At 43.6% G+C, this 288,358-nt stretch overlaps 3 protein-coding genes and 3 long non-coding RNA genes across 8 annotated transcripts in view; 3 read left to right on the forward strand and 3 right to left on the reverse strand.

Moving 5' to 3' along the window:
• Positions 1–2,930: 2,930 nt before the first annotated feature.
• NSG2 (neuronal vesicle trafficking associated 2) lies at positions 2,931–62,329 on the reverse strand. Its single transcript, XM_045792155.2, has 5 exons — positions 62,187–62,329; positions 61,131–61,281; positions 44,083–44,166; positions 7,294–7,404; positions 2,931–4,746 (listed from the first exon to the last, which is right to left on the reverse strand). Exons 2-5 carry the CDS (start codon positions 61,257–61,259, stop codon positions 4,555–4,557), a joined length of 516 nt encoding a protein of 171 aa, XP_045648111.1. The 5' UTR covers positions 61,260–61,281; positions 62,187–62,329; the 3' UTR covers positions 2,931–4,554.
• Positions 62,330–95,176: 32,847 nt separating this feature from the next.
• On the reverse strand, positions 95,177–109,332 carry C15H5orf47 (chromosome 15 C5orf47 homolog). 2 transcript variants are annotated; one of them, XM_087867751.1, is made up of 4 exons: positions 109,047–109,332; positions 100,997–101,082; positions 99,546–99,645; positions 95,177–95,241 (listed from the first exon to the last, which is right to left on the reverse strand). In XM_087867751.1, exons 1-4 carry the CDS (start codon positions 109,330–109,332, stop codon positions 95,177–95,179), a joined length of 537 nt encoding a protein of 178 aa, XP_087723877.1. The 2 variants fall into 2 exon arrangements, with proteins under 2 accessions (XP_087723877.1, XP_045648110.1); XM_045792154.1 differs by lacking the exon at positions 95,177–95,241 and adding an exon at positions 98,093–98,112.
• A 16,622-nt stretch (positions 109,333–125,954) lies between these two features.
• CPEB4 (cytoplasmic polyadenylation element binding protein 4) lies at positions 125,955–186,824 on the reverse strand. 2 transcript variants are annotated; one of them, XM_045792131.2, is made up of 9 exons: positions 184,306–186,824; positions 168,075–168,156; positions 149,500–149,550; positions 139,359–139,532; positions 136,114–136,203; positions 135,627–135,745; positions 134,096–134,210; positions 132,842–133,023; positions 125,955–130,384 (listed from the first exon to the last, which is right to left on the reverse strand). In XM_045792131.2, exons 1-9 carry the CDS (start codon positions 185,428–185,430, stop codon positions 130,157–130,159), a joined length of 2,166 nt encoding a protein of 721 aa, XP_045648087.1. In that variant the 5' UTR covers positions 185,431–186,824; the 3' UTR covers positions 125,955–130,156. The 2 variants fall into 2 exon arrangements, with proteins under 2 accessions (XP_045648087.1, XP_045648088.1); XM_045792132.2 differs by lacking the exon at positions 149,500–149,550.
• A 182-nt stretch (positions 186,825–187,006) lies between these two features.
• On the forward strand, positions 187,007–199,399 carry LOC148108835 (uncharacterized). The gene is made up of 2 exons (XR_015726826.1): positions 187,007–187,258; positions 198,326–199,399. It is a non-coding gene; the product is annotated as an uncharacterized LOC148108835 (long non-coding RNA).
• Positions 199,400–225,697: 26,298 nt separating this feature from the next.
• On the forward strand, positions 225,698–227,137 carry LOC123788641 (uncharacterized). The gene is made up of 3 exons (XR_006778559.2): positions 225,698–225,824; positions 226,298–226,436; positions 226,640–227,137. It is a non-coding gene; the product is annotated as an uncharacterized LOC123788641 (long non-coding RNA).
• Positions 227,138–277,566: 50,429 nt separating this feature from the next.
• Positions 277,567–288,358, forward strand: part of LOC148108836 (uncharacterized) — an 18,221-nt gene continuing 7,429 nt past the window's right edge. The window contains exons 1-2 of the long non-coding RNA XR_015726827.1: positions 277,567–277,710; positions 283,006–283,181. This is a non-coding gene — a long non-coding RNA (uncharacterized LOC148108836). The remainder of the gene's footprint in view (positions 277,711–283,005; positions 283,182–288,358) is intronic.

The following is a 288,358-nucleotide window of genomic DNA, read 5'->3' on the forward strand; positions in this document are numbered from 1 at the left end:
GTCCACAGCCTCCAGACATCCTTCCCTTGGAAGGAGGCAGAAAGGCAGAGACAGAGAAAGACAGAGAGGAGAGAGAGGCTGAGTGTCCAGAGACGGGATGGCCACCTTTGAGGGCACCTTTGACGAATGAACTCTGGGTCTGGGTTCTCAGAAGCAGATCACTTCTGAGAAAAGGACAGAATCAGATAAACAGCCCGCGGTGCCAGATTTGAGGCTGATCTATGGGGAAGGACATTGATGTTGCCATGGAAACCAGTCTGTTTCCCTCCACTGTTCAGGAGCGCTCTTTTTCTAAAGAGATGGCGATGTGTGCTTCTTGGAAAAATTATCAGGGATTTCTTTCCTCTTCTTCTCCTTCTTCCACATGACTCCCCAGTCGGATTAGAACACCATGGAGGGGTGAGGGGCGCAGGATAAATTGATCAACAGCAGTTCGGACAGGTAGTCTCTCGATTTTCCAAGAAAAATGTACACCTCTCTAAGTATCTCCGGGCCTGATGGCCGGCTGGGATTACCCTGGCGCCATCTCAGCCTCTCCCCCAGGAGCAGCCAGGGTGTCTTCAGGCGTCTGCCCCCCCCCCACACACCCCAGCCTGGCCCGGGGGCCGCGGGGGAGCAGCCGCTGCGTCCCGTCCTGTGCTGGTTTCCTCTCGGCCTCCAGCAGCCAGTGTAAGGAGCAGCTCCGGGCCGTCTCTCCTCCGCACCTCTGTGATGCTCTTCCCCTTCCCTGGGAGTGCTGTCTGCTCCCTGGCGTCTTCTCGAATTCTCTCCGTCAAAACGCGAGCGGTCCTTCGAGGCCCGGGTCTAAGGCCCGGTGCTCCAAGGACCCCTGGCTGACAGCCGCACTGTCCCGCCCTCCCCTCCACCTCTCCTGCGCACCTTCCCTCTGTCCTCTCTCCCTGTCAGCGGGAGCCTCTCAAGAGAGCGGTTCCCAGTGTCGGTGAGGAGGTTAAAAAGGGTGCAAAAGCCACAGACGGAGCTTATCCTACAAACCAAGGTGCTGTTTTACCGTGATTTCCTGTCTCCTCCCGACTCTCCATCAGCCCGCGGCGCTCTGCAAAACCCCACCCTCCAAAACCAGAGCAGCTTTTCCCTGACCAATCCCCTCTGCTTAAACTCTTCTAGAACTCATCTCCCACTCCTTGGGTCTTGTGGGAAGAGTCAGGTACCCTTTTTTTTTCTGCAGAGAAAGGTATGACCCTACCAAGAATAGCACATGGCCCCAGGGTTGCCCCTAAAAACAGAAGTGTCTGTCGCCCATCACCTGCCCCCCACCCTCTCCCTTCTTTCCAGTCACACACCCGTAGCCCGTTCATTCCAGAGAAAAGATGGCTCTGGTTTATTTTTTGAGGCAATGGAGTGGCAAATCCATTTATGACAGAATGTTTGAACATGTGTTCATTAAGTCTTTAGTTGACTTTGTGTAATTGAAAAAAATAGTGGGTGTTTACGCGTTGGCCATATGGATCAGCCTGCCTCAACGCGGGCTGCCCGCCCAGATCCCTGCCCTGGCTTCACCCCGCCCTGAAGAGAGGCTCAATTCCACGGCCCCGCGGGCGCGGGTACGGTTGTCTAACGCCGGAGCTCAGCTGCGGGGGCCGCCCCAGAGGGCAGGAGCCCGGCTGTCTTCCTCTCCTTCCTGCTAGGCGTGCCTGAATGGCCGCAATCCCCAGGGCAGCAATGAACTTGGAGCCTCAGCCTCCAGCTCTGCCCAAAGTCAATCCCAGCCTTTCCCTCAAACACCCTGTCATCTGAGTTTGAGAAGAGCTGTGAACACAAACCATAAACTACCAAGCAAAATATAGGGATGAGAGCGGTTACTGCTGAATGGCACCGTGCTTAGGACACCGGTCCCAAACCCTGTGGGCTGGAATCACGGCTTCCTAACCACGTGACCTCGTACAGGAGGCTGCACTGCTCCATGCCTGCACTCCTCCATCCCAAAGTGGGGGTGACGACAGTGACGTTGATGATGGGGGTGCTTATCTCATGGAGCTGATGGAGGGTTATAGGACACACATAGTACCTGGCACGGAGCAAGGGGCATTCACGTGTTTGCTAGTCTTTTTTTGGGGCGGGGGGGGAGGGGTGGGATTCCAAATCACAATCCCAAAATCAAGAGCCGCATTCTCTACCAACTGAGCCAGCCAGGCACCCCACATGTTTGCTATTCTTAACATTAACCATTGATACTGAGTTCTGGCTGAGAGTAAGCTGGTTTGCTTTTACAATAACAGTGACTTGACTTTAGAGGGGAATGAACTATCACCTTGACAGGGTTGCTCAGGGTCTTAGAGAAGCAGGCTGGGGGCAAAGGAGCCGTACACAACTGAGTCCAAATCCCAGCTCATCTGCTACGGCTCTGGGGCACTTCTCCATCCCTCTGAGCCTCAGTCTCCCTATCTGTGAAATGGGGGTCAATAACTACCCCCTGCCATGGTTATAATAAATCTTAGAGCTAATTATAAAGAGGACCCCACTGATCGCTCATCACCTTCCTCCTCGAGCTGTTGGCTAACAGGCGATTGTATCATACCAGTGGCATCCTCAAACTCTTCTTTTCCAGCATCTCTGTCCACATCCAATGCCATCTCCAGATGTCAGGGTGGTGACCACGCATCATTTGTCACTGAATGCTCCGTGCCCAGCACAGCCCGGCCCTCCGTGGGGGCTCAGCAGATACTCACGGGGTGAAGGACATTGCACCGTGAGCCAAGTGGCCGTGTGTATCTCTTAGTCCTTGCTTCTGACCACAGCATCATTTCAGGGCCCACCTGCCTGAGGATGGAGATCTCCCCACAGCCCTATTCCAGCCCCAGCCTCACAAGACAGTCTGCCCCCAGAGCCCACCCCGTTCTCGGGGACCGATTCCCTCAGGATCTTCCCATCAGGCTCACTGAGCAAAAGGTGAGGAAAGTTGCAAAGGAAGGTCGAGAATTTCAGACACATCTATCTTTATTTGTTTCCTGTCAGAAAAGTTCAAGAATTACACCAAAAAATACTTCAGCCTCTGCTACCTACTGACAAAAATACACCACAAAATTATGAAGCGCTCAGCGGTTTTGCTAGGGACGATTTGTTATTCCGCTTCGGATGACAAATGAATTTACAGGTGACTCGAGGTGACGGGGTGGGAGGAGGAAAGTCAGATGATAGTGTCTGGCAGGAGAGTTTGAGCTATGCTAGTCTTATTACCCAGCTGTTGTGTACGATGATTTCAGCAACATAGCAAGCCAGGAGAAAATGTCCATTAAACGGCCTGTCGCGGCTTCGTGGGGCAAAGAATACTACCTCTCGAATAACCAACTTTCCCAGGCAGTTCTGGCCCTGCAGGCCTGGAGCCACATCCCACGGAGCGGGCCTCCTGGCAATCTTTGCAGGAGCACTGTGTGGGAGTTCCTGATGTGGTCCCAGAGCCAGCAGGAGGCCCAGTCAATGCCAGACGCTGCCCCCCAGTCAGCTTCGAGAACTAGACTGGGGACTTTGGGTGCTTATCCAGCGGCTGTCGGTAAACAGGTAGGCAACAGACGGTCACCTTTCTCAGCTTCCTTTAGGGGTGATTTGGCATTGTTGCAGCCCCAATCTTAAAGTCTCCCTGGCTGTCACTTGAGGTTCCCGACTATGACCCTTATCACTCTTCAATTGTTATTAGCACTTTGGGAAGTAACAAGCAAATAAGACTTAAAATGTGGTGCCTGTGTTTATAGCTTGGCCACATGTGATATGCCTGTCCCATGCCCTGCTTGGTCCCGCGGCCTCGCCTCTCTCCCTTCCTGCCCCTATTGTCCCTTAAACACAGACAGTATCCAGGGGTCGACCTAGACACGCAAGACAGAGACAGAGAAAGTGTTTGATTGCATCTAGGCACCCCCAGGCCGCGAGAGTCCGCCCGAGCCCCAGCTCCGATTCCCGTATGGACAATTTGTGCTAACTCAGCAAAACACACCCACAGTGGGTGCTCTTGACTTTGGGCTCTGGGCATCCTGGGCTTAACAACACCGAAATCATCCCTCCTCGCCAACTAGGCCAGTCCTGACTTGCTGTCTTCCTCTCCTGCAGACCAGAGGCCAACCACAGAGCCCCAGCCTGCATCACTCACATTTTCTGTACCTTCCAAACCCCACCCCCCCGCCACTGAAACTACGGCTTCTCACCGAGGAAGCCCAGAGTCTGTGGGCCTCACTCTGCCAACGTCTTCCCGATGCAGCCAGTTTAATCCTTCCTTGTTCATTTTGTTTCCTTTTCTGTTTTTAAATTTTCCTAACAAGTAATAAGCAGTGGCTTTGAAAATATCTTACATGGGAACAATCAACACGAAACATGCCTTTGTACATAATCCTGACTTGGGGACGAATCAACAATACCAAAGGACAAAAAGAAATATCGATTCAGACAACTCCAGTGCACGATATTTTCGGTGAGATCCCCCCCACCCACCCCGGCCCCGCCCCCACCCCCATATCCCAGGAGTACAGTGGTGTCTTGTAACTGGAGCTTGGCTTAGCCGACAGGGGGCCCCCTTCTGTGCCCCCCATTCTGGCTGGGGGTGGGCCTCTAATGGCCCTGGGTCTTGGGCGGCTTGGGCTCATGGATGACAGCCGCCGCCGACAGCCATGGCCCGATGGCCCGAGCGGTGCTCTGCTTGGCCACGCTGTAGTGGCTGATGACCGTGTAGAAGCGGCTTCTGGAGTTGGGGTCCTGGGATGAGTAGTACGCATCCAGGGAGGCCGGGATACAGCGCTTGTGCTGAGGACGAGAGACAGAGTCAGGCGGGGCTCAGCGGACCGCTTCCCACCCGACCGGCGCCACGGCCACCAGAGGCTCTGAGCCAGAGGGCAGGCGATGTCACCTGGCCAGGCCTGGGCCTCAGCACTCTTTCCCCAACATCATCACCACCACCATCTCAATGCTGCCACCTGCTCGAAACAGAAAAAATAAACCTGGGGGCGCCTGGGTGGCACAGTCCTTATTTGGCTCAGGGTGTGATCCCAGCATTCCGGGATCGAGCCCCACATCAGGCTTCTCCGCTGGGAGCCTGCTTCTTCCTCTCCCACTCCCCTGCTTGTGTTCCCTCTCTCACTGGCTGTCTCTGTCAAATAAATAAATAAAATCTTAAAAAAAAAAAAAAAAGAAAAAGAAACCCGATGCTAGAGGCTGGGGGATGGGGGCGTGAAGGTGGTGAAAGTGGTTAAAAGGCACAGACTTCCAGTTATAAAATAAAGAGGTCCTGGGGATGTCATGGACAATGGTGACTATGGTGAAAAACACTGTATTGCATATTCGAAAGTTGCTGAGAGTTGATCTTAAGAATTCTTATCAGAAGAAAAACAAATTTTGTAGCTGTGTGGTGATGGGTGTTACCTAGACTTACGCTTAAAAATATCTGCAAATAGCGAATCATCACGTTGATTCTTGAAACTAACACAATGTTACATGTCAATTATCCCTCCGTTTACAAAGAAAGAAACCCAAGGCGGGGGCTAATTCCTGGTCCTCTGCTCAGTGACTGCGAGGCTATGAGGACACTACTGGGGGTCCCCAGACCTCTTGGTCCGGCGCATTCTCCCATCCCAGCTGCCTTGCTGGGCCACGGCTCCGGCCTATGGCTGCCCGTTTCATTTCTTTGGTTTTATATATGACTCCTCTCTCTTTGATCAAAATCTTTGGTTGCCCACAACCTCGACTGAATGGTCTAGCTGCGTTATCCTACAAATACATCAAAGGGTCACGAAATCACACGAATATTACGACCAAGAGTTAGATTATTGAATCAACTTGAAGATCTCTCTGCCACTTTCTGTACCCTTAGGCTATATCCCCTGCGGGTGTCCAGTCAGTGCGTGGTGGCCATTTGGAATATATTTGGAATATGTATTTTCTTTGTACGTTCATGTCCCCAGATGGGTACAGAGCTCGGTTCTTTGTGGAGCTCGCGTTTGAGCTTCAGGAATGACTTTTTCTTACTTAATTTTTAGAAATGTCAGACATTTACAGACACCAAGGACAAACGGGTAGCAAGATGAAGCCTTGCTCCTCCTTCCTGTCCCCTCTACTCTCTTTCCTAACCCCACCCCCGCCACCAAGTAACCGTTTTCCTAGTTTTTTCATTTATCTTTCTAGAGTCTCTTTTTGAAAATATAAGCAAATATCCTTCCCTTCCCCTTTTCCTCACACAAAGGCAGGCCTTTTTCTCTTTATAAGTATCCTGCAGGATATTCAAGGCCCGGGTCTGGAGACCTTCCTCACCCATTTTCACGGTTGCACAGAAATTCCTCCTGTGAACACGTCATCGTTCATTCAACTGTCCCCTCTTGAGAGTTGTTGCTTCTTTGAGAACCTCAGCTTTTAACTACCAGGAATGTAGTCTGAGGAGGTCACGTAGCAGCCCTGAAGGACACGTGTTTCCAAGACAGAACATCCTGCATTTGACCCCCTCACTTAGAAATGTAATGTGACGATTTAGAAAACTCTCTTATCCTACACTTTCTTGCTCTGTTTCCTCGTACGTAAAATGGAGGCAATAAAACCTATTTTTCAGAATACGTGTACAGCTCAATTGAGATAGTGTTTATGAAAATATCTAGGAAAGGCTGTGACTTATAATAGGTGTTCAGTAAATGGCAATTTATAAACATTTGTATCACCTGTTTTTGCTGTAGACAGTCTGTCTTTATTACAGTTAATATTCATTGAGAGCCCATTATCTAATAGGTCCTTGGCTAACTTAAATTCTCTCCTTAAGGCCTCACAAAAATCCTGTGGGCATGTATTACCAATGCCCATTTTGCAGGCAAGAGAACTGAGGTTGGGGGGGGGGGAGATGCCCCCAGAGTCACGCAGCTGGTTGGGTTCTTCAAAGGAAGGAGTGCGCTCAGAGCAGGGTTCAGTGGGAAGGGCCCGACAGAAGGACTTGGGAGACTTCAAAAGCACCAGCTCCCTCCACAGGGAATGAGACATCAAACCAGGAAGACGGGTGCCAGGGCAGAGCTTTCTGAAGATGGACCAGCCTATCCCAAGCGGAAGCGAGCTCTCCCTGACCACTGCCCTCCAGCCCGAAGCTGGGCCATCTCTTGACTCCCGACTCTGGAAAGCACCATCTGGGAGGAAGCAGTCTACTGCCTACTGGAAGGAAACCTAGTCCTCTGTGAAAGTCCTTGCCTGACACACACTACACTTCCAATAGTGTGCAGGGAGGTCACCCGAATTTGGATGCCAGTGAAAAGAAGACGTTGATAACCCTCTAACTGAGGTTGGCAGTCACCTGGGGCCACTCACCTGCCAGAAGCCCCTTACCTTATAGACGAATCCCTCTGGGCAGCTGTGGTCATAGGTGAAGGCTTTGTAGACCACCAGGAACACGATGCAGGCGAGGAAAGCGAGGGCCAGGCTGACGAGGATGGTGACCTGGAGGGAAACAACGCTGAGAGTCATCCAGCCTCAGCCCTACCGCCCTCAGCCCAGCACACAGGCAGCCTTCGAATCCTGAGCCGGTGGGCAACGTGGCGGGTCAGAAAGAGCAGGGGCAGCCTGGGCCCAAAGCACTGGTTCCGCCTTGCTCTGTCACTGACCTGTGGTGTGACCTGGAGCAAAGCACCTGTACTCTTTGGGCCTCAGGTTCCCCCTTCTGCTCGATACTTTCTGAAGCTCCTTCTTGGCTCAATGTGTGATTTCCCCCCTCATTTACTTTTCCTGTTTTTGTTTTTCACTTTTCCGGGTAAGTGTGTGTGCGAGCTCCAGTGCAGAGCCGGAAGCAGGGGGCGCAGGGTGTGTGTGGAGGGAATCGTTAACCCACCCGTCACTTCTGATGCTTCTGCCTTCCGTCACCACTACTGTCCCTAGCTCTCCTGAATTGCAATGTCGGGTACACCTGCCTCTTTCACCTCTGTGGGGACACGCAGCAGGCACCTTAGACACACTGAACCCACCAAACTCCTGCTCCTCGCTCCCACATCTGTTCCGCCTACATTTGCCCCCAAGCCCGCCTTTCAATCACTCCTGCCAGACATCTCAGAGTCATCCTTGACCCTATCCCATATTCTACATCCAGTCCTCCAGCAGAAGCTATGCCTTCAGAATCATCCATAGTCTGATGGCTTCCGACCTCCCGGTGTCTCCAACCCGGCCGAGTCATCACCACCTCTCACCTGCGATCCCAAAGCAGCCTCTGACTGGCAGCCTTCTCGCCCCTACCATGTGGTCACATGCAGCAACCAGGGAGGTCCTTCCAAAATCTAAGGAGCATGTCTCTTGTCTGCTCAGAAGCATTCAATAGTCTCCAAACTGCTCCCAGTGAAAGCCCAGCTCCTAACCATTATCTACGAGCAAACTTTAAAAAAATAATAGAAGACGAAACAGACAGGATTTACCAGAAAGGAGTAGATGGTTAATTGCAGAGGCCCCTCCGGGCTTGCTCCCGCCCCATCCCGCTCCCCGTGTTCAAAGCGGTAGGGTAACCCCCATGACATGGGGCACCTCGTGTTACACACAGAATTGTTTCTCATGCTCTTTTTAAAAGCTGGTGGCTTTTATGAGCCAGTTGGCCCAGAAACATGGCAGAATTCCTCTCACGGAGAGGAGGTTTCTTTCGATTCAGAAGAAAAATAAAATCAACCTCGGGGGTGCCCATCCCATCTCCGTCCCACCCCAGGTCATGCTTTACAAGGACCAGAGAAGACAGAAGTTGGCAGCTTTAAATACTGGGCAGGAGGCACTGGAAAGCGGCAAGAGGAAGACGGAGATGGGAGGTGTCTGTCCAAACCCGATTGACAGACAGACACTGTCGGTGAGAAATACCCCGTGCATGCGTGTATGGAGTTTTAGGGCAGTGCACTGTTCTGATAGAAGAAAAATATATATATAGGCCTTGTTCCCAATTCCCAGCACAGGGCCCCTAAAACCCTTATAATTTCCTAAATGATGGGTGCACTAGAAGCATCTTTTGTTCTAATATTTGGGTTTTGTGCCCAGATCCATAAAGATGAAAGGAGTGTCTTTTATTATTCATAACGAGCCCCTTTCAACCACATGTGAGTTTATGTGAATGATGTGACACTTGGAAAGCCTCTAAGGAGGGGAGCCAGTCACCAGGGAGCCAGCCATGGGATTAGAGAGTTGGAACTTTCAGCCCCACCCCCTTACTCACCCACAGGGAGGGGAGAGATTGAGTTCAGACTAATAGCCAATGATTTCATCAAACATGCCTATGTAATGAAGCCTCTATAAAAACCTTAACTGAAGGGATCTAGAGAGTTCCCAGACTGGTGAACAAGAACGTGTGCATATGCCAGGAGTGTGGCTCACCCCATTACTCTACGCGGGGACAGAAGCCCCTGTGCGCAGGACCCTTCCACACTTCGCCTGTGTGTCTCTTCAGGTGGCATTCCTTTGTATCCTTCGTAGTGAATCAGTAAGACTAAGTGAAGCGCTTTTCCTGAGTTCCGTGAGCTGTTCTAGCAAATTATTAAAACTGGGGGGGAGGTGGTAGGAGCCGCCGGTGAGCAGCCAGTTGGTCCGGAGCACAGAGGCAGCCTGGGACTTGGGCCTGGCCTCTGAACTGGGGCAGTCTGCGGGACGGAGCCCTTCACCTGCGGGGTGCTCGCCAGCTCCAGCAGTCGTGCCAGAGGTGAGTTAAATTATAGAACATCTCGTCACCGTCCACTGAGAATTGGAGAATTACCTGCTGTGGGGAAAACCTCGCACGTTTGATGTCGGAAGTGCTGTGGAAGGATGGAGAAAAAGCAATTTTTCCTTTCAGTGGGTGACATGCAAAATTTACTTCCAAGCCCTTGTCGGCACAGTGTGCTGTCCGCCCCCTCCATTTGCACGCTGAACCCTCAGCTGCAGCCTGTTGCACGCGTACCAGCCTCCTGCCCAAGATTCGGGTGGGGGGCCTGGGGGGGATAGTGCAGAGACCGGGCTAGAAGCACCCGGGTAGGACGTGGAGAGAGGTGGAGATGTCAGCGGAGGCTGGAAGCTGGAGCAAGAGACGTCCGAAATATGCATACACCCCCTCAGGGACCTCGAAGATAGTATTTGATTAGTACAGGGAAGGGGGCCACCACAGACCACTGGCTAATACCCGGTCAGTGGATGTTTGGAGTATAGATGTACAGAATTGTCAGTGCCCAGACTTCCCAGTAGCTACAGGCAGAAACAGCCCAGGTGTCCCTGGACTGATAAGTGAGTAACACATTGTCCAACCATACAACAGAATATTACTCATCCATCAAAAGGAAGGAAGTACTGGGAGATACTACATATGTCAGCAGACCCAGCAAACATGCTAAGTGAAAGACACCAGACATAAAAGGCTACATATTGTAGGACTCCATTTATAGAAATATCCAGAATAGACCAGTTCATAGAGACAGAATGCAGATTGGTGGTTGCCAGGGACTGGGGGTAAGGGGAATGGGAACAGAGTTTCCTCTTGGGGTGAGGAAAAGGTTTTGGAACTAGGCAGGGGTGGTACTTGCACAATATTGTGAATGCACTAAACGGCATTGAAGTTTTCACTTTAGTTAATTTTATATGTGAATTTCACCTCAATTTTTAAAAAAAAATTTTTTAAAGTGCCCAGGTGGATTCTTTCCATCAAAGGGACCGTGCGTGGGACTGAGACACAGACGTGCTTGCAGGCGCAGCCGTGGACAAAGGACGGCTGCAGACCTTGCATGTGCCAAGGAGAAAGCAGAGCCCCGCAGCCCCACGCTGCCTCTACGGCCAGCCTGAGGCAGGGTCAGGGGCAGTCCCCGGAAAGCCCCCATCCTAATGTGACCTGACCGAGCAGAGACCCAGTCTCTGGGCTGACCCAGCATGGGCGTCCCCGGGGGAACAGCCGGTTGATGAAAAGGAGGAGGCACTGGGAGCCGGTGCAGGGCGCAGCACACCCGTCCATGGGACACGTTCCCCTTAAAGAGCGGGGGGCTCGTCCCTTCCTAACAGCCCCGAGTTGAGCCTTGTTAAGCCCCCACGTAGGAGGGACAGGGTCTGAATCACTTCAGTGCTCCCAGAACTCAACAGGTAAGCCCAGCAAATGTTTCTGGAACGTGAAAAGAGAGGGAGGGAGTGAAGGAGAGAGGGAGGGAGGATCCTGGGTTTAATGCTGATGCCAAGATTGCTACCAGCCCAGTGGATTCTGATGTATTGGGTCAGGGATGGTAGGTCCAGGACACGGGCAGTCGGTCTTATGAACTCTCTGGGTGATTATAACATACAACCAAGGACGAGGACCACTACTCTAGGATGACTGGGCCTGAGTGGTTCTCAAGCTGGTTACACATTCTCAGAATCACCTGGGCAGCGTTTTGAACAATCGTGATGCTCTGAACCTGTCCCAGAGCCATCACAGCAAGTCTCTGACGGTGGAGTCCAAGCCCCAAGGTGGCCGTCGTGCACAGGCAGGGTTGAGAAGACTGTGGCACGTCGACAGTGGCCAAGGTGCCCTATATCACTGTCAGAGACCAGGGTCTGGTGCTGACGAGGGTGTCGGGAGTACGACCACTCAAGGGATTTTGCTGAGCGAGGCTAACGAGCCCCGGAACGAGGTTGAGCAGAGACCATTTTAAGGGAAGGAGACTTTGCCTCCCTGTCCTGAATCTTGGTAACTTCTGCAGCTAGAGGCCAGTCATTCCCTGAGACCCTGTGGAGGTCAGAGAATACCGGGCTCTGACTCAAGCACAGGCCCTCCCTTGGAGCCTCGCAGCCTAGAGGGTGTGGGAGAGCTGGACAGATGGAGGTGGGTATGTGCCCACCAGGTGGCACCACGAGTGAGGGCATCAGCACAGGGGACTGCTGGGCCTAATCAGCCTGGAGGTAGGGGATCACGGAAGGCCTCCCAGGGGAGGCAATGTTGGAAGTGACTTCAGGGAAGAAAACAGGATAGGGAAGGAAGAAGGTTCTGGGCAGAGAAGTCATATCTGCCGTGGAGTGGAAACTGGGGCTGTTCTGGAAACATCATATGGTTTGACTTGGTTGGCCCAGAGGGTACGAGTGTGGGAGAGAGGGGTCTGGGCAGTGAGTAGGTGGCAAGAGAACAGACAAGGAAGGACCAGGCTAAAACTTGGACTTCATCTCCCAGGTAACAGGGAGCCCCTGAAGGCTTTAAGGAGGGAAGTGATGGGATACAAATTATGTTTTGGAAAGCTGTCTCTGGAGGCAACGTGGAGGCAGGTTTGCAAGGGCACGGCTAGAGGCAGAGAGGCCAGTGGGGAGGCTGATGCACTAGGATGTGCCCCAAATGCTGAAGCTGGACGTGGGGCAGCGAGGGTGGAAAGGGGTGCATGGTTTGAGAAGCTCCTAGGAGGTGAGAAGGGTGATGTGAGAGGGGAGGAGTGAGGGGCTGACTCTGGGGATGATGGGTGACATTGGGCCGGTCTGAATTCTTGTGAACAGCATTGGTTGTTGGAAGGGAAGCAGGGAGTAGACCAAGTTTCTGACTGGGGCCCTGGGTGACATACTCCCTGAGGACGGCTCTCCCCGGGGCTTCTGTGGAACTGGCCATCCTCAGCAGCCTCTCCCTTTCTGGCAGGTCGTTAGTGCTTCGTTCCCTACAGTACAGCGCCCAGCGCAGAGGGGTGGCCTCAGAGAGGACCCCAGAGAGAAGCTCCCGCTTCCCCACAGAGCACCTCGCAATGTGAGAGCCTGGCCGCACACCGGTTTGCATAACCGCAGAGAGGCCCCGCAGCCCCCGGCTTCGCTTCCTGATGTAGCAGCCTGGAACTAGAAATAAACCCCGTGCTAGGTTTGGGTTTCCTTGGAGATGCAGTCCTTGCCACTGGACGTAGCCCCCGCTCCCATCCCCAGGCCCGCCCCTCACGCATTCATCCGGGCCTCCACTCAGCACGGATTTGAGAGGGGCCCACCCAAGCCAGATGCTGCCCTGCGGTCATCGCCTCGGGAGCTCATGGCAGAGACAGGGTCAGACGCCGAACAAGCACATCACAAAGAAGGAATTCTACAACAAGCCCAGAGTGGGATCTGGAACGGCACGTAGCAGGGTGGGAGAAGGAGGCCCGCATAAGAGGACTCCGGCCAAAGTGGCCAGGATGAGGCGCCAGCCCGAAGACCCACTAAGGGAGTAGCTGGGTCCCAGTGGGTCTGGAAGGAGCAGTGTAGCTGAGACAGGGCCAAGGGAGAGAAGGCTGAGATGAGCTGCCACAGCGCCTTGAGACCAAGGTCACCTTTGTCCGGCCCAGGAGAGCCGCTTCCCACAACATCTATCCCATATTTCAGGTAACATCCTGCTCAGCTTGGCCTGTCCCTGCCACCCCCAGCCACGCAGGCCGCCACTCCCTAGCCCGCACGGTCCCCTCCAGCCACGCCCAGCCCACTGAGCCCTCCTGCACTCAGGCTTCTCAGCCTGGAACTCCGGCATGTCCTTCCTCACCACGGAGGATGGTCCTCAGCCTTCCGGCCCAGCGCTGCTCTCCCTGCCCTGCTCGGCTCTGCACCAGGGCCTGCGTCGGCCACTCTCAGGGTGCTCCTTCTGTCATCGTGACCTCTTCATACCTCGGAACCCTCCCTTTCCCGGGGAATGCCTTGGACACCAAGCACATCTCATCATTTACTCTGTGCCCAGCGCCATGACTCTACAGCGGGAGACCAGTAAACATCTGAACCGAAATGCTGAATCGAAGTGAGTGCACAGTGCATGCGTGCGCACACACACACACACACACACACACTCTTCCCCAGACACACCCGAGCAGGCAACCTGGTCCCAACCACATTGCTTTTATCTAGGATAGAGCACTGAGATACCCACACTTGGCCTTCTGTTCTTTCCCACCCCCTATTCTCAATCGCATCCACCACAATCCCGAACACACTCAAACCAAAGCACCTGAACCTTGAAAAGGGCCAGAGTTTAGGTCGGAATCTGGAAAGACCTGCCCAAGATTTCTCCTCACGCTTTTGGGCATCAGTCAGAGAGAGAACAGAGGAAGAACCCAACACAGAGCCCACAGCCCACAATTCCGGCAAAGCCATGCCGGGACGGGGGCCGTAATGACCACCCACCACGGGCCGGACGTCCAAACGGTAATAGTAGCAGTGGTAGTAATACTGATATAAATCAGAGGTGCCGGGGCGCCTGGGGGGCTCAGTTGGTTAAGTGTCTGCCTTCAGCTCAGGTCATGATCCCGGGGTCCTGGTATCGAGCCCCAGGTCCAGGCTCCCCTGCCTCTCCCTGCCACTTGTGCTCTCTCTCTCTCCCCCACCCTCAAATAAATAAAATCTTTTAAAAAATCATAGGTGCTAAGAGTTATTCGGAACTTACTATCTACTAATAGCACAATCATATGCTGCAAGTAGAATTATTATGCCCACTTTGCTGATGGAGAGACTGAGGCTCTGACAGGTTAAATGACTTGCCTAAGATCCCACAGTTAGTAAAAGATAGGTTCAGACAATTCAGTGAGGCGTCCCAAGGACACCTTGAACTCTCCATTCCAGGACCACCCACGGTGTCGTCTGCCTCAGTGGGATTTGTGTTCAGGGTCCCACGGGCCTCAGCCCCTTACCTCCACTGCTTGAATGCACCCTCATTTCCCCACCCCCACACCCTTATATTTGCTGGTCCTGCAGCTCATCCTAGGCCCAAATCAAGTACCTCTTCTTCTCCAGAAGTCTTCCCCCAAAGCCTCCAGGCAGTACTCAGCCCCTCCGCTGGCTGCTCACAGCTCCCTGACACTTTTCTCAGTGCACATCATTAACCACCATGGTCTGCTTCCCCTTGTGAGAGGCAGTGTGGAGTAACACTTCACATTTCCATTGACTACGCACTGATTATGTGCCAGGCGCTGTTCTTGGCACCGGACATGGATTTATTCTTGTAAACCTCACAACAGCCCTATGAGGTATGTTCATCTTCATTGTTTTACATGAGGAGACTAAGACACAGAGAGGTTACCTAATTTTCTCAGAGTCACACAACTAATTAAATAATACAGTCCGGAGTCTAATTCAATGAAGTATTGGCCTGGGCTCTTCGCCCGTGCTGTATTCCTCGTAAAGCATTTATTCACTAAATATTAGCTGAGCACCTACAATGTGCCAGAAATAATTCCACACATGGGCAAATGCTGAGGAGGACAGGCGAGAGCCCTGCTCTCATATACTTCACCTCCCACCCCTTCGAGTGAGTTTCCTACTCTGTAAAAGGGAAATAATAAGAGTATCTGCCCCTCAGAGTTCTGAGGATTGAATCAAATAATGCACGTGAAGTCCTGTAGTGAGCTGACTCACCCCCAAGACAGATGTCCATGTCCTCACCTCTGGAACCTGTAAATATGACCTTATTTGGAAATGAAGCCTTTGTAGATGCAATTACGTTAAAGATCTTAAGATGAAATCATCCAGGCCTAGGCAGGTGGGCTCTAAATCCAAGAGCAAGTGCCCTTATCAGAGACACGCAGACAAAGACAAACCCACAAGGAGGAGAGGGGGCCATCTGAATGGGGAGGCAGAAACTGGAATGATATGCCTGCAAGCCCGGGGAATACCTGGAGGCTCCAGAATCTAGAAGCAAGGAAAGACCCTTTGCAGGCTGTATAACCCTGCCTTGAGTGGACTTCTGGTCTCCAGAACTGTGGGAGTACATTTCCATTGCATTAAGCCACACGGTCAGCAGTCGTTTGCTATGCCAGCCCCAGGAGACTGAGAGATGCCCTCCCACAGAGCCTGGCAGGGCTGCACCTGGGGGCGCCTTGATTTCTCCACATCCTCTGCCATGCTCCTCAGCACATACCCCAAAAACTCCAGCCACTCCAGAAGACTGCCATTTTTCTCAACATGTGTTGCTCTTATGCACCTTGTCAGCCTTTCCTCCCTTAGTGAACCCCTAGGCCTGCTTCCAAACCCGACTCACAGCGTGCTGCCTTCCCCGGCGAGCCTTCCCTTGCTTACTTGTGCTCTCACCACACTTTCTTTCCTCCACCACTTAGCACTCAGCCCCAGACCACGACTGTCCGTTCCCGCGTATGTGTCATGGGGCAGGGACCATACCTTGTTAGTGTCTGTGGTCCCAGCTTCAGGCTCATGAGCTGGCACAGGGTAGAGGGGATGCTAACGCATATCCCACATTCCCTACCGCACACCCTCTTCGTCATCTTTGGCACAAAGCACTACCAGCAGCAAATTTTCAGGGCCCTTCTTAACTGTTTCACTGCCTTGCGGGGTGACTGGATGAAATCACTGCATAGGGTCATCTGAGTAGTTCGTCTGATGCTGGAAGAATTCTTGGCTGCCCCTGAAGTGATCTCCTTGTCTGTCTGCTGTGCCCGTCAAAGATGAGAGGCTTCTCTCTGATGACAGGGAGGACCGGCCCCGCCATTCTGGGCACCGACCATGAAGTTCTGTGCAACAATGGTGGCCCCATCCCGAAAGGGCTCTCAGCCTGCGTCTGCCTCTAATGAGCTGTATGACAGGATGCTTCACCTCCCTGAGCCCATTTCCTTATCTGCTAGATGGGGACAAAACTCCCAGCCCACAGGACTTTTGTGAGGATTCACTGAGATGCTGTCTGTAAAATTGCCCAGGGCTGTCCTGGTGCACGGGCTCAACCAATAACAGCAATCACTTACGGATTGTTCGGCAATGCACCGGGTACTGTGTCCAGCACTTTGTATGTATTATCTTTTTTAAATCTTTCGCGAGAAACCCATAAACCCAGATATTACCCCCATTTTATAGCTGTGCAAACAGAGGCGCAGAGGCACTGGGTAGCCTGCTTGAGGTCACCTGGTTATTGAAGCCGCAGAGCTTGATTGGAACTCTGGTATATCTGATTCCAAAGTTCTCAATCCTAACCACTGCCTTAAGCAGACTTTGGTAAACATTTCTCTGTTCTGCTGCTGCCCTTGCTTGCAATAATGCAATGAAAGAAGACAATATATACTATTAACTTATTCTAGGGGGTATGTCACCTAGACGTGGAAATCCCGGGAGTTAAGAAGACAGAAGAGAAGAACAAAAGCCTCCCACTGTCTGCTGAGCCAGGACGCTGATCTAGGACCCTCATTATGGCAGGAAACGTGAATTTCATTCACTTCACGTACTGCACAATGCCCAGGAAACCACCCTTTTTATGAAGAATGCAAAGCCTGGAAACCTCAAAGCAATCGAACCACTCACATCGGGAAAATTAAACTTTGTGGGGAGATAAAAACAGAGCTGCCCGACAGACATTCATCTTTTGTATGTGACAGCTGGAACCTCCAGAGACAGAATTAGGCCACCCGGTGCCTTGCTCCTGGCTCGGTCCCAAAGATCCTGACAATAGGGCCTGAGTGGGAAGTGCAAGGGGATTGTAAATTCTCCATAAATCCTTCCTCAGTGACATCCTGGTTTCCCTGGCCCTGTCCCTAGCACCAAGCACTTAATGGAGTGGAGCTTTAGAGCCAGAATGTCTAGACCGAAAGCCCAGCTCCGTCACTAAGTTGCTGTGTGACCCTGGGCAAGTTGCTTGACCTTTGGAATCCCTGACCTATTTCTCTCTAAAACGGGGGTGGTACTGATGGCTACGTCACACTGGCTATTGTAAGACAGAACGTGGCACTGCATGAAGCCTTCGGGATAGGCCTGGCCCATGGTAATGACCTTAGTTAGCACCCATGGAGCACATACATGGGTTACATCATTTCATGGCCTCAAAACTCCATGGGAAAGGTACTAGCAATGTGCCCATTTTACAGATGGCAATGACTTTACATATATGAAGACAGAATGAATATTTAAACTCAGGTCTAACTCAGAAATACAGCTGCCTTACCATATGTTATACTGCTGATAAATCTGTAACTGTGTTAGAGTTTATTTTTATTCAAAGTGTGCTGCACCATTATAATAAGAACAACATTGGAAATCCAAGAGGAAAACACCCATTACAATCCTGCCATCATCTCCAAGTCTGTTTTTACACACTTTCTATTTATTCTTATCCACGTGCAGCCCTGCACAAATCTTGATTCCTTCCGCTTCTTCCCATTTTACCCATTTGTGGCCCATCCAGCTTTCTACGATCACACAGAAAGAATCCCCGCACAGCAAGTCCGGCCCCTCCCAGCACAGGCAGACCTCCACTTTACCACCTGTCAAATGGCTCTAAGTCATTACACTAACCTACACAAACCTGTCACGAAGTACGACCAGGATGAACAACGCAAAAGGCCAAAGTGCCGTGTAACTGTGCAAGTGACGACTCGTGCTTCTCGTGGCATCTTTTTTATTGTTACAATCGCGCATCCTTAGAGCTGAGTTTGGTCCAGGTGCTTCCGCAGCACCAGGACCACTGGGTGTTGCATGTGTTGTCATCACCTGTGACCGGTCCTTCCTGACTGACAGCCCCTCAAGGCCAGTGCTGTCTGCCTTTGGGCTTCTAAGGGCGTGAGGGTCCCACCGGTGATTCTAGTTGACGGGACAGAAAGTCATCTCTCATGGCGGTCATCTTTTCTCTGGCTTTTCCTGCCTTCCCCTCCCAATCCATCATCTCTGCTGGCCTCCAAAGGGATCTTCCTAAATTATTCCTCAGCACACTTTGTGGGAGTGGCTGCAGATCCCATCTCGGCCCACTGTGGGGCTGACCTCAGGTCCAAACGCGGTGCGTCTACTGTTCACGGAGCAACAGAGCCATCCGAGGAACTGAGCAGATGCAGGGTCCCGGACCTTACACCCAGGGCTTCCGGCTCCCTCAGTCTTCCCTGATTCCCAGAACCCAGCATTTCCACACAAGCCCAACAGTTCCCGGGTTTCAAGTGAATGGAAACTATACTTAGATCAAGCCAAATACCAAAACTCTTTGCCTGGCCCCTAAGAGAAGAGAGCAAAGAGCTCACATCCTTGACTGGCAAGTACTCAGCACTTAACAAATATTAGCTCGCTCAGTCCTACCCAGGATCCCAGAAAGTGGGTGTGGCCGATATTCCCGCTGTCCAGAGGATGGACCTGAGGATTGCAGGCATTGGGTAAGTTGCCAGAATTTTCCAGCTCATCAGTAGGGGAGCAAGACTTAGAAGGCAGATCTGTTTGGATCCAAAACACATTTTCTTTCCTCAGCACTGCATCGTCTGCATCATCTGGCCTCTGCTGACCTGTCCCACGTCACCAGGTACTACTGGCCCAGGAACCCTCGCTCGCACACACACAGAGACAGACACACAGACACCAACATACTGACACATGTAGACACACACACGGACACACACAGAGACCTATGTACTGACACACACAGACACACACAGACACTCTCTCCCTCTCTCTCCCTCTGTCTCTCCTTACTTCCTGAGAATTTTCGACTTCTGCTGCTGGCAAGCCTTTCCACTGCCTCCCCCCTGGAGGGTGGCCCACAGCACACACTAGGAAGCCATCCCAGACCTTTTTCCCTCAGGAGTGAGGCCTCCCAGCAGCTCCCAAGTGCTGGGTTCTGGCCAAGGTCACTTAGCGTTCTGTGTCGTCATGACATCTTGCCCCATCAGCCTCCTCCACTAGACCATGAGCTTTTCAAGGGCAGGGGCCGTGCCTCAGTGACCTGCCCAGTTCTTGTCCTGGCCCTGCCACGAAGAACAGAGGAGGGAGCTGTGAAGGACTCACACCCACGTGCTTCAGCCACTCCTGGAGCCGGGCCCCAGAGCAGGGCGGGTCTCCCCCACCCAGAGGGCCTTCCGTGCACATCACAGCCACCGTGAGAGGCACACAGCTGTCTCCCTGCATCCCAGCCAACCCTGTAACCCCCATCTCCATGGAGACGCCAGCCCTGCAGCCCAAATACCCGGTTCCATTAAGCTACTTTCATTCCTCAATCCCCTTTCTTGGCAGAAGAGTTGATTTAAAAAAAGAGAGAGAGAGAGAATCAGGTCAGCAAAACTGGTTTGGAAAATTAGAAATCATCCTCCAAGTTCCAATGTGTGGCACTGCTAGGAATGCCAGTGGGGTTTCGGAGCCAGACAAGCCTCTCCACGTCTTCCTATAAATCTTGCAAGGGTGCAAACCATGTCTGCCAAAACCACAACAGCCCCGCCACAGAGGGTCCTCGGACAGAAGTCAGCTGTGCTTGGCAGAGGCGGCATTTCTGCTCCTCTCCTCAATTTGCTGCCTTTGTCTGTGAGGAGGAAGGAATCTCTACCCCCATCTTCTACCTGCTCTCCCCTCCCGCCCCACATACGGACACACGGACACACAGACACACAGACATGTGCCTCCCCACCTGCAGGAGTCTTGGAAAAGAGACTCACAGAAAAGCGTTAAACCTCCAGGCCTGAGAGCTTTACCTTTGGGAGGTCTACTTGCAAGGTTGGCACTTGGCAGGTGTCTGGGAACTTGCACATTCCCAAAACAGGTAAGAGTGGCTCACTGTGCCGAAACTACACAGACAGTACGGGTGATGCTGAACACCTGCCTTCTGAGGGTCTGGAACATGGGTATGTCCTGGGCAGTGGTGCCTACGTGACCAGCTCCCAGTGAAAAACCTGAGCACTGAGTCTCTACTGAGGTGCCTGGTATGTCACAACTCATTGCTGGGGGAGCTGTGTCCAGTGTGACTCCACAAGGAGAGGGGTCTAGAAGCCTACGCTTGACTGTGGACCTTTCTCCTTTGCTGACTGTGCCTTGTCTCCTTTTCACTGTAATAAAGCATAGTGCTGAATACAGCCATACGCTGGGTCCTGTGAGTCCTTCTCGTGAGTCACCAGCCTGGGGGTAGTCTCAGGGACCCCCAGTATGGCTCCCCTCACTGTCCCCCTTTCTGGCTCCCCTGAAGAAGAGGCATCATGGACCTTATTATTCAGAGCCCGGAAGAAATGTCTGTGCTTTACTATGGACCTTATGCCTTAAAGACAGGCACCAGGTTCCAGCCTTGAACCTTTCCCTTCCTGCCCCCCAGTTCAGGCCCCCTGAATGGCTTTTCTTCACTTCTTGCCCCAAGGATCAAGGCAGGCTAAGGATCTTCTTCCTGCCCAGGAGGACCCTGTGCTATCTCTTTTCAGGTCTATACCTCCCTCCTTGGGGCATCTTGACCCGGGTCATCACTGGGTGAGCCTGACGTTAGGATTTGGGAACAAACACTCTCTCTCCTATCTTCCAGCTCACATTTTTTCCCCCTCCGATGGTGGCAAATGTGCTTTGGACTGCCCTTCTCTCAAAGTGCAGTACCAGGTCCCTCCTTGCGGTGAGGGTGAGGAGGCCAAGACGAGAAGCCAGAGACTCTTCGAGGCCTCCCACCAACAGCCTCACACCCGCTTTGCTCATGGAAGAAGCTGTCTCTCGGGTTATGGGGTGCTCTCCAGGGGCACTTTGCCTCCTTACGCACAGATGTCCTTGGCAGGGAGCCTCAAAAGGAAAGAGTGGAAGGATTCTGGCACCAAAACGTTCGTCTTCCCAGTTCTTGGCCAAGTTCACATGTGGGTATGTAAGCTGGCTCCACAGCCACGTGGCCCAGTAGGATGCTCACCAGTCCCACCTTCAGGTCACACCTAGGAGCCGAGTCTGCCCTCCAGGCCCAAATAGTCTCAGGTCAGCCAAGGATGTTTCAGTGTGGCCTCAGGCGGAACATTTTACCATCAGTCTGTTCCATCCCAATAAAGAGAGAAAAATGCAGTGGTGGTCCCATTTAGATTTCCCAGGCCTCAGCTTTCTCATCAGGAAATTGGGATCATAATAATGACCTTGAAGCACTAGGGTGAGGATAAAATGAGACCACTGTGTGGAAATACTGAGCCCAATGCCTGGCACAGGGCCAGGGCCCAGAGCTGTCCAGCCCATTCTTCCTCCTCACCAAGGATCTGAAAATAATAAAGATGCCTCAGGATCTAAAATCTGATTTCCTCTGACTGTCCCACAGTTCTATGTTTTGAATGATTTTTTTTTCATGCTAAACAAACCGCGTTCATCGAATACTAACGAATTCACTCTCCTATTTTGGATTCCTTGGACACACCTGTGAATGAGAGATAACTAGAGTGACCAAAACAAACACCCCTGATGTCTTCATGGGTCTGTTTGGCTTAATCAGAAGAAAAGAAGTTGTTTGGGTTTTATGAAATATCCGGACAAGACTCAAGACAACCATCACTAGTGTCCAGGGCCCGTCTGAGGCCCGTGCAGACGCAGAACAGACGTGCTCTCCACTTCCAGCTCCTCCCCCTGCTTTCTGCATGACTTTGGACAAGTTCTGTGATGTCTCTAAGCCTCAGTTTCTCCATCTAAAGATGGGAGTTAGGATGATCCTTAGCCTTGAAAAGGCCGAAGCACTGGAAAGTACCGAAAAGTACTGTGCGGTCACACAGGTCACCGGCCCAGCTTCAGTCTGAAGCAGGACACGTCCAGCAGACGGCAGAACAATTTCTGTCATATTACTTCTGAGGTAGAAACGCTGACCCTAAGGTGGCAGGACAGGTCTGGAGAGCAGGCATGTGCTTTGTTCACTCCCATATTCTGTTTGTTTCCTCTGTGGGAGTCAGTTCCTGGAGAGCGAGTTGGCTGTGCTTATGGGCCAGGCTTCCATATCCAAGATGATTTCATTGGAAAGGTTTAAGGTGGGCAGTAAGAATTATTAAATGCAGTTGGTTGTTTTAACTTTATTTCTTGTTAATAACTTTTTAAAACCAACCCTATAAGGTAGGTCTTCTCATTTTTCCTGTTTTATAAATGAGGACCATAAGACCCTAAGAAGTTAAGTCACTTGCCTAGGTAAACTCAAATAATGAATTAAGAAGCAGAATTTGAACTCAGGTGTGATCCCAAAGGCTGTGTGTACCTTCTACTCATTCTACTTCCTCTGGAATGGCTGCTGGAAGCGTGGCTGTTTGGAAGACAAAGGTTCTCTCCATCCCTAAACCAAAAAGATTGCTCTATTATACTGTTTGGCCAGCTCCCTGTGGAAGCCCCCAAAAACCCATTAAAGAAGCCTATCCTCTAGGTCCCCAAATGAATCCCGTTCAGCAAATTGCCTTTCGAAAGGAAAAGGAAACATCTGTGGCCTCAAACTTCATATGAGCAAAATAATCTGAGAGTCTCTTTCAGAACCAGGAAGGAACATTCCCCCACGGAAGGAGTGGTACCCAAGTGTGTACCCAACTCGAGCCAGGAATTCATTAATAGTTGTGGAACGCTTGAAAGAAAAAAAAAAAAAAGAGCACAATTTAAACTGGAACACTTCAAAACAATAACTTCTTTCTCAATATAATTTGCTATTGGCATAGTCATTAGAACGAAGAAGTGAGGGTCTGGGGGCCCAGTTTATGTGGGAGACAAATCTCTGGCCTCCTGAAGTATTTTTCATTTCGGAAGTTCAAGCCATTGTTCGTTTTGGACCAGAGGATGTTAAGACGGTAATGCTCTTGCAGGATGGAGAGGCTGAGGCCTTACTTCACAAGGTTGTGTCTTTCTAAGCTGATAAAGACACATGCAGAATAGAGATGTGAACAATTGCAACTTGATCTAAACGATGTATGGGGGCGGAAGTCAAGGCTTCCGAGTCTCCCCCTCTGCGCGATGTATGGGGGGGGGGAGTCAAGGCTTCCGAGTCCCACCTCTGCGCAAGCACAAAGCAGACAAGCAACATAAATAAGGGAAGAGGGCCAGGGGCAGGCACTGGGGGGATGCGCCGTCCACCCGCACAGCAGCGGCTCAGCCCCAGGCAAGTGCCATCAAGGCCAGGAATGAAGGCCTATCACAGCTGATCTTCTGCTTTCTCAAGAAAAGACGGAGGTTCTGAACTTTAAGTGAAATTTCCCAATGTTTAAATTGGAGGCAGCAGATACGAAACCATGTTTTCTTTCATTATGCATTTTAAATGTTTCCTTATAAAACTGGTCTTTTAAATCCTATTTTACAGGAAATCAGGCTCCAAAAACAGTTGGTTCAGGGTCAGATAGCAGCAAAGGTTGAACGTGGGACTTGCCCCAATCAGTTCTGAGGGAGGTGATGACCAGTTACAGCACAGGACAGGTGGGGGGTTCAAGGGGTTCGGCGCGTGTGTCCACAACACATATTCAAAGAGGCCCAGCAGCTTCTACCACAGGAAAGGCAGGGATTTTGGGGTGTTGAGAAGAATTTATTGAGCATCTGCTATGAGCCAGGCACTGGGTTTTGCATACGTTGCTCTCTCAAGTCCACAGAACAACAGTTTGATGAAGATGGTATTGTCCCTGTCTTATTGAGGTCAAGCTAGGGGACTTCCCACAGTCCCACAGCAAGGCCAGGTCAAGGTCTTCTTCCTAACATTTGCTCAGCACACCTGGGCCTTCCTCCTGCCTGGGCTGCTGAGCCAGGGGAACCCTGGAGCTCCCCCTTCAATCTTGTCACTCACCAGCATTTTGTAAATATGGTCCAGACAAGGAGACCCTCACAAATCTTGCCCGGGCTCTTTTGCACCAGGGGAAACTCAGTAAATTAAGATGTCACACAAGCCTCGCTGTTTCCACAAGGAATGATTGTAGCTACAACTCTGTCCCAACACGCAGGCAAATGGGCTTTGAGCAGATAGGTCAGGAAGTTGATGTACTGCTGCCGTGATTATGATTTTAATTTATTATGAAGAAAACAAAAGGCTTCCAAGGGATCGGGGTACAAGGAGTATTATAACAGTTCAGGTTTGGCTTTGTAGAGACTAAGATGCAGGGCTTTCAAAGGGAAGCAGTGGGACGTGGGAAAAGGAGCCAGGCTCTAACACCAGACTGGCCTGGGACCCAGTCTCTCTGCTCCACCATTTTCTGGCTGTGTGACCTTGAGCAAGTAGCGCCACCTCTCTGAGCCTCCATCTCCTATCTGCAGAAATGGAATTATCATAACAGCTACCTAGCAGGCACGTTGGAAGGACTCCCAAAGACACTGGATCCAACAACGTTGGATATCTTTACTGTCATTACTACTGAAATACATTCCTTAAGCAGTCGCCTGCAGAGCCAACTGCTTGACTTCCTGTCACTGAAATAGTGGATGCTTAGCTGAACCTCTTAATTTCATCAAAATGGTCTGGTGAGTCAGAGCCTTAATTAACTTTTGCATGGTGTTCTTAGGGCAGGAATCAGACCCTTGCATTTCGCCCACCCTCTCTGACTCCAAACAATGGAAGCACATGTCCCTTATAAATTGCTCTGACTCTACAAAGATGAGCAAATCACCCAGTAGACACACAAGGTTGAGCACACAGCCAGCCTGCAGGACCACAGAGAGACCTCTCTGCACAACACTAATGCAAGGGCTTGGAACCTAATGAAATTAACCCCCTCTGCTGAGTTCCCTAAAGGGATTAGAATCTGGGCCCCTGTTTGTGTGCTTATTCAACAGTGACCTCAGCCCTACCCCTCCCAGCAGTCCTGGTCAGAGGAGCTGGGCGTTGTGACCCAGAGGGAAGGGTCAGTGTCATTTCCTGTATGCTGCTCTTTGCAGGATTGCAGAACACCAGCAGGTTGGGAGTGAGGTTCAGGTCAGGGCTGCTTCCTGGACACAGAAATCAAGCAGGGCAGAAGCTGCAGAGTGTAGAATGTTCTTAGAGACAGGCTCCAGGGCTAAGAAAGCCGGTTTGACATTTGCCTGTGCTGTTTGTTTCTTGAGGGTCCCCAGCCTTGAGGATTCATCTTGGCAGCCCCTGTATCGGGCTGGGGCTTGACTGCAGTCAGTGTTCAATACATCTGCGCTGAGTAGAGAAATGCCATCTAACTAGTTTCATTCATCTGATTTTTTATGACACCCCCCCCATCTTTTTCCAGAAATGATTTAAGGCAACTTACAAGCTACATGATAATCACCACCGTTCATCGAATGCTCAAGATGTGCCAAGTTCTGCCTTGAGTACATTACCTGGTTTCTCCAGTGTGTCTTCACAAGAATCCTCTGTGATGGGAATTATTATGTTTACCCCCATTTTACAGATGAGGAAAATAGTAATGAAGTAAGTGGAAGGGACAAACATGGGCATAAATTGGAAACAGGTATTGTAACAGTACTCTTACTCAGCACAGGGGGAGAAAATTGGCTCTATGTTTACTAGAGCCTGACCAAAGAAAGGGACTGGATCAGTTAGAACATTCAGAGTCCAGAAGATTAAAACAAAACAAAACAAAACAAAAAACCCGACTGCTCAGAAGATGCACGAATGGTCCCTAGCTGACTTGTGTGGCCTTAGGCAAGTCACCTCTCTCTCACCCTGTTTTTTCCTCTGTACAAAGAAAGCAGTAATGCCCCTATCACAGGGCAGTTTAGGAAGGTCCAGGAGATGATAAAGACAGCAAGCCCAGTGTCTGGAACCCAGAAGACACTCCATCAATATTCACCCTCTTGTCTCTTCTCTGACCTTTTTGCTCCATCCACTTATTGAAGGAGGCATCTTGGAGTGTGGGTGTTTAACTGTAAAATCATTGGCAAGGCTGCCCAGCCACCTCATTATTACTTAAAAAGAAGAAAAGAGCTGTGCAAGGGCGTCTCAGGGCTTTTCAAGCACGCCTGCTTCTGAATTTCATGAGCAGTGGGTGGCTGAATGGTTTGGTGAGGTCCAGCCTGAGCCCTGCTTGAAATCCACGTTAAATGAAAGGTGCCTCCAGCTCCCCATTATAGTGCCGTGCCCTGGGAGGCCCACGAAAGTCACGCTTTCCGTCATCTCCTGTAGCCGAGAAATGCAATTGATTTTCCTGGCCTCATTTTCATGTTTTAAAGAACGATTTCCCCAGGGCTCCTCTGAGAACTGGAATGGAGAAAATCTCATTCATATTTTACCATGTAACCCAAAGACTAATCACGCACCTGACAACAGATATTGGCAGAACACCTAGTCCATAGCAGACCCAGGGCCAGGCACATGGGAAGTAGGGATGACAGATACGTGGTCTCGACCTTCAGGAGAGCCCTTTAGAAGGTAAGCTGTGATGCAGACAGCACCAGGCAAGAGGGCTCCTAAGCCAGCCTGGAAGGAGGTGCGGAAGGGTGATGCAGGCAGAGAGAACAGCCTGTGCAAAGGTACGGGGGTGTGGATGGTACGTGATGGTGAAAGGGGAAGCTTGAAAGGTAAACAGAGGAAAGCTCAAGAAGGAGCATGGTGTCAGACTAGAGTTTATTGGTAGAACCAGAGAGCTAACCTATATTTAATATCCGATGTTCACTGATGTGGTTCCATCTGAGCATTAAATATTACTCCGGCAGTCTAGATGGAATTGAATTGGAGGTGGTAAAACTGGGAGGCAGAAAGACCAGTCAAGGGCTCTAAAAATAATCCAGACCTGAACGAAAATTCCATGAGCAGCTTCTTCCTAGCCTAGTACTGAGCTAGGTATCTGGGGAAATCAAAATAAGGAGATAAACCCAGGTTTACTGGGTGCCCAGCACATTTTGATGCTTTACAAATGTCTTCCCACCTCAGTATCACAGAACAAGATTGGTATCTCCATTTTACAAATTAAAAACAAACAAACACACGAACAAAAAAACCTAGCTCAGAGAAGTAAAGAGAGGTGAGTAACACCAGGAGGTCCACCGCTGAAGTTCAGCGTGGCCCTGCTCCGCGGACCAGAGTCAGAGACGGCAGCAGGCTCCAACACAAAGAGGAGAGACAATTTGCTGTGGGATGGAGTGAGATGTTGCACTCTAGAGCCAAAAATAATCCATGTATGCCTAAAGGGCGAACTATAAATACAGAGCCCCAAGCTCTATTAATATTCAATGATAAATGTTGTTGCTTTAAATCAAATAAATGCACAGGAATGGAGGTTTTAACTGTGTGCCGGGAACATTAGATTGTGGGCCAAGTCGGGTAATTCCATGAATCACCCACCACCTACCCCAAGGCCTGGGTCACGGTGGCTATTCTGTAAATATTTATTGACTGAATGGGGCCACTTAGAGAAAAACTGCTGAAGGGGGTTACAATTAAGAGAATGACAATGGGCGCATTTCAAAAGATAAGCTTTCAAAGCTTTAGAGAAGAAGCTGGGTACAAATGAAATTTATTAGTTCTTCACATATTTACTGAAAACTACCCACACTTTCCCGATAACTCTAAGCCAGATGACTTTATGCGTTACTTCTTTAAAAAAAAAAAAAAACCTCAAAGAAACAGTATTGCTCTATTCTTTCAAATTTTCTGGAGCATGGAGAAAGAAAAAGGCGCATTTTCTTTACAAAGGCAGCATAATAATACTGAACCTGAGAAAGACAGCACACACTTAAAATTACTCAACACAAGCTCACAACATGACTAAAGCAAAATTTCCAAAGAATATATTATCAAACAGAATTCAGTCTTACACCATGACCAAATGTGGACATGTACGAATGGCTTAGTATTTAAAAATCTACTCATATAATTCACCATAATGCCAGGCCAAAGAAGACAATCCATAGGATCCTTTCCATACATGCAGAAAAGGCATTTGGGGAGGAAAAAAAATCCATCAAATTGTAAATGACAAAGGGGCACCTGGGTGGCACGGTTGGTTAAGCGTCTGACTCCTCCTGGTTTCTGTTCAGGTCATGTTCTCAGGGTTGTGAGACTGAGCCCCATGTCAGGCTCTGACTCAGCGAGGAGTCTGCTTGAGACTCTTTCTCCCTCTCCCTCTGCGCCTCCCCCATCTCTCTAAAATAAATTTTTAAAAAGTGCAAATGGCAAAATGTTAGAAATAGCAGACCTGAACATATTGAGCCAAGGAAATAACATTAGGAGTCTAAAAACAAACTTCAAGGAAGAAGCAACACAAGAGAACTAAATATCAGAAAGGGGAACAATATCAGCATTATTGGCAGATGGTACAATTATATACGTAGAGAACCCAAAGGGTTATGTTTTTAAACAAATAGTAAAAACAACAAGAGATGTGAGTAACTGCCTGGTGGCAAATAAAGGTACAAAATTCAAAAGCATTTTTATTAAGTGTAAATAATGATCAGTTAGAAAATATAATGGAAGAAAAGGTCCCTCTTATAATATCAACAAAAAATAGGTAAAATATTTTGGAATAAATTCAATAAGAACCGTAAAGATGATTTTAAAGTTCAACCAGAACCTCTAAAAAAGACTTCAGCAGATGCAAAGTTAAATCTGTGTCTACATCAGGGGCGCCTGGGTGGCAGAGCGGTTAAGCGTCTGCCTTCGGCTCAGGGCGTGATCCCAGCATAATGGGATCGAGCCCCACATCAGGCTCCTCCGCTATGAGCCTGCTTCTTCCTCTCCCACTCCCCCTGCTTGTGTTCCCTCTCTCGCTGGCTGTCTCTATCTCTGTCAAATAAATAAATAAAATCTTTAAAAAAAAAATTTGTGTCTACATCAACTCAATATTTTAAAGATGTAGTTTCTCCTCAAATTGATCTATAAATTCTTGTAACCCAAATGAAAAAGTAGCATGAGTTTTTAGAACCTAAAAAATATACTCGTATTTATCTGGAAAAACACACATGATAGAATGGGTAAGGGGTTTCTGAAAAGTCAAAGGAATGAGGGAAGAACAGTTTACACAGATTACAAGATATTATAAAACTCTGTAATTGAGGGGCGTCTGGGTGGCTCAGTCGGTTAAGCATGTGACTCTTGATTTCAGCTCAGGTCTTGATCTCAGGGTTGTGAGTTCAAGCTCCACACTGAGCTCCATGCCGGGTGTGGAGCCTACTTAAAAATAATAATAAATAATAATAAATAATAAAACTATGTAATTGAGACAAGTTGGTATTGTCTCAATTTTCGATATCAAATAATTGTCAGATCAATGGAAGAAAAGAGAACCCAGAAGTAAACTCAAATACAAATGGGAATGCACTATCTAAAAATGGTGGCATTTCAAGTCAGAGAGAGGAAGGATTAACTAGCGAATGTGGAACAAATTGCAAACTGTCATTCAATTCACAAAGAGAGAAAGTTGGATTCCTACCTTACTCTTTGCAAATTCCAGATGGATCAAAGTTTTAACATAGAAAATAAAATCATAAAAGTACCAGAAGAAAACATGAGCTTAGGGTGGGAGAAGACCTTGATTTTTATAGAGTCAAATATATCAATATTTTCCTTTATGCCTTCTGGAGTTGGTGATTAATCTAAGTTAAAGCAAAAGTAGGAAATTCTGCAGGCTTAAAAAAGAAGTTATGCCATAAACAAAACAAAAAGGCAAAGGACAACTAAGAAAGTACCAAATAAGTGAGAATGACTAAGTTCTTAGCTTTGGGAAGAGGGCACACAAATCAGTAGGAAGGAACAGCAAGTGGTCCAACCAAATAGGATGTTTTCCAGGTAGGAAGCAAAGGTCAAACAGTCAATTAGTACACAGAAAGGGGCTCTATCTCACTGACGATGAAAGACATAAAAACTTAAACAAAGAAGAGGCACCATTTTCTCTATTATCAGCTTGGTAAAGCTTTTAAAGATTGTTAAAACTAGCAATGTGGGGAATAACACACTTGTAGGCATGATGGAAGAAGTATAGATGGGTGGGAAAATTTTTGGTAGATAATTGGCCAAATCTATTAAAATTGAAGATTCACAGACTCTCTGGCAAAGTTTGTAAGATGAAGATTCTCATAGCCTACAAGTATATTTGTAAAATATGTGAAAGGTGTGTGTGTGTGTGTGTGTGTGTGTGTGTGTGTGTGTGTGTGTGGAGACACACACACTAGGAAGTTTTTAACGACAGGCAGGGTTTTTAACGACAAAAGACTGAGAGCCAGAACAACAATAAGAGACTGATTGAGGAAGATTATGAAAACTCTCAGTCTACAGTAATTACCAAGAACATAAAAGGATCTCAATGTGCTGATGTGGAAAGATCTCTAAGCTATATTATTAAAAGAAAAAAAGCAAGGTACAGAAGAATATATATAAAATGGTCCCATTTGAAAAAACAAAAACGATATCAAATGTATACATGCATATATAAATCTATATATGCTGACATGTAGAAAATGTCTCTAGATGGGAACATAAATTATTCCTGGGCCATCCAATGGAGCTTTCTGCAATTATGGAAACGTCCTGTAAATCTGCGCTCTCCAATATGGTAGCCACTGAACGCCTGTGGCTGTTGAGCACTGGAAATGTAGCTTGTGTGACTGAGGTATTAGATTCTGAATTTTATTTCATTTTGATAAATTTAAATGAGTATAGCCACATCTGACTAGAGGCTTCTAATCTGGACAGCACAGATAGAGATGATGGGTTTTCGAAGTGAGAAGGATTAGAAAGGGAGAGAAAAGGAGACGTTTTTCAGTCTACGCCTTTCTATACTGTGAAAATTTTGCACACCCAGATGTGTCACTCTTATTTAAAAAGAAAACTTACTGACCACCTATTGTTTTCAAGTTCCCAGGGTCAATAGCTATAGGGGATGTAGAACTCAGCCAGCGGTGACGTCTGTCTCCAAGAGCCCAGGCTTTCACAGGGCCATGGAAAATCGCAGGTAAGGAAGTAACTGCACGAAGGAGGTCAAGTTGACAAACTGTCCAGTGAGGAAGATCCCAGAGGAAACGGTCAGTTCCACAATTGACAGCAAGGAAGAGAGGATGGGCTACCAGGACTGACTTCATCCAGGAGGTGATGTTTGAGCAGGGCCAATGAGATGAACAGGTGTGCACTAGACCATGGGGGAGGGAAAAGTATTCAGGGTGCAGGAGGCAGCTAAGCTGAGGAGTGGAGGAGATAGGGCAGATTACCCAGGATTCCGTGGGTAATGCAGGTTGGCAGGAGGAGTTTGGAAGCAGGAATGAAGGGAGATTAAAGAGATGAGCAAAAGACAGGTTCTGAGGACCAGGTACAATGAACTAAGGGGTTCAGATTTCACCCTGAAGGCCAGGGAAAGCCCCAAAATGATATTAAGCAGGAGTAAGGAGTGATCACAATGACTTTGAGAAGAGACACACACTGGCTGTGACTTGGAATGTCAAAATCAAAGGCTGAAGCTAGAAATGAGGGTGCAGTTGAAACATATACAAGACTTATTTTTATTCTCTATACAGAAATAATAATAAAGCTACTTATGGGTCTAAAATTGCACTCTGTTTGCCCATGAAACAATCACATTTGGCCTGTTTAGAGTTATGCAGTACCCAGGAAAAAGAAAATTCACAGGACCGTATTTTTCCTACCTCCAAGGCCTTCTCATTTTTTATTAAGCCCCCGGGATCTTGAGAAGTCTTTGTCTTTACCTTAACTAATTTTTCTAGGGCTTCAAATCTCCAGGAGATGGCTAGGATAAGAAACTGAATACTCTTGGGGCGCCTGGGTGGTTCAGTCGTTAAGCGTCTGACTTCGGCTCAGGGTGTGATCCCAGGGTCCTGGGATCAAGCCCCACATCGGGCTCCTTGCCCCACTGGGAGCCTGCTTCTTCCTCTCCCACTCCCCCTGCTTGTGTTTCCTCTCTCGCTGGCTCTCTCTCTCTCTGTCAAATAAATAAATAAAATCTTTAAAAAGAAAAAAGGAACTGAATACTCGACAAAGCTGACACATCTCAGTGGGGCGACAGTGGCATGATTCCTGTTTTTAGACCGTTAAACATGGTGGTAAGTCCTAGACCAATGTTTCTCAGCCTCGGCACCCATGACATCTGGAGCAGGATAGTTCTTCGTTGCAGGGGGTCCTCCAGTGCATTACGGGGTGTTTAGCATCATCTCTGGCCTCTACCTACTCAATGCCAGTACTATGCCCACACACTTGCACACACACGCGCCACAGCTGTGACGACTGTAAATGTCTCCATACATTGCCCCGTGTCCCCTTGTTGTAAAATCATCCCTGGTGGAGAAGCACCGTAAGAGCATCAAAGACGGGAGAGCCCTTGGGGGCAATCCCACCCAACTGCCTCATTTTACAGATGGGAAAACTGAGGTTCAGAGACTGAGACTGGAAGCTAGGTTTCCGCACACAGGTTAGAGATTTTTTGGAGACAGGAGACCTTGTTCTTCGCTTCAAAGAAATGTGGTTAAAAAAAATTGGCAGAATTTTCATTAAGTCAATTTCACCTAGGTGCATATTCGTTTATCTTTTCTCTCTCTTTTCTCTCTTTCCATCTCTCTTTCTTTCCCTCATATACATGATTCATCCTAGAATTTCTATTTACTAATTTGGTTTTTTAGCCCCAAATGCTACCAAAATTATTATTATTATAATTCTGTTATTATTAAAACAATCACCCTCGCTAATTCAGTATTTTTCATTTTTCATTTGTTCACAGTGAAGAGCGTAGGGGAACATATCTAATATATATCAGGGGCTACTGTGTGCCAAGCCCCCTGACAGGTACATCACAAACATAATCATCACAACAATCCTCTGAAGTGGCCATTAGTATCCCCATTTTGCGAAGGAGGAAACTGAGGCTCATGGACGTAAGGTGACTTGCCCAAGGTCAAACAGCCAGTGAGTTCTAGAACCAGATTCGAACCCACATCTGTCTGATTGCATAACATGACTGAGTTCAAGTTGTGGAGAATTAGAGTGAGCTCACGATTAACACCCAAGTGAGAGTTGAACTTCCTCAGAGAACCAAATTCCCTCCCAATTTCTCGGATCACGGAGCTGAGGAGCTTGTCAGCATCTCCAGGAAGAAGCTAGGCCTCTATGGAAGTTGCTATGGCAACTAGTTTTCTTATAATTATAGAACATGGTGGTGACACACGAGCTGCACATACAGTCACTTTGTTAAGACCTGTCTGCCTCTGACAGTTCCAGGAGCTTAAACATCATAAATGTTTTTTAATCACATTTAATATAATCACGCATTGCAGCAGTGGAGGCCCAGAGAGCGAGAAAGTCAGGAGATTAACCCTCCCACCGTGTGATGGGACCATGAGGCAAGCCACATGACAAGCAGTGAGGAAAACGGCATTTCTCCCTTGGGAAATTTTGCTGCTTTTTTTTTTTTTTTTTTTCTCTCTTTTGGATCAATGCACTTCAGGGGCTGGCCAAACAGTGTATTCAAAGAAAAGAAAGAAGAAAAGAGCCAAAGCAAAATTAGCCTAATTCTTGGCAAATAGCAAGGAGAGGCAGCAAAATTTAGAGTTCTAACAACCACTTTTCAGTTTAGTTTAATCTAGCCAATTCCCAAAATGTGCAGGGTTTCCCAATTTGGAAGATGGGTATAGACAAAAGAGCACATACACACACTCACACATACACTCAAAAACATCCACAGTCACACACACCACTCTGGGTCAGAAAAGTCTGATCTGCCCCTTTTTGGCTGTGTGATCTTAGGCACCTTAACTAACCTCTCTGATCCCAGTTTTCTCCTCCTCAAAAATGATGCCTACTTCATGAGCTATAGTAAAGATGAGATGAAAAATGACTAGCAAACTACCTGACACATAAAGATGTTCAATAAAATGAAAGTGATTGTTGTTAATTAATTATAAATCATTTTAAATACTGCTTTACTTTCTATGAACAACTTCCTCTTACTACCCCCACATGGGATTCAAGAAAATATTAGGAAGCCCTGCCTTCAGTGCTACCTTCAGCAACCCAACCAGGTAGCAGGAGAACTCTGCCCAAGCAGAGACAGGTACAGGGACCGTGGCCAATGCTGGGACCACGGGCTTCCCAGATGAGAAACTGACTTGGGGAATCGAGGACTGGTTTCTGCAGGAGGTGACATTTGAGTTGGGTCACAAGGCAGAGAACGTGGGATAGAGGCGGTGGGGGGAGGCTGCACGGGCAAAGACCTGGAGGTGAGAAAAGGCGTGGTGGCTTTACAGAGCTATGAGAAGGTGGAAGTCCTGGGAGTGCAGGAGGTCAGTGGCACAGGGACTGGAACCAGCAGCAAGGACCACCTTTGGATGGGCCTGCAATGCCCTACTGAGGATCTCATGCTGTTGCCTGTAGGAAGGAGGGAGCTGCTGAAGATTTCTCAGACAAGATCAATGATCCAACCTGATGTTGCTCCTAATGGGTGGAAGGGGATGGGATGGAGATGGAAGGTCAAAAGCTAGCACAGTGGAAAGCGCGAGTGAGGAGGGAAAGGTGTGCCAAGGCAATGTCAGTTGAGATGGAGAGCTCACTGAGATGGAATGAGGCAGGCTTCCTCCTGGAGGCCCAACCTAGGTGGATGTGTTCTATCGGATCAGATGAGCAACTCCCCAGAAATGCAACTATTATGTAAGTACAAGAGGAAGCTCTCATTTACTGAGCTCCCATGGGAGAGTGTGAGTTTCTATTATCTCACTCAGTCCTCACACCCGGCTTATAATGTAGATGTCACTGTCCCATTTTACAGATTGGGAAACAGGGGTTCAGACAGGTGAAATGACCTGATCTCCGACCCATGCATTCCCCCTTCTTCCATATTGCCTTTCATATTGCTTTTGGGGGCAGGGGGGACTAATCTGTCCTGTTTGCCCATATCCGTGGTGTAAATACTCCGGCTATGGTTGGTTACAAGTTTGCAACAGTTTAACAACGCCTTTTAATAACTGGCCCTCAGGAGAGGGTGTGAGCCAGCCTCAGCCCTCGCTGTGGAGTCCCATAGGAAAGAAGAATATTCCCTAAACTCTAGCAGCCTTCTTGTACATCCAATGTATTAACAAGTCACTTGCTTTACTGCAGGATTTACTTACCAGTGTTTGTTTGAACCAACAAGCATGAGAAGTCAGCAATTAAAAGCAGCTTGTGTTATTGGGCTGTGGAGTGGTCACTGAGCCACCCAGCCACCCAGGCCCTCACTGAAACCCTGAGCACATTACTTCTGAGACAGCACCATGGGGGTTTTAGTTTAAAAAAAAAAAAAAGCCACATTCGCTTTTCAATGATCAATTGATAACAATATATATATTTCTGAAAGTTACTCTAACAGTACAATTCTATCAGTCCCGGAGAAAGCACCCAGACAAAAACAGGCCAGCATCTTTATTCTGATTTTCAATAAAACCCTAGCCAGAAATGCAATAATAAACATCAAATACTATCAGGGCCTTTCTCCACCAAGTACTCATATGCAAATTCTTCCCTTCCTTGCCAGATAATGACTCTGCTCTTAACCCAGCAGGCAATGTTTTTAATAACTCACCTAGAATGTTCTTCGGAATAAAAAAATTAAAAAAAAAATAGGAGAGCAATAAAAACCAAGGCAACAGATAATAAAGTAAAATGTCTTATCTCCATTTGCTGCTGTCAGCAAAGATTAGAATCCCACCCAAGGAAGGCAGCCCTTGCGGTTTTGATGAAAAATTGGCAGAAGCAAATGGCAGAGGTATAAATGGGGTCTCACCTCCCTCGGGATGTGGCATCAAGAAGAAGACATTTATGAGAATGTGTCATCGTCAAGAAGCTTAGGAACAGAGATAAGGCCCTGATTTTAAATAAAGATGTTTTAAAAAAGAGGCAGCCAGGGCTCTGGTGTTATTTAAATGCCGAGTTTCTTGGTCAGCTAGGTGGATTTTTTTGTTTACTCATTCACCTGTTCATTCAGCTATTAAAGGCATCTTCTGGTTCCTAATGTGGCCGGACACTGGCTAGGCTCTTGGGGTGCAAAGATGAAGAAGACATCATCCCAGTCCCAAGTCAGTGCAAGACATGGCAGGTAAGTCGATGACGCCAACACTGTGTAACCGGTGCTGGAATGGAGGTTCGTACAGCAGGTGCGGGAAACCCAAGGAGGAAGGGCAGACCACGTGGGCAAGCCGGCAAGACTGCACAGGCAAGGGCCACTTGGGGTGGGTGTTGAGGGGCGAGTAGGGACTATGCCCAGTGGTGAAGGCAGGAAAGGCATTCCAGCTGGAAGGAAGCACGAACAAAGACAGGGAGGCATACCTTGTACGGTGTCCTGAGGGAAGTGCTTTGGGCAGAGGGCTTGTGGGAGAGGCAGGTGAGCTGCGGAGCTGCAGAAGGGCTTTAAAGGGGGGCAAAACCCTCATGGGATATGTGTTTTAGGAAGAGTCCTCCTCTGGGGTGGTGAGAACAACAGACAGGAGCCTGAGAAAGGAGGCAGAGGGAGCCAGGACGAGGCTGGGCCACAAGAGGATGGGTGAACAGAGAAGGTACAGTTATTGGAGACTTTCAGGAGGGAGAGGGGCCTGGACTCTGTCAGCTTTTAGAGGTGGCAACAGAGCCTGGCAAAGCTGGTTCTGGCGCTGCCCCATGTCTTTTCCCATACTGGTGTGGAAGGACACGTTAGCGGAGCAGAGGCCTGAGACGGAGCACCAAGGCCCCATCCCTTGGCAAGACAGACAGAAGAGAAGGAGAAGGAGGAAAGAACAACTGGCAGGTAAATTGGCTCAGCAGCATCCCCAGAGAGATACTCACTGGTAGCCCAGCCCCCATTCCACTGCAGACAGCCTTTCCTGACTCCCGACACCCTGCTTAGGGCCACCTTGGAGCCCAGCCCAGCCACTCAACCTCCTGGTGTGGAACTTGGGGAAAGCACCAGCCTCTCTGAGCCTCTTTCCCTCACCTGTAAGTGGGGTGATGAGCTGACCAGCCCCGTGCGCTGGGATCATTCAGTGAGATAACATGCATAAGGCACCAATCACAGGTCAGGAGCAGAGCAGGAATCCAAAAGAACTGAGTAGATCACAGCAGATAGATGAAATAGTGAAAAATCAACACCTTATAATGTTAGGCCTAAAGTTTCAAAGGGACTTTTGTTTATTTTGTGTTGTTTGTTCATTGTTGCTTGTTTTTAGTAATAGCCCACAGACCCCCCTGTTCACTAAGAATTACTCCCGCACCTGGTTTCCTGTGAATGTGTCCATTTGCCTGACAGGAATGGTGAGTTCTGGTCCCTTAGCACTAAAGCATCCCTGCCATTCTGACTTCTCCCACTGACTGTGTTCTGGGTCTGATCTGCAGACATCCCCATGCACTTGGACAGCCCCCAGTCTGAGCTTGCCCAGGCCATAGCCACCAGAGTCACACTTTCTGGACCCCGAATCAGGGTGTGATCGGAGATGAATACTGAGGAAGTCCCAAAAGACTGGGGCTCCAGTGGCCACACACCAGACACCCACTCTATGCCAGGCCCTGTGCTGGGAACTGGAGACAGGTGGGTAGGCCCAAAGTGACCTTGTCCTCCAGGGATCAGAAGCTGGGGGCAGGGCTGCAGCTGCAGGAGCAGCCAGTTATAGTACAGTGGCAGCCAAGGCCCCTGTATGACCTGCAGAGCCAAAAGGTGGCAACAAAGCCAGCTGAGAGGATCAGGGGAAGCATCCCAAAGGAGCTGAACCTAGAGGCAAGTATGGCTGAGAAGGTGGCCAGAATGTTCTCCACTAACCCACGTTTGTGAGCTCCTCCAGCGCAAGGGTCTTGTCCTATGCATCTTTGTGTCTCCCAGCAATAGGCACTTGGCCCAGCCCAGAACAAATATTAATAAAGACAAAAAAATAAAATAAAATAAAATAAAATAAAATAAAATAAAATAAAATAAAATAAAATAAGAGGGGGAAAAAGGAAGGAAAGAAGGCAAGCCAGCCACAGAATGGGCAAGGACAATGGCACGGTGGCATCGAGGTGTGGCAGAGAGAGTGGGATATAGCTGGTTCCTATCTTGCTCTAACACATCCGGGCTGAATGGCCTTGGAAGCCACTTCACTTCTCTGAGCATCAGATTCCTCATCTGTAAAATGGGGATAACAATAGGCATACCTATGGGTTGTTACTAGGCTGAAAAGTGGATTAAAAGCGTTTTTTTAACAGATACCAGGATTACTCGTGTTATAACCAATGTGTTGAGAAATAGCCTACCAAAAAAATTGCCTACACTCCCCAGTAGGCAAAGAGGTCGCTCCAGAGGTCGCAGTAGACAGCCAGGGGCAGCGCATGAATCCTGACCTTGAACTGGCCACCCTTGAACAATTCTGCACATTTCCCCAGCCCTGTTCCCAAGGGAGAAAGCCGGAAAGGGAGGCCCAGGTTTGTCTCAACCAACAGACAAAAGCTGGCTAATTAGGCAGGAAGCTAAGAACCCTGGAGGAAGAAAGGGGATCTGAACAAGAAGGAAATAAAACGATCATTCATTAAGATCTAGAGTGTGCCAAGGACTTACACTATTTGTTATGTCAACAGTGTGTCCTGGTTTATTGGTGAGGAATCGGGAGCTCAGAAAGGTGAAGGGACTTTCCCAAGGTCATATAGCTAAGAGGTCACAGAGATGTGATCTCAGCTTCCCAGGTCATTCTAGCCCCAAAGCCCTAGAACACCTCTCATCAACCCAACACACTGGGCTCCAGATACAACACTCAGTTCCTTCTCACACCAGCCTGGGGGACAGCCAGGTCTGACAGCATGGACAGGTGCACCAGCACCCTGCAGAGACCAGCGCCATGCACAGACCAGCACCCTGCAGAAACCAGCACCCTGCACAGACCAGCATCCAGCAGAGAGCAGCACCCTGCACAGACCAGCGCCCTGCACAGACCAGCATCCAGCAGAGACCAGCACCCTGCACAGACCAGCACCCTGCACAGCACCAGCACCCTGCACAGCACCAGCACTTGCACAGCACCAGCACCCTGCACAGCAACAGCACCCAGCAGAGACCAGCACCCTGCACAGCACCAGCACCCTGCACAGCACCAGCACCCAGCAGAGACCAGCATCCTGCACAGCACCAGCACCCTGCAGAGCACCAGCACCCAGCAGAGACCAGCACCCTGCAGAGACCAGCACCCTGCACAGCACCAGCACCTGCACAGCACCAGCACCCTGCACAGCACCAGCACCTGCACAGCACCAGCACCCTGCACAGATCAGCACCCTGCACAGCACCAGCACCCTGCACAGCACCAGCACCTGCATAGCACCAGCACCCTGCACAGCACCAGCACCTGCACAGCACCAGCACCTGCACAGCACCAGCACCCAGCAGAGACCAGCACCCTGCACAGACCAGCACCCTGCACAGCACCAGCAGCCAGCAGAGACCAGCACCCAGCAGAGACCAGCACCTGCACAGCACCAGCACCCTGCACAGACCAGCACCTGCACAGCACCAGCACCCAGCAGAGACCAGCACCCAGCAGAGACCAGCACCCTGCACAGACCAGCACCTGCACAGCACCAGCACCTGCACAGCACCAGCACCCTGCACAGCACCAGCACCTGCACAGACCAGCACCCAGCAGAGACCAGCACCCTGCACAGACCAGCACCCTGCACAGCACCAGCAGCCAGCAGAGACCAGCACCCAGCAGAGACCAGCACCCTGCACAGACCAGCACCCTGCACAGACCAGCACCTGCACAGCACCAGCACCCTGCACAGCACCAGCACCTGCACAGACCAGCACCCAGCAGAGACCAGCACCCTGCACAGACCAGCACCCTGCACAGCACCAGCACCCTGCACAGACCAGCACCTGCACAGCACCAGCACCTGCACAGACCAGCACCCAGCAGAGACCAGCACCCTGCACAGCACCAGCACCCTGCACAGCACCAGCACCTGCACAGCACCAGCACCCAGCAGAGACCAGCACCCTGCACAGACCAGCACCCTGCACAGCACCAGCAGCCAGCAGAGACCAGCACCCAGCAGAGACCAGCACCTGCACAGCACCAGCACCCTGCACAGACCAGCACCTGCACAGCACCAGCACCTGCACAGACCAGCACCCAGCAGAGACCAGCACCCTGCACAGACCAGCACCCTGCACAGCACCAGCAGCCAGCAGAGACCAGCACCCAGCAGAGACCAGCACCTGCACAGCACCAGCACCCTGCACAGACCAGCACCTGCACAGCACCAGCACCTGCACAGACCAGCACCCAGCAGAGACCAGCACCCTGCACAGCACCTTCCATGACAAAATCAGCTTTACAGGAGCACCGAGCTCCCGAGACTAAGAAAGAAGGAGGGGCTCCTCTCTGCATGCTCCTGTCTTCTTAAATAGCCTGCTGAACACTTTCTCAAGTCTGTGACCTCTCACAAGAGCCTTCTTGGTTTTAGAAAACACAAAACGTCCAGGCAATTCTTTCAGCCAACCTTTCTCAATTCATTTCCCCCTGCCCCGCCGTTCTCTCCTCTCCTTCTCTCTCACATGGCTTTGAGCCGCCCTGTCCAGGTCAGCTCTGAGATGTTTAGTAATAAGCTGGTGCACCTCTGTGAGACTATTGGAACGAGGGACAGATGCATCTTGGCCATCCCCACAGTTACCTCCTCCATGAGCAATATCCTCGGGAGGCAGCCCCGCCACTGCTTACCAGCACCACCCTCTCTAAGGCTAACCGGGAATTCTCTGACTTCCAGCCCTGGTTCTCCAGCACAGAGCTCCATCCTGAGCCCCAGGCCATTTACATACAAGGGTGACCAGACCACCATCCATGGCCCATAGGCTCCAGGCACCTCTCATTCAATGCATGCCCCCAACCTAGGTCTGCCAGTTCCTACTTCAGTGGACAGCATCCTCCTGCCATCCAGCCAAGCCAAACACCAAGGACACCCATAACCGCCCCCCTTCTCCCCACCAGGAACAAGTCCTATAAATTCCATCTTCAGAACAGCCCACCTGGGCCCCCAAAACTTGCTGCAGCCCGCAGGTCAGACCCTCAGACTCTCCCCCCAAACCTCCTACCAGGCCCTCAAGCCACCCTCACCCCAACAGATATATCGTTCACACAACCCAAAGGCAGCTCTCTTTAAGAAAGCAAAAAAAGCTACTGAATGCTCACGGGTTTACGTAAACAAATGGATTTGCTCCATTCCTCCCATTTTGTTCCAAGTGGCAGGGCCCTCTGCCCACCCCTGACAGCAGTGCTGACAAAGGACTGCTATCCCCATTTTCTCTTCCTTTTGACCCCCAGGACCAATCGAGTCAAGCTCATGGGTGGGGGGAGGGGAATTCTGCAGCCCCAGACCCTGACTGAGCCCCTCCCTTTGTCTTAGTTGACTCACTTCTGTTCTGTTTGAATGGGGAGTGACCACCGCAGGCGGCGTGGCTGAACAGAAAGGCCGCCCTGGCTCAGCTCTGGGCCCTGGCCCTGCTACGTACTGGCTAGAGGAGCAGATCACATCACTGCTCTGAGCCATGGCTCCCCTTTGAGAAACGGAGGATTACATCAGTCTGTCAGGGGCTTGTGGGCATTAAATACGATTAAATAGCAACATCACCGAACGTGGTCGAAGAAGAGAAGAAAATCATCCAACCCCACTGTTATAATATGGCTACAGATGTCATATGTTGATACATTCCTGCCATGTCCTTTTTCCTCTGTTTACCTGTGGTGTTTTGCATAGTTCCAATCCTGGAAAACACACAATCTGAATCCCTGCTTTCTTCACTCAACTCTCCCTGTGAAGTATTTGCCCAAATTATTGTGTGTCTTCATAACCATCATTGTAAAGCGACTGATAAGTAAAGAATAATTTCATCAGAAGCTTGTAACACTCTATTTGGTAAAAAAAAAATTTTTAAATAATTCTACTTTTTTTCTAATTATCAAAATCATGCATGCTCATATCAAATTTGGAAAGCACAGGAAAGTAAAGGAAGTAAAAAGAAGATGAACGATATCACAGAAGCCCATAATTTAGAGTGAATCTGGGCATATTTCTAATGTTCTCCACTGCCAGGAGCACAGGTCAGCTTACTCTCTGGCCCAGTGTATATACTTCATGCACCAAGTTACCCCCGCCCCCCCTTGAAGCTCCGAGCTCATTCTTGTGGGTATGCAGTTCAGGCCAGGTCCATACTCACTAGGCTCATGCTGAGAACCAGACACTGAAGCTACAACCAAAAATAGGAACAGCCCCTGCCCTCAAAGCAGGTGTCAGCATCCAGGGAACTCCCACACTCCGAGGGATGCATACAGAGGGGCCACACTCCCTTTCAGGCTCACACACCCAGCTGCTTAACCCAGATTTAGCAGGGAGATAGGGAGGGACGGGAACAGACCACACGTTTATCCATGTACACACTCCAACCAAGGGCTGTTTTCACTCTCAGTGCCCCCAGTCCCAGCGGACGCTGAAGAGCTGCTGTTGGTTGTGTACTTACCATGTACAGATCGCAGTGCTCTGCATGTCTTCTGCACTTGACCCTCACAGTGACCCTACTGTTACCTCCATCTGATACATGAGGTTTTCAGACTTGCAGTGGCCACTTGGCTGGTATTAGGTGGAAACAGGGCTCATACCCAGTCAGACTGCTCCAATGTGCATCTAAGGAATCACTTGTTCTAGTAAAAGCATGGCTGATTTTGCCTCCTAAATATCTTTTAGGTCTTCCCGTGTCTCTCCACCTGTTCACCATTCTTGTTAGAGCCAGCATCTCTTTCTACCTGGATGATTGCAATAGCCTAACAGTCTCCCCACATTCCGTCTTGCCTGCCACAGTCCACCGGCCACATAAAAGCCAGTATGCTTTATTTAAAACCCAATTAAATCATGTCTCTTCCCTTCTTGAAGTCCTTCAGAGGCTTCCTTTATGCTTCTAATATAAAACCTAAATTCCTCCACAGAGTCTACACGACCTAGAATTGTCTGCTTTCTGCCCACTTCTCCTGTCTCATATCTGCCTACTCCCTACCCCCTTCTAAGAGCCTAGCCTCGCTGCCCTTATTCCTATTCAGAGTTGGGACTAGCTTCAGGGCCTTTGCACAAGCTGTGCTCTTCTCAGCTACCTAAGTGACTTCTCCAGGGTACTTCCCTGAAGTTTCTCCCTTCGTCCTTGCAGAGCATGCTTCATGACTCCTTCATCGACTTATCACAGTGATATATATTTATCAGTCTTCCTAGGGACCCCTCCACCAAGAAATAGAAAGTCAACCATTTGGGTTTTTTCCACTAAGAAGTCAGCTTTTAACCCCCCCTTTGTCTTTTTTGTATTGTTACAACCATCCACTGACTAAAATTTAAGGGTTTTTTTTTTTTTTAATACATTTCCTATCATATTTCCTGGAGATTGTGAGGGAAAGGTAGAGAGATGGGGACAGGGGCAAAAAGAAGAAAGGAGGCACATTTAACAATTTTCAAATTATCTGAGGATTCCAGAGCAGAAGAGAGCGTAAGTAGTCCTCAGGAGGCCACCTTTTGTTATTTGATTAGACTCAGTGAGCCAGATAGCATGGCCTCCAGAAATCCTCTGGAAACAGCCTGTATCATTTCCCACCCCCCAGGAGCACCTGCCCGACTAGCACGAGGAGTTTTGAGCTGGCCGAAGCCAGCCTTACCTTTACAATTTGTGTAAAGAAACTGACCGTAAATTCGGCAATTTTCGGCACCCGGAACTTCCCTTTGTTCTTCTGTTCGGGCTGATATTCTGTTCTTGTCTTCACAATCACCTGAAATGTTCAACTACTGTTAGCATAAATGGAGACTCGAAACGCTTTTTTGGTCTTTTTCTCAGTAGCTAGAATCTGTATACATTGCATAAAGGTCAGAAAATAAAGAACTTCGCTCTCAAACACACAAGAAAGTAGAAAATTCAAATTACCCATACTTCCCCATTCCAATAGAGACAACCATAGGTGACGATTTAGTTCGCACCTTTCCAGACGTTTCTATATGCATATATATGCATAGATTAGATATATGTGTGCTATTTACATAGACATTATTTCTTTTTTACATGACAGATTCATACTTCATGAATTATAACCTACTTTAAACATACAACAATATACTAACATTTTTATGTAGACAAATACCCAATTGTGTTTTGCCTTTTGATGGAGCACAATATTTCACTGTATGCATACACTACCATGAATCCAGTGAGTTTCTACGGTTGAACAGTTATGTAAACAAGTTATGATGAACATCTTGTAGCTCAACCTTTATACACATACTTGACTCCAATTTGACTTAGGGACTTGCACAGAGAAAAACATAAAGGTCTTGGAATCTCTTGTATCATCTTGTTTTCCTAACGCCTGAATATTTTGCAGAGGTGGTTAATATCTTATCAAGATAGGCTGTCAACCTGCCAAGACATTTATGGAACTCCTTCCCACTGTGTAGGCAAAAAGTGGAAGAAAAAAGAACCTGACAGATAATCAATAACCATGGCCGAATGCCACAGGGTCAGGGGGAGCACAGAAGCTGTCTGAGACTCAGGGCCTCACCTGTAAAATATGGGCAATAATCATAATCATCATCCTTATTTAACAAGGTTGTTTTGAAGGTTAAATGAGATGATAATGGGTAATATTTCTGGAATTATTTATTATGTGCCAGAACTGGAACAGACACTTCACATGCCTTTATCAACATACCACTACTATTTCCGTTCTTCGGACAAGGACACTGAAGCTCAGAGATACTAAGTCACTTCTCCAAAGTCACCCAGCTAAAAGGAAGCTGTCTTCTAACCATGATCACTCTTACTTCTCACTGGAGCTTAAATTAACTGAATTTTCATTGAAGACTCCCACCACGTTTTCCTGGAGACAGCAGTCAAGTGTACTGACTCAAGCAAAAAATTCTCCTATGAAGAATAGTCTTTAAGTCTGTGAGGCATGCCATTGACCAAATGTAGCTCAACAAGGAAAGGATGGGGAAAGGACTGCTATTACCAAACATCTTCCGTGTGGCACTTAACATGTGTCGGTTAAGGAGGCTCGGGGACCAGCCCGCCTCGCACTTTTCTTCCTCTCCATCCTCTAGAACCCAAAATATGCAGACGTCAGTTCTGCTCTCGTGTCCCACCCCTCTCGGTAGTCTGCTCCTCCAAACAATGGAAGTGAGCCCTGGCTCCTTCAAATAAGCAAGTGGGGCAGCCACATAAGGGTGAGGGTCTTTTGGGAGGTGGAGTGGGTTGTTCTGTTATTTTTATTTTCTTTCTACCTCCTATTCTGAAGAATAGGAAAGCAGAAGCTTCTTTGGCATAGGTAATAAAAATAAGTTTCATTTTTTGCAATTTTACCATATAGCAGGCACTGAACAATTGATGTGCATATCTCACTTCATTCTATCCTGTGGGGCAGACACTGATACTGTCAGTACTGTAGGAAGGTGTAAGGGTATGTGCTGGGTTTGAACACTATCTCTACTACTAAGCCTTCTCTGTCTTTGTTTTCTCATCTATAAAGTGGGACAATAACCATAAATACCTCATTGGGTTGTTGTGAGGCTTAAATGAGTTCACAGAAGATAAGCACTCAAACCATTCATTCAATAACAAATGTTTATTTGAACACTGCCTCTGAGTGCTGTCAAATTTTCTCCCACGGATGCTCAAAGGAGATGTGGAATGGAGCCTGGCCTGCACCTGTCAGCCCACAGGTCTTCCCTACTCAGCCTATCAAGACAAGGACTTCTCAAGAACAATGCTGTTTGAGCATGCTCCTGACCTCCTTGCCTGGAAAAAAAGAAGTAGGGAGTGATGGATGAATAGAAGTTTACTGGGTGACGGGTGCCTGGGTGGTTCAGTCAGTTAAGCATCTGACTCTTGGTTTTGGGTCAGGTCATGATCTCAGGGCTGTGGAATCGAGCCCCCCACCGGACTTCACTCTCAGTGGGGAGTCTACTTGAGATTCTCTCCCTCTGGACCCCCCACCTCTAAAAAGAAAAAAAGGAATTTACTAGGTGAGCAAGCCAAGGAAAGACATTTTCCGCAGAGTGAACCACAAGGCCAAAGACAGAAATGTGTGACATAACACGTAGTCTACAAGGTTTGCTGTTTGCTGTCATGTGAGTTTTCGTGGGTATGTGAGAGTCAGGAGCCAATGTAACTAAGTAAGCAACACTTAAAGCATCATAGCTCACAGGCTCGGTATTTCCTTCTCTCTTTCTTTCTTTTTTTTTTTTAAGACTTTATTTATTTATTTGAGAGGGGGACACAGAGCATGAGAGAGAGCACAAGCAAGCATGAGCAGAGGAGAGGAGCAGAGGGAGAGGGAGAAGCAGACTCCCTGCCAAGCAGGAATCCAGATGCAGGACTTGATCCCAGGACACTGGGATCAGAACCTGAGCCGAAGGCAGACACTTAACCGACTGAGCCACCCAGGCTCCCCCAGGCTAGGTATTTCTATTACTACCTAACTCAATGTTCTGGGAAGGGCCAAAGAGAATAATGTATGTATAGGTGCATTGTAAACTTAAAGGCTATTCTATAAATTTTAACGATTCCAAATATTTTGGATATCACTAGATCAACTGTCAGGTTATAAAGTGGTATAGAAAATGTAGATGTTGGGATGCCTGGGTGGCTCAGTCAATTAAGCGTCTGCCTTTGGCTCAGGTCATGATCCCAGGGTCGTGGGATCCAGTCATGCCTCGGGCTCCTTGCTCAGCAGGGAACCTGCTTCTGCCTCTGCCTGCTGCTCCCCCTGCTTGAGCTCTCTCTCTCTCTCTCTGACAAATAAATAGATAAAATCTTAAAAAAAAAGAAAAGAAAATGTAGATGTCTGATCATTCTGAATCCACATTTTTAGAAATATTCACAAACTTGGAATTATAATTTATTTTTCCTATTCTCCATGTTGTATATATGTATATTTATATGTGTATATATATGTATATATGTATATTATATATATATCTGATATGTGTGTGTGTACATATTATAATGCATCTCAGTATTTATTTCTAGGCAGTGTGAATTTCCGGGTCATTGTGTCATGTAACCCATAAGCCTTGGGGCAATAATTGCCTTTACCTTTTATGGTAAGTGGCATTCTCAGTCCCCCAACTTTCCAACCCCATGTCCATGTGCAGTATAATCTCCTCTTTCAATAGTGTAGAAAGGATTATGGCATAGTCACTCCCACGATTATGTTATGCTATTATAAAACTCCATCATAGCAGACTGGAGAAACATTCTCCTGCTGGCCTTGAAGAAGTGAGCTGACATGTTACAGGAAGGCCATGCAGCTGGAAGGCAGACTATAGATGCTGAAAGTGACCCCAGCTGACAGCCAGGTCCCTCAAGAAGGTGGGGACTTCAGTCCTACAACCACAAGTAACTGAATTCTGGTAACAACCTCAGCGGGCTTGGAAGAGGACCCTTAGAGCCAAACGAGAGGACAGCCTGGCCAATGCCTTGACTTCAGACCCTTGAGACTCCAAGCAGAGAACACAGCTAACCTGTGCCTGGACCTCTGGCCTATGAAAACTGGGAGATAATATATTTGTGTTGTTTTAAGCCACTACATTTTTGGAAATCTGTTGTACAAAGATAGAAAACTGACATGTTTTCCCGCACAGCCAACTTTGTCTCAACCACCAACCATCTCTTGGGTTGATCCTTTGCTGCTAGATCCTTAGCAATCAGATCTCAGGCATCTACACATCACACAGCAAATGTTAGGAAGCATTTGCTTCTTAGTCCTTCCCTCTGCCCCTCAATTTCTATAAACATCTTTTCCAAAGCTTCTCAAAAATCTCAGAACCATTTTTGTCATCCCACAAAAATTTAAAAGACCCTAAGCATCGCCGACATTTTGAGACAGGTGATAGAACTTTAAAAATATAACTGTATGGTGAATAACATAACGTAATAAAAAAATAAAAATAAATAAATAAAAGACTTATTGCTTAAAGTCATCAACCATATTTTTATAACATAGTCATGTAAAGTTTACACATTTTCCATTTTTTCAATAAAAATGTATTGAATGTTAAAAAAATAAAAAATATAACTGTTGGAATGGGACAATGAATAATCATAGGCAATATCATTCTGAATATCATACTAAACACTTTGTGGTTGCTTCCCTAGCATCCATTTAGATAAAAAGTCCCCAGATATTGTTTTTGGGAGCTCACCCCTGTCCCTTTGTGTGGCAGCCACGTGGTTTGGTGGGATTGATGCCTCCCTTCATAATGGGAATGGTCCCTAATTAGGTTAAGCCAATCAGGGCCTACTATCCTCTTGATCACAAAATTTGATTGGCTCAAAATGCGGACCATGAGATATGAGGCAATATTGACTAGGGACTTGGGGAAAGAAGCCTCCTTGCTCTTTATGGGCATTCCTCTTCCAAAGGAAGCATGCTCTTCCTTTGGCTGGTGTGGTGAGGACTTGAGTTTTGAAAATTCTGCAGAGATTGTTGTCACAATAAGAAGGAGTCAAGATGAAGTCAAAGGTAGCGTATGAAGGGGGGCAGAGCCAAGAGGACCCTAGAGAAATGGAGATGGGCCCTCAGAACACACTGCCCTCTGGATCACACCCTGCCTGAAGTTCACACTGAATTCTACAGTTACAGGGGCCAATATACACTCTTGGCCTTAATTCAATTTGGGTTAGGTTTTCTGTTACTTGAGATAAAAAGCTCTATCTCCTAAAAATGTGCTCCAAGAAAAATGAACTGAAAAGCTATTAGAATTTAGTAAGATGGCCAAATACTAAATAAGCATAACAAAATCAGTAGATTTTTTTCTGGCACCAGCAAAAAAAAAAAAAAAAAAAAAAAATCACCTCAAAATATAATGGATCCACCAAAAGATGCAAATAAAAATGTTCATGGCCACTTTTTTATAATATCCCTGAACTGAGAACAATCCAAATGTCCATTAATAAGAGAATGCATATATTGTGGTTTATTCATAAGATGGAATGCCACACACATGGGTGAATCTTACAGACATTACCTTGACCAAAAGAAACCTGACACAAAATTCTTTTGTATATTATATGATTCCATTCATATCAAGTTCAAAATATATATAGATAAATTTATATATCATTTACTTATATGATTTATATATGTTTATAATAAATACATAAATAACATGTAATATTTATAATTATATATATACTATTTCTTTTTAGAGTATCCCATTTACCATTTGCAGTAATGGGAGGGCGTGTTGAGTTTAGGTAGAGTTGAGGTCATAGCCTTCCTTCAAATCCATGTCCTGCTTTGCCCTGAACCCCTATGACAGTCTGCTTATGCCCTGAGTGACTTTCTAATGAAAAAAGTTATTTTGGTTTTGGAGCCCCATTCCTCAAACCACCAAGTTCAAACACAGGACACAGGTCAGGTGAGTCCCTGACCCACGCTGGTCCTCAGTCTTCTCCTCTCTTTAGCTAAGCCACATTTTCCCCAAAAGCAACCCAAGTTGCTTAGTATTTTACCTTCATCCTTAAGGAAGTGTTAGCTCTTTAGAACCCCATCTCCACATCAAAAGCAGGTCTTTGCCCATTTGCCTAGAACAAGAACAAGGCCTGTTCTTTGACCTGTCAGCAGTAGGCTTGTTTGCTCCCTACCCCTTGAAATGTCCTTCTCCCTTGTGTCCATGGCTGTATCTCTCTTGGTTCTCTTTCTGTTCAAGGACCAGCTCTCCTCAGTTTCCTTTTCAAGATCTTCCCCTTCTGCTTGACCTCTCAATGTTAAAATTGCTCAGAGTGAGGTCATGGGCACGCTTCCCTCCTACACACCCCCTCTGAGTGTTCACACTCCTATTACTTCGAAGTCCATCTTTATCCTTATAACTTAATTCGGACCTCATCCAGCACTCAGATTACCCTACTGGATATTTGCCCTTAGGCCAACCCACCTAAATATACCATGTCTGCAGCAAAGCTCTTGGGTTCCTGGTTCCACCTGCCCCTCAACTTTTCTTCCCCAAGTCATCCCCCGAAAATAGCAGCATTATCCATGCCAGCGCTTATATCAAATCGAATACAGGAATTCTCCCATGACCCCTTCCTTCCCTTCACTCTCTAAATCCATTTCAGCACCAGCTCCTGCTTCTCAAAAACTCCTCTCAAATCAACCCGTTTGTCCAGGCACACTGCCGCCACCCTAGCCCAGAGCATCGTCATCTCTCCATGAATAGTTCTCTGGCCAGCTTCTTGTTTCCATTCTTGCCTCCCCACACTTAGGGAAAAAGGTTTTCTAGACTGAGGGAACAGCATATACCAGCAGACATTCAGAAGACACTCAGGGGGCTGGCGCGTGGAGGAGCCGCAGTGAGCGGTTTTGAGTGGCCAGGGCATAGGACAGGTGAAGTGAGGGGTAAACAGAGGCTCCGAATGCCATACAGAGCATCTTGAAGATTAACTTGAAAGCAGTGAGAAGCCAAGGAAGGATTATAAACCGGCAGTGTCTTTCCAGATGTGTATTACAGGTAACGGAGAAGCCTCTGGCTGCAATGAGATACGCTGGAAAGATGTAGAGAACAGGAGAAATACAATCCTACAGAATTACTGGAATCAACCAGCTATTGGGCGTGTCATGAAATTTGGTGTTCTATTCCCATGGAGGGGAGCCAGAAACATTTTCTTTCTATAAAAGAAGATATGGCAACAGACGCCTTTTTTTTTTTTAGTACTATAAAGGGGAAAGCATAAGAAATGTTAGCCAATCATTAATTGTACCTTGGAGGAATCAGCTTACATAAGCAAAGAAAGAGAGAAGAGAAAATACATTTGCAAAGAAAGGCTCTATTCTCTGCAGTTGAAAAAAAAAGTGGGGAAAAATGGAGCCCCGAGCTCTTGATTAATAACAGAAAGGGGGAGGGGGAGGGGAGACAGAAGAGGAAAAATCCTTTCTACGCTTTTTATCATTTAAAGTGGGGTTTTACAAATATTTGGAAAAATGAACCTCCAGATTTTCAAATACCATTGTGGATATGGGCAAAGATATAAATTTGTTTTCATATTTACACATCAGTCCCCATTGTCCTGTCAGTGGCTGATTATGAAGAACATAATTTAACATAATTGGCATTGTGAAAATGGGATAAATTATTCATCCCAAAAGGACCCCTCGTCTGGATATATTCCCCCTTCACTGGCAAGGCCAGATAATACATGGCAGTTCAGATGGCTCAAAGTACAGATCATAAAAATTTAAAATACTACTTCCCGGGATTATCAATAATGAAGAGGTTCCCACATGGAGAGGCCCCAGGATTGGCAAGAACAATAAATAAAAGTGCAGAAGTGCTGACAAGGAGCAAGATTGTATTTTTATGAGCTGGACTTGCACAGGCCAAAAATAGACCTAAGCTGTACCCTGCGGCTCATCCCTGCTGCTGAGAGAGGAGTTCAGAGCAGGACAGCGAATCAGATGAGCACCTACTATGTGCCAGGCACTGCTCTAGGAGCCTACAGATGTGTACTTGGTTAATTCTCATAACTCTCCTCACAACCTTCGCTCCAATCTTCATGTATCTACTGTAAAATCATCATTATTCCCATTTCTCAAATGAGACAATTTAGCCTCAGAGAATTCAGCCACTTGCCTATGATCAAATGACTGGTAAGTGGTTGAACTGGCCATTCAAACTCAAGATTACCCTGGTCTTTCCTGTCATTGTTTTAAAATGGGTACCCAGGAGCGCTTGGGTGGCTCAGTCGGTTAAACATCTGACTCTTGATTTCTGCTCAGGTCACAATCTGAGGGTCCTAGGATCCAGCCCCAAGCTGGGCTCTGTGCTCAGCAGGGAGTCTGCTTGAGATTCTCTCCCTCTGACCCTCCTCTCTCTTTCTCTCTCTCTCTCTGCCCCCCCCAAAACAAATAAAATCTTTAAAAATTTTTAAATAAAATAAAATAAATAAAATAAAATAAAATGGGTATCTGCTACCACTGTGCCAAAAGCTTTACATCCAATATCATAGGAAACCCTCTCAATCACTCTGAAGTAGGAATGATTATCCCCATTCTACAGATGAGGAACCTGAGTCTTGGAGGTTCCTCATAGCCTCACATGGCCACTAAGAAGCAGAGCCAAACCTTGACTCTAAGCTTCTGGCTCAGATCCAAGTGCCACCCACTAGGAATGTCACCATTCAAGAATCATCACACTCAAACTCTGATCTTGCGGCACCTGATACACATAAGTGGATCCATACACACTGTTGAATGAATGAATCCTATCTATAAAGAGACAAGGTGAAATTGAATACTTAGTTTGGAACTTTCCCCCATTTCCCCTGCTCACCTCTCAACCCATACTCCATCTTTTTGGTTTTGAGTCTCTCTGGGCCCTCAAAGCTTGGTAAGGCCCCAGAACACTGGGTAAAATGTCAGTGCTTAGAGGACATTAGTGATAGTGTTTCCCAACGCCAACAACTCACAAATGGGGATATGGGAGCCCAGAGAGGGGAAGGGATTTTCTATAGGTCAGATAGCAAGACTGGGTCAGAAGCCAGACTCGTAAAGGCCTGCTCACTCCCAGTCTAGGGCTTTTCCCACAGGATCAGGTCTCTTTTCCTTGCTGGGCTTTTACTTTTTCAGAGGCAGAATGGAAGGTAGGCTGGTATGTCCTCAAATGCACCAGCCAGCCCACTAAGCCTATGACTGTCCAACTCCATGGCAGTGCATAGCATGCAGGGAATTGAGGGACTCTCCATATGGTCCTCTCTGGGGTTGGGGGCATGGGGAGGGCTCCAGCTCCTATTCTGAGTGGAAACTAGCTGCCAGGGCTGGAATCTTTATAGTAGAGATCCACAGATCTGCCTCTGAGCCCGTCCTCTGTGATCCAGAGACCCAGCGCACTTCATTGCTCAGCGCTCCTCAAGTCCTGGGGCCAGCTCCGTGCTCTCCCACAAGCAGTGATCCTGATTCTGGGACCAAACTGATGAGAATGGCAATAAGCAACAACAGTAATAACAAGAGCCTTGCACTAGCATCTACTCTGTGCTGGACACAGGTGGACTCTCGACATGCATTTTCTCATTTCACCCTTCAAACAGTTCTTATAGGAGGAGATTATTGTCCTCATTTTAGCAGCGAGGAAACCCGCCCAGGGTCACACAGCAAGTAGGTGGTAGAGTTAGGGTTCAAATTCAAAGTGCTGTAATGATCCTCTACATGCGGGAACACCGGGTCGCTCCGTCTGTGAGTGTGAGCAAGTCACTTCCGTGCTCCAAGACTGTCTCACCATCTGTGAGAATGGGGGTGATTTTTTTAAAAGTAGAAAATTTGATGCATGCTCGTGATAAAAATAAAGTATGAAAAATATGGAATGAAAGTCTTTAAACAGTGTGTCCTCCAACCCCTATCCCTACTCCCTCAACATTTAATGGTTTCTTGTACATCTATCCAAAATTGTTTTATGAATGGTAAGAACAAAACATACACACAGATGTGTTTCCACAAATGGGGTGACTCCGTGCCATGCTCTTTAGAGCTGATTAAAGGAGCTGTGTGTCTGTGGCTCCTCCCACATTAGCACAAGCAAGAATGCTTCGTTCTCCTAGCAACCACTTAGTATTCCACATCCATGCGCTAGGGTTCATCTAACCAGCCCAGTCGCATGGAACATTCCAGTTGTTCACAGGTTTTCTTTATACATAACCCTTTGCATACTTGAAAGAATATACCCATAAGGTAACTTCCTACCAGTAGGAAGCTTACCAATCGAATGGTACTTATAGTTTAAATTTTATAAACAATGTCAAAATACCCTCTGCAAAACATTGCACCAAATTACATAACCGACAAAAGTGTATTGAGATCTGCTCTGCCTCAGGGCTAGCAACACTGGGCATTATCAAACGTTGTGGGGTCGGGGTTTTTGTTTTGTTTTTTCGGGGTTTTTTTTGCCAATCTAATAGGTAAAAAGTTACATTTTGTTTAAAATTGTATTTTTATATTATAAAGAATTTTAAATATGCTTAGTGGTCATTTTTATATCTATTTCCTGGAATTGCCTGTCAGCCTTTGCCCCAATTCATGGTGCTTTATAATCTGTCTCTTGAGAGTGTCTCAAGAGCTGAACAAGGGGGCTCTGTGAACCTCAGATCTGCACAGACATGCATTTCTGGTGCTCCCTAGGGAATGGCTGACAGTTCTCTGACCCTGTTCTTCAGGGAGAGAAAGAACCCTCTGATTAAGCCACAAGAGAAGCCAAGAAGGCACACAGGACTCGGTGACAGGAGAGGCATCTCCTTTGGCCACATCCATCCAGGTCCACCCTGTTGGATCCTCTGTACCCTCACCTTGGAAACCCCATTCATAGCATGTTTCATTTTGACAGTCGTCTTTCAAAAATGTGAACTTCAGGACACATATTCTGGATGTCCGGTGAAAGATAGGAAACTATATCAATAAAGCACCATTTGTGTGCCATTAGACAGCTTTCATGCTTTTTCCTCACAATAATCCTGGTAGGTAGATATTATGATCATTTTGCAGTTGGGAAAAAAGGAAAAAAAAACCAAAAAAACAAAGCCCAGAGATGCTGAGCGACTTGCCTAGCCACACGGTGAGGAAACAGCTTAGCTGAGATCTCAACCCAGGTCTCTAGGATGGCAAAGCACATGTGGTTTACCATGGAAAATACGAAGTGTATCAAACCTCAACACTGGATCTCCAAACATCTGCATTCTTTTCCTCCCACAAGCAGGTGAGCCAACCTAATCCAGGACACGTAAAGATTTAGTCATCAGTAGAAAGAAAAGGAACATTTGCCCACAGCTTGGTTGCTGGCTTGCCAAATACGTGGTTCATCTGGGGCTTTGCCAAGGTGGGGTTGTGCCCGTTTGTGGTTTGCTTTCTGCAGACCTGCTGCCCATTAGCTGGCATCTCCCAGCACACCTGTGTGCAGATCTCGGCTGCACTGTTTTCTTTTGGGTGTCCTAGGATAGCATTTCACCTCTCTGAGTCTGTTTCTGCATCTGTAAAATGGCAATAATGGTTGCAACCTCACAGACGGGTTGTGGGGATACCCGGGTTAACTGTGGTCACTTAGATACACCAAAGGCAGCGAGGCCCCAAGGGCCATCTTAGAATTTGGTATCTGCAGATCGATGTTCCAGCTTCTCGAGAGCATGAGCTCACGGCCTGAAAAAGTCACCCAACTGCTTAGGTTGAAGTCTATTCCCACATCTGTCAAGTGGAGAAACAAAGCCCAGCTTTAGGCTATGTAAGGGACAACGGGCCTCTCTCAGCCAGCACTTCCCACTGCCCATTGCATGCCAGGATGCACAATAAGGCAGAGCCAGGGTCCTCGGACCTAGCGGGCAAATCTCCTCAGTGCCAACCAGACACCAAGCCAGCCTAAATCCACCCACCTGCCCCTTCCCACTGCCATTGCCAGCGCCCACCACCACCACCTCCTCCTTTATGAACACAGCCGTGGCCTTCTAGCTGACCGCCTGCCTTCCACTCTTTTCTCTACTTCTACCACTCATGGTGGGCATAATGTGGGAAACCAGTCACCTCTGTCTTGGGGAAATTACTCTGGTGCTGCGAGGGGGATACATTAGAAGGAATTAGGAAGAGGAGACCCAGCATGAGTCCCTCATCCCTAGGGTGGCCCACCGCAGCCAGAGGAATCTTCCTTAAATAGAAATTGGATCCCATTTCTCTTCTGCTTAAAACCCCTCCAAAAAAATACATTGAGCCCCCTATGAACTGGTGCTCACCTCCCCTCATTGCCCAAATCTCTCCCCCTCACTCAGTGTGCCCAGCCAACCTACTCTCCTGTCTATTCCTCCAAGTCCTTCAATGCCTGTCCACATACTAGGCCCTCTGCCCCTAGTCCCTTTACCACCCAACCTCCAGGTCTCAGGTGGGGCTCCTTCCTCAGGAGCTTCCATCACAATTAGATCTCTCCAGTCTTATCCTCTCTCACATCACAGCTCTGCATTCTTTCCCTAATAGCCCTTCTTTCAGCTTGTGTCCTGTGCGTCTGTTTGTATGATGCCTTATTTGAAGTCCCTCTTCCCCACTGAACTGGAAGCTCTGTGAAAGCAGTGGCCAGGCCTGACTTTCTATGGCTGGAGATGCATAGCCTGGCACAGTGCCTAGCACATAGAAGGTGCCCAACAAGATGTGCTGGATGAGAGAGTGAGTGAGTGAGTAGATACCTTCCATAGTGATAAGTAAAACCACAGCTATAATTCTGGGTGGGTAGGGAAGGCGCTCAGAAGAGCTGCCATTGGAGCTGGGTTTAGGAAGCTGAGTACTGGCTTAACAGACAGGCAAGGGGTGACAAGGGCATTCTGGGCACAAGGAATGGCATGTGCAAGGAGGAGGGAGCGTGAACCACGCTGGAAAGTGTGGAGAACGCTAAGGCAGGGTTTCTCAACCTTGGCACTATTGACGTTTGGGGCAGGATAATTCTTTCAGTTTGGAGGCAGGGTGCGTCCTACGCACCGTAGGTATTCAGCAGCATTCCTGGCCTCTACCCACTAGACACCAATAGTGTCCCTCCCCCCTACAGTTTTCACTACCAAAAAACGTCTCCAGACATTGTCAAATGTCCCCTTGGGGCGGGGGGGATCACCCTCCACTGCTCTGGGTAGGTCTGACATGCTGGTGTTCAAGGTACAAAGTGGGAGGGGTGGGAATGGAAGCCAATGGGACAGAGAAGGATTTGCCAAGGTAAAGATTTGAGATTGTAGCCTGTGGAGATGACTGAGAAAGGTTTCCATGGGAGAAGGACCTGGTCCCAACTCTGGGGATGTTCCCTCAGGTACAGTGTGGAGGATTTGATTAGAGCACTAGACAAGGTGGGAATCTAGCCCATCTCCTCTCCTGAGGCAGGCACCAATCCCTCCAGTACTGGTCAGGGAGGAAGCATCGGAGGCTGGGATGTTCTGTCTGGAGGATCGCACCCAGACCCCACCAGCTGGTCCAGGGGGTCCAAGGAGGAGCGTGGTCACAGACGAGCCGTGTAGAGTTTGAGGAAGCACTCTTGCATATGGGAGGCTTCTCGTTATTGAGAGCAGCACAGTGCAGAGGGGAAAATTGGGGTTTCAGGTGCACTGGGATTCCAACCCCAGCTCTCCCACTCCATCTCTGTGACACTTGGGCAAATCACTCCATTGATCTGAGCCTCAATTTCCCCATCAGTGAAATGGGTCCACTAAACCCCCCTCACAGGGCCATTGGGAAGATTAACTGAAACAACAGATATGAATGCCTTCTGTGGCCCATTCCCAGCCCAACGCAAGGGCTTCAGACATGCTCATTTCTCCATTTGGCCTCCGAAAGGTTTTTTCCCCTGAAACTCACAGACTCCATATTAAAGTGTATTTAGCGAGCAAATCTAAAGATGATTATTAGTATCACACACCAAGTACACTCTGTATTTTACATTTAAAAAAACAACAACATGATTTAACATTGGGTCAAATATACTTCTTTCTGATGAAGATTTTGGCTTCAAAAACTCACCATCTGTCTGGAACCTAACCAAAGAGCTGACAACGGTGTCAGGGCTCACCTACCTTCCCTACAGTCCTGTGACCTGAGTCCCAATGTTATCATCCCCACTTTACAATGAGGAGGCTGAGGCAGCTTAGGAAACTCGCTTCAAGTCATCAGCCAAGGTAAAATCATCAAAGGTGGGGCAGAGATGTGAACCCTCCTGGAAAGGTAGCTTCAGGCTCTGTGCCGCTAACTAAGCATTGGAGGACCCACTTGGCTTCTTGAGTGGAATTCACTTCTAACACATCTGTTCTAATGTCGGGGGAAAGCTTGTTTACTCTTATAAATATTATAAAATCAAAATACCGGCACAGAAAACCACTACTATAGTTTCCAACTCAGAAAGGAGTACTCAGAGGTCTGAGGGAGGAGAAACAAGTCACACGAATCACACTGTGGGTCAGCAACTGAGTTTGAGCTAAAGCCCAAGTCTATGGACCCCCAGGCCAGCTGGCTTCTTGTGCCTGCTGAAGTGGAAGTTTCTGGAACAACACTGGCTGGGTTCTGGGTCCTCTACACATTGCCAGGATGCTTACTATGTGCTTTGGGAAGTTACTTTACCACTCCATGCCTGAGTTTTGTCATCTTCAAAAATTGGATTAAAATAGCGGGGGCGCCTGAGTGGCACAGTCGTTAAGCATCTGCCTTTGGCTCAGGGCGTGATCCCAGCGTTCTGGGATCGAGCCCCACATCAGGCTTCTCTGCTAGGAGCCTGCTTCTTCCTCTCCCACTCCCCTGCTGTGTTCCCTCTCTCGCTGGCTGTCTCTCTCTGTCAAATAAATAAATAAAATCTTTAAAAAAAAAAGCGATTTCCTTATTGGGTCCCATAAACTACTGATAGGGTGAAAGAAAAGTGTGTTTGTGTGTCTGTGTGTGTCTGTGTGTGTGCGCGCGCATGTGCGTGTATCTGCATGCATGTACATATATGGCTGAGAACAGAATTTAGTATGTAGGAAGCACTTGAAAATGATCATTATTATTCTTTTATAGTTACTTTTGTGCCAGGCACTTTACATATGAGGCCGTTTCTAACTTTGTTCTGACCATTTCAAGGTAAGGGTGGTCCTCCTCACCTTCACCAAGGAGGAAATGGAGTTGCCTGGTGTGAAGACTTGGTCATGAACATCAGAAAGAGTCTGTAATGTGCCCCTGTGAGGATATGTCCCTGTAGGGCTTTGCGTCTTTCAGGACACATTGCTTTCCCTTTCCATGAATGCAGGTCCCCAGTGTATTTGTCCTTCAGGCTTTGGGACAGGACACTCAAAGGTCATTGTGCCTCTTCCTCTCTAAAGCAGAGAAGGAAGCCCTTGAAGGCAAAAGGGTGGGATGGGGGGAGAAAGGGGAGACAGAGGCCGTGGTATGTCTGGGTGACTTGCAGTGTGTCTAGGAATGGGGGGAGGGTGATCTCACCACAGTCCCTTTTCCTTGCACACCTTTTAGGTACATGCAGATCTTCCAGGCTGTAGCTGTTGGGAGAGGGTAAAGAATCTTCCTGAAGCCTCACAAAACCTCAAGAAAATATCCTCCTTCTCCTCCCCAATTTCCATTACATCTGGGTTCAAATTCCAGCATTGCCACTTACTCCTTCTGTAAGCTTGGATAACTAACCAAATTTCTCTGATCCTTCACCTTTTCACCTCTAAATTTGAGTGCATAATCCCTGATTCCCATGGGGAAACATGCATCTAGCACAGTGGTTCTCAACTTTGGCTGCATGTATGAGTCACCTGGCGGGGGGGGGTTAATTAATACTGATGCCTGGGTCTCGCCCCCAGAGCTTCTAATATCATTGTTCTGGGGTGTAGCCTAGATATCAGGATTTTCAAAGGATCCCCCAGGTGATTCTAACATGCAGCCCAAAACTGAGAGCTTCTGCTATCCGTGTAGCAGATACCTAATCAATACTGTTCTTTCACATTTCTTTAGTGTGAAGTGCCTGTTCACATTTTATTTTTAAAAGCCTTATCAGTCTCACAGGATGGCTCAAGAATGCTTTATTTCTGCCACCCCCATGCACATTCTCATATTGACAACCTCTGCACTTTCAAAACAGATGACTCAACCCCCAGCCAATCAGCCAGGCCCTTTATCTAGCTTTGGCTCCTCTTCTGTTCATTGGATAGAGCCAATTGGTTAAGACACACAATGCCCTCCTGAAGATGCCAATGAGAAAATCAAACAGATGGAATGATCCATTGTTTGCTCTTCAGCCAGGGAACTCCATCATTTACCTCCAAATCTATCTCTTACATTGTGCAAAAGCTCACATTATAAACCCCAAATTCTCTCAACTGGATCTTAAACAATAATGTTTCTCCCAGCTCTGTCCGTGGGATAACTTTTGTATCAGTGCCCACCTTTGTATAAATGCCCACCTCCATTCTTCATGGACTACTCCCATGTCAGGAGATGTGCCATCAGCCAGTCATTCATTTCCAGCCACGCCTCCCCAGAGATGCTCTACTCTAGTCATGCTATTTCTCAAAAGCTCTCCATGCTTTGTATATGTCTTAAATATCTTTTCCTCCTATGGTCTATCTGGAAGGTTTTTACTTACCTTTACAAGCCAAATTCAAATGTTCTCCTCTGCAGTTTACCTCACCTGTCTTTCCAGTCCCCTCCCATCCCAAGAGAATTTAATTGTTTCCACCCCTGTGCTCTACTAACCTGTGAAATTCTCAGGTATAGCATTTAAGCATTCATTATATTAAGCATTATATTAAGCATTACACTAGATAGGGATTTTGCTATTTGTCTTTTCATAACCAACTTGTAGCACAGGGATAGGGCCTTAGCAGGTGCAAACTAAATGCTTGTTGGGCTGCATCCAATTTTCTGTCCTCAAATATATACCAGTGAATTTTTTAAACACCTTCCCCAATAATCAAGACAATTTTCTCTCTCACCATCTACAAGCTTATTAGTATTCATTGCTATGATAAAACTTTAAAAAAAGATTAATTTTCTTGCCCATGTACACATATGTGAACAAAAAATGAGTAAACACTTACCATAAACCTGAAGTAACACAAGAGATGTCATGTCTCTGAAAGGAATGACTACATTTTACGAGAAAGGGGACATATTTGGCTGAGGGAATGAAAGGGTTTGGAGAGGTGGAATTTTTTTACTGCTTTATTTCCTGAGATGGGGGGAGCATGAGGGACTGATGGGGAGAAGAGCAACTGCTTTACCTTTTCCGGAGCAGGCAGCTGTAAGTGGTTAACCTCCAAGGGAGTGATGAGAGGGACGGTCTGGAAGCCATCCTCAACCGAAGGCGGCTTGGTTCCCTTCTCACTGGGGTTACTGTTCAGCTTCACCATCCTTACGCCTTTCTTCCCAGACCTAAGGCAAGCAGTGGGGTTCTAGTTACAGTGGGAGGTGAAGCAGGGAAAGAGAGGGCTGACGACAGAGAAAACAGCAGTGTCCTCAAAGGGTCCACTCGGCTTTCAGTGTAGAGATCAGTCATCTCTCTATCTTCTGCTAGATTTGATTCTGATAATGATTCTCACTATCCAGAAAAACTTCTTTAATCGTCAAAATATGCCACCTGCCCGTGGGGTTTGACAGCTCTCAAATTCAGGAAAACTCAAGGAAATCCCAGACTTACACAAATAATATACAAGCTTTAAAAAAAAAATCCAAGACGCTAGAACCAATACTGTCATATAATCTCAGTGAAAGCTTGTTCTTACTGCAAAATTAAATCCTATTATTCTGGGTCACCCTGCAGTATGATAAATTTCACCTTACCACCACACCTTACCACCTTGATATTTTATTATGTTGGCTTTTCTTCAGCAATCTCCCTGAACCACAATAAATACATTCAGTGTCTCTCTGTGTACTGTATCCTTTCACATGATATGTAGGTTGTCAGGAGATACAATTTCCTAAAACAAAAAAAGGCTGGCTTGAACCTGATCCTGTTATTCAGCCATGGAATGCCTCCATTTCCTCAATAGCGAAGGGCCATTTTTTTTTTTTTTTGCTTCCATGGAAAGTTAGCAACCCCCGTATTGCAAGATTGCCAACTAAATAAACAAATCACATTTATTTCTCTCAAGCTCCCTTGGAAGTCAAACAGTGCTCCCACCCCACCCCTAGAAGCCCAGACAACTGAATTTCTCTTGTCAATCCTGCTGATGGAACATTATTAGACAAAATAGGATTGTTGTGGAGATGAAAGGGATGGTAAAGGGTCGGAGGATATTGAGGAGTGGTTATAGCAAAAACAAATGCCTACTTACTGTGATGCACTCTTGGGGGGTCAGAGCAGATTCAAGCCAATTTGAAGAGGAGGAGGACGACCAGGAGTCCTCCCTCCTCAGCCCGAGCTTGTGGTGCTGAAAGGACAGCGCCTTGCCTGTGACTGGATTGGGAGTTTCTGAGAGCGAGGCGCGAGCGAGAGGGGAAGAGCTCCTGGCAGCTGCCTGCCTGCTCCCTCGCTCGCGCCCCCTCCCACTGGGGAACGGGCTCCCGCACCATCTGTCATCTGGCACCACCTGCTGTTTCTCATGCATGGCCACAACCAGGGCATGGGACAAAATGGTTTCAAGAAAGTGGGAGGGATTCTGGCCATAATAATAATAATAATAATAACCATATAATAAGCAATCCTTGAGTCTTTAGAAAAACAGAAGAAGGAGACAGATTCATTAGAAGGGATCACCTTTTAAAATCTTCCAGGGCAATATTATGAAACCCAAAATGGTACGGGACCTGCACTGTGCTCTGACCTATAGTAAGGAGTGAAGGGAAACTTATATTTATTATTTCCCACACAGTGGGCACTTTTCCAAGCTCTTTCAGATTATGTCCCTCATTTGCAAAATGTGTTGGGGTTAGTGGGAGGTGGGAATGTGATCACAACAGGAAAACACTCAGAGCAGGGCACGTGTCAAGCACTGCATGTGAAAAGCTACTATTCTCACAATGCCACTGTAATCACACAGGTCAGCTAAGGTCGCATAGCTGGTAGAGCACCAGGAGCTGGAACTTGAGCCTTGAGCCACGGCCACTGATGTTTGCATGTGGTCCACAACTTTGTAGGGCTTCCAGGTTGGTGTCTGGAATCAGGGTAGGCGAAGTCCTAGTATCAGCTCCATGAAGGTCTGACGGTGGAGATCTTGGACACTTTGTATTCCCTCCCCAAGCTTCCATTTCTTTACCTATGGTGTGGGGATAATAATACCACCCCTGCAGGATGGTTGTGAATAAGATAAGACTGTGCTCAAGGAAACCTCTTTTAGCTCAGGGACAAGGTTCTGAATGGCTGAATTATTTCACCTATGGGGATTGCTTTTACACTCTTAGAATCCTCTGAGATTAAGACTATTGCCACAGGTTTCTCTTTGCTGTGGTTCAAATCACTGTTGGTCACTTATCCCCAGCTGCAGTGCTGTTTATGGTACACATCATGAGGTCCAGTGGTCTTGGCATTAGTAATAGCATCCCCTTTCACTTTCAAAAATATCCTGGTTCCCATGATAAATTGTTTGGTCATCTCAATTAGTACTCACATGATGAGCATACACTCTACTAGCTCTAAGGCCAGGAGAAAACATGTATATTATCTGTATTGTTCAGTAATGAAATGGACATGTGTGTGCATGTACACATGTATGTGTGTAAAGAGAGGTGTTTCTGAGACAATAAAGCCTATAACATATCAGAGCTGCACAGGGATCTATTAATAGAAGTATTCATATATATGAGAGGAAGCTACTCTAATATTAGTTTCTCACTCTCTCCTTTCCGAAGACCAGGATGACTTTCAGGTGCAAGTATCATCTAATGTAGACACCCACGTGGAGTCAGTTGTGAACACTTGTGTCTGATCCAATTATTGCTGCCTCCAAAGGAAAAAAAAGTCTCTTTGACACAGCTCATGATTGATTCACAAGCAGAAATCACGCCTTTAATAACACCAAGCTAGAGGTCCTGATAGTTTAGTAAAAGGTCCAGGAGAAGCACCTGTCTCATGGCAATGGGAAATCCAGGCTTCCTGGTAGGTGAAGCCAGGAGAGAGGCTGCAGGAAGAAACGGGGCTGGAGTGATGTGGAAAAGCCCCTTATGGGGAAATGATATTGAGAGGTGCTTAATATAATAGACTATTATTCTCCTGTTGGGTTCTAAGAAATATGCTTGACAGTTAAAAACAAAAATAAGACATTTTTGTGAGGTTTTCCATGTATGTAGATGTAATATATAGGATAACTGCAACATGAAGAGGAAAGGATAAAGGGACCACTACAGTGGTAACATTTCTGTACTCTACGTGTAAAGTATTGATTCCCACTAAACAGTGAAAAGTTAGCTATATCTATTCTAATCCCCAGAATAACCAAAAATATACAGACATAGGTCAAAACTGCAATAAAGAAATATAAACGGAATACTTAAAAAAGTCAAATAACCCAAAAATGGCAAGAAAGAAAAAACAGGAACAACAACAACGAAAACAAAGGAAACAAGCAGAAAACATAATGAAATCATAGACTTAAATCCACACTTAGCATTATCATCCAGAGTTCCTAGTTTACATTAGAGCTCACATAGAATGTGTTGTACATTCCATGGATTTGGACAAACATGTAATGACATGTCTCCACCATCAGGCTATCATACAGAATACTCTCACTGCCCTAAAAATCCTCTGTGCTTCACCTACTTATCCCTCACTCTCCCCTAATCCTTAGCAACTACTGATCTTTTTACTGTCTCCATAGTTTTGCCTTTCCTGAATGTCACATATTGGAATCATACATTAAGTTGCCTTTTCAGATTGGTTCTTTCAGATAGTAAAATGCATTTATGTGTCCTCCATCTCTTCAAAAGATGACCTGTGAGATCACCTTTTTTTTAGCAGTGAGTAAGATTTCATTGTCTGGGTGTACCACAGTTTATCCACTCACCTTCTAAAGGACATTGTGGTCGCCTCAGCATTTTGGCAATTATGAATGTGGCTGCTATAAACATTTGTGTGCAGGTTTTTGTGTGGACATAAGTTTTTTACTCCTTTAGGTAAAAACCAAGGACTGCAAGTCCTGGATGATATGGTAAGAGTATGTTTAGTTTTGTAGGAAACTGTCAAACTATCTTCCAAAGTGTCTGTACCATTGTGCATTCCCAGGAGCAATGAAAGTTCCTGTTATTTCATATCCTTGCCAACATTTGTTGATTTCAAGACTCTTGAACTTGGCCATTTTAATAGGTATGAAGTAGCACCTCATTGTTCTTTAATTTATATCTCCATGATGATATATGATATGGAAAATCTCATATGTTTATTTGCCATCTATATGTCCTCTTTAGTTAAGTGTCTATTAATGTCTTTGGCTCATTTTTAAATTAGGTTGCTTTCTTATTGTTGAGTTTTAAGAATTATTGTATATTTTGGATAACAGTCCCTCATCAAACATGTCTTTTGCAAATATTTTCTCCCAGTCTGAGACTAATCTTTTTAGCTTCTTGACAGTATCTTCTGCAGAGCAGAATTTTTTAATGTTGATTAAGTCCAGCTTGTCAATTATTTCTTCCATGTTTCATGCCTTTGGTGTTGTATCTAAAACACCACCACCAAACCCAAGGTCATCTAGATTTTTCTCCTATGTTGTCTTCCAGGGATTTTATAGTTTTACATTTTACATTTAGGTCTGTGATCCATGTTGAGTTAATCTTTGTGCAGTGTGTAAGGTGTGCACCTAGATTAATTATTTTGTAAGTGGACATCCAGTTGTTCCAGCACCATTTGTTGAAAAGACTGTCTTTTGTCCATTGTATTGCCTTTGCTCTTTATCAAAGATTGGTTGACTATATATATTTAGGCTTATTTCTGGGCTCTCTATTGTGTTCTATTGATCTATTTGTCCATTCTTTCTCCAATAACACACTACCTTGATTACTAAAGATTTACAGTAATTCTTGAAGTCAGATAGTGTCAGTCTTCCAACCTTGTCCTTCTTGTTCACTTTGGCTATTCTGGATCTTTTGCCTCTCTATACAAACTTCAGCATTAGTTTGTTGATATCCATAAAATAACTTGCTAAGATTTTTATTGAGATGGCATTGATCCTATTGATCAATAGAAAATCTGGCATCTTGGAAAAAACTGACACATTTACAATATTGAGAGTCCCTATCCATGAACATGGAATATGTCTCCATTTATCTAGATCTTCATTGATTTCTTTCATCGCATTTTTGTTTTCCTCATATATTCGATGTATTTTGTTAGCTTATACCTTAGCATTTCATCTTTTGGTGATACTGTAAATGGTATTGTGTTTTTAATTTCAAATTCTACTTGTTCATTGCTGGTATATAGGAAAGCAATTGACTTTTGTATATTAACTTTGTAACCTGTAACTTTGCTACAACTGCTTATTAGTTCCAGGAGTTTGGTTGTTGATTCTTTCAGATTTTCTACAGAGACTATCATGTCATCTATGAACAAAGACAGTTTTATTGCTTCCTTCCCAATCTGTGTACCTTTTATTTCCTTTTCATGCCTTTATTGCATTTTATAGGACTTCCAGTATGATGTTGAAATGTATCATATAAGGTATCCTTGCCTTGTTCTTGATCTTAGTGGGCAAATTTCCAGTTTGTTGCCATTAATTATGATGTCAGCTGTAGGGTTTTTTGACAATGTTCTTTATCAAGTTAAGAAGTTCCCCTCTTACTGAAAGTTTTTATCATAAATGGGTGTTGAATCTTGTCAGATGCTTTACCAACACGTATTAAAATGAACATGCAATTTTTCTTCTTAAGCCTGTTGATGTGACGGATTACATTAAGTGATTTCCAAAAGTTGAACCAGCCTTGCATACCTGGGCTAAATGGCTGTGTATATAATTGGTTGTGTATATAATTATTTTTATACATTATTGGATTTAATTTGCTAATATTTTGTTGAGGATTTTTACGTCTATATTCATGAAGGATATTAATCTGTAGTTTTCTTCTTTTGTAATCTCTTTGTCTGATTTTGGCATTAGGAATTCTGGACTTACAGAGTGAGTTAGGACATATACCCTCTGCTCCCATCTTCTGAAAAAGATAGATAATTGGTATGATTTCTTCCTTTAATATTTGGTAGAAATCACCAGTGAATCTATCTGGGCCTGGTGCTTCCTGTTTTGAAAGGTTATTAATTATTGATTCCATTTCATTAAGAGATATAGATTTATTCAGATTCTCTATTTCCTTGTGTGAATTTTGGCACAGTGTGTCTTTTATGGAATTGGTCCATTTTATCTACATTATTAAATGTGTGGGCATAAAGCTGTTTGTAGTACTCCTTTATTATTCTTTTAATGTATAGGGAATTGTAGTGATGTCTCCTCTTTCATTTCTGATCATAGTAATTTGTGTCTTCCCTCTTTTTTTTTTTTTTTCTTTTCAGTTAGCCTGGTCAGAAGCTTCTTAATTTTATTAATCTTTTTAAGAACCAGCTTTTGGTTTTATTGATTTTCCTTACTGATTCCTTTTCATTTTACCTCTTCAGGTATGTATTGGCCCTGTTTTCTCTCTCCTTATTTTCCGGGATGCTAAATACATGTATGTTAGACCTTTTCCCAACATCTCTTATGGCCTTTTCTGTATTGACCATCTGTTTTCCTTTTTCCTCTTCATGCTTTAATCTAGATATTTTCTATTTGAACTGCCTTTCAATTCTTTAATCTGCTCATCCAATTTTTGGGGGTTTTGTTTTTGTTGTTCGTTTAACCTATACAATTTGCTGGTAAATTGTCTATTGAGTTAGTTAATTTTAGTTATTTAGAGATGATCTTTATAGTTCTTGCAGATTTCAGGTCTTTGGTGATATTCTGCATTTTGTCACCTGCTTTCTTAATGATATTGTTTACAAATATTTTAAAGTTCATCTTTGATAATTTTAGTATCAAGATCACATGTGGATCTGGGTCTATTACCTTTTTCTTCTCCCTTGGTTGACTCTGACATGCCTGTTAATTTTTTATTGTTTATTTTATACTATGTATGAAAAAAATTATAGAGGCTCTGGATTCTATTACCTTCCTAAAGATAGAATTTAATTTTATTCAGACAGGTAGTTAAATAGGGGCAAATTCATTTTTATTCAATTAGGGATTGAGGTAATTAGAGGCCAGTTTTCAGTTCTTGTAAGGTCTTGTCTATTTTTGGTTTGAACTGTCCCTTAGGGGTCTCAAATGAAAACCTAGGGTATTAATCAGGACCCTTCCTCCATGGCAGACACTGAACTCCAATTGTTGTTTCTCTTTGGTACCATGAGGCTTCATAGGTTCAATTTAAGTTTCTTAGGCTTTTCATACCTACTTTCTATTTGGGTTATCACCTTCAAGTACAGATTAGAAATCAAAAAATATCTGGAGGTAAAATATGGTAGGAAAGGTTAGACTCTCTTCCTAGCTGTTTCCTTTTTTCTAGGATCTTGTCCCTTCCAGTTCTGGATATTTTGGTAGCAAAGAACTCCAAAGTTTGTCTCCCCAGCTCCAAGAGACTGATGAAAACTCTAGACCATAGCTTTCTACTAAGCTTCTAAGCATGTCATTAAGAATTGGCAGTGTAAAGGGGAAAAGCAGTGAGGATTTGGGGTTTGCCTCAATCCATTATTAATTTCTCTCTGGAACCGTAGCTCCCCAAGTCCTTGCTTCACTCGTCCCTCTCCTTCAAACAGCTGTTTTGTTTGTTTTACTTTTAGTTAATGAAATTTATTTTTTAAAGCAGCTTTGGGTTTACAGAAAAATTGAGTGGAAAGTACAAAGTTCCCATATACCCCTGCCACCACCCCCTGTGCAAATACACATAGTTTCTCCTATTATTAACATCTGACATAAGTGTGAAATATTTATTACAATTGATGAGCCACAATGATACATTATTATTAACTAAAATCCATAGTTTACATTAGGGTTTACTTTGTATTGTGCACTCTGTGAGTTTTGGCAAATGTATAATGTATCCACCATTACATGTATAGAATACATTAATCACTACAATATCATACAGAAGAGTTTCACAGTCCTAAAAATCCCTTGTGCTCTACCTATTTATCCCTCCCTCCTTCCCTCCAAACCCCTGGCAACCACGCTTATAAATTTGCCTTTTTCAGAATGTCATATAGTTGGAATTATACATTATGTTGCCTTTTCAGATAGGGTCCTTTCACTTAGCAATATGCACTTGCATGTCCTCCATGTTTTTCATGACTTAATAGCATATTAGTTTTTACCACTGAATAGTAGTCCATTGTTTGGATATACCACAATTTATTTATCCATTCACCTAGTGAAAGACATCTTTATTGCTTTCAAGCTTCAGCAATTATGAATAGAGCCACTTTAAACGTGTGTGTGCAGGTTTTTATGTAAACATGTTTTCAACTCATTTGGGTAAATACCAAGGAAAGGAAATGCTAGATCATATGAAAAGAGTATGGTCAGTTTTGTAAAAAACTGCCAAGTTCTTCCAAAGTATTTGTATTATTTTGCAACTTCAGGAGCAATGAATGAGAGTTCCTGTTGCTCCACAACCTTACTAGCATTTAGTGTTGTCAGTGTTTTGGATTTTAACCAGTTTCAAATAGCTGTTTTCTCATTGTTTCAAATAGCTGTTTCTATTTTAGCCAAAATTTTAACTGTTCTCAGTTTAGAAGTATTGCTAAAACAAGCCTCTCCATCATACCAAACAAGAATTTGAGACTTGCCCTCTCAGGTCCTACATTCAAAATTCCCAGAGAAGAGCTCTTATGAGCCCTTGTAGACTCCAGTGCCCACTTCTTACAAGGGAAACAAAATTTGAAAAAGATGACAACTTCCATTCAAACATGTGGTTGAAGTGGACAAAAACATCTCCTGGAAGAAAAAAGGGATCATTTCCAAAAAGTGAGAAGGAATGTGGATCACTCAAAACAACAGATATCTAAATACCATAAAACATGCTGAAGAGTTTAAACTTTATGAACTTCACCCTTACCTTACTAGCATACACTTAAGACAGCATATTGGCATTGTCCTGGATGAAACAAAGAAATAATTATTCTTTTGAACATTATCTAACAATTCTAGATGGCTTGCACCATAAGTTACTTATAAAGAATATTTTTAGGGGCGCCTGGCTGGCACAGCTGTTGAGCGTCTGTCTTAGGCTCAGGGAGTGATCCCAGCATTATGGGATCGAGCCCCACATCAGGCTCCTCCGCTATGAGCCTGCTTCTTCCTCTCCCACTCCCCCTGCTTGTGTTCCCTCTCTCGCTGGCTGTCTCTATCTCTGTCGAATAAATAAATAAAATCTTTTAAAAAAAAGAATATTTTTAAAACACCCATATTTTTAGCATAATGTCATAGGCATTTTTCACTTATAAATGCTTTAATTGGTGTTTATTGTTTCTATGAATTTGTAACCATTTCTCTTAATAATTGTGTGTATACTATGGAAATTAAGGACACAGTCTTTAGAGCCAGACTGTCTGGGGTCAGATCTCAGCCTTGCCACTTGCTAGATTTCTGGTCTTGGGTAAGTTACTTTACTTTTCTGTGCCTCAGTTTCCTCATTATAAATAGTGATACTACCAATACTCACTGCACACGGTCATTATAAGGAGTTAATGTATGTAAAGTGCTTAGAACAACACCTGTATGTGCAAAACAAATACTTACTCATGTTATTCAATTATTACACATTTTTTAGACCTAGCTCCTATGTTAATCAGTTTTGGTTTTACTTTCCTAATTTACACTTTTAAAATTTTTTCTTTTTCCTGATTTCCTTAAATATATCTCATTTTTCTCTTTTGAACTTCCTGGAACAAATATCTGGTTTATTGATTTGCTTTCTTCCTGTTTGAAAATGGGAAGTTAATGCTATTATTTTAATTTACCGCAGATTACTGCAGCTCTTTCATTATTATTCTCCAAATATCTTATAACTGAAGATTCGTTTCTCTGGCTTAAATCATTTGGTAAATAGTTTTGTTTTATTTTAATTTCTACGTGCTTACTTTTCATCATTACTAATTTGTATCTTTTGAGACCAGTTTCTAGTTTTGCTGTGTGTAGTCCAAGAGTGTTCTCTGTAAATTTTTTATTTTGCAGAATGTATTAAATTTCCTTTGTGGCCTAGCATATGAACTATTTCTGTTCAATTTTCTGAGCATAAAGAAATAACTCATTTTCTATTTAAATACATTTGATTTTTATACATAACTATTAAGTCAAATCTGTTACATAAGATACTTAGATGTTCTATACCCTAACTGATTTTTCACTTGCTTGATCTGTCAAGAAATGAAAGACAGAGACACCCAGGTGGCTCAGTCAGTTAGGCATCTGACTCTTGGTTTCAGCTCAGTTCATGATCTCAGGGTCATGGGATCAAGCCCTATGTGGGACTCTGCATTCAGCAGGGAATCTGCTTCAGATTCTCTCTCTCCCTTTCCCTTTTCCCCTCACTCTCACTCTCTATCTCTCTAAAATAAATAAATCTTAAAAAAAGAAAAAGAAATGAAAGACAGGTGTTGCTATTTTCTATTACTGTTGTGATATTTCTTCTTGCATTAAAGCTATGTATGTGACATATAGCTTCATGATGTTACATCTTCTTGTGAATTTTGCTTTTATAGATATAAAATGACCTTTTTATTGCTTTTTAGTGCTTTGTGATTTGAATTCCTCTCTATCTAAAATACAAATGCAAATTCTTTTCTTTCTATGATTGTAATTGCTCTTTCCAGCCTTTTATAATTGGACTTTAATTTTTACATAGGTCATTATAAGTAACCTTTTTAAAGTGAAAATTCAACTCCTTAAAATGAACTCTTATGATGATATGTATTGTCTTATACTTGTCATAATGTTTATTGTTCCTTATGATTTCCTCACTTCCCTCATTGTTTTTTACATAAATTTTTTCTCCAATAATTTGGAAGGCACGTATGTTTTAAAATGTATGTTTTTTACATAAATTTTTTCTCCAATAATTTGGAAGGCACGTATGTTTTAAAATTCAGTTATTTTTTAACATACCAAAAACATATTTGAATCAACATTCATCTCCCAGCCTCAAGAATAAAACAAAATCTTTAGATACCCTCCCATGCAAAATGAGATGATTAGCATACATCATTTCTTTTCACATCACATCACATTTTTTCTCCTCCTTTTCCTGCCTCTCATTTCTCCCATATTCACCAGATATTAAACCCAAGTCTTTATTTTCACTGATGCACATTTTCCCATTTTACTTCCATTGCCTGAGACACTCTTGTCAGGATTCACAGTGGGGGAAAAGCGAATACAGTGTGAGTCTTTTCCCAAAGGGCTCAATGATACTTTATCTGAAAATAATTACTTTACATACATAAGTTTCAAAGGATCTTCAATGTTTCTGTGATAGGTTTTCATTACATCTTAGCATTTAATGTTTTGTTTTGTTTCCATGTATAAGATATACCTCCAATGAAAGAGATGATAAAAGCACTTTAAATGTCTCATTATAAATCTTCTTAAGTTGTCAGTTTAAGAATGTTATTCAAAATGTAATGGTGTGATAGGAATATAAGCTTTTTAGAAATCTGTTCTAAGAATCTCCCAGAGGCCAGCATAAAAGGAAGCTATGCTCACACTATTGCTAGGAGCTCTGTATTTAAATTTCAAACAACAGCAGTCAGAAAGCTATGAAAAGCACGAGATTCTCTTTCTTCTTAAAAAGGGAAGAGGGCATTGCCTACTTTTGATTTAAGGAAAAACGGACAATAGATGGGCCAAAAGGCAAAAGACAGAAAGACCAGTCCACATTTCTCCTCAGATTGGCTAGAAACAGATGAAGAAGACTTTCTAAATAAAGGAGGCAAGCCCTGGGGATGAACACTGACATCAGCTTAATGCAAGCAGGATGACTAATGAAGAACCCTTCCAATTAAGTCTGGGGATCTGCTTAGAAATAAGTTGATAAGAATAAAGCCTTTTTTAAAAAGTTTTAAATTTTGCTTAGACATATATGTCTTTAAAATGCATTCCAGAGGACTTTCTCCTGTTAAATGATCCATTCATCTGCCTTTTCCAACAAAAGGTTCCCCAGTCTATTTTGTAAAATGAGTCACAGTTGAGTGGAAATTTTCGGTTGTAGAACAGGTTCCCCCAAAAGCAGATTCTGAGAGATTTGAATGCAAGAAACTCATTAAAGAATGCTCAGGATGAAGAAAGGAAGGGAAGGAAGCAGAATTGACCAGAGGGAGAACTTGAACTGTGATACAATCTCAAAAAAGCACTCAGACAATCTCATAAGTACCTGTGAAGCCGGGATGACCTTTCTTAGTTTTCTTGAATTCAGATGCAGGTGGACACTCTTCTCCAAGAGAGCAAGACTTTGAGCAAGACAGCTCTCTTCAGCCAAGGGAAATTCCTGGAGAGGGCTAATAGCTAAGGCTGTCAGCCAACACCTGAGGGGCAAAAGACTTTCAGTCCTGTAGGGGAATCTAACTGGACAGCACAGCACCCACCACAAGCTCCATCCTAGGCTGTCCTCATGCTCCCTCACTTGACAGTCACACCCTGTGACTTCAAATACCATTCATATACTGATAACTCCTGGATTTACATCTTGAGCACAGAGATTTCTTCTGGACTGCAGACTCATATATACAACTGTTTCCTTGACATCTCCATTCCAATGGTTCAAGGGCACTTGATGCTCAACATGTCCAAAGCTGAACTCCTCATCTCTCACCTCAGACGTGCACCTCCTCCTACTTTGCCTCTTGGTGAAATGTGCCATCATCTATCCATTACCCAACAAAAAAACTGAGAAGAATTCTTGACATCTTATTCCTCACTCCTATATCTAACCACCAAGTCCTGATCATTCTCCCTCCCAAATATCTCTCACATCAGCCCACCCCTCTCTCTCCATGAGTCCTGAGTCCACTCTGTCTCCCCATCTAACAAGTCTCCTCACGGGTGTGTTTTCCTCCCCACCAATCTATTCTTTATACCATAGTCCAAGCAATTTCTGTAAAATGACAAGTCTGATAATGTTACTTCCTTGCTTTGAATTCCTCAGAAGCTTTTCTTCTTCTTCTCCTTCTTCTTCTCCCCCTCTTCCTCCTCCTTCTTTTTAAAGATAAAGACCAAAATCTCAAACTTAGTCTGAAAGGATTTGATGGTTTGTCCCCTGCCTATTCCATGAGCTTCACCTCGTGCCACCCTTCCCCCTACAGCTATGCTCCAGCTTCCCTGACCTCCCAAACATACTTCTTCCCAACCCAGAGACTTCACGTGCTGTTTCCTCTGTGACTCCCTCTTCAGGGAGTGCTCTTTCATATTTCTATAATTAATTTCTTATTATCCTTCAGAGTCACTTAAATATTACTTTCTCAGAGAAATCTCCCCTGAGACCCCAGACTATATTTGACTCCCCTTGCACTCCCTTAGGACTCTGTTTTTCTATGTTGAAATACCTATAATTCTTAAAAATTATATGATTATTTGTGTAATTATGGTTTAATGAGAGTAGGGACCTAAATATCAACAGCCAGGGGGTAGATGGGTAAATTTTAATTCACGTCATATGAAATATTATGCAGTCATTAAAAATGATGTCATAGAATTTTAGGTAACATGGGAAATGTTTGTAATGTTGAATAAAAAGAGGAATCAAAATCTTAGAGACATTATGATTTTGGCTATGTGAAAATATAAAGACTGAATACCAACTACTAAAGAGAAACAATGGGGACATCTGAGTGGCTCAGTCAGTTAAGTATCTGACTCTTGATTTCAGCTCAGGTCATGATCTCAGGGTTGTGAGATCCAGCCCCGTGTGAAACTCTGTGCTGGGCATAGAGCCTGCTTAAGATTCTCTTTCAGGGCCCCTGGGTGGCTCGGTCAGTTAAGCGTCTGACTTCAGCTTAGGTTGTGATCTCAGGATCCTGGGATGGAGCCCCGCATCAGGCTCCCCAGTTGGTGGGGTGTCTGCTTGTCCTTCTCCCTCTTCCCCTCCCCCTGCATGTGCTCCCTCACTCTGAAATAAATAAATAAAATCTAAAAAAAACAAAAATATTCTCTCTCTCCCTCTCCCTTTGCCCCTCCTCCTCCCTCTCTTAACTATAAATTAAAAAAAGAAAGAATTATGAAATGTGACAGAGGTGCTAATTATTGCTACAATGGCAATCATATTACAACATATAAATGTATCAAATTAACATGTTGTATACCTTAAATTTATACAATGTTATATGTCAAATTATATTTCAATAAAAAAGACTGAAAAACATAAAAATATTTATAGGTTTTTTTTCTGCATGATTTTTTGGCTGATTTTCATTCTTTTCTTAACACTTCTTTGCTCATCTCCCCAAAACATAATTTATTTTTAAATCAATGAGGAAAAATGAATAATTTTCTGCTAGAGAAAAAAAATCTACTGAGTTCTAAAACAAACAAGCTTTTTTTTAAAAACAGTAATTCATAAGAGATAAGTAAACTGACGTGGTGAAATCAAATAGTTGAGTATAGGTTTACTGGATGTTATGAACACCTTATGGAAAATTCCTTTTATTCCTCTCTGACACACCAGAAAGGATTAACAGGCTGTAAACATCTATTGTTATTTTTTCTTCCAAACTTATCAAAATATAATTAATAAGTAGTGCAAATATTTAAGGTGTACAATGTGTTATATGCGTATACATTGTGAAATGATCACCATCATCAAACTAACATACCCATCACCTCATATAGTTACCACTTTTTTCTATGTGTGGTGAAGACATTTAAGATCTGTTCTCAGGGTGCCTGGGTGGCTCAGTCGGTTAAGTATCTGCATTTGGCTCAAGTCATGATCCCAGGGTCCTGGGATCGAGCCCCTCAGCAGGGAGCCTGCTTCTCCCTCTCCCTCTCCCTCTGCCCCTCCCCTCCATTCATGCTCTCTCTCTCTCTCTCTCTCAAATAAATAAATAAAATCTTTTTAGAAAGTCTACTCTCAGCAAATTTCAAATATACAGTATGGTATTATTAATTATAGTCACCATGCTGTGCATTAGATTTCCAGAACATATTCATTTTGCATAACTGCAAACTGCATCATTTTGTAAACTTTGTATCCTTTGACCAACATCTCTCCATTTCCCCCACTCCCCTGCCCCTGGACACCACCATTCTACTCTCTGCTTCTATGAGTTCAACTTCTTTACATTTCACATATAAATGAGATCATGCAGTATTTGTCTTTCTGTGCCCAGCTTAAACACTTAGAATAATGTCCTCCAAGTTCAATCATGTTGCTATAAATGACAGGATTTCCTTCTTAAGACTGAATAATATCCCATGTATGTGCATACATACATACAACTGACCCTTGGACAATGCAGGGATTGGGCACTGATCCCCCAAGCAGTCAAAAATCTAGGTATAACTTCTGACTCCCCAAAAACTTAACTACTGTACTAATAATCTACTATTGACCAGTAGCCTTACTGATAACATAAACAGTCAATTAGCACATATTTTATAAGCTGTATTATATACTGTATTCTCACAATAAAGTAAGCTAAAGAAAATTTTAGGAAAATCATAAGAGAAAATACGTTTATAGTACTATCCCGTAATAATAAAAAAACTGTATAAGTGGACCTATGCAGTTCAAACCCATGTTGTTCAAGGGTTAACTGTACATACGTATACATATGTCACATTTTCTTTTCCATTCATCCATTGATGGACCCAGGTTGATTCTATAACTGGGCTATAGTGACTAATGCTGTAGTGATCATGTGAGAGCAGATATCTCTTAGAGACAGTGACTTCATTTCCTTTGGATATATACCTAGAAGTGGGATTGCTGGATCATATGATAGTTCCATTTTTAATTTTTTGAGGAAGCTCCATACTGTTTTCCATAATGGCTCTACCTATTTTACATTCCCATCAATAGCGCACAAGGGTTCTTTTTCCTCCATATGCTCACTGACACCTGTTATCTTTTTTTATTTTAGCTATTCTAACAGATGTGAAGTGATATCTCATTGTGATTTTTATTTGCATTTCCCTGATGATTAGTAATGGTTAGCATTTTTTATATACCTGTTGTTCTTTTGTTTGTTTGGGGTTTTTTTTAATGTTAGCTCTTACTTTTATTATTTATGCAGTAAGTCTTTTTTGCTTTATTTTTAATTTTATATTTTTGTTCAATTAATTAACATACAGTGTATTATTAGTTTGAGAGATACAGTTCAGTGATTCATCAGTTGAATATAACACCAGTGTTCATGACATCACGTGCCCTCATTAATGTCCATCACCCAGTTATCCTATCCTCCACCCCCCCTTCCAGCAACCCTCAGTTTGTTTCTTATGGTTATGAGTCTCATGGTTTGTCTCCCTCTCTGGTTTCATCTTGTTTTATTTTTCCCTCCCTTCCTCTATGCTCCACTGTTTTGTTTCTTAAATTCCACATATGAGTGAAATCATGATTGTCTTTCTCTGATTGACTTATTTTGCTTAGCACAGTACTCTCTAGTCTCATACACATCATTGCAAAAGGCAAGATTTCAATTTTTTGATAGCTGAGTAATATTCCACTGTGTGTGTGTGTGTATCACATCTTCTTTATCCATTCATCTGTCAATGGACATCTCGGCTCTTTCCATAGTTTGGCTATTGTGGACATTGCTGTTATAAACATCAGGGTACAGATGTCCCTTTGGATCACTACATTTGTATTTTTGGGGTAAATGTCTAGCAGTGCAGTTGCTGGGTCATAGCATAACTCTATTTTTAACTTTTTGAGGGACCTCCATACTGTTTTCCAGAGTGGCTGCACCAGCTTGCATTCCCACCAGCAGTGTAAGAGGGTTCCCCTTACTCTGCATCCTTGTCAACATCTGTCGTTTCCTGACTTGTTAATTTTAGCCATTCTGACTGGTGTGAGGTGGTGTCTCATTGCAGTTTTGATTTGTATTTCCCTGATGCCGAGGGATGTTGAGCATTTTTTTGTGTCTGTTGGCCATTTGTATGTCTTCTTTGGAGAAATGTCTGTTCATGTCTTCTGCCCATTTCTTGACTGGATTATTTGTTCTTTGGGTGTTGAGTTTGAGAAGTATTTATAGATTTTGGATATTAACCCTTTATCTGATAGAAGATTTGCAAACATCTTCTCCCATTCTGTAGGTTGTCTTTTGGTTTTGTTGACTGTTTCCTTTGCTGTGCAAAAGCTTTTTATCTTGATGAAGTCCCAATAGCTCATTTTTGCCTTTGTTTCCCTTGCCTTTGGAGACATGTCTAGCCAGAAGTTGTGGCCGAGGTCAAAGACGTTGCTGCCTGTGTTCTCTTCTAGGATTTTGATGGATTCCTGCCTCACATTTAGGTCTTTCATCCATTTTGAATTTATTTTTGTGTATGGTGAGAGAAAATGGTCCAGTTTCATTCTTCTGCATGTGGCTGTCCAATATACCTGCTGTCCTTAAACAAAGTGCAACAAGGATGTGAGTGGCCCTTCTCAAGATATGAACTATATATCTCTGCCAAGGAATGAAAACTTACAGTATTTGAAAATGCCCCATGAAAATTTCCTTTCAGTAGAGAAGTTCTACTTGCTTATTTAATGTTTAAAGAACTGAGGAAAAGTCATCCCTCACTGACTCATACAAGGTAAGAAGGCCCTTGCTTCCTCTCAGTCAATGTTAAAAACAGTTGCCGAGGTAGTTCTGTTAAATGTTAGTTGGCTCCTGAATCCTCTGCTCAAAACCATTCAGTAGTTTTTCATCTAACTCTGAAGAAAAAGAGAATCCTCCAGCTGGCACAATGTAATCTGGTCTTTGTTACCCTCTCACCGCATCTACTACCCTCTCTCACTCACTCCCCTGGACCTCTTTTTTTCCTCCCTGTTCTTCAGCCTTAGGACATTGGCTTCTATACAAAATCTTATGTTTTTTCCTCACATATCTGCATGTCTGGCTTCCTTACTTCGGGTTTTTACTTAAATGTTACCTTCTATGTGAGGCCTTCACTTCACATCCCTACTTAATACTGCATCCCTTGACACACCTCCATCTCCTTTATTTTTCTCCATAGTATTTTTTAACATTATTTATTTATTTTGGTTATTATCTGTCTTCTACTGAAGACAAAGATTTTTTTGCATGTTTTGTTCACTTCTGTTCCCCCAGGGCCTGGAACAGAATCTGGAACATATGTACTCAATAACTATTACATAAATAAAACTGAGTGAATGAATGAATGTCCCACTAGAACCTGACTCACAAAGGCAGAAGACCTTTGACTGGATGTCACTGCTCCTCCATAATCTCTGTCCTGGGCTGTTACGTAATTGAAGACTCCCACCTTCAGGAAGGAGTGAGTAGTACACATTTGTGAACTACATGGCACTGCCTTTTGTTCGGATAATTTCAGTTTTCAACTGGTCTCTGTCTCTTGACATACAGGATCAATTTTGGGGTGATTGTTTAAAATGAAAACAAAAAATTACATAACATGTATACTAAAATATTGGGACTAATAGTCACCCAAAATCAACTAGGCTATTTCATGTTGTTTGAAAAATGTATCTTAACTTCACCAGATCCCTGCAATAATAGGGTCCAAAGACGACACATTAGGGTCACAAAAAGGCCAATATGACGATTGACAATTAAATGGAGCCATTTGAGTTTCTACTGGAGCACTTCCAGAAATATAAAAAAATCTCCCTCATACTCAGATTCTTAGAAAGTACAGAATAAGGTAAATGAAGCTATTTTTGATGCAGCAATTCAGGTCCTTCAGATTAATTTGATTTCATTCTGTAACTATCCTAGGAATACAAAGTATTTCTTTTTTAAAAAAAATTTTTATTATATTATCTTAGTCACCATACAGTACATCCCTGATTTTTTATGTAAAGTTCGATTATTCATTAATTGCGTATAACACACAGTGCACCATGCAATACGTGCCCTCCTTACTACCCATCACCAGCCTATCCCATTCCCCCACCCCCCTCCTCTCTGAAGCCCTCAGTCTGTTTCTCAGAGTCCATAGTCTCACATGCTTCATTCCCCCTTCTGATTACCCCCCTTTCTTTATCCCTTTCTTCCCCTACCGATCTTCCTAGTTCTTATGTTCCATAGATGAGAGAAACCATATGCTAATTGTCTTTCTCTGCTTGACTTATTTCACTTAGCATTAACTCCTCCAGTGTCGTCCATGTTGCAGCAAATGTTGAGAAATCGTTCTTTTTGATAGCTGAGTAATATTCCATTGTATATATGGACTGCAACTTCTTAATCCAGTCATCTGTTGAAGGGCATCTCGGCTCCTTCCATGATTTAGCTATTGTGGACAATGCTGCTATGAACATTGGGGTGCATATGGCCCTTCTCTTCACTACGTCTGTATCTTTGGGGTAAATACCCAGTAGTGCAATGGCTGGGTCATAGGGTAGCTCAATTTTTAACTTTTTAAGGGACCTCCACACTGTTTTCCAGAGTGGCTGTACCAACTTGCATTCCCACCAACAATGTAGGAGGGATCCCCTTTCTCCACATCCTCTCCAGCAATTGTGGTTTCTTGCCTTGTCCATTTTTGCCATTCTAACTGGCGTAAGGTGGTATCTTAGTGTGGTTTTGATTTGCATTTCCCTGATGGCTAATGATTTTGAACATTTTTTCATGTGTCTGTTAGCCATTTGTATGTCATCATTGGAAAAATGTCTGTTCATATCTTCTGCCCATTTTACGATTTGTTTATTTGTTTCTCGCATATTGAGTTTGAGAAATTCTTTGTAGATCTTGGATACCAGTCTTTTATCTGTAGTGTCATTTGCAAATATATTCTCCCATTCTGTGGGCTGCCTCTTAGTTTTTTTTACTGTTTCCTTGGCTGTGAGAAGCTTTTTATCTTGATGAAGTCCCACAAGTTCATTTTATCTTTTGTTTCTCTTGCCTTTGGAGATGTGTCATGGAAAAGGTTGCTTTGGCCGATGTCGTAGAGGTTGCTGCCTGTGTTCTCCTCTAGGATTTTGATGGATTCCTGTCTCACATTGAGGTCTTTCATCCATTTGGAGTTTATCGTTGTGTATGGTGTGAGAGAGTGGTCAAGTTTCATTCTTTTGCATGTAGCTGTCCAATTTTCCCAGCACCATTTATTGAAGAGACTGTCTTTTTTCCACCGGATGTTTTCTCCTGCTTTATCAAAGATTAGTTGCCCAAAGAGCCGAGGGTCCATTTCTGGGTTCTCTATTCTGTTCCATTGGTCTATGTGTCTGTTTTTGTGCCAGTACCATGCTGTCTTTGTGATCACAGCTTTGTAGTACAGCTCGAAATCTGGCATTGTGATGCCCCCAGCTTTGTTTTTCCTTTTCAACAGTTCCTTGGTGATTCAGGTATTTTCTGGTTCCATACAAATTTAAGGACTATTTGTTCCAGTTCTTTGAAAAATATCATTGGTATTTTGATCGGGATGGCATTGAAAGTGTAGATTGCTCTGGGTAGCATGGACATTTTAACTATGTTAATTCTTCCAATCCATGAGCATGGAATATTTTTCCATCTTTTTGTGTCTTCTTCAATGTCTTTCAAGAGTGATTTATAGTTTCTAGAATATAGGTCCTTTACGTCTCTGGTTAAGTTAATTCCAAGGTAACGTATGGTTTTTGGTGCTATTGTAAATGGGATGGATTCCCTAATTTCTCTTTCTTCAGTCTCATTATTCGTGTATAGAAATGCAACTGATTTCTGAGCATTGATTTTGTATCCCGCCACATTACTGAATTGCTCTATAACTTCTAATAGTTTGGGAGTGGATTCTTTTGGGTTTCCCATATAGAGTACCATGTCATCTGCGAAGAGAGAGTTTGACTTCTTCTTTGCCGATTTGGATACCTTTTATCCCTTTTTGTTGTCTGATTGCTGTTGCAAGGACTTCTAGTACTATGTTGAATAATAGTGGTGAGAGTGGGCATCCTTGTCGTGTTCCTGATCTTAAGGGAAGGGCTTCCAGCTTTTCCCCATTGAGAATGATATTTGCTGTAGGCTTTTCATAGATGGTTTTTATGAGATTGAGGAATGTACCCTCTGTCCCTAAACTCTGAAGGGTTTTAATCAGGAAAGGATGCTGTATTTTGTCAAATGCTTTTTCTGCATCTATTGAGAGAATCATATGATTTTTGGCTCTTTCCTTCTGGATAAAATCTAAGACACTGATAGTTTTGCGAATGTGGAACCACCCTTGCATCCCAGGGATGAATCCCACTTAGTCATGATGGATAATCCTTTTAATGTACTGTTGGATTCTATTAGCCAGGATCTTGTTGAGAGTTTTGGCGTCCATATTCGTTAGGGAAATCGGTCTGTAATTCTCCTTTTTGATGGGGACTTTGCCTGGTTTGGGGATCAAGGTAATATTGGCCTCATAGAATGAGTTTGGTAGCTTTCCTTCTGTTTCTATTTTTTGAAATAGCTTTAAGAGAATAGGTATTATTTCTTCTTTGAATGTTTGGTAGAATTCCCCAGGAAAACCATCCATTCCTGGAGTTTTGTTTTTTGGAAGGTTTTTTTTATCACTGTTTCAATCTCTTCATAATTAATTGGCCTGTTTAAAAAATCAATTTCTTCCTGTTTCAGTCTTGGTAGTTTATAGGTTTCCAGGAAGTCCTCCATCTCTTCCAGATTGCTTAATTTATTGGCATAAGGCTGTTGATAAAAGTTTCTAATAATCCTTCCTATTTCATTGGTGTTGGTTGTGACCTCTCCCTTTTCATTCATAATTTTATTAATTTGGGTCCTTTCTCTATTCTTTTGGATAAGTCTTGCCAGTGGTCTGCCAATTTTATTTATTCTTTCAAAGAACCAGCTTCTAGTTCTATTGATATGCTCTACTGTACTCCTGGTTTCTAATTCATTGATTTCTGCTCTGATCTTGGTCAACTGCTTTCTTGTGCATGGATTAGGCCTGTTCCTCTGTTGCTGTTCCAGCTTCTTGAGGTGAGAATATAAAAACTGCATTTTGGATTTTTCTATTCTTTTGAGTGAGGCTTGGATGGCTATGTATTTTTCCCTTAGGACTGCCTTTGCAGTATCCCATAGGTTTTGGACCGTTGTGTTTTCATTCTCGTTGGTCTCCATAAATTGTTTAAATTGATTTTTGATTTCCTGGTTTATCGAATCATTCTTGAGCAGGATGGTTCTTAGTCTCCAAGTGTTTGAGTTTCTTCCAAATTTTTCCTTGTGGTTGAGTTCCAATTTCAAAGCGTTGTGGTCTTAGAATATGCAGGGAATAATTTCAGTCTTTTGGTATCAGCCGAGACCTGTTTTGTGTCTCAGAACATGGTCTATTCTTGAGAATGTTCCATGGGCATTAGAATAGAATGAGTATTCTATGGTTCTGGGGTGTAGTGTTCTATATATATCTATGAGGTCCAAGTCATCGAGTATGCCTTTCAAAGCTCTTGTTTCTATGTTGGTTTTCTGCTCCGGTGCTCTGTCTATTGCTGATAGTGGAGTGTTGAGGTCCCCTACTATTAACGTATTTTTATCTATATGTCTCTTCATTCTGGTTAAGAGTTGGCTTCTGTATCTTGCTGCTCCCCTGTTGGGGGCATATATATTTATAATTGTCATATCCACTTGTTGGATACATCCTTTAAGAATAATATAGTGCCCTTCTGTGTCTCTAACTATAGTCTTTAGTTTAAAATCCAATCTGTCTAAGAATTGCTACCCCAGCTTTCTTTTGAGGTCCATTGGCATGAAAGGTGGTATTCCATCCCTTTACTTTCAGTCTGAATGTATCTTTAGGTTCAAAATGAGTCTCTTGTAGACAGCAAATGGATGGGTCGTGTCTTTTTATCCAATCTGCAACCCTGTGGCGTTTTTATGGGAACATTTAGGCCATTTACATTGAGACTGATTACTGAGAGATATGATTTTAATGATGCCATGTTGCCAGTAAAGTCTTTGTTTCTATAGATGGTGACTTTCTGTTCTGTATCACTCTTGGGCCTTTTTACTTTTATAGAACCCCCCTTAATATCTCCTGTAGGGCTGATTTCGTGGTTACAAAATTGGTCAATGACTGGCGATTCTGGAAAGTCTTTATTTCTCCATCAATTCTGAATGACAGCCTTGCTGGATAAAGGATCCTTGGATGCATGTTTTTCTCTGAAAGAGCTTTAAAAAATGCCCCCCCCAACCCTTTCTCTCATTCCAGGTCTGTGTAGACAGGTCTGACATAATTCTGATACCTTTGCCTTGGTACGTGAGAAATTTCTTTGCCCTGGCCGCTTTCAATACTGTATCTTTGGATCTAATATTTGTGAATTGCACTATGACGTGATGTGGCGTAGGTTTGTCATGGATGAGTTTGGGAGGGGTCCTCTCTGCCTCTTGGACACGAAAGCTTGTTTCCTTTGCTAGATTAGGGAAGTTTTCAGCTACAATTTGTTCAAACATCTCTTCTAGGCCTCTGTTTTTCTCCACCCCCTCGGGGATGCCGGTGATTCTGACATTGGAACATTTCATTGAGTCAGTAATATCCCGTAACCTACATTCTTGAGATTGGATTTTTTTGAACCTAGATTCTATTTTAGCTTCCTCTTCTACTAACCCATCCTCCAATTCGCCAATACGTTCTTCCGCCTCAGTGACCCTGGCCATCAGAGCCTCTAGTTTTGACTGCATTTGGCTCATAGAATTTTTAATTTCTGCCAGATTTGCTCTCATTTCCACCCTTAGAGATTCTATATTCTCATTAACATTTTTGTTAATACTTTTTTCAAGTCTACACATCATCTCGACCATTGTTACTCTGAATTCCATTTCTGATAATTTGGTTATATCCATATCCATTAGTTCTGTGGCAGAGGCCACAGACTCATTGTCTTTTCTTTGCTGGAGGGGATTTCTCCTTCTCGTCATTCTGATGAGGAGAGGTTGTGAGGTTGTCCAGAGCCCAAATTATTGACCGGGACTCAGGCAGTGCGCACTTGTTTTATAGGGATCTTAGGGATGTGGGCTTCTTGATTTTTCAGCCTGCCTTCTGGGGGAGGGGCCTGCCGCGCCGATACTCAGGCAACCCTGTTTGGGTAGAGTCTCCATGTCACCTGCGGGGGGGGGGGGGGGCGATGGGGATAGGCACACTGTGAGCCAGTATTTCCAGGCTCTTGTTCTCTGGTGGCTTTCCCTGGCGGTTTGCTGTGCCTCTTCTGAGAGTCAGAGCAGCAGAAGCCGAATCTCAGCCTCTCTCAGAACAGAGGGATCGCAGACCACTCTCCACTGGTGTTCTGGCCACTTTAACTCTGTTTCTGTTGGTGCAGCTCAACCCTGCAGCGTCCAGGGATGTGTGCCCCACACCCGGCGTCCCAGCCCTCACTTCCAGGGCTGGCACGTCTCTGTCCTTTGTGTTTCTAACACTGTCAGCTGCCAGCCCCCCCCCGCGCGATCTGGAGCTCTCTGTCTCAGTCTGGTTCCAGTGAGCACACCGGAGCTCCGTGAGAAGTCTGGTCATGCGCATTCCCTGGCTCACGGTCTCAGTCTGCTCTCTCGGGGGTGCCGGTCCGCGAGTCCGCCCGTTCCCCCTTGCAGGTGGCTACCACTTCCCGGTGCCCAAATGTGGCGGCTCCTTCCCCCTTCCGTTTATCTTCCAATATCTGTGCACGGTTTCATGGCTCCCCACTTCGTACCTCAATACTCAGCACTGGAGATGTTTGTTTATAGAGATCCAGATGTATCTTCCTGTGTCTCAGGCTGATTCCATGGATGTTCAGGATGGTCTGGTACCTATCCAACTCTACTTGGGACTGGCTGAAAAAGGCGTCCCCTACTCCTCCACCATCTGAACTCCTCTGGAATACAAAGTATTTCTATACACACAATCAGATTTCTAAAAGCATAGAAATCAGAGAACTTGTTTAGGATTATTATCATTTATCATCAATAAAATTAAGCAGATTATGGACTCTGAGAAACAAACTGAGGGCTTCAGAGGGGAGGGGATGGGGGAATGGGATAGGCTGGTGATGGGTAGTAAGGAGGGCATGTATTGCATGGTGCACTGGGTGTTATATGCAACTAATGAATCATCGAACTTTACATCAAAAACCAGGGATGTACTGTATGGTGACTAACATAGTATAATAAAAAAATATTATTATTAAAAAAATAAATAAATAAATAAAATTAAGCAGATTAAACAAGTGGTCAATGTCTTTATAATAAGGAAAAGTAGGAAAACCTAGGCTCAAGTCGTGTTATTCCCAGAAATGTGGATATTTTCCCATGTTTAACTTTTAAAAAGTACAGAGTAAAACAAGCCACAATGAAAGTCAACAATATGCATGAATGTCAGCAATGTAATGTTAAAAAGTAATATTAATGTAATATTAAAACCAAAAAGATTAATGCAGCATGTCCTCATTAGAAAATTAAACACCTAGATTTATAATGCAAGTTCCAGGGGACATATGATTATAATAAAACTACATAAAAAGGAAAGTAGAGAATCATATGCATAGAATCGGTAGGATGGTTATCTTGAATAGGAAAGGCAGGGAGGATGGGTTGAAGATATTGAACAATGTGATTAGATATAACTTATTTTCAAGATATTGTGGGGGTAAGTTCACAGTTGCTTATTGTATTATTTAAAATAACTAAATAAAAGCAGACCATGCAACGATCAATGACAATGTCATGAACCAAAGATTAATCATTAAAGAAATCTGTATTCTTGAGATCCATAAATTTGACAGGGATGAGACATGGTGATCAAAATTTCATGATGACATGAAATTAAATAGTCAAGAAATAGCCAATGGCCCAAATTTCTGGATTCAGCTTAGTATGGAAAGAGTATCACTCCCATTCTAAAATGAAAAAAAAAAAACCTGGATATCTACAAAAATCACAATTTTTCTTTAACCCATCAGAGTGCAGAGGTTAGAGTGCAACCAACTTACTTGAAAGCTAGGAAAGACAAGCATGCCAGCACTTGCTTATCTGGGATAGATGCCAGACACTGTACAAGTTGCTAAGAATAACTAAAATTTAAATGGATTGCTAAAAGCTGAATTTGAGGCAGTATGAGAGTATAGAATCCCCAGGAACAACAGACGTGAGAATTTTCACCCATTCACAGGTCTTCTCCACATATTTTACCAGGTGCTCACAAGAAAGATTATGGACAGAGCAAAAGGCTAGAGAAATCCTCCTTCATGGTGTAGAACTTGGATAGGAAAGTAACAGCACTACGAGAAAGGCACAAAGTTCTGTTCTATCTTTCTTCCCTATCTTTAGTGGAGAAGATTGAAACCATGCATGACCAGATGAGAAATTTCATCAGAAAAATTAAAAGTATAAGAAAAAATCAAGTGAAAATATTAGGAACAAAAAAATGCTAGAATACAAAAATGTTAATGCTAGTAAACAGAGATGAAGAATAGCCTCTGAAGGCTCATCAGTAGACTTGAAACAGTAGTGGAAAGAATTAATGAACTTGAAGATAAATCAATAAAAATTGCCCTGAAAGACAAAGATACAGACGAATGGAAAAAATAGAACAGAGCATTCACAAGCTGTAGGACAATATGAAATGTCTAATATATGTGTAACTGGAATACCAAAAGGAGAAGAAAGAAAACACAAAATGTAAGAAATATTTGAACAGATAATGGCAAATTTTTCCAAAAGTAATGAAAGACACCAAACCAAATCTACAAAAAGTTCAAAAGACACCAGGGATAAAAATAAAAACAAACAAACTGAAACAACTTAGACACGTCATATTCAAACTTCTGAAGACCAAAAGCAGGGAAACTCTTAAAGGCACCCAGAGACAAAAAAAAACTTTACATACAAAGGAACAAAGAAAGAAATAACAACAGACTTCTCATCAGAAACTATTCAAGCTAGAAGACAATGGAGTGTCATCGTCATCCTTAACACTCTTAAAAAGAAAATGTAACCCAGAGTTCTACACAGGGAAAATACTCTCCAAAAATAAAGACAAAATAGAGATTTTTTTTTCAGCGATACAAAAATAAGAGTAATCATTGCCAGCAGACATGCACTACAAAAAATGCTAAAGGAAGTTCTCCAATCAGGATGACAGCCAACAGAAATTTGAACCTACACAAATAAATGAAGACATCACAGACATGGCATAAATTAAGGTAGACATATAATTCATTTTTAAATTACTTTTAATTGCTCTAAAAGACTATTTGAAGGTACACCAAATAATTTAAAATGTATACCGAAAACCTGAAAGAGATCACTAATTTTTTTTTCAAATTTTTATTTAAATTCCAGTTAGCTAACAAACTGAAATCTTCAAGAATACAATTCAGTGGTTCATCACTTACATACAACACCCAGTGAACATCACAAGTGTCCTCCTTAATACCCATCACCCATCTAGGCCATCCTCCGCCCTTCTCCCTCCACCTACCCTCAGTTTATTCTCTATTGTTCAGTCTCTTATGGTTTGTTTCCCTCTCTCTCTCTTTTCCCCCTCCCATGTGTTCACCTGTTTTATTTCTGAAATTCCAAATATGAGTGAAATCACATGGTATTTGTCTTTCTCTGACTGACTTATTTCACTTAGCATAATAAACTCTAGCTCTATCCACATCATTGTAAATGGAAAGATTTCATTCTTTTTCGTGGCTGAGTAATATTCCTGTGTGTGTGTGTGTGTGTGTGTCTTCTTTATTCATTCATCAGTTGATGGACATTTCAGATCTTTACATAGTTTGATTATTGTTAATGGTTATAAACACTGGGGTGTGTACCCCTTCAACTCTGTATTTTGGTATCCCTTGGGTAAATAACTAGTAATGCATTTACTGGATCATGGGGTAGTTCTATTTTTAACTTTTTGAGGAACCTCCATTCTGCTTTCCAGAGTGGCTGCACCAGTTTGCCTTCCTGCCAGCAGCACAAGAGGCTTCCCCTTTGTCCACATCCTTGCCAACACCTGTTGTTTCTTGTGCTGCTAATTTTAGTCATTCTGACTGGTGTGAGGTGGTATCTCACTATGGGTTCAATTTGTATTTCCCTGATGATGAATAATGTTGAGCATCTTTTCATGTGTCTGCTAGCCACCTGGATAGCTGCTTTGGAAAAATGTCTGTTTGTGTCTTTTGCCCATTTTTTAACTGTATTATTTTGTGTGTGTGTGTTGAGTTTGATAAGTTCTTTAGATTTTAGATACTAACCCTTTATGAGATACATCATTTGCAAATATCTTCTTCCATTCTGTAGGTTGCCTTTTAGTTTTGTCAACTGTTTGCTGTGCAAAAGGTTTTTATCTTGATAAAGTTCCAATAGCTCATTTTCGCCTTTGCTTCCCTTCCCTTTGGAAATGTGTCTAGCCAGAAGTTGCTGTCAAAGAGGCTGCTGCCTGTGTTCTCCTCTAGGATTTTGATGGTTGTCTGTCTCACATTTAGGTCTTTCATCCACTTTGAATTTATTTCTGTGTATAGTGTTAAGAAAGTGGTCCAACTTCATTCTTCTGCATGTGGCTGTCCAGTTTTTCCAACACTATTTGTTGAAGAGACTATCTTTTCTCTATTGGATATTCTTTCATGCTTTGTTGAAGATTAATTAGCCATATAGTTATGGGTCCATTTCTGGGCTTTCTAGTCTGTTCCATTGATCTATGTGTCTGTTTTTGTGCCTGTACCATACTGTCTTGATGACTACAACTTTGCAATATAGCTTGAAGTCCAGAATTGTGATGCCTCCAATTTTGCTTTTCTTTTTCAGGATTGCTTTGGCTATTTGGGGTCTTTTGTGGTTCCATACAAATTTTAGGATTGTTGTTCTAGCTCTGAAAAATTCTGTTAGTATTTTGATAGGGATTGTATTAAATGTGTAGATTGCTTTGGGTAGTATTGATATTTTAACTACTAAATTATTTTTAAAAGAGGTAATACAGAATAAGCTGTGGTAGGCAGATGTCTAAGATGGCCCCTAATGATCTCCTCTTTTGTAATCACTTCTTTGTGTAATTGCTTCCCCTTGAATGAGAGGAAACTAGTGACATGCTTCAAACTAATTTGTCAAAATATAATTTGACAAAAGTAATGTAATATCACTTATGTGATAAAAGACCACAACTTCCACTTTGCTACAGATTCTATTTTAGAAAGGCCCAAATGGCAATAAACTGAGGGTGGCTATAAGCCAACAACTAGCAAGAAACTTAATGTTGCCAATAACCAGTGAGTAAACTTGAAAGAAGATCTTTCTCCAGTTGAGACTTCATGTAAGACCAGAGATACTAAGCTGATACTTTGAAGCCTTGGAAGAGACCATAAAGCAGAGGATTCAGTTCAGTTGTGTCTATATTCCTGACCTATAGAAATTGTGAGATAATAAATGTGTATGGTTTTAAATCACTAAGTTTTGGGTATGTAGCAATAGATGACTAATACTTAAGCTAATAGTTTAGATAAACTGGAGTAATAAAAAATACCCAATCCAAAAGAAAACAGAAAAATAGAGCCAAAAGAGAATCAACAGAAAATAGCTATCTAGGTGACAGACTTTAATACAACCATACCAATAACTGTATATACTGTAAATAATCTAAACATACCAATTAAAAGACAAAACTTGCCAAATTGGATTTAAAAGTGATAGGCTTTCTACAAGAAATAGACCTTGAATATAAACACAGACATGTTGAAAGTAATAGGTTGGAAAATGATATACTATGCAAGTGCTAATCAAAAGAAGGCTGACATACCTATGTTAATATCAAAGTAAACCTCAGAACAAGGACTATTACAGAACAATACAGAAAGATATTACCTAATGATAAAGTTGCTGATTTGACCTTTATCATAGGTCATAACAATGATTTATGTCTAAATGTGTATGCACCTAACAACACTGCATGAGAACATCATTACCTTGATACTAAAACCGGATAAAAATTACAATAAAACTATAAACAAATATCCTTCATGAATATAAGGCAAAAATCCTCAACAGAATAGCAAATCAATTCCAATAATATATATAAATGTATTACATTATAACCAAGCAGGGTTTATTTCAGGAATGCAAGGCTTGCTTAAAGTTTTATAATCAATCAATATAATTCACCTTTTTATAGCTTTATGCACTTATTTCAAGCCCCACCCCCTACTTAAACCGTGGAAACTACTAATCTGTTCCTTATTTCTATAATTTTCCCATTTCAAGAATGCTACATAAATGGAACAATACAGTATTTTGTGATTGGCTTTTTTCATTCAGCACAATTCTCTGGAGAGTCATTCAGGTTTTTGTGTTTATCAGTTTTTTTTCTTTTTTTTAAAGATTTTATTTATTTATTTGACAGAGATAGACAGCCAGCGAGAGAGGGAACACAAGCAGGGGGAGTGGGAGAGGAAGAAGCAGGCTCATAGCAGAGGAGCCTGATGTGGGGCTCGATCCCATAACGCCGGGATCACGCCCTGAGCCGAAGGCAGATGCTTAACCGCTGTGCCACCCAGGCCCCGTGTTTATCAGTAGTTTGCTTCTTCTTATTGTTGAGTAGTATTCTGTGGTATGGAGACCACAGTTTGTTTAATTATTCATCCACTGAAGGACATCTGAGTTGTTTTCAATTTTTGGCTATTACAAATAAAGATGCTATAAATATATATGTACTTTTTTATTTGATGAAATCAAACTTATCCACTTTGAACTCTTTTCTTAATCCTATATTATTAAGACTTTCCCCTGTATTTTCTTCTAAACATCTTATGGTTTTACATTTTACATTTACATGTATGATCCATTTTGAGTTATTCTTTTATATAAGGTGTGAGGTTTAGGTAGAGGTTCATATTTTTGCACATGGATGTCCAATTGTTTCAGAACTGTTTATTGAAATGACTACTTTTCTTCACTGAATTGCTTTTGTATATTTCCTTTGTAAAATATCAATTGAGACTTAGTGCTTCTAGGAAAATAAAATAGATATACTTTTCCCTATTCCTCCCACAAGTATTAAACTAAAAACCTTGGTTATTATATATAAAACAAACAGAAGAAGACTCTGAAACATGTAAAGAAAAAGACAAATCAGCTAAAGACCTCAGCACCCAAGTAACAACACAGTAGTAAGTTCCTGGGGTTTTGTTTTGTTTTTTGGTCTCAAATATATATCCCAGACTTGCAGCTGAGGAAGCCAGCAGCCTGGAAATGCCAATGAGCACAAACAAAAAAGTCCCAATAAAAGCCTGCTCCATCTGGAAAAGGATAGCCTAGAAAGACAGAACATTTTAATAACTTCTCTTCACCAGCCAAACACCACAGAAAAAACTGGATCCCAAACAATACCCATGGCAGCAAAGGCTGAGTGGGGACCCCAGACACTCAACTCTCCCCTGAACTGAAGTGCTCCCTCATAACCCAATGAGATTATGTCAGAAGTAGGGAGCCAAGAAGGGAGCCAGAATTTTCAACCCCACTGGCAAGTAATGAGCCTTATCTTTCTTCCCATACTCCCCTGACCACCCCTTCCATTACTGACTCAAGTGTCAATGGAGATCATACGAGAAGCAGGAAGGCAGGAAAAAGAAAACAGAGAAATGAAGAAAAAGGACAAAACATAAAATAAAATGGAAGAGTTAAACCTTCATATATCAAGAACTACATTAAATATAAATGGTAAAAATGTATCAATTGAAGGACAAAGATTGGTTGAGTGTATTTAAATGTATCAATTGAAGGACAAAGATTGGTTGAGTGTACACAACTATATGCTGTGTACAAGCAACATTTCAAATGTAATGAATGATACAGGCAAATTGAAAGTCAAGGATGGAAAAAGATGTATTAATTAAAATAAAGCAGAAATAGTTATATTAAGATCCTATCAAGTAGACTTAAGAGCAAAGAAAATTACCAGAGACAGTGGGGAACCTTATATAATGATAAAAGTGTCAATTTACCAAGAACACATAGCAAAACTAAATATCTGTGCACCAAATAATATACAAAATGTGTGAAGAAGCTGATAGAACTTAAAGAATAGACAATTTTATAATTAAATAAACAAAAATGCAACGTATCAAAATCCATGGGACATAGTTAAAGCAGTGCTGAGAGGAAAAATTATGGCACTAAATTTATACATTAGAAGAGAGGAAAAGTCTTAAATCAATAATCTAAGTCTCCAGTTTAAGGATCTATAAACAAACAAACAAATAAACAAACAAACCCAAAACAGGCATAAGGGAAAAAAATAATAGCTGAAATTAAAGAAATTGAAAACAGAAAGACAATCAAGTTCCTGGGTAGCCAATGATGACAGCTAACATCAACTGGTCATCATTCTGTCTACTTAGTAGTTCAGTGTCTCTTCTCATGCGTGTTAGCATGTGATAGAAAAATCTTCACACTTTGTCCCTTCCCATATTTCCATCCATATGCCTCTACTCTATACCTTACTTTTTTGTCTGCAATATTCCAGCCTTTCCCACCAGGCTCCAGAAAAAATGGCCAGGCCATTGGCTACAGCCCAGGAATCCACAAAGATTCTCACCTTGAGACACTCCCCCTATCACACAAAGTAGATGATCAGGTGTGTGGCTTGCAACTCCACCCTTTTCCCTTTCCAGTGTCTTTCAGGGTCACTCTGGAATATGGTCATAGTACTGCCAACATCTCTATTGTTTTGTACCCACAATTGAACCAATCCATTCATAAGCCAAAGCTCAGACATTTCCTCCTCTTTCATCTGATTGTATGGGACTGCTCATATGGCCATAGGTACAAGCAGGAGGGGGGAGAGTACAACTGACGTGGGTAACCTGAGGATTGGACTACCTGCTTATATAGCCTACTTGTGCTCTCTGGTCCCACTTAGGAACCTCCTGCTGGAAAGTCTGCCTTCCCAGATGTGCTATTTCCACTTTATGGCAGTCTGCTGGTGGTATTTTGTTTGTTTGTTTGTTTGTTTGTTTGTTTGCCTCATGGCCAAGCAATTTGTCTCCACAAGAGCCAACATGTCAAAACTATCTCTCAAAAGGCATTTAATTTTATGTTGTAGACAGGATGGCCTAGATTTATAATTCCATTATGGTGTCTGCGGTTGGCTTTCCATAAGCTTCATATTACATCTTTTCCCAAAAATGAGATCTCCACACCACAGGGTCTTTCCAAATCATATGACCCCTGATTATACCCCAGGCTGGACCTACTGCAGAGCCCTTTCCTGCACTGGGTCCCAATCAAAGTTGGCAACATTTTGTGTCTCCTAACATAAGGGCCTGGTCAATATTTCTAGGTGAGGAATGTACTGCCTCTAGAACCAAAAAGGTCGACCATGAATGTACTTCAATTTTTGTGGTAAAGAATACAGTATGCATGTGGGGTTTCTTTGTTTTGTTTTATTTGCCTTAATTATGGGCAAACCTCTTTTTGTCTTTTCCTCCTAAGTTTTCAGTTCTACCTAGGTCTTTGATACAATTTTGGAAGAGAGACTGCATCAGCAAAAAGCAGAAAAAAATGATCTAGGCAATGGTTACTATTTAATACTGTGTAGAAAATAATGGGACTTCACTGCGAAACATTTCTAAATTATTTTCAAAGTACTAAATCTCTTATTTATTGACTGAAAAAAATAATGTATCTAATAATTAGGGGTTTAGAAAGGAGAATGTCTCCTCTGATTTTTGCTTCCAAATTTTCCTAAAATACTCCATATTACAATTTAGAATTTGCACAAATTTTCTAATTTTCCTTAGAATGAAAAGATGGCTTAACCATTAGTTTTAACACCCAAACTAATCATCACTATGTAAATTGTAGATTTTTATGATAAAACAATTGAGAAATTTAGAAAGAGTAAGGAAGCCAAAAACAATTTAAATGGAATCCAAGTTTAATTTAAATCATTTACATCTAAATGAAGGATGAATAAAGTGGTGGTTGCAGACTCATTAATAAAAGGGAAAAGTTGGCAATTGTAAATGCCTGCAATTATATTACTATTTAAATTTAAATTTTATAGTAAAATTGTATATTTTACGAGATTAACTTAAAAAGATATGGAATAAGTATTAATTCACACTTGAATAAGACTTGCATAACACTCGTGTGCATATGATAATATTTTTAAAAATTTGTATTAACTTGCAAAAAATACATAATTTATTTTAGTGAAGGTAGTTTTTCTATTCAATTATGAAAATCCCAATTCCAGCAAAACACACCAACATTAACATATAATTATGATTCAATTTAAAGTTCCATCTTTAAACTCTTCACAGTCTTCTTTGGTAAACAGATCCAAAGACAGGTTAATCCTAAATAAAAGATGACAAAATTTAATCTTGTTAAGATAAAATGTCATGATCAGTAGTCACTGAAATATTTTAACATTTCTAAGACTGCTAAGCAACAGTTAGTCACTCCCTTGTATTTACTATTTTGATAAATTTTATTTTCTCTAGTTAACCATAAAAAGCTTCTAAAGCACTCAATGTGTAACTCATATTTTTCTTCTCCATTCCAGCTCCTGCCAATAATCTTGATGACTTCCACAGCTCCATTTATAGAAACTGTGTCACAAAAACACTATATCATAGTCCTTTATCTCCAGGCCACTTCAAGCCACTCACAAGCAGGGTTATTGCTTTGGACAATGTCATCACTTGGCACTTCTGCTTTACTTCTAGGTACGGAAACTCTTAAATTGTTCCCAGCTGATCTATTTCTATACTCCTTCTTTTTGTCCCCCTACACTGTCACTGAACAAGGCCATTGCAACCCTTTGAACTGCCAAGCCCCTAATTTCCTGCAAGCTTCATTTGTACCCCGCTCTGCCCCTTCATTACTTCCGATTAAGCTCCTAAAATCACTCTTTGAAACTGAGAATTCCTCTTCATCCTAGACATCACCAACATTGTGTTCTCAGTACTCTCCCCCCTCCATCCTCACATTGAGGTTTTCAAGCGCATCTACTGCCACAACTGCCTATGACCTTCATGCAGCATAGATTGTACACTAGCTCCAATAGGATACTTCCAGCTGCTCCCTTGGAATTTTCACCCGAATACCTCACTACCACTAAAATTCAACATGCCAAAATAAAATTCAGTAGCTTCACAAAACCATTTCTTCTTCTTGACTTCCTTCTTTCTTATCTACTCATTCACATAACTTGGGATCATCTTTCTTATCCCCTACAGTGCATCCTGTCTCTTCTCCACCCACTCTGCTACTCCCATTTAAGTGCATTTCACTTTGACCTGGACCCTGTTAGAATAATCCCCAGATTTTTTTTCACTTCCTGTCTTGCCTCCATTCCAAATCTTTCTACAAAATAACATCAGATTCTTTCTAAAATGCAGAGTTCATCAATCCACTGCTTTAATATGTTCTATACTGATGATATACAAGATATTTGCATAGTCTTTTATTATGTTTCCATAAAATACTTTTTAATTACAAAAGGAAAAATAAATTTCCTGAATTTGATCATTGTCACGTGGTTATATAAAAGATATCTTTGTCCTTAGGATATACACACTAAAGTATTAAGGGATATTTATATAGTATACTTAAATACATACATTTTTAGAGAAAGAGATAGCTTGGGGTGAGGGGAAGAGGGAGAGAGAGAATCTCAAGCAGACTCCACACTCAGCATGCAGCCTGTCACAGAGCTTGATCTCAACACGCTGAGACCATGACCTGAGCCAAAATTAAGAGTCAGATGTTTAACTGACTGAGCTACCCAGGCACCCCTTAAGGGATAATATTTTATACACACGCATAGAAAGAGAGAAAGTGTCTAAGAATCAGAAAGCAAGTATGACAAGATGTTAAAAATCAGGGAAACTAGGTAAAGGGTGTGCTGGAGTTCTTTGTATTATTCTTGCAACTTTTCTGTACTTTTGAAATCATTTAGAATAAAGGGTTAAGAAGATGTTTCATGTTTCTTTATTGCCTACTTAATGGAGTACAAATATTACTGACATAAGACTCTCTGAAATATAGTCTCAGTATACTTTTATACCTTTCTTCACAATGACTATAGTAAGCAAGGTTTGATCAAACTATACATTCCTGAACATTTTCTTGGACTCCATGAACTTGTTCATGTCCATGTCTAAAATATACACCCCTCCCCACATTCCCATGTACAAAAGTCTGATTTCTTTCCCAACACCCATCTTACTTTTCTAGTAGCTTCCAAGCCCCACCAACCTGGATGTAATCTCTCCCTAGAAAGTCAATGAATCCAGATAATTAGCAAACCAAGGCACAATTGAAATGAAAAGAGAAAAGATAATTCACTTGATTCAAAACATATAATATTTTAAAAATAACTGTAGAATCACCTAAAGAAATCAGAAGACAAAGGTAAAAGGAAGTCTTAAGGGTCATACACACAGAGTAATTGAAGGTATAAAAATGGGTATGTTGAGGAGCCTGGGAGGCTCAGCCAGTTAAGTGTCTGCCTCCACCTCAGGTCAAGATCCCAAAGTCCTGGGATCAAAGCCCAGGTCGACCTCCTTGCTCAGCAGGAAGCCTGCTCCTTCCTCTCCCTTTGCCTACCACTCCCCCTGCCTGTACTCTCTCTCTCTTTTTCTGTCAAATAAATACATAAATAACTTTTAAAAATGGGTATGTTATCTCAGAATAAATATGTAAAGAGAGAATAGAACCAACAATTACTCCTAGGGCAGCATTTCTTTTTAAATAATAGCGAAAGGGACAAATAAAAAATACACATAAAATAGGTCAGAAAGGCAGAAAGAGAACCATGTCATAACCTCCAGGACACTAAGAAAGAAGAAAAATTGAAAGTAGTAGTAAGATAACATTAAACGTGACAAGTTCAAAGAGAAAAGGAAACTAGGAGATATGAACGAACAAACAACCCACAAAAACAAAAACCATGGACCATGGAAAAGTAGTTGCAATAGCACTGTGAATATGGGGCCCAAAAGAAGTTTATTAAATTTCAATAAATATTTAATGAGTGCTTACTATGTGCCAAACACTGGGTTTAAGGAAGAAAACAGGCTGGAATTAGCAATGGGCATACACTAAAGATTGGAGAAGGTAAGATGTAAAAGGGAAAGAAATAAAGCCCATACTTTATAATTGTTATATAAATGGATTCTTACCAGAAGATGATAAGAAGATTCATCTTGTGTAATTTGAGTCTAGGAACAACATAAAATATACAGAAAATTCAAGTTGGCCTCTAGCACTGGTTTTCCCATTAATAATACATATTAAGAAATAAGAATTGTAAGACATTTCTAAAACATTATTAGTTTTGTAAACTGGTTTAAAATTTTAATGCAAAATAATAAATTGCAAGGGTACTTGTTTATAACAGGTTATTTCTGGAAAACACAAAATATTATTTTAAGTTGCCAAATAAGCCTTACAAGATTACTTGATGGTGAGCAGTAAATGTCACAAGAGAACTGACAAGTTTAAGGTTATGGCCAGAGCAAAGTTAGATGTGATCTGTTTATTAAAGTAACTGGATATGGATTAACACTCAGAACAATGTCCAGGGTTTTTGTGCATTGCTCTGCCTATTCAAACATCCTTTTCACCTAAAAAACCACAGACTACTTTTTTCCTCCTAATCTCCACTTCTGTCTCATTCTCCTTCTTAATTGAATAAATAAAATAGAGTATCACAATCTGAGCATTGGTTTAGATGTCATTATTGTAAACAATTTATGCTACTATTAATGCAATATTACACAAACAGTAGTGAGTTTCCAGTGTAACACTGCCTACAAAAAGGCATTCTATTCTAATTATCATCTTATTAAAATATTCTTCACAAAACTCAATTCTGCAGATTTACTGACTGTCAAAATAGAAGCTGTCATCAAGCGACTGTACTAAGAACCTACAGAAGTGTTCAGCATGGTAACATGTGTATTAGGACAAGTATGTGAAGGAAAGGAAACAACTATTATGATCTATTAATTCATGTGGCATTATTAGTTTCATAAATTTTTTCCAACTTAATTGTTTGAGAATCCAGAACTTCCCATTATGTTAATAAGTATTCTAGATTACATCTAATTTTGCTCTGCCCACAATATCAATTCAATACTGACACAGCTTTAGAACCTGGTTTAATTTATGACTTGTTTCCCAGAAATGAATTAATGACATCAAGGCCATAATTCAAGGGCAGTTTTGTTAAATGCATTATATTAGACTGCAGCATCCATGGAAAGAAGTAACTATATGAAGTAACACAAAATTGCAGTTAAAATGGTTTTTTTCCGTCAATATGGATGAGTTTTGTAATCTGTATTAAAAAGCTGGCATTAAAATTCAGGAACAGACAAATGTGTTCCTTTGGTTCAGTAAATTTAGTCAACTTTTACCTTCTACTCTCCTCCACTCACACTACGCCTATGGTCTAGTCTATAACTCAGTGCTTTAAAATGTTCTGTACTTTTAATTATAATGAACAGTGATAATATAGTAACCGTGTTTCTACAGTTTTGCACATTGAATGTGACAATTAGGAAAAGTACTAGACTAATGTGACCCAAGGGTGACTAGATGGTTAGGGAAGCCAGTCTTCTTTAATACAATCAAAATTGTGTCAACTTACTTTCACAAGATAGTTGTTGGTATTTCAGCCTGAGTCTATATTTTTCATTTTCTTCAAGCATTCTAGAAATGACTTTGTACACTCTATTCCATACTGAAACCTTAAAAGTATAAGCACAGTTAAGGAACACTGAGCAGAGAAGCAGGAATACATTTTGAGAGAGGCAACTGGCAGTGACTCAACCAATATCACTATAAAACAATATTAGCACTTGGAGACCTAAAACTTAAATGCAATTGTTTTCCCATAATCAGTGATCTCTTCTGCTAACTTCCTAGCATTTCCTCTCTGTAGTATTTGCATTAACTCTCCTGGATGAAGACAATGTCTATAAAGTCCTACCTAAGTTGTTCCAACACATTCAATTTTGTTTTCAACAGTTATAAAAATAGTGAATTTCTCGAGATTTTTTAATATATTTTATTCTAGTTAAGAATTAAAGATTTCTCCTAGGACATACCAAAGCAAAATTACTAGACAGCATGAATATACCAGAATAGAAAGAATGAGAACTATGGAAGCAAAGAGATCTAGGCTCAGATTCTGGCTTTGCCATGTAACAGTTGCTTGACATTGTCAAGTGTTTTACATCTCATTTAGTAAAACTTCATATACTGAGTTATTAGAATTAATGAAAAATATATGTAAAGCACGGACCCCAGTGTGTGGCATGTAGTACTAATAAGTAAACATTGGCTATTGCTCTGTTCTCCTCACCCAAAAGGAATTGGTTCTTGGAAGAAATAGCTCTTAGTACAGTGGGAAGATTTGATGCACATTCAAAATACATTTAGGATTAATCACCTTGAATGCTGTTTTATAGTATGCATGGGTTGTAACTCATACAAACTCAAAGTTCAGAAACAATACAATTTTATGTGCCATTATCAATAGTTTCTTTAAACCAAAGTGTAAAATACATGGTGGAAAACAAAGATTCGTAGAGCTAGTGATCTTGAACATGTTTAAAACACTCAAGTTACCATGCCATTTAGACAACCAGAGGTGAAAATGTTTCAGCAGTAAAGGTTCATCCTTGTTAGCTTTCCTTCTATAAACTAAATGTATATCCCTTATTTTTAAAAGAGCAATATGACACCAATATAGATACATTATTTTTTTCTGTGAAATCCATGGTTTTCTCTTTGTATTACACCATCTATCAAAGTTTGCTATGGTTTATGAAACATATTTTCATGCTTTGAAAAATCTCCCATTACATTCTGATTAAAATATGTTTATATCTTCAAACACTGGTTGGACTGTTCTCTACAGTTAATAAATATTTCCAAACCCAGTTCCATTTCTGCTAAATTAATTCTATTTTTTCATTTCAGTAAATTAAATTTTCAAAAGATGGAACTATTTTTACTGGAGAGTATCTTCACACATTTGTATTTAGAGAGGTTAATCTAAAAGTCAAATATTGCTTATTCTCCTTGATAATATACCTTTTTCTTTTTCTTCATTATTTTGGAAGCTTCATTCAAAGGGATAGGGAAATCAAACTTTTTAGCTAAATTCTTCTGGGTTAAACCTAATTTAAAAAAGAGAGAGAGTGAAAAGGTAAAAGATCAAGGCCAGCGCGTATTTTAAAAGATTCACTATCCTGAGAATAGAGACAATTATAAATGTCTCTCGAGTTGTCTTTGGGGATTTTAACACTTGTTGGTATATTTCTGTTCACTAGATAATACCAGTTTACCAATTAGCTAATACTATGCTGGGGGAGAAAACTAAGAAACTACCTTGGAAATGCCTAGGAAATCTCTTCTCTTTACTGATTTGAAATATGAGTCCCCAAAAAGTCAGCAACATCAAACAAATACCAGAAGCCACATCTTGACCCAATGCATCTCTACAGTTTCCTTTCTTCTCTGTTCAACTCCAGACACACATTATGCTTTCAACTCTTCCAAATACCTGTGGTTCCTCAAATGCCTTGTTCTTATCTTCCCCAGTCTTTATGCACGATGTTCTTTATGGCTTGTACGTACGTACGTATGTACACACACACACACACACACACACACACACACCCCTACCTGCCAGGCAAACTTCTATGTGCTCTTCAAGACTTAACTCACACCATCACCTCCTCTCTACAGTCCCCCGCACGGCACTAGCTCCAAGAACACTGAGGTCACAGCACTTAGCACACTTTTATATCACATATTTATAATGTGTTTCCTCCACTAGGCTGTGACCTCCCTGAGGGCAATAGCTATGTGTGTCTTCATCATCTTTCTACCCACACTACCAGACACATAGTAGGTACTAATAAAGGTTTGTCAGAGTGAATAAGCTTCCTCTCTCTACTCACCAAACCATGCTGCCTTCCCAAATATTAAGTGTTAGAAGAAAACCCAAGGGCTTGTGTATCCAAGGACAAAATCATAAAACACTAAGCATGTGTTCCCTGAAAGCCTTTATATTTGTAATCTGCCCACCCAAACAGTTACCCACCTTATCCCTGCCCTACCACTACCACTCTATACCTGGCTTTCTTCCACTCATTCAATATTTAGCTTTCCAGGAACCTTCTTTGATTTCACATAGTACCTTATGCTCAGTTATCATAAGGTTTATGATGTTGTTTACTTGAGGAGTATGTTTTATTCTTCATTTGAGATCTAGTATCTAATACCATACACATTAGATATGCAATAAGTATTCCATTTGTTAGTGAATTAGAGTATGTTCTAAAAATGGCATTTCCCAATTTGTGAGAAGCATGCCACTGATTCTGGGTGGGGCACAGACCTAGCACTAAAGAACCTTAAAACACACAGTGAGAAACTCATTCTCTTTCCCATTATTTTTCAATCTGATTACACCAGGGAGAAAGTCTGAGTTTGGAACTAGTATGTCATTAAGACTTCTCTGAGATTTGCTTCTCTCTCTTTATGACTACAGACAACCTTTGTTAGACAAGCTATTTGGCTAGAATTTAATAATATTGTTTTGCCTTTATTAAATTGTTTTTAATTAATTTCTATTTGTGGCAAATGGTACAGGTTTGTCACTGAGATAATGATGTAAAGTGTTCTAAAAAGAAATTTAGTTGAGAGGAAAAAATGCACATATTTAAATAAGTATATTAAGTAAATGATAGTACAGATGCTATGCAGATATAGCATAGGAAAATAACTCAAGTCTGAGAACCTCTGTTCTTCATATACCCACATGTACCTTTCCCTCTAAATGCCTACGCCCTTGGAATACTATATTTGCATCCTTCTCAAGTGTTTTCCATTTGTAAGTCTTACCTAACCTAGATATTACTCCTTAAGGTCAGGATAGGAGCCATCAAGTCTACCTGTAATTACTGGGGATCTAAAATATGTCAAGGAGTATAGAAGATGTGAGAAAGAAAAAAAGACAAAATCATTTCTTCTACTTGCTTTACATACCTCACTAAGGGTAGCTCCAGTATCTACCAAAGACATTGTCCCAACTTAATGTCTCCAATCTTCCTCTAGCCTTCTTTCTACACGCTGTTTCTTTTTGTTGTTGTTGTTATGTTATGTTAGTCACCACAGAGTACATCATTAGCTTTTGACATAGTGTTCTTCCCTAATCACTCTCCATCATGGATCCATACCCAGGGCTATGCTCACACATTCTTCCCACCTGTAATTCCCTCCTAGCTCAGCAACATATGTGACTCTCACGGAGCTCCTGCCACTGTGAAGCCTTCTCTGATTTCCTCATCCCGAAATTACCCACCACTTCCAAAGCATTTATTTGTATTTCCACAAAAGCACTTGTCATCCTCTATTGCATATAAATTATGAATATATCTCCCAAGTTTTGTGAGAATTGATTTATTAGTCTTGCTTGAAATGTCAGAAGAGTTTCCTGATTTGCCTGCCGCTGGATTTCTAAACTCCACTACATCTTACAAAAACAGCTTACAAGAATATCTTCCAGAAGTGTACCTTCCCTGATCACTTCACTCCAGCATTCAAAAATCTTCAGTGACTATAAAATGCATTCCAAGGCATTCCACAATCTGGTCCAAAACTTACTTTTCATTCATTCAGTAAATATTTAGTCAGGCCCACTATATACTACTCACTGGGATAACCCCCCGTTTCCTCCAAGCCATCTCTGCTCATTTATTTTATATCAAACACTGTGCTGGGCACTCTGCATGCATTCTGTACTTCACTTAGTCTTCACGGTAACTTGTTGTGGTAAGAACTATTATCCCCATTTTACATATAAGGAAACGGAGAATCAGAGCACTTGGCCAATATTACACTACTAATAAATGACAGAGCCAAAATTATGTTTTTCTGATTTCAAAGCCAGTGCTCTTGATAATCTCTACCTTCCACTAGCAATTTCTCTATTCGTGTCCCCTGATTTCCTGCCTTTATGCCTCTCCTTTCCCTAAAGTATCAACGCCTTTCTAAGGTGTCTCTCTTATAGCATTCACGTCTACTAGCTTGTATGCATATTATTCACTTACAAGTTCCTTGACAGCAGAATATTCGTCTGATTCACCTATGTCACTAGCACCTAATCTAGAGCCCATGGTGTGGAAGACGTTCAATGCCGTCGAGTGCATAAATAATTCACCTACTTCCCCACTGAGCTCCAGGCATAAGTATTTAATAAACATCCCTTTAATATTAATATTAAATACACCGCAAACTGAGTAAAACTTAAGCACCTTCTGGCATGGTTTAAATATAAATCTAGACTCTATTCCTGATCTCACAAGCGCAGCAAGGGGGCTCTGAAGTTAATGGCTCCATCATCTGCCCAGCTGCCTAGCACAGAAATTTCAGAGTTGGCATCAACCCTTCCTTCTCCATCTTTTAGTCAGTCATTGATCCTGTGCATTCTGTATTGCTGCTGCCTTAGGTCAGACCTTTTATCTTTGCACTGGACTACTGTGACTGCCCTCTAACAGGACTCTGGCCTCCAATCTCTCCCAGCCCAATTCCATCTTAGTTCTCCTTCCTCCAGATCTGATCATGTCACCCCCACCACAAAGAAGCAGCAAAAATCCCAAAATTTCAAAACCAAACTTCAGGGAAAACTGCATTATTGTCTTTTCCCACCCCAGCAGAGAAGCCAACCAGAGGAAAGCCATCCTAGGTCTGCACAGCATAAAACTACAACAGCACAACACTGGTTTCATAATCTCGGCTACCCAGTTACTCCTAACCTGCATAGGTGGGGATCTCCAGCACGAATTCATGCATCCCTTCCACTCCTCTGCTAACCCCCCCACTCCCTCCCTGAGAGCTTCGTCATCCGCTTTCAGTGTTCTTCACTGAAATCCACTATCTTGCTGATGGACTATTATTTGTCCTTTGATTTGTGGCACTAAAGCAATTCAGGCTCTTAGTCAAATCCACTGTATTTTTTCCTGGCTTCTCGCCTAAGCTGTAGAGTTCCTCACCACCACTACCATCACCACCTTACTCTCTCCTCTTCCTAAAATAAACCTTTTATCCTGTTCTGACTATTCAAGGAAGCTGGAAACCCAGGGCTAAAGTGTCTTATACTATCCGTGGATTTGTTGACCCCTGGCAGAGGGGCCAGAAAACAAAACAAAACAAAAACCTGAGTACCTTTTAACAATGAGGCCATTACAGGGGCTTGGAGTTCAAAATAATGACCCTGCTTACGTACCTCTGAAGATTTCCACCACAGCTCATTCTCAGGAGTCAATCAAGTCACACAGAGTACCATTTTACACATCTACATTATCAAAGTAAATTTAGTCTGGAAGGATACCAAACAAAATATTTATATATTCCTCAACTTGGGCTTCAATCTTGCCTGCTTCCAAGTCAATCTCCCTTATATAGCATGGCCTAAGTAAATCTAACCCTGTCACTTCTCTCTTTTCTTTCTTTATTTGAGAGAGAGCGAGAGAAGGGGGAGGAAGAGGAGAAGCAGAGGGAGAAGGAGACACAAACTCTGTGCAGAGCACAGAGCCCCATGTGGGGCTCGATCCCACAACCCTGAGATCATGATCTGAGCTGAAACCAAGAGTCAGTCAATTAAAGGACTGAGTCGCCCAGGTACCCCTCACTTCTCTTGTTCAAAAACCTTCAGTTTTGTATTTTCTTAGTCACTGAAGACAATGGGAAATGTAGAGTAGCTGACGTCCCAAAATTTCATGCCAAACAACTTCACATTTTGAAAAGTCTACACAAAACCACACCCTCAACATTACGTGAAGACAGAGAACACTGAAACTGTAAAAGAACTGTTTAAGTACCATAAGAAAAATCATTCAGTCCCAGGGCTATGATCCCATATGCTCCAGCCCCACCCCAAACAGGACTTTGTGGCTGGCTAGCAGGGAAGAAAAGAGGGACACTAGAAAAAGTGCCTTCAGGAGAGCTGGAACAACCAACAGAAAGATCAAATCCACCCTAAATCTGAAAATACTAAAACAAAACCCTACAGATTAGAACACAAACTACAGAGAAGGGATTTCAATATACAATTTAAAGGGCCAGACACCACATAAAGTACCAAGCATGCCATTTAATGAAACTGACTCAGTTTAAAGGGGCAAGCATGATTTAAAGGTACAGCCTTCCAATTGCATGGCTTCCAGGGAAGAAAAAGAACAAAATGCAAGGATCATAAATGAGGTCACAAAGAAAACATCAGTAGCACCCGTAAAAGTGGAGACCTTGCAAACACTTTGATTATAATGCAATAAAACAGAGTTTACTAACAAAACAAAATAGAAAAGTCCTGGAAATTAAACAAAAATATTTTTAATCTATTAAGCAACTCTAGAGTGAGAAGGGTAAGACAAACTGAAATTACAGAATTTAAAAAATAGTGACAATGGAAACACTACATATTAGAATCTGTGGGATTTAAAGTAGTGTTTAGAAGAAAATGCATTGCACTAAACACTTATCAATAAAAAGGAGGAACAAAAATAAATGAATGAAATGCTCTGCTGAAAAAAAGTATAAAAAGAACAAAGTAAACCAAAAGAAAGCACATGTAAGGAGATAATAAAGTTTCATCGTTATTATTTATCTTTATTTTTTAATGAGGAAGAGACCAGAAAAACAAGATATCTCATTAATAAGTTGAAATCCTGTCTTTTAAAAATTAAAACAAACAAAACACTGGCTAACTTTATCAGGAAAAAGAGGGAATACACATACATACAAAAAAATGACAGCTGGGAAATAGTCATTGAAATACAAGAAATTTTTTAAAATCGTAAGACGCTACTTTGCAGACTTCTATGCAAATAGATTTAGAAACACAGATGAAATAGAGAATTTCCTAGGGATACACAGACTACCAAAATTGACCCATTAGAATTAGAAAGCTTAAAAAGAGCAATTTTATAGAAGACATAGAAAAAGTTGTTAAGGAATTATGTCACAAAAAGCACTAGACCCAGATGATGTCACAGAAGAATTCTACAAAACCTTCAAACAGCAGGTAGTCCCACTGTTCTATAAATTTTTCCAGAGCACTGAAAAAGGAAAAGTTTGTAATTCCTTCTATGAAATAAGTATAACTCTAATACCTAAACCAGATGAAGATATACAAAGAAAGAAAAACTACAGATCACTATCTCTCATGAATGCCAATGTAAAATTCTAAACAAATAATTAACAGAGTCCAAGCCACTTTAAGAAAATAATACATCATAACCAAGTAGGATTTATTTCAGGAATGCAAGGTTGGTTCAATATTAGAAAATCCATTTATATCATATACCATACTAATAAATGTGTTTATCTCCATAGATCTGAGAAAACCTTTGACAAAATTCAACACCAATTTACGATAAAAAAAAAACACTGAACAAAATAAAAATTGAGGAATATTTTTTCATAAATATATATGCCTTGAGTCCTAAAGCCAGTACCTTATTTAATGAGAACACTAGAGGCATTTCCCCTAAGATCAGGAATAAGGCAAGGATGCCCACAATCTCTACTACTATTCAACGTTGTACTAGACGTATTAGCTGAAGCATGCAGTAAGACAAAACAAATTTACTGCAGGCATAGGAATGGGTAAAAAAAGAAATGAAATTACCTGTATTTATAATTAGCAGCATAGTATACCTGGACAATCATTAGTATCAATGATAAAACTTACTCTAATAATAAAAGAATGCAGTGAAGTACTAGGATCTAAAGTTAACATACAAAAACCAATAGGCTAAGTGAAAGAAGATATTCGAGAAAGCTTATATGAGATGTCCAGAATAGGCAAATCTATGAAGACAGAAAGTTTAGTGCTTGCTTAGTGCTGGGCTGAGAGGGAATAGTGAGTGTTAATGGGTACAGGGTACAGTACTAGTAGGTACAGGTTTTATTTGGGGGTATTAGAAATGTTCCAAAATTGAGTGTGGTGATGGTGGCACAACTCTGTGAAAAGCATTGAGTTGTGCACTTTAAATAGATGAGTTGAATGAACTGTGAGTATCTCCATAAACTCTTTAAAAAGCACAGGTGGAGGAATAAGCTCTCAAAACAGAGGACTTTTGCAGGAGACAGAAATGCTCTTTATCTTAATTGTGGTGGTGTGTTACTAGAGATATAACTTTATCAAACCTCCTCAAAACGTATATAAAATCAATCCTAAATACAGTTGTGGTTTTTTTTTTTTTTTTGGTTTGTTTTTTTTTTTTAGAGATCAAGAAGTGGGGCTCCTGGGTGGCTCAGTTGGTTGAGCTTCCCACTCTTGATTTCAGCTCAGGTCATGATCTCAGGGTCCTGAGATCAAGCCCCACCTCAGGCTGCGGCCTTAGCACGGAGTCTGCTTGTCCCTCTCTCTCAGCTTCTCCCCCTGTTCTCTCTCGCTCGCTCAAATAAAGAAAGATCAAGAAGCTCCCTATATACGAACAGTAAACAGAGAGGATTATGGACAAGGAAACCCCATTTACAACAGAAAATCAAACACCAAGTAATAAATGTAGCCAAGATATACACAAAACCTATAGGAAAATTTCAAATCTAGAACATTCCCCAAAGACAGAAAAGCAGGTTGAACAAATGGAAAGACGTCCTATTTTTAGAGAAACACCAGTGCCTCAGCCTGGTAGGGACGTCAGTTCTCCTTAAGCTAATATAGAAACTCAGTGACCACTAGGAATACCAACAAGCACGCCATGGCCCCCCTCATCGTGGGGGACGCAAGTGGCTCCCTCCAGTGACCTCTCCTGTCAGTCTGGCTGACTTTACATGATCTGCACGTGCCCTTCGGCGCCCTTTCCGGGACACGTGTGAAGCCTGGGACCGGCCGGGGCTCGTGTTCCCACCCCGCGCAGGCGGCTGGGCTGACAGGAGGCCGGGCCTGGCCGCCCACGGCCCGGGGGGCCCCCAGGCCGCAGGCCACGCGGGGTTACCGTGGGGGGGCTGACTCCAGGAGGCCCCGCCGCAGCTGGGCGGGAAAGCTGACAGGGCGCCGACGGGAGGCCGAGGGCTGAGGCGCCCACCGCCCTGACATCCCGCCCGCCCGCCGCCCCCTAGACGCCACCTGCTCGCGCCGCCGACCGCGGACCGCTCCGCGCGCTCGACGCCCGAGCCCGTGGGGAGGCCGCGGGGGCCCGGGACGGAGGGCCAGGGGTCAGCTCCGCGCCGGCCGGGGCCGCCGCCGCTCGCGGCTCCTCGGAGCTGCACCCGGCCCCGCGCCCGCGGCTCCTCGGGCCCTGAGCCCGGCGGCCGCCCAGCTGCAAGACGCCGCCGCACCGGTGCGAGCCGAAGCGTGTCACGTAGACGAAGCGCGCCAGGTCCCGCTCCTGCTCCCGGCCGGCCGCCGCCATCGCCGCCCTGGTCGCGGGACCGCCGCCGAGTTTCCTCAGCGACCCGCGGAGCGCACGCTGGGGCTGTCGGAGCGCGGGAATGCTGGCTGGCGGCGGGGGCGGGGCCGCGGGGGCGGAGCCACTGTGCACGTGCGGGGGGGAGGGGCGCGCGCTGCCGCGGGTCGGCGGGGCGCGGCGGGGCGGGGCGGGGCGGGGCTGGGCTGGGCGGGGCGGGGCGCGGGCAGGTGGGGTGCGCGAGGCTGGGGCACGCCCAGTGGACGCGGCGGGAGATGGCGTCTGGGGCCCACCAACCTGCAGAGCCGGGGAGCGGGAAGGGTTTAGTAGCGGCGATGGACCACTCGGCTGGAAAGCGGTGTTAAGGTTTGGGGGACCGGATCACTGGGGGTAGGGAGCAGACTGTGGGGGCACAGCCCTCCGAAGAAATGAGCTGAACCAAGAAGAGGGTGGGGGGAAGGGAGCAAGCCACTGGGGCACCCCTCTCCCCCACTGGGTGTGAGGGTTTTAGAGTGAGGAGCTGACCCTGGACTTGACCAAACTGGAGTGTGGGTCAGTGAAGTTGGGGGCCTGGGGAAGGGGAGACGAGACAGCACCCTTTGCTGCCAGAGCATTCCAGAGGGACCTTGGCCTGGTATATGTGGTGCTGGGCCATGGGCCTGAGGCCAGCGTCTTACTCACACCGACTTGAGGCCCATCGTGGTTCCGCCGCTGCCCAGCTGGATTATTTGGGCAAGCTGCTTTTCCTCTCTAAGCCTCCGGTCTCCTCGGAAGTAAATTCAGGTGGTTAAAGCAAAATAAGGCATAGGAGGCATCTGGCACATAGAGCTCCCTTAGACTTGACCTTCATGTCACGTTTATTGAGGACATACACTATGAAGTGCATGTGGCAGTATCTTTACAAATGGTTTTCCCACACCATCTCCCATACCGAAAGGATGCATGGACCATCCTTTTAAATCCATGCAGCACTTTACAGCAGAGGAACTGAGGTTCCAAAATCCGTGACTTCCCCAAAGTCATAGGCAGTGACGGAGACATACTTTCTTAAAATGAATCTTTTAAATTGAATTATAAATATGTGCAGAAAACAGAGATGGATGAATTTTCACACACTAAATATATCCATATAATATCCACCCAGATGAAGAAATGTGCGCTGCAGAAGCACCTCATGTCCTCGCCCAGGCCCAATCCCTTTGCTTTCTTTCAGATTGAAACAGCATCAGTGAGGTGTGCCCCTTGTTTGACTTCCTTCACTCAAGCTATGTTTGTGAGATACAAGTTATTATATGAGTTTGACATCATTTGACTATAAGACCATTTATTTCTCTATTCCATTGTTGATGGACGTTTGGTTGAGGCCATTACGAATAGTGCTGCTGGGAACGTTATATATATATCTTTTGTTGAACATGCATTACAAGGTATATACTTTAGTGTGGAATTGCTTAGGGTAGTCATAGGTTCAGCTTTCGTAGCTACCAACAAGCAGGTACCTGAAGTGGTTGTACAAATTTTCACTTCCACTAGCCGAGCACGCAAATTCCAGTTGCTTACATGTGCAACACCACTTGGCATTGTCAGTGTTTTTCATTTTAGCCATCGTGGTGGATATGTGTATTAGGGGTTTCCAGAGAAATAGAGTCAATAAAGATGTGTGTGTGTGTGTGTGTGTGTGTGTGTGTGTGTGTGTGTGTGTGTGTGTGTGTAGGGGGCGGTTTAAGGAATTGGCTTACATAAATATGCAGGCTGCTAAGGATAGGCCAGCAGGCTGGAGACCCAGGGAAGCGTTGATGCTGCAGTTCAAGTCTGAAGACTGCTGGCAGAATTCCCCCTTCTTCAAGAGAGGTCATTCTTTTTCTATTAAGTCCTTCAAGTGATTGGATGAGGTCCAACCATACTATGGAGGGTAATCTGCTGTATTCAAAGTCTACTCATCTAAATGTTAATGTCATCAAAAATACCTTCACAGAAACATCTACAGTAATGTTTGACCAAATATCTGGGTACTGTGGCCAAGGCAACTTGACACATAAAATTAACCGACACAATGTGGTATTGCTTTCCTATAATTTGCATTTCCCTGATGACAGGAAGTTGGGCTCATTGGCTATTTGGATATCATCTTTTTGTTTAAATCTCTTGTCTAGGGGCACCTGGGTGGCTCAGTCCATTAAGCATCTGCCTTTGGCTCAGGTCATGGTCCCGGGGTCCTGGGATCGAGCCCCCACATCCAGCTCCCTGCTCAGTGGGGCGTCTGCTTCTCCCTCTCCCTCTGCCCCTCTCCACCACTCTGTTCTCTCTCTTGCTTGCTCTGTCTCTCAAGTAAATAAATAAAATCTTTAAAAAATTAAAAAAATAAATCTCTTGTCTATTTCTATATGGGGTTTTCATCCTGTTCTCAGTCATTGAGGTGTTTTTTATATATTCTGTGTATTAGCTGTTTGTTAGTTGTATGTATTGCAAATTTTTTTCTCATCTGTGACTCACCTTTTCTTCTATGAACTCTGAAAAGTTTTCTAACTTTGAAGTAGTCCAATATATCAGTATTTTTCTTTAGAATTATACATTATGCATTTGGTTTAATAAATCTTTTTGTATTCCAAGATATTCTCCTCTGTTATCTTCTAGAAGCTTTATTGTTTTATCTTTCTTTTTTTCCTTTTTTCTTTTTTTAAGATTTTATTTATTTGAGAGAGAGACAGCCAGCGAGAGAGGGAACACAAGCAGGGGGAGTAGGAGAGGAAGAAGCAGGCTCATAGCGGAAGAGCCTGATGTGGGCCTCGATCCCATAATGCCGGGATCACGCCCTGAGCCGAAGGCAGACGCTTAACGGACTGAGCCACCCAGGCGCCCCTATTGTTTTATCTTTACATTTTAAATATTCAATCTACCTGGAACTGATTTTTATGAATGGTATGATGTAGAGAGTCAAGATTAATTATTTGTTTATATGGATATCCAGTTCACTTTGGCAAAAACCTCCAATATAAGGTGAATACAAATGATGATAGTTAATATCCTTGTCTTATTTCTGATCTCAAAGGAAAGTTTCAGTGTTTTATTATTAAGTATAATATTTGCTATAAATTTGGTTTTTTATCATAATATTTATCAGATTAAGGAAGTTCCCTTCTATTTTGAGTTTAGTTTGGTGTTAAAATTTTATCCAATACTTTGTCTATAATCTATTGAGATGATTATATAATTTTACTCCCTTATTCTGTAAATGTGGTGAATTGCATTGATCGAATTCTAATGTTAAACCAACCCTCTGTCTGGGATAAATCCTACTTACTTGTGACATATTATCATACTATATGATTGCTATACCTCTAAATTTGATTTTTTTTTAATGTTTTCTTTAGACTTTTCACTTCTACGTTCATGAGAGAGAATGGCTTACAACTTCTTATGTATTTGGTAGAATTTATTGATGAAAACATCTAGGGCATCGAGTTTTCTTTGTGAGAAGGTCTTTAGTAGTTATAGGATTATTCAGATTTTCTATTTCTTTTTGGGTCAGTTTAGCAAACTGTGTTCTAGGATTTGTCCATTCCTTCTATCATTTAAAACTCAGTAGCAAAAATTGTTCAAATATTCCCTCATTATTTTCTTAATGTCTCTAGGAGCATTGGGATATCCCCCTTTTTATTCATGATATTGATAATTTATGTACTCTTTTTATCTGACTTGTTCTCAACAGTGGGTTATCAATTTTATTAATCTGTTCAAAGAATCAACTTTTGACTTTGTCAGTTCCCACTATTGTTCCCTAATTCTTTTTATAACATATTGAGATGGATATTTAAATCATTGATGTTGAGACTTTTTTTCTAATGCAGGCTTGTAAAGCTACACGTTTTCCTCTGAGCATAGCTTTAGCAACATGCCACAAGTTTTGTATGTTACATTTTCATTATTCAATTCAAGATATTTTAATTATAATTTTTTAGGCATGTGGATTATGTGTAAGTATATTGTTTCATTTCCAAACATTGGGGAGTTTTCAGTTTTGTTATTTGTTTTTAGCTTAATTTCTTAGTGGTCAATGACCATACTCTGAATGATTTCAGTCCTTTGAAATTTTCTGAGACTTGCATTAAAATGCAGCATGTGGTCTACTTTCGGGAACTAACTATGCATTTGAAAAGTACGTGTATTCTGTAGTTGTTGGGTCTAGTGTTCTATATATAACAATTTGATCAAACTTGTGAAGTGTCTTATCTAGGTTTCTTAATCAATGTGTCCTGTTGATTTCTTTTAATCTATTTTGTACTATCAGCTAAATTAAGTCAGAATGTTCTATCAGCTACTGACAAAGGTATGCTGAAAATCATCCTCTATAGCTCTGGATTTTTTATTTGTTCTTTTAGTTCTATGAATATTTGCTTAGTATGTCTTTAACTGCTGTTAGGTGCCTACACATTTAGAATTGCTGTATCTTCTGGTAATTTGACCCGTTTATTTTAATGAGTTTCTCTTTACCTCTAATGATGCTTCTTGGCATATATTCTGGTAGTTAGTGTTTCATGGTGTATCTTTTTCATTATTTTACTTTCAGCCTTTCTTCATTCTTGTGTTTATATTACCCGTTGTAAGCAGCATATAGATTATTTCGGTAATTCTACAATGTATTTTAAACATCGTGAGACATTAATATTATCACTGTTTTAAATAGTCAATATTCATTTTGATTTATTGATTTTTGATATATTTACCCTCTCCATTGTGTTTCTATTCATTTCTACATTTCCATTTTTCCAAATGGGATTATCTTCCCTCTTCCTATAGGAAAGCCTGAACATTTTACGTTAGTACGGTTGTATTGGTGATAAATTCCCTTAGTATTTGTTTATCTGATATGTCTTTTTGTAACGATTTTTAAAGAATATTTTTGCTGGGAATCAAATTCAAGGCTGTCAGCTATTTTCTTTCAGCACATCGAAGACATTCTATTGTTCTCCAATTTCTATTTCTTTTAAGAAGTCAGCTGTCAGTCATATTACTGCCCGTTTAAAAGTAATGCATCTTTTCCCTCTGCCTGTTTTTCAGGTTTTCCTTTTGTCTTTGCTTTTTAGCGGTTTTATGTGAAATGACTCATTATGATGGGCTTTTCATCTATCCTGCTTGGGCTGCATAGTTCTTCTTGAATGTGTGATTTGATACCATTTATCAGTTCTGGTCAGTTCTAGGCTATTATTTCTTTGGCTCTTGCTTCTGCTTCATTCTTTCCCTTTTTCCCTGAGACCCCACTACACATGTTAAATCTTTTTACCCTGCTCTGTATATCTCTTTTGCTCTTTTCTGTGGTTTCTGTCCTTGTTTCTCTCAGTGCTTCTGTCTGGTTATTTTCTACTCATCTGTAGACTAGTCCACTAATCCTCTTTTTAGTACTATCTAATCTGCTCTCCTCAGGTGTCCCAACTTAAAGTCTAGGGCACTTACTAGAGCCTCCTTGGGTAACCCTGAACACCAGGCTGCCACTCATAAACTGGGCAGCATCTGGTGGGGGAAAGCTCCAGTGTACAGTCACCTTGGTGCTTTTCTTGTCCCTGGAATCTTGACCCCTTGAAGTCCTCTCACCTCAGCCCAAGCTCTCCAGTCCTTTTGAACAGATTCATTGTTCCTTTTTAATCCAGTGTTTGATGATTTTCTTGGCAGGAGGGACAATGGATCTGACACAAACTAGCGCCCTCTGGCCATAGCAAGAAAGGGGCAGATGCAGGGAACGGAGAAGACCAAGGCTACTGTACCCCGTGAGCATATCGTGGCCTACCCACGTGGCACAAACACAGATTTCACTCTCACAGCCCCTGTCCCCTGGGGCCCACCCAGCGCACCCCTAGCAGTCAATGGGGACGTCCACTGACAGGACCACCAGTGGGATGTCAGGAGAGCCTGGCAGGGGAAAGGAATTCACAAAGCCAGAACCTGAGAAGGAGCCACCCTGGGTCCCTCTCTCCCTGTCCCCAGTCCCTTCCTCACACATTGTCTTCACCACATTTTTAGAAAATATCTAATTTAATGACTTACTTCTTGATTGTCACGCCACAAACCCTACAACTGCTACATGAAAGCAAGGACCTTGACCCTTTTGTTCCCACAACATGTCCCCAAGCACTTAACACAGTACGTGACACAGGCATTCCAGACTCATGTGCTGTAGCTTTAAAGAAATACGTAAATGAATGACTAGACACGTTAGAAAAGGCCAACAGAAGGAAGTTGCTCAGCTAACATCATCCACCAGGTGGCAGTCACAGCTCCCATATAAAAAAGAATCTCCCTTTTTTTCTCCCCACCCTTTAAAAGAGAAACAACTCGATTTTTATTTTTACCAAGAGTAAGTGGCCTGAATTCAAACCACGGCTCTTTCATTTGAGCTTTTTGAAAATAACACTTGGAGAAAATACATTTCCAATCCCTATGCCCCATGGGGTGAGTGGCCCGGGCTGCCGGTGCCGGGGGCCGGCTTGGGTAGTGCACTGCATAGAAAGACCAGGAGCAATTGTATAAGATGTCATCGCAGCCCACAGAAGAGAGCATTTGCTCCTCCCCCCTCACCCCTCCTCAAACAGCTGCAGGAGCTGAGAGAAAAACAAGGGCTGCATGTCCCTAGTCATGAATTTCATTTGGCCAGCCGAAGGCGTGGGGACATATGGTCCCCCAAGGAGACAGCCGCAGAGGACTGCCGGAAAAGGGCCTTCCCACCTCATCTGTGCCTGAAGTGCGGTTCCTTCACCATCCCCTGGTTCTGACAAGGCCTTCCTGCACCTTCCACCACGTTCCTGGGAGTAGAAAGGGTGGGGGACCTGGCATGGTCCCTGCTGCTCGGGCAGCCCCAACTTTCAAACAGCTAACCCCAGGACTTCTTGAGGAAGAAAGGGACCCAGGCCAATTCCATCTCAGGGGGAAGGAAGCAAGAGAGAGGGAAGCTACAATTTTTAACATGAAGAAATTATGATATATTTAAAACTGCTTACATTAAACAAACTAAGCTTTAACTCCCAAAATAGGACAGAACAGAATTATGTGTTTCTCGAGAAAAAAAGGCGTTCCTTTTTAAGACTGGATTCTTTATGTGTTCAGGGCAGAGAACGGAGGACGTGATAATGGTACCCAAGCATAAATACGTATGATGGTTCTATTCTCACACCTGTCGGCGGATCTCTATGGCCATTGTTTACCCTGAGATAATGTCTACTGTCTCTGTTTTAGTGGCCCTTTGTGAATGAGAGAACCTTGTGCCCCAGGGGACCTAGCTCAACACCCAGTTTGTTGCAACCGAATGAATGGGAGGACCCTGCCCTGTGGGGAATGCGGAGAAACTTTGCTAGACCCGGTCACGGGGAAATTGAGCATTCCCTCCCTCCCCTGCCGCCTCACCACCACCGACTCAACACAGGCTCTCACACGCACGCATGCGTGCACACACACCTCGGCCCCTGGTTGTTAAGCCCATCTCTAAGATTAATTAAATTGTCTGTGTCACCCATCTATCTCATCTTCCTTCCACACAACCCCTCTGAATTAAAATAATGCTTAATCAGAATTAGAGCCTGCTCAAGGCGTCGAAGTGCATTCATTACTTGTTAAAGCGGGATCTCGTGCCCTTTCAAACCAGCAAAGAATTTCAATGAGACCTCCGAGGACAGGGAGGGGAATGGGGTAAAAATTTCCCTTTGTAATCGATATCCTCCTTTTGAAGCTTCTGTGTGTCTAGGTAGGATTAGAACGGCCTTGTTTCCTTCTGGTTCCACGAAGGTTTTGCTTTTGCTGAAGTGTTCCAGGGGAGTGGGATTAGTACTGCATGGTAAATTGTGTTTCCTCCAAAAATAGCACAGCATGTGGGATTTTGCCAAAACCCAAGCCATTCTCCCGTATTTGTCACTGCAGCCTGTAGCCCTAACGTGCCCACCTCTCTCTGTTCTGCCGTCAACCTGTCCCACACCACCCACATCTGCCAACATCCACCGTCCTCACTCAAGCACACGGCCATCCCTCCTAAGTCGTTCTTCTGCTCCCATTCTTGCTCCCCTACAAACTCTTCTCCACGCCATCACCAGCGTGATCCTAAATCAGGTCCCGTCCTCCCCCTGCAGCTACTCTTCAGTGGCTGTCCATCTAATTTAAAATAAAGCCCAAAGGCTCTACCGTGGCTCACACGGCTCTGCCTTCTCTGGCCCTTTGGCCTCTCTGAGCTCATATTATGACCTCTTCCTCTTGTCCCTGTGTCCAGCCGCACCGCTCTTCCTTTCCCAAGCTTGGTCCTGCCTCAGGACTCCTGCATGGGCTCTTCCCTCTGCCCGAAGTACTTTTCCCTCACATTTCACTGTGGCTTGTTTTTCTCATTACTCAGGTCTGGGCTTAAATCTCACAGGTCAGAAATGGCTTCTCTAACCTCCCAATGAAAGCAGCTGCACTTCTTGTCTCCTCAAATTATCCAGTTTTATTTTCCTCATGACACTTGGAACATTTTCTTGTTTATTTATGCGTTTTCGTGTTGGTTATCTGATTTCCCTTTCCGAATGTAAATGCCAACAGGACAGAGGCTTTGCTGGCTTTGCCCCCACAATATTCCCAGAGCCTGGAATAGTACAAACACTTGGATGAATGATTGAATGAACAAGGAAACCCCTCCATTTAATTCTCCTTTGCAGATTTCCACCTTTGGCTTACAGAGAGCAAGTTCACCATTCGGATGAGTGGTTCCGTGCATAATAATAATGCATTACCTTTGTCACGGGCTATCTCCTGAGAATCTCCGGCAACTCCCTGTGCTGGGAACAGGCATCACGTTTCATCAGGGCTCAAAAGCTGAAATGACTCACCCAAATCACACACACACACACACACACACACACACACACACACACTTGAGGTCTCAAATCCAGGTCTTTGTTTCTAGGATGTTAATGCCAAGAGGACAGAGACTTTACCTGTCCTGTCCCCACAGTGTCGTCATGATAAGTAATGTGCAGATATTTGCTGGAGAAAGGAGTGGATACATGATGAGCAAACTCCTGGATAGAAGTCTCGCTCTGGGACTAAGGCACATTCCAGCCTCTCACCCCATCTGGCTGGTCTGCTCTGTCCCCTCCCGGCCCCTGGGTCCTGGGTGCCAGCAGCTTCCAGCTAGGACGTGCAGCCACAACCCAGTCCAGGTCTGCTGTCCCAGCCACTCCGCTCACCCTGTCCTTGGTACTCCAAGGTTTAAAAATCCAAGGTTCTCGCAAGGACTGAGTTCTTGCTTTTCCGTGTGGTCTCAGAAGCAGCAGGGTCAGGTTCACCTGAGAGCTGGTTAGAAAGGCAGGGTCTCAGGCGCCCAGCCGTGCTGAATCAGAACTGGCGCTGGAACCACATCCCCAGATGGACTTGGTGCCCAGGAGCACTGCAGGGCTCTGAGCTACCTTCCTTTGGCATTCTGATTTCTATTTTACTTGTGAAATACCTGAGCCTTGGGGCCGCATTAGCTGTCAGCTGCCCCACCCCCCCTTTTGAGGCACAGATCCTCTAGTGGCTGTTTTGAGAACAGGTCTAGGAAAGAGAACTAATGTCCGGATCCCGTGAGTCACTGGTTCAGTAAACATTTATTAAACACTTATGATGTACAAAGCACATGACTGGTCCTGAGGACACAAATATGCCGAAGACAATATTTATCTCCCCCGCCCAGAAAAGCCAGGTAAACAAATTACATATAATGCTAATTACACACTGTAAGAAGTACTAGTCAGAGGGAGTGCTTCTGATAACAAAGTGTGACGGCGGGGGTAGGGGGGTGCTTTAGAAAGAATGACCCAGCAAGTTCTTCTCAGAGGTGATGTCTAAGCTAAGTCCTGCAGGGCAAAAGGGGAGATGAGCTGAACCCGAAGTTGGGGAGACAGGGCAGTGGGGCAGGCAGATAATTTCTCATTTAGGAAACAATGGGACAGGGGCAGAGGGTGGCACGGGGAGAAGACCCTGCCGCAGGAGAGGGGCCTTGCATCAGAGGAACAGAGAGAGGGCCACAGTGTGGCTGGAGTGCACAGTGGAGAGGGGGTGGGGATGGAGGCCGGGACCAGACGCCACAGGGCCTGCGGGCTTGAGAAAACAGATGCAGATTTATCTCCAGGGCCGTTGGGATGGTGTTGGAGGGCTTGGCAAAGCCAGATTCGTGTGCCAGTCCAACTAAGGAGTGTTACTGTTCCAGGGCACAGTCCCTGGGAGTTTGTGCTCAGATCGGCAGCCCAGATTCCTGACCCTCTGCTGCAGCGTATGGCTTCCCACGTGGGAGGAATCCCATCCCCAGTCCCGTTCCCAGCGCGCAAAGGAGACAGCAAGAACAGGGTGCAGCAACGGCAGGCACTTGGCCGGGAGCCTCCACACTTTCTCCGTCACCATGGCAACTCTGGCAGGCTGGATGGGGCAGAACCCAGAGAAGACGCAGAAGGGAAACGATGTGGGATGGGGCAGCAGAGGGCTCCTGCCTGCCACACGCAGTCACCCTGCCACCCGCTCCTGCCTCCCACCCAGCACAGGGACTGGCACTTGGTAAATGTACAGATAATAGTAGCAACAAGAATCATGAGGATGCTAATCGTAATAGTTAACATATACCCAGGGCACTAGCCGCTATCGGGAACAGATTAAGACATGCCCAGACCCCGCTTGCGAAGGTCCCGGAGCTGCGCTCTCCATATCAACTCAAAGGGGAAAGTACTATAAAATAAGTATAATGAGAGCCAAGAAAGATTCCCATTTTCTGCCACCGTGGGCGACTACTGCCATCAGTGCAAAATGTCCTCGTTCTGGAGGAGAGAGGAGATGGTGTGGAAGGCTGTGGCCCCAGATGCCGGCCTTGCGTGTGGAGGAGGTGCTGCTGACTTCCGACACAAAACTGTGTTTGATAACTGAGTTCCACTCCCCTTCTCCCCCTGTCCTTCCCATTCCCCCTGCTGCCCACCTTCACCCACCCTCGTTCCCCCGACCCTGGGACACCCCTCAGGGAGGCCTGCTGATTCTGACGTGAGTAGGACACCTTAGGGGACCAAATCTGGGTCCCCATTTGTATCTCTTCCAATTTTAGAATGTTGTGTTTGATCTTTGTTAGATTTGAATTCTTTGGGTGGCAAAGAAAAAGGAAGCTGCTGACGACTGTATTTGGCTGTGGCCTTAATGTCTCCCTCAGAAGGGCCTTCTGCGGCAGACAAGGCTATGTTCGAACATTCTACGTGGGTTCTTCTAGGCTCCACGGCATCACATCTGTTCAGGAAGAGCTGTTCAGGCTGCAGCAATGATCGAAGCTCTGCAGGGCTCTAACAATGGCAAACACTACTCTTTCTCTTTTTAAATGTATATATAAAAATCAAGAAATATATATAAATATATAATCTCTGCAGAAATCTATTTGAATGATTCTGACATCTCAGTCCAAAAGCAAAATATTCGAGTGCTCTTTTAAAATTCACCAGGAAAATGCATCAGTAAGAAAGCCTCTCCCTGCTCTTTTGGATTTCAGGACTATTTTTGCGAGATTACAGAGACTTTGCCGAATCTCAAAGAAAGATGCGTGAGGGAAGGCTTGATTTCTATATATACAACGTGTTCAATTATAGTTCCACGGGAAGAGATAAAACCCTTTCTCTTGGGTGGGATTTTCCTTGAATCTAAAAAAAAAGAAAAAGGATGTATGTATATATAATATGTATGTAAATCTGTCCGTCTGTCTGCCTGCTTACCTACTTATCCACCCACCCATCCGTCCATCCGTCTGGCTAGTTAGATATCCTTTCTTGGCACCCACGTGATTTGGTTGGTTGCGCCACTCCGCAGTTCTCTCAATTTAGGAGATGACATAACTACCACAAAAAAATAGCCATCACAGTATTGTTAAAAACATCCTCGTCAGACAAAATAAAGGGAAATGATTTTGTGATGCATTTGTAAAGTGGTAGCCTTTCAGTATAACTTCTTGGTGAAATCTTCACGAAATTCCTCTTTGGCTGGTTGGAAACTCAAAAGGGGCAAGGTGAAACAGGACCTGGAATGTGTGTGCCCGGGTCTGAATCCTGGCTTTGCGGATGAGTTAACCTTTCTGACCGTTAGCCTCCTGAAAGTGACCACACTAACAGTACCTATCGCATGCAGTTACGGGACGTCGAAAAGAGGAAACCCCTCTATCGAGCAAGATGCCTGGCACTTGGTAAGCACGGCATCCATGCCGGTTGTTGTTGTAATTACTGTTGACCTTCTCACTTCCAGAACTGCTTGTGGTTCTGGAATTTGGAGGTTCATAGTACTAGAGAAAACGGTCGTTTTTCTTTGTTTCCTGTCCTGGACTGATCTGAAAAGATCTGCATGAAGAAGTTCCTCAGAGTGAATAGAAATGACACTTCCACTCTTGCCCCTACTCCTGGAATGAACGGTACTCCAAGTCTGGCTGCCGAACCACAGACTCACACTTAAGGGAAGCCAGTAGGCAGGCAAGAACCATAGAGGTAGCCAGAGCCACCCAGGCTTGATGACAGAAGAAGGGCTTCCATCTGGCCTCCTTACCTGGTCTCCACTACCCCACTCCATGACCTTGAGTGAATCCCTCAAGCAAGAGTCAGTTCTTCGGAAGCAAGTAGCCTCATGTTAGAACTCAGAATCAAAACTCCCGTTCTCTCCTGCAACTTTAGTTTCATCTTCTTGTCTCTATACTTTCAAACATGATAGCTAACACCCAGATTAATTTTAAGAATGAAGCTTCTGTTTTAAAAGCAAATACCGGGGGCTCCTGGGTGGCTCAGTCAGTTAAGCATCTGCCTTCGGCTCAGGTCATGATCTCAGGATCCCGGGATTGAGCCCTGTCTCAGGCTCCCTGCTCAGTGGGGGAGTCTGCTTCTCCCTCTGCCTCTGCCCCTCCCCCTGCTCGGGCACTCTCTCTCTCTCTTTCAAATAAATAAACTCTTTAAAAAAAAAAAAAAAAAGCAAACACCTATTGAAAAAAAAACAAAAAAAATCCCATCCATTCCTACTCCCCTGGCAGTGAAGTTTATAGGGGAAAAGCGTGGGATTTGGTAGATGGGGATGGAATCCAGCCTTTACCACATACACACTGGCTGTGTAACCTTGCATGTCACCAACTTTTCCTGGAGATAGTTCTGTGTTCTGTTCAGCGCCTCACGTGGGTGCTAATTATGCTGAAGTATGTAAGTACCTGACCCGCCAAGGTGCTCGGCAATTACTGGTCTCCTCTTCCAGAACCATTGCTGAGTTAGGAGAGCGAAGAGTCCCCTGACAGATGAGGCCATTCCACAGCCCAGCCCCCACCTTCACCCCCCACCCCCGTGGCCGGTCTTTGGAATCAAATCCTCAGCGAGCAGTTAAACACACAAGGGGCTGTTCACTTTTCCCTCGGCTCTGAGAGGTGAATGATGCCTCCGTTCATTCAAATAAGGAGGCTCAGGTCTGTACTGGACCCTGCCTGAAACCTTTCATGCGGTGTCACAGATCCTGATGACCACCAGGTCTCATCCTGGGTAACTCATTTCAGAACAAATGTTAAATGCCCTGTGTCGCCCTCAGTGGGCTCTGCAGCAGGGCGGGTGTGGAAGGGTCGTTCCTGGGGGTATGTTTGGTTCTTTTCTCTCTCTTTTGGTGTTGGAGGGGGGGTGAGAGAGGAGTTGAAAATAATCTCTTTAAAATGGTGACATTTGCTTCATCACGTTGACATTTTTATGGCATCCAAGCCCTGCTTACTGAAATAGAACTCCAATGAAAAGGATAAACCAAGCTCAAGCTTCGCTTCTGGCATTTGTATTCACTGATTCACCACCCTCCACCCCCCACCTACCCACCAGCAGTTTTTCACTGACACTTCATCACATTACACCCAGTAGAAAACACTGGTGGCTTGCGCCTGCACTGGGTTTGGACACCACTGTTCATTTTTAACTTCCAATTGAGACAAACTGTACTTTTCCACCTCTGGTCACCACACTGGATCACAATACGACACTTTTTCCAGCCAGTCAACGATGACACCCAACTTGACTAGAAAAAGATTCGAACTTAAAATATCTCGACAAGATTCAGGCATGCCAAAACAAAATGTTCTTTAATAAGAGAGACTGAATTGGTACTGCCGAAGAGCTCGTAGAAGAGCACGAATGTTCATTTTCTGAATTCTTGGAGTTTATGCAAAGCCTGTGGTCCCTATTCTCAGAGCATCAGCAGGGGTGCAGGGGGACTTTTCCAAGGGAAAATTTTCAAAGGAGGGAAATGATATAAATGATCAGAAAGATGGCATGTCATGAAGGGCAGGTTCAAACGAGCTGCTTGTCTGAAGCAGCACGTGGGGTGGCCCTCATGAGAAATAAGGGCTGATCTGAGCCAGGGAGTGGCATAATCAAAATAGCTTTGCAAGGCAGGATGGTTCATTCTGCAAAGCAGTTTCTCTCTTCTGGAACTGGGAGTAGAGGGAGGGGAATTAAGGAGCTGAACTGGAAATGGTGCAGGGGTCAGAAGCAAGGCAACTGTTTGGAAACCCTGTAAAGTCAAATGTGGGCGATGACAACAGCCCTGGGTATGACTAGCGAGGGACAAGAGGGACAGGACCAAGAGCCCTTGCAGAACAAAAAAACAAAGTGAGATTCTTTGACTTCCTGATGCCAGTAAACATACCAAAATGTAGAGCAATGTATCCCAAATATGTCCCGTGGGATCCCATGTTATCTGTAATCAGAGACTGTGGGCAGAGAAATTAGGTGGGAGTGGGGGGAGACACTCTAAACAAAGAAAATAGATTTCTTCACTGTACAACTTCTCAAAGCCTTAATAAGCTAGTTGCATATTTTGATTTTCTATGAAACAGGGTACCCTATTTTCTAAGTTTATTTAAAGACAGAACTTAAAAATTTTTTTGTCTGTTTCTTGTAGAGAACTACCTGAGTGCTCTGAAGATCACAATTTGTGAAATAAATATTAAGAGTTTCTTATTTATCATCCCATCATTACATACTTCAGAAAAAGTATTACTCTTTCAATGTTTTTATTTCATTGACATCTTCACAGTTCTTTAATTTTTAAAATCAGAAATTTACTTTCCCCATGACTTTTGACCAGACCTTAAGGGACTATTTATCAAACTTAAAAAAAAAAAATTCCTAAAATAATTATTTTCCTTTTGAGCTGGGTATGGATACAAAGCCATTACCAAAAGAGGTTATGAAATAACTTAATTGTTAAGAATGGGGTAGAGAACTTTCCTTTTTGGGCAAGTTTGGGTGAACTACCAGTGAGTAAGGAAACACAGCCTAGATGGCCTCTCACACCCTTTTCAGATTCACCATTCTGTGATTCAAAACACCAAAGTACTGCACCTACACATTATTTCAAGATTCAGTTATTACATCAAGATTATTTCAAGATTTAGTTGTTACATCACTTATAGTCAATAGGCACTTGCCTAAAATAAATATTTCTAAAATAAACACAATCTACTCGTTGTTTTTTTTTTTTTTTTTTTTCCTCTTCAAGTGCCTAAACCGACCCAGAATGCCAAGGGATGTTGTCGAAGGTGGCAACCCCATCTCCAATGTCCCTGGGGCTTCCTTAGGGGCCCTTCAGTGAACTCTGAAACAGAAGTTTGGGCTACTGTCAGCCAAAGCTTCTGTGACCTGGTATCCCGGGAGATCCCATGCACTGCTGGTTCAGCCCCTCAGGCGCCCCCTACAGTTCAGAGCGCGGCATATTGGGAAAAGACAAATTTAGACGCAAAAGACCTCTATAGTCCATTTGTCTCAGAACGAGAATTGCTTCTTCTAGGCTTAAGAATACTATACTCAAGGTGAGAAAGAACAGAAATCAAATTTGACAAAACAGAATATCCTCCGTGTCATACTTTATGTCATAATAAATCGTTACATTAAAAGTCTGAAAATGCAGTTTAAAATGTAAATACTAATACATCACATACTCAGTAGTCCACACGACTCATGGACCAAATCAAAGATAGTACTTTCAATTCACATGCTATAGAGATTATTATCCTAGAGGTCATATCCTATGATGTTAGGATCTCAGGAGGAACTGAGGGTTGAAAGTCAAACCATGATCCTCTTGCACGGTGGCCAAAAATCAAGGCTCTTCATTAGCAAAGACCACAAACTAAACCTCTTAGATAGTGACCTTCTCTATGAAAACACGTGTTCCCTTACTTTTGTTGGACATTTGGCCTTACGCAGGTCACTTGGCCTTAAGCTCGGATCCTGACTGAGGCCTCGCACACATACTGAAGGCAGAAAGAAAAGAAAGAAAAGAAAGAAAAGAAAGAAAAGAAAGAAAGAAAGAAAGAAAGAAAGAAAGAAAGAAAGAAAGAAAGAAAGAAAGAAAGAAAGAAAGAAAGAAAGAAAGAGACTCTGCAGGGCAGTGTGTGAAGGAATAGAGCAGATCAAAGACAGCAGCCCACCGACACTTACAAACTTACATAAGCAGGGCACACTTGCCCCTAGTACTTATCTGACCGGACACCTTTTCCTATCAGTTTGTTCTGCCTTGGCCCAAGAGTATATACCTAATATTTTTGAATGATACAGTCCTAATCATGGAAGCATAATCTACTTACGTTGACAATAAATAAGTATATTAAAAGAAAGCTGAGTTAAAAGTTTTATTCATTCAACATCTCACATTACAAATATTTAAAAATTATATGCATACTGGTATAAATAGTCATTTGCAAACTATTTAATAACATTAATTTTCCACTAGCACTTCAACAAATGAACTCTTTTAAAAAAGGAACTGTGTTATATAACTTAAGAGTAGAACATACAAAAATAGGAACTTAACGTGAAAATGACTTTAATAAAAAATGAATTACCCTTATTTAAAATGCTATAATAAATACTACAACCTCCCCATACACAGTAAAAACTATATGGAAATTCAGCCAAGTAGTACAATTAACTGACATACTTAAATAACTTTTCCTTCTGATAATATGAGCAATACACTGGAAAAAAAAACATTAGGGATTAGTAAAAACTAGACACCCACTTGCTAAAAGTTTCACTTCCAAAAAATATAACAAAAATCTGATGAAAATTATAAAAACTAATTATACTTTAAATTTTAAAAATATAAAAAATAAAACAGTTGAATACAATATTGTCCCAATTCTTACAATGCTATCAATCACAGTAGCTTTAAAATAAGATAATAAAATAAAGCAAATGACCAAAACCTCTTTTATTCCATTTTTAAAAATAATCTCAAATTTACATTAGTAGAAAGATTGATTTCTGATTCTTTTCTTTAGAAACACCAGCAAGAAAGAGGATTACTCTTAACAGTAGAAAATGACATTTTTAAATGTCTGCAATTAAAAACAAAGAATTACACTGCAAAGATCTTTCAAAAGTTTGAAATAAGTATTGCACATAACTTGAAGTTAACTTGCCACAATTCATCACATTCAAGTTTTAAATCACCTTTTAACAGAAGATTCAACTCTTCAAAACAAAAGGGGTGAATTATCAAGTCTTTCCAACAGCACTCTCATAAAATGCTAAATTCATTCACTGCAAGTTTTATTTTGCATTCTGCAGAGGTCTGTGTATGGAGAAGTATATATATTATACCAAAGCGTGGGGACCAGAAGGGCAAGGGAGAGGGTTCCTTTACATAGAAAATAATCAGAAACACTTTATTTTACATTGCAAAAATAACCATGTAATTACTCTGTAACTACATTGTAAGTACATGGCTGGTGCCATGCTAGTGCGCTAGAACTACATGCTTGGTAAATTGAAGTGACACCCTAAAATCTGTAAACTAATTACATGTTAATTATGTTTTGAGTTACATGGTAACTCCCAACTACAATCCCATGTAATCTGAAGGACATGTAATCAATAAAGTTCAGAGTAATAGATAATAATTGTTTATGCCCTGTAAATTGAAGTGTAACCAAATAATCTGTAAACACGCTTGTCACACAATCACAAGTAAATATTAGTAGAATAACAATTTCTTACATTAGTCATGCATACTAACATTACACACCTGTCCCACGGCAGGCTATTTTTTTTTCTTTATATATAATTAAAAGAGCAGACATCTCTGAATCAAACACTTAACATCAATTTATTAATATTAAAAATGGCTAAACATTCACCAAGAATGTCTGCGTTATGAATAATTTTAAAAACTTAGTAAGAAGCTGTAGACAATTTTGTTATTTTAAATTTCTACCCTATGCTTATGCATTTAATTTTTTTTTTTCTTTTTAGGAACTACAGTGTTATCTGTCATTTTCATGCGAATTTTTTTCATTAATTTGTGACTTTACATAAACTATTTCTTAAATTATAGGTACACCAATAGCTGGTGCTGGGGAAGGATGTTTAAGCAACATGCTTTCTCTTCTCTGCAGACTCTAAAATAGCATTGCCAGTGCACAACATTCATAATTTAAAATGTATGCAGAGCACTGAAATGTATAAAAAGCAGAATATAAGAAAATAAAATTTATTAAAATTATTTATATTAAAAAATGAAGTATATGAAGATCTCTCAGTAATAAAAGTACAAAAAGCTACTCTTTGCAATATGAAAAATTGAGGTATTGCATAAAGAGATATCCCGTCAGTGAAAAGTGTGCCTAAAAATGTTCACTGTTGGAAAAACAAGATATACAAAAGTAGTGCATAACAAATATACATTATGTGCATGACAAAATAAGTTAGCTACAAAAACACTGTACCGAAATTCAGCAGGTCATGTACAAAGGGAAAAATTATTATTCAAAGCTAGTTCTCAAACAGTGTTATTTCTTGTTAACTCATCACACCTGTTTACTGAGTAGGAACAGCACAATAGCACACCCCAAGCCACCTACAAGCATTTAAAAGAATAAGAAGAGGCAAATGAACATTTCGATTAGAATTATGTAGTTCAGGAGAAAAGAAAAAAAAGTCCCTGACCAGCTACACAAGAGCACCCTCCATTCGCATGACTGCTTTCAATATTTGCAGGGAATTCTTTAAAAGCAGCTCCCTTTCTATGTCTGACCATTAGACAGCATATGCCTCCATTTTGACCTTTGGAACTTAACAGGTATATAGTTCATTAAAGCCCGTACTCAAAATAAAGGACTGCTTTTCCTAACGATAATCAGTAGGGGTCATCAGCCAGGTGGTTCCACCGTAGTGCTGGGGCAAGTCTTTGGTTTTGAAGGATCCAAGATGGTACTGTTAGGTAGCACAACTAGCAAGATTGCCATTAGATTTTTTTTTTTTTTTAACGTTTTGCACACTGGTAATAATCCTTTTAATGGTGGGTAGGGCATTTGATAAGAGAATGTCAATTAAAATAAAAGTTACTTCCATGACCAGGGCTTCAAGAGACTATTTTAAATTTACCCCTGAAGCATACTGTTCAACACATAATAACGCCTTTCAAAGCTAGAATTTTATTTATAATAAAGCATGCATTACTTGATGAAGTTGGCACTTCAAACACTGACTATGTCCCATGCTAAGTTCTGAAACGGTAATGTTATTTTATAGGAAGAGTAAGATAAACATACGTACCTTTGCACAGATTTACACAGTTACTTAGTTCAACAGTGCAAAACACTTTGCAACTACTTAACTTTTTTTTTAACTTTTTTTTTCATTTTCTATGTTACAACTAAATTACAGGATACCCAAAGTGACTTTAAATCTACAAGTAAGCCAATCAGCAGCCAATTTGTATATTGGTTTGTCGTCCAGTTTTGGCTACAATTGTACTCTAACACAAAATCAAAAATGATATCCTTGAGGTATCTCTAGATCCGGTCTGTTTTGTCTGGTTTTTAACGTCAAAATGGAGAGCAAAGGCTGACACCTGATGAGTGTTGGTAAATTAGGAAATAGAGTTTCTATATAACATCAAAAATAAAATTTATACATTTGTTCTTCAGGAGAGGAAATGCTAGTTTTCCCACCAGTTGTCGTTAATTCTAGCTTTGGTAGGTTTCCTGGGGCTGTGACCAGATAAGGAAGTTCAAAAAAGAAATAAGTGCACTCCCCTCAGTAGTAAATTTACCCAATTTTTACATTCTGAAGTTTTAAAAATGGTTGAAAAGAAAGTAAACCTAGCTCTGCCTACTTTAGTATTTCTTTTTTTTTTCCGATGTGGTAGTAACTCCGAGGCGTCATGAAATTCTCTTCGGCCTCTAAACCCTTACGATTTGTTCTAATGCTGCTTCAATCTTGCTCATGCATTTGTGTTTGCTTTAGCATGCTCTTTCCTGTTAATAATTGTTAACTTCCTCCACTGCTGTTAAATGAACAAAAAAGGGGGGACGGAAAAACGAGAGGCAAAAAAGAAAGAAAGAAAGGAAAAGGCAAAAGCACTTCTCTGGGGGAAAACCTGTGTCAGGCCAGACTGATAGTGTTATTGGTGCATGGTTAATTTTAATAAAAGTATTCTTATATGTTATATTATTAACAATAATTTAATTAAAAACCCAAAATACTCTATTGTTTCATTTCTCTTTTAATATTTCTCTTTCTCCTCTAAGAAAATGTTACAGGAAGTTGCATCCTCTTGGTCTCCAGCAAAACAAGAGAACAAAACTTCCGTGCAACACGATGGCAATATGAAAAAGGAGTTCTTACATATTGTTTTCAGTGACACAAGAATCTACAAAACACCTATATTATAGGTCATTCTTTTCATTATACTATTGTTAAGTTATGGGCTGCTACAAAAGGACATGCCAGCGTGAAGAGGTTGAGGAAGGGGTCAGAATTAACAGAAGAGTGCACTTATTCTGAGGCCTGAAAATGAGCACTGTAGTTACCCTTTAGTTCCAGCGGAATGAAATATGTCGCGGACGGTCACCGCCTTCCTTCACCAGGGGCTTGTGGAATTCCCTGCCAGCACGAGAATGAATAGCAGCCCAGCAATATTCACAGTAATACTGCAGACAGGTAACATTAGCACAGAAAAATGGAGCAAATTTTCCCCCACAACGGGCCCCCTGACATTCATCACACAGCTGATCATCCAAGACATATGGCTTAACTTCCACCTGCAATCAAAAATAAAAGAAACGAGTTTACATTTTTCAGTGAATGGCCCAGGCAACTCGGACTATGGTGTGTACATTCCCATCCGCTGTCTGAGTGAATCTATGCCAGGCTGCCCAGAAACAAGGGTCAATAACTCTTCTATTGAAATTAAGATAATCCATCTCCTAAGAACCTGGTAAGGCTTTTTATACCCATCATTTTACATTTCTGTCTTATTAAATAGCCACTTTTCGAAAGAAAATGGGATTCTACCAGAAATAAAAAAGGCAAGCCAACTGTTTAGAATGTTATGAGATTAAACCCACAGGAGAGTATTTATAGACACAAACCGTCACTTTAATTAGTGGACCTGGATTTTTGTCATATGTGGAGTTATAATTTAAACAAACCAACTAAGAGCTTCCCAGTTCCACAAAACAGCACTTCAATATTCACATCAGAGGGAAGACGCCTGGCTTCTGCGTCATAAGCTTCTAAGTTGTAATAAAGCCTGGGTCAGGGTTTCTATTTACAGTGTACACATCTGGGGTTATAATCACAAACTCAGAACTCTGAGAAAACAAGATGCGGCCATGGTACTCACAATCCAAAACCTTGCTTTGTTCTTTGTCAGTAAGAATGGTTGACTTCAGTCTAGAAGTCAGAGGTGAATTTATAAAACTGGGTCTGTTCCAGTGTTCAATAGGCCAACCTGTCATTTGAGTCTCTCAAGCATTAAAAATAACCTGGCTATTAATTCACCAGTGAGAAAAGAGTTGGTTATTTTTAGTCTTGGAGAGACTCACGGCTCAATTCCCTATACCAAGCTATCACTACCACTCGTGCCATCCAGTTCTGACAAGGAATTCTGACAAAGGTTGGCGGTGAACAAAAGAAGACGAGTGACATGAAGACAGGAAGAGCAGATGAAACTAGAGCATTAGCCTTCTGGCCCTGAGGCCATTCCACAACGTCTGTGGAGTGGCAAGAACACTGGTCAAAGATCTGATTGCAGAGAAATACAAATGAAGTCTGCATTTCCAATGACGAACCTTACACCTCCGACACCTTCGGTGGGATGACGCAGCAAGGCAGAAGACACTGCTTGCGGGGATGTAGATGTTTTTTTAGTGTGCATAAAAAACAAGTGGGCTTGTTAATGTATACTGCAACTTGTCTTGCCCTCTTCCCCTGTGTTTATAATAGAATCTATATCTTTCTTTTAATAGAGTCACAATACAGTATTGTGAATCTTGTATTTTAGACTGACACTGAAGGAGCATACACATGGAATGAAACATAAGCAATAAGTGTAAACCAGTATTGACTTGATAGTTTCTACATAATGAATTGGGAACAGCACAATACAATCAATCAATGAGGACCTTTTTGAGCACAATGCTCAGAGTGTTGATATCTAAGTCAGTCCTAATGAAAGTGCCAGTCTCCCATGAAATAAGGAGCTGACACCAGAATATAAATCAACGCACTGCTTCTCTCATCAAGAGGGTCTTTCTACAGGGAGGAAAAAACAAAAAACAAAAAAGTCAGCTGAACTAAACATTATGCTTACTAATGTAGCTGATTCACATTCTGGTGTAAATTCCTATCTCATCACAAGCTAGTAACCATCGACTGCTGGAAGTCGCTACCCAGGCCACACTTTGAGTAGTTTCGGTATAAGATACAATTATATTTATCAGAACACAAACTCCTGAGAACAGGGACTTCTTGTCCTAGGGGCTAAAACATTTGTTGAATGCATGAAACATAAAGATAAGAAACAAATCTGTGAATGCAAAGAAGTAAGATGGATAACGGAACACAGAGTTTCAAATACAGGATCTTAGAAAACAGAGGAGAACACTATCTCTGAGGTTTTCTCCAGCTTTTTAATTCAGAAGCTAAACCGACAAAGAGGAATTTAAAGTGCTGAAAATAATGCTAATTACTAGACCTAATTTCAGGTGGAGGAATACACTACAAATAGAAAGATTATGATTTCTTATACTTAATCTGTTATAATGAAATATTTCTAAGATACGCAGTCCTACAAGTGAATTTATTCAGTCATTTGTTACATAGCGCACTGGAAAAATAGGGCTTACTGAGGTATTCATGATTTTTAAAAAAAGGTCAGGGGATCTCAAGGGCATTGGTGTTTGTACTTGATATAATGATATATACTGAATGATTGACTAACTGAATAAATGAATGAATGGAGGCGATAGCTTAGGAGATTAAATTGCCCCAAGTAAATTGATACAGCATTCTGGTTAGGCTACTCAAAACACTAAGGGATAGGAAAACTCATAGGAATCCTTAGATGTATTACAAAGCATACACCTAATTGGTCCTAGAGGCATAGCTGTCAGCTGCCAATTTTACTGTCATATAAAATCCCCCATTCCAATCTTGGTAATGACACACTGAGAGGGCCATTTCTAGAACTTTCCAGAATATAATCTAGGACTTACCCGTTTATCTATCTCTCCATGCTGCAGCTGAACAAAGCGGGCACTGATAGCAGCTATGTAACTCTGTTGATTAGAGAATGCGACTCGCCCAGCTCCTTTTGGGTATTTCAGCTCCGGGTCGGTATCAATCCCAGCATAGCATACACCTCCATAAAGACGATCCATTATCATGGCAAGCTCCACTAAATGAGAAAGAAACAAAGAGGGTATTTGAAATCAGGAAAAGCCATCTAGTTCACCAAAGATTCCATCTAAAGCAATTCATCTGTATTCTGAGCTCACATTCTTATAATAATTACTAAATCAATCATTAATCTTTAATCTTTTAAGTAAGGGCAGGGGCTCTGCTGGGTGCTTCACATATGTTCTCTCTTAAGCTTCACAACGACCCTAGGAAGTGGGTAGCAATTTCCTGGGGAAATCAAGGCACAGACAGTTAAGTGATAGTGCTGGGCTTGGGACCCTGGTCTGATGCTCTATACCATGTTGCCACCATAGATTCATAGTTAATAATGTATTGCTTAATATAAACAATCACGTGAACACTAGAAAATTGACTGGCAGACTTTGTGTGGAGGTCCTTCTAGATTATCTCCATCAAATCCTTGTTACCGTTCCCTACAGTTTAGCTATTCACCGATTTTTTATATAAAAACCTGAAATAATGCATGTATCGTGTTCTCCATGAAATATTACAATTTTAAAACTGCGTTCTTATTCATTTTATGTTCTTTTTCTCACTTATATCAATAACCTCATTCTACTTGAAGTTGGGGATGAAATTTCTCCTGTAAGTACTATTAAAAACATGAAGCACTGTTGAGAACCCTACTATATTTCAGAGCTCAGTAAACAGCTGGTAAGCAAATGAAGGCATGGGAAACAAACCCCAAAATTCTTGACATATAATCTACTCTTGAAGGGTTTTTCCAGATGATGATGAGAGCAATGCTCACTAACACCACACAAAGCACTTGGCACTTTCCCATCTAATCCTCAGAACAACTCTATATGAAGCACATACACTCCATTTGACTGCTGCGGAAATTGAAAATTAGGGAGAATAATTTGTCCAACATCACTCAACTATTAACTGAGAGCAGAGCACATGAATTCGAACCCCGATACTTTGATTCTAGAACTCTCGCTCTTGGACATTAACTCCAATGCTTGTGGAGAATTTTTCCTAAAAATCTTTATAAGGGATTTCTTATGCTAAAGGGTAAAGGGGTATTTCTGTTTGTTTCATCATACCAGCTCGTAATGGTCGAGGAACACCACCAACAAATATAGTTTTTCGTGGGTCAAGAGGCTGTGAACCATCCATCACAAAGTCACTGTCACTGAGATTCCAAGGCCGAATCTGTACCTAGGGAGCAGACAAACCAAAATGTTTCATTCTTAATGCAGACAATTTATGAGGAAATAAGTTTAAAATTATTGCAGAGTATTTTATTTTAAGAGCAACAATAATCCACATCATTATAAATCAATAAAACTGTAAAATAAGACTTACACACATAGCATAGCCCAACCCTTCATTTCATTTTTAAGAGTAAACCAAGTGATTTTTTTAAGTGAACCATTTTTAAGTGAACCAAAGTCAAAAGTTCAATTTTTATTGTCTTATAAGCTAAATCCCTAACATGTCTTTCAGCACTGGTAAGTTAATTAGCTGTTTTTCAAATTATTTGGGCTTCTATCCTACCCAATCCCCAATATCCACATAACAGTAAGTTAGCACAGTATTTGATGTTGATCAGAATATAGTGCTAAGTAAACGAGGATTATGTGCCCAATCCTACAAATGCAAACGACTCCTGATACTAACAAACCTGTTGCATTATTTCAAAAAGCATTTCAAAGTAAAAATGTTGATATCTGCAGTAAATTTATGATAAAACACTTCAATGTATCCGCTGCTTTAGTCAACCAAGAATCGTGTACCTTATTTTAATTGTTTGCATTTATTAATTGTTACAAATGCCCATACCAAAGGCTATGGATGGGTTCATAGTAGGATATTCCCAATATGCACATCAACAAAGTCCTAAGCCAGAGGTCCCAAATTCAAATACCTATGGGGACTGCAAGGGAACATAAACAAATCAAGTATAAAGAATCTATGCTATGGAAACTCTGGGAAAAGTGCTCCGGACTTAGACAATCCCAAGACGCCAAGAGGAGCTCCATTAATTATTGCTTGAGCTGAACCCACAGGCAGCTCCATTCTGAACAAACTAGATCTGGCTGAGTGATAATAAATTGTTGATTTGCCAGATTCGTCAAAACAGGCCAGTTGCTACCATTCCTAAAGACTAAATTTTATGATAAACTTTTTCAAAAAGAAAAAACAGTATGCCATATACATTTCTGTATATGCATAATTCATTTTACTTTGGGAGAATACCTTGTGCAAAAAGTTAAGGATAGTATTGGGTAAAATTTTGATCAAAGAGAGGAAGGAGACAGACAAATATCTATTTGTGATTTTTGAGTTCTATTATTCAGAGGAAATTCAGCTACTTTATCTTATCAAATGCATTATCAAGTTAAATCTTTTCATGGTAAAGACTTAACAATATTTTAATTGACCAAAAAATTCAATGTAAAAATAATGTGTGTAAATAATATAGAATGTCAACATCAGGAAGTTGACAACAACAGCAGTTCATAAGTAGATTACAAACACGTCAATTAACAGATACATCAAGATGTCTGTGGGTTTTCAAACAAAGCAGAGATAAAGGGAAAAACAAGACGTTATTTTCATGTTAGCACTCACTGGCTTATCTTTGATAGTGGGACTTGACACACACAGGTAGAGTTTTCCATCTTCTTCAATACATGCATCAATCAGAGCCTGAACAGAGCTTTCATCTTGAAAGAGCAGGAATGCATAGCCTGATAAAAAGGAGAAAAAAGGCTTATTTGTTCCCTAATTTTTTTTCTAATTTTTCAACAGAAAGGAAGTATAAGCTGAAACTAAGGAAGGGAAAAAGAGTAAAAAAAAAATTAAGAAAATTTGTATCTTCCTACCCGAAGTCTGATAGTATCAACATTAAGTTCAGTTTGATATCCTGGAACATCTTTTAAAGTAAAACTAAATTTGAACTGAAAGTATGTATTAGGTATAAATTTTAAAGATGCATTTGGGAAAATGGAAGTTTAACAATGGAAAATCTTACAGCAAAGGTAAACATTTATGAAAAGTCTAAACATTAAACAATAAAAGGATACACTGTACATGTATAGTTAATCTTGAGAATTACCTTTAGGAGGAAAATAGGATTTGCTCTCTGCTTTGTGAGGCCAATCCACAATCAAAGGGCCAAAGCGACGAAAACTAGCTGTGATCTCATCTAATGAACAACAAAGTAAAATTTTTAAAAAAGTAAATTTAAATATTTTTATAATCATTTTGGGAAAGTAGTTTAGAAACAAGTTTCACATCTACTATTTACAAGAACAATACAAAGAACTCCCGCATCCCCTTCACCTAGACTCCCCCAACTGTTACTATTTTACACATTTGCCTTCCCTTTCTTCCTTCTTCTTTGCCCTTCTTTCTATCTCCATGTATGCATGATTCAACCTATCTACCTACCTACCTATCATTTTTTTTCTAATGTGATGCTCTATAACCCAGAAATATAACCACTGGCACCTGCTCAAAGCAAGGTCACTTCCTCATATACTACCATGGAACCCTCCCAATCAGGAACTCAATATTCATACATTACTCCCCAATTCACAGACTCTACCCAAATTTCAAACTAACCCAATACTATCTCTTTTCCCCTTTCTGATCCAGAATCCTATCCAGGACACATGGTACACTTAGATGTCCCGTCCCTAGCGTATCCATATTCTTCAGTTTTGGAACAGTGTCTCATTCTTTTCTATCTTTTACATCTTTGACAGTACTAAAAGTATATAGGCCAATTCATTCTGTAGGATGACTCCCAGCCTGTACCAGTTCCTCATGACCAGACTCATGAGTAGACTATAGGAAAATAAATTTCCAAAGAACTTCTGGAAAGAGTAGGTAAACATGTATAGATAAGACCTGGGAGGAGGGCAGGACAGAGGAAAAGAAGAGATGGGAGATGTGTTCAAACTCCAAGCTGGTAGAACTATTTTCCTTTCCTCCAGATTGTGAAACAGTACAGTTTGCTCTGCTCTGCTGCCCATTTCTGCAGTACCATTTAGCTCATGTAAGAGAGACTGGTAAACAGAGGAATAAAATTGCTATAACCTGGCAGTTGTACTGGTTCGTAAATGATTATTCCTGGGCAAAGTGAGCTAGCATAGTGGGAGTAGAATTATAACCTTCATCAGGAAAAGAAAGAGCCCCTAGCTTGTCTGATACGCAGGCAGGAGCCCTCCTACTCTCTTATAAGGAAGTGAAAAAGGAGCACAGCAACCAGGGCTCTCTTGCTAGAGAGCTACACTCCCAACCTTGCAGGGCTCTCATCTCCTGGGAGTGTGCACTTTCTCAGGTGCTCAGAGGTCCGGTTACATCTGTACTACCTCAAAGCCTGCAAGACAGCATTTCTGCTCTGTTGGTTTTGTGCATTTTCAGTATTCCTTGAGGCAGCCTCTAACCACACTGAGCTACTTGCCTAAATTGTCCAAGTTATTTCCAAGGTATTAATTCTGTTTTTGTTAGTGCTTCCAGTACAAAGCTCATTGGGTTCTGAATTATTTGGTACTATTTCCCCAGAAACCTTACCATCTCCTTTGCCAGACTAGTCATATTTACCTGTGCTCCTAAGGATTTTAGAAATTGCACATTTAAGATTGCTCAGTAATTTTCCAAAAAGATATAGATTATCTGGGCCAGAGAAGGAGTTTATTCCAGGCTAGGTCAGATAAAATTCAGTCTTCTCTTTTTGTATGTAAGCATATAATTCATTCATTAAACACCATGTGGACTAAAGACTTGACTTTCAAGGGTCAAAAAACCAAGAATCCACAGTACTAAGGAAAATGAGGATTCCAGGCAAAGAAAAGAGCAGGCCACACCCAGGAGCTTATTAGAGAGGCCAATATTGTGACCACACGGTCAGCCCAGGATGAACACTTTGGAAAGCTAGGTCCTCTGAGAACAGGATGAAGACTGATTCAGTCTAGCCTGAAATCCCAACACAGACTCCACCCGAGATAATTTTTCATAGATTAAACAAAACAAAAAAAAAACTGTGTTTATTTCAATCTTTGGCTTTTTGAAAACTTTTTTGGTCTCAACCTTCCAAAAGTTTGACCATCTTAAGGAAAATGAAGTGACTCAATACATTTAATCTCAGTCTAAATTGGAAGTTATTAAACCTTATTATTAGACCTTATAGATTTTTAGAGAAAACTATTCTATTCTCCATAACATTAATTGGTTTATTGCCATTTCCATTTAGGAAACCAAGACAAAAGAGGTTAAGAAAACAACCACCATGACGACCACCACTAAGGATATATGGTTGCTCTATGGTCTGCTACTTGAATTTTATTCTGAACTTGAACCAGGGTCACTTAGACCCATAGATGAAGAAAATATTACTGAACACTAATCCTCTAAACCTTTGGCTGGCTCCTAATGCAGGTCTCAGCTCAAATATCACTTCCTAAAAGAGGATTTCCTTGGGGCGCCTGGGTGGCTCAGTCAGGCGTCCAAATCTTGATATCAGCTCAGGTCTTGATCTCAGGGTTATGAGTTCAAGCCCCACATTGGGCTCCACACTTGGCATGGAGCCTACTTAAAAATAAAAAGAAAGAAAGAAAGAAAAAAGGAAAAGAAAAAGAAAAAAATGAGGCTTTTCTTAACCACCTAATCTAAGAAGATATCCTGTTATATCACAAAATAGTGCAATATCATGCTATTTTCTTTTCAATACTTACTCTCGGATATTTTTCTTGCATGATTACACACTTTGTATCTGTCTTCCCCTACTAGAATTGAAATTCTATGCACACAAAGACTTTCTACCTTGGTTATACTGTAAACAAGTCTAAGACCAGTGCGTGACTTTTAAAAAGCCTGTAAATATTTGTTAAGTAAAAAAATATTCAGAAAATGATAAAACTCTTGAGATTTTCTTTCTTGTGGTACAACTTTAGGGTTTATTTTTCAAAAGTTCATCCTTAATCTAAGATTTCAAATTTTCAATTAACTACATTTCTGGAGCCAGTAGGAAAACATACTGAATCTGGCTAAGGCAGCACACAGACAAAAACTCAGTAAGCACTATGTTTGCCCACAAGAGACCCCTTGAGACGGTTTCCCAATGACAGTTACTCTTTTCATTTAGTCCAATCACTTGCTTCAGCTGGCTCCCAAAGTCCTGTGCCCCTTCCTCTGTAAACTAATCTTACATGCCATGATAGAAAGAGGACAAGAGACCAATGCAATCAAAACGGAATACTTGGAGGCAGATAAGATTGTTATTTTAATAACAGCAACCACTATGTATGAGTTACCTACTATGTGCACTGTGCAATTAATGGTTCTTTGTAAATATACCTTCATCGATGTCAGGAGGTAATCCGCCCACAAACACCTTGCGAGAATATCGTTCCACTCTTTCTCCATTCTGGTGAGTGAAGCAGTGAGGTGAACCCAGGCCACTATGAAGAGGTTGATCCCCACGGCCATCATCCAAGAATCCATCTTCCATTGGAAACAGTGAAGACTGACCTGGAATAGAAAGCAGGAAAAAAAGCTAAGAGCAAAGGTTCCTTGCCAATGCTGACCTTACACAAGAAACAAGGAAAACGGCAGATTTAATAAAACGGCTTTTATTTTTCTCACTGAATAACAAATCACTTAGATATGCTCTTGAATTCCCATCACTTTAAAGTCTCACTGGAGTCAGAGAGAAAGTACATGGTTAAATAGAAGGCTGCTCAACTATCCCTCTGGGATCCAGAAATGTCAGTGAGGTGAAATGGAAGTACAGAAGGAGGGAGCACTCTTTTGAAAGCAGTTGGCAGTAGACTGCATTGCCTGAGCAGGGCCCCATGGCCACAGGCAGCCTAGACATGTACACTAAGTATTAAATTTGACTATCAAGATGCTAGATCACTTAAATTTTTTTTAAAACACCAAATAATACAGCCTACACAATTTCCTCTAAGACTGTCCTTAAAATGAACAAGTCGATTTTTAAAGTGAGCACTCATCGTGGTTTACCTTAATGGGATATAACCAAAACCCATTTAACGCTCTTATCCAACCTCACTGTCTAGTCTTATAGAATTTAAGATTTTTAGGCAAGCTAAAGATATATTTTCTTTTAGCTGACTAATTACCAGCTGCCACTGGTACTATCTAATTCTAAAAACTAGTCATTAAGTTTGCTGTTTGAAAATCCTATCATACAGGATATATAAGCAAAAAAGACCAGAGATGTCAATGTGGTTAATATTATTCCCGTGTTTACCTGACAACAAAATATGAACTTTGGAAATCACAAGCAAAACACAGAGCTACAAATAACTAGAATCTCTCAAGCACTGTTTTGTCACTTTTCAGGCTGCCAATTTACTCTCGGTACTAGAGAAGAGGTTTGTTAATGGATCCTATAGAAGTGTAGCTTCAGTGCTCTTCCTTTACTGAAACATTCCATGTCCTTTGTTGCCACACTTGTCTTCCTTTCAACTTTCCTAACTAAACGCAAGTAATAACAGTATATTTTTGTTATGAATTTACCCTACAAAACTACAGCTCAAGAGTTATAGAATGAAGATAAAAATGACTATAAAATTGGAGGTAATTATTTCCTAAATAATGTTTAGAAGTCCCTTATATTTCAAAGTTGAGCTATTTGACTATCTAATTTACTTGCTTTTAAAAAGGCAAAGCTATCACAGGAGGCAAAAATAAGGTTCATTCAGGCACCTCTAGGAAATGATTCTTTAAAATTCTCTAAAATTTCTAGAGCTTTTTCCCCCAATGTTTGAAATTTATAGGAATAGGCATTTATTTAGCTAATCTCATTTTAAACCAAATGTATCATGTTGACTTAGCAAAAAAAGTAGACATAAGGTTTTCAAGTATAATTGAGCTTCCAATATAATCAAGTACTTTGAGACTAGTCACACGTTATATTTTCCTTTTCAAAGATCTTTAATTTTTCTTCTCTCAAGAAATTCCTTTCAGAAAAGAAAAAGGAGAAATAAATCTTCAGATATAAATAAGTTGAGTATAATTCAGGGACATTATTAATTCAAATCCAAATCCTACCATTCTGACTCCTTCAAATTAGAAAGTCTATAATCTTAACCATGACATATAAAGTATGTATGGATCAAAGCTACGTTGCATTTCCCCCTCCCCTCCTTTCCCACAAGGGTAAGAAATTGAGCAAACTCGGGTCCTCTCCAAATACAACTGGTACATTCAAAAGTTAGAAACAATAATGTTACCTCTCCTTCGCCCATATGTCCTTGCTGCATGTCAAATGAGAAAAAAAAAAAAAAACAACCTTTCAAACATTGTCAAAAGAATCAACTGTGATTTCATCTACCAGCTTTTGAAACTGAAAAAAAATTGGCTATGTTCCTCATTTTCTAGTAAATGTCTCAAAAACAAGGAATTTGGATGGTGAGAGGTCAATTTAATGCACGCTTTTTTTTTTTTTAAGTTCTTCAAGGACACTGTAAAGCCGTATTGACTTTTACTTGTTAAGAGAAGTAGTTGGCTGTAACTGTCACCCAGGATCCAGACTAGTATGACACTAAGGTAATATGTAACATGAGCTAAACCAATTCCTACCATACTGATCTTAAATGCTCCCAGAATTCCCTGCTAACTAGCAATTCAGTAAATATTGCAATATTTAGTAAATATTTCAATATTTAATTCATGACTTTTTCACCACTACAGGATAAACAGCAATTTTATACCATGACTTTATGATTAATCCCTAATAAAGAAAATCATAACAAATGAAATCTTTAGGCAATTTATAAATTTCCTTTTAGGCAAAGGAAGTTTCTTGTCCCTTGTCAAATTTTCCACCATGTCCCAAATGCTGAAAAGTAAAAGGTTTGGCATTTTATTGCCAAGTAGGTTACAGCTGAGAAGAGAAGTATGTAATATAATATATTTATATGTATTTCCCTGAATACTTGGGAAATGGCGGTACAAACTTCCAATCAAGAAACTTTTGAGAAAATGTCTTCCCTGAAACAAACTGGCACTTACAAGCCCAGCTTGTCCAATTACCTCAATCCTATTCACCAAACATTGCTGAAATGCCTGATCTTGCTAGGGACTATGGAGAAACAGCACAGGTCCTTGACTACACGGAACTAGCAACCTTAAATGCCAGACAGCCACATAAGCAAATAATGACAATGCAGCATGCCTACTGCTACTGAAGTTACGTGTTAGGGGCAACAAGAACAGAGGAGGAGAAGCAACTGGCTCTCATTAAAGAATCAGAGAGGGGGGTGTGGCATTTGAGGAGGAGATAGGACGGCATTTGAGACCTTAAGGATGACTGGATTAAGAAGCTGCGGTCCATATATACAATGGAATATTACTCAGCCATCGGAAGGAACGATCACACAACATTTGCAGCAACATGACCGGGACTGGAGGAGATTATGCTAAGTGAAATAAGTCAAGCAGAGAAAGACAATTATCATATGGTTTCACTCATTTATGGAACATACTAGGAAGATCAGTAGGAGAAGGAAGGGAAGAATGAAGGGGGGGTAAACAGAAGGGGGAATGACCCATGAGAGACTGTGGACTCTGAGAAACAAACTGAGGGCTTCAGAGGGGAGGGGGGTGGGGGATTGGGATAGGCCGGTGATGGGTATTAAGGAGGGCACGTATTGCATGGTGCACTGGGTGTTATACGCGAATAATGAATCATCGAACTTTACATCAAAAACCAGGGATGTACTGTATGGTGACTAACATAACAAAATAAAAAATTATTATTAAAAAAAAGGAAAAAACAGAGAAAAAGCATCGCAGGCCTGGCAATGCAGCAAAGAAGGGTGTTGTAATGTTCAGGGAAAGATGCCTAGAACAGAAGCATATGGACCTAGTGAGGGTTTGGCTAGAGAGGAGTGTTCAAACAGGAAGCTGGGACAGATTGCGGAGTTAGAAAGTGTAGCACCTTTAAGAAGTCATTATACAGACTGGTCAGGGTTTTAATTCTTAGCCCGCTAGAGAAATGCTCAATATGTATACGTCAGTTATAACTGAGTTATAACTTAGAAGTACCATGTGCGTATTTTCCAAAATAATCTCATACTAAAATATATTTTCTCCCATTACTAGATACATTGAATTTCATCAAAGTACTTGAACAAATGGATTAAAACCACATAAAATTTCCCTCAGCTAGGATTTCACTTTGCTAGAGGTCTTAAATTTGGGGGGGGGGGTATTTTCTCAGTCAACCTGACACAGGCTAAAAAAACAAAAGATATCGTAAAAAACAGATGCTTAAGAACATTCTATTCCTATGACTGCTTCAATGATAAGGGAGTTTGGGAAAATGAATGATTTGAAAATCTTGGTTCTGTCAATTAAAAAGTTGATTGATGCTGCTTAGATTTCCAAGAAAACAAACATTTGAAAAGAACAGACTTTTAAAAGCTACAAAATTAACATAAAGCTCTCACAGCTTCCATTTATCAAAAATAAATATAGTTTCAGGAATAGTAAGTGCTACAGATTAAAGGCAAAAATCAAATAAATCTCAAAATCTTTAAATGCGTACTTTCAAACTTTGATCTTGTACCACAAAATTAAGCTGGTTAATATAAAAGAATTCATGGTTAAATTCTGAAAACTACCTAGAAATGTGTTCCCACATTAAAAGAAAATAAGTTACAGGTGTAAAATGCTTACAACCATAAAGGCTGCCAAATCAGAAAGGGAAATTAATATAAATTAGCACCAAAAAAATAAAAACAATGATACTCTGGAACACACAAAATGAGAGTGTTTAATTTTTAAAAATTCTACTTATTATAATGCTGTTAATAACTATACATTATTTTTAATGTAGATTTTGACATGACATGTATACAGAAAAGTATACAGAGCGTAAGTACAGAATTCAATGAATTTCTGATAACATGAACATACCTATGTAACCAGAACCCAGACAGTAACAAAATGGTAAATGGTGCCCCTTTATCCTACACGTGAAAGATATACTAAGCACCTTTTTCCCAACTATTTCAGATTATACTTGGCTTAAGATTATTATGATGCCACACTTGTAACACAAATCTTTACCACTTTACTGAAGAAAGTAATCCTTTCCTACATAAGAAGACCTAATCATCTTTGTAAAGAAGATGAGGGATAAGATATTACTAGATTTTAGTAGGCAATGAAAGACTGATCATACTCAAGCTACTCCGGCCCACCTCAGGCCCTCCATCTACCTCTCATCGCGCTCAAATTGAGAAAGCAGATAGCAATTCTATTTGGAAAAAACAAGGGGAGAGGGCCCAGATTAAAAGATGTTATCAAATAACTGATTTTTTCCAGTAGGACTAAAAAAAAAAAAAGTATGTAGGGGAATTAGTCAAATTATACTTAAAAAGATATACGTCAAAAGCTGGAGGCTGAAAGAAATTTATCTGTTAACAGAAGAATAAAGATGATAAGAACCAAAAAGCAGACAATCATCATAAAGACCAGGGCATACAATCCAACAAAGATGCAAAGAATTATTTTAAATGATCTTACAAATCAATCCCTAATGTAATGGACTGACTCACTGTCACAAAATTATTTTAAATATATGCCTAGTGGTTAGAATTTCATATGTCACATTGGCTTGTGTTTATGCTAACTTGTTGGTACAATATTCAAAGAATGTTGATAAGATACAATAAAGATGAGACAAAGATATTCTTTGTAAAGAGCTTAGAAAAGGGCAGAGAATGGGACTCTAGTTTCTCTACATCCCTAATCCTCAGTTTTTTACAAAAATGGACAGCCGATGAGAGAATAACAAAAGATACACTATGTATACATGATGACCACACAGTCAGATGTTCAGTAAGTAGTAATTTTTTCCTTTCCGCAAAAGTAAACTCCTGTGTCTATATTCTGAGGTTGGTCTTCAATAATTACTCTCAGCTTTTCATTACTATTCTAAGACTAACAATTGCAGAGCACTTTAGAATTTACAATATGTTTTCATATTTTCTTTTTCATAAAGGCATCTTTCAACATCCTCCTCATTGTAGTAACTAGAACCACATTATATACATTTTCAGTAAGTGACTATAATCTACATTTCTCATGGGTACATTATACACTCCCCCCTTTCATAGATTTCTGTGTACCACCCCCCCCAACCCTTAAGCAAACAATCTTCCTCCTTTCATTCCAAAGAACTATAATTAAGAGTAGTTCTATGCTAACCTTCTTTTAAAGCATCTCTTAACTAATCTCCTCCTCTGGGACAAGCAAATATTTTAGTGGATGTTTCCAAGTGAAAGACATCCACAGAAAAAAGGAAATACATACATGATTCTGTTAAAACCTAATATGTTTTGCTGTTATTCCATAACTTTCCCTGCCAGAAGTTTCATTTTTGAAGCAGTTAATCCTATGGGCTAACGCAATGGAATGGAAGGTTGGGGAAAAAAGCACTATGCATGAGCACTTTTATACAGAGGTGGTTGCAACTGCATGTTAGTTTTCTAAGGCAAAGTAAGTTTTCAAGATGGGTAAAGGGAAAATTAACCTTTCAATCTGATGTCTATCTCAAAGCTACACCAAGACATACCAAAGGAATCTGAGGTAAGTCTGGCCCAGGCTTAGCACTCCTTCCTGACTTGGCTGAGAAACTGAATCAGTTTCAGGCTTGCTTTTCATAATCATAAAATGGATGTTCTAACTATATTCCTATTACATAAAATTTACTAGGAAAAGGTATCTGTTCTGGGATGAATTGTTTTCCCTCCTCAAAATTCATATGCTAAAGTCCTAACCTCCAGAACCTCACAGTAGGACTGTATTTGGCAACAGGGTCTTTGAAAAGGTAATTAAGGTCAAATGAGGTCATTGAGGTAGGCCCTAATCCAATATGGCTGATGTCTTTAAAAGAAGAGATTAGGACATCATTCGTGCACAGAGGGAAAATCATGTGAACACAGGGAGAAGACAGCCATCTACAAACCAAGGAGAGAGGCCTCAGAAGAAATCAACCTTGCTGGCACTTTGATCTTAAACTTCTAACCTCCAGGACCAGAAGCTGAAATTTCTGTTCAAGCCATGAGTCTGTGGTACTTGTTAAGGCAGCTCTAGCAAACTAATACAGCATCCAGAAAGGAGCTATGAAGTTTGGGTTTTTTATATACTTAAAATCCAAGGATTTCCCTCAAGAATGGCCTCTAAAAAAATCTCTACAACTAATAACAGCAATGAACTGAATAATTTCCCCAGAATGTGCACCACAACATTCGTAACACAGTTATCAATTATAATTTGTTGAATTACACTGGCAGTGTCTTTCGAAAGTCATGAGTGGTATATGAAGGTCACTGCATTGCACAAAAACTGATGACTGCGCGTGGCCAAGGGGAAAAGTAATCTGATCCACTCCATGAGTAAGCCCTTCTTATCTTTGCACGCGCAAATCCCAACACTACTCCAGTATAAACTGCTGAAGCTGGTAGACTACTCTGAATTCTTCTTTCTTTTTATTTATTCAGGATTTAAACCCCCCTTCTTTTCCAAAAAGCTTTGAGATTGCTCGAAATTTTCAAAACAAGTTATACAATGAAAATCATAGTCGAAATTCAGATGTTCATCTGGAGAAAGTAAACAGTTCTCACATATTTTTATCTAAACAAAAAAGAAATAGCTTTCAGCTAAACAGCAGCTTGGAAGAAAAAGCTCTGAAACTTACAGTAGAGACAAAGTAAAGTAGCTATATAAATAATCACCTTTCTAAAGGTTTTTAAGCCTGAATAGATTATTTATGGTGGACACGGAAGAACAGCTCCTTATAGAGTTCCTTAAAGTTTTAAAAACTGAATAATGAACGTAAAGCAACACAACGTACTAGGCTTTTATTTTCAGTTTTAAGAAAACACTGCGTGGATATGAGATACGAAGGGACCGCATTTAAAAATGAATATAGTAATTTTTATGTTATCTATTTTAATAATCAGCCAAAGACAGCATGTTCAATTATAGATGATTTTTACACTCATCTTAATTCCGTTTTGTTTTTTCCTCATAAATTTTTACCACTAATATTCCTAACCAAAACATATGTGTGTATATTAGCACTAATATTCCTAGCCACAAATATTCCTAACCAGTCTAATTATTTTATCTATGTAGCAGCTCTACTCTAAGTGATGTACGTGCATTTCATCTTCATCACAATTCTTTGAAATGGGTAGTATTTGTGAGTCCAAAGTTTACCTTCATTAAACACAAACAGTGCTTTACACTAGATTTATAAGATGGGTATCCCCAAAACATGAACTAAATTGCCAGCAAAGTTACTAAAATATTAATACACAAATGAGATTAATTTATCTATAGAAGCAGTCCACCATAGAAGAGGTTTCGTAAATTTGACTGAAGAGAATGGGCAATGCCTACACCCACACCAACATGACTAAAAATTGCCTCAACATCCCTCCACCCCCACCTTGCTTTAATTTCATGATTTTAAAGTAACCTGCTATAATCTGGACTTTGCTATTGGAGAAAGAATGATTCTGTCAGTCACCACCAGCATCTGGTCTACCTAGTTTTATTCCTAATTAAAATTGTATGAATTGGCATCTGGTCCTAGTTGGTTGGTTATTAAGAACTAACACTTGATCAAATCTGGTAAAATCAAGTTCTAGGATCCTCTGAGATGAACACTGGATCTGAGACCATGGCAGTCATAACCCATCTGGGATTATGCTTAAGGAACCAGCAAGTTCTCCCTCTTTGACAACTCTTTGTTCTTTACCGTGTATTTCCATGTACGTGACAGCAAAAACCATCCAGTTCCTTTCTAGAGTCTGTGGACTAGTAAAATCTCGAAACATAATTATTTGGGGGAAAAATTACCTTTATTTTTCTTTGCCAAGTAAGGGTCACAGAAAATAATCCAATCATAAAAGAAAGGATATTAATGGCAAGAGCAGAGAATGCAATCTCACAATAATAGACTCTTAAAAAAAATGAACTGAATTAGCTTTAAGGAAAACTCATTAGAAAGTCTCACCTCAACAAAGATGGACTCCAGGGGCAACTGATCTAATTTAGCAACTGCGTGAGGAAACTGAGACAAAGAAGAGTGACCACTTTGCCTAAGAGCGCACATCAGCATCTCAAGTCTTGGGTTCATTACCATTTCCAGCACACAGACTCGGGAACTTGTTCCACAGGAAAAGCTAAAATCCTGCTATAATGGCAACCTTTATATTATTTCCCCTTATCTTGATGCCATTATCACCACTGGGTTTGGTTTTCGGTCTACACACATTATCCTGAAATATTATATTTTGGCATTATTTCTGGTAGCTGTAGCATGAAAAAACCAAAGTCTGATGAATAAGTGAGGCTTTTATAAACTATATAGTCTTCAGAGGATCTGATGCACCCACGGCAACTCTCATAAATCAAATTTCCTTTTAACTTTTCCTGGCTCAACAATCCTATGTTCTACAGAACACTGATGTCAAATACTAACCAAAAGTAGATCCAGTCATAAAAATAATTTTTAATCCTCCATTACAATATACCATCGACAAGGAGTACAAGATTTGTTTTTCTGTTTTGATTTTTGGGGTGTTTTGTTTTGTTTTGTTTTCGGAATCATGAGAATATAGCTGTTTAGCCAAGAACACTTCTTAGAGGTGGTGGGACTTACAATGAGCTTTGACAGATGGAAGGCATTGTGAACACACAAATTAAAAATCCATATTCAATAGTGATGAGTAGAAGAGAAGTAAATAGACTTCTGTATTTTACCCAATTAAACTATAGTAGTACAAAACAGATACTTTTTGATTCTTCAATTCCTTCTATGAGGAAATGCCCCTTCCTTGTGAAATTTAGTCTTCTGCAGCATACGCACATAAAAGAGAACTCAACAGCACATTGGTAATATTTAGAACCAGAAAGGAGAATTTACCAAAGGCACCGCAAAAGCCAATAAAACTTCATTTTTCTTGTTCTCATTAGACAGCAAATAGTGAATGACCTTGTCCTTTACAATGTCAAGCCCTGTGGTCTCAGACTGCTTTTTCTGGTTTCAGATCTCTGATTACCCTCCCTTTCTCCTGGAACATTTTTCTAACTACATGGAAATGGTTTTCATGTTGACATTTCAAAGGTCACTCTACAGAATCTAATGGTAGATTAAACCATTCTTCATGTATCATTATGGGATTCTAATTTATTCTGTCATCAATTTCAAGACAGAGACTAAGTTATAAGTTAGTTCTCAAAGTTCAAAGAAGTTACTGCTGCAATTTGGAGGAAAAATAATGATTCATTATACAGCCAATAAATTAATAGCAACTTGCAATTATCATTACAGAATAAACTAATGTCATTTTTCCACTTGTCAAAGCATACCTACTATATTTTCTCATCTAGGACTAACTTGTTTCAGTTCTGGGAACTTCACTAGGGTAAATCAATTATCACTTACCATTAATAAGCAGAGAGCTATCGGATCCTGGATATGAATAGTTTAGACGACCTGAAGGTAAAAGAAGGCCGTTACTAAATTTATTTTTTCATAGATGGTTTAAATGTATTCAGTAACAAAGCTGAATTAATAGCTTTAATAGGTAAGGTATTTTTAAAAAGCTTTATTACGGGATAAGACTTTGCTGTGCTAATGAACACAATGTGTCAGAGGACATAGCAATCAGCATGTTCACAAACATCCACAAAGGGCAAATTTGAAAGTGGGAAAATAAAATATCCCTCATATTTAACTATTTGGTCTCTAATTTCCCAATTCTCATACAAAGTAACTTTCTTTATAACATTATATTCTAATAGAAACTCATAATAATAGTTTTTTTGTCCCATAAATGTGAAAATGTTTTCATGTGTGTAATTTTTGTTTTTTAAAAGTACATAATTAGCAGGAAGATTTCTCTATATAATTCATAACAAAAGTGCCAGGCTTATGCCTACATGTACAGACACACTAATGGGTTTAAATTCTCACTTTGGAGGACAAGTATAGAAAGTAAAGAAAAACACATCACTGTACTTACATGCGACAGAAAATATCAAACCACATAGCACAATGCCCAGAGCACAGCACGTACTCAAAAAATGCTGGGTTAGTTTCCTTCTAATTTTGAAGTGGTTCAAAATCTAGTTTTGAACCTGAAATGGACACCCAAGATGTCCCATTAAAAGAATTTGTGACGGTATTAAATTTTTGGAGGATGCAACATCTTTCCAAATTGGTAGCCACAAATAAAGAGGGGAAACAGCACTGGGATTTCTCGCTTTATCAGGAATTACATTTCTGTTTTGGAAGAGTTTCTACACACTGAGCTGAGGTATCCAGACCATATACTATATCCTCCTTCTGAGTACCATACCATATGCCTAGTTCTATGCTGTGAGTTATAAAAATCATTAGGGCAACATTTTTAAGTCTCCATATTCTACATCTACACCCACCTTCATAAAAATGATGGAAACCCCTCTACAAGTCTTGCTCATCTAGAGAATGAATAGGAGAATGTGACTGTTAATTTACTACCACAATCAGCACTCTGTAAATTGGGTAGTGTGAGAATTTAAAATTGATTCGTAATTACAGGCATTCCATTAGGAAACAGCAGCCTAAACTCTAATCCCACAGAAACACAGCAGACTCAAAGCTGTGGAAAAAGTGGGGAAGCAGAGGTTCTCCCATGCCTTAAGGCTGAGGCAAGCCTTCCAAAATGTCAGGAAGGCTCTATCTAGTTCCACTGAACACTATGGGAACCAGAGCTAATATGTGGTCCTACCAATCCACCAGCCATATATTTACAATTCTTTAGAAAGGAATGTTAGGCCTCAACTCTCCTTCAACTTTCCAAAATTCTGCTTCTTTGAAATAGTCTCTAAAGAAATGAACTCACACCATCAAAAAAGAAAACCGTTTTCTATTGCTAATAGCTTTAATTAACCCATATCCAAAGCTTGGGGGTCTAATATGAAACAAAATCTGAACTTAACAATTTTCCTACAATTTAAAACCAAATACAAGGGTTATTAAGTCGTTAATTAGTTCACTTCAATTTCAGCTTGTTCCTACTTAGAGTGAAGGTAGGGATGGAGATGGGGAAGGAGATGGCAAAAATTAATTTTGATATTTCAATTTCTTCCTAAAAACTGGCTCAATTACTTAAGGCTAATATACAGAGCCAAGTATCCAAATCTAGTGAATTCCATCTGAACTGTTTTCAACTATAAACCTGGATCGTATGACCTGTCACAAGCACATTTTATTTTTTAAAAAGCACAGACTGGAACTACTCGAAAAAGAACATGACCTTAACTGTTACAAAAGTCAGGAGGGGGTGAGTAGTGTTTCCGAATCAGTTAACTCAAAGTAGCAGCTGATTTTCTGGAATGGAACACATGCATAATTTTATAGCTGTAAAAACCCTCTAGTAAATAAACTAACAGAAGTATCACACATACCATTTTTATTTGCCATAAAACATTTTTTTAAGTTGATGTAGGTCAATACACAAACAAAAGTATTTAACTATATTAAACAAAGTTTAAGAGGACACTTTTTATTTCAAAGAAGATATTCTAATTTTTTTAATGCTAACATTTCAACTGAAACCAGAACTGTTCCATATGAACTAAATGCTTCTCATCTGATGCCAAGAAGGGATAATCAACAATGAGAATCCAAAAGACAAATTACCAAACTGGCTCGCCCAGTTTAAACAAATCAAGTTCCACCTTATCAAAAACTCACCTTTCGGGTACCTCTTTTAAGGAGAGAGAGATAAGAAGACTATTTCAACTTGACAGGCACAAAAATGTCCCTTAACTCAGTTCTCAGAGTTCGCCTCAATGCACAGCTCCTGAAGAGATCCACCCTCTACCGCCAAGGCAGGTGACCTTTGATACTTTTTCTGCACTTCAGATTTCTGAATGCAGTAATTCTATCCCTCAGCCAAGACAATAGAGCACTAAAGAATCATTGGCAAAGTTCATAGTTTAACTCTGAAAGTGATACTTGTTTTTAATTTTCTAACCTGGTCTTGTGATATGAGTCCTGTCAGGCTGGAATCAATTTTGGCCTCTGAGTAACAAATAAATACACCTGTGACATTTTGTTAACTGATCAGTAATGCTTTCTATTTCAGTTTTAAAAATATAAGCAATGACATTTTTTTTAAAAAAACTCTTTTTTAACTTCATAATGCTTTCTTAACCTGCCTGTCCCATCCCGCTGTAAATTTTTCCTACGATTAAAATATCTAGAGTCATCCATTCACGACATCTATTACGGATAACCCATATCACTTCCTTTCTGGAAATCTGTAAACTCTCATTATAACCACCGTGGGACTTGCAAGTCTTCCTTTCATTCTCCTTGTACACCTTTTCATTCTCCTTGTACACCCTTCATTTCTGCTCTAAGATCCTCTCTGTTCTATAGATGCCAATTTACACAGGCATTTCTGCATTTTCTATCCCACAGCTAGATCACTGACAGTCCCCTCTCTTGTCTGAGACAGTGCCCTCTTCCTTTGTTCTCAGTGGAGGTTCTCTTTTTTTTTTTCCCCCTTCAGATTCACCTCTTTCAGGGCAACTTTCCCAAAAAGGCAACCCCCTTTTTAGATTAATTCACCAACTTTTCTTTCTAGCTATGTTGCAAAAGTCAACCTTCTTAGGTAATCATTTTAGCTACTAACTTTTTTCTCTCTTAACCATAATAGCCCCCTTTAAGAATAAGAGCTTTTTTTTTACCTAGGTACCTTGAGTTTCCTGTTTGAGTACCAGGTAAGCATTCAATGAGTTCATTCCACTGAACTTAAAACACCAGCATTTCACAAATGAATAAAGAGAAATAAAATAAAAATAAACAAGCTATCTGAAGCTGAATATAATCCAGTGTTTGTGGGTTTTGTTTGTTTTTGATAATTCATCTAACTATAAATATAACCCAGGTTTTAGCACATCTAGAATTGAATTTCTCAAGGAGAAGGAGGGCTTTGGGATTTCAGGCAAGTGAACCCTATCTGGTGGATAAAATTCAATCTTTGAAGGCTCTTGGTATTGATTGTGTTACAAGTATAAAGAAATACTGCCTGATCAGCAGTCCTAATCTTATGACAGGACATTATGACAGGAAAGTAGTAGTCTCTGGAGGCCAGCTGTGGCATTTGGAGCCAGAAGCCTGGCATCCATCATGCAGAAGGCATAGACTATATTTGGTGATATGACTCAACCTAGCCAAATATAGGCAACTGATACAGTGTGACTCTGGGGAACTACACTACCAAATTCTACAGCCCAGAAAAGATCCGTACTTCAACTAGGCAATTCTATGCCAGGCATTTGCAAGTTGGAGAACCAATATTTACCAACCAGACTAAGAACTGCTTGGGTGAGTAAGTGCCCAAAAGAACACTATGTACTATCATATTCTTTTAAGACTAAAACTAAAGTAACCTAGTCAATGAGATGAAAGGAGGAAGGACTAGAAGGAAATATTCTAATACATCAGAGTATATAAATGCATGTATTCTTTTCAAAATTACAGAAAAAGTTATTTTCCAAAATGTAACCCAGATATTATTGCTACTGATGATTCAGCAGGAATTGATATAATAAATGCTATTTCAAATATACAAACACTGAAAAATATCAAATGTTCTACAGAGCTATTAGATCTCATGCTGTGACCTTCTCTTTTTCAGTCATACTAGCATTGTTGGTGATGTGTGTGGTTAAGGAATGGTAACATGGAATAACTGCAAGGTTATCCAAAATACAGCATACAGTCCTATAAAATAATAAGTAATGTGAAATTCTAAGTTAATTTTTTAATTGACTTACACTATAAAAATTTGGATACTCCAAAGAAAATGGAAGGGTTTTCAGTGGACACCATTAAAAATTTCTAACAGGAAAAGGTAAGCATGGGCTTAGGCCCATTTTTAAGGCAGAGCAAAGATTTACACACACCACACACGCATACATACATAAACATACACATACATTTGTTGTTGTTTAGCTAGAAGAGTTCCTCCTCTTTCTGCTCCTGCTAGTTTTTCTTAGTTCACATTTAAGTAAGTCAAAGCTGTACTGCCACAAATAACTGTTTAAAGGAGGTGCTGCTCCACCTGTCTTTCTGCATCTGTTTTTACCAACACTGCCTGAGACCTGCAGCAAGATGGCGCTGTGGGGACCTGGACAACACAGAGCAAGGCTCAAGAAATGTGAATAAATTCAGTTACTGAATAGCAAGTTTATACTTCTACAGATGCAGAATACATATCAATATGAACTAATAAAATGTGTTCAATATATTCTATCACTTAATTATATAAAGGTAATTATTTTTAATAAATTATTCTATTGACCTAAAAATAGCTCCCCAAATCAAAATCGGTACCTTATTCTACCTATCTGTGATATAACTAACTTCCAGTAAAGATGTTTCCATGCAAAATCACAAAGGAGGAGCTGGCTGGGACTGACATCAGCTGGAGAATCTTGCCCCTAACCTACTCAAAGAGCCATTTAAATCACACACACATATACATTTTAGGCTAAACAAAACCCCTCTCCGGTAAAGATGTGGCTTTCAGTTTTTTCAAAGCCAGGGCTTACTAAAAATTCTTGACTCCTCTTGCCTACCTCTCCAGGTTCATCTCTCCACACCACCATTTCCCTTCCCACATTAGGTACTCCAGACATTCAGAACTACCGGCCCATTAATTTTTACTTCTGGGTTCCTCCTTCTGTCTGGAATGGCCTCCTCTCTTTGTTCCCAATGTTTCACCACTCATGCCACTACCCTTTTGCCCAGGTACCTTCTATCTCGGGCCTCACATCCTACAGAAAGTCCTCTCTGCCCCAAACCATCTGTTCTCTGGTTCAGATGACCCCATGCGCTCCATACAATACCCTTTACACTTACTACACTATATTTAAGTTACCTATTTCTAAACTCTCTTTCTCTAAGGCAACAAAATCTTTAAGGATAAACTTTGGGTTTTGCAACTCAGAGCTTGGAGCAAAAATGCTTAATAAAAAGCTGTTGAATGAATGAATGAAGCAAAGCCAGCAACTGGTGGTCTCTCTGCCACTGAACATGCAGTGGAAAGAGTAGAGTCAGACCAATGCCATCTTGTGAGCTAGGTCAAATTACTTAGCTTGTATGAACCTCAGTAAAACAAATATTTCCATTTACTTCACAAGGCTGTTGAGAAATTCATGAGACCATTTTTGCAGAATGCTCAGGAAATTCCCCCGGTATAGAATAGGTGCTTTATTAATATTAAAGCTTTTCCCCTCTCAGAATATAAGCCAGAGATAACTAATGATTTCCACTTGTGAAAGAAAGAGGAAGGATTCATTTTAGCCAAATAAAATCCAAACTGAAAACTTGGGAGAAAGGAGTGGCCATCTGGGGGATTTTTCAGCTTCAGAAAAATCAGAGTTTGCTAGTGTTCTTAGTTACAAATGGATGTAATTCTTTAGGGGAAGAAAGAGGGAACAAAATCAAACTCCTTACTTTTATAATAGCCAAACTGGCAAAGTAGCCGAAGTATTTTAGGAAATGAAAACTGAAAATTCAACTGGAAAATGTTCCTTTTAAAAAAAACTAAGGAGGTCTTCCTTTTGTACCAATGGCTCAAATTTACTTTTTCAATTGTGATATGAGACTGTAATAGTGGGGAAAAAAATTATCCATAAGATAAGGAAAGTCAATGGGTAAGTTTCTATAGATTACAGAAGGTTTCATATAAAAGAAGGACGGCTTTGACTGTAAGTCAGGGCAGGTACAAAGTTGCGAGATCTAAAAGCATCTAAGAATTTCAGGCAGAAGGGAATGTCTAGAGAGAAACTAGCGAAGAGCTGACCCAATTAAGGAATTCAAAAGATTTCCTACTGCCAGTAAACCAACAACAAGCCAGCAAGCAGGAAGGCTATTTTTATCCCTGCCAGAGGCCTTCTGACTCTGGATGCTACATTTAGAGGACAGAGCAACAAGATAACTTGCCTTAAGAGGATGTTATGATACCAGTGATTAATGACAATTTTTTAAGCTTAAAACACTAGGCAGAGTTTTTGTCCAAATTTAAACTAACAAAAGCCAGTTAAAAAAAAAAAAGGATAATATAATGGAAAGGAAAGTGGAAAAACAGACAAACGGGTAGTAGAAAAGCTTTAAGTTATCTAGAAAAAAGTCAAGGCGGTAAGCTAAAATTCTCCTACCTTGCAGAAAAAGGTTGATTAAAAAAGGCATGTGTTACAAGAGACACATTTGAGAAGAACCAGTGAATAAACACAAAGAGTTGTAGATCTGGCCCCAAGGTAAAAATGATTTTTGAGAAATGGCTCTCTGTACTGACATGAACATAAAAGATCAAGCCAAACTTAGGAAATCTCTAGGGACCATGAGCCAAATGCTTGTAAAATATTGAGAACTTTAGAAAGAAGAGTGGTAAACTGCTCTTAAAACTGGTTACTGAAGTCCAACCCCAAAAAGCAATCAGTAAAGTCATTAGTTGGCTTTCTGCATACATACCTATCATCAACTCTAATCACTTATTTAATACAAATTCTGATGACTTATTGAATCTTAATGAAGAATGTGCTTGAATTTCATACCTGTTGTAATTTCACCTTTTGTTATTTCTCAGAAGGCCTAGTTTAGATTTTCTCCTATCTATATTCAAGGCACAGAGTCTTCCTCTTACTTATTAGCCTTCAAAACTAAATAATAAACAAGCCATCCAAAGATAATCTGCTAATTATTTGAAGGTTAAGGTGCACAAGGCCAGGAGTCTTTGTTTTTATTCCCTAATACATTCCAATAGCCTAAAATAGTGCCTGGCACGTGGTTGATTCTTGGTATGTATTTGCTGTATGAATGGCCTCCCATGGCTTTATATTAAAGTGGTTCACAAAGGGAGTGAAGATGGGGGTGGGGCAGGAGAGCAGTGTATTTGGATGACTTGGAGAACACACATGCTTAAGTCTCATGACAGACCTGGTGAATCAGAATCAGGGAAAAGAACAAGCCAGTTTGGAAAAGTTCCCTCAGTGATTCTATTTTGACCTCCACCCCCAATATTGTACCCTTCAATAAGATACCAACAGATGTGAGTGAGATCTGAGTCTTTTACAGACTATGATAAAGTACAGATCTTAAATTCTATACCCAGTCTCCTAAGTAGAAATTAAGAAACTTTAATGCCTATTCTGTCTAAAGTATACTTGAAAAAAAATGTTTAAGTTTTTTTTTATGTTGTTTCCTTCTTAAATGCTACACAATAAATATCCAAGTGACTGAATCAGGAGTCAGAAGCTGTGTGTTCCTATCTTGATCCTCCAGGTACCAGTTAGTTGAGTGACTACAGAAGCTGTTGTGTCTCTCTGAACTTCAATTTCTCCAGCTGTAAAATGGAGATCACAAAACTCACATAAAAGGTTATTGTAAGGATTTAAGTTATATAAATCTCAGAAAGGGTACAGAGTAAAAGTCAGAGAAATAGTATCAGAAGTAAGTGCTCTTTCACTTGGAACTGGTTGTTAACACTGCTTTCTATACAGAATGTCCAGGTCTAGCTCAAAAAAGAAAAATATAGACTGGCACCAAATGTGTCCTCTGATCTACTACTACCGTACCAGGTAGTGTGTGTTCAAATATTTGTGGAACTGGAATATAAGCAGGAGCGAAAATACAAGATACTTCCAAACCATGTGACTTCAAGAACGCTGTCTCCCCCTAACACCCAACTCCAGGGTGCATTCCTCTTGTCATATGGCTCCCCCCTGCACCCCAGCATCGTGCCAGATGCAGCCTCAACAGCCCACACTCCTAGCCCTGCTTCATAGGGCAAAGAGATGGTTTTAGATGTCAGAGACAAAGTTCCAAAATGCTATTTGATGGAGATAATAATCTAGGATAGGGCAAGTGACCTCCTCCCTCTTCTGTCTTCATCCTCACCATTTCCTCTACTTAACTCCTTCTTACGCTATGTTCTTGTTGGTAATGGTGTACACTGTAATGGCGGTTTAAAGCAGAACAATTAGATAAGTTCTCTAGGGCAGTGTTTCATAAACTTCTGTAATTATTAAGACCTACTTTTTTTTTTTTTAAGATTTTATTTATTTATTTGACAGAGATAGCCAGCGAGAGAGAGAACACAAGCAGGGGGAGTGGGAGAGGAAGAAGCAGGCTCATAGCGGAGGAGCCTGATGTGGGGCTCGATCCCATAATGCCGGGATCACGCCCTGAGCCGAAGGCAGGCGCTTAACCGCTGTGCCATCCAGGCGCCCCAGGACCTACTTTAATCAAAATATTTCAAAGAGCCTCCCCACCATGCTAAAACTGAGGTCCCCAACCCCCACTCCAGTGAATACTACAAGTAAAACAACAAACAACCTTAATACAAGGCCTGTGAATTTAGCAATACCTTTAAATGTATTTTAATTGCATTACATCAGCATTCACATGGTTTTGAAAGATAATCCTTCATATGTAAATGACATATCTATCACCTAACAGAATGCTTAGTCCTACCGGATTCACAGGCGCCATCAAATAATTCCCGTGGTCCACAGACTGAGAACAAAAACACTCCATGAGGCTAAGTTTAAACAACTGCTTCTTAAACATATTTTTAGGCCTATCTAAAAAGAAAAGATGCTCTCTAAAAACAAAGCCTTCATTCAACTGACTACATTTGACCGATTTCTGGTATACCCTTTCTGTAACTACTCAGTATTAAAAACTGCCACACCCAAACTCACATGAAATTCATACACTACTTTTAGTCATTAAACTACAAAAACCTTCAATTTTGTCACTCAGGAATACCATGTCAGAGAGACTGTATGGAATTGCTACTAGTAATTTAAAAGTCATTATGTTCAATCCTTCCATTCCCAGGTGAGGAAACCAAGATCTAGGGACAAGTGATAGACGTAAGGCCATATAACTGCTAATGGCAGGGCCAGGTTCAAACACAATCCTAAATGCTTCTCCTTTTACCTCCTACAATTTGGGAAAGTCTGTTATAAGCTAACACCTACTGATCATTTACAACAAAGAGACTGAGTGGCTAATTTAAATATCTGTATTTAATTAACCATATCAGGCACTTCTTATTTGGAATATTAGAGCTAGTAGAAGTTAGATTTTTTTTTTAAGTTCTTTATACTTCAATTAATCATGGCTGCTCTTCAGAATTAAGATTTGCACTTATTGTTGGTTTTTTGAGAATTAAAAAAGGGTCCTCTAATTGGTTGATTCCTCCTTCTCTTTCCCAATGTATAGCAACTGGCCCCAGCCCAATTGGATTCCAAAGAGATTGTAGAACTGCTTTCCCTTCAGAGTTCCACTAATGTTCTTAATTGACTGGTTACCAGGTAATCCCCGGAATAAAACAAAGCCGTGCTTTTAGAACTGAGTGCACTGGCGTGGGACTGAATTCAGAATCAGTCAATTAGACAAAACAATGAAGCCCAAAGGCAGCCTGGCCATCTCAATACCTGACTGAAAAAAAGTAGTAACTAGTTCAAAATTAGTTAAAAAGTATTTCTTTTGCATATTTTTACTGCTGAACAACAACAAATTCATGGAGTTTTTTCTCTTTTCCATCTTTTAATTTTAGTAGTGAGGGCAGTGGCAACGTGAGGGGAAAATTTTTCTGGGGTAGAGAAATTCACTGTATAAGGCATACACAGGTGATAAATGAATCAACTGCATACAATATTCAGGTAGAAATTCCATGCATATCAAGGAAGAAATAATTTTGTGGCACAATTGTGCAATGGTTCCGTCTTTCCTGTTACTAAACTGAATGCAAAGAGAATCTTGGGTATTTTTATGACAGCTATGAATCAGGTGGCATCGCTTCCCTCCCTCAAAGTCAGCAAATAACATTCAACGATTATATAACAGGATCAAGGAAAGTCTTAAGACCTTCACAGCTCGTTATTGTATTACTCCACTATCAAGAGAGCGTTCTTTCATTATGCAGATATTAGTATACAGGCTGGTTTAGTACCTGTCACAAAATCAGAGAGCAAGTCACTTCTCCATAGAATTTTATAATACAGAAGGGGAAAACAGAAAAATAGTAAGTGACAGTACCAAAAGGTGCACATATACTATTATTAAATTGGATGCAGAGCAGAAACAAAATGGATCTCTATAAATACTCTGGACCTCCTTCTACGATTTTTATAGTATAGGGAGGTCCCTAATATTTAACACTGACAAACTGTTGACAAAGTCTGAAAACCTTACGATTGAAATGCCATCCTGATTTCATTTCTGAGTGGAAAATAACATTAATTTCTGTCCATATTGTAATACCTATACTTACTAAGTTGCACACAACACTGTGAAAGGGTGAAACATTACGGAAAAGCACCTATTAATTTGCTACCTGATTGCTGCTTGTTTTCTAAGTTATTATTTTCTTCTTAACACTTTCTAAGTGTTAACTATCACGTGTAGTTTATTCCTTCACCAGTGCCCATTCTGAATGTGTGTCCAACAAAATCAAGTCACAACAGCCCTAAAATATGTGAGCCTTAACACCATTTGTAAAGGAAAAAAACAAGTTAATAAGTTAAAAGCCTCTTTTAAAGAAATGTTTAGGATCTTGAACCTTCTAGTATCATAAAAAGTTCACTCTCACTTACCCCCAACCCCCACCCCCTTTACCCTCACCTCTCACTCAGGTAAAATCAGAGATTAACAATGTTTTAAGAGGACCACTCAATTTTCACGGATTCAAAATAAGATTCTTTGTGCTCCTTGTTCAGGATTAAGAGGACTGCTTTAGTAATTATGGACCCACATCATGGATGACATAAAACAAACCCCCCCTTTGTGACAACTGCTTACATGGCTTTCAGAACAAATAAAAACAAGGGTCAATATTCTATCACAAATGTATGGAGGATAGAGGGCAAAGGATCACTACTTTCTACTTACCAGTACATGTAAAGTCAATAACTTGGGCAGAGGAGGATCTGGACACCACACAAGGAGTGTTTAGTGTGAACTGAGCTGGTTTCAGTTCAGAGATTAGAGTGAAGGGGACTTCAAGCCAATGCTATGAGCACATCAGTGTTCACAAACATCACATTTTGTTCTCCTAGGCTTCCCCTCCCCCACTTCAAACAAAACAAAACAAAACAACAAAACCAAAAACAACAGCAATCCCCAATCTGAAGAAGTGTAATCACACTGTTCAAAATCCACACCTTTGTAAGCTCTCCCTATACAGTGCTGTGAGGAATCCAACAAATTCTGACCAGTAGGAAACCAGAAAGGAGACGGTGATTCAAAATTAAGAACACACCCTGCATCTGTAATACAAAGAAAATCATGCCCCTCTACTTTGTCCTCTCCTTGCTCACAAAAGAATTACCTCAACACAGAAGCCCAGGTCCCATCCTGCGGCACAGCTAAGCCAAGCAAAAGAGAAAGACTGTTTAGGATGTTCCATTTCAGCAGTCATAACAGGGAGAGCGCAAAAGGAGAAGGAACCACTTCACTTCTAAACAGCCACACACGAAGTTCATTGTAGCCGAGTTTAAACTGTCTTCTTTGCTATGTACCTTACTCCATTTCTCATGAAGCTTCTAGAAGTAAGGCAAGATTCGGCTCTCCAGAGGCCTCGCCCACTCCCCTGCTTGCTGGTTTGAGTTACTTGGTATCATCCAAACAGAGCTAGAAGGAACCAGCCGAGTTCAGGAAGGCTCCAGCAGGGCTTTCAGAGCAGCTGCCTGGCGGACTCTTAATCTTCAAGAAGGGTAATATTTAAAGATCCCGGAATTCACCAGAAGACATCTGACATCAAGTAATGGTAATTTACTTGGAAGGTGAAATTTGATTAAGAATCACAAGTAAAATTAGCTGGTTTGCACTATACATTTCTTCTTTATGGTACTTTGTATCCTGCTCCGTTACACCTCCCTTCAAGGAAAATGTCCATCTAGTCCCTTACAAAAGCGATGGAGGAGTAAGTGGGGTGCAGAGTAGTGCATAGCAGTCTTTTCTCAAATTGCCAGAGGCAAACCGATTCAACTAGAAAAAGGTTAAATACTGTAAGAAATGATACCTCTCACCACCATTTGAAATAAATCATTTTAATATTACAGCAACAGAACTTAGTAAGAGCTCCTTTTGTTTTTATATTTTTAGTTACTCCTCAAAATTCAAATCTATAACAATGATATTAAATTAGGCCTATTTTCAGCAACTCTCATAGAAAGTTTTTGGAGCTATCTCAGTCTACATAAAATCGGTATGCGATATACGTTCTAAAACATCTGTATCGGTCTGCAACAACTGCTCTTTAAAATAGAGAACTATGTGGCTGCAATTTGGAATATAGAAATAGTTAAAAAAAAAAATGTTCCTCAAAGGAAAATTTAAGGTTTCCTGGTTGTTTTTTACGGTATCTTTTTTTAAGTAGCACTAACTTTTTCCTCCCCCTACTGTAAAGATAAAGAATTTAAATTATCCCAACGGTCATTCTCTTACAGTAACATAAAAAAATCTCACACAAAATAAATGAAACAGGCTTTGTGTACTAAACTTTCAACAGTTTCATGATTTTCTTCTAGAGAGATCATTATAAATTCTTTTGCTTAGCAACAAAGAAAAGAGGCACAGATGGAATCATGGCTTGCCTACTCATTTAAGCATTTGTTTCAAACAAATCCACAGCAATGAAAACTAGTGGGGGAAGGGCCCCCAAATTTAATGTGTAATAAAAAAGGAAAAACATACATCAAAAATATTTTAAAACACAAGGTCACAATACCTTTGGCAGTCAGGAATTAAATACATAGCATCTTTGGAGCAGATCCAGCTTTTAAAATAAATTCTGATTAAGTGAATGCATGAAACAAGTGTGGCAGTAATGTCTAACTGTGTAACATACTCCCACTACTTACTCTCCATATGCAATAGGTTTCTTGGGCACCATGGGATATGTAAAAGACTGGCACTTGAAACAACTTGCATTTCTGAATGCAATCATTATTGCTTACATTCAAAGCAAGTATTCAAAATGCCTGAAACTCCAGGGGATTGGGTGGATATGTTGAGCTCCCTCTTCCAAAAAATGAAAGCAAGACACATTCTATAACAATATGAAGAGAAACCAATTTCACAATATTCTGAGGAAAAATAAGATGTTATTCTGACTCATAATTTAGTTAATTAATATCTAAAGAACAATTACAATGTTTTGACAATTTATAGATTGCCTTCTTTCTCTCAATAATTTTGCTGTCTCATTTGACTTTCTAGTGAAATGAAGCAAAGTGGACACTAAACTGTTTTCATATATAGGATTTAAAATACTCAGCCACTATTATGAAACTCTGGATTGTTCTACTCCATTTGACATCTGATAATTTTCAAGTACTATTTTTTTTTTCCCTCTTTATTCCAGTGTGGTCTCCCTCTGCTTCCACTCCATAACTGCTACTTCTTGGTTTATATCTATAGTCTTATATTTCCTTCCCGCACAGAAAAGAAAAAAAAGGCTCCTTAATTTTCCAAGGTCTTTCCTACTATACACTGGATATAATACCATTTCATGAATCTTTATTTCACTGTGTCCAACCTATGCTTCAGAAGGCTGAAAACAGATGTACTCGCATGTGGTTTTAATGTATTTCATGCTGCTCCATTTCTAAACAGTAAGTACCAATTTCACAGGCAAGCAAAGGCACAAATAAGATACGATATTCCCCAAATGATGAGCTGACTACCTATAACAGTAAAAGATTCTTCTGTCCAGGTGAAGAAAATACTTGATAAGCCTAATAATTTTGCAGCAATGAGCAAGCTGCCACCTGGGATATCAAAATTCAGAATCTGTCTGTAGCTTAGGCTCTTAGCTTACGAGACTGGTGTGCAGTAAAGAAAATGAAATCAGTCTCAGGGGAAGAGCTTCTGCAGACTGTTACCGGCATTGGTTATGGAGAAGGCAATATACAATTTCGTGGATAAAAATAACATACAGACATGCCAGCTGATCAGAGAAAGGACACGGAGATAAGGTAGGGAGAGGACACTTTTCCTCCCAAAGAGCTAATCCCCTGTATGGAGAAAATTATAGTAGCCTTACAATTCTTAGAGAAACTATTTAAACAATAAGGAACACTAATATAAATCAAGAAATGAAACCCAGGTACTCCTTTTGCACATTTGTTAAAATGTTAAAAAAAAAACGAAAGGTTTTCAAGCAAGCCAGTTGGAATCAATAACACATTCATAAAGAAACTCAAAAGCTATATTTGAAGGTTCCTCGGCATATTAAGCATTTTGTCATTGCAAAAATAAAATTTTAAACTGCACTACATTAAGGGAGATTTTTTTTTTCCCCAAAAGGAAAAGCAAAATTCTGTTTTCTGTTTGTATTTTTAATTTAAATGAATAATATAGCCATATCAATCCATTCGACTTGTAGTTCTTGTATCAAGTCTAGGCTTTATTATTTGAACACATACAACAAATCATATTTCGATGAGGAACTGCAAATGTAGGATAAAAATAAATGAGGTCATTCGTAATATACTTTATGAAATTATTTTTAAGATAAAATAAACCCAAATATGAAATTTGCCTGCCTATGATGGGCTCATTTTTAAAACAGTTTTCAAATTAATTCTTTTAATTGAAGTCTTATAATTTTTTTCTGAGAGGCATATTATATTCTAGTCTCACAGAACCAATGTCCACTTTCTGTTTTCTTCATTTCTAAGGTAGCAGAGCACATGGAAGGGTTTTTATTTTCAAAATGGGTTGGCAGGTTTTTTGGACTTATTTTAAAAGGACAACATGTTGTTGTTTTTAAGACATTCAACTTTTGTTATCACCTTTAAACAAAATCTCACAATAGAATCACTGTTAAAATCAAGCATAGCTTTCTTAATAGCTATCTAAATCAAAGGAGAGTTTGACCAGAAATGAAGTATTCCCTTGAGCCAAACTACATTTTGGTAGTGACAGATTACAGTGATATAAAGTTCATCATCTTGGTTTACAAAGAAATCAAGCATAACTACAATCTGGCATTTTAGGACCATGAACTACCTATGAATTCTTTACTTCTCTTTGAAGGAAAAAAAAGGCACAAAGTTCTTTAATGTACTTAAGTCACTTTGGCACTTAAGCTTACGTCAAAGCTGACTTTCTCATTTGATAAGCATGAAAACAGACTTAATAGATATTTAGTAATAATCTATACCATTTACTGAGTGTTTTCTATAAACTATGCAGTATGCTGCATTTCCTAGATACATCATACCATTTGATCCTAAACAACCACCACAAACTGTAGTGGCAGAATGGCAATTTAAATCCAGATCTACCTGACTCCGAAACTCATGGCCTTTCCACTCTGCTACACTTCCTTTTATAAATAACTATTTTACAAAACCTTTATGTTCCCAGACTAGGCCAATCAGATTTAATGTTTTCTGTCATTAGACTTAACTTTTCATTATCCCTACAGAGTCAGCTTAAAGAAACTTAATTTAAGTAAAATTTGGTAGAAGAAATTAAAAAGGGAATATAGAATAAAAGCAGAACTTCACACAATGATTTAGCAAAGTAGGAGAAGAAATAGAAATAAACCTGAGAGATGTCCTGGCTATATCTGATAAATCAAGGACATGCTACTGTTAATCTTTTTAGAATAATGTGTGCAACTCTTATATCTAACCTAAGTACTAGTTAGAGGCTTGCTTCTCAGAAGCAATACATAATAAATGATTTATATCTGCTACTGTTTGTAAACTGTGTTTTCTCTGAAAGCCCCTTATCATGAAATAAAATAAATAAAATAAAATATCCTGAAATAAAAAGAAGTGGGCTCTTTTCATGAAAATGAGTTCTAATTAATTATCCCTAGTATCAGGTACATAAGAGGTTCTCAAAAGAGAAAGAAAGAAAGAAAGAAAGAAAGAAAGAAAGAAAGAAAGAAAGAAAGAAAGAAAGAAGAAAGAAAAGAGAGAAAGAAAAAAGAAAGGAAAAGAAGAGTTGCTGAAGGCATTTAATACATTAAGAATAAACAAATGTCCTTTACCTTTAACTACTTTTTCTGTACTTAGCTTTTAATTTTGAAATAATTGCAGATTCACAGCAAGTTGCAAAAAACAGTACAGAGAAATCCTATATACCCCTTACCCAGTGTCTTCAAGTGGTGACATCTTACATAACTATAGTACAAACCAGGAAACTGACATTGGTACAATCAATCCACAGACCATATTCAAATTTCTCCTTTAGCTACTTTTTTTTAAGAGTGTGCAGTTTTTCTGGTGCTAGAAAGGGCCTTAGACTCTCCTCACTTTACTGATGAGAAAACAAAAAGAAGGGTCAAAGAGGCTGAAATACTACCCAAAGTCAGAGTGCTAAGAAATGGCAAAAATAAAGCCAACTCTGAATGAGAGATCATCTTTCCTCAGAAACAGAGTGTGTATTCCGATTAGAGTAACCCATCAGAATTCCAGGAGGAATTCAGTAAAGATCTTCAAAATATTTTTATTTCCAAGTTATCTCAACAGCTGGATGCATACTTTTATCACATATTAATTTTCATCTCTCCAGGCCTCAAACAGCTCTCCTCATTAAAAAATTTACCATTGTTGGTCTGTTGAAAAATACCTAAAAGTTCCACTACATTAGTAACGTAATAAACCAAACTCAAAGGAAAACCAGGCCAGGCTGGTCACCACTTAAAGTACAGGCTGTTTTGCCACCTTTGACCCCAATGCAAAGCTATGTCTGGCACAAAGTAGGATCATAAATACCGAATGAATGAATGAATGAATGAACGAACAAATAAACAAGTGGGATAACCAAATATACCAAACATTCCAAATTTCTAAAAAAACAAGCAAAGAAAAAAAGATCCCCCTTTCTAATTAAAAGATTTTTGTGCAGAAAAATATTTTATTTTGTGGGGTAGTTTTCACAAAATCAGAGCCGGAAGGGCCCTTAGAGAATACCTCCTCTGGTAATTCTCAATCCTGGTTACCCATGAGCATCACATGAGACATTAAAAACTAACATGCCAAGCCCTACCCCACACCTGGAATGGGGCCCAGGCATCTATATTTTATTTTTAAAGCTCTCCATTATAAGTCCTTTACTGCAACAGTGATTCTAAGTCCCTTATTATAAAGATTAGAAATTGAGGCCTTGGGGTGCCTGGTTGGCTCAGTCGGTTAAGTGTCTGCCTTTGGCTCAGGTCATGATCTCAGGGTCCCGGAATCTCAAGGTGGAGCCTGCTTCTCCCTCTCCCTCTGCCCCTCCCCACATTCGTGCTCATGCGCGCTCACTCTCTCTCACAAAATAAATAAGTAAAATCTTTAAAAAAAAAAAAAAAAGAAAGAAAAGAAAGAAAGAAAGAAAGAAAGAAAGAAAGAAAGAAAGAAAAGAGAAAAGAAATTGATGCTAGTCAAAATGAAATGTCTTATTCAAGATAACACAGCCAGTTAGTATTAGAATTGAGACCAGAATCCAAGTAGAAATAGCACTATTTTTTCTTAACATGATCCATAGAAAATATTTCATCAACACAACTTCATCTCAACTTTGAAACTATTGGCCATTCTTTAAAATGTGAAACTAGACCAAAAACTCTATCAACATTTGAACTCTTACTAGTGTATAGTCACTGTCATGGGTGGAGAGACATACAGGTTTGAGGCACTGAACATTTTTTTTCCTCAGATATAAAAAAATGAGGCATATGGTTCATGTCTTTCCAGTTAACTGCTCACCCTTAGTAATGAGTACTCTTGTAGTTCTCTTAATTGGTATTGTGATGGGCGTACAGTGGCTGCCCATCAAATATGTCTGAGTTTTTAATAAGAGACGTACATGTCTAAAATTGACGGAACTGACTACATATAAAATATAAATCCATAATATTTGTCATACTGCTCATGAGATTATATACAAAATACAAAATTTTAACTATTCATTAAATCAAATAGTTAGATTTTTAAAATTACCTTTAATGGAATCATTTTCAGCTCTCATAATGTCAATGAGTGAACTCTCCAGTGAGTGCATATCAAATGTTCTGGGGCGATCCTGTAAACACAAACAGCCAGAAACCACTTTTAAAATAGCTTTTCATTATAAAAGGAGACAATAAGCTGCATTCAATGGGACATAGATCAAAACCTCCCTCTGTGTATAAGGTACGTTATTACCGCATTTTATTTTTAACACTTACGAAACATCCAAACCACAAAAGTAGCCAGGGCTCAGCAAAGAGTGATTTGATTTCTAATTATTATTTCAAGAAAAGCATTATTTTTACCAATAAAGCAGAGGCAACTAAAACCAATTTCCATATAGTCAACAACATGAAACAAATGTAAAATAAAATTCACAGTCCTTGTCTGCCATTTAAGATTGAAGTATCATGGCAAAACTTCCCAAACTTGCTCCAGCAGTTCTGTACTAGGCTGGCATTCAGCAGATACTGCTACTGAATAGCAACATTCAGAAGAGTTATTCAGAATAGCTATATTTTCTTATAAACCAAAGTGTGAAAATAGTTAACCAAGGTCCGTAAGACCACTAAGTGGCAAAGTAGTCTCGATTTTGTTGCCATTAAAATTAAGGGGAAGACAGGGTCTCAACACTGTTGGTCTAAACCCTGGCTTAACAAAATGCATTTCAAGAGTGGGTGAGGAATCTTAAAATATACAACGACCCAACTGCTCTGGCATTCTTCCGGAGGAAAAGTACTAGAAATAACTACAATTAAAGTGTGGCTTGATAAATGAAAAGCAGGAGATGAAAACATTTTAAAATTAAACTCTGAAAGGAAGCAGTAATACAGATTCCTGACCCACCTGAAGAATAAAACTGGTACACACGTGGACACAACTGCAAGAATATTAAAGAAAGAGGGGTTTCCACAGGAATTTGCCAAGCAGAATTCTATAACCTTCTTTTCAGCTTTATTTTCTCTTATATTACTTTTTAACTCAAAGCTCTGGCTTTTTAAAAAAGTTCACCTGATTTTACCCCCCACCTCTTTTTTTAAACTTGTTGAATCTCACTTTCCCTCTTTCCTAGCTAACTTCTAGCATCTTAAGGCTGATAGAGCACATTCTCCACTGGAGAGCATTTTTTGATCAACCTGACATTTCTCCTCTGTCCTTCCATAACACTACTTATCTTACTTCCCTGAAATAGGAATCACTTCTCCTGACCCCACTCCACCATGCAGATAATCAGAATGTTCACTGAATGAATTGTTTTACGATACCATTTTTTTCCACCCCTGCAAACTCAGGAGTCCAAAGACAGTTATATTTGGATATAAACCAATATTTAAAACAGAGAATATTACAGGATTTTTCCGGGGGTGGGGGGTGTGGAGAGGATGAAGATGGGGATGGGGAGCAGGTGCTATTCTGCTCTGAACTGGTATGACACCCTCCAGAACATCTTCCCCACTTTTCTTCTTGATTCTTTCCTCATCATCTTCATCTACTCAACATGATCAATAGAGAAGCAGGAGGACACATGGTCAGAATCAGAATTTCTAAAGGTTAGTGTTCACAAAAAAGAAAATACTGTTCTGTTTTTTCCTTCTTCATCTTAAGCACTGAATTAAATCAAAATTTGTACTGCATATTCTTCTGGAAGCAAACTGGATTTGAGGCAAAATTTGTGAAAGAAATTAATATAAAATTCCACTATCTCATTCTACAGTTACTAGATTTGTCCTCTGTTCTGAAATCTATGAACCACACCCATAACCAGGCCAGCCACTCTATTATCTCCAATACAAAACCAATCTTAGAGGCGATAATTCTCAGTGTCTAGTAACTTGCCTATGTCTTCAGCCAGTTTCCCAAGGGTAGGAAGTTATGTCTTACATCAAATGTTCCCAATGTACACAACACCAAAGGGTGACAGCATGCCAAGATATTCATCTCCTAAGCCCACGGGACTGACAGATGTGGCAGGAACTCCCTAGCAGATGATTCCTGCTGCAATATTATGTTTTCTAGGTGTGCCATTAGGGGACACAGGTTGAGAAGCCTTGTCCTACATTTCTGTATCACTGTGCCTCACACAGGACCTGACAGGTAGAAGACACACTTGTTTGCTAAAGCAATGAATAAATGAATTCCTTCAAGTAATTTTTAAATGTTTAAAATACCTCTTTCCTTCTACTTCCTTAAGATTTGTTTTTACATTTTCCCTTTCCTGCTGTAGAGTTGTACATTTTCTTTTGCAAAATAACTGTAATGGGTAGTGGGGTAGGGGGTACTCAATTTTTGTTTTGTTTTGTTTTGTTTTGTTTTAATGCAACTAAAGCAGTAAGCAACCTTGTGAATTTCCAGAACTTGCATTTTGCCAAGCACTGAATCACAAGATCACGGAAGAGAAGCAGTTGATAAAGAATATTACATAGTGTGTTTTGGTTTATGACAGCTGTGTCCATTAAATAAAGAAGCTTCCTTTTTTCCTCTAAGTTTCTAAATGTGGTACTGGAATTTAAGCAAAGCCACTTCTCGTTGCCCCTCTCCCCCACATATTGCCTGAAACATAAGATTTTTTAAGAGAACCCCTGACTTCTAATTGGTGAAATACATTAAAATTAAAATCCTAAATGACATTTTTAAATTTTCAAGTAATGCTTTATGGGATTAAAAACAAACCCTCTATCCTTTTTACAGTTTGTCATGATTTAATACAAGAGTGACAAATAAACACCAATATACAAACTCTGATCAACTGGTATCAACCCTCAGACGCAATGTGTCGGGAAGGATTTTCAGGTTCTGTATGGATTCAGAAGGGAACAGTGACTGGACAGACTGCTGATGATTTCAGTGCAAAGTAAGGGATCCTATGGCGCAGTTACTACATTCTTGCCAACCCTTGCCTAATATGTATTCTTCCCCACAGTCCAACCTTATTATAATTATTATAAATGACTACATTTGTATAACATTTTATTTCTTACAATGCTTTGGCAATTCAAAGAGTTCAAAAGCCACATATTTTGTTCAAGTAAACATTCTGTTCTCAGAGAGGGTCTGAAGTTTATCCCTCCTGATTTACTCCCTCTAACTGATCTTTTCCATCCATTTTTAACCTCGAACTAAAAACAAAAACAAAAAAACTCAAATGTAAGTGTGCCACTAGGAAGTAGGTAGAGGAGTAGACACAAATAAATAAACCGAAGGAATAAGAACAGCAGCACAAATCATGCTGGTTTTCATACCCGATAAACAGTGCCAAATCAAGAGGGCTCTGATTTCCATATTTCATTCTCTGATTTTACCCTTTTTGATTGCTAATTGGGCCAAATATCATAATCACTTATCTGTTTTCTTGGATCCATTTCCCAGAAAGTAAACTAACTACAAAATAGAAACCTTGCTAAGTGACAACTCTCTGGCTGAATGTGAGCTGATAACCAAAATATGAACATCAGCATAAATCAGAAAAATGAGCATTAGACACTAGGAAGCCCCAACTCCAGCACTGTCATGTGAGCTTGGGCCCTTTCATAGTCTAGACCTCTTTGCTGGTCTGAAAAAGAGTTTGATTACATCTCTAATGTCCTTTTCCTAACTCCAAAATATATTTGTATTCTAGCTTTCTGATATCCTTAGCTTGTGCTCTCCCAAGATTTAGTTTAAATTATAGTGATGAGTATGGCAGGAAGCAAAGCATAAAGGAGAACGACTAATGAAAACTCATCACTTTGTGCCCACAAAAAGGTGAGGGCCATCACAGGTTAATAAGAAAATGAACCCTTAGCGTCTTATGACAATCACTACATCTTCTTAAGCTATTCATAATGCAAAATGACAAGCTTTTTAGATAAAAAATTTTCCTTAAAACAATTGCTTGAAGTGGGATGTCCTGATTTCAGATAATAGGGCAAAAAATCTATCATGAAACAAAAACACCAGCAACCAAATTTGCTTCAACCCACCATCGCCAGTTTCTCTTGGCAGCCTAAAGGGAGAAAAGATAGAAAAACAGAACTACCTTTTATTGAGCATCTACTAAGTACCCACATTATTTTAGGTACTTTATTAATACTGTTTTAATTAATATGTCCGTATAAGTTAGATGGCATTATTCTTGTTTTAATGATTAAAACTAAGACCAAGGAAAATTCCATAATTACTGCACAGACAAGTTACTGCATAGTTCAGCAGCTTAGCTGGGATTCAAGCCTAAGTCTCCCTCCAGAGCAGGCGATAATTCCTTGGGTAAGGTAATGGTCATGGAAGTCAAAGGACCACACTAATTAAGACATACATATGAATGAATGAGACACTCTGCTGTAAAGGTCCTGGGAGCAGGAACACGCTGGCAAGTGCCCAGCAAACAGCAGGCACTCAAATATTTCTCAATAAATCAAAAAAAGAACAAAATGTATATATAAGAATAATTTAGGAATGATATCAGAGGTACTAAAAAGATAAGAAGCCTTATCTTCCTTCTTCCTAAGGAGGTGCACAAATTAGAAAGCTACCACAAATACCTCTCTAGGTTATCTACTGCCAATCACAGAAGTAGAAGTGGTAGTAAGAGTAGTAATAATAATCATAATATCAGCAGCTAACACTTATCAAGCTCCAACGCTTTACATGCGTGATCTTACTTATTCCTCACAAAAATCCTACACAATTAGGTATGTTCAGTAATTATCCCATTTCACAGATGAAGAAATGGAAGTTGAGAGTGATTAAATAACTCTATCAGTGCAAAGTAAGTGGAGGGGTAGAATTTGAACCTAGGCCTTCTGACTCTACAGCATGTGAGCTTAATAATCATGAATGAAAACAGAAGAGCACCAACTCTCTTTCTTCAAGGCTCAGCAAAGCAAACATGATTACCATACTTAGACCTCATTTTACTTTGTAATCTTAACTGTTGTATTTAATATATTGAATTGCATGTCAGTAACTGGTTGGCTTCGGTTTCTGTCATCTCTACTTTACAGGACAATTTCCAAAGGAAAAACCATACAAGTCAATATGGAAATCAAAGTTGGTAAAAGTAATAATAATAATAATAGTGTTCCGATAAAACAAATTAGTATTTCAAAAATCAGAACCCATCCTTTTAATTTACACCTGAGTAATCCTGACTGCCATGGCAAGATAGGAAGACTTACATCAGCAAATACTGACGACATGACTTTTCACAACATGCCAGAAGTAGCCCAAAGAAACACATGAACCTGTGGATCTATTTATTACCAACAGGAAGAACAACTACACTGCAATTATACCACAAACCAAAACCATCATTCGTGGCTTTTTTTTTTTTTTTAACCATCCAGATGGATACTCTAAGACAGTGTTTCTCATACTTGACAGCATGCAAGAATCATCTGGAGGTCTTGTCAAATCATAGATTACCCGTAAAGTGTCTCACTCGGTAGGTATGGGTAGGGTCCAAGAATTCGCATTTCTAAGAAGTTTCTAAGTGATGCCACGGACCACACTTTGAGAAGCACTGAGTTGAGCACTTACATTCAACAGGTTAATTTTCCTTAGATACGTAGCTTTGTGACTTGTAGCTGACTGGCCATGATACAGTCCAGCTTAAATATTCTACATCCACCATTTTAAGGTTTCTGCATGAAGAGGTAGCCTTTGCTCTCAGAACCCAAAACAAAGCCCTCTCAAAGCTCTGAGATGCCTAACTTGGAAAAAGATTACAATCAAGTTCAATTTCAACAAATCAACCACCACAACCACTCTATTATTGGTCTTGTCTTTTTGTATTTGAGTTAGTATGTTTTCGCATCACTAGACTGGGTCTAAAACACAAAAAGTACTTAACCGAATATAACCACATTATTAAGAACCAAAGCCAAAGGTCAGCTACTCCCTTTACTCACTCTCTCTCTATAAAGACAGATATTACTGTGACCGTCACTTCCCAGACAGCTATGTATCTGTATCAGCCGATGAGGTTTCTCTTTCTGGCTTAAACTTTCCCTAGTGAAGAAGGGAAAAGAAAATATTTTGGTTTGAAAGGAAAGTATATGCCAGTATGTCAGCTGCCAAAATAAATAGGAAGGTTGAAATGCCAGTGAACCCATAATTAATCAAAGGTACTACAGGAGTTTTAATCTGAGATTTGCCAAAATATAAATGCTCTTCTTGGATAAAATACTTAAGCCCACAGGCCATCAAAAATTGACTACATAGTCAACTTTCAAGATTCCACTTCCAGATGACCCTTACATCCCTGTGCAGGCACAAGTCCCTTTTTCCCTCACCCCCCTAGTGTGATGCCATCCCATATGATGTTGACAAGTTCCCTTACAGCTATTCCCCGAGTGCATTGTGAGCACCACTCGTCTCTCCACAGCCACAGACTGTAGCATATGTGTAGCATACTGTCAGTCCATCATCGCCACCACCACCATTATTGAAGTGGCTAACATGTTCCTCCTGGTTCAGTGTTGTGCATCTCACATGAATTATGTATGATTTACATAAAAATTAGCTCCTCACAATCATCACGTAAAGTATATACAAGTATCCCCATTTTAGGCAAATAATGCTATGAGAAGTTAACTAATTGCCCTCAAAGTCATACAGTAAGTGGAGGCGTCAGACTTCATAGCAGAAGCTCAGAAAAATGGTTCATTTAAATAAGTTTCATCATGACCTAGAAATTTCAATTTATAAACAAACACCTGGCAGGTATGATGTACTTCACTATATAGGGGGCCTGAATGTTGAGAACGAGGGTCAGAGGTTAAAGTCAAAGAGGTAATTATCTAAAGTAAAAGAAACCACATTCAGTAGCATCTTGTATTTCTTAACATGTTCCCTCTTCAGTCAGTACTTTCTCATTACGATGGCTAAATAATGAAGGCAGAATCTTATAGATCGTAGGCTACCAAGTGCTCCCTATAAAAAATTATAACTAAATAAATGAATGTCTTTGGCGTATTACTCTGATTGGAGCAAGAGGTCCATTTGCTTCCATGTGAACTGATGAATCAGATCTCTTCAGAAAGCCTTTGAGAAAACTTTCTTTAATTCCACCTTCATTAAATAAACCATACCCATTTTGAGGGCTAGAAATCCTTGAAATGGTAAACATTTCTTGTCACCACTTAACTGAATTTAAAAAACAAACTGCCATTCCAGGATTGATTAGTCAGTTCCTGGATCAACAGACCACTTCTTCTCTTGACTATGTGTGCATTCTCACCTTGCCTGGCAGAGAGAAATAATTAAAATCTATTCTATTCCAAGGGACACCTGAGTGGCTCAGTTGGTTAAGCATTCGACTCTTGATATCAGCTCAAGCTATGATCTCAGGGTCATGAGATCAAGCCCTACGTCAGGCTCGGCACTGGGTGTGGAGCCTCCTTAAGATTCTCTCCCTCTTCCTCTCCCTCTTTCCCCGCAACATGAACTCTCATGCTCTCTCTCTAAACAACAACAACAACAACAACAACAACAACAACAACAACAACAACAAACTATTCTATTCCAAGACCTGAGTTTAAATTACCATTTACTAGACAAGTGGTCTTGATGCTGCAGCATCTCTGAACCTTGGTTTCATCAACAAAATGAGGATGATACCCCTCCCTTATAGAACTGGGGAGGAGAAATGAGATAAGGTATCTGAGAGATTGTACAAAATGTGCAGCAGTTAGTAGACCCATTCAAGAAACATTCCGTCTGCCCCTTCTCTCTCTGGTGAAATGGCAAAAGAGCCTGAAATTAACGTATTAAATTAGATATTGTTATATCTGAATAATTCAGCTGCTCTGTGCTATTTCCTATAGCCCATTTTCATAGGCAAATGAAATAGAAAAAAACATTCCTCCTACTTAATAAGCTACTCAGGGCAAGAAGTCACTAGTTTCAGGAAAATAGGTAAATACTACTAAACTCAACTCTAAGGAATGAAGTCATTTAGACCCTTCTGGCCCTTCCTCTGTCTTTGGCTGCTTACTGGCCGTCAGAGTTCCTCTGTTCCATGTCTGCTGCGCCTGATCAGGGTCCAGAGCCAGCAAAGAAAATGGTCACCCAAATGCACAATTTTTATTCCTAAACTGAGGCTTGCTTGTGTCCTATATAACGCATGAAATCTCTCTTGTGAGCCTTGAGAGCAATGTCAAAAATCAGCCTATACCCCGTGTCAGCCTTTCTGGCCCTCACAATTCCCACCCTCATATCCTTAGCTCTCCAGAGTTTCCTGAGCAGAGGGCACTTCTAAACACTCAGGTACAAAGAGGTCACCAGACTGTATACATCATGAGGAAAAAGGGGTATGCTTGCCTTGGTCACTTATTCTCAGCATATGGGCCACTGAAAGTATCAAACATTTGTAGGTTGAAAGACAGCAAGAGATGAAAAAGTTTGTTGCAGTCCAAAGGCCAGCAAAAGGCCCCAAACCTCTAAATTCTTCTTTTAAAAACAAAACCAGACAAACAAAAATACAACCAAAGAGCTCCCAGTCCTGTCCTATTCACTCTCCTTTCAGAGATCCTTCCCACAAGTCCATGGAAGCCCTAACCTGGGCTAAGAAGGTAAGAATAAGCTGGAGAAAGGAAAACTAGAGAATCTCCTCCCAAATTTTCAGTCACCAATTAATGTTTTGGCACTTTTGTTGGATCTCTCACCCCTCCCTTATTTTTTATTATTATTATTATTTTTTATGGCCATGTGACCACCAGCATACTTCTCTGCCCAGAAGGGAGATGAGGCCAGCAGTGATTTCCTTAGAGATTAGTACCAGCTTGAGTGGTGAAACAAGCTGAGCAGGTGCAACAGAAATGTGGGCCTTGCTTCGGTTTCTCACTATCTTTTCTTAAAAACCACTAGGAAATTTCTTTGTTGTTGTTTTTATGGGGGAAAAAAGACTCCTAATCTTTTAAGAGACACATACTAAAGCACTTACGATTGGGATGATACAATATCTGGGAACTGCTTTAAAATAACATGAAAGGGGAGAGAGGAAGAAGATACAGGAGTTTGTCCAGAAGTCGATCATTGTTGAAGCCAGATGACATGCACATGGGAGTGTGTTATACTATTTTGTCTATTATTGAATATACTTAAATTTTTCCCTAATAAAAAATTTAAAAGACATGAGGGAAAACACTTTACCAAAATAGAGACAGGAAAAAAAAAGAAAAAAAAATGGTTGGTCACTAAATTTTTTTAGCAGTGTTCAAGAAAATGAGGACATGATCTAGCCTGATTCCCACTATTATTTAAGTATAGTCACTTTATTTTAAAAAATTATAGTTCGGTTTATGAAATTCTTCTTTAAAATAAAGCTCAAATTACCACACACAAGTTATAACATATTTCATATTTTAAGAATATGTACTATTTTCAAGATTTTGAATTAATATTTCTATTTGATGACCAGTCAAAAAAAAAATGAGAAAATGAAGGATCAGGAAGGTTAAGTAGCTTGCCCTAGGTCATATAGTTAGTAAGTGGCGACCCATATTTGGAACCCAGATCTGACTTCCATACTATAATTAGGAGATTTTTCTGAATAGCAACATTCTTATGCTGACTCTTTTTTTAAGGTTCTTACAGATGTAAGATCACAATAGCTATTTTACTGATTAGCACTAGATGCATTCTTCAAAAACACCTGGAAGGACTACTATCAAAAGTATGTTACATAATATTAAAATATAAATATGGCTTTAGAATGTATAGTACTGAGGGATCAACTATATCTTAGTTTAGACGTATAAAAAAATAATTATTGGGATATTTCTGGGAAACATTCAGCAAACAAAAATTGCCCAAACTAAATACTCTATAAAATGAAAAGTACTTGTACATCTTAAGACTTTGAACTTTAATAATTCAGTTTGCAAACATGAGAGAGGACCTATAAGTGGCTGATGGAGTTTCTTCCTTGACATGCAATGAGACTTGAACTCTGCTACCCATAGGGTAAAGTTTGCCTTTTGTGGTACCATTTTGCCACAAAATTTAAACAAGCACATGCCACATACAAGTAATACATTTATAAATGTGACCATTAATAAAATATTTGAAAATACCGCATTGTTTTTGTTATACCTAAAGCTGGATCTGTTAATTTGCCTTAAAGTTTAAACAACTCATGGATTAAAACGACAGGAAACTATCAGTTGTTAATTTGTTTATAATGAGGGGAAAAAGCATGGTTAGTATCATTCAGGGATTAGCACGGATCAGAAATACATTATAAATCAAACCAAAACAACGTTTATGAGATATCTAGCCTTGTCCCTAGTCCATAACATAGGCAGTACTCAATAAATATGTACCAAATAAGTTAATTAAAATATAAAAACAAAACTGAATTCCAGGAAAAAAGCTATAATATCTATATTACATAATATAATATAATCCAATTCAAATATATATATAATTCAAATATATGGTACCTTTTCCTATCTCTTACCCAAAAAAATCACAAATTCTCCTTTGAAATAGTCTCCTTTAATGTATACAAAAGCAATCAAATGTTCTAAATTTCTTAAAATAACCATAGGCAAAATCTTTCAAAATACTGAAAGATGTAGTCTGCCAACACTAATGAAAGTTTAGATATATACAATTATGAAACTTCTCAAGAAAACTGATAATTCTGCTAAATGTTTATCTGTCCTAGGTTGCATCTAGCTTATTCAAAAGGAGTACTCTAAGAAGTGAAGTATATATAATAGATAAGCACTACAAAGGACTGTTCAAAATCTTTCATAGATACTATATTTGTGATTAATTTCATTACTTTACAAATTTTAGAGAGCCATACTTTAAATTAAAAATAAAATTTAAACTACCTACTATGGCCACATACTTAAGGTACCTCACAAAAACCCTTCCCTATTGGGTATTATTACCTTGATGAGCCTTTCTTCCTGAATTTAAGCGATTTGCTCAAGGTAATTAGAGTGCAGAGTCAAACTCAAGTCTGCTTGGATCCAGAGCTTATGCTTCACTCTACTACATGTTTGGCCTCATAAAATAGACTATCTCAGTAATTCAAGTTTCACCTTCGGAAACTGATTAAAGATAGGACTACACCTTTATTATTCTATCTACTAAGAATATTCTCAAAACCTGAAAGTGGAGTTCCTTCCGTCCCAATAATATAAAATGTGATGAGAATTTATACTAAATTGGAAGTAAAAAAAAAAATCACATATTGCTATAAATTTATCATGGTAAAAATATACTTTAACTTCTGCAAGAGTAATTTTCTTTGAACAATTAAATATAAAATGAGTTTGCCAGGAAATATTAAAACAAATGCTCATGTTATGGGCTCCCTGCCTTAAAGAGAAACACATTATACACATTATCTTATCTGTGACGGGACCAAAAACTGAGGTACAATGTAGTGCTGAAAAAAATGTGATAATGGATCTTCAAGCTAATTTTCCTTATAGTAAGAGTCATTAAAAAATAAATATAGGCTGTAAAATTTAAACTAGGCATATGTTAACTCTAAGACTACTTTTCCATTTCTTGCTCATGAACACCAACAAGGATTATTCTTAAAAGCATAAACCCATGAACTAAGCATCTTTCTAGTTGAAACTAGCAACAACCACATTCACTAAGCTTGCTATTAATAGGTTTTTCCTGAAAGATGTGGAACAATGTGTTGATCATATTCCATGGCTTCTGTGAAGACAACAAAAAGTAATCAAAAAACTCTACCCTGGCTAAGTTTTGATTCCATCAGAGAAGCAATTAAACGTAGTTCAAAGGCTTTCTACAAAAAGGCATAACATTGTATTTGGTATGCTTTCCCAAAGTTTTTCCAATATCTCAATCCTGCTGGAGCCCAAACCACCCAACCCATACTTTATAATGAAGAAATTAATTTCCCTTCTTCTAATATAAATAAATAAAAAGTCAAAGAAAATGTTTCCCATACAAAGATCCCTCCTGGGACTATATTAAAAAACAAAAAGTGTAATGAGGTTATACTTGGACAATTGTAATAATTCACCATGACTTTCAGAACTGAAGCAATGCAGTAACTTTCTATTTTCAAATATAAGGTGCCATATATAATTTTAAGTATCAATAAACTGATAACACAAGCAGAGTTATTAAAGTGACATGAATTATTTGCCTGGTTAAGACAACTTAACAAATCCATGGTGACTGACTGTGTCAAGAGCAAATGGGCTCTAAATCCTAAAATGTCTCCCTATCAAGTTTTATGATGGTGTTTGTGAAAGATTTTGTCCACCATCCTCTTTTTTATTTTTATTATTTTTTTGTTGTTGTTTCCTATTTCCTGGTTTTTAGCCAATGGAGGTGTGAGCATAACTGAGTTTAAGATAAGAGATTATCAGAATATAAGCTACATAATTCTCCTTTACTTTCTGGTAAGGACAGAAGATCTAGGCACCCCTCCAAAGAAGTGCTGTATTCAAATAAAATTATTGGCAAGTGCCCCAATATATTATTTGGTTTGGACATTGGAATTCTAGGATGTGTTTGGCAGGACATGGAGAATTTTTTTCTCCTTAATGTAAGGGTCAAATCATGCCTTTAGTCACATGAATACGGACCTTGTTTCTTCATTTTGAAATTGAGACAATCAAACCAAACCTCATAGGATGTGAGATAACATGTAAAAGTACCTAGCTCAGTGCCTGGTATATAGTATGTACTAAAAGTAAAAAAAAGAATTGTTTTTGACTTGAATATTTTCCAAGTTTAACATTTTAAAGTTGATAAGTATATTCTATTATTTTCTATTATTTTTCCACTTTAAAACTTTATTTATAGTCATCTTTTGATTATCATGCATCACTCATTCAAACTATAAAATGTTTCCTCTCATCTTACTTGCTTCTGGGAGGCATTCCCTTCCCAACCCCCACACACCTGTACTATGTTTATGTGCAGTATATCGGTTAAAAGACAAATCTTGTATGTGAATAGTAATAATAATTTCTACCTCACAGGACTGTTGAATAAAATAAATGAGTTAATAAATATAAAACATTTAGAAACCATAAGCATGTTAGCTATTATTCAATGCATATTAATTTAGTTGTATCTGAAAACAGGAGTTGAGGCATGTCATTTGAGTTCATATAATGAAAGCTTTAAACTAAACAAAAAAAGAAAAAAAACTAGAAAAAGAACTCATTTTTTTGTAATATAAAAAAATTCCCAAAATACATTGCTTTGCCATATCAATTATTTAGAGGATTATTCACATATTTGAAATCTCTGGTCTTGCTCCACAAACATAGATAAAAGAGAATGTTAAGACTGCACCAAAAAAACGAACTAAAAATGTGATCATTAATTTTAATTCACTATATGTACCCAAATCTGCATTAAGCAAATGTAAAAACCATTCAGATTAATTTCAAAATAAAACAAACATTGCTCGGTATTAGTTACATATCAGGTAAATTCTTTCCTTTCAATAATACTAATATTATAATGTAGCCATGTAAACTGGATCCTGTCATTTCTGTGGTATATTTCCAGATCTCTCTATAACACCTAAGGAATTCTTGACAACAGCCATTAAAACTGAATTACTAATATCTGTAAAATTTCTTTCCTAAAATTAATAGTGCTTAGGGTAATAAATTTAAATAAGATGGCAGCGGTACGGAAAGAGTGTGGTTGTGGTTGCAGCAATTTCAATTTCACAGTAGCTCACCTCAGGACCATAAGGAACTTAGACATCACCTCTGTCACCCCACACATTTTACGGAGAAACTGAGGCCCCCCAAATGCTATACTGATAGGGCCAAGAGCACACATAGGTCTCCAGCTCCTAGTCAAATAAATGTGCCTTCAAGTTTTTCACATCAAACTTAACCAAGTAATTCATACCAACCCCAAATTGTATTTTTTCTTTTTTGCCAAAAACCAATTCAAAAGAGTAACTGTTAAAACATACACACGCACAAACACAGAACTACATTCACGTAAGTACTCAGTTTACTAACTTCTTGTGTTTTTTTCTTTCAAAACCCAAACCCTATTGTGACTTTCAAATCATCCCCACACTTGCTCCTGGCTCCCTGAAGCCTCCCTCCTGTTCCTAAAAATGGTGGGCGATGATGAGCAGAAATCAGCAATTTACTTTCTAATCCTACCATATTTGAGCCAGGTATATGGACTCACCTTTTTTCCATCCTCAGCATAATAGACAACAATTCTAAGGGAAGAGTTAGTGTCTAACAGTATTTTTAGTATCAATCTTAATTTTATTATTATCTCATAAACCAGCTTCATCTCCAACTGATCCAAAAGATTTCACATGTAAACACATTCCATTAATCCCCCAAAATATTGATAATATGCATGTATATAGTTTCCTCATTTTCTGAAATTTTTATTTTTCCCAAAGCAAACCTTCATCAAAAGTCAATAAACTGAGAACAGAAAATAAACCATGAAGTCATATAAGTTCAGTCATGTAAGTTCGTTCTTTCAGTGAACTGTAGCAAAATAAAAAAAGGGTATTCAATTCTGAGCGAATCTTCACCCAGTTAAAATGTATAGAATGCCACCTTAGATTTAAAACTTAGCAACATGAGTAATTCAAAAAAGTCACCTTTGCACTAAATTTTCTTTAAATTTATGTTCAAAATATTAAAAGCAACTTTTTAAAAATAGACTTCATGAAATTGCCAATGTCTAAAAACCTTTTACCTAGCCACTAACACAAGATAATTACTTTTCAGTTTGAGTAAAAACCCTTTTTAAAAGCAAAAGCCAACAGCTTTTTGATACTTAGGCAAAAAATTATTTTTAAAAATCTAAAACTAAACTTAATCAAATGTTTTAAGATACATCCTAACTATTCTACCTGAATCCTTCAGGGAAGGGGCATTTAATTCCTTGGAATGACATAGGATTCTCTTAGCAAACTTGCCCCCCCAACTAAGCAAATTATTAATCAAAACAGATAGTTCTGCTTGTGCTGACATCATATTTGGGGACATTGCAATTGTTTTGAAATCTGTTTTAACCCTCGCAAAAAGATCTCTAAAATAACCCTCTATCTGTGGCGCACATGTATACAGATATGTATTTTAATCCTTGTTTTTTAACCTGGAGTTTGTACTCTTAGCTGTGTGCTTTTGGGCAAGTTATATCTTTCTGATACTCAATTTTCTCATCTGCAAAATGGGGGTAATAATAGAACTTACCTTGTGAGGTCACTGTGAGGACTGATTCAATGTTAGCTTATTATCCCATAAAAATTTCCTAAACACATATAAATAATCATACCCTCAAATATACAAACTCAGTGGGGCATCTGATGTTCAATTGACTATGAAATTCCCTTATCTCGTATCTATCAACTAGACTGGCTGCTCATTAATTCAAAAACATCAAACCATGTGATTCTTGCAGAATAAGGATACACTGGTGGCAAAAAAGACAAGTTGATCTTTGCCTGGATCTATTTTTAGGAACGGTTTATCTACACCCCTAGTGTTAACACTGGAAAGTAAACAAATGGATGAAAGGCATCATAAAAGAGTCACTCTGAGATCAACAGTTTCATGGTATTTGAAAATAAATGGGGATGAAGAAAACATTTAGATCATTTCTGTACCAGTCCTTACTGACACAGGGCAGGCCAGAATTTGCAAAGAGGTTTAAGAGGAATTGCTGAATTGATGAATTCAGACTGTTCAGACTGCAAGGTTCAGAAAGGTTCCAGGTTTAAAGTGTAACCAGTGAGAAAACTGTAATTCAATAGTTGGTTTTCAGTGAATCACTATCCTACAGTGGAGGAAAAAAATGAATTTTTTTGTTATACAGTTACTTCATCCGGGCAGAAAATGATCATCAGTTTCCACAATGAAGTATACTTATATCTATACATTATTTATTCTCACCTAAAAAGTAGGGAAAAACCAACCCTGATGATCCTGTCAGGCTAGAAAGATATTATAGTTAATAATTATGACATTACTAGCTACCTGATATTCATGATTATACCAACTCATGCTATCATCTATGGGGAAGATTACAATTAGAAATTTATCAAAGAAACAGCTAAATATTTTGTTCCAAATTATACTCCTGTCCTGCCAAAATAACGTCTGGTAATTAACTCATTTTTTAAGAAGAGTTCTGATATGTACATGGACCATTCAAACTCTCTGAGTTAAATAGACATTACACCATGCAATTTCCTTATTCATCTTAATCTATTAATGGAACATATTCTTACCGGAAAAGGAAAAATGTTGTCAGCTCTGTTCAAGCTATCTTCCATCCAGGATTTAGGAGCAAAGGCAGAGCTGGGGCGAGCGTACTTCTGCAGCTGAATATGATTGCTTGCAAAATTTTTCTTCAAAGGCGAGATGGAATTCAGGGGCGTTATTCCTCCATTCAGCCCTCTGCGGTGATCTCGGCCTTGGGAACCTCCCCAGCCCCCATATCCACCACCTCCCGGGCTCCACGAAGAAGATGGTGTCGGAGAGGGACTCTGGTAGCTGCTCCATGGAGAGGGGGGTTTGTTAAGATTATTCGCCAAATGAGGCAGCTGGTTAAAAGCAGCATTTCTATGTGTGAAAGGTGGGGGATGGGGACTGGCAGGAGACCTCCTCTGCTGCTGATGCTGGCTGTGATGATGCTGGAAATGAGGGTGATGAGGGTGGTGCTGTGAGAGAGGCCCGATCTGAGGGGAGAAGCTGCCTCCAAAGCCAGGGCTGACATGGTGGGGAAAATTTTGAAACAACAGAGCACCGTTATTAGCCGAAGCAGCCGGGACCCCTCCCTGGTGAAAGAAACTTGCATCTTCATTGATGATTGTGGAGGAAGAAGGTGCTATCGCTGCTGACCAGTTACTGAAACCAGTAAGAGACGATGCACTAGACGTCAAGGGTTGGGTCGAAGTACCTAGCCCCGTGGCTTCTTGATAATCAAACCCTGTCAACACTGGTGACTCGATTCTCATTTTCTCCTTCCCATTGCCATTTTCTGAAGAATTGTCCCCTTGATTTTCTTCTGATTTTGCCTTCTCGGGTTCAGGCAGTATTCCAGCTTCCTGACCTGGACTGGGGGAGAGCTGCTGCTTTTCTAAAGGGTCTTGCTGTTCCTGTTGCTGACTTTTTGCTTTTTCCGACCCCAAGATCTCATCCTGAATGTTATGGGTAGCTGGAGCAGGAAAGAGCCAAGCTGACCCGGCACTGCTGCCATTGGCAGCTGTGTTATTATTTATAAAAGCAGCAGGGCTGGGGGTGGCATTTTGGTGATGGTGTGGAGGCTGCAGATGTGGATGGAATCTGACTGGAAAAGCAGATTTATTCCCAGTATTGCTTTGCACTAGCACTCCAAACCCGTAATCCCCCATTTATTATTTTTAGGATCAGATGCTTACAATAAAAAATGACAACCTGATGTCTCACGTCTTTGTATCCTCTACCCAAAATTTAAGTTGTTTGAAATGTCTTATTTATAGCTAGCTCAAAAATCGCAGCTTATCACTTGAAATAGCTCTGATTTGGAATTCTGGTCTCTGAAAGGAAAAAAAAACTAAAAAAAAAGAATCTCTTAAAACATTGACATGAATCCAACTGGGCTTATTTCTAGGAGGGAATAAAAACGAAGAGGGTAAAAATCAAGTCTTTGGTTAGTAAAATAGGCGCTTTCTTTTTCCAAAGGAAAATGTACATGAATGACAAAAACACAGCTTCTCAAGCATCTATGGATGTAGAAGAATAAGCATTGCGCGGAGTAAAAATATATATATATAATTTAACAATCACATATGGTCTTCCTCAGCAGTTTAGATTCACTCACATAAAAATTAGAATAGGGCTAAGAGGAGAATACGTTCTTTTCTTGGCAGCTTGGTTAAAAAAAATCAGGAATAATTTAAGAACATTATATATTATATATTTATATATATATAGATTATATTAGTTATCTGGGGTGGGAGGTGAATTCCTGGTTGCGGGAGAGGAAATCAGCATTGACTAATGGAAAGATGATTGCAGGGAGGTTTCTGCTGTTCCTGGTCCTGTTTCTGCTCTTTCACAGGGTGCAGTTTTGGCCTCTGGGGCTGTTCCTGAGGCTTTGGGTGCAGATCTTGTTGCGGTCGCTGTTCCTGGGCTCCCCCCGGCCTCCTCTCCCCCATGAAATGGGTTGAAAACACCCGTTTCTCTCTCTTGGGGGGATCGCGATCAGGAAGGATTAGCGAGACTCGACGAGGGCGAGCTGGCGGCCCGGGGGTGCGGGGACCAACGGGGCGACCTGGAAGGTCCTGCGGTTTCGGCCTCTTCCCCTCTCTGCGGCTCCGGGGTTTTTTTCCCTCATGGGACCCAGGGGCGGTTTGTTCAGTTCTCTCAGTTCGATTCTCCGCAGGGGGAAAAAAAGAGGAAAAAAAGGGAAAACCCGCTAGTGTAGTTATTCTAAAAGAGAAGGGCCTCCCCCCTTTGTGCTCTCTCTCTTTTTCCCCCCAGATTTTAGAAAAATCTATAATTTAGAAGGCTTTTGTTTCTCCTCACGGTTGCTGGGCCGCCGTCGTCGTCGCCGCCGCCGCCGCCGTCGCTTTACCCCGGTCCCGCAGTCCCCGCTGTCGTTGTTGAGGACTCCGCCTGGCTCTTCTTTTTCTCTCCTTCTTCCTCCTCTTCCTCCTCTGCTGTCGCCGATGCCGCCGCCGCCGCCGCCGCCACCGCCTCCCGGTGCCCGGGTCCCGCAGCCGCGGCTGAGTCCTTCTCCTCAGGACCGAGCCGAGTGAAATGACAACCAGCTGGAAAGACCAAGAGACACTTCCGGTTCGAAGAGGGAGGGGTGGGGTACGGAGGGCACTCCGCCCACCTGTCGAAGTACCAATCAGCTGTTAGAATTTAGACGAGGCCACGCCCCCGGCTCAGGTCCCCTCCTAGGAAGGTCGAAAACTTAGCTCGAGAGACGCCTCTTCCGTCTGCGCCTCGCCCAGTGAGGCCTGGCGCCTGGAACCCGGTCCCCCACCCAGAGTGAGCGCAGCAGGTTGCCATCTTTAGTGTGGGCAAGGGACTCCTTCGCCATTTCTCTCCCCTCAGCACGCTTTGGAGGAGTTGCATATAGGGATGCACGGAAGAGAACGGATCCCTCGAGCACTAAAGAAAGAGTCCAAAGGAGATCCAAAGGGCGACGGGTGAAACCGCGGATGAAGGGGAGGCCTGCCCACAGTAAAGGTGGGTCCGCAGGCGTCACATGCTTTGGCCCGAGCTCCTCCCCAGAGGGATCTGGAAGGGGGGGGCGGGTCTCCCTAGCCGCTGTGCGGAGCCTAGAACTGCGTACGTCCTTGTCCTGCCTGGAGTCCTCACGCGGGACTCTCCCTTCACCTTCCATTCCCCCCACCCCCACTCCCCAGCTTGGCTTAGTTACCCGTCTGATGCAGTCCCTCAGGCGCAAGATATAACTGCTGTAGGCGTACGGCGTTGAGTCCTCTTCTGCATCCTATTCCAGCCCACGGTACAGGCTGTACCAGAGGGACGTTTCCAACGAAAATCTTATCGTGATCCTCACCTGTTGAGATCTCTTTCTATGAAAGAGGCCAAACTCCTTGGTCCGGTATTCAAGGCCTTTCCGCTCTGTGGGCAGTGCATCCTAACACCTCCTCTCGGAACAAATGCCCCACACCAAGCTGCTCCAGAGATACTCTCAGTGCCTTTTAACATGCCCTTTCCTTTCTTCCCCACTTGGTAGACTCCTGTTTCGTTTTACGAATCTGTTCAAACGCTACCAGCTCTGCCTTCTGAATTCTCTCTTAAGAGCATACACGGCTCGTAAGTCCTGTGTAGGTCTCTCATGCTTGTTTGTCACCCTATTGTAATGGCTGCTTATGTCCGCCAGACCTGGGCTCCACTGTGGGCTCGTTGAGGAGAGGACCTTGTGGATAGGAGGCATTGCTGAGTGAATGCTGAAAAAAACGAATCAACAAACGAACTACAGTGGAGTTACCTTGAATGACAGTCGCTTTTCCAAGTCTGAATTATTTCATTACTTCTGCTGTTTGATTTGGAGTTCACAGCTCTGAAACTTTTAATGTTTAGGTTTTCATTAGCTGCTCCCGAGTGTGTCTTGTTCATCTTTGTATGTTCCCACTTAAGACCACCATCAGGGACCGGGGTAATGCCTTGCTCTCAGCACACACTCTAAAGACGTTGAATAAGTGTTTTCCTTTAGAAGGAAATGAAAAATGAAAAATGAAGAGAAGAAATCACGGTAGAGCCAGAGTAGGAAAACAAAGAGACATCAAAGACTTTAAAGAAGAATCTTATGAACAAAGGTGGCTTCCATTTCATTTCTATAGCCCTCCCTGAATGGCCCTAACTTCTACTGCGTCAGTTCCTCAATCTGCCAACACTTCCATGTAGAATACCTGTTTAGAGCCTTAAGAAGTGATTTTTATTCTCTTTTCTTATATTATGACCATGAGTCTTACCTCTGCAACTCTACTTCGAGTTCTTTGAGCTTAGGGACTGGGTCTTACTCTGTTGTTTATTCCCCACGACTGGACATACCTTGAGACTTGCTGGTTCAGTTAGGTGTCATTCCTCCAGAATGGTTTCCCTGACTGCCCCTCTCTCTAAAATCTTGCAGATTCCCCTCTTTAAATTACTACTAGTTGTCAGTGGGTTAGTTTCTTAAGGGCAGCTTTATCTGCCTTGTCTTTGTGTCCCTCGTGGCCAGCATAGGAGCTGGCACAAAGCAGACTCAGAACATCATTGAGCAAATGAGTAAATGAATGAATGTTCAGTATCCAGGAGATGGTCGAGTCTTTTGCAGCTACCGGTTCTCAGTGGCTAAAATGGCAGCCATGACTTGAAAGAGAAAGGACTACCTTTGGAACCCAACGTTGTAATTTGAATCTTACCTCTGCTACTTCCTAGTTGTCCTGCCCTGGGCTTTACCTCTACCAGCCCTTAGTTCCTCATGGATAAAATGTGAACGATATTTCCTCTCTCACTAGGATGGTAAATTACATGAGCTACATGTAAAGTGCTGGGCTGAGGTTTTAAAAAAATATTAGTTCCTTATTAACATATGAAGCGTAGAGAACTTGTACTTTACAAGTGTCTTCTGCCTTGAAACAGCTGTGTGCATGACTGAATCCAGGAACCTGTGTTGGTTTGTAGAGGAGGACGCACACCCAAGCCACAGTCAGGATGCTGCTAGGTCAGCCTGATCTTTTAAGACTAAATCAAATGTGGGCAGTAGGTTGGGGCTGGACTGAAGCTAAGATGATCACTGTAGACATCAGGCTTCCGGTTAGGGAGTAGGAGCATGAGAGAGCGAAGGGGGAGACAATTCTTTTGGGTCAGTTGTCTGCTCAGAAACCCAGGATACCCAGCTCAGGGCTGCCCTCCTTAAAAACATTCTGGCCTCAGAAACTGGCCCAGGTAACCATGACAACAATTCAGCAGCTCCATTTAGGATCTGCAAAGGGATCTACAGTTGCAGATGAGTGCTGGCTTGAACGCTCTGCTGGCAGAAGAGAGCCCCTCCATGAAGCATACTCACTGGGAACCTTTCAGGTTGCCGAGAAAGCAAGCTCTGTCTAAACATTAAGGTGCTACCAGATAAAAACAACAACAACAAAATGAAACAAAAAACCTCCCTCCCTGTCCAGCAAGGGGTTGACACATCTTCAGAGAACTCGTAGACTAGTGAATGCATGTACCCTGTTGGCTACTGCCCAGCCCCCTCTGGGGTTTGAGGTCAACCACACCCCAAACCCAAGCCTCCCAGGAAGCATGGCCCTAATATCTCTTTCACCAGCCTCTTTTAAAGCTTGGCAGGTGATATAAATCTCACCTCATAACCACACAGAATGCCCCATTCTAATTCTGATGTCCTCCACCACTGCCCTTGAAGCATTTGTCAGCCTTCTCCCAATAGCACATACTCAACTCCCCAGGGCCTGCCTGGTGACTTTAGTAACTAGGGCTGCCACCCAAGGCCGCTCATGTTGTGCACTATACAACTCCACAGGGCACAACAGACTATTATGTGAATGCCACCCCCTGGAGTTGTACAATGTGGCAGCTCTGCTTCAGTTAATCTGAGTAAAACAGAGGCACCTTATGGAAATATGACACCCATACAAAAAAGCGACTAGGTGCCATCATAAATTACATGAGCACATGGTCGTCGCATGCAGAAATATTTAAAGCGGTTGGTCCGTTTAGAGTTTAGAGTTGGTGGCCCTGGAGCTTTCTGTGATGGAATTGAAGGACACAGTGTCCTTGGTGTTGTTGAGTAGTGAACTGTAGCAAGAAGACAAGTCTGGGCAGGTCCACGGTCCCGTCCCCTAAGAGATTAATACCCAGCCGTTGCTTTGCCTAGCTTTGTTAATAAGCCTTCTCGTGTAGTGGTGGAATATATATTTTGCTGAAATTTAAAAAATATAACAATAATATTTAAAGGCAGGTCCTATGAAGGTAGAGGAAGAGAGAAGAGTGGAATTACTTTTGGAATACCTTCTTTTCCAAAAGTCTCTGGACGCTCACTCCCAGAAAGCAAGCTGGACAGAAAGAAACAAAGCCAAGGCCTGAAAGCAGGCTTTATTAAACCTCACCTCTCTGCTCTTCACCCTGTTTTAATATTGAGAAGTGTGCACGTTTACTTAGAAAACACCACTGTGTTTTGCGTTTTTTTTACAGTTAATTGCTGGGTTATATTTTCCCTTCTTGTATGTTGTTTTATAATCTGCACAAACCCTCTGCACTTTAAATACTGTTTTCCTTCTGCTTTCCCATTTAAGGTATTATCATTCACATAGAGTCCATAGTTAACAAGCCATTTTGGTGGGGGTGGTGAAGCCAGTTCCTCCAATGCATTGTTACTGAATAAATGGCTTGGAAAGGTCCAAGACACAGACATGCTTCACTTGAAATTGCCTTATCCTGGCAAAGATTTAGGTGAGCGGGAACAGGGGGTTGACCTTCCAAACTGTGACATGCATCACATGGGATGACTTGGATTCTTTCGTGGCCTCGGCCACCTATGTGGATGGGCTGCTGACCTAGATTACCCCTTACTGTTTTGATTGGACACACTTCACTTCCCTGCACCGAACCCCGGCCATACTGCCGAACAGCTGCAATCTCACACGCTGTGGCTAGGCTGGAGGATTTTCACCTGTGATACTGGAAAAGAATAGCTTTTTACAGCTTGCAGGGAAGTTTCAGGGTCCAGAGGTCAGAGACTAGGAGTCAGAGACCAAAATTCTAGCCCCAACATATCCATAAATTCATAGATACTGGTTCAATTTGCCTGATGCTTTCCTTTCGGCCAGAATTTTTACTACCTAAGCAGTTTCACTTTGGAAACTTGAAGGAATAAAGGTTCAAAGAAAGGCATCTATTAAAAAAAGTTATTAAAGATGCTCCTTTTCTTTTATGTCCAAATTTCCTGGTCCTCTATTCTCAGAGTATATATATTCCTGAAGAACAGTTATAAGAGTTGATTCACAAGCATCCAACCTTACACTTGACTGTGCGTCGGTCCCCAATAGGAGCCCATCAAATGCAGATTTCCAAGCCCTGGCCCCCCCAAGATATTCTGATTAAGTTTTCTCATACTATTTTCTCATAAAATTTTAAACTTTAAGAGATTTTCTCAAAATAGTATAAGAACACTGGAAAACCAAACTAAGAATGGCTAAAACAGAAAAATTCCTTTCTTATATAAAAGAGGTTTGGGAGAGTCAATACAAGGCTGGTGGGGTGGTTTCAAGATGTCATCAGAAGCCAGTTTCCGTCTATCCCATTGCTTCCCTCCTCAAAATGTAACCTCTGCCTATGATCCAAGATAGTTGATCAAGCCCCAGCCATCATGCCTGTGTTTTAGACTGAACTAAGAAGGAGAAAGATGAAGAAGGAACATGACCCTTCTCTTTGAGGAAGCTTTTCAGAAGACATACATATCACTTCCATTCTCCTCCCACTGGCAGGAGTTTGGCCCTATGGGCACGACTTGGGCAAAAGAGGTTGGGAAGTATGGTCTTTATTTCACACGCATGTACCTAGTTAAAAAGTGACATTCTATTACCAGTGAAGAAAAGGGGAGGTGGATACTGATGGGTAAGGCACTTGGGCCTAGAGAAGTTTAGTGACTGACCTGAGTCTTATAGCCAAGTCAATGCCTTCATTTTGCAGTTGAGGAAACAGGTCCAGGGAGGGGCCTTGTCTAAAATAATTCAGTTATTTTGCCCAGGTATCTTGATTCAGAACTCTTCCTCTACCCAGTGGTCCTCAAATTTTAGCATGCTTCAGAATTACCTGGAGGACGAGTTAAAACAAACTAGAGTCTCTGATTGAATAGGTATGGGGTAGAGCCAAGAATCTGTGTTTCTAACAAGTTTTCAGGCGCTGATGCCACTGGCTTGATGAGCATGCTTTGAGAGCCAGTGATCCACAGAACACGCCCACCTGGGATGAAGAAGGGCCGTCAGTTCTGTGTGGCCAGCCTTAGTCCTCCTTCCCTTTCCTCTGGTTTACTCAGTGGCACCATGGTTCATTCTCTCAGTTTGCTAAGCCAAATGTAAGAGTCATCCTAAACTTCTCCTTCTCCTCCTCCATCCTTTTCTAGTTGGTCCCCAGGTTTTCTTCATTTCTCCCTTCAGCATCTCCTCCTTCTCTCCATCTCCTGCTTTGGTTCAAGTCTGATCATTTCTCACCTGGATTCTTTTTGTGGGTGCTATCTTCGGGCTTCGTATCTGGCCTTGCTCATTGAATCTTTCCAAATGGGGAGTCTACTTACCTTACTCCGTTGTTCAAACACTTTCAGTGCTTCCTGATGTATTCAACTGTATTTGTCTTTTTCTTTTTTAAAGATTTATTTATTTATTTGAGAGAGAAAGAGAGAGACTGGAGGGTGGAGGGGCAGAGGGAGAAGGAGAGAGAAACCCAAGCAGACACCGCACTGGGCCCAATAGGGTGCTTGATCTCAGAACCCTGAGATCACTACTTGAGTCAAAACCAAGAGTCAGACGCTTAACCTACTGCACCACCCTGGCGCCCCCTCAACTATATTTTTCAAACTTAAGTGGTTTTCATTCCAGCATCACAATTTTTGCCATATTGGTATAGTGCCTGCACCGTCACACATTTAGTGTGTCCATAAGTTGGCTTACCTTCTAAAAAACTTAAAAACTTGTTTAAGGCAATGTGATTTACCACTCAAAATGAAAAACAGTGATCACTTACAACTAAAAAGTAATTGTCATGTTTAAATATTGAAAACAAAATAATGGTATGAATTCCTCCTAGATCCTGTATGCATTTCAAAGGCTCTAATGTTTTTGTTAAAAAGGAAGACTAATAAGGTTAGAAAGGTGCTAAAGTCTTACTAGCCCAATCTTGAAAGGTCTTCTTTACATCATTAGAGGGACTGACAGAGAATGGAAAGGGAACTAAATTTCTCACTGTGCAATTTAAGAGTACGCACTGCCTTGTCTGGGTGCCACCTGCAATCATCTTGTGTACCCCACTGGAAAGGGACCTACTGTCTGAAAAGCACTGCCAGTCTCCTTAACATGTCAGCCCATGCACCTGACGAAATGGATGACATTTCAGCATCGTTTTGTGCAGCTCTCCCAGAACACTGTTCCCAGCATCCTGAAAAACTTGAGGTTCCACGAACTTGCCATCAGTCATGAATCCTATTTGCTGCAAGTAACAGAATGCATGAGTAAGAATGACCTAAGCAACAAGAGGTTATTTTTTTCACACATCAAGGTGTCTAGAGGTGGATGGTTGCTCGTGCTGGCTGGTCAGTCATGTCAGGACTCTGGGTTGGAATCTCTAGATGTTCTTGGCCTTGCCTTCAGGATCTTAAGATGTCTTCCACAGACCAGGTCATCACACTGTGGCTTTCAGAGGCAAGAAATCAAGGGCTTCAAAAAGTTGAGTTTCTTTCTAGTCATGAGCTTTCCTCTGATCAAGGAGAGAAGGTCTTTCCCAAGGACCCTTCAGCCCACTTCCTGTTACATCTTTTGGGTCAGAACTGGGTCACATACCACAATCTAGACCAGACCTGGGCCCACCATCCCTGACACTAAAGAATCTCCAATATGAAACATAACCCCAAATGAGGATTGTGCCAGCAAATGTAAAGGGAGAGTCTTTGGAGAAGTCAAAAAGTGTCTCCTGTGCTCACTACACAACTTCCTTGGGCCTTTCCATGTGTGTCTGTTTGCCAAGAACACCTACTTTGTTTGCCAGGGGGCTCCTACTCAAGCACCTTCATTGGCCTTCTTTGACCTCCCTGCAAAGGTGGGTGTCTTCTCCTCACTTGGCAGAGACACTCAGCCATATAATTGACTATTATGTAAATGATTATTTAGACCCCACTCACTAGACTTGCTCCTGTGGGTCAGGTACTCTTTTCTTTCTTGTATCCTCTGGGCCTGGTATTATGCCAGCACATAGTAGGCCTTTACTGAGTGTATGTTGAAATAAGGTTGAATTAATCAATTTTTTTTCCCTTCACATATACAATTCACAAGTATACCCAAAGTAATACATGTTAGGTTGAATTTAACAATAAGCATACTTTGGAAAATCTTACAAATTACAGACTTTATTGTGGCTATTTTGTGTTGTTCTATGAAAAATACAGCAATCCCCTATTAGCATACATCAAGTTACTATTGGCATAACACTTCTACCACACTGCTGACCTTCTGGCAAATCAGTCACTGTAAATCCTGGAGAGTGGTTTATAAACTTAGTAAACCGCTTCAATCTTGTGTAAAACACATTATACATGGTAATAGCTTCATTTGGCTGAGTCCGTTTCGGTACAGTTCCACGATTGCATTAAGCGAGTCTCTATTGATATACCCTCAATGTTAAACAGCTTCTTAATGAAGTGGATTGCCTCGAAGCCATTGGATAGTGCACACACACACACATGCATACACGTAAAGTTATCACCACCCAAAAACAACTGCGGAGGCAGTAATTATATAATATTAACGAACAGTATCACATACAGTTCGATGTGCCAGTTTCTAATGTGGTTGAGTTGATTCTCAGTAATGGGTTTCTTGAAATGACCTGGCCCCCACAGAAGTACCTCCAGGTTCAACAGCCCATGTAAAATAAAATAAATGCATAAATAATTTAGCAAGGGAAATAGGTAGCATTATGGCCACACTTCTGTGCGGCTGTTATTTAAAAGCCTGGCAGCTTGGCAGTTAGAAACCCCTATGTCCAGGGGTGTTGTAATTCACCATTTGCTCGGAGTTGAAATGAGGCAGAGGAGAGCTCCAGGCCCCTAGCTCATTTTTTATTTAGAGGCAATTTTTTTAATCCATTCGGCCATTGAAGTTCCAAAAATAGAAAAAGGAAAAAGAAATAAACATGCTTCAAATTTAGAAGTTTAGAGGCTGGTCGGAGCCCTCATTAGGCAAGGTCTGGGATGCATTTTCTAAGCAACGTTTTACAAACTTGTAAGTGCATGGTGAGAGTTTAAACATTCGTTTCATCGTGTGTGTGTGTTTCTGTTGAATCCCTATGTGGTGGTTTATGAGGCAGAGTTTTTCAATTCTAGTCTTTTTTTTATATACTCAAGCACATGATTTTTGCTGTATTATTATATTACCTATCTTACTATTCGCCCGTTATTTGTAAATGGACTCCATTTTTTAGAACTTAACTAAATAAGTTTAAAAGGAAAATTTTATATCACTAATGTAAGCAGAAAAATCAATGTCATGTCATAAACAGACGCTGCCATTTATTTTTTCCTGACAACACACTGAAATAAATACATACAGAGTCGAACAAATGCCTAGTGATTCAGTGTTCCCCTATGCACCACCTGAAAGCGTCTCAAGGACTGTTAGTGGCACTTTTAGGGAAATACTTGCTTACTGGTTAAGAACACACACCTTTTGAATCAGGCAAGATTAGTTAAACCCCATCTCTGCCATTTACCAGAGTGCCATTTGCCGTTTGCTGAATGACTCCTGAGCAGGTCTGTTCATCTCTCTGAGCCTCAGTTTCTGCATCTGGAAAATGGGGATAAAAATTGTTAAGCAGTTAGTTGAGAGGATAATATGAGGCAGACCATGTAAAGCTCTTGGCACAGTGCCTAACCTATAGCAAACGCCCAAGAAATGTCAGCTATGATTATTATTAATTTGTGATCGGGGAGACATGGGTGATTACAGAGCACCAACCACCAACAAATTCAGTTCAGAACAAACAAAATAGATTAGGTGTCTACCCTGTGACAGGCTCTGTGGTCGGCCTTGCAGATATGGAGATAATTCTCAAAGTGACAGGCATAACGAGCTAATGACAGCAGTATAGGGGAAGTGCAGAGAGAGGTGCACGCACTCAGGTTACGATGGCAGGCCAGAGCAGAACATGAGGACAGCCAGCATCACGAAAGCAAGAGGTGCAAATCCATACATCAGGCCTTTCCTGCTGGGTTACAGGGACATTCATCAGTCCTGAAAGGTACCGGGTAAATTGGATTTCTGCTGGAGAACAGAAGATGCATGCCATTCAAACATATATACAGCAATGGAGACATATCATCATTTACTTATGGGTTTCAGTGACACTAATGAATTGGTGAATATCATTTTCAAAGCCAAATAGTGGTCAAGCAACGTGTAAATGGAATTTTAATTTTCTTTCCTTCCATCAAGGTCACAGGCAGGTGGTTCACAGATATTTTAGATTGAGCCTGCAGAGTAATCGACTTTTGTAAAGTTATTACTTGCTAACATGTAGAAATTATGCAATGTTATAAGAAAACCCAGATTTGTATCTTAAAAAAAAAAAAATGAAGATGTGGCCATCTAGAGTCCCACGTATGGCAATTTGGGGCTGGAGTTAAGTAGTTGCTTGTAAGATGGGGAGTTCATCATCCAGTTCACCATAGTCTCTACCCATCCAGCTGATAGTGCTGCCTTAGGAACCAGACAGGTGGGGCCCTTCCTTTGGCCCCATGCCCTAGAGGCACCACTCTGCCCCTCTCCAAAGGTACCCTTCCCCCAGGAGTTCATGGAGCCAAGGGACGCCTGTGCTGCCTCTTTTAGATCATACTGCTGGCGCCAAGGGACCCTGGATTCCCTGCCCATGTGACCTGTATCTGCTTCCACAGCCTGCAGAGACCTCTTTCTCAGTTAGTTCTTCCCAAGGTGAATAGCACTGCTAGACTACATACCCTGGGCCTTAGAGGTGGCCGAGAGAAAGCTGGGGTGTTTTGGTGGGGAGGGAAGGGAATGAAGTTTGAATGTGCAGGCCAAGGTGCCCATCCACTTGCGCAAAGTCCTTTTCTGTATGAGCTGGAGTCAGGCAAGGGAGGAGCAGAAGAGTGGATGGTGTGTTGCCGGGGGGCACCTTGGGCTAGGGACCCTGTTATCATCTTCAGGTGAGGACGTCTGAGAAGTCTGAGAATTCTGACATTGAACTTGGCCTTCCAGGTCATTATAAAAATCTATTTGTCAAGGTTGGAGACTAGACCATACTTCAGTTTGTTAATTCTATTTATAACATAAGTATTTAGACATATGGTAGATGGACTTCCATTTATACTCTTTCCCTGGGCTTGCAAATGTTAGCAAGTATTAGGAGCAGGCCACTGGGTGGATTTCACTTCTTTCTTTTTGCTGCCTGACCCCCATTAGTACTCGAGTGTATGGCTCCCGCTAGGTGTGAGTGTCATGAGTGTGGACTCTGCCCCTAGCACAGTCCTCCCCAGGTAGCCAGTGAATATTGAATGAGTGACTAAGTAATCTGAGAGCTGATATCTCAGCTTAGTCCTGTTGGAATTATTTTCTTCTCTCAGACATGTAAACACATCACAATTATTTTAAATTTTCTCTTTAAATGCCATTAATTGGGGACACCTGGGTGGCTCAGTTGGTTAAGCCTCTGCCTTTGACTCAGGTCATGATCTCAGGGTCCTGGGATTGAGCCCCACATTGGACTCCCTACTCAGTGGGGAGCCTGCTTCTCCCTCTGCTGGTCCCCCTGCTTATGCTCTCTCTCTCTCTGTCAAATAAATAAATAAAATCTTTAAAAAAATTGAAGAAAATGCCATCAATCACTAGACTTTTTTTGGTGATTTCTAGTTTTCTGGTTTAAAATGAATTTATACACACAGCAAAATAATCCGAAAGGTTTAAAAAGTAAAAAGAACCTCACACATTGCCCTAACTCCACTGATGCCACCATTATTCACATTTCGATATCTTTATTTCCAGTCTTTTTTCCTCCATTTCTTTTCAGAGTTGAGACCCTACCCAGAGACTGACGACGGGAAGCTGCCACACTCCAACTATTTGAGCAGGTTTTCTGCTGCCGTTTGTCATCCCTGCGATGCATTTTAAAAGATAAATTGCCGAAGAAACTTCTCGATTTCATGGAGAAGTATTGAAGTGAGGAGTGTTATGAACACTTTCCAGAGAGGTGAAAGACATGGTTCTAAATGTGTGTGTGTGAGGGGTTCGTGATGTACTCTACTTACCGATCGTTCATCGTTGTTATCCACACGATGACCACCATCAAAGGTCAACTATTAGCCATCTAATTGTTTACAACCCTTTCCTGTGAAGGTCTGCATGAAAAATGCTGCATACACTTGGCCCGTTCCCTTTCGAAGCTGACACACTGCCATGGATACGTGCTTGTGGTTCAGTCAGCAGTCCGCACACGTGTATCAGGTGATGCCCCAAAGCCGTGCGCCAACAAGATCCCGAGACTATCCAGTGCAACAGGGGAGAGATGACTGAATTCCAAATTGCAGTAAGCATGACAAGCCCGTAAATAAGGGTGCCGTGGGGACACGGGAGAGAGGCTGCCTTACTCAGCCTGGGCTCCAGGGAGGGCTTCCAAGAAGAGGGGAAATTTGAGCACTGTCTGGAAAGCTGAGCTAGAGGTTGGCAGGTGTGGAAAGGAATCGGGTGTCAGGTTGGGGCCCCTCGAGGGTGTGGCTGGTGAAGAGGAGAGCACCTAACCCACATTCATTGATGACTGTGTACTCTGTATTGAAGGGCCGTGCTGGGTCCTCAGAAGCTAGAGATGGACGGGCTAATGAATGAATACATCAATAGACCTTTGGGTGACATGCCACCTAATAGAACATTTCAGATCTGGGGGCGCCTGGGTAGCGCAGTCGTTAAAGCGTCTGCCTTCAGCTCAGGGCGTGATCCCGGCGTACCGGGATCGAGTCCCACATCGGGCTCCTCCGCTATGAGCCTGCTTCTTCCTCTCCCACTCCCCCTGCTGTGTTCCCTCTCTCGCTGGCTGTCTCTCTGTCACATAAATAAATAAAATCTTTAAAAAAAAAAAAAAAGAACATTTCAGATCTACATCCTGATAATGAAGCCTAAGTCCGAGGCATTCTAGAATATCCCTAATAAAAGTAATTGAAAATGCCCTCTGTCATTTGGCAGTATCTATCAAAAATGTGCACAGCCCATGACCCAGAAATTCTAGTTCTTGGTTTCCGTTGTATAAAAAAAAACTTGTTCAAATAACTTACTTGTGTAAAAGGGTACACATCACAGCACTATTTGTAAAAATGAAAAAGAAATTAGGATCACCCAAAATATTTATGCATAGATTAATGGTTGTCAAAACAAGGCTATATCAGGGCGCCTGGGTGGCTCAGTCGTTAAGCATCTGCCTTCTGCTCAGGGCGTGATCCCAGAGTCCTGGGATCGAGCCCCACATCAGGCTCCTCCGCTGGGAGCCTGCTTCTTCCTCTCCCACTCCCCCTGCCTGTGTTCCCTCTCTCGCTGGCTGTCTCTCTCTGTTAAATAAATAAATAAAATCTTTAAAAAAAAACAAAAAACAAAAAAACAAGGCTATATCTATCACGAAACTGTATGGAAAGTTAGAATGAGGTAGATTTATATATACCCAGTAAAGACTCCAAGACAGACAGCTGAAGGGGGAAAAAAAGGCAAGTAACACACATACAATATGATATCATTCGTGTAAAAAAGTGATTTTTACATTTTGTGGACACAAAAAATATCGTGTTTTCTATAGTTACAGAGACATACAAGTTTTTACTTGTTCAGAGGTACTCATTTCATAGAAGCACTCAGATAACAAATTAAATGCGTTACCAGAGGACGTTTGCCAAGCTGCCAACCGTGGCTGCCTCTGAGGGATTCAGAGATTGGAGGAGGTGGTTGAAAGAGATTCTGGCCTTACCTCTTAAATTCCTTTACAAGGAGCCCGTATTCTGTGAATTACTTCTGCGATTGAAGACTAATTAAAACAACGAAAATGTTCTAACTTTCGTGGTAAATCACTACCACTGATTTGGGAACAAATTGAGCAACATGAAACAAGACACTGCAATGTTCCTACCCTGTGACTCAGTCATTTTCCTTTCAGAAATCCATCCAAAGGAAGTCACCCCAGGGACTCACAAAGGCTTTCCTATAAAGATGTTCGATGCAGTATTATTTATCATAGTGGGGCAAAAAGGAATCCTCTGAAATGTTCAATAACGGGTAAAACCTTAGGTGGTAAGTTTGCATATGGAATGTTGGGAAGCCATCAAAACTCGGTTGCAGACGAATTTTTTTTTGAGTCGTAAAAATGTTAACAAAGTACAATTAAGTCAGAATAGAAAAATGTGAAGATAGTATGATCTCTAATATAATAAAAGCACAAACACACATATACAAACCCCAGGGGGGGGGGTGGGCGACCCCAGAGAGCAATTTGACTGGGTCTCATGTTTCCTTAAGGTCTCAAATTTAGCCTTTTGACATGATCTCTAAATGCAGTTTTATAAGTAATCACAGGGATACTCTGAATAGTTACGCATAGTCACAGATATACTCTTGCCATTTAACAATCATGTGACTCTGATTGTTGCATGTAAACATTTAAAATACAGCACAGTTTTTCCCATCCTGCTTTACAGCATTGTTTCACAAATAGAGGAAGCCCAGACTGCTGTCACTCACGGAGAGGGTCTGTTCTGCCACAGCCACAAAGGGGCACAAGGAAACACCCAAATGGGAATGTATGTGCCGGTTGTCTCTTGGTAGTGGGAGTATAGACTTTTTTTAATAGTCCGTTTTCTGCTTTTCCTGAATTTTCTACAATGAGCGTGTGTATTTCTTTCATAACTTAAAAATAGCTCCTAGAGTAAAAATTAAAAAAAAAAAAAACGGAAGAGGAAATGTCCTTCTTTAAAACACAAAAGCAGCGCCTGGCTCTAGAATGTGCCACATCAGGATGTCCCCGGGCGGAGACCGAGGCAGACTGGCACCAGGGCTGGACAGAAAGAATGCAGCTGGACCCTGCTCCAGTATGTCACAGAAAGGCCAGCGATGACTTCTGCCCCCATCCCTCCCCACGCCACGCTTCTGTGTGAGGCCAGAGCAATTCAGAGGGGCAAGAGGATTCTGGTTCAAAGCAGGACCTGACAGTTGGAGGGGTGGGGAGATAATCCAGGCTCCTGATAAACTGGGTGAACCTGCAGCCCTGGTTCCAGGGCTCTAAATCAGGGTGCGTGGGAGCAAGGAGGAGCCGCTCATTTGCAGGAACAAATGGGATACTCAGGTCAGGCTGATAAATAAATCCCTTTATCAGGGGACTTCAGCACAGGATTTATTTGCATGACAGACAAACAGCACATGGGATGGCAGGCACAATAGGGTGAGAGGAGACAAGAATCACCAGATCACAGCGGAATCTCTCATTAATGGATTTGGGCCCTATTCCTGATGGGTTCAGGGTGTGTGTGCACGAGCGTGCATGCGTGTGCGTGTGCATATGCGTGTGTGTGTGTGTGTGTGTGTGTGTGTGTGTGTGTTTTATAGCCAACAAAAGTGAACACTCCTTCCCACCACACTCCACCCTCGTGCTCCAGGCTTTTTCTTCCCACTAACAAAGCGTATGTAACTGGTTCTATCAGCAGAACAAACACAGTGGCATTCAGTTTTTCCCACGCGAGGAACTCGCTCCTGCCTCTTTGCAGGAGACACACAAGCGCTGACGGTCAGGGAGCAAACAGAGTGTCTAGTGGCGAACAGCTGGGGCCGGGAGCCAGCACCCTCATTAGAGGAAGCCGCCACTGTTTCCAGGCTGCTTCTATTCAGTGAAAGCAGGTCATTACAAACACGGAGCGTTTTTGCATATTAACCAAATTAAAATAATAATATGTTCTCTCCTTTCATGTGCTATACTGATAAATCCCAATTTATGAATGAAACATGCTGATTAGTTAGTTAAAAAATAATTAGTCCCAGAATGTGTTTCTGAGTTGGAGACTTAATGAATGCACACAAATACGTTTTCCCAAGTCCTCAGCACATTAGTCTTTTAAAGCAAAATATTCATAAGAGGCGTTCATGAGAGAAAAATGATGAAGGAGCCCGATTTTAGTTTTCTTTCTTTCTCACTGTGTAGGGTATAATTTGGATGTTATTTGGTACCCGTCAGGCTGGGTCACTTTAGAATTATGGATCCAAGCAATGGCTGTTATACTCGATTGAGTTTTGACATTCAGATGGTAAACAGAAAAGGTCTCAGCTCTGACGCTCCTTCTTGTCCTGGAGAGGGCCTTCCAATTCTGTTATGGAGCCTTCATTTCTGCGGTCAAGAAGTTAATTACACAAAGACTGGGGCAGTTGAGAATCAGAGGCTAGCATCCCAAGACCAGAGTGGGGTCAATTAGATTTTCATTGTGTTCCTACATCTGGGAAAACCAGTACTGGGTTTTGGACAAAATCTAGGTATTTGGGCCACTAAGAATCAGAAGGTTCCAGATAGTCCAAGGACAAAGGGGCATAAGGATGACCACCAAGCTAAGGGCCTTTAACCTGAAGACCAGCTGACCCATTTCTAGCCTGGGAAGCTGTACACAGCACAACTGCACCTTACTGGGGCATTAAATTCCACAGCTTATACTGCATTGAGTATTGTAAATACCACCCTTGAAACTTCCTTGACTTGCCCATCAGATGTGCGTCATACAGTAAGATTGTTTAGTTTCCATTGTTGGACCAGATCACTATTTCTTTGATTGAGCCTCCAATGAAGTACAGGCTTGCATTTAGGAACTTTGTTGTGTTGAAATCACACACCAGACTCTCTCTCTCCTGCCTCTCTGCCCTGACTGTTGCTTCCGCCTGTAGTTTCCCCTCTTGCAGTCTGTCTGTCTAATGAACGTGCTGTCACAATTCAGCTCAAGCATCTCCTCCTCCAAGATGCTCTCTCTCCGTCCAGTACGGGCCGACATTAGCTCAATTCTGTGTAAAGGCTGGGATCTGTTCTGACGCATTAGGCAACCACTCAGCCTTGTCTGTCTGTACCAGTCATAAAATATCTCGAAAATCTCCTCGATCCCTCCCCCCTCCTGCCCACTCCATGGTCCCACAGTGCTCTGCATGTATCTCTATCTTTATTATCCTGGATTTTCAGTGTTGGTTTTTCGTTTCCTGCCTCCCTACCTGACTCCGAGGCCCTAGAGGGCAGGTTGGACTATCACTCATCTCTGCAGCTAGCCCAGGGCTGGCCACTAGGAAGGTATCAATCAAGGAGAGAGAGGGTCTAGGAGAAAGGAAGATGGGTAGAAGACGAGCAACATGGGGGAAAAGGGAGCTGGTGTATTTTGGGCCCATGTGCTGATCACCATGAGGAAGTGGCCACAGGCTATAAAGCTGTCTTTATAGACACCTCCCCCAACCATCTGCCCCCAAAACTCTGGCACAAGAAATCTCTGCCTTTCCTATAAAAATTTCAGCTCATATGCAAATTGTATATAAGTGTTGAGTATTATCTGGGTTTTGCATTTGGAAATTAAAAAAAAAATCTCTTGCTCTTGCCTGTGTCTGTTTTATTGTCCGGGCCTTTGAGGCTCTGGTCTGTGAGTGTTTGTGCCAGTGTGTGTGGCTGAGAATGGGTGCTTTATGTGCAAAGGAAGCAAGGCTTTTCTTTGGCTGGTTCTCTGAACCCAGCTGCCAGTCACAGGGCTGGCCGCCTCGATCCACATAAGGAAGTCTCGGTCTGTGTTTGAGTTTTGTACCGAGGAGGCTGCTGCCTTGCAGAGCTGGCCTCTAGGACATCCCTTGAATCAGCAGTGCTCTGGGCCACGGAAGGCTCACAGCCCAAGTGCCAGGCAGCACAGAGCAAGGGCACAGAGCCCTCCCATGCCTTCCTCATTCAGGAAGCTGTGTGCCGCTATGGAAAGGAGTCAGGCAGTCAGTGCAAATGTGCCTTCAAATCTTCAGCTGTGTGATCTCCGATAGGCTCTTTGACCTCTCTGTGCGTCACATTTCCTCATCCATAAAATGGGGAGAGCGGAATTGCCACCTTGATAGAGTTGCTGTGAGGAATTGAGCAATGCACCTGATCACATTTTGTGAACAGAAAGGTTAAACATACACGTCAGTTTATTATTAACAGGAGATCAAAATGGGAGTTTTAGCAGAGGCATCAAGGTACAACAGCGGCTGCATTCCACAGGCAGGGCAGGGACCGTCAAGTAAAGAATTTACAAAAGAAAAATCCCAAAACCAGTCCCACACCTCTTAAATCTCTTCACCACTTCGGAGGATAGAACGGGGTTGGGTGATTGAGATTTAGGGAAGATTTTGTGAAAATGTCTTTGGAAAAAGAGTTTGTGCTTCAGCCTTAGCCCTTTGTCATTCAGGGACTCCTGGAGAGCTTGTTTTGAGGGCCCTGCAGTGGGGGATGCGGTGCCCCTGGGTCGACGCACGCTCACAGTGGCTGATGGCAGCAGAACAGGGAAGGTAGGGACTTGACCCTACCATGGCAGGTGAGAGGTTGTCATCACAGGTGGTCCGGCAGGGACGTCTCCAGAAAATCTTGGGTGCGAATCTGTGAACCTGAAACATCTGTCACACTCAGAGAGTGCAAAGCCAGCCTTTAACAGTATATGAACAATTGAGAACTTTCCTATCCCCATTACCGTCCTTCTCTAGTCCCACATGCTCCTTGGAAGATCCAGAAAATAGGATAGCAAATAATAGGGGAGCAGAAATGCTGGCAGCAAGCCCTATGGGGAAGAGGGGGAGAAGACATAAGTACTGAATTGAGGCAGTGTCCCCAGTTAAAGTGATCACAGGACCTTCTATTACCTAACAGTGGTTAGGAAACTCATGCGATTGATCATATTCTCATTCTGGAGCAAGGACAGATTGCACACAATGGGTAGGTATAAAGGGAAATGATAAACAAAATAAAATTGCTTTTATAGGAATCCTGCTTGTTCAATGTATTGGATGCATTATTATTACTTATCCAGCACTAACCCTGTGCTAAGCACTGTGCAAAGCACTTTAGATTTTCAAATAACCTGTGGAGGTAAATGCTACTAACATGTCCATTTTGCAAAGAGGGAAATTGAGGTTCAGCAAAGTTAGATAGCCTGCCATAGGTTGCAGGATGGTGGGAGGGAGCCAGTATTTGGAGCCAGGTAGTGGGGCCCTAGAGTTGCCCTACCGCCTACCCACCTCAGTGTCTCAGTAGGCAGATCAGACAAGGTATTTGGTGAAGGATTAAAGTTGTCCTTCATGCCTCCAAGTGCACTCGGCTAAAAATACTTCAAGAGTGCATAGGAATTCTCAGCAATCCCTTTAGGGAGGGACTCCGAGGAGACATGCTGTTTTGGTTAGAATGATTTGGTTTTAAATATCAAGACCCACTCAAGCCAGCTTAGGGTGAAAAGGAAACGTTATCAAGAAGATACAGGCATATGTTCCTGTCGCCTGTCCGGACTCTCTCTGCTTCCATCCCTCTGGTTTCCGTTTCTTACTCCTCCTTTTCCCTCTGCACATTCCTGAATCCATTTTTGCAGAATGTGACTGCCTCAGATCCCAAGTTAGGGCAGGCACCTCAGCGCCAGCTCTGCAGAGACCAGTCGGCAGAATCCCAGTTCGAAGTGAGGAGAGTTTCAGTTAAATATACACGCAGTACCTACTACATTGCCAGGCATTATCGTTGACATTTGGGATATAGCAGTGCACAAAATAGGGGGGAAAAAGAAACAAGACACATCAAAACAAACCCTGGGGGAGGGGGGAAGGGTCCCCTTCCAGTGACATTCTGATTGGTCTATCTGAGGTCAGCTGACCTCTTCCCTCGGCCCAATCAAACGTGTCCAGGGGCGGGGTCACAGAGTACTGGATGGTGGCTGGAAGCCCAGGCAGGAGACTGAGCTAGGTGTGGAATCCAGGGCTGCCTGTCCCTGAAGCCATCTGAGACAGATTTCAACCTATAGTTGAGCTAGTTCCAGCAAGATTTCAGCCCTACAAAGTGGCAGCTGCCTCCTGTTAGGTCCCACTGACCATCTCTCTCAGGAGGGTCCCCACCTCATCAGCCTCGTCCCCAACCGCTTTCATGGCAGGTTTGACACACATTGCCCTTTTGTGGTGGACGAAGCCAGATCTTATTTCCCCCTTGCTTATTGTTCTTCTGTCTCCTCCCTGAGTGAATGCCTTTCATGGGGATATTGGGCAGTCCCCCCCCGCCCCACCGCGCTTGTGCTGGCAGCAAGCGGAGGCGGAGCTGGAGAAGACAGCACACCCCGAGGAGGAACTATATACGGGGGTTCTCATCCCCCCGCCCCCATGGTCTCCTCTAAGGCAGTGACACTGCTTTGTACAACCCAGCCTGGCTGTGGGAGCCTCTCTGAACAGGGCCTTGTCAAAGTGGCCTCATCTTCCATTGTCCTGCAGGAGGGAATTCGGATGACCTGGACGGTTAGGGTCCTCCCCTGCTTCCTGTTTGATGGCCACTGTGATCGGCTTCGGTACAGCCAGCTGCTGCTTCTCAGTTGGCCGGCTTCTACGCCTCCCCCCTTCCGACCATTTCTACAGCCATTTTCCTTCTTTCTTTCCTTTTCCTTTTTTTTTTTTTTTTTTTTTTTAAACATGAGCTACTGCACACTCAGTAATGGAATAGATTACATCAGATCCTGCATTTGCCAGCCTCGGCGCTAAGCTAGCTTCTCACTGCTGCAGCCGAGGACACCCATCTGGTTTATAGTGGAATGGAGCTCCCAGTGCAGAACCCCTTCCCCAGATGGGTTTCTGCGGGATCCCCAAGTTTTGTCAATTGAAAAGTGTGGCATTTTCTTCTCCTCATGGTTAAGGACACGAATGTCTGGGTGGGGGACACCAGGATTCCATCCACCCACCCCCCCAGCCAGGCAGTTCACATGACCCCTAGGCGTGTAACTTAACCCCTGATGCCCCGGTTTCCCAGTGTAAAATAAGGTTGATAATAGTTTCCTCGTTGCATAATTTTAAAGATTTTATTTATTTATCTATTTATTTGACAGGGAGAGAGACAGCCAGCGAGAGAGGGAACACAAGCAGGGGGAGTGGGAGAGGAAGAAGCAGGCTCATAGCGGAGGAGCCTGCTGTGGGGCTCTATCCCAAAACGCCAGGATCACGCCCTGAGCCGAAGACAAACGCTTAACGACTGCGCCATCCAGGCGCCCCCTCGTTGCATAATTTTAAGTTTGAATTGGGATAATGTATGTAAGGAGCTTTAGCATGGTTCCGGGCACATAGTAACGGCCTGACACTGGCGGCCATTGTTAATATATTCTTACACCCCCTCCCGAACTCCTTTCCCCCACATCATCTCCACAGACACAGTGTGCTGGAACCAGGCTCTGAGATCAGACAGACCTGAGAAGTTGGGACAGTCACATACACTCAAGGATTGTGATGAAGATTAGATGAGATCATGTCCATAATCATCATAAACATGTGTAAGTGCTTTATACATCTTACTGCTTTAATCCTCCCAGCAACTCTAAGAGGACGATTATTATATGGATTTTATATATGGGGAAGCTGAGGCATTAATGGGGGGTTCTTAAGTGGCTGGCTTAAGGTTAGAAGCTAGTCAATGGATAAGGCAGCAAGTGGGTAGAGAAAGTATGTCCGTTCACTGTGTCAGTTCCACTCTCTACCACATGGCCTGAAGTACCTGGCACCCAGTAGAGTCCAAAGAAATGTGAACTATGTTTCTTCACGTTGCAGATCTATAAATGACAGAACTACAGAGCAGAGATTGTTTGGGACACTATCTTTGTGAATCATTAGGGAATAAAGTCAGGCCGATGACATAACCAAGTAAGGTTAACAGTACCTACTGTGTGTGTCGGGGTGCTCCTGAGGGCCTGGTGTGTGTAATTGCTAATTAGTCTTGAGAAGCACCATATACGGTAGGTCAATATGCCCCAGGGGCTCATGTGAATTCTGTCCCCATATACATCTGAGATTACTGATCTCAGATTAGGCCTGAAAACCACTTTGCCTCAGAACTGGGAGGAAAAATGACTCTTATGACTGGCCCAAACTGAACAGCAAACAGGATGCGCAAAGATTTGGAAGGACAACCTTGTCATGGCCAAATTTCCAGCCTTATTTTCCACTGGTCCAGAAAAATATATGCACAGAGTAAAGCAGTATCCAGGCTGAGAACCTGGAGGTGTCAGTCAGGGGCTGGCAGGAAACAGATGGCACACTTAAATTAGTGATTCGAGAAGAGTTGAATAAAGGAGCTATTTACAAAGATGTGGGGAAACCACAGGGCTAGTGCAGTTCCCTGGGGCTGGTAATAGCTGAGTGCTGTCACCTCCCCTTGGCCTGAAGAGAGGGGACAGAGTGGTGACCTGAACCCTGAGACAGTACTGTGTGGAGAGGCCCACCTGGCAGGAGCTGTGGCTTTTGGTAGAGGGACCCAGCCAACCCACAGTGGCCCAGCAAGGCGGAGGCAGGGGAATAAATAAATAAAAACCTTGCTCTCCTCCCTCCTTCCCATCGCCTGCTCAGGCTCCCCATTGTTTGAGCCCAACCAGGAACCAGAGGGCAAGTGGGCTCCATTGATTCAATCCACCTACATCAACCTCCCGGGCACAGCACAGGGTGGAAGAGGGTGGACAATGGGACTGGAGCCAGGAGCCTGACATCACCCTGAGTCCCTTACTTTGGATGGGGTCTCTTCACCAACTGGAACTGAATGCAGTATTGAATTTCATTTTTCTTTATGGCTATGTTCCTCAAAGTCAGAAATAACCAAAGAGGACCTTGCAAGCTCAGGAGTATCCCTGCCTGCAAACCCATTCATGTCCTTTAAAACTGGCATAAAGTCGACTTCTTCTGTGACTTCTTTTCTGATGTTTGTGTATGTCCCTCCCATTGCCTAAAATAAAAACCCCACGATGGCGTGTTTTATTCATCTCCGTATGCCCAGAACCTGACACAAGGCTGATATTCCTTAGGACCCCCCAAAATATGCATTCGATCTTTATCTCCCTGTAGTCCTCGACAGATTCCAATTTAACCAGCATTTAGTAAGCCCCTACTACTTTCCAAGTGCTGTGTCAGGTCACTTTCATCTCAGTTCTCTAACATAATATTCCCCACAGCCCTAGCTGTTATCCTCATCTTTACAAATGAGGAAACTGAGGCTCAGAGAGATGAAAGAGGTCGAGCCTGGATTTGAACAGAGGTCTGCTTCCCTGGTGGAATGGCCTTTCCTTTCCTGCTCAGAAGATGTCCCTTGATTAGTCATTGGACAGTTACTTGAAGCATACGCATGAGCTGACTGTGTGAATGAGCCCAGGGGAGCCTGTGTGTGTGCGCTTTGTGAAGCTCTGTACGTCATTGCTGGTGCTGCCCTCACACAGGGCTTGCCCAGTTTGATGGTTGCAGCCAAAAAAGTGCTCCTGAATATCCTCCCCATCAAGTCGATCTTAAAACCACCCTGCAAGGTGAACACGAGAGCAAGTCAGATGGGTGCTGCTCCTAACCTCGGCTTTTGGGTGTGGGAGCCTGGCTCTCTCCTAAGTAACTTGCTCCCATTGATTCAACACACACCTGTTTCTGAGAGTGTCCTCTGTTCAACATCGAAAACATAAGATTGTCAGGCGCTTACCCTTTAGTTGTTCGGGAGCTGCCAAATTCTAATAAGCCAATAAAATCCACCTGTCTCAGAAGAGCCCCCCAACAGGCCCCCACTTACCAGGAAGAGAAAGAAAGTTAAAAGCTGGTCCTTATACGTATTCCATATGCCCTGAATTTGTGTATAGTTCTGTCTACATAACGGCCCTAAAGATAGGAACCATTGTTGGTCATATTTTGTAGGTGATGGGCTGTAGGATGGTGGTCCACTTGTCCAAAGTCACACGGTTAGGAAGTGGCAGAGCCAGGCTCAGGGCAGACTTGGACTTGTGGCTCTTGCCAGTGGAAGTGAGCAGCCCGAGGGAGCTTTCTCAGGTGTCTAAGCCCGCTGGCCTCAATCACAGGTAGGATCACCTCGATTTCTTCTCATTACCTTCTGCCCTATTTTACTGAGGATTCAGGGCAGATTCAGATCTGGCCTAGAAAAACATCATTCTGACCCCTCAGAGAAAGACAGAGAGAGGTAGAGAAAGAGAAAGAGGAATGTGTTTCTAGGCTGTTCTGTGGAACCTAAGGCATTTTCATGACAAGCCTTTCTCCTTCTGCTAACCCTCAGGACATTTATCTTCCCCTTCCTATGGCCCTGTCACAGCCTGCCTTGTTTCTGCCCTATCTCCCTCTCTAGGCAGGGGGCTCTCCAGGGGTGGGGTCTGTGGCCCATCCTCAGCCTCCTCTCACACCCAAAGTCTCAGTGTCCATCAACATGGACCGAGCACCATCGCATGCCAAGTTCCCTATCAGACACGTTCGCCACTGTGACTATGCTGCTTTTTTGTGACCACCCGTGAGGAGTACATGGCAGGATTAGCCCATTTTACAGATGGGGATGCTGAGGCTGGAGGGGGAAAGAACTGTCCAAAGGCACAGAGCTAGGTAGTCAAAGGCAGTGAGCACTGGCCGGTTCTGCCCCTGATTCTCCGCAACATCGCCGCCGCTGTGCACGTGCGCGATAGATATTGGCTCAATGACAAAGGAAGGAAGGCAGGGAGGAGAAGAAAGAGGGATATTGAAAAAATTCAAAGACAGCAAAATAAAAAAGAAACAATAGACTATTTGAAAGCAGTAAATTGATGGAAGATTAAAGAAATGGGCTAGCGTCTAACTTCCTTTCTTCTAAGGTCATGAAAAAAAACAAAACAAAACCCAAGATCAGAGAAAGAAACATGGAAGCAGCTGGAATTTTGGCTTCGGATGAATCTTTCACCAGGCTTTCTAGGGGCATGGCAAGCCCAGTCGCATCAGGACGCCGTGTGCAGCACGTGCGCTCTATCTTGAAACAGTAATATTCTTCTCAACGAACTTGAGCAATGTAGACATACGGTTTCCATAAATGACTAGGCACAGTGCAGTTAGAGAAGTCACCGGCCCTGGAGTTAAATGACCAAGGTTCAAATTCTAGGTCTGTCCTTCCCTAGCTGCCCAGCCTTAGATAAAACCTCTTCTCTCCCTGAACCTCTGTTTTCTCATCTGTAAAATAGGCTGACGAGAGGCCCCATTTCATAGGGGGTTGGTAAATCTAGTAAAGTAGTAACTAGAAGCCCCTAACAGGGATTTAGTTAAATGCTTCCCACATTGTTCAATCTAATTAATTCATTTTAAATGAGAAAAAGCAAAGTAGCCTCTTCTGCTACCAGCTCCAACACCCTACCTGGGATAGCGCATGGAGACAATTCAGAGTAGTAGGTGTTTCCATGGAGTCTGGAGCCAGGCTAGTGGCATTTAAACCTGGATTTGCCATTGTTAAGCTGGATGACCTGGGGCAACGTACTTAACCTCCTTTTGCCTCAGTTTTCTCACCTGTAAAGTGAGCATAATTATAGGACATCCGTCTTAGAGTTCTCAAGAAGAGTATGGTCCCTGGGAGCCCTGCCTGGCACCTAGCAAGTGTTGAGGAAATGTTTATTATTACAGTATTAGCATCTTCATTATTACATGCTGAGTGTTTCCCTTATGGCTGCCTTTCAACTGTCGCATCCTCTTCTTCACCTCCCCCGTATCCCCACTGCCGAGCTGGAGGGTTACTTAAGCTGGAGGCATTACTTAAGCGAGGAGCAAGCCTCATCGTCTTTCAGTGATGTCAGGAGGGCTCCTTATCAATAATTGAGCAGTTTTTCTAGGAACCCAATCTAGAGGGTGCAGTGCCCTGGCTACAGCAGGCACAGTGGGGGATTGTTATCTGCCTGCTTCGCGGGCGGAGAGATCTGCTTGGGGCTGGAAGGGCTCCTGCTACGGGGTGGGACTGGAGACTCGGGCCTTGTCACACGGCCCTCCCTCTGCCCCCAGGTCTTGCCCTCGAAGTCCTGCTCCAGCAGCCCCAAAGAGATGGTCCTATTCTTCACCTGGTATGCTCAAGGGAGCTTGGGTCCTGGAAGTCGTTCTGAACACCAACCCCCACCACTGCTCACTTTCAAGCCATCCACAGGCCCTGATGACTTTGTTTTTAAACATGATCCAAATCTCCTCCCTTCCTGCATTCTCATCACTACTACCTTAGTCCAGGCCTGCTGGAGACCCCACAGCAGCATCTTGCGGGCTTCCTTGACCCCCACTTGCAACCCCACCCCCATCCTCAGGGTGCATGCATGAGTGAGCACGTGCGCGCGCGCACACACACACACACATACACACACACACACACGTGCACACAGCAGCTAAGAGTAATCTTTCTAAACTGCAAATTGAGGTCCTGTCACCTCCATGCCAAAACCTTTCAGTGCTTCTGTGATGCTCTTAGGAAAATATCAACCCTCCACCTGTCCTCAAGGCCTGTAGTGAACTGCTGTCCGGCTTGACCCAAAGCTCTTGGTTTCTTCATCCATGACCTTCCCGCCACACCACCCTTCTATCAGTCCCTGTCACAGAGGCTTCACAGCTCCAGGCCCTCACCGTCTTGTTCTCTCCTCTGTGTCTGCCTCCTACTTATCATGCAGCTCTCAGATAACGTCACCTCCTCAGAGAAGCCTCTCCTGACCCTCCTCGTCTAAATCAGTGACCCCACACCCCAACCCTTCTTCCCTCTTCAGCCCTTGAATATTTCTACCATGAAACGCATCTCAACCAGAATGATTTTGCTAACCTATTGGCTTCCTTATTAGTAGTCTGTCTCCCCTACTAGAAGGTGAGCCCATGTGGACACAGATCCTGTCTGTCCTACTCACAGCTGTATCCTTAGGACTTCCAGTAGCTCCTGGTGCCTGGGAGGTGGGCAGTAAATATTTATTAAATGGATGACTGGAAGCTGGATGCTGTGGAGTGTTGTGGAGTGAGCACTGGACTTGGAGTCTAGAGTCCTGAGTTTGAGTCCCAGCTCTGTGACATGCTCACCGTGTGAGATCAAGCACATCATTACCCTTCTGAAGCTGCAGCTGGAGTCAGGAGCCCTGGGGTCTGGCCGCGGCTCTGCCCTTGGGGACTGTGCGAGCTCGGCAGCACACCTTATCTCTCTGAGCCTCCTTCTCCTCTGCTGTCGAATGGGGATTGTACTGTCTACCTCACAGCAAGGTTGTCAGTGGAATGTGTGAATGGAGTGTGTGGAATCCATGCATGTAGACACTGTCTGGCACGTTCTGGGGTGAGGCGGGAGGGAACCGAGGGCCTGCCAGATCCTACGAGCAGTCTGCACTGAGCAGGAAAGACAGACCCTGCATTTACCCTACAGTAACCACAACCAGAGAAGCAAGAAGCAACCTTACAACCTATTAGATGGCATCCCACTTCTAAGGAACCAAGCCAAAGCAACAATCCCCCCAAATGTGGGCTTCCTCCCTTTAGGGAGGGAGAGCCCCCTCCAGACTTCATTGAGTTTCCCTTTGGGAAGGGGCTGCTAGGGAGCTCAGAGACACTTCAGACCCTCAGCCACAGGCTATTCTCTTGCAGTGTGAGTGTCCATGATACAAACTGGATATAACCCAGTGGATTATTTACCGGATACAGCTGGCTTCACGGGGTCCCCTGGGGAACCAAAGGGGCCATAGGTGAAAGGCTTTGAAGTTGTGACATTTGCTTTGAGACTTTATCATTGGCTGGAAAAGAGGATCAACAAGGTAAAAAAAAAATATATATATATATGTGTATATATATATGTATATATATATACACACACACACACACACATATATATATATATATATATATATATATATATATATATATATATATATATATGATGCTTTACACTGAAGTGAGAGCTGGTGGCCATAAGGGGGGTGGCACTTATTCTGACGGTCCTAGAGCTACTGACATTTAGCTTTTACTGCTATGAACTCGCAGCTACAGAAACAGCTTGACTGCTGGGACTCCTGTAGGAGAAATTATTTTTATTATTGTGACCCTAAAGAGCTCTAGTGCAAAACCCCCTTTTTTGTTCTTGCTCCCACTGAAACCATTTCTTTTATAACTATGACCCAGGACTCATGATTGTGCTGGTGTTAAAGCCAGAAAGGGCCATCAAGGCTTAGCAGATACGTTCCCACCTGCTTGCCAGGATGTTGCTTTTTTTTTTTCCCCTTATCTTTGAAAAAACATTAATGCGGGTAAGTCACTTAACTCAGCACTTGGTATATAGCACGCATTCTGTAAACATTAGCTGTTATCATTCCCACTCCTGTTTTATTAACGGTAGTATATATAAACACACTTCATAGTAAACCACCTCATGAGGTGAATGGTGAAGAAATTCTAGGAATGGAGGTACGTTCTAAGTGCCTGGATAGAGTGAATTTTGTTCCAGTGTCATATGACCCTTAATGCGGTCACCCTATATCCATCAGATGATGCCTGGCTGTCTCTCACTCCTAAAGTTGACCTACATAAAAAGAAGCCCCTGATTAGAAAAGAGGAGGAAACTTGCATAATGTATATATCTACCAAGTCCCTCCAAATACTGTATTGTATTCAAGGAAGGTAGGCCTTATTTTCTCCCAGTTCAGTGTAGAAAAACCGAGTCGAAGTGAAATTCACTAACTTACCAAAAGACTATAGCTAGGAAGCGGCCACACTGGATTCGAACCCAGATCCTTATGACTCAAGCCTGTAATCCTCCACTGCCTGGAATCGGTTCTCGGGCCTCGGCTCCTTCTTCAGGAGCCTGTAGCAAGTTCTAGCCCGCCAAGTTGCATCTGTTTAAAGAGCGGCATCCTGAGTTCTGATTTACTTTTGAGTGTTCATTCCTCATTTTGCAAGTAGCCCTGCTCCAGACCTCTGACTTCTCTTAGTTGGTCAGACTTCTCATCTGTAACCCAACCTACGACCCTAGCAGAATCCAGTCAAAGTAAGCTATCTGCTGTCAGGGATGCTTGAATATTTCATGGTGGCCTGGATGGTGGCGGAGGACAGATCACTCTGCTCTGGGGTCAGGCAAGGCAGCTAATGGATTGGCCGCAGGCACCAAATGTCCAGGGGCTGGGATAGATGGCCCATCAGACAAGGCAAGCAGATGACGATGCTTTGGGTTAAGTGTCTTGCTAAGGACAGGGCTGCAAGTTTGTAAGAAGTCAAATTTTTAAATGCCCGATTTAGGTGGTCCCTCGAACCTGGACTTAGAGGACAAGCTGCTTTAACATTTTTTAACCCTTGTATCAGCACTGAAGCACACACACACACACACACACACACACACACACACACACACACCAGAGCAGGCTGGTTGAGCACCCCAGTCTGCAGATGGGTAAACTGCAGCTCACAGAATTTACACGACATGCTCTAGGTTACCCTGGAGGTATTGGCAACTCTGGGATCTGATCCCGGTTCTCTCTGTCTCCATCTAAGAGAAGGGACCAATTATTGAAAAGGTCTTGGGACATGGAAAAAGAAAGGAAATAGGTTCTGTTGCCGTGTCTTCCACTCACTGCCTATGACCCGATCACTTTCCCTGTCGGAGCTGTAATTTCCATCTTCTGAGGAATTCTCGGGCTCCATGATGTTATCGCCAACATGACTTTTTCATCCAGCAGCAGGTTAGGTGGGGGCTATGGCAGAGAAGGTGGGGAGGTGGACCAGGGGGATGGGAAGGCCATTCTAATTCCGTGCCCCAGGTCTCCACCTAGAGAGTGCGGTCATCAGTTCTGGGTGGAGAAATGAACTGCCCACCAGGAAGCAGCCTGTGTGTTGGCTGTTTTCTTAGAGTTCAGATGCAAAGAGAGAATGCTGATGGTGAGGGGGAGATGCCTGGGAGGCGAATCGACTGGATGGTGCCTCTGTGAGCCATGCAGTCTGTGCTGCTAGGGAAACAAGGCACCCGAATCCAAAAGGAGGGAGGGAAGGGTTCTGAGAGGCGGTGTCTAGCAAGGTGGGAGGTGCTTCAGTTTAGAATGCCAGCTCTCCACGTCTCACTCATCCGGAAATGATTTAGTGAGTGCCTACTATGTGCCAGGCACTGAGTGAGGTCCTGGGAACACGCGATGAATAAGACAGACACGTCCGTGCCCTCCCGGGGCCTATATTCTAGTGGGGGAGGGGCGTGCTCTCCCTAAAAAAGAGCAATTTAAGGGTTCTGCAGGGACTAGAACAGGGTGGAATGGAGGGACTGGCAGGAGGCAAGTCCAGCAGGGAGGTGACTGGGAGTGGCCTCGGAGCTGGACCTGAGGATGAGACGGAACCAGCTGGGAGAAGAAGGCCAGCCAGAACAAAAGGCTGTATGCATAAGGCGGGATGACTTCAGCTCAAAGTAACAGAAAACCCAAATGCAAGGTGGCTAAGATGATAAGAACATTTCAGACCTCCCCAAGCTGGGAGTTCTCAAATAGAAAGGACGTTCATGTGTGGGAGGACAGGGCATTGCTCAACGGTGTCATCAGGACCCAGGGTCCTTTCATGTGTCACTGCTCTGTCAGTCCTTAAAGCAGAGCAGATGTGTTTGACACACACCCCGTAGAGTGAAAACAACCTAAGTTTGCATTTGTTTTGGGCCACTCAGCAGCGATGGGACCTTAGACAAGACCCCTGTCCTCCACGCACCTGTCTCTTCTTGTGCCTCTCCTGGGCGCTGTGAGGATCCGCTGAGGCCATGTGCAGGAGCCTTCTAGCCCAGCACTCAGCACGTCAGGAGGGGCCCAGTGGTGCCCTTCTTTCTGTCTTGCAACTGGGGAAAGACTCGAACCTAGTGCCCCAGAGAAAGAGCCTTCGGTTTCAAATCTCCCCCTTCCAAACCCACTGGCCCTAAGGAAACCCCATCTTGCCTTTGCCTTTGAGTCCACAGTCCCTAGAAGAGGACTGCTCTGGACGGTGGCCGAGTCAGCTCGGCCCACCCTGCCATGCGGCCCAAGCACTCGCTACTTCAGTCACGGTCACTGAGTGCTCCGTCTAAACCTCTTGAGGCCACAAGGTACCAAATGTTTTGAATTAATTGGCTTCTATTTTCCTTCCTGTGCGTGTGCCTCGGTGCCTTTTTAGGGCAAGATTGACTAGAGGAATCCTTCCTGAATTCTGGCAGCCCTGATTCAACTTGGAGTTAATTATCTCTAATATGCTGTACGATTCCCTCTGTACCTTTTATGACATGGAGTAGAGGCATAACTTATCCAAGTCTATCATTTGAGGCTTTTTTTTTTTTGCTAAAAAAATTATTGTGTGTGCTTTATAAAAGTATTCATTCCATCCATCATTGTTTATTCACAAGATGTTTATTGAGGACACATCTCTGTGCCAAGCATCACACTGGTTAACTTCTCACAAGCCTATCGGGTCAGTGGTCTTATCGCCGTTTGGTAGAGAAAAAACAAAAACAAAAAAACTAAGTTCAGAATGAAGAGAAGGTTGGAAAAAAAAAAAGAACTAAGAGAAAGGTTGACGTCTTTCGTCCTCACCCCTACCTGCTTGAACATGTGTCTACAAGGAGCTACGGACCTCCATGACTACGGTTCCCAATAACACGGTTTCCTCCCTTTGTCCCCTGGGCCCGATGGCTGGTCCCAGCTTCCTTCTGTTGCCTCACCATCCCTGGTTTGTCTCCTCGCCCTCTCTGTGGTCCTTTCCCGTGGATCTCCTCATCAGAACCACGGGCAGGGCATGGCCTTCCCCCCAGGACCCTAACTGCTCCGCCTGGGGAGGAGCGGCCCCTCTGAGATGCCACGTTCTCCCTCTGTCCACTCTTTGTCATTCTGCCCTCCCACCCCCTGTTATCCTGAGAACTTGTTGTTTGTCTGTTTGTTTAGGAAAAGAAAAAGAGAGCCACACTGTATCTTCAAATGTCTCTGCGTTTTTAAGAGAACGGAGCGGGCCTTTTTTAGAATCCAGTGCGAGTGTGTGTGTTTCACTTCCAAGATTCTATGCTAGTTGACCCAATTGAAATCAGTCACCTGGTTCCTTTTGAGCCTCTTGTCCTACTGAAGATCCAAAGACAGCTGTGGGGAGCCCTGTTAACTAAGTTTCCTCGGGCTGCCATAACGTAATACGTACCCTGGGTGCTTAAAACGACAGGTATGTGTTCTCCCCCAGTTCTGGCGGCCACAAGTCCAAAGTCACCGTGTCAGCAGGGCTGTGCTCCCTCTGACAGTCTGCATAGGATCCTTCCTTGCCTCTCCCCGACTTGGGGTGCCAGCAGTAATCTCTGGCCTTCCTTGGCTTGCCGCTGCCTTGCTCCAGCCTCCGCCTCTGTACTCACCTGGCCTTCACCCTGTGAGTCTGTGTGTCTCCCTCCTCTCCTGGTAAGGTACTTAGTCCTATTGGAATAAGGGCCACCCACCTCCAGTTTGACCTCAACTAATTACACTGTCAACAGCCCTATTTCCAAATAAGGTCACTTTCCAAGGTACTGGGGGTCAGGACTTCAACATAGCTTTTTGAGGGACACAATTTGACCAACAGCAGAGCTCTCACTGAAGTCTGGGGATCGACTTGGGGGGAATCCCACTTGGAGAATGGCTCAGGAAAAATGATTTAAGAAAAGAAAAGGATCAAGAGCTACAGCAAACATCCCCCCTCCCTCCCTCTCTCTCTTTCTTCCTTTCTTTTCTCTTCCTTTCCTTCTTTCCTTCTTTCTTTTTTAAATGACCGCAGGTGATGTTTTCACACATCAGCTCACATCAGCTCATGGTCCCGTTTAGACTGACAAGGCTGGCGGTGGTGGGGACTTAGAGAAGTGGGTGGTGGGGCTAATCGCCATCCTCACAGACCTAACAGCACCTGCAGGTGCAGTGACTGGGGATGTGGAAGCCTTAAAAAAAAAAATAGAACCCTTCTTCTTGTCTTTCAGAGTAATATTTATTGATCTGTGCTAGTCCGTGCAATATGCAAGAGCAAGAGAGGGCCAAGGCGGAGGGACAAGAGAAGCTTGGGGCAAATGGGGAGGGGTCGGGAGGAAGACAGGCTTTGGAGAGGCATTCTACACAACCGCAAGAATCAGCACTTCTCCCTCCCTCCTTTCCTTCCTCCCTCTTCCTTCTTTCCTTCTTCCCTTTCTTCTGTCTCTTCCTCTTTCAGGCTTTCTCTCTCCTCCTTGACTGGCTCCCATATCATGATCTTGCTTACAAAAGCAGCACAGATGTTAGGCTGCCTGGAACTCACAAATCAAACAATCAAGCCCAGCAGCAGCGGGGGTGGCTGAGGTGGGTGTGTGGTGAGGAGGCCGTGACTGTGTAGTCAGCATCGTGTGCAGTGAAGACAGGGCATCACCTGAGCCGTCCCCAGCCTGAGCAAGCATGTAATGAACAAATCCCAAAGTGTTCCAAGAGTAGAGCGTCCAGAAGGAAACTGAGTCAGGGTAGAGAGAGAAGAAAGACCCTGGGGGTTCTACCCTATTCTTTTCAAGACTTCCCACTATAGGAAAAATGGAATTCATGTTTCCGTAAGCTGTGAATTATATTAACGACCAACTCTGGGCTCATCAAAGTCCTTGTGATGGGAAGACATCGTTTCAATGGTGCTTGAATTTCTCATATTTGAATTATTTTGCTAGAAAAAGAATACATATACGGGAGAAAAATATTCAGATGATGTCAAAAAGTAAACAGTAAAACATGTATTTCCTTTCCAGTTCTAATTCTTGGTCCCCGAGAGGCAACCTCTGTTATGGGTTTTCTTCAATTAACTATCTTTGTAAATCAAAAGATCAATGTCTTCTTTGCTGGTAATGTTCCAACTATTTATTCCAAATGAAAGTGCTCTAAAGTAATTCAAGAAGTTTTTTTCCTCCTCAAAATAAAACTTGTTTCTCTGGGGACCAACTACTCTTTTCTTCCACTCAGTCCTACCACCTTAAGGCTGACCAGGAAGGCTAGGATGCATGACCAATGAAACCCAGACATACCTTGTGAGGCGGGTGTTGCGACACTCAACTGTAGGTGTGGTTATCCTCATTTCACAGAGGAGCCAAGTGAGTTCCAGAAAGATGGAGTGACTTTCTCTAGGGTCATAAGACAGACAAGGTCTGACCACAGGTCTCTCTGGCTCTCCTCAGTACATGGAGCTGCCCTCTCCCTTATTCCAAGAAGACTACTGATCTATTTCATGGTCAGTAATTCCTACATAAATTAATAAGTAAGTGATTTAACCAATTGATCAATCAATCAATCAATCAATCAGTCCCTAACAAATATTTCTTAAGCACCTATCATGCATCCTATTCTGTAGCAGATGATTTCAGAGGATAGGCAAGCAACGGATGGTGCATAAAGATGGCTGCTAAGTTTTACGTCTTCTTCCATGAAGAGGTGGAGTCTATTTAGAACCTGGATTGGTCTGTGGTTTGCTCTGATGAATAGAATCCAGTAGAAGCGAATTGTGGAACCCCCCAAGGCTGGGCCTCAGGACATCTGGAACTTCCATTTTCACACCTTGGGAATACAGAGATGGAGAACCTTGGAGACAGAGGTCAAATATCAATTCCCTCTTTCCTTAGCAGGAAATAGTACTCAGCATTTGCTGGGTTCAAATCCACTGCCTTCTGTCTTCTACTCTCAGAATATCTGAAGCCTGGGCGATCGTTCCAATGAACGCGATGAGTCGCGTCTCTACTGAAGACCCTTCATGGCATCTCCATTCTCCCAGGAGAAATCTGCAGACCTCATGACTTGCTCCTTACTCCTCCAGCCTCCTCCCCCACCTCCCTCCATACCTTCCCCTGTGAGTTCCAAGAACATGCAGGGGCCACCATGCACCACATTCTTACCTATTTCAGGCTTTGCTCCCAGGCCTCCCTTTGCTTGATCATCCTTCTCCTCTTCCTCCCTTGGCTGATTCTTCCATTAAGATTCAATTGTCGCCTCCTCCAGAGGCTTTCCCATCTCAGGTTAGGTGCTGATCCTTCCAGATCTGAGAACACCCTCTGCTTACTTCTGGAGCCGCCCTCGTCAGATTCCATTGTAATGGCCTGTTTATGTGTCTGGGTCTCCCACCGGACTGACGGAGAATTCCCTGAGTATTTGTGTCCTCAGAGCTGGCACAGAGCTGAGCTAGGACTTTTCCCGTGCATTACCTCATTTCTTCTTTATCATCAGCATTTTTATCATCAGCATTTTTATTATTGCTGTGGCTTCTCCTTTTGTAACGGAGTGCTCCTGGGGCAACACTGTCCATAAAAAGCCCTAAGTGTCCTAAAGAAAAAATAAACCAACAGTATTTCAGAATTGAAAAAGAAAATAAATAGGCCCAAAGTTTATATACAATTTCCTCTGGTAGTGGTTTAAGTGAGAGGACAATTAGTCCCCAGGTAGTGTTTGCAACTAAAACAAGTCCTAGAGGACACATCAGCGACCCTGAGGAACAGGACATTGCACAAGAACATTGGGGAATTTTCAGCAGAAACCGGCTTCTGGGAGGTAAAGTAGCCCAGCTGGTCCTACCACCTTGATTTCAGATCCCTTGCCCAAACCACTTGCAGCCTTGGGGTCCACTCCCATGCCATACACCTGGGGGTGTGTGTGGGGGTCTCCCACACCTACCTCCTGGGGCCATGTTTCAGCCAGAAGCACTGGGACCATAGAGAATTCCTACGGAGTTCCAGTGCTGCTGGTCCCAGGGGAATACTCAGATGTACCTTCAAAAGCTCCCACCACCCCATCCTTGCCCTTCCCCAAGGACTCTTGGCTGCAGATTTGTGGGGGTTGGGGTGAAGAAGACATCCCACCATCAGTGTTGCAGGCATTGGCCCCACGGGGACAGGCCTGGGTGGGGGAGCACGCAAAATGCCAAGTGGGCCAAGTCCAGTGATACAAATAGGTGAACTGACTCAAGGGTAACGTGGTGGAGAATGGTGGAGGATGAGAAAAATTAGGCCACTCAGCTCCTACCGATTCTTGCCACGAAGGGATGTTGGGTCTGTGGCAAGAGCTTCTCATGTTTCTTCAGATACACCTACAAGTTGGAATTTGAATGTGAAATTTCCCAGTATTAAATATTGAACATGAATTATAAAATTTAAAAAATCTCTTGCCAAATAAAGCACAGGCCCGCAGGTGTCCCGCTGGTGACCTCTCTTCTACTGACATCATGTGTTCCGAATGATAATCCATACCGGAATGTTTGCCACTGCAGGAAGTCACAGAATCAATCTTTTCTGCCTTACCAGTTCTGGGCAATTGTAAATCCATAGGTGGAATGAGGCAATGGAAACATTTGGGGAGTCAGAAAGAAGTGAGTTTGGATCTCAGCTCCACTATTTCCTAGGTATGTGGTGTTCCCTGAGCTTTTATTTTCCATGTCTGTAAAATGGGGACAATCATTGTAACAGACACTGTTGGTTACCTGCATGCAACCATCCGCTATCCCCACTCCTGATTTGTTCTTGCTAATAGAGAAAGATTTTGTTCAGGCACTAGAAGAACAGCAGTGAACTCAAGGGGTTGAGCTGTGCTAGTTTAAGTTTTTGTCAGACTCTATCCCACTTTGCCAATGATTTGCCTGGGGACAGGTATGAGACCCAGGTTTGGGCAATGAATTGAGAAGGGAAGTCTGCTGAGGAGGTTCCTGAGATGTTTTTCCTCCCTGATAAAAGAGAAGGTGTTAAGGAAGAGGAGCCCCCTTTCTGCCATCACCTTGTCCTTCCCAGTTGGGACACTGCAAGGTGAGTACAGTACATGATGCTTCAAGCTAAGGCAGCCATTTTGTGACAATGAGGGAAAAGTCAAGAGAATCCCAGAAATGCTGCTCCACAGTCCTGGCAGTGTGGAGTCTGCTTCTAGACATTTCAAGAAGAAACAGTAAATGTCCTGATGGTTTAAGCCATTCTTTCTCAAACTCGAGCATGCATCAGAATTACCTGGAGGGCATATTAAAACACAGATTGTTGGCCCTATCCCCGAGTTTCTAATTCAGTAGGTCTGCAGTGGGCCCAAGAACGTGCATTTCTGACAAGTTCCTGTGACGCTGATGATGCTGGTAAACCACATCTTGAGAACCACTCTTTAAGCCACTGTTAGCTGCATATCCTATTACTTGCTGATGAAAACCCCAGCAGATAAAATGATACTTACTTGAGAGAAGCATTTGGCCATTCATGGACATCCCATATGTGACCAGCAAAGCCATAGTACTGGTAGACCTTTGTTTCTTTCATTGTCTTTCATTTTCATTCCAGGTGTTCTCCTCCCATGCCAACCTGATACAGGTCCAGCTTGAACTAACAGTCTGCAATACACCCAGGATGCATTTCTCAAAAAAATATCCATTACGCTAAGAGCAAAGACAATGAAATTTCCACTACGTAACTCCTTTTTTTTTTTTTAAAGATTTTATTTATTTATTTGACAGAGATAGAGACAGCCAGCGAGAGAGGGAACACAAGCAGGGGGAGTGGGAGAGGAAGAAGCAGGCTCCCAGCGGAGGACCCTGATGTGGGACTCGATCCCATAACGCCAGGATCACGCCCTGAGCCGAAGGCAGACGCTTAACCGCTGTGCCACCCAGGCGCCCCTCCACTATGTAACTTCTAATAGAACCTCTCATCTCCAGCATGTTTGAGAAATCTCCATGAAAAGTACATGATGGGACTGGCTTCTAGCTTCAGGACAAAATGTCACTTCAAACCATTGGCAAATTTAATCTGTTGAGACATAGCTCCGATTTTGCAGCGTAAGGGCCTGTGATCAAGAATTCCCCTGCACGGGGCGCTTGGATGGCTCAGTCGATTAAGCATCTGACTCTCGATTTCAGCTCAGGTCATGATCTCAGGTTTGTGGGATCAAGCTTCCTCTCTGGCTCCATGCTCATCGGGGTGTCTGCTTGAGATTCTTTCTCTCTCTCTCTCCCTCCTCTGCCCCTCCCACCATGTACACTCCCTCCCTCTCTCTCTCTCAAAAAAAAAAAAAAATTCCTGTACAGGTCTTTTCAGAAGACTCCCCTGTCCCACCTTGGACCTCTCTCATTTACTAGACACCCATACAGTCAGGCTCAGAAACCAGTACAAACTATTTATCTCCCAATTTCTCCCAGCAGAAACAGGCTCCTCAGAGCGTCCTTCCCCAGACTTGCCTGCTGTCCCCCTGCGGCCATGTGCTTCCTCCTCTTCTTCCCTTTACACAGATGCCTCCACTCCTACTTCCTATGTGCCCTTTTCTTACTCTCCAAGCCCCCCCCCCCACATTTTCCTTGTCTACACGGTGCTGCCTTTCTGCCCAGCTGGAAGGGCCTCCGGGGAGGCGGTGTAGACCAACAGGAACAGTCTGGCAAAGCCAGCGTTAGGAAGCACCCCTGCCCTGCTCCCAGTCCGGCTCTGGCCCTCTCTGGCTGGAGTCAGCGGGTCAGGGAGCCTTCTATAGAAGCCAGCCTGTTAAGCTTTTCGTGTCCATCTCCATCACTTGGGGATCTTGCTAAAATGCTGGTTCTGCAGGTAAGATGCTGCTGGTCCTCGGAGCACGCCCGGAGCGGCAGAGGCGCACATCGGAACCGCGGGATGAGGCAGCCACTAGCTGGTAAGTAGCTGCCGAGCTCCTGAAATGCGGCGAGACCCGACGCGGATGTGCCGTCAAAGCGGAATCCTACCGCGATGTCCGATTCCTCAGAAATAATTGTTTATAATTGATTACATGTTCAAATGACGGTAGTTTGGAAATATTAGGTGACTCCATCGCTAAAATTCATGCTGCCTGTTTCTTTTTACTTCTTTGTTTTCTAATGTGAGCTAAGAGCAAAATTTAAATTCCGCACGTGGCTCGCACGTGGGGCTCATGCTGTATTTCAATCAGACAACGCTGTTCTGGAGCATGCTCTGTGCATGCATAGCGGGGACCACGGATGCCATGCTCAAACGGCTAAAAGCCTATTTCTGGAAACTGCATAGAGTTCTCTCTCAGGTCCATCCTCCCGAAGGCTGAGCACCAGCCGCCCTTATGCAAATCCCGAAGCCCAGCGGAGGCCAAAGGGCAGCTGTGGCGGGGTGGGAGGGGGGGGATTGGACGATGCAGTCTGGACGTGAGGCTGAAGTCGCCTCAGGTGTCTGCCTGTCCAAGGCTCACCTCGGGATAGGACAGAGACCAAGGTTGGGGGCAGGGGCCAGGCCCCGGGCTGGAAGCAGCCGTCCTATGTCACCAGATTCAGTTACAAAATCCTGAGGCATCTGAGAGTCCTCATTCCATCTGGGCCTTCCGGATTGTTAGGCATATATATTTATCAAGGTATGCGGATGGAACATATTTCATTTAACAGTTTGTTAGCTTGATTTATACCTTTGAATATTTAGACATATGATATGTGGGTCTCTATTTCTGCTCTTGCCCTGGGCAAGTAAGGTAATTACCGTATGGTTTTATAAGGGCTGTGCTATGGGATGGACACGGTGCCGTGCGAGCCCAGAGGAGGGACATGCTCTGCCTGGGACCCAGTGCCCTTGGAATAATATTGTCACCCAGAGGAAAATGTCAGTGCTGAGGAACCGCTAGGTGAGTGGGAGGAAACCCATTTACTTTCCCATGGCAGAAAGGCAGGAGGACTATCCCGGGCATCTAGCTGCTGGGTCAGGAAGCCGGTGAGCAACACAGCGGACCAGCTTTGCCCCCCTCCACTGCCTCCCTTTTGTAACTATTAAGCATCTGGTTGTGACACTATCCATCTGCTTCCTCGCGGTAAACAGAAGATTGATTAAATGCTGGGAGGGCCCAGCCTGGGCTCTGGTTCCTTTAAGATTCCCCGACCACAGCATCGCACATAAGACATGGGAATGCTTGAATTTGAATGCCAGGTCATCCTTTCTGGGTCTCAGTTTCCCCATCAGTCTAATGGGCTTGATGAGAATAGTGCAAGAAGAGGGTTCAAAGGAAGATGAATTGAGATACTATTTATAAAGGACCCGGAACAGTGCCTGCCTCAGCCTAAGCGTTACACAAACGCTGGTTCTTACTAATGCTATTTACAGGTGGGACCCCGAGGTGCAGAGAAGTGAGGTAATCTTGCTGAAGGACAGCACATTCCTTACTGACAGAGCTGAGGTTCAAACCCAGCTTCCCTCCCTTCCAAAGCCCGTGCTCTTTCCTGCCATCACGTGCCTCTCACATGTGAGTATTTCTCAACCACAGAGATAAATTTGTCTCCTCTTTCATGTGGGGTGCATTCACTGAGCTCGAGAGAGAAGGCTAAAAATACCACCGGGTGTAAATCTGATCCAGTGAGAAGGGGTGAGCGGTGGTTGGGTTGGGTAGGGAAGGAAAGGCCCCTCTCCTGCTCCTCTGCGATTTTTCAAAGGCCTTTGTTCTGAAAGCGCACCTGAGCCTGTGACGAGCTTCTGAGACCCGCGCTGTGATGGCAGAGCAGGCCTTCCCAGGGCCCTGTGTCCTCTTCAACCTCTTCTCCAGCCTCCAGCCGCCTTTTTCGGGCCCTCTCCCTGTGCTCCGTCCAGCCGTGCTGAGCATGTTTCCCATGCGGCCAAGCCAGTGCCCTCTCCAGGACCTCACGCACATGCCCAGAGCCAGATGTTCCCAGGGCTGGCTGCTGGCTCGAATGTTCCTGCCAAAGTGGCCCTCGCCGACCACTCTAGCTGACGGGGCCTCGGCCACCTCCCCACACCGGCCCACTCACTCTCTCGCACGGTGCGCCTTTGTGGCCTGTTTGACACTTAGCACAACCTGTCCATTTCTGCATGAATCCGCCCCTCTCGCCCGTGAGCCCAAGACAGCAGGCGCTGCGTCAGTCTCACCCATGCTGTGTCTCTGGAGCCTACAAAATGCCTGATGCCTCTTTGTCTGCAGAAGTGTCTTTTGAATAAATAGATTATGCATGTAGGAATGAATGAACAAAGGAATCAAACCTCAGTTCTTGTCCCCACGCTGCTACTCACTGCGTGACCTTAGGAAAGTCCTTTTGCCTCTCTGGCTCTTATTCTTCTCAATTATAAAATGAAGGGATTGCCTGAATTAGGAAGTTTTAAGGTTTACTTTGTGGGTAACACTGAAAGCCTCAAGCAGGAGAGTCACATGCCCATATTTGCATTAAAGACAAAAAGAAAACTACTCAGGAATCCAGTAGTATGTGGATTAAAGGTGCCCATTCTGGAGTCCGGGGAGTGGCCGGAGGGTGGGACAAGTGCACAGACCAGCAAGAGATGTGTCACCCAGGTTTATCAGAAGATAGCAGATAAAGCTCACCAACTGTCCTAGGTGACAAACTCACCAGGGGCTCAAGCCCACTGTAGAGTCATATATGCTGTGGTTGAGGCTTCTGTCTGTCTCTCAAACACACACACATACATACACACACACACACACACACACACACACACACACACCTTCCCCTCCTACAACCTGTTTCATGACCATCTGGGTTGGCCAGATTATGTGATTATGGCAGATTAAAAAAATATTTAATATTTTGATAAATTATCTTCCCAATGACTGTGTATAATTGACCCCGTTCTATGGAAAGCTTATAATAATACATTAAATATTATGTATGTGCAATAATATGATGCAATAAAATAATACAGTAAAGAGCAGAAAACTATAAGTAGAGACTAAATCAAGATCGGGTAAAGGTAGATTTAAAGACCAAGACCAGCAAGGCGATTATAACATAAACAAGCAGAGGGTTCCAGGCCTTTATCAAAGTTGAGCCCCAAAGTTGGCTTTGAGTTTCCTCATGGTCAGACCAAAAAAGAAACATGACCAGCCACATTATTTACATTCTATAAGAAATAAGTATCTAATATCTCAGGAGAAAAACTTGCCTTGGCATCCAACTTGGAGAGAAGTGTCTCACGTGGGTTTTTTATAGAGAGACAACTAAGTGATGCCATGTGCATGTTTCCAATTAAAAATATAGAAATCAGTTGTATTAGCAATCATTTTATGAGAGAAAAACTTAATTTTATTTATTTTTATTTTTGACTTTTTTAGAGAGGAGGGCAAGTGGTGGAGGGAAAGGGAGAAAGAATCTTTTTTTTTTTTTAAGATTTTATTTATTCGACAGAGATAGAGACAGCCAGCAAGAGAGGGAACACAAGCAGGGGGAGTGGGAGAGGAAGATGCAGGCTCCCAGCGGAGGAGCCTGATGTGGGGCTCGATCCCATAACGCCGGGATCACACCCTGAGCCGAAGGCAGACGCTTAACTGCTGTGCCACCCAGGCGCCCCGGGGAGAAAGAATCTTAAGCAGGCTTCACACCCAGCCCAGAGTCCAACGCAGGGCTCAATCTCACAACCCTGAGATCATGACCTGAGCCAAAACCAAGAGTTGGATGCTTAACTGACTGAGCCACCAGGCGCCCAAGAACTATGTTTTGATTGGGAAAGAGAGGCATGAGGAAGAAGGATGGGGCTGCTTATGCTTCAGCAACATGCGTTTGGACTTGAGGTTATAAATTAATCAAGTAATCCTAAGTTTAAAAAATCAACTCTTCCTCTCAGTAGAAAAATGAATAGAAAGAGCTACAGTTTACTGAATCTTTCTTATAATGCCAGGCACTATGCTAAGCAGGTGACCTACACGAGCTCGGTTCCCCACCAGACCTGAGAGGTAGGATTATCATTCCATCGACTGATGGGCTTAGCTAGTTTCTGTACCTTGCTGGAGATCAGAGAGCTCTTAACACTCGTCCTCCCGACCTCAGATTCCTGCTCTGAAGCACGAGACTCTTCCTCTCTCGGGGGAGTCTGTTCAATGCATTGAGGGTGTGAGTAATGGTCACAAGGCCAATTTTGTTTCATATTGAACCAAAAAGGAAGAATCTTGCAGGAGATGTCATCCCAGGATGAATGCACAAAAATGTCCACATCAGTTCCAGAGGGAGAAACTGATCAATCCACCAAGATAGACCAAAATCCAGCAGATTGCTATAACGGGGTGGCATTTTATCCAGAAAAAAACAAAATACCCATATCATCAGACAGAAAACATGTTGCCCTCACATTGCTGGTGGGAGGAGGAGAGGGGCACACCCTGGGCAGCCAGGCTGTGCTGCAGGACCCTATTCTCCTTCATTTTGTTCATACTGCTCCACAATGCTGGCCACACTAGAAGACAAAGTCTTAAAACCACAAATTCTATTGTTTGGAGAAAACATCCACATGGTGCTCTGTGTCCATGCTTACACTTGAGTGCAAGGGTGGGTTCTGGAGTTGGGAAGAATTGAGTTCAATTCTTTGGCCGTGCCCTCACTGGGTTCCTTTGGCAAATTCCTCACTCACTCTAATAATAATAGCTCACAAGATTATTGTGAGGCTGAAGAAGTGAGATGCTGCTGGTAAAGGGTTTTGTCCCGCATCAGGCACATGGCAGGTGCTTAATAGATGAGCGCTTTAACTCCTCACTGGCTTGGATTACAGCCCATCCCTGAACTAGGCACGCTGGCCAGGGGCATGGTGTACTCCACTTGGCCAGAGGTGGGTCAGAATTCTGTTCTGAGGATTGATACTGACTGCTGTGTGGACTAGGGGTTGTGGGAAGGCAAGGGTGAACACGTGGGAAGCGGTGATTAGGAGACCATTGCAGGTGTCTGAGCAATGGATGACAGCAGTTGACCAGAAGGTGGTGACGGTGGTGGTAGAGCTGAAGTTTAGACACTGCGCTTCTGGTAAGCTGTGGGCCGTGAGTACTGAGGACTCTCAACTGTACTAGTAGCTCTCCTGCTTCTCCTCCCTGTGATAGGGAAGGAGAACACCAGAGGAGCAAAGGTGAAGTAACATGCCACGGGTTCACGTAGAAACCCAATTAACAGGCTGTCTTTCCCACCCCAGGTCAAGCAACGCCCTTCTTGGACCTCGGATTTCTAAGAAAATGCATGCCATAGAGGGAGGGTGTGTGGTGAAGCCAGAAGCGGGCTCAAGAGCACACCACCAGTCAGTCACGCCAGCCCCGGCGACAGGCAGCCCTTTATGTCTGGGGTACTGGTACTGTCATCCCCAGCTGCTGCTACTCATCCTTGGTTGCAAGCAGGTCCTTGCATTTCAAAACAGGAAGGAGCCCAATGTGGGTTGCTCTTCTTCCTGGCAGCTTCTCTTCCTGGCAACCCCTCCTTCAGAAAAACAGGCGAGGCAGCTCTTCCACAGAGTGAGACAACACCCTTTGTGGAGCTCTGGGGCGGAAGACGGAGTGTGCAATGGCACTGATTAGGGGACCCGGGAAGGGTCAGCATGGCAGGGCTTCTGCATGGCCCATCACCTCGCACAAGGCCCACTTGGGGCTGATGAAGCAAGTCTGGCACGGGAGGGGAAGGAACAGGACAGGCATTGAGAGCCAGCCACCTACCATGGGTTGGGTTAAGATATTTTATCTTGGAGATGCCTCTCAACAACCCTGAGAGGTGGGCATCGTGCCTCTTATTTGACGAGCTCAGAGCTGGTGAGTGGCACGGCCAGGACTCACATCTCTGGTGGACTCCAAAGGTCCTTACTCTCTTACCCATCACCTAGTCATTTTCACCTCTAGAGTGACCCTGTGACTCTGGCTGATTTTTCCCCCACGGATTTGGATGAACCAGTAGGAGAGCAGTTAGAGACCAGGAGCATCTACCACCAGGAGATAAAGAGCCTTGTCGCTGGATGCGCACATACACGTATATGCGTGTACTTTGCGTATTACAGAGGGTTATGAAAATGTTACGGCTTATCAATGAGCAGCTGTAGCAGCTGTACCATTTATCATCCCAATTCTCCTCTTAAATTTGGACAGTCTAATTTCCGGGAAGTGAGGAAACATCTCTATCAGTTTCATCCTGTTCACCCAAAGGATAGTCCCCATCAGTATCTCACACATGGCAGGTGCTCGCTGTATGTTGCCTAACCGGAAATGAATTGAATTACACGTTTTATCTGTGCTTCACAGTTCTTTGGAATTTAAAGGGACCTGATACTCCACAAATTTTAGTGCCCTGTCAATGTTAAAGAGCTCTTCAAAGGGGAATATTTTCTTTAAACTCCAGTGGGCAAACATTAGTTTGAAAGAGTGTAAGGGCATGATATTCGGGCTCATTTCTCAGAAGAAGGCTTCATATCTAACACGTACACAACTGTGTTGCATCCAAGACACTTATTGTGGTTTTCAGTTTGACCCTGACGAGAGCCTGACCGACACCCAAAGGCCTCTCCAGCTGAAACTGAGGCTCGTCTTGCCAGAAACCAAAGTTCCCAGCCATTAATCAATGTCTAGTCCCTACCAGGCTGAGAATAGACCACTTGCCTGTAAAGATGTTCAAGGAAACCGCCAGTGGCTTCCGGTAATAACTGGTGTGAGTGGGAAAGACATAAATTATCAGGGGGGTGGTGTTGAATAGCCAGGAAATGAGGGACCATTGTCAATAGTTTCATCCAAAGCACGGTGTGATTTTTAAGAATAGAACAGCATAGTATAGCCTAGCATAGAAAACTAAATATAACATAATATAAAATATAAAAAATAGAATGAATGCAGTAAGGTCAATGTCACTTTCCAGTTCATCCTGAATTGGACTTCAAACAGTGATTCTTTGTTTCGGTCTTTTCTATGAGGCAAGATGTGATTGCAACTGAAGTACATTGATTAACCCAAAATAACTTTCCCTCAATTTGCTGAATGCCCAAGAAGACTCTGGAGACCCTGCTTTTGTTTCGAGTTAGCCATTTGGGAGCTTGGCGCCGATCCTTGTGCAACCATTCAAACTGAGTGAACCAGAAAAATGTCAGGAACTACACAAGGACATATAGTACAGTTTAATTAGTTTAGAGAGAGGGTGGGTTCCCCCCCTTCCTAAACATCACTCAAGCAAATTGTTTTTTTTATGGTCTTGTTAAAATAATTTCATGGTTGCAGTTTTGTTCTCATGCTAACTGAGCAGGAGCGCGTGGGTTATTAAAGAGGGTAGTCAGTCTGGCGAAGGTGGGTGCATTCTCTTTGCTTTTAAAAAACATAGGGCTTTAATCACCTGGCTTGTGGAATGACATATGAAAGAGCCCAATCTGGAATGTCAGAGCAAGGCCGAAGGTCCTATTAATAATAGTCGCCAGCTCGGAAACTCGCCTGCTGACTTTCATCCGGAATCTTCCATAGTAACCGAGGCTGCCCACGGGTAGCCGGGCAATGGGGATTTTCATTCCATCAGGCACATTCTTCTGTTCATCATGGCAAGGAGAACATTACTTATTGGAACATGTGAGCAGAGCTGGGCTCTCTGCGAGTGGAAACCTTGCTGTTCCTTGCCCTTCAGACAATTCCTCAAACTGATTGGAGAAGTGTTCTCTTTAAAGGCAGGCAAGCCACCACAATTTCAAAAGCTTGGTCTGTTGCATTTGACACCAAGCCCTCAAGTCTTTCTGGGGCTGCCGGGTCTCATTATACAAACCTTGCGGGTGTGATGGCAATCAGGGCGGCCCTTCCGCCTTCTGTGGGAACCAGGGTGCGATTGCACAGATGTCACGTCCCTGCTAAAGAAACTTCCATGGCTCCCCACGGCCCATGGGATAAAATTCAGATTTTTTAGCCTAATGTTCAAGGTCATTCATAATCTAGCCACAAACCCTCTCTGGCTTTATTTCCCTGTCCCCATGCTGCCTGGCTACGCTGAGGGGCTCTTCGGAGCTTCCTTAACAAGGCTCTTCCCGTGGCCTTAGAATGCCCTTCCCCAGCCTCACGCCCATTAGGATGGCCACTATCAAAAAACCCAGAAAACTAACAAATGTTGGTGAGGATGTGAAGAAATTGGAACCCTTGCGCACCGTTGGTGGGAATGTAACATGGGACAGCTGCTGTGGAAAACGGTATGGCAGTTCTTCCAAAAATTAAAAATAGAATTACCGTATGATCCAGCAATTGCACTTCTGGGTACATCCCCAAAAGAACTCAAAGCAGGGTCTTGACGAGATGTTTGTACACCGTGCTCACAGCAGCATTGTTTACGATGGTGAAAACATGGAAGCAACCCCATGTCCAATGACAGATGAGTGGATAGATAGAACATGGCGGGTATGTACAGTGGCGTATTCTCCAACCAGAGGGACACCCCGACACAGGCTACAACGGGGGTGAAACTTGAGGATATTGTGGTACGTGAGATAAGCCAGTCACACGAGGACATAGACTGGACTTCTCTGAGGCACACTGAGGCGTGAATATCATAGACACAGCGAGTAGAACAGAGGTTGCCAGGCGCTGGCGGTGGGGGAAGAGGAACGGAGATCGGTGTGTCTTGGGTATAGAGTCTCCGCTTCAATAAAATGAAAGAATTACGGAGATGGACGGTGGTGATGGTTGCACAGCACCATGAATGTACCTACTAACACGGAACTGTACACTTAAACATGGTTCAGATGGTACTTTTTTTTTTATACATATTTATCACAATAAAAAAGAATTGGGGGGAAAAAAAGAAGAATGTTCCTCGTCTCCAGGTTGGACAAAGTCCTTTTCATCTGTCATCTTTCGGGGCGAAGCTCAGACGGCATCTCCCGCAGGGGCTCAGGGTCTGTGCAGTGGAGCGCCCCCCTCCCCACAGCGGTGGGGTAGCTACCTCAGATTGAAGCTTTCTAGAAGGGCGTGCGTGGGTTTCTGTGTGTGGCTGTGTGACATAAAACTGCCTTTTAAGCCATTTACCCTTCAGAGGAGACGGTGACAGTGACTCCCTTGAGCTTTGCTGCTTTAGGTGACGTTTGCAGCATCCGTGGCAGCTGGGAAAGGATGAGGAGAAGTCATATCTCCGACCCAACCCCACATCTACCGAATCAGCATCTGCCTTTTTACCAAGGCCTCAGGTAAATCATTTGCACCTTTATGCATTAAGCCCTGGTCTACAGGGTCCCACTTCGTGAGGGATGTTTTTAATTCCTGCACGGGACATGGTGGACCAGAGTCAGCACGAAACTCTGTATGTGTCACACACGTCTGACCTCGCCTCACTCAGGACTTCCGGGGCATTCTCTGAAGCCAGTGTATGTTGAGTTCCCAGGAGATTAAGATGCACAGTTAGGGTAGAGAACCCCTGGCGTAGCCCAGTGGTGCTGTAATTTGAGGGTTGTGTCAGAATAACTCAAAGGGCTTGCTAATCCAGGTTGCTGGGTCCCACCTCAGCATTCCTGAGGCCGCAGATCTGAGGTGGGGCTCAGAACCTGCATTTCTAACAAGTTTCTGAGCGATGGCGACACTGCCGGCGGAGGGACTTTGCCAAGGGCTACTGGCTTCACACATGGGAAATACTTAAAGGAATAAATTGAAGGAAAATTAGAAAAAAATAGATTCAAGAAATGTCTAGTGTTTTAGTGATGAATTGTGTAACTTGCCATCCCCAAATGTAGGGGTTTAAAACAGCAATAATATGGGGCACCTGGGTGGCTCAGTCGGCTAAGCAGCTAACTTTTTTTTTTTTTAAGATTTTATTTATTTATTTGATAGAGAGAGGCAGCGAGAGAGGGAACACAAGCACGGGGAGTGTGAGAGGGAGAAGCAGGCTTCCCGCAGAGCAGGGAGCCCAATACAGGGCTCGATCCCAGGACCCCGGGATCATGACCTGGCCGAAGGCAGACGCTTAACGGCTGAGTCACCCAGGCGCCCCAGCGGCCAACTTTTGATTTTGATTCAGATCGTGATGTCAGGATCATGAGAGCCCCGCGTAGGGCTCCAGAGCTGAGGGCTGGAATCGTCACGACACCCAAGATGGTCTCTCACCCTCAAGGCCTCTTCCCATGCCATGGCTTCTCACGCCTCAGTAGTCTGGCCTAAGCTTCTTGGAAGCAGCTGGCTTCTGAGAGGGAGAACTCAGAAGCTGTCGGTTTTCCTTTTAAGGCCTGGCTTTGGAAGTCCTAGAATATCACTTTGCCACATTCTATTGGTATAAACCAAGTCTCGAGCCCAGCCTAGATGCCAGGACACAGGAGCTAGGTTTCACCTCTTAATAGGAGGAGTAACAGAGAATTTGTAGCTATCATTAACCCACCGCCTCTAGTTTATTACAGAGGACAAATTAAGGGACCTAATGAGAAATACCGAAAATCCTGCTGGTCTGTCGGTTGGTCACATTAGCGATGCCTGTGGCAGCCATCTTTGCTCTCCATGCTGGACCTGCATGGCTGGGAATTCAGTGGTGGGCGTCAGCTTTGCTCCGCGTTCCTACTCAGTCATGCCCTTCTTGTGATCTCATTTTTGGACCAACGCTTTCTTCCTGTTTCAGCCACAATGCCAAAGATGGAAGGGGCTCGGGGGAATCAGTTTATGGGTATAAAACACTTCATAGGAAGTTCTGTAAGGCTCACATGCTGAGGTAGTGAAAGCTCCTAATTGGTGTAATAAAACACTGATGAATCCCTTCACCCTTGATGGTCAGATGGCAAAAAACAAACAAACAAACAAACAAACAAAAACAGAGAGTTTGGGGAATGAGTGACAACTTGAATGACCGTGACATAGGACTCTACGATGGTCTATTCAGCTGGGAGTTATAATTAGTAATACTATTATTTTGGTTTTTAGTACTTTAATAGCAATTACTTTAACACCCATACTCTCTGTAGCGTCTACAGAGAGCCCTTTTCAGGGGCGGGATCTCATCTGATCCTTCATAATCATCCATCGAGTGGTACTCAGCCTCATGCTACAGATGAGGAAACAGGGTTTCTGAGTGGAAGTTGCCCGAGGTCATGATCACTAAGTCATTGCTGGAATTCACACCCAGGACTCTTAGCCACGAGCCTTTTCCGTGACTTATTTCAGGAAATTCCTTCCAGAAAAAAGTTAAGTGAATATCCTATAGCAGGAAGAAATATAATTTTCTAGATCTTCGGTACTTAAAGTCTGTGCTCCTATCAGCCATATCATCACATGAGAGCTTCTTAGAAATACTGAATCTGAAGTCCTAACCCAGATCTGCATTTTAACGAGGTCTGCAAGTGATCTGTATGTCCCAAAAAGTTTGAGAAGCACGGATTTAGGACACAGATTTGGACTCAGGAAGGCAGGCTGGTGTCAGATCCTACCTTTGTCACTTACTGGTTGCCTGATGTGGGCAAGTAATTCTCTGAGCTGCAGTGTGTTTATCTGGAAAATAGTGATTAAATAAAAACCCATCTGCCCTCCCAAGGTTATTACAAACATTCTCCAAGTTAATTCACATAAAGTGCTTTTTAGACTGCCTGTCTTATAATAAGTGCTCAGTAAATGTGAGCCATTATTATTATTGTTAAAACAGATAACCTTCCTGATCAGCCAGCCAGATGGCCCACGACTCCCCTCTGTGAAAAGCAAAATTCTCCGTACATACAAACTGCGAAAGAAAGAAGACACAGAGCCCGTGCCCTTGAGATGCTCAGAGCAGTGAGAACGGGAGGACAGACGCATAGAAAACCAGACAAGCAGAGTTCTCCCACAGAACTATCCCCACGGAGCCCGCACTCTCACAGGCGAGATGGGCTGTTTGTTGAGTTGCCACAGGGAAGAGGAATGGTTCTGGAGCTTGTTAACTAACTGATGAGTCAGGGGCCACAGCGACTGAAGCGTGAAGGTGGGAATACACAGACAAGGCTGAGCGTGGCAGGGCCACCGGGGCACACTTCCCCTCCCCCACCCGTGAGAGTGCAGAGCAAGTGGAAGGGGCGAGCCTGGGGTGGGTGGCGCGGGGGGCAGTGTGTGTGTGCAGGGAATGGGGTCAGGGCAGGTCCTACCTGGGGCAACAGGGGACACTGGGCCTGAGGGACTGGATAAACCAGGATCCAGAGGGGAATGCTGGTCTCCAAGCCCTGAGGCAAGAACATTGATTCCAAATCCAGAGCAGGTAATGGCAGGATGTGTGCCAGAAGCTAGGAGTACCCTGGCCAAGACTCGATTTGTGTACCATAAACTGGAGCGGAGTCTAAGTAAGGATCAGGGTCCTGAGGGCTGCCTTGAAGCATGATGCTACCAGTAACAACTGATAAAATCATAATACAACGATAATAACGTCATGTATCAAGTGCTTAGCACATGTCAGCATTTCCTAGTATTAATTCACTCCATCCTCACAAGTATATAAAATCAATCCTTTCTTAATACAGATGAGAGAACTGAGACCTAGAGGTAGTAAATTATTTGCCCACAGTCACGCTTATAAGTGGCAGAAACAGGCCATTTGGGTCTTGTAACTGGCCTTCTTAACTCTTAAACTAGATTATCAGCTGGGTTTTGGTGCTGGATTTGGGGGGGGGGCAGGGGGAGGGATCTGGTATGTGAGTTGGGTCCACCTGGCTCAAGAAAACTGGGGGAGAAAAATCTTTTGAAGAGGTAGCCACTCTAGAGATGAGGATACCCCTAATTTCACCTTATCTTAAGTTGTATTTACATGGGGCAGATTCTGGTAAATGCCTACTCTGGGTCACACACGAAGCCAAGCTCTGAGAGACACAGATGCGTCAGGCACTGTCCTGGCCCTGAGGAGCTCAGGGTCTCCTAGATGCCTGTCAGAGCAATGTGTGTCGGAGAGATGCAAACCATGGAGAGTCAGGAGAGAATGCTGTGGCTGTAGCTTACTTCTCAGCCAATGAAACCAAGATGGTGGAAGGTTTGGCACCATTCTTCCTGTTTCCAGTTCCCCCGTGTCCTGTCTTTGTGAGTCTCTCCCCCAAGCCAATTTGGCCCTAAGTTGCTTCACCTTCTCACTTTCTGCAATTTCTTCCCCCACCTCCTCAAGTCTCCTTATTTACGAAATTCACAGATCTAGTTTCAAATTAGGAAGAAGCTTTGGCAAAATCTCAATTCATCCAGCATGCAGTTAGAAATAACCCATGGGCCAAAACAAGCCATGAGCAAGTTGGAGAGGAAAATGCCCTACACAGCAGGGGGAAGAGGCTTGGTCTATGGCTTGGCAGATCTTTGTGCAAATCCCAGCTCTGACACCTATTAGCAGCTGGATCCTGAGTAGTGACTTACCTTCTGTAAACCTGAATTTCTTTTCCCTATGCAAAGTCCTTCATGTGCCCCAATTGTCTTTAGGGATCCCGCCTAATCTAGGCCCTGCTAACTTCTCCAGCCTTATTTCCCACAATTCCCTTTGGACTTCAAATAACAGATGAGCAGTCCCTTAAATCACAAAGACATATATTGTTTACTTGTCGGGATGTTTGGGGGTATGCGCTTCCGGGGTTGCTTTAGCAGCACTTCAAGGTCCAGATATTGGGTCCATCTCTCTCCAGTTCTCCTGTCTTTCCTCTTGTCACAAGATGGCTGCCACAGCTGCAGACATGACACTCATGCATAACAGTGAGGAGATCTCTTCAATTGGCTTCTTTGCTTTAATCTGAAGCTCCCCCAGGAATCTTCTCTTGACATCTTTTTGGATGAGACGGTGTCACACGGTCATCTCTAGCAAGGTGAATTCTGATAAAGCTTTTTCTATGTGGTATAGTTCGTGAGGCGGAAGTGGATTGCAAATGTCTGTTGAGTGGCCAGGCAACATTGTCTGCTATATTCCTAATCAAAATTTTGTCTCACACACCAAATCCACTCAATGTTCCCCCAAAAGAGCATATAATTTCAGCTTCTATGTCATTGCATATGCTGGTTCCCTCTGCCTGGCGTGCCTTTCCTTCCCTTCCCCATCTGGTAAAACCCCACTTACCTTCCAAGATTCAGCTCTGCGATGCCTTCCTATAATATCACTTCCACTCCAAAGTCTGAGTTAGACAGATCTCCCCTCTATGAGCCAAAAGCTTCTCTGATTTATTTCTAGACCCTAGAGTCTAGTGTATTACCTACCATAAAACAGGTGCCCATTAGATGCTTACTGAACAGATAAATGAAGATAACAGTCACCACCTCATAGTCATTGCGAGCTTGAAAATGAGGTAATTTATGAAAAATAGTATACATTTTTATTAATAGCAATTGACATCATGATATTAGTAATTTCGGCTAACATGGAGTAGTTACTATACACCAGCCACTATTCTAAAGGACTTACACGCCTAATTCACCTAATGTGAACAAAAAAACCGTGAAGTGGGTCAGTTACCATAAGCTAGGTTTTGTTGAAGTGACAATGCTCAAATCTCATCAAAGATTTATTTCTCACTCAAACATCCTTTGGGAGTTGGCATGGGGGAGGCTCTCTAACCATTTTAATCATTCAGGAAACCAGCTGCCCATCCTGTCATTGGCAACCCAGGCCACGTGGTCACCTTGGTCAATGTGGCAGGGAAGCCCACCCCAGCTCTAAATGTTTCTGTCCGGAAGTGATGCACAGGAATTTCACTTACACTTCCTGGCTCGAGGTAAGTTCCCCGCTCATGCCCAAGTTTAAGGGGGTGGGTGCTACTGAAGGAGTCGGTGAGGGCTGCTAGCCTCTGCCACACAGATACTATTATTACCTTTAATTAACAGGTGAAGAAACTGAAGCAGAGAATGGAGATAAAGCAGCGTACCCAAGATCACACAACTGGTGAATGCTCGATCCAGGATTCAAACTTGGCTTTTGTGAATTAGAGCAGAGGTCAGCAAACTCTTTCTGTCAAGGGTCAAACAGTGAATATTTTAGGCTTTGAGGCCATACAATCTCTGAAGCAAAAGCAGCCACAGACAATGCAAACGAATGGGCACAGAGGTATTCCAATAACACTTTATTTGCAAAAATCGGAGGTGGGCCGGATTGGCCAGTGGGCCATGGTTTGCTGACCCCTTGGTGAGAATTCTTGCTCATGACCCCAAGGTTACCCCGAGCTCTGAAGATTGTGAAATGATGAACGAATGGGAGTTACTATAACCATTTTCTATCAAATATCTGCTACATTACCTCCCTAGCCAGCCAGAGTGAAATGACTTCACAGACTTTAATGGGTCACTGAGCCTTCATCCAGCCGAGGTTAAAGGTAACCAGCTTCTCTTTGGGGCCTGGCTAATTATTACTGTGCGAGTTTAAAGGGAATGACAGACAGGTAATTTTCTTACTAAGAATGAGAACAGGAACCATACCAAGGACCAAGCAAGCCAGTATTAAACCCCCATTAGCTGTGTAGGGTCATTTCTAATGGCACATTCACCGATGGGACAATTATTCTGCCGGTCTGTGCTAACCAGCAATTGAAATCAATGGGAGGCTCTGGGCACCGAGGCAGGTTTTTTTCTGGGCCACCTAACCCAGACCTTGTTTTTCCAGCTGACACTCTGCCTGTGTCAGCTAATTCCTGCTTTGGAAAATGCATTCCAGGGCTAATAAAGACTTTAAAGTCACACCATTTTCTCACCATGTTATTAAAACCCAAATGGCTTTGCTTATTCCTAATAGGACCAGGAGATTTCCCGGTTAGCTCAGAAAGGGCTGGAATGTCACAGAATCTGGGTTTTCCAATGGGAAGACAAGGCCCGGGGTTTATTTGTGGATTGATTGTTTCTAAATAGTTCAAGTAATGGAAGGGCAAGGCAGTGCGTTAGGCACAATAAGAGAAGAGCACGGCAACCTCTGTCGTGCTGATACGCGCGTGCGTTTGGCCATCTGGAAGGCGGCATGCACCTTCACTGTTCACTTACTGCCGGCGGGAACCTGGGCAAGTCCCTCTGCTTCACTGAGCCTCAGTTTCCACTTTCGTAAAATGGTGACAATGCGACCAGTTTCACAAGGGCTGTCGTGAGGGCGGCAATGGGGTGTAAGTGCCCAGAGGGCCCTCCCCGAGTGGCAGCTAGCATGGAAGCAGGAAGGCTTTGGGTCTGGCCAAGCCAGAAATAGCTGAGAACTGGCTCCGGGAAACTGGCAGAATCAAACCCAAGCTGGGCTCCCTAGTGCTAATTGGAAATAAATCAGGAGAAGCAATAAGCAGCCAGAACAATTAGAAGAATGAGCTAATGGAACCCGCCCACCCCGAGTTTTGCTCCTTCTGGAATGGCAACCAGTCCTCCCCCAGGCCAGTCTGCAGCTGCCTTGAGGGAGGAAGGCTGCGTGGGGCAGAGAGAGAGAGAGAGTGCCTCATTTCAGCATGTCTATCTTTATCTCCACCATCAGTTCTCACGAATGCTGTGCTGAGCTCACCAGAGAGGGCAGCTGGGGCCATCCTTGGAGGCCCGGGGAGACTTGCACATGTCCCCAGCAGGACAGGGCACCAATGAGCAGGGAAGGGCCAGACGTGGCCCTGGGCAGTGGCTCTTCTGTGGCAGAGCTGCAGGCAAGGGGCCACGAAGCTTTAGAAGCACGGGTGGGCTTCCAGAGCTCATCTAGACTCTACATACCCCTTTTTCAGATCAGAAAACTGAGGTCCAGAGAAAGGGAGTGATTTGCCCAAGTCAGGCAGCAGGAACTGAACCCGGATCTCTCCCCTTCGGCCTGTGTACCGTGCAAACCCTTTAGAAATGGGTGAGGCACCAGAGCTGGGTTGGAGAGACAGGGGCTTCATTTGAGCAGAGAGGAACAGTGTGAGGTCAAGAAAACAGATTTCTAAAATTCTGAGCTAGGAAAAAAGAAAAAGCTTTCCCCATCATAATGATACACACATTAGACCATCCAGTTCCCCTCACTCTCGGATTTCATTCCATTCAAGTGGCCCTAGCCAGAGGGAAGCGTTAGCTTTGGATCCAGAAGATTCAGCACAAACACTATTTTTGCCTCATTTGGTTTGTGGAAAATTTTAGAATCCTGGCCCTGCTATTTCCTGGCTGTGTGTCCTTGTGCAAGTTACTTCCCCTCTCTGAGCTCCAATTTCCCCACCTGCAAAACTGGAGTGGTGGTAGAATTGAGTAAGCTACAAAATGTTCGACAAATGTAAGGCTTTGATCGAGAGGCGTTTACTTCTTTGTACATGAGTTTGAGGCAGAGAACTCCCAGTTGGTAGCAGGTGTCTCCATTCCTTAAAAAAAGAGTAGAGAAAAATGCCAAGCAGCCATCCTGCAGAGCGGGGACCCTGCTTCCTGTTTTAACAACCTCCCTCTAAACTGTCCGGGGGGTGGCCAACTCCCCTCCATTGCAAACTGCGGTAAATTGCATTCCAGGCCAACTCACCAATCATTAGCCATGCAATCTTGTTTATCCTGCCCCAGCCTGGAATTTGGCCTCTTACAAAACCCCAGCTACAAAAGGAGAACAGGTTGGACCAAAACTGCATAGCAAGTGAAAGAAGCCTTCCAGGAGGCTAGGGGATGTTTATTAAACAGACACGGGCCAGGACCCACCCAGCAGGTCTCAGTCCAAAAGTGCCAGCTGACCTTTCTGTTGACACTGAGTTGAGAGTCTGAGGTGTGATCTGATCCCCAGAAAGGACAGCTCCCAAGTTTGGGTCATTGTCTAGCCCAAACTGAAAGTCAGCTCTTCACTGCCGGTGACGGCAGCGTCGCCTTAAGTTATTCACTGGTCACCTTCGGTGGGGCCGAGATTCTGTCATCCTCCTAATTTCTCTAGGAAGCTTTTACAATGTGGAAGTTGGGCTTCTGATTCATTGAGCCACTTGCCCAAGGTCACAGAGCCAAGAGGGTGGAGTGGATGGGGCAGCTGCTGGCACACTTCCCTGCCTCTCCCCTTTCTTGGGGTGACAGACCCAGCCGCCTGCCTGTCACCTGAGCTGGGCACCAGACTCAGGCTAATCTAATTATAAGACTCTCCAGGCAAAGTGAGGCCAAGCAGGACCCAAGAGACACTGCTCGAAGCACTTCACAGCTACGGACACACTCATGCCTCATAATCCAATGGCATAGTTACAAATGATAAATAAAAGCCCTCTTTACAGATAAATAAACTGAGACCCAGCAACGTTAACTAACTTACTCGAGGTCACACGGGTAGTTAGCAGAGAAGTCAGGATTTGAACTGAGCCATCTGGCTCCAAAGCCCATCTTTAACCACGAGGCTAGTCCGTGCCTGAAAATTGGTGGTGTGAGCGTGGGCCACGCCACTGTCGGCCGTCTCCCCTTTCAGTTCCACTGCACTGCTTCTCGGGGCTCTGGGGACTCGTGAGAGCCCCGGTGTCGCCTTCACTCTGCTTTTCGGCGCCGTGCCAAACCATCTCATCGGGCCAGGCGGCCTCGCACAGCTGCTGAACCGCCTGCCCCCGGGCCTCCTCTGCCTCCCTTCAGTGGCTCAGCCACACTCACACTCACACACACGTACAGATACGCTCGCACACATCCACAGACACACGTGTGCACGCACAAGCACTTGCTTTCTCAGACACAGACACACACACATACACACCTATACACTCACTCTCACACACACATACACTTGCTGTCACACAGATACACACACACACAACACATATATACTCACTCTCATACACACATAGACACACACTGTCTCACACATCAGTATGCACACACACATACACATCTACGCTCACCCTCACACACATGCACATAGACACACCTCACCAACACACACACACACACACACACCTTGCAGACAGACACAACCATTAACTCTTTGTGCAGAATGTTAACTTTCTTCCCAGGGCAGCACTGTCGCTACTATAATGGAAGTCACATAGGTCAGTTTAATTTTCTAGTAGCCGTATTGACAAAGTAAAAAGAAAGTAATGCCCATAATTTCAGCAGCACATTTAATATATTCAAAATATATTTTTAAAGATTTTATTTATTTATTTGAGAGAGAGAGAGAGGGAGCGATAGACAGAGAAAGGGCAGGGGTGGGGCAGAGGGAGAGGGAGAAGCAGACTTCCCGCTGAGCAAGGAGCCCCACATGGGGCTCGATCCTAAGACTCTGGGATCATGACCTGAGCCTAAGGCAGACGCTTAACTGACTGAGCCACCCAGGCGCCCCAATATATTCCAAATATTAACATCGCAGTATGTAATCAATATAAAGCAACTTATTAGTGAGTTTCTTATTTTTAAGGTTTTGAAATCTGGGACGTATTTTACACTTACAGCACATCTCAATTTATACTAGACACACGTTTCTATGAAGTGGACATGGCAGCTTTAGGGTAGGACTTCCCAAACATTTTCGAGTCACAGCGCACAGAGGAAATGATCATGTGTATATGGTATCCTGGGGTAAATAGTTGCGCCTCATTGAGGCCAGAGGCGACAGGCCAGATACTCCAGTTTCCCCCACCCCGCCCAACCCTGTGAAGGGCTGGACCATAAGCATATTAGGAAAAGGCAGCTTGTCTGGGGATTTCAGCCCCATTTGCTCTTGCAGCCGAAGTCCGATGCCCCTTGTTCTGTGCACAGCCTGTGCATTGGGGCTGGTGCAACCCAATGTCACAGGCTTGAAAACTACAGCCCGTCTCCATTCAGTTTGGACATTTCTGTGGGCCTGCGCCTTCCCGGCCCTCAGGGGCTCCCGCTGCTGCACGCCAGCCTCCTGCCCACTTCACATCCATCTGGACTGGAAACTGAGCCTCATTACTGGTTTTCACGAAACTTCAACTTAAGCAATTAAGTTAGCCGAGTAGATTCTGGGACATTTGAAGGTCAAAGGGAGGAAGATCCCTTCAAAGCACATGACCCTCTGACATCTTGCTGGCTCTTAAGCTGGCTCTTCTCTTCTGTTATGGCTCGAGTGCTTGTGCACCCCCCCCCCCAAATTCATGGGTGGAAACCCTTACTCCCAAGGGATTGGTAGCAGCAGGTGGGGCTGGACAGTGATTGGGTCATGAGGGTGGAGCCCCATGATGGGATCAGTGTCCTTACAAGAAGAGGAAGAGAGCTTGTTCTTTCTCTCTCTCTGCTCTCCACCATAGGACACACGGAGAAGACAACCAAGCAGGGGAAGAACGCTTGTCAGACACTGGCATCCTGACCTTGGGTGTGTCAGCCTCCAGAAATGTGGGAAACAAACGTTTGCTGTTTAAGCCACCCGGTCAGTGGTGGTCCCTTGTACCAGCCTGAGCTGCCTGGCGGTTTGGTCTGGTCCGCGGGCGGCTGCCTGCTGTGGCCGATCACTTCGACTGGCCTTTGGGGCATTGTGGGCCCACCCATCGCTGAAGTCCATGGTCCTGGCCACTCACCTCTGATTTCAAAGTCCACCCACACTAGCCCTTCTCAGTGTCTCTGCATTCCTTGCTGGGGCCCCGGGAACTCACAGAAACCTTGCATGTCTCCTGCTGCCTCAGGCTCATTTTTCTGGCCACTCATTCCTGCGCGGGCTGCACAGCTGTCCCTGCACAACCGGATGCAGCCTTGTGCAGTGCCCCCTCCTACAGCATCGCCTGCTCACCGTGTCCGCCACAAGCACCCCTTCTCCCCCCCCCCCACCGCCCATATTCTCAGGATCCTCCGTCCTACCTGGGTGTTTCCCCCATACCCTCTTTTAGGGATCCTCTCTGATCTGGGGAAACCGGGCACATGGTCCTTCTGGCCTCGTGCTCCCACCACCATCCATCTTCCTGGCAGAACAATCACAAGGGAGCAGGGGGCACTGGCCTCCCCTTCCTCACCTCTTCATGAAAGTCTAATTCTCTCCTCTATCATGGGGTGGCCTTCCCCTTGCCCTTCCCGGAGACCAGGATAGACAGGTGCAGGCGACAACAGCAGCAACCCCAACACCTTGCCCATCAGTAATGAAGATCCACACGGATTATCCTGGTTTCGATTGCTTTTCCAAACCTTTCAAAGTGCTCCAAAGAATAAGGGGTCCCCCTTTAATAGTTACCACCTGCCTGAAAAGGCAGTCAGGATTAGAAGTGACACTTTTTTCCCTGTTGCATACATTCAGTGGTGATTATTATGATGTTAATTATTCATTTAGTCAGCCACGGAAGAGAGGGGAGATACAAACAATGCAATTAAGAAATGCAACTGCGTCAGCAGGAAGCCTCTTCTCCTCCCGCACCTCCCCAAGCCTGGGCTTGCAGAAATCCCAGAAATCCCAGAAATCCCGGGTCCCAAATCCGAGTCCCAAACCCGAACCCGCAGCCACAATTTCCCGCACTCCCCTTCCCTTATACCTGCCTGAAGTACTCATCCTAATTCAATTGCCTCCACTCTACAACTCAGCAAAGAAATGAAACTTGAAACAACACTGAATCCCAATTTTGTCTATTCTGACAAAACGCATACAATTATGCTGATATCCAGTATGTGAACCTTCTGACAACAGCTTTGCGGGGAGTTGCGCGAGCTATTAAAACCCGTCCATCCCCTCTGACCTAGAATTTATCCTACGGGAGTAATTCCTGAAAGGAAAAACTGTCACAGTCATGTTCATTGTGGTGATGTCACTAATAGCTCCAAACTGGTGACCTTAAACCCAAGTGACGGGAGAGGTGAGGGCAAGTACGGCACCCCCCGTAGCAGTGTAATACTATGCAGTCATTACAAAGGACGGGAAGATTTTGTCGAAACATTTCAAGTGCTCGTGATTTGGTGTTCGGTATAAAAAGACAGAACCCCGGCCCGTCTCTTTGCAGGTTCTCCCAGGCTTCCCCGCCAAGTCTGCGTTAACCAAATCCTGACCAGCCTGGTATCTCCTTCCCGTGTCCTGGTCCGGCGGTCCGGCTCCGTTCAGGCCTCCTCGTCGCTAGCACGCGTGCTGGCACAGAGACGCTCCCTGTCCGTCTGCGTGTTCGTGTCTAGCTCTGGGGGATACATTTTTGGAGGTCAGGGTCTCTGTTTTCTCTCTCCCTGCTGCCTGGCACTTAGTAAATGCTTAATAAATGTTTGTAGAATTAAAGAATCGATGGCAATAATGTTGGCTTCTGTTTATTGAGCACCAACTGTGTGGCACGCATTGTGACTGGCCTGTAGTATTTCACATGATTTTATACTGATAATCTTTTGATGTTGGTCCTATTGTTATCCCATTCGTACAGATGAGGAATGATCCCAGGGCAGTGGTCACACACCCAAGGCCATGCATTTGGTAAAGAAGAGGAGACAGCGTTTGAATCCAGCTCTGCCGGACTTTCAGACCAGTGTTGTCTATTTCAAGATACGTGCGCATGCGTGGGTATGCATCGACCTATGACTGGTAGATAAATAGGAAGAAAACACGGAGAAATGGAAATGGACGATCTGCTTGGCTGGTGAAGAGTAAGATGGTGGGTAATTTTTCTCTTGTTCTGTATACAATTTCTTTAACTGCTAGGGAGGGCTGAGAAGAGAAGACTTCACCTAGGTTCCAAGTCCTTCTAGAGCTGAGTCCTGGTAGCCTGAATATCTTAAAGGGAGACAAGCCATGCTGATCACTTACCTCCTTTTCTAGTTACCTACGAAGGCCCAAGGAGCGTTCAGTTCCAGAGGGACCATCGTGGGCAAGTCCCAGGCTTGTGCTCAACGCCCGGAGCAAAGTGTCTGCTGCGATGTGGCCTTGCTGCCCATGCCTGGCCCACCTGGCCCGTTGTACGGGGACAACCCCTGCCTCTCTGCTCGCTGCCTTCCGTGGAAGCTGCACCGTTGCTGTTCTGGGGTGCATCTCCTCATGGGGGGTGTGTTCTGGGTGGAAGCAGGGGCACAGGGAAGGTAGAAGCATAGCGTGGCCACCATATCCACGGGGGTCCTCAGACCCGGTAGGCCGATGTTATCTCTCCCCGAGTAGAGGTAGGATGCAAGGAAGATAGTCATCACACTGCTTTAAGCTTACATCTCCTTACTGTACCAATCTGCCTCTGTGTTATGAATTAATATTTTTAATAAATCCCGTAATTATCTTGTGAATGGCATAATTATATTGCTTTGTCATTTTTTTTCAGTGTGGAAACCATGAATTTGATAAATGCAATTGTTTAAAAAATATCTCCATTTTCTTAACTTTTGTTCCAGCATGTCTTCATTTTTAAAAAATGTACTCAGAAATACAAAAAAAAAAAAAATTGAAGTGGTTCAGGTCCCTTTTATTCCCTGAGAAATCTGGGCCCCTGGTGTCTGAGCTTATATAGGATAGAGATAAGCTCATAGCTCTTAGCTATTTTGGAGTGTTCCATGTGCTTTCAATTCTTCATGTGGAAAATAAAAAAAAATGGGGAAAAAGCAGAAAATAAGATGAAAAAAAGCAAAATCTAGGTTTTTAAAGGGCAATGGAGATCAAATCCATCCACTTATATCTGCTTCTTTCTCAAACACCACTAACATGACAAAGGCGTATACAAAATATAAATTTACAAAAACAAAAAGAATAGAAGCTTAGATACGTCAATTAATTTTATGAAAGCAGATGGGTGAATAGTCACCGGCTTTGCCAACTAGAGAAAGCTATAACCTAACCCTACAAGAGAAAAGCCGGAGGCCCCCAGAACATCGCAGGAATTGGAGACACTGGGTAGCTCAGAGGTTGAATGAAGAGTAGAGCTGAAAATAGTAGGGATGGTTGAAAAAGCAGGAGACAGCAAGAACCGTCGCTACCACCAGCACCACCAGCACATTTATCTCCCCTCATCACCACCACCGTCACCGTCATCACCAATACCACCGTCACACCACCACTCCCTCCATCAGCTGCTAAATCCAGACAAATGTCTCTCCTCTAACACAACAAAGCCTCGATGGTTTTTTGAAGTGGAGCTGGAGAGACACTATCACAGCTAAGAATAGGGCAAAAGACTTTATTTTCCAAGGATAGCAAATCAAAGTCTCCATACTGAATGCAGAGATCTGTACTGGGTGCCAGGGTAATAATCCCCAGGCAGGAGATTGAAGGACTCCATTCTAGCGAAGCCAATGAGCCTAAGAACAAAACCACTTCACTATTTCTTTACGTAATAGTGAAACTCACCAATAACAAGCCTCACTGACGAGCTCCCGAACAGCTTTCCAGCTATTAGATATGAACACCAGCCAAAGCTACAGACAACCAAACAAAGCCTCTGGAACAAGCCAAATAGAAAAGAGGGGACCCAAGAGTGACAGAGACGATATAGAAGCATTGTCTGCCATGGAATACTGCCAAGGAACAACAAGGAAAACAATAGCAATGATTTTCTCAGGAAGAGAGGAGTTACATCGCAAAGATTGAGGCTATAAAAATGAAAGCTCAAAGAATAAGAAAGAACCCTTGTGAAAAATGAGACTGGGATCATGGGGCTCAAAAGGCTGTGGCCTCCCCAGAGTCTAGGGAGGATAGCACACCGGAAACCAAGCAACGAGTTCTAGGCAGCAGGGTACCGTATTCCTGTTCATCTGTGGCCAAGATACATCTGGAAACCGGTGGATTTGGCTACCAGGGTAGGTCCTGGTATTTGTCCTTCATTTAATCTCCACAACGGTCCTGCGGAGTATGAGTTGTTACCCTCATTTTATATACAGAATCTCAAAAAGATATGGTATTAGGTCAAAACCTATGGAATAGTTTTGTAGGTCATTGCAATTTCCGTGGGTCAATCCAACATACGGTCTAAGGTCACACTGCAACTTTTTTTGGCCAAAGATAAAAAATGTTGAAAAATAAGACATTATCATCTGGGGTCCCAACCACAAAATTTTTTTCGCATGTTATCCATAAGTCTAAAAGGAAAAAGAATATGTATTTTTGTAGTGGTTTCTGAAAACCTCTTTCCTAGTTTGGCTATGGTCGATTTGCAGCAAATGCATAGCATTAGTGGTGTGTGTGTGTGTGTGTGTGTGTGTGTGTGTGTGTGTGTGTGTGTGTGGTTTAGGTGGAGAAATCAAATGAGTGTATTGCCCAGAGTCACAAAGAGGCAGGGGATGCTGGTTAATGGGAGTGTGGGTTGGGACAGAAGGCTTAGCCCTGGATCTTCTCATCAGGCTGACTCTGTAGCAAGCATAATCCCGGTAGAAAAGCACAATCCCTCAGGTTCCAGACATCGGCCAAGGAACCTCAGTTTTTCTTATGCCTGCCCTTGTAAACTGGCTCGACTCCTTTCTCCCTGCCACTTTGGTTGAAAGCTTTGAGGGGTGGAAACTCAGCCATAATTTCTTTGGTCACTCATCTTACATAATAACAGATCTTCCCCAGACACTTAGAGTCCCAAGAATACTCTCATTTCCATAATTAAAATTTCCAGTCTGGGTAATTGAAGAAACTCCAAATTTTATTTAAAGTGATGGCATGTCTCCTCACCCAATCAGGGCCTCCTGAGGGACGGGGAGGCCACTGCCTAGGTTTCCTCTTGCTCCTTCAGGTGAAATGGAGGGTGGTGCGGGGGAGAGCTGATCTCCCTGGCACCCACGGACCTTGGCTGTGGTTTCCTCTGGCTTTGGCCGAGGTTTACACCTGACTTTCTCTCCTGGGTACTCTGTAGGTTCTTGTCCCTGGGGTGTCTCCCAACTGCAATTTCTGTGAGGCAGGGACTCTCCCTGCTGACTGGTGTACCAGCCCCCCTCATCCACTGGAGACTCATCATTCGGGTCATGGCACCTGGGCGGCCTTTTTGGGTAAAGCTGTCCTGCGTGGTCCACATATCCACAAAAAATACCCATGTATTCTCCGCCTTGGCAGACACTGGAGTGTGGGCCATTCCCAGCTTCCTCTCCTTCCTCTCCTTTCCTCTCAGTCCAGCCTCCTCTTGCCTGTAGGCCACTCAGATGAAGGGCCAACGGCAGCCCCATGTGTTCCCTCAAACTCCAGGGACAGGCCAAGCTCTCCTCTGGTCCTTCTTACAGCTGCATAACCCACAGGCTTGCGATGACAAGAAAGCACATCCATCTCCCGTCTGGAGGGGAGGCCAAGAGAAAATGCCAGAGCATTCCAGCAATTTTTCCTAGAAGTGCCTTTCCCCCAAATCTCTTCAACCTCAACACCCTTACACCCTCAAGTGTAAAGGGCTCAGGGTTGAAAAGCTAGGTTCGCCCCCATCACCTTAGTAAGACCTGCATAGGTGGAATGGCTCCTCACCTCGCAGTGGCTGGGGAATGTGTCACCTGTTGTTTCAGTGTCTTGGGATCTCTGTCAAATTATCGCAGAAAGGGTCCCATTTTGCTCTGTTGTTAGGCAAACGTGCTACATATGCGGGTGTGTGCTTGGTAAGTATCAGGGAAGAAGGTACGCGTGTATGGGTCCATTCGTGCCTGCAGAGTGTGTGGGGGGCTGGGATATGCATATAGGCATATACACGTATAGATGGACACATGGACACATACACCTGTACATGTGTGTGGTATGTGGATATGATAGCTGGAGACACACGCATTGTGTGCACATTGGCGTGAAGCACATACGTGGGCTATGCGTGCGTGTACAGATCTCATCTGTAAATGCCAAACCATCCGTGTCTCCCGTGGCTCCACTTGCTCCAGTACACAAGACTCCTTGCAGCACTTTGAAGGCCCCTCTGGTAAGTCAAGGGAAGCAAAAAAAACCCGAGTCCCTAGTGGCCCTCAGCAGCCCGGGAAGCATGACACCCCCTTCTTACCGCTGTATGTCGGGAGCAGCAGGCGCACTGCGAGGGGAAAGTGATCACGGCCGCCCTTAAGTGGAGCGAGGTGTTGGTCTGCCTTCTCCCCACTGAGGAGCCCTAGAACAATGATGTGATTTGCTTTACAGCAAAAGGCCCCTCCCCTGGTTGTGCCTCTTAGCTGAAGGCCAGGGGGTGAGGGCGAGAGATTCTTGCAAAGATTATCGCATTTGTGAATCGAGGTTATATCCCCTTCATCTTGGCGCGTGAGCCACACCAGCAGCCCACGTGAGGCTTAAGTACCTGCCATGTGACAGTCATTCTCATGCCCGTGGTGTCACAGGGCCGTTGAGCGATTGCACGGAGGTCAGTGTATGTGTGCGTGTGCATGCGTGTGTGTGAGTGTGTATACTCAGCCCTCCGCGGGGGCAATTGGACGTGTGAGTGAGCGCCACTGGAATATGTCTTGCTGAAGTGCCCGGGGCCCATTTCCGTGGCAACGGAGAGAGAAAGCCAGGGAATCGGGGAAACGCTGCCAGCTGCCGTGGCCGGGACAGCCTTGCCACGGCACACAGGAAGGAAGAATCGCAGCCTAAATGGGGAAGGGGCAGGGAGGTGTGTGCTCTGCTTGCAAAGAATTCGCTGTTTATTCTGCTGCAGGCGACCAGCAAAGCCAGCCTCCTGGGGATGAGCCTGCGCGTTTCTACTGCCCTTTTCCACAGGATCCAGGAGTCCACCCTGGTACCATGAGCAAACAGCACCCTGTTAGTAAAGGCACCAGCTGGAGGGGCTGGCTATGAGACAGGGACTTGAGTCAGTCAAGGCAGAAATGGGGAAAAGACCCAATAAGTCTTATTCTCCAGTTTGGTCTGGGGCCATGGGATTACCCAGGAAGCTCCCCCGAAGCAGTTGGCTCTGAGCTGATTAAGACAGTGATGACCTTCCTCTAAGAAAGACCCAGCACAGCGAATCTCAACCGTTCATAGACTTACAGCTCAAGAGCCCCTGCAGATTCCCCCCTCTTTACAGAGGAGGGCACTGAACCCATTTATTCATTCACGGGCCACATATTTACTACAGACCTACGTACGCTTGAGATGGGCTCTGGGAAGACAGCAGTGCAAGAGTCGGGCAGCATCCCTGCCTTTATACTGCTGACATTTCAGGGGGAGCATTAACAACGAACAAGATTAATAAGTGACATACAGAGCATGGCAAACAGTGGTAGATGCTATGCAGAAAAACAGAGCAAGGTCAGGGCAGAGAGGGAGGTGGGCAATTGGTGGAGCGGTGTTACTCCTTATAAGAGGCAGGAAGTCCTCGTGGATAAGATGATCCATGAGTAGAGATCTGAGAAAATGGAGGGAGCACACCATACAGATCTCAGCAGGAAGAGGATTCTGGGCAGAGGGAGTGGAAGTGCAAAGGCCCTGGAGGAGAGGCCCACTGAGCGTGTTCAAAGAACTACAGCAAGGCCAGAGAGGCTGGAGCAGAGTGGACCAGTGGGACGGTGGTAGGAGTTAAGGTCACCGAGATCGCAGTGCCAAATTATGGGGACCCTGAAGGCCTCCGTAAGAACTTTGCTTTCACCCTGAGTGAAGGGAGAGGTCGTTGGGGGGTTTGCTCACAGAAGACGCATGATTTCACTTGTATGTTTTTTTGAAAATTTTTATCGTGGCAAAATACACATGACATTAAATTTAAATTAAAAATAGAATTTATTGGGTCCCCTGGGTGACTCAGCAAGTGAGGTGTCTGCCTTCGGCTCAGGTCGTGATCCTGGGGTCCCGGGATTGAGCCCCACATTGGGCTCCCTGCTCAGCAGGGACCCTGCTTCTCCCTTTCCCCCCTGCTTATGCTCTCTCTTGCTATCTCTCTCTCTCTCTCAAATAAATAAATAAAATCTTAGAAAAAAAAGAATTTATTAAATTTAAGTTAAAAATGGAATTTAATTTGGATTTACCGTCTTAGCCATTTTAAGTATGTTAAATGCATTGCTAATGTTTTACAACCCCCACCGCCATCCAGCTCCACAGTTCTTTTCATTTATAAAAGCTGAAACCCTATGCACATTCAACAACTCCCTATCCCTCCCATCCCCTGGCAACCACCATTCTGCTTTCCGTCACTAGGATTTTGACAACTTTAAGTACCTCATATGAGTGAGATCATAGAGTATTTGTCTTTCTGTGACTGGCTTATTTCACTTAGCATAATGTCCTCAAGTTTCACCTATGTTATGGCACATTACAGGATTTCCTTCCTTTCTGGAATTGAATAATATTCCATTGTATGTATATACCACATTTTGCTCATCTATTCATCTGCCAGTGAACTCTTGGACTTCTTCCACATTTTAGCTATTGTAAATAATGCTGCTATGAACATGGGTCTACCAATATCTCTTTAAGACCGTTCTCAATTCTTTTGGGTATGTACCCAGAAGTGGAATTGTCAGATCATATGGTAATTCTATTTTTAATTTTTTGAGGAACCGCCATACTGTTCTCCACAGCGGCTATTCCCACTTTACATTTCCTCCAACAGTGCGCAAGCTTCCAGTGTCTCTACTTCCTCACCAACACTAGTTTTCTGGCGTTTTGGTTTTTGTTTTGAGGGTTTTTAAAAAATATTAGTCATCCTAGTGAGCATGAGGTGGTATCTAATTGTACTTTCGATGTGCATTTCCCTAATGATTAGTGTCTTGGTTCCTTCTGGCTGCTATAACGAAATGCCTCAGAGTGGGCCATTTATAAACAACAGGAATTTATTTCTCACTTTCTGGAGGCTGGAAGTGAGACGTCAGGGTGCCAGCCTGGTGTGGTCAGGGCTCTTTTCCAGGCCACGGTATTCTCGCTATGCCCTCACGTGGCCAAAGGACCTCGGGAGCTCTCTGGAACCTCTCTCATAAGGGCACTAATCCCATCCACAGGGCTCCACCCTCATGACTTCCCATTCAGATCATGGCGTTAGTGATGCTGAGCACCTTTTCACGGGCGCACTGACCATCTTTACATCTTCTCTGCGTTGGGGAAATGGCTATTTAAGTCCTTTGCTCATTTTTGAACCAGGCTGGTTTTTGTTTTTTGCTGAGTTGTAGGAGTTCTGTATATATTTTGGATATGAATCCCTTATCAGATGTATGATTTGCAAATACCTTCTATTCTGTGGGTTGCCTTTTTACTCTGCTAATAGTGTTTTTGGTGCACAGAACTGTAAAATTTTCATGAAATCCGTTTTGTCCATTTTTCCATTTGTTACCCGTGCTTTCGGTGTCATAGCCAAGAAATCATTGCCAAGTCCAATGTTGGGAAGCTTTTGTCCTCTGTTTCCTTCTAAGAGTTTTAGTGTTTTGAGTCTCACATTTACGTCTTTGATCCATTTTGAGTTAATTTTTGTGTATGGTGTTAGGTGTATAACTTTTGCATGTGGCTATCCAGTTTTCCTAGCACCATTTGTTGAAAAGACTGTCCTTTGCCCATTGAATAATCTTGGCACCCTTGTCAAACACCATTTGACCGTACAGATGAGGGTTTGCTTCTGGGCTCTCTACCCCAGTCCATTGGTCTATATGCTCGTCTGTGCCAGGGCCACACGGTTTTGATTTCTGTTGCTTTGTAGTAAGTATTGAGTGTGACTCCTTCAGCTTTTTTCTTCTATTTCAAGATTGTGCTATTCGAGGTCCCTGGAGATTCCATACGAATTTTAGGATGGATTATTCTATTTCTGCGAAAAGAAAAAAAAAAGGTCATGGGGATTTTCATAGGAATTGCATTGAATCTGTAAATCATTTCTGGTTGTATTAAAGTTTTAACAGTATTAAGCCTTCTAATCTATGAACAGGGGAAGTGTTTCCATTTGTTTATGTCTTCCTTGATTTCTTTCAGCAATGTCTTACAGTTCTCGTTGTACCAGTCTCTTATCTCCTTGGTTAAATTAATTCTGAAGTGTTCTATTCTTTCTGACACTACAGTAACTGAGGTTGTGTTTGTAATTTCTTTTTCAGGTTGTTCATTGTTAGCGTATGAAAATGCATCTGATTTTTGTGTGTTGACTTTGTATCCTGCTACTTTGCCAAATTCATTTATTAGTTTTAAAAGTTCTTTTTTGGAGAATCTTGACAGTTTTCTATATGTGAGCTCTATCATCTGCAAGCAGATAATTTTACTTTTTCCTTTCTAATTTGGATACCTTTTATTTCTTTTTCTTGCTTGATTACTCAGGCCAGAACTTCCAGTGCTACATTTATAGAAATAGCAAAAGCAGGCATCCTTGCCTTGTTCTTGATCTTAGAGGGAAAGCTTTCAGCCTTCTACCATTGAGTATGATACTCACTTTTGGCTTTTCATATTTTCTTACTTACATTTTTAAATCCCTCTGGTTGCTGTTTTGGGATTAAGTTATTGAGAGAGAGGGACTCAAGATAGAAGCAGGGAGACAACTCACGGGCAATAGCAATAATCCAGGCAAGGAGTTTTGAAGCTAGAAGCAAGATGGTAGCAGTAGAAGAAAGTGGGTAGTTTCTAGATATATTCTGAAGGCTGAACAGATGGGATTTACTGACAGATTGAATGGGGAACATGGGAGAGAGAGAAAAGTTAAGGATGACTTCAAGGTTTTTGGCCTGAAGAATTGGAAGTGGACTTGCCATTTACTGAGATGGGAAGTTTATTTTAGATTATATTAAATTGGACTTCTCCTACTTGTTTACCAAAATGTTGATTTAGACATCTATATGGAGACATCGAGTAGGGAGGGAATATATGAGTCTGGATTTCAGGGGAGAGGTCCAGTGTGGCGACATAAATTTAGGAGTCATCAGTGTATGAATGGTATGTGAAGCCACAAGTTTGGCTGAGGTTCTCTAGGGAGTGAGTGTAGAAAGAAGAGAGGGGAAGGGAAGGGAAGGGAAGGGAAGGGAAGGGAAGGGAAGGGAAGGGAAGGGAAGGGAAGAAAAGGGAGAGAAGAGAGAGAAGAAGAGAAGAGAAGAAGAGAAGAGAGAGGAGAGGAGAGGAGAGGAGAGGAGAGAAGAGAAGAGAAGAGAAGAGAAGAGAAGAGAAGAGAAGAGAAGAGAAGAGAAGAGAAGAGAAGAGAAAGAAGAGAGAAGAGAGGAGAGAGGAGAGAGGAGGGGAGAGGAGAGGAGAGGAGAGGAGATCGAAGAGAAGAGAAGAGAAGAGAAGAGAAGAGAAGAGAAGAGAGAGAAGAGAAGAAAAGAGAAGAAAAGAGAAGAAAAGAGAAGAAAAGAGAAGAAAAGAGAAAAGCCATCACTGGGTTCATTAGTACTGAGAGGTCAGGGAGATGAGAGGAATCCAGCAAAGGAGACTAAGACGTTAAGTGATGCCCCTGAAGCCAGGAGAAGAAAAGGTTTCAAGAAGGAAAGAATGAACAACTGTGACAATCACCACTGATAGTCAAATGGGACCATTGGTTTTAGCAATGGGAGAGGCCATCCCAGGTTTAGGGAGGGGACTTCACTGGAATGGGGAAGACTAACAATGGCTCCAAACACAAGTCCCCTTGTGATGAGTCAGAGTTACTTACTCTTCACATATTTGCTTCATTCATTCATTCCGGCAGATACTTATCAAGCACTTAATGAAAATAAAAGCCAAGATAACGTTTATTAAGTACCTACCATGTGCCAAACATTGAGTCTTACGTGAATATCTGATGCGATACTCATCGGTACAGCTGTTGTGTTGGAGTTCAGGGGGTCACTTAGGCCTCTCTTCTCAGAAGCCTGGAGTTTTTTTTTTAAATGTGATAAAAAAACACCTAACATAAAACTTCCCATTGTAATCATTTTGAAGAGTACGGTTCAGTGGTGTTCAGTGTATTCACATCGCTGTGCAACCAATATCCAGAACTTTTTCATCCCGCAAAACTGAAACTCTGTACCTATTAAGCCATTCCCCACTTCCCCCTTTCCTGAGCTTGTGGCAACCATCATTCTACTTTCTGTTTCTATGAATTTGACTACTTTGAATACCTCATATACCTCGAATGGAATCCTGCAGTATTTGTCCTGTGACTGGTTTATTAGCATAATGTCTTCAAGATTCATCCGTGTGGTAGCAATCTGTCAGAGTTTCCTTCCCTCTTAGGCAGAATAATATTTCGTTGTTTGCACACACCACGTTTTGCTTATCCATTCATCTGTTGACAGGCATTTGGTTGCTTTCACCTCTTGGCTATTGCAAATAATGCAGCCATGAACATGAATGTGCAAATATCCCTTCAAGATCCTGCTTTCGACTATTTTGGATTTATACATGAAGTCCACAGATCCCTGTGTTAGCAGGACACCGGTTCAGAATACCTGGGGGAGGGGTGGTCCTTTCTTAAGGGAGCATGTCTAGCAGGAAACACAGACACTGAACACCTAACTCTGGATGCTGTGAGCGTATAAAGACCAGGGCGTTAAGGGACATAGATAGGAGAGCCTCTTGTGTGACCCAAAGGAGGAAAACAAGATGAAGTTCCAGAACCTGACCCTGAGATGCTCATGGAGTATAAAAAAGTAGCTAACCTTATTAATCAAAGGGACTTACACTCAATTTGTAACCTTCAGATGGGGAAGTCTCAGGGTCTTAAGGTACCCAGAGCAGACTGAATAAATGTGTTAGATTTCCAAAGCAAAATAATGATGGTGATGATGATGATGACAACATCTTTCACTGAGTGCTTACCCTATGCTGGACCTTATGGGGCAAGCTTGACACTCATTACCTTATTGAACCTTTGCAATGAGCTTGCAATGTGAATCCTGTTATTACCCTGCTTTTTCAGATGAGGAAACTGAGGCCCAGGGAGGTGAGCTCACTTGCCAGACTCTCAGGCCCAGGCTCTTGTAAGCCACTCCCCTCCCGCCCTTGGCCCCTGCCCCTCTCCTCATCCTGCCAGTGGGGGGAAGCAGGCTCGCGGAGGGGCTGCGCAGGCCACGCCCCAGCCGGAGAAGTGGAGCCTTTGCCACTGACACAGACACCAGCAGATTTCAACACTGATTTCATCATCTTCCTTTCCAACATGTGACCGGCTGGCCCCGTGATGCGGGGACAGTCAGGGAAACGGGGTAAGGGGGCTGCGATGCTTAAGGGGCAAGACCTCACCTCTTGCCCAGACTGCCACATCTCCTCCCATGGCTGCCTCTGCGTTTCCTGGGTCGGTTCTGTGCCACATGGCAGCCGGAGTGGTCTTTTCAATGTGTAACCCAGATTAGGTCGCTCCCACAGCTACAGTCTTTCCCGTCGTTTCCCTCTGCTCGCCCTCCCTCCCCTAGCCTCCGATGTCTCACGGGCTGCTGCCCCCGACCACCTGGCCCACAATCGCGGTGCAGCCAAGCCAGCTGGGTCCTGTCCGCCCTCCACTCTGTCCACCTCTCATCAGAGGTCCTTCCTCCAGAAAGGCCTTCCCCAACCATCTCGGGGAAATTAGCCCACCTCTTCCCTGTTAAAAACAAAACAAAAAAAAATCAGTACTTTTTACTTTGGCAAAATTTAACATAAAATGGTAACATAGAAATGACCATTTTAACCATTTTAAGTGTATGTTTCAGTGGCATTAAGGACGTTCCTTATTGTTGCTTATTCCTTGGTTTGCTAACTTGTTTGCCACCTTTCTCCAGTGGGTGCAGGAATCTTGTCTGTTGGGTTCACTATTGTTATCACGGTGACTGTAACAGTCCAGCTTACAGCAGGCGCCCCATCAGCATTTTAAAATGAATGAAGGGATGACACAGCAGATGGGCCAGCCTGCTGGGCACAAGACTAGTCACTTCTAAAATGAGTACATATTTGAAACACTAAAACGCCGACAGGCATTCACAGACGTTATTTTTTTTAAATTTCTCTCTTTTTTTAAATCAAAATTTATAAAAGTAACACGTACACCGCAGTCCTTGGAAATGAAAGCGTCTGCACAATCATCAAAGCATCAGGAAGTTAGAGACTGAGGTTAAATAAAGAGAGAAATCAGAGAAGCGTTCCACTGATCTGTCAGTGGGTCTGCTCCGCTGAAGTCTGATAAGGCGAAGGTTTGGGGTGCCCTGGGAACGAGGACCCCGTCTCCCCATCCCCCCAGGGAGCCCTAACTACTGTGGTTGGAGTAGTACTCTTCGAAGGGCCTGGTCACCAGCACTGTTGTGAAGGGGAAGAGTATTTCAGGAGAGAAAGCAGCCCCTTAAGTCCCAAGAAAACAACAGCACGAGGGCAGCAAGGTTGGGGGAGAGGCCAGGACTCCTGCATTAAGGCTGGTCCCCTCCCTACTTGGGACTCAAAGGATGTTACTCTTTCCCTTTGCTATTCATGTCTTCTTCCTCTTTCCAGGCCAGCCATAGGCCCAATCCCCTGAACATCCTGTCTTTGTGCTCCCTCCTTGCCCTTGTTGGGGGGTGGGGGTGTATATGTGTTTATGAGTATGTATGTCTGCGATCCTGTGATTTGTAATAAACATATATCCCCATCTTCATCCCTGCTTTGGGCACAGAGCTCCTAAGACGTTTGGAATTTTCTAAGTGAAAGACTGATAAAGGTTTTTGTTATTCATAACAAACCCCTTTCAACTACACCTAAGTTTGTTAATGAGGGAACTTCTGGAAAGCCCCTAAGGATGGGAGCTAGCTGCCTTGTGACCTGGGAACTAACCATGATTAGATTGGAACTTTCAGTCCCAACCCCTAACCTCCTGGGAGGGAAGAAGGATTGGAGAGAGTTTGAATTAACCATGAATGGCCAATATTTAATCCATCGTGCCCATGTAAGGAAGCCTCCCTAAAACCCCAAAGGACAGAGCCCCAGAGAGCTTCCAGGCTGGTGAACACACAGAGACCTGGGGAGAGCGGTGTGCTCCAGGGAGCAGGGAAGCCCCTCACTCCCTCCCCCACACCTCGCCCTGTGCATCTCTTCTCTCTGGCTGTTGAGTCAGAGTCTTTTACAAAAAACCAGTAATCTAGTAGGTAAACAGTTCTTCTGCATTCCATGAGCAGCTCTAGAAAATTAAACATACCTGAGGAGGGGATTGAGGGAACCTCCAATTTATAGCCTGTCCACCAGAAGCATAGTGGCCACCAAGACTCACAAACGACATCTGAAGTGGGTGACAGTCTTGTAGGACTGAGCCCGTAACCCATGCGACTCCTGGAAGATAATGCCAGAACTGAGTTAAATTGTAGGACACCCAGTCAGTGTCCACTGAGAAACGAGTTAATTGTCTAGTGGTATCGGGAAGGGCACAACAGAATGTGTGTGTGTGTGTGTGTGTGTGTGTGTGTACATATGTGTATGGGTGTGGGTGTGGAAGCTTGTACATGTGTGACTGTGCATACTGTAGGGAAGGAAAGCTTTTCCTTTCTTCCCTTCTAGGTTCTTTGGCTCTTCTAATAATTAAATAATTAATAATTAATAAAGAGATTAACAATCAAATGGACATAAGAGAGATTTACGAAGAAAAACAAATTTAATTTCGCATGTATGGGAGTCTTGTATTTCACAAAAATATGAGACTCAAAGAAGTGGCCAAAGCAGCTTTTAGACAAAGAGACAATACATTCGTGAAGACTTGACAAGACAAGTAAGTTTGGGTTTGGGATAATAAATGAGTGGAGAAGTAACAATGTCTGTTTATACAGCTTTCTTGCCCTAAATTTCCCATCTCTAGCGATAAGGACTTCTCTCCTGGTGCAGGGAGGGGACCCTTCACATGGGAAATGTATTTCCTGCTTTCCAGGGGACAAAGGAGAGTCATTGTGTCCTTTTTGCACAGATTGTTTCTTAAGTAACTTTGAATCAAAATAATCAATATGGCAAAGTAGCGTATTTTGGGGTGGCCTGTCCTGAACCCCATCAGTACCCATGCATGGGTGTGTTTAATCGCACAATCTTTGGACTCAGATCTGGATTCAGTTCCGATTGGACTGTGCCACTTATAAGCTGTAGGACGGTGGATAACGCACTGATCACCTCGGAGCCTCTGTGTTGTTGCCAGTAAAAACAGATAACCAAACAGAAACTCCCGGCTCCTGGGGGACGAGTGAATAAAACGACCTAACGTCTTGCAGCCCTTCACACGGTAGGTACTCCTGCGAGGTGTGAATACATTGTGCCTGGTGCTCTCATTCTTTTCACTCTAGTATTAAAACTCCTGACCAAGACTTTCATTGTCGGCCACGTCTTCCGCTCAATCAGCTACACTCTGCTTTTCAGACAGGTGCAGAGTGCAAAGAGGGACTGTCAGTCATAGGATGAGAGTCTTCTGTCCTGGGCACATAGCAGGGTGGCGCATTTCCTAGCTAGCCTGTGCCTTATGCCCATGTCCTCACTGAATCATCACCTCAGCCCTGCGAGTTGGTTTAACGAGACCCAGTTTACAGATGAGACCCTTGAGGCTCAGAGACTAAAAGGCCGTACATCCAGCCAGTAGAGGAGCTGGCATTCGGACCCAGGCCTGGGCACTTCAGGGCCATGGTTCCCAGTGCTCCCTGACACCGAAGGTTAGCTCCAGAGTCAGCGTGTGAGGCTGCCCGGGAGACTGTCCCAGGCAGAAGGCACCGTGTCACCAAAGGCCCGGAAAGACAGAGCAAGTACGTGTGTGATTCCGGAGCACAGTGAATGTGAAGAGGGCGGGGCCGAGGACTGAGGCTAAGAAAGCAAGCGAGGACCAGCTGGCACGAGGCCTTGGAAGCCACACTGAAGCGTGTGGGATTTCTCCCCAGGCTGGGGTTTTAGACAAGGGAATGAGAAGGCCAGCACCGAGCTTAAACAGAGTGACTTGCACATCCAATAAAAATAAACCCAGAGCTACCCTGGGGAAGAACCCAGGGGAAGTGGCAGTGGCCCGGGCTGGGAAGGGTGTCTCTGGGAAGCGTGTCTGAGGAAGGCTGCTGGGTCCTCACGCTGACCACGACTGCCAGGGCACGTCCTCTCTAGGAGGTGGGCACGGGGACCGGGACCCAATGGCTGCTTCTCCATCTCCACCACTCAGAGCCAGGGCTGCAGACAGGAATTCCAGAAACACACAGACGTCAGTGGACGGTCTAAGTATGGTGGCCACCGGTCCTCCTGGAGAAGGGAGGACACCGGACGCAGTGGGTGCCATGGCCATTAGCCGAATGTCAGCAAAACTGTTTGGGGTGTCACTCGCGGTTCCATGCTCCTCTACTCACTCTGCCTTCCTCCAGGGCAAACAGGTAGCCCGTGCTATGAACACGTGACACTCGCCGGCGGGCTGCCCCCTGGTTATCTATGTTCAATTGAAGCTTTTATGCCGCAGGCAGAAGAGAAAGAGCCAGGCTCCTCTGAATGCAGTGAGATGAGGGATTCCTCAACACTGGGGCAGGGGGGCGGGGGAGGCTGGCAGTGTGCGCAAAGGTGGCTCGGTGGCACATTTAACTTAGGGAGACCAGCCCCCAGCACAGTGGTGGCAGTGGGAACCAAGAGGACATCAATAGTAGCCATGGCTGGAAGGTTGGGCTGAAGACCCATTTCAGATGGGAGCCTCCCAGGTGTGGGCTGCTCTAAAGAGGAGGGGTCCTCTCACCTCACTAACAGCTGAGATTGAATTAAATGTGAATGGAGGGTCAGACTCAGAATTGGAGGAAACAAAAGAATGTAACATTTATTGATTGCACAGTCTCGCTTATGGAGTGGGCTTCATACCCGATGACATTTACTCATAGGACACGAGGTCCTATTAATCGGAAGACTTGAGGTTTTCATCAGGAATTGAATTTTACTCTGAAAAGTTCACATTGAAGGGGACCGGCCATCAAGGTGAAAGCAGCCTTACCATCTCCTGCTTCTCTCTGATCGCCGCCCCGCTCTCTCTCTGCAGACCCACGACGTCCACAGGTTCCCCCTTTCTGTTTCCCGATCCGCTCTCCACCACCTCTTGGGGCGCCAGGAGTGCGAAATGATAAAGGCCCAAGTCACATCCTGTCTGTGGAACTTTGTTACTGTATTTGCCGATGGAGTAACAGTGTAGACACAGTCTGCATCCACATCCCTCCCGCCCCTCCACCCGCTAAATATATCCCATGTGCCCGTATTATTGATGAGTGGACATCGTGAAAGCTTAAGATAATGGGCAAGCTGAACGGGAGATCCACACTCACAGGGTCTCAATGGAGGGGTCTGCCCAGTATACAAACCCCACCTTTGCGTCATTTCTCAAACCCTTAATCTTTTGTGCTAGTTCCAAGAAACACGGTTTCAGAATTGGTAGAACTTATTTGGAATTTCCTACTGGAATTCCGGTTCACAGTCTATTATATTTGCATGAACAAAATAATACAGTTTCTTCTACAAAATCTTACAGTTGTTTTCAATATATGGATGATGGGACATTTTCTTCTAATTTCTTTTTTCTTAGAAAATTGGGATGTCTCTCAACCAGCAGCATGTTATATAATGTGACAAATAGGATGCTTCACTGAAACTCTGCTTCCCCATCTGTAAAATGGGGTTACTACTAGAGTCTACTCCGTGTGTACGAATGAAATAAAGTTCACAGGAGAACAGATGTTCAACAAATATCAGTTATTTTCCTAGAACGTTACAACTATGGACTAACACTGTCTAATTGATACAGGGCCTGGATCTTTTGGTCGAAATTCTCCAAAGGATTAATCTGATTGCTGTGGAGTTTGTCCCTCCAGGGTCAGGAATCTTCTGGAATCCGGTCCGATTAGTTCAGCCAGAGGAGAGGGGTCACATGGCATAAATGCAGCCACCTCGTCCAACCACGTGGCTGGCGGGTGGAGAGGGTGATTGCCAAGCAACTGGATGGGTGGCTTTTTGCAAGGACACACGTGTCTGGAGCCAACAGTGAGAGGATTTCGAATCCAGAGCTAAAAAGTCCATTGAGATGATCTGGCCCACTCACTCCAGTTTTACACGTTTGGAAACCAAGGTTCCAAGAAACACAGTGACCTACCTGACGTCACACAGTGAACTGGAGGTGGAGGCCATTCTGGAACACAGTTCTCTTCCCGCCCCGGGTTCTATCCAATGGGACAGGCAGCCTGGCAGGCGTGGAGGGGAGCCCATCGCTGACCCTCCCACCACAGCACGTGCCAGGTTCTTCCTCAGAGCCTGTGAGGTCGATGGTGCCACAGCGTTGTCCTGTCAACAGCCTGGAATCCCAGGCCACCAGAAGTGCTCAGCCTCTTAGCCTTCTGCCGCCCAAGCCCAGCCAACTATACTACCAGATGCCACCCATTCCATCCGGCAAAGCAGGTCTGATTGCCAAACCTGTTCCTTCCTCTGCACCTCGGCTCAGTGGGCAGCTCCCTTTACCTGGAATGTTCCCCTCCCTGCCATCAGCAGACCCTGCTGCAGGCCACTGCCTCCGGGAGGTCTTCCCTAACGCATGCCCCTATCACAACCCTACCTCCTAATTTCTGTGTCTTTTCCTCTCTGAAGCCAACAGAGCACTGCCTGCCCCATCCAGGGTACACAGAGTTATACACTACCTGCTAATTTTAATTCTCTTATATATTCTCTCTTGAGGTTTAGAAACTTTGCCTTAAACGTTCTGTGTCGACAAAGCACTCAGAGTTGTGCTGGGTGTTTCGATGGTGCTCAGTAAACATTTGTTGAAGGCATGAGTGAGTGAACAAACAATGAGTGATGGGTGTGACTTTCAGTGGTCCCCGCTCCTGCCCTCTGAATCCTCTCAGTTGGACCAGCAGCAGCCTTCCTGGTCCCCGATTCCTGGGACAGGTGGCAAGGGCCCCAGCTGGCGCCAGTGACTGCAGCCCATCATGGGGGACTCTCCGGAATAGGTCAAGCTGGAGGGTCCCCACTGACCGTTGTGCTTATGAAGTCTCACAACAGCCCTGTTATCAACCCATTTCACCAACAAGGAAACAGGCTCAGAGGCAGAATTGATTTGCTGGGGGGCGCCTGGGTGGCTCAGTCGTTAAGCGTCTGCCTTTGGCTCAGGGCGTGATCCCGGCGTTCTGGGATCGAGCCCCACATCAGGCTCCTCCGCTGGGAGTCTGCTTCTTCTTCTCCCACTCCCCCTGCTTGTGTTCCCTCTCTCACTGGCTATCTCTCTCTCCATCAAACAAATAAATAAAAATTAAAAAAAAAAAAAAGAATTGATTTGCTGGGAGTCACACGGACGATCTGCACCTGACTGAGGAGTCAGACTAGGGTGAGGCTGACCCCACAGCTTGTGCTCAGGCCACCTACCTCATGCAAAGGCCCTGTGCAAGCTGCGCCCCCAGGGTGCACATGAGCAGGTAACACCCCCGACGTCCGGGAGCACCTCATGGGCCTGGAGGGCTGCAGCTGAAGGTGAACTCCAAGGAAACCACTGAAACCCAGAACCTATGTGCCCACCAGGACAGAGGTTTAACGGGGTCATGGGAGCATAAAGGAGCACCCCTAAACGTAAGGAGGCAAGTGAACCCTCCCTACATAGCCAAATCTCTGGTCCCTTCCACCTTCAAACTTCCCCCTAAGACAGGTGGGATGAGGATCCTTAAAGCTGATTTACAGGACGGCAAACTGAGAGTCAGAGACGCAGGTGACTGGCGCAGGGTCGCTCAGACACCAGTTGGCGAACTTTCTTTCTCCACTAGCCTGCAGGGAAACTCTATTCCAGGGCTCTTGCTTCGTAAACACACCCTTTTTTTATCTGACTGCCCAGCCTTTATGCAGGCTGCCCCCCTGCCTGAATGCCCTTTCCCAGCCCTACACGATCCAAGGCCCCTGGCTTTGCAGGGCCCAACCCAGATCTCACTTCCTTTCAAAACTTCTCCAGTTCTCCTCCAATCTAAATAAATCCCTCCACCACCCCAAAGACTCTCTCCCTACATCATATGCTAATTTAATACCTTTTTAAATAAGAACACAAGCGCCTGGCCTACTGCTTGGCACATCTTAGAGACTCAGACCACATTCTCTGAAAAGAGCCGGTGTTCAGCAAATTCTGGTCGAACGGAGGTGGGAATGACTGAATGAACAAATGAACAGCCCTCTTGCCTGCCCTTCATGGTCACTGACAGGGTTCATCTCAGCACAATGACCCACAGAGTTCCCAGGACAGAGCTGGGCGCAGAGCAGCTGCCTGGAGCATGCTCGCTGGCATGGATTGCTTTGAAGCAATGCTGTCTCCCAGGCCAGACCCAGCCTGCAGAGCCTGGCTTCCTGATGGGGCACATGCCAACACAAAGGCCCCAGCAGGCCGGGGGCCAGGGAGCTGCCCATGGATCTCCAGAAAGGAGCAAAGTCTGTGGCCCCACCCGCCCATCCTCAATCCTGCCAGCTCATGGCTGAGCACACTGCCCCCGCCTCCTGGGGAAGGAAAAGAAGGAGGGGAAATCAGGTTTAACCAGATGGCCCAGCCGTTCTTCTCCTCAGCACCTGTGGAGCCTGGGGCTGGGGTCGGCCAGAGGAGTGGCCGCAACGCAGACCAGGATCGCTTATGGTTAAGAGCAAAGGACCTGGGTCTGGGTTCAAATACCGACTTGGTGGGTACCGGTGGTTGTGACCCTAGACAACGCCACTCCCTCTCTGAGGCTCAGATGCCTCCCCTGAAGATGCAGTAACCATCCATGGCCACGGGTTAACCTGCAGGCAGATACTGACCTGAGACATGTGCTCACCCTTTTATGGCACAGTAAGAAAAATCAGGACCGAGAACACATGCACGGGTACACGTGTACCTGTATGGCGATAGCTAGCTTGCTAAATAGATACGGACGCAGTGCGCATGGACCAGAGTAGGTTACCGGTTACCCTCCCTGGAGAAGGACTCGCCTGCACTCTGAGATGTTATCCTCACTCTATTTCTATTCTGTAAGTGGAAGGCGACAGGCATTTGTGCTTACAGTTGCCACTGCCTAGAATCCTTAACGCACCCACCAATCCGAGACTCACCCCCTCACCGGCTCCAGAACTTTATTCAGAAGCCTTTCTTTCTTTCTCTCTTTTTCTTCCTTCCTTCCTTGTTTTAAGATTTTATTTATTTACTTGACAGAGAGAGAGAGCACAAGTAGGGGAAGCAGCAGGCAGAGGGAGAGGGAGAAGCAGACTTCCTGCTGAGCGGGAAGCCTGATGCAGGGCTCAATCCCAGGACCCTGGGATCAGGACCTGAGCCGAAGGCAGCCTTTCTCAAGGACACGTTTCCTGAGCACCCTGTTTAAAATACAATCCATGTACTGTATGGTGACTAACATAATATAATAAAAAATCATTATTAATTAAAAAAAAAAAAAAAAAAAAAAAAAATAAAATAAAATACAATCCATCCCCAAGGGCCCCAGACCTTCCCCCTTCCCCAACAGTTTCTCCTTCATAGCACATAACCACTGTCAGTCAGACCTATTACTTTTCTCCTGTTTGGGTCCACTGTCTGACTTTCCGCCGGACAGCAGGCATCTTTGTCTATCTGGTTCACAGCTCTGCTCCAGGACCTGAAATAATGCCTGGCACATAGCAGGCTCTCAATGAATATTTGTCAAATGAATAAACAATGGAATGGATACTTGTTTTTTAATCTTTCCTTGGCAGGGGGCGGCGGGGGGCGGGGGGTGGGGTGGAGCCAGAAACTCATTCATTTTCAGCTCCCAAAATTGGGCACTGGAAAGGACGGGATTTTACTGGTCTATGAAATCCTTAAATCATTGAGAAAATGTATGTAAAAGTTTTGGCACAGGTCATGGCTGGTGGTAAAACTCTCTAAATGCTAATAAGGATTCCCTTCTTCCTCCTGTGCCCCTCCCCCCAATGCCCTCTCCTCCCTTCCCCTCCCCTCACTCCTCGGCTAGTCTTATCTGTTCTCACCAGGGCTGTCCCCAAGCTCCAAAACTCAAAGGAACCTTCTGTCTTCTCAATTTGCCTAATTCACTTATTTTCTTTAAAGATCCTGATTACAGACTGGCTTGGGAGGGCTGATCTGGCTGTCAACAGGCATAAAGAAGGGCTAGCCCGCCTAGTTGACCTAGAAGCCTGTATTGGCAAGCCTGGTTGAGATTTGACTACTTTTATGATTCCAGGTCACAAATGAAATCAGTTAAAGGTTTTTGTTAGTTTGTTGGCTTCTTAGTTCCCGGCTTGCTGTTTAGGGAAGTGAAGAGCTCAATTTCAAGGATTACGGTGGACCTGGAGGGGCTGCCCCAGGCAGGAAGGCCCAGAGAAGTTGGTGACCCACACCCACTGGCCTGAGGGAGGACAGAGTCAGCTGCAGGACCCTAGGTCAGAGCCAGAAGGAAACTCAGAGACTAAATAGATTGGGGGGTCATTTTGCAGTTGGGGAGCCTGGGGTACAGAGAGGTACCAGGACTGACCAAAGATCTCTTTTGAAAATAACTGAACCAAGAACATAATTTTGTTTCCTGGTTCCCTGTCCTGTATCCTCTGACCAGGGCAAGAGGGGCTCCAGCCCTTCCCCTGCCCAAGTGAGGAATCTGGGGGGACAAGGATTCCGTGCAGTTGGGGCCCAGGCAGCTGGGATTCCTCATTAAATGTCTGAGCCCGCTTCCGGGCTTTCATAGGCCTCTCCCCCATCCTGTTTTCACTAGGGTAGACCAGGCAGCCAGTGGGTGCTGTTTGCTGGGGTGGGGGAATGTGCGGGCTATCGGCCCAGAGGCCCCTTACAGTGCAGGAAAACAGAATGAGGGCGGCAGCTGCCAGGTGCTGGTGTGAAACTCCAGGGTTGGGCCCAATTCCAGGTCATTAGGAAGCTCTGTCCTATCAGGCAATAAAATACATTTTATTTACTAGTTTATTAACTTGATTTATAACTTTTGAAATATTTAGACTAGGTTTGTAACCCCATCTGGAGTGAGTGCTGTCCAGAGCAGACCCTGCTGCCCTATGTGGCCTCCAGCAGGGTCTGCAGGGGTGAGAATAGCCTAGACTTCTGGGCCCAGGGAGTTGGGAGAAGGGAGCGAGCGTGGGCATCCTCCACCTCACATGGGTGCTTCATGTGCGGCATCTAGGGCCACCCTCGCATCACCTTTTCAGCTGAGAAAACTCAGGCTCATGACGCTTTCACCAAAGTCATACAGCCAGGAATGGCAAGTTAACTTTGAAGTGACCAAATAAAGGGGGGGGGGGACAGAGAGAAATGTTTCTGGCCCTCCTGGAAGGTCCCTTTAGCACATACAGGTGTTCCTGGCTAGGCATCTATCTGCCTGGCTGATTTCCCCGGGGCAGCTGGGGTCAGCAGGGGTCACGTTCCTCTCTGCCTGGCCACTGCTACAGTGCAAACATCCACTGCGCCATGACTTCTCAGAAAGGTGCTTTAGGGGCGGTGGGGGTGACAACACAGGAAATTAAAACTGGCATCCCGTGCGCCATCGGATACAAGAGGCTGGGATGAGGTTTCTCGGAAAGTTGGGTTTCTCTGCATCTTTCTTAGGGAGCCCAAATCTTCGCTAAGTTGATCTCCTACTGAAGAGAGACCTTCACTCTGCCGGAGCTTCTGTTTATTTCCCGTTACATGATCTGAACTAGTGGTGTCTATCAGACCTAGACACTCCCCCATTTGGAACTTCTTTCCAAACATTTGTTCCATCTGCCATTGCGGGCTCATCTCTTCCCATGATATCTCCCTGTGCCCTGGGCTCCCCTTCAGCTTCTGAGGCAACCTTTCACTCTTGCACATGCTTCTTCCCCCAGGATGCCCTTTCCCTCCTTTCCTGACCCAGCCAGCTCTTTGTTCTTCAGGAACCAGCTAGGTCCCTGTCCTCCAGTCCCTCCCAGCTGCCCCCAGACTCTATCCTCTGTGCCTCCCTGTTCTCCCCAAGCCCCGTGCTTCCTTCGTAAAAGAACTCTGGACACTGCAGGCTGATGGCTACCGGTCTGTTTCCTACTGTAACTCACAGACTTGGGGCTAGGGGCTGGATTTTATTCTCCTCTCTGTTCCATCATGCACTTTGGGCCTGAAATGCAGTAGGTGCTCAGGAGAGGTCAGCTGAGGGTGGGAGCCCCCTCTTTCAAAGGGTGTGCCCTCAGCACGACTTTATTTGCTATTTATTTTCCCAAGGAGGAGGACTTACGGGGACAGCTCGTCTTATCCCCATTGTATCGCTCATAACGTTGAGAAGCACTCGACCATTCTTGTCTCTGGGGGCTGGGGCCAGTGTAAAGCAATTCTGGTCTTTCCCTTGCTTGGCTGGGGGCAGGGCAGCCACAGCAGCACCTGGCACTGGACGCCCAACCTAGAGCAAGGTGGCATTTGACCTTTTTCTCAGCAATCTCCAGACTTTGCCCTGGGGCGAGGAGCAAGAGGGAAATGGCAGAGCTGGGCTGAGGAGACCCTCCCTCTCCCAGGGACCAGAGGAGGCCCCGGGCAGGGACATTTCCAGCCAGGAGCTGGGCCCAACCCCAGGGACACACCAATGCTGGGCTGGGGAGGAGGGGAAAGGTCGGTTGCAAAACCCTGCGTGTGGCAGCTTCACTGCTGAGTCACGCTCCTGAGGCCTGCTGGGGACCAAAGTCAGAGGCCACGAGCTCAAAAGCGCCCCGTTAGCGCTGCTCCCGTTGACTCCCTGGCCTTCCACACCAATCCTTCCTTGGGCCCCGCTAATTCCCTTCTGTAAGGCACAGCTGCGTTTTCCCCAGCATACCCTCCTGTGTTTGTGTGACAGCACCCCAATTTTCCTTAAAGATCCTCTTTCCCACCCTCAGCCCGGGTGAAGTCGGACTCTCTTCCCCCCCCAAACACCAAGGATGGTCACAGGGCCCAGGCCCATCCACTCAGAACGTTCCCTCACGCCTGTGATTGGCTCCAGGATGGGAACATGGGGAAGCATAGCAAACGAGACTCGGTTCCAAGACTTTCATCAGAAATGTGGGGGAAGAGACCCTCTCTTTTCCTATAAGGATTGCCAACCGGGTGACTCTCTCGGCCTGGAGGAACTGGGGCCTCCATGGGCATTGTGGTTGCCTGAGAACGAGGCCAGCCCAGGGAAAAGCAGAACCAAGAAAATAGACAAGGAGGAGACCCAGACTTCCAGTCACTCGCGACATTCAAAATGTACCTCTCACTTTCCAGCGACACGGACGAATCCTCTCTGCTCAAGCAGATTTTGAAGTTGGGTTTTTGTCATTTGCAGACAAAAGATTTCTCACTAACACCATCTGGTGAATATTTACTCCATCCATCTTCCTCTCTGTTCTCACTCTCTCTGCCCTAGTTGAAGCCTCGTCGTTGGCCTTGACGTCTCTACCCTGGATTGTCGTACCAGACCATCAGCTAAGGGTGACAACAGAGTAATGATAGCTGGGGTCCTGCTGCCACCTGCACGCATGTCCTGTTTATTATGGCGACCCCACAAATTGATGTCCGCATCTTACTGATAGAGACAGGGTCAGAGAGGTAAGGGGCTTGTACAGAGCCAGTAGGCAACAGAACTAGGATTCGAACTCAGATGTTCGGACTCCAAAGTGTGTGCTCTTTGACCACAGCTTCATCCTGCTTCTTTTAATTCTAGGTGGGTCTTGTTTCTCCACAGCAGGTATTGAGGTGGGAACGTTTTTGTGTTCGGAAGCACGGAGTCATGGGGATAGCCAGACCCTGTCAAATATTTTGGACTTCGTGGACCCCTTTAGGGATGCTAACTCTCCTTTTGGCCCATCATTTTTCTTCTGCCTTCATTTTCCTTTCCCCCAGTTTCCATCCCCATCTTTAATTTTGCTGCCATGCTCTCATTGGCTGGGCTAGGCTCACATGCCCATCGCTGTATAGTCACTGAGGTCAGGAGATGTGCTATCTGATGGGATTGCCACGTCATAGCCTCAGCCCTGGGTCTTGGTCAGTTCCACCCAATCTAGATGGATGGAAAGGGGTAAGATGATCCCCAGAGACAAACCAAGGTGTTGTTACCCAGAAGGGGTAGCTCCCTCTTCTCACCTGCTTCCCAAGACCTCAGCCACCCAAAGCAACAAGTTATTTATTTGATTTTGCAGTGTGCCAAGCCCTAGGATAAGCACTGAAAGGACAGAGATTAGGCACAGACTTGCCACTGATCCAGATGGTGAAATCTCACTGCCTGAGAGCACGCGGACCGTGGACAAACCAACGAAATGTTGTGGGTTGAGGCCACAGCCAAGGAGCACCATTAGAACAATTCATTCTGCTTGGGGATGGAGGAGGGGGCATGGGAAAGCCACACTGAAGAGAGAACACAAGCTGGGCTTCAAAGGGTGTGGCACCTTTTGTCAGGAAGGATGGCAGGGCAACAGCATTTCTGGCAGAGTGGAACAGCATGTGCAGAGGCGCAGAGGCATGAGAAATCTGCCAGGTTCTGGGAAGAGACTGTAGTGGGGGACAAAGTGGGACAAGGAAGGCGAGGGGGAGAAGGGGTGATTTACCTGACGAATAAAGGAGAAGAAAAGCAGAAAAGTGATCCCTAATGTTTGAACGGCTTTTCCTGGCCTTTTATCTAAGCTTTGCTTAGACAGGCAGCCCAAAAGGAAGCTGGTGCCTCCCCATTCTGCAGCTTGCCTGGGGAGGGGAAGGGTCAAATCAGAACAAGATGAAGATATGTCTAGGGAGCTAAGTGTGCAATGGGGAGACCAAGGCAGCCTGGGACTTGAGCACAGGAAACAGGACTGGGGAGAAAGAAGGAGGCAGGCCAAGGAAGGGACAGGTCAATTGCTGAACTCAATAAAAAGTTGCGTGCCAAGCCCTGCACTGGACCTTGGGGATACAGAGATCAATAAGGCAGGGCTCCTGGCTCCACAGGCTCACAAGCAGGCTCAGACAAAGGCAAAGACCGTAGAGTGGGCTCAGCTCCGTGGCTTGATTTGTCTAGCAAGAGTCGGTGGGAGCCCCAGGAGCCACCTCCCTAGCCCAGGGCCATGGAGAAGGCTTCCTAGAGAAAGTGACATTGGAGCTGGGCCTTAAAGGATTACTAGGAGTTTGCTACGTAGAGATTGAGGAACTCTCATAACTCCGATATTCCCTTTAATCAAGCCTGACTACACTGTAGTTAACTTGGCCAATGTCTATCCTTTCTGCTGAGCTCCACAGTCGTGGGCACTCTGTGTGTCTACTTCATTGAGTTTTCTCCTACACCGAAGAGTGGCATATAGCAGGTGCTCAGTAATATGTGTGTGTCCATGACAGCGCAGCTTGTGCAAAGGCTCGGGGGAGGGTGCACATAGAGACAGCAGTACAAACTGGATTGGGACAGGGGAGATGGGGCAGGCAGAGTCCAGGGCATAAATGACCTTGACGGCCCATCGGAGTAGTTCGGATTTTATCCTCTAAATGGGGAAGGACGTGATCAAATTTGCACTCACTCATTTAGTGACAAATCTTTATTGAGCACCTACTACGTGCCAAGTATGACGTTAGACCCTACGGGAAATCATGAGAGCAAGACCAACTCCTTCCCCATGTGCAGCCTACATTCTCCTGGGAAACCAGATAGCACACTTGTGAGCCATTAAGAAAGAATATCTTTTCAGCTCATGATGAAGTGCTAGGTAGAAAAATTTAAGTGGTTACGGGATCAGAAAGTGATGAGAAGGGGGAGGCTCGGTGCCAGGCGGGGAGTGTGTCAGATAGGATGTGTTCAGCTGCATACAGCAGAAAACCTGACGCATGGTAGCCTAACATACAGGCGTTTATTTATATCGTGCAACAGGAAGTCCAAGAGGTAAGCAGTTCAGGGCTGCTGGCAACTCGGTGGTGATGTCAAGAAACCACGTTCCTCCTTTTTCCTGTTCTTCCTCCTTAGCATTATCTCTGATGCTTTCACTTTATTTTTTTTTTAATGAGAAGGAATTTATTCATTTCATATTTATTTAAAAGTGCATAATTAAAATAACTTAAGTTGACGCCTTGCTGACATGTAAATCACTCCATCCAAAACAAATTTGGGCAAGTCTGAATGTCACAAAGATGACTGGTATGAGTTTTCTGGGGTGGAAAAGAGGGGAAAGGACCAAAGCCACATCTGGGCTGATGTGATACACGATTGCACCCACCAGTGGGTGGGTGTGACTGTGGGTGTGCAGGCAAGGTATTCAATCCTTATGCTGGACTCCTTCCAGCAGAAACAGGTATTCAGAGCAAGAAATGGCCACGAAGAGAATAACCCCCGTCTCCTCCCACCTGCCATAAAGAAACTTGGAAAGATTTTAGGATGAGCATCAGGCTTCCTAAATTTCATTGAATGGGAGATGCGGGACAAGCTGACGGTAGCTGGCACCTGGCTTATAAAGGGATCACTCTGGGGCAGTAGGAAGATGGACTTGGGGATGCAAGTATGGAAGCTCTAGTTCTGGGAGAAACGGGGAAGCCTGGTGATACGGATGGAGAAGAGGGGAGCAGCTGTGACAACCATGGAAGGGGGTGCAGAAACGGCAACAGTTAATGTAGAACCGAATGAAGGGTCTCACTGAGGTGAGGGGACCCAAATGCAGCTGTAAAAATTGGTGGGCCAGTCCCAAGTCACCAACAATGTCGGGCTCCCCCATGAGAGAGGTGCTTCTAAGAGGCAAACCTCAAGATGGCTTGTAGGGTTTTCTGGCTGCTAAGAAGTTCCTAAAGTCAGCCTGCCCTTCCTTTATTGGCGGAGCCAGGCAATCAGAGTCCAAACACTCACCGGGTACTGGGCATTCATTAGTGTCTTGGTAACCGGTGACAAGCTCATTAAAAAACAAAAATGTGGCAGCAGAACTCTGGGGAGTTTGGGGGAATACAGACCAAATGAACTAGCCCTTGGGCCCTAGTCATGGGGCACTTGAGTTCAGGTCACTGATTGGGGGAAATTCTGTGGAGAGGTGGAAATTCTGCTCCAAAAAACTTGGGGCCATGACTGTCATCTCCTTAACAAGGAGGGAGGTGGACTGACTTCAGAAAAGTCCCTTTCCAATAGATTATGCATGTATTTATCTTTAACCAGTCAGCTAAAATGGTTTCAGGGGATCAACTATCCCACCTTTCCTCGGCTAGGCAACAAATAATACTGGCGAACAAAACAGACAAAAATCCCTCTCTTCCCAGAACTCTGACAGGAGGAGACACCCCACACCCCAAATAAACAAGTAGTCTATATAGAGTAAACTAGTTGGGAGCCAAATACAACCTTCATTGAGTAATTTACTCACAAGTCATGCTGTTTTCTTCTTCAGCTATGTAGTCAAAAGGACATCTGGTCCAGAAATGGGTCAGTCAATCAGCAATAGGCGAAGTTCTGGGTACCTGCTGCTTCCATGTTTTCATTCTAGCATTTGGGGGAATTAAACATGGAAGCACCGAAGCCCCAAAGATCAATCAATTGACAAACAAGACACAGGTATCCAATTCACAGGCTGAGGTGGTACGTATTTTCCATCACCTGACCGTAAGATTCTCTGTTCTCTGCTCCAGGCCAGGCTGGTGGCCCGCAGGTAGATATGCGTATGTGTCATGGGAAGATATTACTAAGTGCACAGCTCTTGACAGGTGATCAAGCATCTTCACATCTGTTATCTCTCTACTCTACACAGAGGTGTAGGTTTAGCGAGTGAAGTTACAGGACATCCAGTTAAATCTGAATGCCATATTTGAGACGCAATTATATTAAGAAAAAAACCCGTTTCTCTGAAATTCAAATTTAACTGGGTGTTAAATTTGGTTTAGTTTGGTGTATTTGGGCTGCGATAACAAATTCCCATAGACTAGCTTAAAAACAAACTTTATTTCTCATAGTTCTGGAGACTGGGAAGTCCCAGATCAAGGCGCCAACAGATTTTGGTGTCTGGTGAGAACCCTCTCTCTGGCTCACAAACGGCTGCCTCTTCTGTGTCCTCCCATGGCGGAAGGGGCGAGAGAGCTCCCTAGAGCCACCATGACCTAAGACCTCCCAAAGGCCCCACCTTCTGCTTGCCATCGCACTGGGCATTAGGACTGAACACATGAATTTGGGTGGGACACAGGCCACAGCACCGGACAATCTGCATCTTATCTGGCAACCCTAACTATAACCCTCAGAGCCAGGCATAACCCTCCATTTGACCACTGAGGCTCAGAAAGTAAATTGCTAAAGGTCAACAGACCAAGGGGATGTCAGAACTGGGCCCTTCCCCTTTGCTGGTCCCTGCTTCCCCCGCCTCGGTGGCACCTTCGAGGCATCAAGGATAGGCTGGGGTGGAGTAAGAGGATCTCGGGGCTAGAGAAGAGGGACTGTGTCAAGGGGAGGCCGTGGAGGGAGCCACCGCCATGAGTAGCAGACCCCAGGCTTCATGTTAGCAGACAGAGGAGGGAGGGTTTCCACTCTTCGTTGCAACATGTTTTCGGTTTTAGTTTACTGCACCAGGGCCCCGGCACCCCAGCCAACAAGACTGGAAAGGCAGGAAGCCATCTGGAGCTGCGTGCTGAGTCACAGAGCCTGGAGAAAAACAAGAACATCATGACAGCAGAGCGGGGGGTGGGGAGCAGCCTCCCCGAGATGGAGATTGAGGTGGGCACCGGAAATAGAAACTGCTCCCTCTGAGGCTTCTGTTAAAAGGCCCAAGATCACCATGCATTTGCAGTCCAGTTTCTGTTAAGCGCCTACTGAATGCAGAGGTCTGGACGTTCTGTGCAAATGTCAGTCAGTCAGGTGGTATAACGGAATTTTCTGGGTTTTGTTGTTGTTGTTTCAAATCCTGGCCTCTCCTCTTCTCTGACTACCCCTTAGCCCTTGGGCAGTTTACTTAAACTTTCTGACCTTGTTCCCTCCTCGGTAATAATAATCCTTATCTCCCTGAGATAGTGTGAAGGTTTAAATGAAATCACATTTTTAAAAAGTGTCTCGCAAAGGCCTGACACACGCCAGGTGACCAACAAATGGTAGGTGTTATTGTCAGAGAGACATGTGACTATCTTCCTGTCAGGCTGGTGTGGAGATTGAATCAGATAACCTATCTTCACTCTGCAAGAGCTCTGGGCTTACGTCTGGGTGACGGTTCAGCTACCCGTAGAGATCCCTTTCTCCGCCGGCCCCCGGCACCCGAGACGCCTGGTTCTGGTTTCCCTGAGCGCTGGCGAGTGAAATACACACACAGTGAGTGCCCACATGACGTCCGTTCATTCCATTCCACAAATGCTTCCGTTATCGGTGTGCATGTCACCGGCTCAGCCTGAGCAGGGTACAGAAGAACAATTCAGAAATACTCCTTTCTGTCGTTGCGCTTAGCAATTGCTCTGCGCCGGGCACGAAGCTAAGGGCTTTATGTGAATCCCCAGAACAACTCCTCCAGGTCAGTATGATTACAATCTGCGTTTTGTGGATGGGGAAACTGAGGTCCGGAAGGAGTAAAGATGTTGTGAAATGCACAGAGCAAGTAGGTACCAGAGACCAGGCTCCATCCCAGGCCTGATTCGCCCACACGTTCTGACTCTCAGACTGCGGACGAGCTCCCAGAGGGAGAAAAGCCCGCACTTGGACACTGAACCTTATTCAGACACACAGGTGCAGAAACAGTGTCAGGCAGGGAGATGATTCAACGCCAAAGGAGAGGCTGGTGGTCAGAGTTGTAGCGGTTCTGGGCTGGAGGGGGACCGCTGAGGGGTTTTCTGAACTGGGGGAGTGGGGAGGGGAGTAGCACTAGGCCTTGGGACAGGAGATGGAGCAGGGCACAGAGAAGGCAGGCGAGCAGAGGCACAGAGGCCTTGGCCAGGTATGGGCAAGGTTCGGCAAGAGGCCTGCTGGCCCATCCCAGGTGTGTTTTGGAGAGCAAGAACAAGGAACATCCAGTTCACAAAGTCTGGCTGGGCCAGGCTCTCATTCATTTCCAGAATGAGAAATGCCTCGGCCTGGCTAAAGGGACTTCTAGCCTCTGTGCCTCACCACCTGCGAGGATCCCTGTGTCACGTTTTGGGCCTGGTCAGTAGGGCTCAAAGGTGTAGCTGTTGTCGGGAAGGGAGGAGGTTTCTGCGGAATAAGGCCTCAACCTTAGCTCTCCTGGGTAAGGAGGCAATGACATTCCCTTGGCCTTCCGAGGAGTCTGCTAAGAACAGCGCACACTATGGGTCGTTAAAACAAATCTGGAGACAGTAGGGCTTCTCCTCAAGTCAGTCTGGCAATACGGATGAAGAGGATTGAAGCTCTGCCCCCTTTGATCCCAGGGTTTCACCAGCAGGAATTAAGCCTAGGGAAAAGATCAGGGACGTGTGCGAAGCCTCCGTGTGTGTGCAAGGATGGTCGCTGTAACGGTACTTACAAGCACACCAATGAGAAATGCCCCAACTAATCAATAAAGGGGCTTGGTTAAAAATGATGATGCATCCGTATAACGGCGTCCCACACTGCCATTAAAGTCATTGTGGTCACATCATATTAAGTGAAAAAACCAAGTCGCACCATATCGATCTAGGATGATCCCAGCTTGGAAGTGCTCTAATCTAATCTATTCCCTTATTGAATAATGTGCCGCGTGTCGGGCAATATTCTGGGCACGGCGATACGGAAGGGAACGAGTTCAGCGTACCGTCTGGGGCGAAGTCAGAGTACAAACAAGACAATTCCAGGGGTAGTGCGATGCCACGGACTGGGCGTAAGATGGGCTGGTTTAGATGGAGTGACGAGGAAGGACGTCTGATGAGGTGACCTTCCAATCTCGACCTGCGCGTTGAAAAACATCCATTCATGAGGATCCAGGGAAGAGCATTTCAGACAAAGGGACAAAGGCCTTGAGCGGTGATGCAACTGCAGTTTTAGAAAAAAATAAATAAATCAAGAGACATGGTGAGCGAGTGGGGAGAGAAGAGGTGGGAGGGAGGCAGGCACAGGCCACACAACACAGGGATGAAAGCCAAGGTGAGGTGTTTGTACGGAGTTTGGAGCTAGTCCCACTGCAGTGGGAAGCTGCTGGATTTTAAGTCAGGCAATGAATATATTTACGTTTATCTTATATTTATGAACCAGAAGGAAATACACCAAGGGGTTAATAGAGGTCACCAATGGGTAGGGGGTCATGAACCATTTGTATTTTTTCTGTGTGCTCTTGTGTAATTCCCAAACTTTCGTGATTAGAAAAAAACTGGTAATTTCTATTTTAAGATAACTTGCCAGAGAGCAGTGTGAACCGACGGCGACCACTAACATGGGGCTCCGGGGTGAAAAGTCTGTCAGCTACACACTCTCGTTGGATTTTCCCAATAACCCTGTGAGTGGAGTCAGATCATTTTACTTCGTTCCATTTGGTAGGTGAGGACGCTGAGGCTGGAAGGGGCAAAGAGGCCCCGGCAGAAAACGGCACAACTGAGGCCAGAGTGGAGGTTCTAGAAGCCTTGCCCAGGCTTCCTGATTCTGCCACAGAACCGTGCCTGTGGGCTGGTCTGGCTTAGATTTAGCCAGAAATCCAGAGATCCCAGGAAGAAGCGCATAGGACGACCCCCGTGCCTGTGGGAGGGCAGGGATGGACCCACAGCCCCCAAGAGCACTTGTGCTGGAAGAGGGGCCTTCGCTCAGGACAGACGCTCAATCAGCATCTGTTGAATGAACAAAATCACTTGCTTTCAGGAAAACACCACTCTTGGGAGGCGGTTTCGCTGGCTTCACAATTCAGTAGCTGTGTGATCTTCGGTGAATTATTCCACCCGGCAAGCCTGAGTCCTCCTCTGTGAAATGGAGATAAGTGTATGGTCGCTCACCTCCGTGAAGTGTAACAGTTAGGGGCACACTGGGAGCCAGACGGCCTGGGCTTGAACCTGCTTCTACCTCCTGCCAGCTGTGACCTTGCGGAGCTCCTCAGTCTCTCCATACTTCAGTTTTCTTATCTATAAAGTGGGGGTGATAATACCTGCCTCCAAAGGATGGTGTGAGGACTACATGGATGGATAAAGCGCCCTGAAGAGGTCTTGGCACGTGGTACATGCTCCTTAGACGTCGCTGGCAAGTGAGCATCAGAGGGCTGGTGAAGGGACTGAGAGGCTTTGGGAAGCATATGAAAAGCTTAGCACAGGGTGCCCACAGGCGGCAGCTGCTCCTGCCCTTCCACCACGCTTCCTGCTTTTATTACCCCTTCGGTAGTTGTTCGTAAGAAACCTACACAAATTCACTGCCCATCTTTTCCTTTACGGAGGAGACCCCTTACCCATGAGGAGGGTCCTCTGTTTCTGTCTGTTCAAGGTCTCGTGAAGAGTTTCCAAAGTCTCTGTTTCTAATTCAGAGAAGAAGCCACCTTTTCAACTTCAAGTTTGACATTTGCTCTGGCGAGCACGCTCCTGGAGTCACCACACCTCCGATCCCCACCCCAGCGTTCAAACGTCCATCACCGAGGACCACCAATCCTGGGGCGGCAGCTGCATGCCACTTGGCCTCGTCTCTCCCTCATTATTTTTCTTTAACTCGTCTCACATTTAAAACTTAAATACATTTGTTCAAAAGGGAAATGTTCTCATTACCATAAATGGAGAGCCAATACCACCTGCCACAAAAAGAAGCTATCCATAAAAAGAAATACCAGGAAAATAAAGCAATATTACTGAATTCTGGGGGAATAGGGGTGCCCATTGAAGACTCTGGGCTTGAGGCCTGTTTGATTTCCATTTAAAAGGGGGATCTGGAGAGGTGTTAAAGTTTCAGAGAGGTGCTAAAGACCTGTTAGTAGGAAGTGAGATTGCCTTCTTGGTGTGGTAAGAAGGACAGAAAGAGAATTCAAAGAGGAAAAAATTCTCGAACCTCACAATTGAATGTTTTTATCTCCTTGTTTGTTCCCCTTCTAGAACTTTCTCCTGTCTGCCAGGAGCAAGGGGGCCCCCTTTTACGTGATTCAGTTCTTTATTGAGAAAAGCTAAGGAGGGAGCCGCCCGCCCTCTGTTTCTCACTTACTAGGTCACTTTAGGAACATTCCTTCCCCCTCTCTGAATTGAGGGAGGTGAATGGGAGAAATGTTCTTCTCAGAGGATTTTCAGGTCCTCAGAGTCTGGGAGGCCTCATCGGAAAAGCATGCCCGGCTGTGCATGGATGTTTTCTTGCCTGCCGGTGGGGCAGGGGTGCCGTCCACCCGGAGGACAGCCTCGTGGCACGGTTCAGGTTGCTGGATCTCCACAAGGAGCAGAGCTGTGGGATTCATCGCATATCCACAAATAAATTCACGTTTCCTGGGGGTGGATTTTCTGCTTGTTGAGTCGAGCAGATGGCTGTGCTTGAGTTGAAAAAGGAGGTAGCCCAAACTCCTCTGTGCCTAGCCTAGACCCTGGGAAGAAAACGAGCAAACAGCTCACACGGATTTCAGGCTGTGTCCCCTGCTCAGCAGCCCCTGCAGATGCTTCCTTTATCAGAGAGCCTGGGGGGCAGCCTCTGAGGCGTCACCCCTAAACTATTTCCGTTTTCATGCCTCCTCCCTGTTTCTCAATCAGCTGGGATCTGCTGCACCTGCGTGGCATCCAGATTTCTGAGCCCAGCATTGGAGACCCCGTCTCCAGTCTAGTTCCAATTTGTGTCTCCAGTCCTGGCTGCTGGGACACCCTTCCTTGAATCCCCTGCTTCTGACAAGCTGGTTCCTGGGCACACGGTCCGTGTGAAGAAATAAGGAATGAAAGAATATGCCTTCTGCTGGGCTGCCTCTATGGTTCATTTCAACATATATTTCTTGAATGTCAGGGACAAATGGTGCTCGAAGGCTTCTTCTATGCCAGGCCCTGGTACGCTGGCCACTGTCTTGATTTGCTGGGGATTTTCCTGGTTTTAGCACAGGAAGTCCCTGTCCCAGGAAACCCCCGGGGGACAAAGGCAGATTGGGAAGATCGGTCCCCTTATTGGGGTAGGCTCCCTATACTCTGTCTTCAATGGGGCTCCGGCATGGTGGGGGAGGATGGCATCGAGCAAATGATTCCACAAAGAAATGGGTAGTTATAAACCAGGGCAAGAGCAAAGCCAGAAGCCAGCTCTGAGCTGAGTGCTGCGAGGAAAAGCCTTCTCCCGGCCCTGGAGAAGCTGCTGGTTGCTAGGAGAGAGAGGGACATACAGCTTATTTAATATAAAGTGGTGAGTGCAGTGAATCAGAAATTGACACTCTCTTTTCCCTTTCCACATTGCACTGTTTCTATTTTAATTGGGGTTTCAAGCATCAGAAATCCACTGTGGTGAACGAAATGGATATATATTGAAAAAGCATTAGAAGGAAAAGCTAAGAAACTAGGCTTTGGAAGAGAGAGAGAAACAATTGCTTCTTAGGTTGTTGAGAGAGGAGAAAATAATGCCAGAACAAAAGAACTTGCCTTGTTCGTTTTCATTAGAAAAATGGACTCTAGCCATTCTCTGCCCTTGGGTTTCTCTGCCCAGTATCCTAATTCCAGGAAGAAAGAATCTGATAGCCAAGCTTGGGTCTCACGCCAGCCCCTTGGCTTGACTGGGGGGAGGGGGGACACCGTGATTAGAAATTCCACGAAAATTGCGCGGTACGCGGCCGGCGGGGGTGGGGGGCGGAATGGTTGCTGACAGAAGACGGAAGGGCTGGGATGCTGAGAAGGTGAAAGCTTCCCTCATCCCTATCTCCTCTTCAAGAGGAGGGCTCAGACCTCCTGCACTGTGGTCACTGCCTTCGCAGCCCCTCTCTGCTTGCCTTCGGACCGGAATATTCTGTTACCACGGACAGCCCCATGCTGACAGCTGCCTTCCCGGACACAAGTGTCTCATCCCGCCGCCCCGACTGTGATCACCATGGGGCATGCACCGTGTCCTTGGACACAGCTGGTACAATGCCTGGCACAGACAAGAAACTCTGTAAGTGTGCTGAGTGCTTTCTAGAGAATTTGCAAGAGCTGTGACGATCCTGCCCCCCTTGCCCTGGCCCCCTGCCCTCCAGCCAAAGCAGTCTTCTTCCTGCTTCTCAAACACTCGGCCGCCTTGCTAGCCCTTCCACCCACGCCACTTGCTTTGCTGATCTCATGACTCAGGGCTTCGCAACAGGGGGTGATTTTGCCCTTCAGGGACATTTGGCAATGTCATACCAGAGAGGGGCTACTACTGGCATCTCGTGGGTGGAGGCCAGCGATGCTGCTCCACGGCCGTTCGTGCCCAGGATAGGCCCCATAACAATTACCGGGCCCACGATCTCTGCAGTGCTGAGGCTGAGAAAGCCCGAGGCATTGCCGAATGCCCACATCTCTGCTCAGAGGCCCTCTGCTCCAGGACACCTGCCCTGCGCATCACCCATTTCTCCCTCTCATGCTCCCTCGTATATTTTCTTTGTGGCATTTTACCATCACCTACAACGATCGCGTCTGTTTGCGCTCGTACTGGACGTTCAGCCCTGAGAGAGGACCCCGGTGGGCCTTGTTCTCTGTTGGCCGCTCAGCAGGGAGAGCAGCGTCTGGCACACTATGGGCTGCTCGGGAAAAATGCGTCAAGTGAATGTTTAATAAAGGAGAGTGCCCTCGACACCTCAAATATCAGAGGTCAGAAAGCTCAGCCGGGAGGCCTGGCTCCTCTCGGGCTGGCCGTCTCTGTGTGTACGTGACTACTTCCCCCAGCCAATTCAATTCAGCCTGTGCTGTTTGCAAGCTGCGTGGTCTTCGGCAAATTTCTTAAGCCTCCTGGGCCTCCGTTTCTGCATCTGTAAAGTGGGGCTATTACTACTAGCCCCTTCCTTGCAGAGATGAAATGGGGGCGAAATAAATGATTCCACAAAAAAACCTTAAGAAAGGGCCTGACTCAGAAGAGCCTTGGTAAATGTCATCTACCATCATCATCATCACCATGACTTGGCTGGGGCAGTCGCTGAGGATGACAGAATGGGCTCTGCGGCCCTACCAGGAGATTAGGGGATTAATACAGCTTGCAAGGCCAAAGCTATCCCCGTTCGGTTTTGCCAGCTCTTGCTCCATCCGGGAAATAAACCGGATGAAGCCTTTATCCATCTCTTGTTTTGAGAAGGAGGCTAGCAGGGAACGTGGATTTAATGTGGCAGATGGTGCTGTCCTTGAATTATGAAACCAAAGGAGGAAATTAAAGTGCACCATCGTAACCGCTATGGGCCCGCAAGGGTAGAGGCCGGGGGGGTGGGGCATAAAGAAGGACAGAGGAGGTGTTTTATTGACTGGACAACGGCTATGCTTGAGGGCAGCTGGAGTCCTAGAATAATATAAATTTATGGCGTAAAATAATTTTAGGCCACCCCCTTCATTTTATATAGGCAAATGGGGCCCAGAGAGGGAAAGTAACCGTCAAGGTCACACAGTGAGTGGCGGAGCAATCCACACTGATTCCTCGCATGGGGTTATTTGACTGCTCTGGGCCAAAGCCAGCGAGAAACTCTGTCCCAGGGCATCCTGACTGTGGGCCACCTCTGCTCTGCACCGGGGTCTCTTCTCAGCTCCTCAGGACGAGGGTGAGCCAGAGCCCTGGACCCATTCTGTCCGGGTCTGAAACAATCGGGGGCAAGTTTCTCACCTCCTGGAACCTCAGTGGCCTTGTCTGTCAAATGGGAATGCTAACAACCTCCCTCACAGGGTCACTGTGAGAATCTGATGGATTACCATCGCAAACAGTATTTAGCCCGGGGCTTGGTACAAAGTAAATGCCCAATAAAATGTTAGTACCGGTGGTGGGGCCAGAAGCGACTTCAGGTTCTAATGGCTCCCCGAGGCTGTGAGCCCCGCAGAGGCCGTGCTTATCTAGGGGACATCTTTTTTTTTTTTTTTTAAGATTTTATTTATTTATTGGACAGAGATAGAGACAGCCAGCGAGAGAGGGAACACAAGCAGGGGGAGTAGGAGAGGAAGAAGCAGGCTCGTAGCGGAGGAGCCTGATGTGGGGCTCGATCCCATAACGCCGGGATCACGCCGGGATCACGCCCTGAGCCGAAGGCAGACGCTTAACCACTGTGCCACCCAGGCGCCCCAAGGGGACATCTTTTGTTCTCTATGCCTTGCAGAGCCACTGACACCCGCCGGGGGCTCCGTAAATGGTAGTGGCCAGTGGCTGGCTCCCTCAGGGACGCCCATGTCTCAGTGGGCACCACGAAGCCCCAGGGAACGCCGCCAGCAATGCATGCGACTCTTTGTCCCTCGTTTAGACTTTAAGCCTAAATGGATAAAGCAGCCCTCCCGTCCAACGGTGGACTGGCCTCGTGATGAGGGCTATGTTTGTTTTCCCAGCCTTTTTCTGCAGCACAACGCCTTTCCCCAACTATGCTTTGGGCTATTTGCATTTAAATTGGTTTTCTCTCATTACAGAAATCTCTTAGGTCAGCTGGAGTTTCCATTTTCCTCGGAATCAGTTTGGAAGCTCCATTTCTTGCTCGAGGGTCCCTTGTGCCCTCCTCCCTCTCACTGACGGTGAGACGTGGTCACGTATTCTCATCTCATCGTGCAGAACAGACAGCCTGAGAAAGTCGCCCCAACGCCACACAAGCTTGGCATCTTTCTTACAGGAGACGGTGGAGGTGGAAGGTGGGGGGCGAGGGGCAAGAGGATTCTGGCCCCTGTAACTGTAGGAAGGAGGCCCCATAGTGGCTCAGCTTCAGGACCTAGGTCTCATTTTTCTCATTTATTAAAAAAAATCAACTAAGCACGGTGCTGGGCGCTTGGAAGGCAGATAATAAGACGTACTTGCTGCCCTCCAGGAGCTCCCTGTCTAGTAAAGGAGAGAAAAGCAAAATAATGTTTTAAAATCATAATATAGTCAAATAATTGGCTTAATAAGGATCAGAATAGATGCCAGCCTGAGAAGCAGCTTTCGATGAGTTCTCCTCAGAACCACAGGCACGCGCACAGGCACGCGCACAGGCCCCCAAGCATGCGCGCACCCGCTCAACAACGTTCACAGCATTTGCCGCGTTGCCAGGTAGCTTTCTAAGTGGTGTACACAATTTATGCATATATATTAATATATTCACTTACCCTTCATGACAAGCCACGAAGACAGTGCTGTCTACCATTATCATTGTTTTCTACGTGAAGAAACTGAGGCACGCTAATTAAATCACTTGCCCACGGTCATTGCTAATAAAATGCAGAGCCAGACTTGACCCCGGGCGGTATGGCCCCAGAGCCTGTGCTATTCATCCTACGCTATGACAGCACCTGACCAAGAGTGGTCCACTCCCATGTTTTCTAGACTAGTGCATCTTTCAAACTGGTCAAGATCCACCACCCTGATTTTCTGACCTGTGCTTACACCATGAACCCTGGTGTGTGAAGAAGTTTGAGATGCTTGTGGTGGACCCGAAGGAAGACTAGGAAGTTTTCAGATGGAGAAAAGGAGAAATAAAGTATTCCGTGAAGGACAAAACTGTGCTAGCCCCCACAGTATGAACAGCATGGAGATCTAGGTCAAGGGTACTCCAAGTTGTAGGACAGTTGCTCAGGTGTGAGGTAGGCTGAGCAGGTGGTGAGGCATGGGACTGGGAGACCGGTAAAGACCAGACCATGACAGGCGTTGAATATCATGCACATGGGCTCTGTCATGAGGACGAGGGAAGCTATGGAGGGGATGAGCAGGAGAGGGACACAGCCTGTTAGAAAGATCTCTCTAGCTCTAGGGTGAAGGACTACCTGGATAGGGAGGCAAGGAGAATGTATGATCAATAGATGTAACCAGTAGGCATAAGAGCCATAACTGATTGGGTATAATCAATACGGTTAGGTGGCTTTTTTCCTGCACAGAGGCAGTCCTGCTGTTCACCATATGTGTCGTGGAGCTGTAGCCACCCAGAAAAGACATCTTTATCTAATCACCCAGACACCTTACAGGCTGGTGGTGGCCCTCATGCGTGATAGTCAAGAGGGGTGGAGTCAGAGCTAAACTAAGACAAGTAGCCTTTGAGAAAGAGATGAGGGGAAAACATGTGAGATAGAGCAGAGCAAAGTAATCTGGTCTCGGTGGTCAGCCTGAAGTCAGGGCTGAGGGAGAGTGAGGAGATGGGATGAGGCTCAGGTTACTGATTTAGCTCAACCGGATTGTTCTTTAAATCCCGTTTCAACTGAACACCAGGTGTCGCTGAATTTTTCCCGCAAAGTCCAAATAGAAAATATTTTAGACTTTGCAAGCCTTATGGTCTCTGTTATAATTACTCAATTCTGCCATTAGAGTTCAAAAGCAGCCATAGACAAGATGTAAATGAATGGGCAGGGCTGTGTTCCAATAAAACTTTATTTACAAAAATAGGTTGTGGGCCAGATTTCGCTTGAGGGATATCATTTGTTGACCCCTGCTCTACACTATGAGGTGGCCCACGTGCCAAGTAGATTGTCAACTAGGAGAGCCAGGTGGCTGTTAAGTGAGAGAAAGGCTCACACTGAAAGCCTCACACCTCATCAGGCAGATAGACTGAACATCTCCTTGAGTGATGCCCACCTGACCATAAAAAGACTCATCTGACATTGCAGAGTAATTCCAACATCTAGTCCTGGGAACCCAGCTCTGCAAAATGGAGGCAGATGTTTGATTCCAAATGCTCAGTCTCTGTTCCGGGCACAGTGGAGGTCCTGGTCTGATATTTCCATTGGTTACAAGTGTAACACAATAGGAACACTAGCCCACCTTCACTGAACACTCCCTCTACACCGTGCACTGGGTTAAGGGCTTTACCTGAGGGGTCTCATTTAACGCTGAGATTAAACCCAGGTGTGGCAGCCATGTATTATTATGTATCCCCATTTTACAGATGAGGAGACTGAGATATAAAGGAGTTCAATACTTCTGGGGCTTGGAATCAGGCCAATCCCAGACTCTAGGCCTCCAACCGCCCTCCAAAACTGATGCTGCAGGCCCACGTGGACGCCCAGGGCCACTGCAGCAAACCCACACGTTAGCCCCCAAACACAGGCTGAAGCAGGTCAAACACTTGGGAATCTTTTGTCCTCTGGCCTGCGTGGCACTGTTATTGGAGACAAGCAGCCCCGAGGCGATAAGCCCATCTGCTTGAAAAGCAAACCCAACCAAAATCAACAGGCACA

This window comes from Ursus americanus, chromosome 15 (genome assembly GCF_024610735.1).
Source record: "Ursus americanus isolate L20-20 chromosome 15, mUrsAme1.1.p, whole genome shotgun sequence".
Lineage (NCBI taxonomy): Eukaryota > Metazoa > Chordata > Mammalia > Carnivora > Ursidae > Ursus > Ursus americanus.

What these genes read in the sequence shown, in the direction of transcription:
- NSG2 (XM_045792155.2), bottom strand. Translation starts at nt 61,259, where the DNA reads ATGGTGAAGCTGAACAGTAACCCCAGTGAGAAGGGAACCAAGCCGCCT. An exon ending in CGAAAATTGCCGAATTTACG is followed by an intron (nt 7,405 to 44,082) that starts GTCAGTTTCTTT and finishes GTTTCCCTCCAG; the next exon opens with GTCACCATCCTCGTCAGCCT. An exon ending in CAGAGGGATTCGTCTATAAG is followed by an intron (nt 4,747 to 7,293) that starts GTAAGGGGCTTC and finishes TCTCGTCCTCAG; the next exon opens with CACAAGCGCTGTATCCCGGC.
- C15H5orf47 (XM_087867751.1), bottom strand. Translation starts at nt 109,332, where the DNA reads ATGGCGGCGGCCGGCCGGGAGCAGGAGCGGGACCTGGCGCGCTTCGTC. An exon ending in GCGGTCGGCGGCGCGAGCAG is followed by an intron (nt 101,083 to 109,046) that starts GTGGCGTCTAGG and finishes TTTTTAAATTAG; the next exon opens with GTTTAACCCAGAAGAATTTA. An exon ending in TAATGAAGAAAAAGAAAAAG is followed by an intron (nt 99,646 to 100,996) that starts GTATATTATCAA and finishes TATACTTTTAAG; the next exon opens with GTTTCAGTATGGAATAGAGT.
- CPEB4 (XM_045792131.2), bottom strand. Translation starts at nt 185,430, where the DNA reads ATGGGGGATTACGGGTTTGGAGTGCTAGTGCAAAGCAATACTGGGAAT. An exon ending in ACCTCCTGACATCGATGAAG is followed by an intron (nt 136,204 to 139,358) that starts GTATATTTACAA and finishes GTTGTTCATTAG; the next exon opens with ATGAGATCACAGCTAGTTTT. An exon ending in CCACTATCAAAGATAAGCCA is followed by an intron (nt 134,211 to 135,626) that starts GTGAGTGCTAAC and finishes TCTGCTCCCTAG; the next exon opens with GTACAGATTCGGCCTTGGAA.